The following is a 252,731-nucleotide window of genomic DNA, read 5'->3' on the forward strand; positions in this document are numbered from 1 at the left end:
GTGGGCGGTGGGCGCTGCACACGGCAATTCACCCAGTCTCCAAACTTACACATCGCTATATAACTTTAGTCACCACGTCCTCATTACGACAATATATATATATATATATATATATATATATATATATATATATATATATATATATATATATATATATACAGAATTAACACGTTCACCATAGTTTAGGATGAAGAAATGAATAAATTTTAACATCTCATGTCACTGGCGTAGCCAAGGTGGGCAGAGCCCCCCCCCCCCAATGTTTCCTGAAACAAGAGCGAGGATCACCCGCTGTTTTACGTACAGTGCGAACAACTTAAAAACTTACGCCGAAATGTTAAATTAACGTAGCGACAAAGAATCTACTAGCAAGGCTCAATAGGGCCATACATTATTGTCCATATTTGTACTACTTGAAAGAAAGGAAAACACTTAGGATTTTGATGCGCGGGGATATTTCCCTGTAGAGGCCTCAGTATTGGGAATGTAACCGTGTGTTGACGAATGTCAAGACATGAGGAAAGGGACAATTAGCAAGGGATTACTCAGTAGGGGCCCGGAACATGATTACCAATCAATCAATCAATCAATCAATCAATCAATCAATCAATCAATCAATCAATCAATCAATCAATCAATCAATACTGATCTGCATTTAGGGCAGTCGCCCAGGTGGCAGATTCCCTATCTGTTGCTTTCCTAGCCTTTTCCTAAATGATTTCAAAGAAATTGGAAATTTATTGAACATCTCCCTTGGTAAGTTATACCGAGATAATGCAGGCCACGGCCAGAAACAGTTGCAAGCTTACAACATCGTGTCAGCTTTTGCAAATCGGTTCCCGGAAACAACAATGTCCTAGGGATCCTCGGGTTGTACCATGGTTGAGAGATGTGCTGTGTTTAAGTTGCAGCGTTGGGGAGACTGTGACAGGATTGTGAGCTGCACTTAGTTCCTCATTTTGTGCCATATAAGTAACTTTTTTCGAAGAGGCACCGTTTTGTCACTGAGAAGCCAAAAATATGTGCATCCACGGTAAGTTATGAAAAAGTTTTTTTTTTTTTAATTCTAACAGTAGCAAGATAATCGCGGATGCGTGCCTGAGTTCGATAGGAAGGCCTATATATATTTTCAAATGCCGGGGAACTGATTGGAACCTCAAATGGCACCATCGAAACTATTTTGTAATTGGCGGGCGTGGTAGCTCAGTTCCAACAGTTCCTTCTATTTTCTCATCAGGACGGCCCAGGCTTGAATCGCAATCGATGCATTAAACATTTTTAAAATGGGAAACCATGTTCTATTGATACGGATTCTACTTAAAAAACACTAGATCCCGTCCCTTACACTTCTTTGTACTTTTTAGCCATAGCCGCGTCATTTATGGTGGTGTATTTTGAGTATCAAACCATCTTTCCGGCTTACCTTAAAACCCTTTATAGGATAGTGGTTAATTAATTAACCACCCCGGATAAGGTTGAATATATATTGTATTTAGCTACAAAACTTAACGTTACCATCATCAGTGTTCAACTAGAACGCTTTCTGGTCCCAGCATTAACCACAACCTTAGTTTTCAGTACGGCCATCAGAGAGAAGCGCCCGCGTTTTTTGTGGTCAGAATTTTAACCACAATGCGTTTCCGATAGCTAATAACAGCACAAGAAGTTTATTCAGCCGGTAAGTTAATATTTCTGTTATTTACTGTATTTGCATAATACTATGATATATCAATGAGTTATTAATAAAAGTAATAGTTTTTGCTATGACTGTAATTGATTGCGAAACTTGTAGCCATATATGTGATTATATTTTAGGCTTTGTAAACAACTGTCCAATCTAACCTCACTTTTTCGTTTTGCAGGTCTTGCTTTTCTTGCTAAATTATTGGTTCTTCTCCAGTTTCCTGTGGTTTTACTGCGATATTAGGTGAGTACAAAGTGTGTTTTGTAGAATAAAGATGAAATATTGATCAGAATGTATTATACGTAGGTGATACGGAGATAATAATATGAAAGCAGTAACTTGAAAACTCTCGTAAAAGTATTACAGCTTGTTTAGATGCTCTTTAAAATAGTATAGAAAGTCCGTAGTGCAAAATGAAGTCTTGGATGAAGAGAGAGATAATGCTGGTGCATGATTATTGTATCTTTTATTTTAATAAATCAGTTTATATATTTTTTATTATATTTACTGTCGCAGAAGCATGCCACGTCTACGAACATCTGAAATTGAGGAACTGTGGGATACACTAGGAACAGATTCAGAAGCCGGTGGTGATTCTGATGCTGAGGATGCCTTACTCCTTCCAGCAGCAGGTACTAATATGAGCAGTGGCGAAGCACTGGCAGGTACCATCAGTGCACAGTTGATGGAAGAGGATTCGGATGGGAGCATGTATGATCCAGGTGACCCGAACCAAGCAGAATAGAGCCAGAAATCTTTAGTTTCAACATCCGATTCATATTCTGATACTGAACCAGACTCAAACTCCTCGAGTTAACTCAGCAGCCTCCACAGTATAATTTTACTAATAGAGCAAAATAGGCCAATAGTTTTCAAAGCTTTGTATTATCTCGCCCACTTTGACCCAATATACTGTGAATTTAGCTTCTCCGCTTGAGATATTTATGATTTTCTTGTCTGAATGTATATTCAAAACCATAGATGATGACTCCAATAAAACAAATTCAATAAATAAATACAATTTATGGATGTGGTTAATTTATTCAACACAAAATACGTATGTCCCTAATAGGATTGTGGTTAAAATTTTGCCAAACAATTTTAGGAGTGATTATCATAACATGATTTAACTGCAATTGATTAAAGGTTTGTTGGTTCTAGTATTTGCTTTAGAAGGTAAGGCCTATGTTACTTTTTGGCCATTATGAACAAAAAAGTTTTGCCCTATAAAGGGTTAAATGGTAAGTGGATGCAGTGGCGTACCCACAAAATAATTTCAGTGAATGGGGTGTAAGTCCAGGCCAGTAGCGTGGATACAACACTTCCTTGGAAGGGGTTGTGAAAAGATTTTGTAATTTGTATTTAGAATTTGCTTTACGTCACACCGTAGGTCTTATGGCGACGATAGGAAAGGAAATGGCTAAGAGTGAGAAGGAAGCGGCCGTGGCCTTAATTAAAGTTCTGTCACAGCATTTGCCTGGTGTGAACATGGGAAACCACGTAAAACCATCTTTAGGACTGCCGACAGTGGGATTTGAACCCACTATCTCCCGGATGAAAGCACACAGCTGTGCGCCCCTAACCGCACGGCCAACTCGCCCGGTGGATATGAAAAGAAAACCGGTCCTACTGAGTGCGGTGACGTATCTTCAATAGACATTGATGGTTTTGATTGTTTCCATTTTGAATCATAACTTCTGTACTCTTAACATAAACCGGCTGCATTATTGAAACTCTTCGAAAAATTGATAATATCGTTCTTCGTTTGTAAGGAAGTAGAATTTTCATTTAATTTGTCTTCTTATAAAAAAGATCCACTTTGGTACTACGCCCCGTGAAGGTGATTAACTTCCAGGTCGTAGATATTTCGATTCCGGGAGACTCAAGGTCAACTCTACTGCACCCAAAAACAAGGCTGTATCTTCCCAATCCCATGCCTTTCTTAACTCTGTCAGTGCCGGGAATCGAATGCAGGATGCCTTAAGTTAAATTCTAAAATAAGGAGACCTAAAAGTAACCAGCCGGCCACGCGGTGTAGTGGTAGCGTGCCTGCTTCTCACCGAGGGCGCCGGGTTCTATTCCAGACCAGGTCAGGAATGTTTACCTGAATCTGAGGGCTGGTTCGAGGTACACTGAGCCCACGTGTTTATAATTGAGTAGCTATCTGACGCCTGACGGTGAGATAGCGGCCCCAGTCTAGAAAGCCAACAATAACGGCGGAGAGGATTCGTGCTGACCACACGAATCCTCGTAATCTGCAGGCCTCCGGGCTGAACTGCGGTCGCTTGGTAGGCGATGGCCCCTCCGGGCTGTTACGTCATGGAGTTCGGTTTGGAAAAGTGTGCAGAAAAGGAAGCGATAGCCCTGCGAGGCATTTTAGCTTCCAGCTAGTTCTTCTGTCCGGCCTCGTGCATTTAGGACAGTTGGAAAACGTATGCCTTAATAAATGCTCCTCATAAAACCTTTCTAAAAATACTAACTGCATATATGTATAACAATAATCAAAAACGCCTCCTTTTCATGTGGCTCAGTTGGTTGAGTCACTGTTCTTCTGAGTCCGAGTTCACAGGTTCAAATCCCGACTTGGGTCGCTGGCCCTTTAAACGGTGTTGAAATGGCAACAGCTCCATCTCGTTGGTTTCTGGTATGTTAATAAAAATTATACACGCGAATATTAGTGTCACAAAACTGTAACTTTATACTACGGTACTATATTCTGTATCCCAGGCTTGCAAGGGAAAGTAATAATCAATTTGCTTTACGTCGCACCGACACAGTTAAGTCTTATGGCGACGATGGGATAGGAAAGGCCTAGGAGTTGGAAGGAGGCGACCGTGGCCTTAATTAAGGTACAGCCCCAGCATTTGCCTGGTGTGAAAATGGGAAACCACGGAAAACCATCCTCGGGGCTGTCGATAGTGGGATTCGAACCTACTATCTCCCGGATGCAACATAACAGGACTAGAATGGAACACGATACTCGGTGCCTTTACTTACAACATGTGTTAAGAACATGTTTACTTGTTAGCAGGCGATACCTTGGTTCCCAGATGGATTCGAACAGAAAAAAAGGGATTTAAACATAACAAGACCAGAATCGAACACTGTACTCGATGTGGTTAAGTACAACCTGTGTTCAGAACACTGATTGATATGTGTAGATTAACAAATAAGTGATTAAAACATAACAGGACTAGAATGGAACACGATACCCGGTGCCTTTACTTACAACATGTGTTGAGAATATGTTTACTTGTTAGCAGGCGATACCTTTGTTCTAAGAAGATGGGTCGAACAGAAAAAAAGGGATTAAAACATAACAAGACTAGAATCGAACACTGAACTAGATGTCGTTAACTGCACCTTGTGTTCAGAACACTGATTGATGTGTTTAGATTACTAAATAAGTGATTAAAACATAACAAGACTAGACTGAAACACGACACTTAACACGTAACCTTAAGGTAATCACTTCGAGGAATATCTAACGACATTAAGCTGCCATGATGATTTAATGTGTAAGCATCTATAATATAACTGCCCTATTATATTCATAAAGGCTTCAGGAAATTGCATGTCCCGCAATTTTTGAAGCTATATACGAACATTAACAATATCGTATGCCTGCTTGGTGTCTAAAACACCGCAATAGTATCATGCTTTCTGCATCTCGCCGAAATTCGATCTGACAAAAATATATTTATAGTCGCAAGTGTACTTCGTCCCTTAATAAATTCAATTTGGTATCTTGGTAATTTATATTACTCCAGGCACCATAGGAGGTGCTTAGTATTATTCACAGAAAAACCTTACGAATGAAACAGGAAAAGGGGGAAATGGACTAATTCCGCGGAGAAGAAAACGATATACAATGCCGTGCAGTTATGTAAGCAAGAGAAGAAAGAGAAAAAGTAATTATACCTCTTCAAAAAGCAATTTTAAGAACGGCACATATGGTTGGTAAGTCCAAACAAAACCGTAAGAAATATTTTGAAAGACATTGAAAAGGCGGAGCAAACCGGCGAAAAGGTTACAACACGAAAAAAACGGTCTGAAAGAAAAATTATTTCTATTGATGACTTTGATAAATGTCGTATTCGTCGAAAATTCCTAGAGTATAATGAACAAAAGAATAAATTCCTACAATGCGGAAACTGCTTGTATTTGCGAAACATGAAATACAGTTTAAGGGAGGAAAGGAAACTTTCCGTAAAACTGTAAAGGAAATGGGGCTTTATTTCCGGAAGTGTAAAAATAAACTAACTATCCTCGAGGAAAGGTCAGACATTGTTGCTAGACGTGCGGACTACTTACGAGCTATAAGAAATAACGCGAAGGGTCCAAATAAACCAGTAGTGTACACGGATGAAACGTGGGTTCATACACACTACACTGTAAACATATGTTGCAACATGAATACGTCACAGGGGTTATCACAGTCTGGGAAAACGAGCTATTGTCGTCCATGCGGGAGGGAGCAGATTTAATTTATGTCTCAAAATCCAAATCACAAGATTACCATAATGAAATGAATAGCCGCATTAATTATCAGAAATGGGTAGAAGATAAACTTATTCCAAATATTCCACCCGAGAGCATAGTTGTTATCGATAACGCGCCCTATCATACTGCGCAAGTCAATAAAGCCCCAACTAATGCATCTCGTAAGGCTGAAATGGTAGACTGGCTTACTTAGCATAACATATATTGTAATCCCACTTGGAGACGAGATGAACTTTTTAAACTTATAACACGTAATAAGCCAAAACCGGCATATAAACTGGATACAATGTTAGAACAAAAGGGGTTTACTGTCTTAAGGCTCCCTCCATACCACAGTGACCTTAATCCGATTGAACTTATTTGGAATTTGTTAAAACAAAAGATTGCTGCTAAAAAGGTCTCTGCTATTAGCTTAAAAACCCTAAAGGAACTGACCAACACTTCTTTGCGTGAAATCACTCAACAGAACTGGGCAAAAGCTTGCGAAAAAGTACGAACAGTTGAGGAAAGTTATTGGTACAGGGATGGGTTAATGGAGGAAACCATAGAAAATATCATCATAAATGTTGGCCTTGACAGTGACGATAGTGATGATGAAAATCCAAATGAAAATGAGTGTCGTGACAATACTGAACATAGTGATATGGATACTGATACTCAAAGTGAACCTGGTACGGACAATAGTGAGAATAGTGAGATCGATACAGCTGATGAAGAACCTGGTATCTATCCTTTGTGTGCAGGACCATCATCGTCTAGTACAATGTAACTTCAAGCAGGTTAGTTGTTCTGTTCTCATTGTGTGAGTGTACATGCGTTCCCCTCTTGCCTCTCTCCCGTCTGCGCCAACCATACTGTGGCGGGCTGACGTAATGTATACACAACAGCAGCGCTCCATGTCTAGCGGTAACAATTCCCTGGTGGAGTAGTACTAAGATAAATTTATTCAAATCTTGTGGTATTTTGGCGGATATTTACTAACCTTTGTGAGCGTTATATGGAAGATGGCGTATCATTTAGTAAGTGATGTAATCAGGTCCAGGGGAAGTAGAGTTCTTTCCGTCCACGGCAGCATGTAATTCCTGCAGTACAATAGGTTATTTAAGTACAGAAGTACACTATAGACAGACGAAGGTATTACAAAATTGGGAATAATAAAGTCTCGAGTGAGGTCCTGATAAAAAGTCTGAAGACTTTCAGGATGGATTTTGACAGTGTTATGCAATCGTTTTATATTAACAATTGATCTGATAGCGGACCAAATGTCCTTTGGATTAGTATTTCTGATAATAGTAGATATAATAATTATTATTATTATTCTCCGAGAAACCGTTCGTTTTTTATCAAAAGTTATTTTCATCTGTGCAGTGTATTTCTTATATATAATCAATTTTTACAGCGTGAACTTGTTTCGAAGTTGGATTTTCGGCGTTTAACCTTCGCCTCACATTGTTTATCCCACCATATGATTTCAATTTTTTCCGTATTGTGTGAACATTTTTTTGGTTGAATGATATGATAGATATCGGAATATTCGGTAATGACTTTAAGTAGCGAGGAATACTGAGTTATATGTGAAAAAATAAGTTTGATCTTGGAATCAAGATAGTTCAGGAGCAATTCGAAATCGAATCCATTAAGTGACATTTCGTACCGGTATTTATAGTTTTCACCTGGATCTGAAGTTGTATTACCTGCAGTCCCACCAATGGAGATAAATATGGGGAAATGGAGGGACCTGTTGTTTAGAAATATGAAAAATCCAAAGAAGATTGTCAACAAAATTCATAGTTGCCAGTATCCGATTTATACCTAACAGTGTTGTCAAGACCAAAGACAACAAAACCAGACAGTTTGAGACGAATGCATAACATCAAGTACACTGCAGAGAATACATGCCACTTTGCGAGATATCGCAAGACATGGAATGATAGCGCACCTAGCAGTACGGCCTTGAAACTGAGAGTAGTAGCAATAGTGATCAGCTGATGTAGTGTGAAATTTTTTCATGGATTTTCGTTAAGAAAATGAATTTTCATGAAAATGTAATTTATACTGTGACAATAGTTTTGCGATTTACAATCTTACAAGCATTGAACCATGTTTGGTAAGATTTATGTTGTTTGTCACTGCAATGACTGAAATTGTTCTGCTATCGAAGTATTTAATCCGCTCTATTCGAGACAAAAGAGTGGGGTCTTTCTTAACAATAGTAAATTTATTATCTTAAAAAATGCTCTGTCTTCTTAATGCATTAAGTTTTACATATCATTTCTGTACTGTACTATTGCCTTTATCTGCCTTGGTCAACAGTAAGTCCTGAACTTTTTGTTTTAGGTTGTTAAATTGTTTATTAGCTACTGAGTTGTTGTTATTATTTCCTTTGTTTGTGAATATTAAGACATTTATGTTAATATATTGTTATATGATGAACAAAAAAGAAATATTTCAAACTAAATTCTTCTTCTTCTTCTCCATCTACCGTGTTTTCTCACATCTGTGGGGTCGCGGGTATGGGTTGAATCGCACATGTCGATTTGACCCTATTTTACGACCGGATATCCTTCTCAGCGACAATCCTATATGGAGGGTTGTAATCATTAGACGTCGGGTTTTAAGGAAAGATCTATTTTTTTCCTGAAGGGATACTTAAAATTCAGTTCGTATTTACACGTTCCATGTACTTATGAGGTAGAAACGGTGGCCCTATAGAGCCTAACAATGTCTCAATTGACTTAGAATATTCCTGTAATTTGTATTTTATCCTTAAAACGGTTAAAATGCATTGTGTATATTCTCATAAAATAAAATATTTGTTGAAGCGCTTTCAGTATCTTAAAAATTATATTTAAATCCTAAAGATGTGTACCACATTTCCCAGAAAGCCTTAAGAAACTCCCGCAGCGAACACTGAAGGAGACAGTTTCCGTTGACCTGCTGGAAAATGTACTCCATGTTATTCTGTGTGAACACGTCGGTATTCCCCATTGTTCAGTTTGTGAATTATTCAGAAAGTGCCAGGTTCCAAGTCGCCTTACATAAAAATTCGTTACAGGAGTTTCCCCATTTCACATCGGATGGCAAAATTATATTCTGTGACGTTTGCAGCAAAGAAGTGAGTCAAACATGTTTTATATTTCCCCTAATGAGTTATAATCAACTGAACAAAATAAACACTCTATTTTAATTGATGCCCATTAAAATACATAAAATTGGAGCCGCCTAAAATATTTCAGAACCTATTTGACAGTCTATTCTAAGCAGCTAAAGTAACCATTTTTCACGTAAAAAAACCGACGTCTAATAATCACTATTGCAGGTTTCTGTGGTGGTTGGATGTGGAGTGTTGTCTGAATATGAAGAAAAAAGTGTTTGAACAAACATATACACGCAGAAGAATTAATTATACTGAATCCCACGAGAGATGCAGTCTGACTTTTAGTGCCACCGGCTAGAAAGTTGACTGGCCTTGCTCGAAAATGGTTTGTTGCTTCTGCAACGATAACAGTGATGCCAGATTTAAGGAATTTTTCGTCACTTGGGTTGGCTTACTCTTAGTCGCTTTTATGAAATTATTCGGAGTGGTACGGTACTGTCTTAGCTGTGTTAGTTGTTGCTGCTTTTAGAATGTACATGTTTGTTTTCTGAATATTATTTTCGTTGTTAGTTTATTTTTGTAAGTTAACCAGTGGCTAGTTGTACAGTTCTATTCTGTATCGAACATATGCACTTTTTGAGGTTATTGTCAGAAACTGATGATTTTGTTGGTTATTATGAAATCCCATATGGTGGAATAAATGGCACGAACTTAGGAACGGATCAAATTTATTAAATTGCATTAGGCCTAGACGTTCTATTAGACACTATGTCAGTATGAAAGGGTGATGTGCCGTAGATTATAATATTTCGTGGATGTGAGTGGTTCGAAGTATTATGTTTCGTTTTCAATTAAACCTCGGTTGGCGTCAACGGATTGCAAGAGATTCCACACAAGGGCATGATCATTCGGCGAGTACCGGTTTTATCCTTCTATTTCAACGCCAGACTCATAAACATAGAGTAAATTCTACGTCATACTTAACTACATAAGGCTATTAAATCATAATGTTATGGAACGAGAAGATCGCAATATAATTTTGGAAGGATATTCCACTTTAATTAACCATTCATGTGAAAGAAAATAATAATAATCATTCAACTAGACAACATGATCGAGAATAAAAAAGTATAACTGATTAACCTTTGTTGGCTTTCATTAACATATCATAAACATTTATCTCACGTTAATTACTTAACATTCCATATATAAATTCATCACAACATTTCTGAAATCTTGACCACGAAATAATGAATTATTTAACAGTTCTTGAAAATCCGTCAATCATAAAATAATTAATTTTGTAAACATTCACTTTGTTCACTCATCTATGTCACATATTGGCCCAAAGTTTGTCCTCCCATATTCTATCTGTTCTTGATCGTCTAACTATCTATCTACCTAACATACAACTTCAATATCCCAACGATACAGTCTTCCTAACATTGCATGATAATGTAATCATCTGCTAATCAGTCAAAGTGACCAAACAACAGCACACATTTGGAACCTTCAGCTTCGCCGTACCTAAAATAAACAACGTCTAACTACTGACATACTCAATGTAAACGGTAATACTGGGATGTCCTCACGGCGTCTGCTCTCCTCCAATGATGTCCTGTAAATAATACTACTGCCTAAGAAATCAACTACTACAAGCAACTACTCTGAATGCTAACGTACTGCAACAGGTGACATCAACCTCTGAAACAAGGCATCTCATTATTGATTTGTGTCATTTTTTATCGAAGATCATCTCAATAATTCATCCATTAATGCACTCATCTTACCTCCTTGCCGTACCACAAATTTATATTTCGATGATTTTCACACGCTCGACACTTATAATCTCCGGGATACCTTTTGAAATACCATCAGCACATGATATCGTTTGCCTATCCGAAAATCCTTTAAACATTGCATGATGAACATCTCATTTCAACCATCATCAATCTAGGTTCTATGACATTCTCGAAGACTTATGTACTACATTGCCGTTGTATCAATCTCAACAAACAACATTATCACAATAATCGCATTTCAACACCATAATATTTTGACGAGCCTATAATTACCAACCTTACCTCAAAATGTGCACCATGCCTACACTATAATTCTAAATACACAAGCGCATGTATCCGAAGAACCTCAACTACTTGCGTATAAAATCATCTCCTAATTGACAGCATAATCGCACTTCACTAAGTTATTACCCGACACAAATCATCCTATAGAAGATCTCGACACTGACATATTAACTACATATAATCACTAGAATTACACACGCAGCATTTAATATTACCTTATTTACGAACAGACTCTTGCAAACATTCGAACAGTATCAGGAAATTCCATAAAATATTCCATATTTGTATGCCTTCATCGCCTGAATATTCACGGCAATACGAATTGCTACTCTTACCAATGATCGGGTTACCACTCTCTGACAGATACATAATGACGATCACAATAGGTTACTCAAGTTGTATACCATTAAAGTCACCTTGTTACCATCATCAAAACTCTAATAGTACTCTACTATAAGCTCTCTACAGATAGAATAAAGGAAAGACAATGCCAGGGTACTTATCAATCAATCAATCAATCAATCAATCAATCAATCAATCAATCAATCAATCAATCAATCAATCAATCAATCAATCAATCAATCAATCAATCAATCAATCAATCAATCAATCAATCAATCAATCAATCAATCAATCAATCAATCAATCAATCAATCAATAAATAAATAAATCAATCAATCAATCAATCAGTCAATCAATCAATCAATCAATCAATCAATACTGATCTGCATTTAGGGCAGTCGCCCAGGTGGCAGATTCCCTATCTGTTGCTTTCCTAACCTTTTCCGAAATGATTTCAAAGAAATTGGAAATTTATTGAACATCTCCCTTGGTAAGTTATACCAATCCCTAACTCCCCTTCTTATAAATGAATATTTGCCCCAGTTTGTCCTCTTCAATTCCAACTTTATCTTCATATTGTGATCTTTCCTACTTTTATAAACGCCATTCAAACTTATTCGTCTACTAATGTAATTCCACGCCATCTCTCCGCTGACAGCTCGGAACATACCACTTAGTCGAGCAGCTCTTCTTCTTTCTCTCAATTCTTCCCAACCCTAACATTGCAACATTTTTGTAACGCTACTCTTTTGTCGGAAATCACTCAGAACAAATCGAGCTGCTTTTCTTTGGATTTTTTCCAGTTCTTGAATCAGGTAATCCTGGTGGGGGTCCCATACACTGGAACCATACTCTAGTTGGGGTCTTACCAGAGACTTATATGCCCTCTCCTTTACATCCTTACTACAACCCCTAAACACCCTCATAACCATGTGCAGAGATCGGTACCCTTTATTTACAATCCCATTTATGTGATTACCCCAATGAAGATCTTTCCTCATATTAACACCTAGATACTTACAATGATCCCCAAAAGGAACTTTCACCCCATCAACGCAGTAATTAAAACTGAGAGGACTTTTCCTATTTGTAAAACTCACAACCTGACTTTTAACCCCGTTTATCAACATACCATTGCCTGCTGTCAATCTCACAATATTTTCGAGGTCATGTTGCAGTTGCTCACAATCTTGTAACTTATTTATCACTCTATAGAGAATAACATCATCCGCAAAAAGCCTTACCTTCGATTCCACTCCTATACTCATATCATTTATATATATATATATATAAGAAAACATAAAGGTCCGATAACATTGCCCTGAGGAACTCCGCTCTCAACTATTACAGGGTCAGACAAAACTTCACCTACTCTAACTCTCTGAGATCTATTTTCTAGAAATATAGTAACCCATTCAGTCACTCTTTTGTCTAGTCCAATTGCACACATTTTTGCCAGTAGTCTCCCATGATCCACCCTATCAAATGCTTTAGACAGGTCAATCGCGATACAGTCCATTTGACCTCCAGAATCCAATATATCTGGTATATCTTGCTGGAATCCTACAAGTTGAGCTTCAGTGGAATAATCTTTCCTAAAACCGAATTGCCTTCTGTCGAACCAGTTATTAATTTCACAAACATGTCGAATATAATCAGAAAGAATGACTTCCCAAAGCTTACATACAATGCATGTCAAACTTACTGGCCTGTAATTTTCAGCTTTATGTCTATCACTCTTTCCTTTATACACAGGAGCTACTGTAGCAACTCTCCATTCATCTGGTATAGCTCCTCCGACCAAACAATAGTCAAATAAGTACTTCAGATATGGCACTATATCCCAACCCATTGTCTTTAGTATATCCCCAGAAATCTGATCAATTCCAACCGCTTTTCTAGTTTTCAACTTTTGTATCTTATTGTAAATGTCATTGTTATCATATGTAAATTTTATTACTTCTTTGGCCTTAGTCTCCTCCTCTATCTCGACATTATCCTTGAAACCAACCATCTTTACATACTGCTGACTGAATACTTCTGCCTTTTGAAGATCTTCACATACACACTCCCCTTGTTCATTAATTATTCCTGGAATGTCCTTCTTGGAACCTGTTTCTGCCTTAAAATACCTATACATACCCTTCCATTTTCACTAAAATTTGTATGACGGCCAATTATGCTTGCCATCATGTTATCCTTAGCTGCCTTCTTTGCTAGATTCAATTTTCTAGTAAGTTCCTTCAATTTCTCCTTACTTCCACAGCCATTTCTAACTCTATTTCTTTTCCAGTCTGCACCTCCTTCTTAGTCTCTTTATTTCTCTATTATAATAATGTGGGTCTTTACCATTCCTTACCACCCTTAAAGGTACAAACCTGTTTTCGCATTCCTCAACAATTTCTTTAAACCCATCCCAGAGTCTGTTTACATTTTTATTTACCGTTTTCCACCGATCATAGTTAATTTTTAGAAACTTCCGCATGCCTGCTTTATCAGCCATATGGTACTGCCTAACAGTCCTACTTTTAAGACCTTCCTTTCTATCACATTTATTTTTAACTTCCACAAAACAGCTTCATGATCACTAATACCATCTATTACTTCAGTTTCCCTATAGAGTTTTATCAGCACCACATCCAGGATATTTTTCCCTCTGGTTGGCTCCATCACTTTCTGAATCAGCTGTCCTACCCATATTAACTTATTTGCCATTTGTTGGTCATGCTTCCTGTCGTTCGCATTTCCTTCCCAATTTACATCTGGCAAATTCAGATCTCCCACTACAATCACATTTCTTTCCATATCGTTTCCCACATAGCTGACTATCCTATCAAATAATTCCGAATCCGCGTCAGTGCTACCCTTTCCCGATCTGTACACTCCAAATATATCAAGTTGCCTATTATCTTTAGAAATGAGCCTTACACCTAGAATTTCATGTGTCACATCTTTAACTTTTTCGTAGCTTACAAATTCTTCTTTCACCAGAATGAACAATAACCCTCCCACCATTCCTATCCTATATCTAGGATACACACTCCAGTGCCGTGAGAAAATTACTGCATCCATTATATCATTTCTCAGTCATGATTCAACTCCTATTACAATATCTGGTAAATCGTTGACGATTCGATGTTTCATCCCATTTTCTTGGTTGCTGTAGCCATGGACATTCATTTCCATATCATATCACGTAATACCGCATGAGCTCGGACTCATCAAGACACTAGTCTTGATTTAGGCCCATATCTATGTCTTGTTTGAATTCAATGATAATTAAAATGATAAACCAGGTCCGTCGTCCTTCCAATCTGAAGCTTGTACAATTAATATTAATACAGTGCAATAAGATTTTTAAGTATCTCAGTTTTGTTTACGACACTCGCCTTATTTCGCTTATTAACGTTACACAATATGTTGTCGAACTCTTAAAACCTTACAATATCTTTCTATTCCTTATAATTTCCTCAGTTCTTTCTCTCAACGTGTACCAGAGCCGTACCTTTAGTCAAACTTCTTCGATGTTCTTTTGATTCATTGTCATAAAGACAAAATCTTATTTTTATAATATTACGATAATACATCAGTTCGCATTTAACGATTCCTACCAAAATTACCATACTGTAATCTCCCTTCCATCTGTTTTTGACTTTTTAGGAACATTTTATCTAACACGGTCACTCTCTTCATTTCAGGAAAATACGCAAAGGAACACATTATGTTATTCATTTATCTTCTTAATGCATACAATCAACACCTCGTAGATAATAAGGCCTAACCACAGCGTGGTGACGTCACGCTACGGAGGCGATGGCAATGCAGAGAAACGCGGAACATAGTTAAACACAGACATGATTTTAATATTTTTTGCAAATGGAATAATTTATTTACTAACAAATAGCGTTTAAATTTTAAAGTATACTGAATTATACTGTCGTTATTACCGTATTTTAGTGACTCTGCCATTAAAGATAAACAGCAAACAGTTGTAAAACACGACAGCATCTTGCAATGTTAACTTACTTAGGCCGAATTGCTAACAGCACAATAGGATGTTACAAATATATGTCAATTTAAATATGCATTACATGATCTTAAAAGAAAACTAGCACGTATAATGTTAGCATGGGCCTAAGATCTAAGCTGACGTCTCATCACTGGCAGTATTTGCACATGAGCCTACAAAGTTTCCTCCCTTGAATTTCATGTATGGTTTAATTAGAATTTCACCTACCATCGATATTACCAATTTGTCATTCTGTTCGAAACCTTTAACTTTATGTTTTATGTATTCCAGAAAGTATGTAAGTTTCTGTCCTAATACTGGACTACCATTCAGACCGGAGCCTACTCTTTTAAAAGTACTGACATGTGGCAACATTAAATTGCTACTATGTCTCATAAATTTGTAAAAATCGCACGGCCCAACAGCCCTGAATGGCTTGGCCTTGGTCCTGCTCAGACCGAAGTCCGGCAGATTACGAGGTGCTTTGGTTCGGCAGGACGAATCCTCTCGGCCGTTATTCTTGACTTTCTAGACCAGGGCCGCTATCTCACCGTACGATAGCTCGCAAATGTAATCACGTAGGCTGAGTCGACCTCGAACCAGCCCTAAGATCTAGGTAACAATCCCTGACTTGGCCGGGAATCGAACTCAGGGCCTCCGGGTAAGAGGCAGGCATTATATCCCTTCACCACGGGGTCGGCCGTAAATTTGTAAACATGAGGAGATATCAGGCAGAAGGTTGAACAAATAACAAGAAAATCATGCACATACTCCTTTATGAACTAAGAAATGTTTTAACTGCGACTATTAAATTTATTGTGGGGACATCATCCTCGGTGTTCAATTCACCAACTAGTACTAGAATTAACTTATTTCTTGAATCTTTCTACACATTGTTACACTCATTTCTTGGAATGCAGCTATGATGTTTCGTAACTAAGGAATATACCGCATTTGTATAAGTAATTTTGTTCGCATATACATTAGAAATATTTTATAGTTTAATAAAACCCGTTTAGAATAAAGGCCATGTCATATTAGATGATTACATATGCTATGTAGTATGGTTGCCTTCATGTATCGACGTACAGAAAAATTACTTACGTTCCCTTCATCACAGTACAACAACCATTAGGTAACAACATGTTTATTGTACTTTTCAGCTGTGCAAGATTGTGGATTGAAATTCTGTGTACGGTATGAGATATGTACTATCTTCAACGGCTCTGTTTATTGCTTCTCTTTCTATTCTACTTTTTTGTCTGGTTCTTCCTTTCACCTGCCAGAATGTGACGATAAATATGATGGGCAGTCATGGTCTTTGAAGAGGAGTAGTTAAAAGTTTTTCCTGACGATCAGTACCAGTTATTTCCCATAAAATATCACCGACTTTGAAATGTCTGTGGTATATCTTAAAATAATGTATCACCGTAAGCGAAATTCATGCATTTACGGAGTGAATCGGCCTACACCAGCAGCTCTTGTAGGTGGTATGTTTTAATGCGTATAATAATAATAAGAAGAAAATTATACCATTGAAATAATGTATTCCATGATTGTGAGCTAACATAACCTTATATCATTTAAGAGTAAATATGTCTACATATCACCAGCTGTTGCGTGTATATAAATACGTCATAGGCCTATGCTCATTATGATTGTGTGAGAATGTAATAATAATAGTTACTCACCACTGAGTTATTAGTAAATCTGTAATCTTGTCTTGGAATTGCACGTAAACAAATCTGCCGCATAACCTCGTCTTTCGGAAACTTAATGCATGCACTTCGTTATCACTGTCGCATTTGTCCTTACAGTCGAGAACCCAACACATCAGTACCATTATGTACAACGGTATTAGCAATTGGCACCATTAAACGAATTAAAACTCTTCTAATTTCAGCATTACATAGCCAAACTCATTGCTGTGTTATTACTGAAAAGTTTCAAGCTTGTCTGCCGATGCTGACGTCACAGTATATTCGCAGAACGGTTGTGAGGCCTTATATCTAGGAGGTGTTGATACAATCCATTACTCCAAATACACCTTTTTGATAATTAAACTTGCACTATTCAAAACTGTTCCATGACCTCCGCCGCGTGACGTTCCTAGACCTGAATGTTACATACAAGATTTGACTTCTTCTCAGCTGTTGATGTGTTCTTTTATTTGCTGGTCTCTATTCGTATCCCAATTCATGCTTTCTTAACTCAATTATCCGACCACCAAGGGGTTCTGAGCTTATGAATTTCTCCTTATTTCCATTAAATTTCCTCTTAAATGAGCGAGTTATTTCGGTTTACGGACCTAGTTGGACGTATAGATTGGACGTATTCTTGGTGGACGTGTACTTCTACACAGTTTTATTTGATCTATTCTTAATATAACTTTCAATGGCTCCATCATTCTCGACCTAGAGACCATTGAAAGGTTATAAGATGAAGGTAACTATGACAACGCAGCGTACTTCGTGGTTACTGGTTTCGCCGGCCACATGTGAGAATCCAACTCCCGTGGCTCAAAACATAGACGCGATTAAAATAATTTATCCGACCGGGAATCAAATCAAGGAACTTCTGAACCGAAAGCCTCAATGCTGACCTTTCAACCAAGGATTCGGACCAAAAGAAATTTTTGTTTTCGTTATTTCTATCAGTATTAATATTCAACTTTCATATTAGAACAAAACAAAAGTCATTACTTAGTTTAATTATTTCTATCAATTTGAACATGCAACTTTTGCAGTTTCAATCTAGCCTGATGTTTAAAGTCGGGCTGCCAAGTGCACCACTGTCAACATGTCTCTCAGTTAATACGGGAGAATACGGAAGTGTCCAGTTTTTCTATAGTGTATTTGACAAAGTCTATCAAACGCCCCACTGGAGTACCCATCGAATAGTACAACTTTCAAGGTTTCCCTCTCGATATTATTATTAAACACCAATGTACTGAAGAACGCCTTAATATACACACCTCCAAAGACACTAGAGCATTTTAATATCATGATAACCCCGGATACCTTCCTTTTAGAACCAACAGACATACCAACATTTTATGGGTACCACACATATGCAACCCAAAAAAGGGAACAGACCGACAAGAGCAGTCTCCTGTTTTCTCTAACCGACTGAAGGGACGGTAAAGGATGTCCGAAGGGAATTGAACACTATCATAATTAAGATCACTGACCTGACAGTAATATATATATATATTACAAGGACAAACCAAGAGATGACAACGTAGGAACATTACTCGATCCAATAGGGCAAGCAAACTTTGATGAAGAAGTGACAATGGCGGGAGACCTCAACTGCAGGGTAGACAAGCCGGATACAAAATCAGAGATAGTTACTCAAATCCTGGGAGACGAAGCCTTCGTAATGGTAAACAGTAAAGGGCTTAAAACCAAAGAATGTAATATTACTTATCTAGACCCACAGAGCGCGCTGGTGCTATGCGGATAATTGAATATCTTCGCGCATCGCCATGTTGCGGGCACTTCAGTTTTGAATGCATGGTCAACACGTGGTGATGTTTACAGTTTCTTGTGTGTTTTTCATGGTGATTCCTATCGATTAACGGATCTATGGTTGTGTAATGTGATAAAGTGATAATTTGTAGTATTGGCAACTATTTTGGTGATAAGTGCGAGCTTACATTGATTGGCGATATTAAAGGAGTGTAGGCCTAAGTAAAGCTGTAAGTGCGGAGTGGAGAAATATTCACGACGGTGACCTCTTGTGTAGCTTTCAATTGCACAAATTGGTATAAGAAAGGATCTGGTATTTCTTTTCACAAGTGAGTAGAGACTGAAATGTTATAAAATTACCATAATCGAGAATGGGCTACAGAGTGGTGGATTCAGGGATGTATGGACGTGGCATTCTCATTGTTTAGGCTTCTTCTTCTTCTTCTTGGTGTTTTTCATTTCATTAGGGACAGTCCTTAAGAACTAAACAGCTATTCTGAGAAAACGCACATTTTGTTCTTAGAGACTGTGTACCCGTATTAAAATTTCAGTAAACACAGGCCTAGAATCCGAAAAATATGATTGATAAAGCTTGGTAATCTCATCTATTTTAGTTCAAATTATGGCTTCAGATTATTAACAATTATCAGAAAAACGATTTATTAATATCATTATGCATGTTTTCACATCTCTTTTATAATAAAAGAATTGTTAAATATGCTGTTCCAGAGAAGTTTGACTAAGCTAACCCCTAGTTTGCACTAGAAAACACTAATCGAACTACCTATTTAACTGTTATATGCATATATGCTTAATATGCAAGATCCTTTGCCTTCTTCCTTATGTGAATCATAATGTTCCTGTAATAGAAAAGTTAGAACACATTTTCAATTTTGATTTGTGCTCAAAAGATCTCCTTTCAGTTCGAGTTTATATAATCAGTAGGGCTAATATTGGTATTTAGGATGATAATAGTATGAGAGGGAATTTTGCAACCTAAATGATATTCCTCTCTTAAATTTTACCGATTGGTAAAAATCTATTTAATTCAGAGAAACCTAAACTAAGCTAGGTGTTCTTTTCATTACAAGATACATTTAGAATTATGAAGTAGAGTAGAACTAGTGTGAAGAGTTTTTTCAGCAGGAAGAATATTTTCAAAATGTAAAATAATGTAGTGAAATGGGAATGATTGCAGTCTCCACCACTCTGTTCTGAAATATATCACATGAGGTTCTATTTATGAAGCAGAAGAATATATTGTGATAAATCACTGGGAGAATGTTCTGTCATTGTACCAGGAATGGTTGAGGAAAAAGGAGGAGATAGATATATATACATTTCTTTGATTTCTAATATATGGCTATTATTTTTAGACATATTGCTTACAGATTTCCATTGAATAAGCCTGAACTTCTGTCGAAGTGACTTGTTGCTGTTAAAAGAGACAAGTTTGTTCCAACTTATTTGCATAGAGTATGTTCAATTCACTTCAGAGAAGTAAGGTTTTGGCAATCTGAAGGGAAAAAAATTATGAAAGATGATGCAGTGCCAACACTGTTTGACTTTCCAGAACATCTACAAAAGGTACTTGTACTTCAAGTAATTTGGATTAGATATTGTATTACTTCATTTTATTTTGCTTATGGTAGACACAATAAGCGTATGTATTGTTATTTTTTTCAGACTGGAAAGGCTCCCTGTAGGATTTTAAAAAGGAAGTTATATTTTGGAGAGACAAATTAACAGAATAACACCATAGAACCCAGTCCATGTAGCAGTTCACTCAGCACTGTTACACAGTTCATTTCATCTGAGCACAATTATTTTAGTGCAGAAAGTCCCACAAAACATATAAAAATCTCAGTATATCTCAGTAGATTTTAGATAACTATTTTCCAAACCATAAAGCAATCATAATTGAAGGTATACTCATCCTGATATACTATTTCACATCCTGGAAATAATAAAAAAAGAAAAATGTCATTCAGATAGAAATTAGTGAAGTAAGTACAGTTAGTTGTGGTGAACACTGGGCATAGCTTTATTTTTTACAGATTTCTGCAGTCATGTACCTTTTCAACAATCTGTTCATAGTACTGAATAATACCTGCTGTGATTACTCATCAGAAAGAAAAGATCTACCACGTAACTTTCATAGAAAACATTCTATTTCACAGGTTTCCTTTTTGTCAATTTTATATATTCTTACTTTTGATACAACTGTTTGTAAAAACTGTAAATATTGAAAGCATTGATGGATTACTGATGTTCTCCAGTCTCCTCAGTCACAGGTAAAAGATTGTTTTCCTCCTCATGATCTGGAAATCATACTGAAGTTGTAAACTGCTATAATTTGAAAATGTCTTGGTATTTTCATGAAAGCTTAACTGCTGAGTGTAGGATTTAATTGCATGTGTCTATTCCTAATATGCAAACAAAGCAGTTACAAACATGATCACTATAGTAGGCCTAATGTGAGCTACATATCTTTCTTGAAGATTATTAATTTAATGTACTGGTATACAATGTTTTTGTTTTTTGGAGAGTGTTCTCTAAATTTAAGACATGTGTTTATCTACGTAGGTATATATTTACTATCATTAGTAGTGTATTCTGTAGTCTTCTTATCTAGTTAAAATGTTGTTTTATTACATTTATTACTTATAGGCTAGCTATCCAAATGATTTGGGAGATTTGTTCAATAACAATGCAAATATGTTCAGTTTTTATGCATAAGTATCATTTCCGTGTTATTAACGTCTTGATACTCGCATATTTATTGTGTGTATTCAGGTTAGTCGGTGTAGGCTGTGCCATTTATTATTAAATAGCTTTGTTTCCCTGATGCTTGGAATGAAACATTTCCGTACTGATCTTATGCTTCTGCTTTCTAAATTGGCACCTTTTTAACATTTTATTTTGGATGTATCTATTGATCGTCTTTTCTTGCCGTGTTATCCTGTATCGCAGAAATATAAATAACCTGTCGACAGGTGTTTTCATTTGTGCGTAATTGAAGTTAATGCATGAATTCCATACTACGGTCTCCTCAGCGAGCTGTGGAGTGCCCGCAACATGGCGATACGCGCATGGACAGCTCTTCCCCAGTCACACGCTACTGCGCAGCCAGCGGTGTAGGGCCTTGCTTAAAACATACCTCGTACCAAATGGCTCTAGAGCAATTAACCTCGTCTTCTACAGAAGATAAAATTTTGCAATCAAGAAACAAGAAGGTATGTGGTCCTCAGTCTCAGTCGGGACCAGAAAACATATACCCATCTATACAGAATTTGAACATAGACAGAAATTAAAGCCGCGAACTTCCGATGACAAGGACATACCACCTTCAAGAGAAACTGATACAAGGAAAATGCAAATACAATAGAATGTACAGAAAGCAAGAGCACTTATAGCTCAAGGGCACCTAGTCGGAGCAGTGGAGATAGCTACAAACCTTATACAGGAAGCCACTCTACCAACGAAGAAAAGGCGAGCACAAAAATGGTTCTACAGGCAGTGCTTCATTGCATAGAGGCTCTTTACGCGCACTCCAGACAGCGAGAACAACGATGACTGCTGTTCACTTAGAGCCATACGCCATTAAAAGAAAGAAATACAAAATCTCCTAAAAGGAAAGAGAACTGAATACCTGGAGGGAGAAGCCGTAATGTTAAGAGCCGCCGCCGAGAAAGACCATATGAGACACTTTTTACCTTCCTCAGAAGAAAATTGTGCAGAGCTAAGAAAACAGCCATGGAAACATGAGGATGTACACTTCACACAACGCTTCTACACTGACTGACAGAGCAAATGCAACACCAAGAAGGAGTGGTTCGAAAGGGATGAAAGTTGGGGAAAAAACAGAGACGGTACGGACGAATAATTGATTTTTATTTCAAACCGATATGCAGGTTACACAATGCGCACGGCATCGACTCAGTAGGATGTAGGACCACCGCGAGCGGCGATGCACGCAGAAACACGTCGAGGTACAGAGTCAATAAGAGTGCGGATGGTGTCCTGAGGGATGGTTCTCCATTCTCTGTCAACCATTTGCCACATTTGGTCGTCCGTACGACGCTGGGACAGAGTTTGCAAACGGCGTCCAATGAGATCCCACACGTGTTCGATTGGTGAGAGATCCGGAGAGTACGCTGGCCACGGAAGCATCTGTACACCTCGTAGAGCCTGTTGGGAGATGCGAGCAGTGTGTGGGCGGGCATTATCCTGCTGAAACAGAGCATTGGTCAGCCCCTGAAGGTACGGGAGTGCCACCGGACGCAGCACATGCTGCACGTAGCGGTGGGCATTTAACGTGCCTTGAATACGCACTAGAGGTGACGTGGAATCATACGCATACGCAATAGCGCCCCAAACCATGATGCCGCGTTGTCTAGCGGTAGGGCGCTCCACAGTTACTGCCGGATTTGACCTTTCTCCACGCCGACGCCACACTCGTCTGCGGTGACTATCACTGACAGAACAGAAGCGTGACTCATCGGAGAACACGACGTTCCGCCATTCCCTCATCCAAGTCGCTCTAGCCCGACACCATGCCAGGCGTGCACGTCTATGCTGTGGAGTCAATGGTAGTCTTCTGAGCGGGCGCCGGGAGTGCAGGCCTCCTTCAACCAATCGACGGGAAATTGTTCTGGTCGATATTGGAACAGCCAGGCTGTCTTGCACATGCTGAAGAATGGCGGTTGACGTGGCGTGCGGGGCTGCCACCGCTTGGCGGCGGATGCGCCGATCCTCGCGTGCTGACGTCACTCGGGCTGCGCCTGGACCCCTCGCACGTGCCACATGTCCCTGCGCCAACCATCTTCGCCACAGGCGCTGCACCGTGGACACATCCCTATGGGTATCGGCTGCGATTTGACGAAGCGACCAACCTGCCCTTCTCAGCCCGATCACCATACCCCTCGTAAAGTCGTCTGTCTGCTGGAAATGCCTCCGTTGACGGCGGCCTGGCATTCGTAGCTATACACGTGTCCTGTGGCACACGACAACACGTTCTACAATGACAGTCGGCTGAGAAATCACGGTACGAAGTGGGCCATTCGCCAACGCCGTGTCCCATTTATCGTTCGCTACGTGCGCAGCACAGCGGCGCATTTCACATCATGAGCATACCTCAGTGACGTCAGTGTACCCTGCAATTGGCATAAAGTTCTGACCACTCCTTCTTGGTGTTGCATTTGCTCTGTCAGTCAGTGTAAACAAAGAAAAAGGGGAAGAAGGTAGGTTCCGACAATATGTACATATAACACTTAAAATGCTCACAAGATTATTTCTTGCAATTATTGACAGATCTATTCAACCAGTCTCTAAATTCAACCAAGTAACCAGAAATACGGAGAACAGAAACTCTGATGATTCTCTGCAAGGGAACAGGAGACAAAGAAAATCCCAACTCATTTAGAGTCATAGAGCTCAAAAACAACCTACATAAAACTTTCGCGAACATTCTAGAAAACACCTGGCCAACGAAACAGACACGTTCAGAATTCTTACTAGGCTCCGGTACAAGAAGCACGATACAAACCACAGCATACCTAAAGGAGAAAGTAGAGGAGGCACTGAGACACCCAAAGGGGAAACACTATGTCGTCTTCGTGAACATAGCTACAATACAGTTTTGACAAAGACTGTAAACCTGCTGGAAGCTGGCAGCAAACGCTTCTTTTGTAATATCCCGGAGAACCCTTATCACGTGCTGTTGGATACATGCTACACTGTCGAACCGGTGGCCATTTAGGGCTAATTTAAGACGAGGGAACAAAAAATCTGCCGGCGTCAAATCCGGAGAATACGGAGGGTGTGGAAGAACAGACACCTGGCGTTCGGCGAGAAAATGGGTCACGCGGATGGTGGTGTGCGGACGGGCATTGTCGTGGAGGAGATTCCACTGTCCAATCCGGTACATTTCAGGCTAGACCCGGCTGATGCGTTGCAGTAGCCGTATCAAAACTCCCTCGTAGAATTCCGCGTTGACAGGTGTACCCTGGGGTACAAATTCATGATGAATGACACCATTGCTGTCGTAAAAGGCGATCAGCAATATCTTAATCTTGGACTTTATGCGCCGACTTTTATTTGGAGGCGGAGAAGACACTGAACACCACGCCAATGACTGTCCCTTGGTCTCCAGATCATACTGGTAGCACCACGACTCGTCTCCTGTAATAATGGTTTTCACCACCTCCGGATTTTGGTCACAAACGTCAATGAAATCTCCCGACGTTTCCATCCGAGTTTGCTTCTGCTCGTCTTGTGCGGTAAAAACTGGGCACGAATCTTCCGCTTTTTCGAATAATTGTGAACAATAGTCCTTACAATGTCCTTGCCTACACCCAATGCATCTGCTCTCATTCGTAAGAACAGTCGCCGATGATTGGTAAGCATCTGTCGCACTCGTTCCATTTTGTCTGGAGATGTGCTTGTTGTTGGTCGAGCCGAACGTGCCTCGTCCTCAACACCTTCATCTCGAAAGCGTTTAAACCAGTCAAAAACGCACTTTTTACTGACTGCTTGAGCGTGGTAAACTTGCAATAACTTTGCGTATGTTTCCGTTTCCGTTTTGCCTAGGTGCAAGCAAAACTTAATGTTAACGGTTGCTCCATTTTGCACTCCATTGTGCAATGACACGTATCCTCACACTGATGTGTTGCAGCGTTCAACTCCGATTAACTGTGTTGAGTTGACCGTTAGGGGGCACTTGGTGTCTTGTCTCGCAATGCGTATGCGCGAGCTAACCCTAACATACTGTACGTGAATATGAAACCAGAGGATAAGACAACTATATTAGAGAAAGTGTAAACACACAATTTTCTCGACAGATTTCTTTTAAAAAGTGAGTTATTTTTCAATAAACTCTCACAAGGAAAATATACGGTTGTCAGTTTCCATATACAATAATAAATTTAAAATAATGCTTTGCAAATAATGTTGTTGTTGTTGTTGTTGTTGTTTGAGTCATCAGTCAATAGACTGGTTTGATGCAGCCCTCCATGCCACCCTATCATGTGCCAACCTTTTCATTTCTACGTAACTATTGTATCCTACATCTGCTCTTATCTGCTTGTCATATTCATATCTTGGTCTATCCCTACTGTTCTTACCACCTATACTTCCTTCAAAAACCAACTGATCAAGTCCTGGGTGTCTTAAGATGTGTCCTATCATTCTATCTCTTCTTCTCGTCAAATTTAGCCAAATCGATTTCCTCTCACCAATTCGATTCATTATCTCTTCATTCGTGATTCCATCTATCCATCTCACCTTCAGCATTCTTCTGTAACACCACATTTCAAAAGCTTCTATTCTCTTTCTTTCTGAGCTAGTTATCGTCCATATTTCATATCCATACAATGCCACGCTCCACACGAAAGTCTTTAAACAAATTTTTCTAATTCCTATATCAATGTTTGAAGTGAGCAAATTTCTTTCCTTAAGAAAGCTCTTCCTTGCCTGTCCTAGTCTGCATTTTATGCCCTCCTTACTTCTGCCATCGTTAGTTATTTTACTTCCCGAGTAACAATATTCATCCACTTTCTTTAAAACTTCATTTCCTAATCTAATATTTCCTGCATCACCTGTCTTCGTTCGACTGCACTCCATTACTTTTGTTTTCGACTTATTTATTTTCATCTTGTACTCCTTACCCAAGACTATTATATGCTATATGTAAATGATGATTTTTTATATTTACCATGTACTGTAGATGTGAGCATATATAATCTTTATCACTTATTATTTATGTGTATGTAATACAAATATATATGAGAAATTCTGATATAGAACTGAACGTTGTGTACTGATAATTTGAAGTGTTAGTTTTACATTGTTAAATGGAAATTCTGATTCATTTAAAAACAGATGGGTTATGTGGAAATGAAATTATTAAGATTGCAGAATATGTTCTATGTTGCTATATATTATCCTAGTTTAAGATGCGATCTATTCTGTATCCTTAAACATAGGGTGCTTTTTGTGACGTATCCTGTTCTGTAAAATGCAGGTAAGGGAAATAATTTAAATTTAAAAGATGCGTTTAATTCCCTTTTGACGCAGAATTTTAACGAATGTTATAAGGCTTATGAAGTATTTAATTAAAGCAACGGGCAATGGCTCGAATGCATCTCCACTGAAACGGCCACTGGTGTGGTTACGGGGAGAATTAGATCAATCCACGTTAATTTTAAGACAGAAAGTTGGATGGACTTCTGCTTCTTACGCTGCACCACCTGCTTCTATTTCCATATTTCGTACCACAGATTTTTCCAATAGACATTATTAAGAAAATTGCCACATAATAAATTGTATTAATATGAGCTTAGTTTACAAATGGAATTGCTGACGTAGTGTTTCAATCCCTTTTCCTGGTGAGATGATAATTATTATCGTGTACACAAAGGGAATTTGATGACACTCAATTGTGGATTTTGTCATTTCCCTTGTATCAGTGTTATGTGCCTGCCTTTTACCCGTAGGTCTAGTGTTTGATTCGAAGAATTGTTATTCTAGTTTTTTTAATTTTTGGATTTTAACACTATCGAAATTTTGCCACCTTCGAATCCAGTACCTACGATTACGGAACTTGAATAATGCTAAAAGAAAATGGAAGCAATTGTGCTCCTTGTCGTTGCCTCCTGAAAAAAGGCAGGGTAGTACGTAATAAACATTGTAACGTGAGCATTTATCATGCCCTCCCTTCTGAAATGAATGTGTTGATTTTTAAATGAAAATATAAATAATTAAGTTAGAGATTGCCTATTGACTGGAAACAGGGTGTTGATTTTCATGAGAGAGCACACATTGAGAAAACTTCACGGATATGTCATTGTTTAACACCAGCGTGTTGAAATCTGAACTACTGCACTGCTATGATAGTTCAATTTTCGTTCGCTCGGTATATTTAGAACTACATAGATCTACAGCCTTTGTTACTGTTTACGTTGACATTCAAGTTTTCCAAAAGTTGCTTCATTTTGTAATCTGAAATTATCAGAAGAACGGGCCCATGCTCTGAATCTACCGTAAGCTTTCTCTGGGTTACTGGAAATGATCCTGCGGGTGGGAACGTTAGAGCACACCCATAGCACCCCCTGATTGTCGTAATAGTGACCAAAGTGGACCGTGGAGCTTTCATCATGAGGAAATGCACAAATGACCATTACCCTTAGCTGGGTCTTCCATTGCTTCCTCTTACTCGTGTCAGGTATCGTGTCTTAGTCGCTCTGCCATTTTCCTTTTGATTAGTATTAATATAAGATTGTGTCCCAGTTGTATTTCCTCTTAAAACAATATCGGCGACCAGCACCACCACCGTTAGCTGCGGGAAATATAATGTCCTTAGCGACCTTTTCATTTCGTTACCGTTGTTATTTGCATTTTTCTGGTGTGCAGTCATCTAGGGAGAGTAAGCCGTTCGTTATTTGATGGCAATTTAATTTTGTAAAGGCAAAATGATGAAAAATTGTTTATGCTTAATTACATGTTTATTTTAAACACTTTATATATATATATCTCAAACTGTCTTTGTAAACATTCCACACCACTGACTCTGAATTTCTCATTTCTTTTCAGCACGTTACGCAATGTTTCATACGGTTGTTGCGTGAGAGCCGATATTTTGTTACTTAAGCCGCAATTATTTAGTCCCTTTCCTGAAAATCATAATAACATTTGAACTGCTAGTTTGTGCTGAATTTCCGGACATTGTTGTATTCAGTATCGATTTCGGTAGAAACGTTTGATTAAATAACTGAACGCACTTGCAATAACGAGTCATCCCGCTATTCCAACATGGCGGAAGGTCAGGAGAGCACGAAGAAAATTAATGTCACAGTTAAAACGCCGAAAGAAAAACAAAATATTGAAATTGAAGAAAATGCTTCAATTAAAGACGTAAGTCTGAGCTTCATTATTTAGCAATCTTCTGCACTTCCTATCATTTACTTGGACGGTGTGTGATAGTTGATGACGAAGCCACTTTTAGCTTGTGATATCTGTTTTTGTAGTTTCCTTCTGCTCTTGCACCTTGACATGCTTTTAATTTTGTTTATTTCAGTTTAAGGACCTAGTGGCGAAGAAATTCAGCGCAGAACCAGATCAGTTATGCCTGATTTTTGCTGGGAAGATAATGAAAGATCACGAATCTTTGCAAACTCACAACATAAAGGATGGATTGACAGTGCATCTCGTGATTAAGACGAGTTCTCGTGGGACAAGTGAACAGCCGGGATCAGCACCTGCACCTCGTAATCCTGGTGAGCTGATTGCTTTTACAGAGCAAGATAATCAGTTTCTAGTATAGGCCCTGTATAGCCTTGTATAGCTTTGAAGAAGTACTTGTTTCCGACATGTAAAGGGATATATTAAGAATGTTAATTCTACTGGACAACTACTACAGTTTACATAGCAAAGTGATAGGGTAAACTGTTCATTTACTCCGTTTAACTTATAAGATTTTACTATTTCTTCGAGGAATTCGTGTTGGATGTTTTGTTTGGTGTTTGTGTAGATTTTATTTACCCAAATATGGGTGGTGTTAGCATCTCTCAGTACCCTTACAAATTATTGCATTCAGTTATGTCGCAGGAATGAATAGTTAATGTATGAATATTCAATTATGACTTGAATATGAGGAATGTTTTGAATGATGCATATTTCAACTAAGTGCAGAGTGCTGGGTCTGCTTGCGACGGATTGCCATCCCTTATGCAGAGGGGTTGATGCAAATCTAGTGTAGACACCACAGGTTTCTGAAATTTTTGCTAAGGAAGGGTAAATATTTGAGAATTTTTGACGGTCACCATGTAATTGTTGATATTGGACAGTTATTACAGTATTATGGGACTGCAGTGGTAAGGTTGAGTTGTATGTTTTGTGATTTTCACTATATGCAGTGCGTACTGGTGTCACAGAAACTAACCGTTCAGTATCGGTAATCATGTTGCTGACAGTTGAGGAGTAGGTATAACTTTACATCCCGCAGCCCAACGTTTATAACATTATAAGGAAGTGAAAATAATGCAAATCTTACTTGGAATTCATTTTAGAGGAGAGATGTGTTCATTGCGAAGTCTAGGAACCCACCATCCCGCCCCCAGAAGTACATTTACTTTTATAACCTAATAAAGAGTAGCAGCTGCCATCGTCCATGGCTAAGTAGCTTCTTGCATTCTCATTGGTCAACGGGAACGGAATGTGACGTCATTGCCATCAATGCTGATAAATACATTGCGTGACCAACCCCGGCTGAATAAAAGTACAAACAAAAAACACCATGTAAAATAACTATGCGTCTTTCCACACGAAACTAGGGGCCTAGGGCCGCTTCGCGGCGACTAACTGTCCAGACCAATGGTCCTGTCCACGGCAAGAATCCTAACCGTCCAGACCAATCGTCTTCCTTCCAGACCAGTCGTGTTTCCTCCCGAAACTAGAGGCCTAAGGCCGCTTCGCGGCTTCTAACCGTCCAGACCAATGGTCTTGTCCACGGCAAGAATCCTAACCGTCCAGACCAATAGTCTTGTCCACGGCAAGAATCCTAACCGTCCAGACCAATCGTCTTCCTTCCAGACCAATCGTGTTTCCTCCCGAAACTAGAGGCCTAAGGCCGCTTCGCGGCTTCTAACCGTCCAGACCAATGGTCTTGTCCACGGCAAGAATCCTAACCGTCCAGACCAATAGTCTTGTCCACGGCAAGAATCCTAACCGTCCAGCCCTATCGTCTTCCTTCCAGACCAATCGTGTTTCCTTACGAAACTAAGAAGCCTAGGGCCGCTTCGCGGCTTCTAACCGTCCAGGCCAGTGGTCTTGTCCAGATCCTATCCTAATCGTCCGCACGGCAAGAATCTAGTCCAGATCCGATCCTTACCGTCCGCACGGCAAGAACCAGTCCAGGTCAATCTTGTAACAATAATCACCACCACCAGCTATCGAAGCACCTCATTGATTATTTCCAAAGTACAGATGTAGGCAGAACTGAGCACCGGTTTTGTGACTGTGTAAACAAACGACAGTCGCTCCGCGTGCGGCTGAATGTAACGAGTACTGGGCTGCGAGAAGTAAAGCATTGATGAGGAGTATCTGCTCAAAAGGTGCTATTTCCGCTTCCAAAAAATAAATTGTATTTCGTCCACGTGCATTACAGTAGTTGAATACAATCGAGGCCAAAAGATGTAATTCCTTAAAAGTTGTATCAAACCCGATCATGGATATGTTCCATGTGCCTTTTATTTTATGGTTTTTGCGCTTTTCCTATAAGGTGGAAATAGCACCTTTTGAACAGACACTCCTCAGTTATGCGTATTTTAAATGACACCTAATTATGATGGCGTTTCCTGCTGAGCCTTATCTGTCACTGACTGTGGTTTTTTAATTGACACAGGATCCAATCTGTTACGAACAGGATTGGAGGCTTTGTCCCAAAGTCATTTTTGCCCGGATAGTGGTGTAGTGTGCTGTGTATTCCTTGAGTTGCCATCAGTGTAAGAGAGAGTTGCCACGTGTATCTTATGTCGGGAAGGTTAAGATTATGAAGTACGATAAGGTATCATGTTGTGATTTTGGCTGGGTAAGGAGATGGGTCGTGATTTACTTCTGCCGGGCTGAGGGCTCAGATGGTTGAGCCGCTGACCTTCTGACCCAACTTGGCAGGTTTGATCCTGGTTCAGTCCAGTGGTAGGCCTACTTGAAGGCGTTCAAATACGTCAGCCTCGTGTCAGTAGATTTACTGGTATGAAAAATAACTGCAGGACTAAATTCTGGCACCTCGGAGTCTCCAGAAGCCATAAAAGTAGTTTGTGGGACGTAAAAATGAATAACCTTATTTTTCTGTAAAATGACATTGTTATTGATGTGGTTCACCTCTGCAACGTAATGGTTAGCACTATTAGCTGCCAGTCTTTGTGGCCCGTGTTTGATTCTTTTTACTGCCAGAGAATTTAGAATGGCAGGAGGGATGATATGTAGTTCAAGTGGTACATGCAGCTCACCTTTATTGGGGGTGTGCCTGAAAAGAGCTGCACCACCTCGGCCTCATGGCACAAGTTGACTTTCTATTATTGATCTGCATATTAGGTAGTGTGTATGTATTATCACCATTGACGTGTGATAGTTTTGTTCCAGTCTTCATTACCTTTGGATTTCATTTACCATAGAAAAATACATAAATGTAGCGACAATTTATTACAATCTTGTCCGTCCAACCACATAAGGAACTGTCTATAGATTAACATTACTAATCTACCGGGCGAGTTGGCCGTGTGTTTAGGGACGCGCAGTGTGACCTTGCATCCGGGAGATAATGGGTTCGAACCCCACTGTCGACAGCCCTGAAGATGGTTTTCCGTTGTTTTCCGTTTTCATACCAGTCAAATGATGGGGCTGTGTCTTAATTCCATGGCAAATTCCTTCCCACTCCTAGGCTTTTCCTATCCCATCGTCGGCATAAGACCTAGGTGTGTGGGTGCGACCTAAAACAAATTTAAAAACAAAAATGCTTAATTTAAGGTACCGGCACCCTAAGTGGTGTAGTTTAATTTTATTATGAGGCAATTCTGGAGCTTTTCACAACTTCATTGTCTAAGATTGAGGCCATGTGATGTTCACTTTTATTCGGCAGTCTGAACAACTGTAATGTGTCTTTACAGTTCGACAGTCTTTCATGTATATTCCTATATTTGAACTGTTGCTCTATTGGTGTGAAGCTATAAACAATGACACTGCCTACCTAATTGAAAATAAAGTAGAGCTAGAATACCATCCCATCTAGCACCACGTCATAACACACTCCACTAGACATTTGTTCTTAGTGGCTACATCGCTTGTTCGGACAATGCTACCACTTGTTCAGACAAAATTCCGGGTGCGGCTGGTTGGTGCATTACAGCAGCACAAACAGTGTTCGGGAGTGGACAAAACTTTAATTTCTGGTATTACTCCAGCCCTGTTGACAACATATTTATAATGTTATAAGTGTAAATTAATGAAATCTTACTTGAAGTGAGTTCATTGCGATGTCCAGGAACCCACCATCCCGCCCGAAGACGTACATTTATAACCTAATAAACAGTATTAGACGCCATTTTCATTTCTGAGGTAGGTACTTGCATTCCTATTGGCCAATGTAAAGTAACATGTGATCTCGTTCCCGTCAATAATGTTGATCATATTCCGTTACCAACCCCAGCACAATAAAAGCGCAAGAAAATGTAACATGTCAAGGAAACAACGTACGATAAACTCCAGACCAATGGTCTTATCCAGGTCTTATCCTAACGTCTGCATGGCAAAAACAACTCCTCACCTATCGCGTAACAGTAATCACCACCACAAGCTATCGAGGCACCACTCATTCATTAGTTCCTAAGTACAGAGGTTGGCAGCACTGAGCACCGCTTGACAACATCCTTCCTGAGAAGGCCGCGAGCGTGTAGAGAAACGACAGTCGTTCTGCGGGTGTGAAAGTCTTGTCAACCGGGCTGGAGTAATGATTAATTTCTTGCCTGTATAGAACGCGGACAGAGATTGGCCTGGACCCACTTAAAAAGTGACAGTGACAAGACCATTTGTTTGGTTAGATCCCAGACTTTCACAACAAGCAAAGGGGATCTGGGGACATATAGTAAGCCCCCAAGTCAGGCCACAAAGCAGCATGCAGGCATCTAGTATCCCCTTGGAGTACAAACCCTATCACCATCGATTTAACCCTTTTGGGACCATAAGAACTGTGACAGAGTTTTTGGTTTTTTTTAGTAGTTTGTTAGCATAGTTAATGTCTTTATGGTTTCTAATACACGTTATGTGCATTTACTTCAAGCTGTTGTGATTAGACTAATTAGAATTGTGTGGGACATGTGTGTCCTTTTCCCACATAATTTTTAATGTCAACTGCGCTTATGAATAAGACATCGCTAGGCTACCCTATGCCATTGTTCGATAAGTTATATTTTAAAAGATATTAAGGATTAAATATTTGGATTGAGCCAAGTATCTGCATGAAAATACATGCATAATTCAGTTGATCTACAATTTGTCCATCAAAGTATCAAGACTGTATCTTTGTGTAACTTCTTCAGGGGAAGGAATTTAAAGTTCACTGTATTGCATGAATTCTTTCGAAGCAGTTCGTATTGTTTGTAAAGCACAGATGTACATTCACATTTCACACAGATTATTTGTACAGTTCTTTGCTCTTGGCACATATCCACATTGGACTGGCCCTTTCGTTACCACATGCTCTGGTTTTCCTTACGCACATTTTTTTTTTTTTCAAGGGTTTGTTTAGGGAAGTGATTTCTTTTGACTAGTGTACTCTCTAATGTCTTTCTAGCAATTTTCTTTCAATATTCAAAAGTAGTTAAATTGTGAATGTTCCTTCAAAAGCTGATTGTAAATAATACATATTATCCGCGCACTTTTTAGTGATAGATTTTTGTACTCGTTGGAGAAGTAAGAAGGGTTCCGTTAATACTGCCAACTGAATGGAAATGAAATCTGAATTGAATCGATAATATGATCGATCGATATGAATTTTATAAACCTTTATTATTTTAAGCAAACAACTGTGTCACACACACAATATTTTAATACTATATAACATTTCCCGTTGCGAAACTTGTTCCTAGCATGAATTCTATAGTTTGGCTTTGCTGTGTAAACAACAACAGTACGAGTACTTAAAGTGTACGCCAGATGGCGCACAGCGATGATAAGCGATTCTTAGTTTGTGTTTCAAAGGTTGCCAATACGAATCTCGAAGATAACCAAAGTCGACCGCTTCAGCACTAGGGTGTAAATCTATCACTAAAAAGTGCGCGGATAATACATACATACATACATACATACATACATACATCTTCATTAGGGCCTATAGACTGGCCTCTGTGAATTTACTAATCACTGCTGCAATTCTGTATTTGTAACTTATTCTGCTGCTTCGTTTAGTTCTATATCTCTTATCTTTAAATTGTTATAAACTGAGTCTGTCATCATCTTGGTCTCTCTACTCCTCTTACCCTCCATAAGACATTCCATTATTCTCCTAGGTTACCTATCCTCCTTTATTCACCTCACATGACCCCACCACTCAAGCTGGTTTATGTGCACAGATTCATCCATCGATTTCATTCCTAACTTATCCTTTATCTCCTCATTCGGAGTACCCTCCTGCTATTGTTCCCACCTGTTTGCACCAGCTGTCATTCTTGCTACTTTCATGTCTGTTATTTCTAGCTTATAAGATAACATTAGTCCACCCAGATTTCACTCCTATAAAGCAAATTTGGTCTGAAAACAGACCTATGTAAAGATACAATACTGTTTGTTGCAACTAGGAGCTCACTGTATCAGCTTTACTGCACCTTGATTCAGTCTTGCTATACTATCATCCTGGGAGAACACACATCCTAAATACTTGAAATTATCTACCTGTTCCAGCTTTATATCACCAATCTGACATTCAGTTCTCTTGGATTTCTTATCTACTGACAAATTTAGAAAGGCTAATTTTCATACCATACTCATTGCACCTAAGATATTAGATATTAGACTGCAGGTTTTTGGTACAATCTGCCGTTAAGACCAAGTTGTCAGCATAGGCCAGATTGCTTACTACTTTTCCATCTAACTGAATTCCTCCCTGCCATTTAATACCTTTTAGCAGATGATCCTTGTGAACTATGAACAACTAAAGTGAAAGATTACAGCATTGTCTAGCTCTTGTATGTACCTTGAACCAAGAACCCATTCTACCATCAATTCTCACTGCAGCCCAATTGTCAACATAAATGCCTTTGATTTTAAAATCTACCCTTGATGTCATAGTCCCACAGTACGGCTAACATCTTTTCCCAAGGTACTCTTGTCATATGCCTTCTCTAGATCTACAAAACATAAACATAACTGTCTATTCCTCTTATGGCATTTTTCAGTTACGCGGCGCGTACTGAAAATCTGATCCTGACAGCCTGTGGTCTGAAACCACACTGGTTTTCATCCAAATTCCTCTCAACAACTGATTGCACTCAGCCTTCCAAGATGCCAGTGAACACCTTACCTGGTATAATGATCAATGAGATACCTCAATAGTTATTGCAATCCTTCCAGTTCCCTTGCTTATGGAGAGGTGCAATTACTGCTTTTGTCCAATCAGAAGGTACCGTACCTTACTAATACTCTATACTGTATTCATCTTATTACTCTATGAAGCCCTTTGATTGCTGCTATCCCACTATAATTCACAATTTCAGGTCGATCATCTATTCCTGCTGCTTTATAACAATGGAGTTTATTTACCATCCTTTCCATTTCTTTAAGTGTAATTTCAACATCATCATTGTCCTCCTCCTCATAAGCTTTGGTTATTCATGATGTCACCAGGTATATTTCCTTTTATGTTGATAAGATTTGTACAATATCCTTCCATCTCTCCAGTGATTTCCTGGGATCTGTGTGTTCACCTGAGTTAACCAAAACACTATTCATTTCCTTCTTCCCCTCCCTTCTTAAGATTATTTATTACTGTCCAGAAGAGTTTCCCTTCTGCTTGACCTAGCCTTTCCAGGTTATTATCAAAATCTTCCCATGACATCTCCGTCGATTCAACAACTATTTGTTTCGCTGTGTTTCTTTTCTCAACGTTCAATTCCCTGTCTGCATCAGTCCTTGTTTGGAGCCATTTCTGATACACCTTCTTTTTATGTTTACAAGCTGCTGTCACTTTATCATTCCACCGAGATGTTTTTTTTCCCCCCCCTCATCTTTACACACAGTTTTCTCTGGGCATTCCCTTGCTGTTTCTACTACAACATCCTTGTATGCCACCATTCTCTTTCTATATCCTGAGCATGCTTACTGTCCATTGTTTGGAACTTCTTGTCCTGGAGATTTTGTAGCCTCATTTCATCTACAGACATATTTTACTCTCTCTCTTCTAGGCCTAGAGATATTTTTGAGGGAAATAACAGGTAAGACAGCTCGAAACCTATCCTGAATTTTTTTTGGCACAGTTATTTTTACTGTAAGGGGATAGCGTGTGGAGAATCGGCCTCCATTTTTAACTGCAAGGCTCCGAAATCGTACCTTGAATCCTGGTACACAAGCGTGATGGGTGGCGCAGCTGGGCATTTCTGCATGCAGTCTCTTGATCTGCTCTGAAGCTGTAATGTTCGACTCACTAGTCAATCATTCACAGAAATTTAGCAGAAATGACTGGTGTAAATTTCATGATGATAATACAAGTTTTTTACACCAGGCACAATGAATTAGAAAATTGTTGCACAGTTCTTCACAGCTTTCTTCTTCCCCAAACAATATTTAGTGAGTACTATGAACTTGGGAGGTCACTCGCTTGTGTAATTCATTGCAAACCATGAATATTTTATCATATCCTGAAATCATGTGGTGGAATTCAACTTTAACATCATTATGAGAATTTAGAATTTCTGTTAATCGGAGGTAAAAAAAACAACAACTTTCAATTGCCAGAAGAAGATTGTTTTGTGTGGAGGGATGTCATCAAGACAAGATGTATCACAGTACGTGGTCCTCGAATCTAAGAGCAGGGCACAGTTGTTTCCACAGAGAACGGAAAGCCAGCTTCTCTAAACCATATTTTCAATTCTATTTTTCCTTTTTTTCCTGATACTGTGGTGGTGACAATGTTATATGCTGAATTTTTTTTTTTAAATCAGAGGACCAAAGGTTCCGGTCAGCTCCTGCAGTACAATAAATAATTTAGGGAACAAATCCATTCTGATTGTTGGCATTATGGTGTATGAATGTGTTAGTGAACTAATTGATTGGGCTATCATGTGTGTGTTTCTCGCTTACAAAAGATAGTCCTTTTCTAATGCATTTCACACTTGAACCCGCTTTGATCAGTGTTTTAAATTGAGGACTGGGTGTAATGGAGACATCATCTCGAGTCCTGTCCAGAAATTCTTCTGCAGCCTTATTCTTCTGTTTTTCGTCCTAGATATGCAAACGGCATACACATTTCGTAATTCTCCTACTCTCAATTCTGTGTTGTTTTGTGAAAGGGCTGATCCAGGCATAAGAGGCAGATAAATTACTTTTTTGATAGATAGTTCACGTGTAATTTCCAAAGCCCACAGCAGTAAATCCTTATCACTTACATTTCACCTTCCCCTTCTTGCCTTCAAAAAAAATGGGAATAGAGTTTTTAATTAATAAAGTAGAAATGTGCACAAATTATGCATTTGATTATGGTTTTGTGCAGTTGTCTGATTGATTTCAAATGCTTTTCACATGTCACTACATGATATCGGCCGCAGTATTTATCACATAAATCACATACACTATCTTGTCATAGGTCGTGAAAGAATTTCGATTTGCATAGTTTATGGTGGTAGCAGTCTGGTGATCGTTCTGATATATGTGGCTTTAGTAGCTGCTGCTGCTCTTTGTGCCGTGTGAATCCTGAACGAGTGCGCTGTTGACTTACAACTGAAAGATTTCCATTCCTAACAACTTCTTAATGCTGTACGGCGCACTGGACTTTAATCGTAAATAAACAACGTGACTTCGGTTCATTTGTTCTTCAGTTGGATAACAGCATCTTAAAGGAGCCAGTATATACTAATCTCCTTATCTAGCAACTCAAGGATTCCTATCTTTAACATCTTTTTAATGCACACTGGACTTTTTATGAATCTCTGTCATGGAGTTATGTTTTAACATAGTGCTGCATGTCTCTATAATTCTTTTCTCAATATCTCACATGGTATGTACATTTACGAGACCTTATGTGTCTTTACATTGTTTGATTTCTTCGGTATTTATGTTTTAATTTTGATTTAGGCTGATGACCTAAAATTAGGTTGAAACTAGTCCCTAATGATTTATGTAATTTTTATTTTTTTCGCTATTGGCTTTACGTCGCATTGACACAGATATGTCTTATGGCGACGATGGGACAGGAAAGGCTAGGACTGGGAAGGAAGTGGCCGTGGCCTTAATTAAGGTACAGCCCCAGCATTTGCCTGGTGTGACAATGAGAAACCATGGAAAACCATCTTCAGGGCTGCCAACAGTGAGGTTCGAACCTACTATCTCCCGAATACTGGGTTTTTATGTAATTTAAACTCTGTATATTTTGTATTGAAAGTTAATAATACATTAGTTTAATTCTATTATAATCACAGTTCAATATGGATCTATCATAATGAAACTTATTTCATTTAGTTGTAGTAGTCCTTCCTTGAAGTACACTTTTTCTTCTGAGGAGAGACGTCCTCCCTTCCTGAAGACTGTGTGTTCGGTCTTCCCTGCGTTGATCTGAAGTCCATTTTCATCTGCCCATCTTCCTAGAGCGTTTATTCCTTTTTGCAGCTCCTCTAAGTCATGTGAACCTACTACCATGTCATCTGCATATACATATATCTTGAGGTCCTTTGTTAGTTTCCTAATTGCCCGCATGGCATCATGCGTAGCCACATTGAATAGTAAAGGGCTAAGAGGGTCTTCATGTAGTACTCCATTAGTCTGTGTAATTTCGTCTGTTGTTGAAACATCTGTGATTCAAAGAAAGTTGTTGTGAGTCAGGACAACGAGCTCCTTGTTCCTCTTCGCCATCTGATCTGATTTGGAAGACATGATCATCTTGTTTAGACCATCAAATGCTTTGGTGAAATCTATGAATACTGCATGGAATTTACCACAGGGAAGTTGTATCGCATCTTCTGTGTCGTCAATAAGGTTTTTGATAGCCTGGATTGTACTTCTTCCTTTCCTAAAGCCGAATTGTTCCTCTGGAAATTTGTTGTCAATTTCTTCTATGAGCCTTTTAGTCATCAACATTAATAATTTAAGGAGGCTATTCTCTAAGGCAATCCCTCGATAGGAGTTAGGATTACATGGGTCCCCTTTCCCTTTGTAGAGCGCCCTTACTGTTGATTTCTTCCATGCTACCGGGATGTTTCCTTCTTGAAGGCAGAGATTCATCATGTCCGTGAGAGCTGGAAGCAGTACGTTAGTAGATGCTTTCAGGTGTTCATTGAAGATACCATCCGGTCCCGATGCTTTCTTGTTTTTCAGTCTTGATAAGTTGTCTTGGATCTCTTGTGTTGTAAATTGGCTTGTGTTGCAGTCGTGTCTTGTTGTCATCTCATGAGCTGCCGTGATTCTCCTCGGGTTTCGGATGTCGACGAAGTGTTCCTCTCAGATTGCATTTCAACTTTCCCCATTGATTGTGCTTTTTGTGGATTTAGTGCTGTGTAGGGGGTTTCTTTGGCTTCTTCCATCATTCTGTTCACTTCAAGTTCCGTGATTCATCTCGCATATGTCTAAGTAGGTTTTTATATGCTCTTCTGAGATGCTGTAAGCGTTCATGTCATCTTGGCTATTGCTTTGTTTGGCCTTCTGAAGGGCTTGTAGGACTCGTTTCCTCTCTAGGTACCATGATCGGTTGAACCACAGTCTAATATATACAGTTGCGAAGCTCTAATAAGAGGAAGGTTCATCCACTTGACAGCTGGAGCAACACTAGCACCTCTAGCGGCTAGGTAGAGGCAACTTGCTAGCAGACAACAGGGAACGAATTACCACTACAGTCTAAAATGGTCATAACTTCTGAACCATTCATGCAAATAATGTCCTGACAAGCTTATTGTAATCCTTATGAAATAGTGGAGGAGATCAAACAATTTATTTCGATGAGGAGTTTGAGGATAATATCGAAATATTTGTTTAATCTTAAGGAGTTACGTTTTCTTACCACGTACTATAACATAAAATCGCTTCTAGAGGGTAAACGGTTCGAAATAGGTATATACTTTCGTGGACTTTTTTGTAGAAGTTTTTATGCTCTACAATTCCTACGCTTACACTTGGGGTCTATCATTGACGGTTCAGGCAGCGTAAGCCAAGAAAGCAAGTAGAGCTTGGTAGAGCGCTGGCCTTCTTAGCCCAACTTGGCAGGTTCGATGTCGGTCACTTGCTTTCTTGGCTTATGTTGCCTGAACCGTCAACTATAGACCCCAAGTGTAAGTGTACAAATTGTAGAGCATAGAAACCTCTACAAAAATGTCCAGGATGGTATCTACCTATTTCGAACCGGTTGCCCTCTAGAAGCGATTTTATGGTCCGCGGTAAAGAAAAATAACTCCTTAAGATTAAATAAATATTTCGATATTATCCTCGAACTCCTCATCGAAATAAATTGTTCGACCTCTTCCACTATTTCATAAGGATTACAATAACCTTGTCAGGACATTATTTGCATGAATGGTTCAGAAGTTATGACCATTTTAGACTGTAGGGTATATTTGTTACCTTTTGTCTGCTAGCAACTTGCCTCTACCTCGCCGCTTGGAGCGCTGCAGTCACCTCGGATGAAAAATATCATTAGAGCTTCGCGACTGTATATATTAGACTGTGGTTGAACCACCTTTTGAGATCTTCGCTTGGTGACTACTTTTTCATACATATTTTTTTTAATGTTCCATTGGACTTCTGATGACATACCTGTATTTTCCAGTTGCTGGTTTCACAAGTAAAGATATCGCTCCGACTTCACTAGAGTATTTACGGATGTGTGAAAGAGATAATAGTTTTTTACCACCTTCATTGAGCCAGAATTTTACAGGTGCCCCCCCCCTCTCTTATACTGCATACTTATTTTTTTTCTGGGACTAAGAACATAACTAAAACTGAACGATTTGCATGGCGACGGACTCGTAGCATCACTAGATTCCAGAGAGTTATATTCTCGTTTCGAATTCGAACCTGGAACTTCACTTGCGATGGGCAGAAGGTTTTTATGAGCGGAATCACTTAAGTCTTTTTCACTGTCTCCACTGTGTACTTCAAGAGAAACCTCCTCAATATGTTGCACTCCTCTACTATTATTTTCCATCAAATTAATCGGATATTTCCCCATTTCCTTTTCTTTCGAGCTAATTTCTCTGGAAAACAAAAACCCCTTTTCGCAGAAATAACTCATTAGGCCTACAAATTCCGTTACTTTTATTAGGATTGAGAACGTCCTCCGAGGAACATATTTTCACTGTCTTCCTTTCTTTAAAACAACCATCGAAAGTGTTATGTTACTGCTGTATGCAGTGAAGCACCCTACAGCTTTGCGTATCACTGGCCTTGAGTACCTGGGACGTCAGGGCTGTCCACTCCCACCAAAATGTACATGTACGATAATCGTGCTACCTCCCATTGATCTATATGAGAGATTCTCCACATGATTTCAGAGACTTGCAGTTAGAGCTGGAGGCTGATATTCCACATGTTGTCCTCTTATAGTACAACGATTGTGTCAAAAAAATTCAGAATAGGTTTCGATCTGTCTTTCCTGATACTTCCCTTGTCAGTACACTACAGATAAGATAGTGGTTCGTTTTATCGAAAAATCTGGGAAAACTCACACATTCCTAACAGATTTCCTGAATTCAAAGTCTGTTATGATATATTCTTTTATGGATCTGGTGCCACTACCCTCCCAGGTGTTGTGGTGAATATCCTTATGCTTGAAGAATGTATTTGTAACTGCTAATCCCAAGCCAGCACATAAGGTCAGTAAGCACACCCCAATCCGATTTAACTTCCATATCTTTGCCACACTTACCAATCACCTTCCCCTATCTTTCAGTTCTGTTTCCAATTCTCGCATTGAAATCGCCCATTAGCACTATTTTATCCTTGCTGTTGAGACAGACTACAATGTCACTCAATGGTTCATAAAACTTGTCAGTGCCATCCTCATTTGCACCCTCACATGGTGAGTACGCTGAGATAATTCTCGTCCAAATTCCTCCACCTGCCAGAGCTACTCACATCGTTAGCTCAATTATGTGCCTAACAGAAACTATGTTGTGTATAGTTTTATTCCTGATGAAGAATCCTACCTCACACTCTGCCCTTCCCTTTTTAACACCCGCCAAGTACACTTTATAATCTCATATCTCTTCCTCGTTATCTTCCCTTACTTGAATATCATTAACTCAGCACACCCAGATGCATTCTCTTTGCTGACTCAGCCAATTCTTCTTTCTTCCTTAAGCCCCATTGAATTCAATTTTGTTCGCCAAGTTGTTTGCAAGGCGTCCCTCGCCTGTCAAATGGAAGTGGGACTTCGTTACTCCCATAAGTCCGAGGCTTGCTTAAAACCTTCTGAGCGTGCTCGGTGAAATTCTGTGAAGCAGGATGCTACCCTTCCTTACACACAATCCAAGTGAGAATCTCTCCAACGGGTTAGGGATCACAGGTGGATTGTGTAGTCCTAGCCACCTGAGCATAAGGAGGGCCATGACTCAGAATATGTCTGGGGTGCACACTCCCATTCTATAGCAACTGGTATCCTGACTCTCAGGACCACTTATTAGGCCACTCAGCCGTAGCCCACGGTTCACGAAGTAGGATGTGTTTACAGTAACCCACCGTGTAAGGTAGTTGCGTGTTATTACAGCGACTTGCCATCATGCTGGATCTGCACACAAAAGCGAATAATGCAAACGTTATTCACTGGTATGTCTAAGATGTCTGGATTTGGCTTTTCAGTTATATCCTGACCAACACCATCAGCATCTTGTGATAAAAGCATACAGTCCTCTATCAAGAACAAGGTTTTCTTCGTCACTTGAATCTGCTGTCAAACACTGTAAAAGCACTGTTTCTTTTAACAAAAACGGTATTTCTGAAGTCAGTTAAGAACAATTAGCAACATCAGTAGCTCAAACATTGCACAGCAATGCTGCAATAACTTATACACTCTGTCATTGGGAATGTAAATAGAAACAAAACAGTAATGTTTTTGGCCAGTACTACTATTTTGCATTCCCTTACAGGTCACAGGGACGTGTGTCCCATATATAACCCCCCCCCGAGAACTATGAAAATTGTTTTTTGTTGCTATTTCTTCTTGTAAAGCTAAAGGATACAATTTTAGAGAATTAATAAGTGAGATTACAGAGCAGTTATAGAATAAATATTGTAAATTATGAAAGTATGATATAATGAAATCAGCTGAAAAGGGGTAATTTAAGTATTGCGCCGTTCCTGCATCCAGGTAAGGATGCACAAGATCCAGGCTAGCTCAAATTATGATAATAATTGTCATTTCGTCTTTTACGGGCTATGAGTTCCGACTGAGAGGAAAGAACACCGATCTATACTCGTGGAAATATCTAACTCATGCAGAAGGACGTCTCCTACTTGTTTTCTTAGCTAGAATTCCCTATACCTTATCAGATCGCCAAAAATATAAGTGCCTACAGCTAAAGAACTACTTTAAAAGTCATTTAAAAAAAAGGGTTGATTTTTGACATATTTCATTTATTATAAACTAAGTTCAATCAGCAGTAAGATCATCATAGTCTCTTTTTTTGGAATAAAAGGTAACGAGTGTCGAACTATGCATTTATCTTAGAGTTCATTTCTGGTAACATTAAGTTAAAGTCTTCAGAAAAAAATTAAATATCCAATTAGGATGCTCGAAAAACAAATAATCGTGACCTTAAAAGGTCTTAATTGAATTATTTGTCTGGAAAATATCTAGCTGAAAAGAAAAGAAATAAGTTAAATAAAGGTATCAGATAATAAAAGTATTGGATAATAACAATATCAGATAATTAAAATATTAGATAATTAGAATATTAGATGCATCTAATGAATTAAAATTTACATCACAACATACTATGTACAGTATTGTATATTGAGGATTGTCCTAGAAAAATGTAGGATGCAATTTCATATTTGGTCATAAATCTATTTAAAAAAATAATTAGAATCACATCTTTCCTAACTGAAATCTCAAAAAAATTAAATTCAAATGTTCTGTTTCTCTTGTCTCATTTACGTTAATTTATGGATGTGCGTTAACTTCTCTTGATCCACATTCTTTGTGTCCAGATACACAACCAAATTAACCTGGGAAAATATCCTCATAACATTCATAATATTTGACAGATGTCATATTTTCAAGTTATGCTCATGTTTCTTGATGCTTCATCTTGCAGCAGCATCGATAACCCCCCTTTAAGCTAATGTATACTCTTAAAAAGATCATGATCAAACATTACATCTAGAGAATTAGGCAAATTATTCTCGTAACTTGAGATCATTCATAAATTCAAGTGCGTATCCGTGCTATGACACTGTATTATCAAGTGTATGTAATCATAATTCCATCAAAATATACGATAAGTATGTGGTCTACCTTGTGAAAAGACTCTACTTCAAAATTAATGACTCTTATTTGTGCAGTTAAGTCACCAGTGATAGTGGGTACTGCCTTAGAATAAACTTCAAAGTCTGCCTAACATGTGAGAAAAATCTTATAATTAGAAGATATACACGGATGTCAGCTAATTTAATTTCATCCTCCTCATTTTGAATCATTTGGTGATCTTTAATATAAATGTCAACATACGGACAGTATTTAGATCTCATTCTATCATACTCATGGCTTACTCATGGATAAATAGTCGACTGAAGACAGAATAAATTCAATAATTACTTCAAAAATACATAACTTGGAACATTATTTCCATAACAACACAACCATGACCATGTTCACGAAGAACAATACCTATCACCAACATTAATTACCGTATCTCATATCATTACTCACATTAAATAACCCTCATTTCACATTTCAAATAAATATCGCATTTCACTTTACAATATATGCATTATCACATTCTAACTCGACGTATTTCTTACCGTCGTCATGGTTCGTGAACTTATCTACTCTGTCATAGTTTTAATCCCTTCATAATTCCAAAAGATATTACCACATCCTTATATATAGTAAGCACTTCCTACATACGATCGCCTTTCTACTTTCATTTGGTAACATAAGTTCTCACATATGCCTAACTTCTATCTCAACGTCGTATGAAATTCACCAATAAATTAAAAATTAACCTCCTCTCACATTACACTGACAGCGTTACGAACGAAGGCTTTATTATCACTGGGTGAGTGTACCCCTACATGTGGATTTGACGTCTAGGCTTGATGAATACCTAACATCCTTTAACCTAACTTTGGTAACCATCTACTCGTATATAATTATTGCACTGACACTAACTAGAATAGCCCTTTAATAAAAAGAGAATGAATAAATTCTTACTTGTACATTGGACTTAAAGTGAACTTATCTTTGCTCTGCAACTCCCATAGTCGTCTCATGTCCGGATGGCTGGACATGCGGACATAGCTCCTTGCATTTCCCTTAGGTGTTTGGGATCATTCGGGATCGTCTCATCTGGTTACTGGTCATCGTGGGCTGTCAACGTCATCCTGCGCTGCCTTCATCTGGGCAGTCTCGCCTTCATCTTCTTACTGCATCATGGTAGTAGCTTGAGCAATTGGAACAGAATAATACATCGTTTCAGTCAATGTCGTCATCTTATGGCTATTTTCTGTTACTATTTGCCTATGATAAATAAACGTCGTTCTTGGAAGAGTTGATATCAAAAATATTTTAACAGTCTGGGATTGGCAAAGGTAATTATTCCACTCAAAATGTGAAGATTGCTTCTTTATATATATTTCCTTTTCTCAATGTTCTTGCCGATTATCGAATCCTTTAGCCGTTCTAAATTGGTGATATCGGCTAACACGTCGTTTAAGGAGTGTAGTGTGACGTATCACGGTGGAATCTTTTTATATTTTCCAGAGCAATTTAATTTCGCGGAGTGAATTTATACCGCTAATACTGTAGAGAACAGCCGTGAACAAATATTTCTTTCGGTCTTGGGAATAGAATTCCTGTGTGATGATATTTTCTCCTTCTGGTAGTTGACTGTGACGTTCTTATAAGCAAGTTGAGTGAATGTTAAAATTTTTCTATAATAATAACAATCTTCATACGTCATTCTTTTTATCACCGCCTTCCACGTTCCGTTGTTTCGCCGAGCGCTTGACGAAAATATTACTACCTCAGTTTGTAATATTGTCAGGCGTTTAAAAAAAAATCGTCGTTTTGATAATTTAGACCCCATTTTTGTTCCGGTTGTATCTTTTGGAGAACAGTGAAATGGCACAGTATCTATTATTTTTTGATTAACCCATTGCCTTGCAATGATGGAAATATCTGTCAGTCTGCACGTTCGCATAAATGCAATGACAGATTCCATCCTCCGTCTTGGTTGCTTTGTTGAGGTTTCTATGGATACATGTTGACATTTCCTTGCAATCCCAACATGTCTTAGGCTGATTCTCCATGAGCAGGTAAAACGCCGCTGTTCGTCCGCTACAAACCCGCTTGTGAAACAGAACTATGGGGTATTTGTAGAGCTGTCTACACGGGCGGTTTGCACGCCGCGGGTGGACGTGTCCATGAGCAGGCAGGCGGGTCTAACGCCAGCAGAGGCGTCATTCCTGCTAGCGGTAGAACAGCGAATCATACTCCACGAGGTGGCAGCGAACAGTTCACCCGCCTCTGTCGCATGATAGGAACTACCTGAAGTGTAGTATATTCTTTGCTAGCTGATGTACCTGTGCTTCGCTGCAGAATTCAACATTCTATACATAATTCTAGGTTAGGTAGTGTACACGTTGTGAGCTAGTTTGTATTAAATTCCGTAAGTTCTTAACGTCACGCTACAAATGCGATGGGGAATTCACCAAACGTCTTTTCTCATATGAAGTCTGGATTAGGGAATATTCATTGTAACAGTAGGCCCGCTTGCCTACCATCTGTCACAATCAAGTTGGGGAGCGTTATTATGGCAGACGCTCAATCTCCACCTGCCTTTTTACATCTTCAGAAAGACTGCCCGAGTCATTTTCCCACCTGAAATGAACATAGGTCATTGCAATGCCAATGGGATTGACACGATTAAAAGCAATGTTTTCATATGAAATACTCGCTCAAATGAAAAACCACACATTTTCTCACTTTTAACAAACAGTACTACGCTTCCGATCTAACAATCCAAATTTTCGGAGCTGGAATAACCAAGCCGCAGACAGCCGTGATCTGTCAACACTCTTCGTCTTTTTTCCGGAGGGGGAGGGTCGAATACTATGCCCTATTACTACTGTGTTTCCTAGGAATACACGATGAATCGGAAAATCTCAATTCAATACACTGGCGGGGGAAGAAACTATCTGACTTAGATGCAAATTCCTCCTCAAACCCCGAGGAAAAAGCACCTCTTCACGGCTAATTTGGAATAAAATGAATATAGATTTAATAAAAGTGAAGCGGAAGAAGCTTTTCTTAAGAAACGGCTCTTTTCAGGGTTGAATTTTGAATTATTTAGTGAATTGTGGTGCTGTAATTTGGAGTAGGCCTAAATTATAATTCTAGACCAGGTCATGCCGCTACTACTACTACTACTACTACTACTACTACTACTACTACTACACTGCTCATTCAAAACAGCCCGTCAGAGTAGGGATTGAATAGCTGGAATCCTATGATGAACCAGTGTGTTAGGTACCAGAAGTATCAGGAAATGTATGAACCAGAGGAATGGAATGCTAAAGAAGAAAGTTTTCTAACTCCCCAGCTATTTCCCGCCAATATTCAGTCAGGCTGTTATGCTCGGCATGCAGCAGTAATCCCATCTATCGGAGTTGAGTGGCAGCATAAGAGACAAAGAACATCACAACAAGCAATGGTCAGTATGATGTTATTTTTGATGAATGTTATGGCTTTTTGATATTGTAGGCCTTCACATTTAGTTTTATTCCGACTCTGAAATACCACTCTTATCATAATCGGTACGGTAAAACTGAATAAAACATAAAGGTAAGGGTGTATTTTGCCCGAATGCAGGTCCGAACCTCCGCAAAGGTGTGCCTGAGTCGGAGTTTACGTGTGGTAGGGTGGCCAGTTCCTTTCCACTACTCCATTTCCTTACCCCTCACCAACAGCTCGTAGCAACCCATTCAAATCTTCACCATGCCCAATGTTGCTTAACTTCGGAGATCTCTCGGATTGCAAGTAATCAGCTTCATTTTCCATATCAAAATCTAATCACAGAGAGTTACAATAATTGAAAATCTTCCATTTCATTTCATTTCAGAAATTGAGACAAAGCTCCCTTCCCAAAAATTGACCAGCAGTCAGCTTCAAAGTTCCGCATTAGACTCAATTTAGCGCACTTTAAGCAAGCTCATGATAAATAACAGCTTACCTGGAAGGAGTGAAAGAAAAAACATTCAACAACAATTTGAACAGTGTCATGAAGCCAATCATTTTTAAAACCTTTTAACCGGAAGACAGACATTTTTAATGTAACAAAGTGAAACTTTTAACAACTATTCCAATGAATAGATATAGTTTTTAAGCTGACCAACTATGTAATCATCCAGTCCCATTTCATTAACCCATTAACCCCCACATTGTTTTAACATCATTTTAATTTAATTTGTATTCTAGTAGTCTTTAAGAGAATCAATGTACTTGCAAATAACGTGTTCAGAAACATAGCGATTCACCTAAGCTTAACAACAGCTGAAGATGTTCCCAAGTGAGAACGAAACATGTACTGTTTATAAATAAAAATTTGCTAAAAAGCAAATAAAAAGTATCAAAAAGGTGGAAGATTTTCAATTATTGTAACTCTCTGTGAACTCACGGATTCCAGTGTTTCAACACGGCTACGGCCGTTGGTAATAAAACATAAATGATCGGAAATTGTATTCTCTCTAACTTTTGTTAAGCAGTACTTTTTGATAGGACCAATAACTTATTGTAGGTATTTAAAAAAATTTGTAGGTGCCTTCCCCTAAACTGCAATTTCATCCAGGGTGAATAAAATTGTTTATAGCTTAGACTGTAGTTTCTTATTCCCCAACTCTATGTACCGATTTTCATTATATTCTGTTAACCCATTTTCTCCCGCTTCGGCGTTGATATGGACTTAGCAACAAAAATACAAATGCGTGAATGTCTCTGTTATCATAGCCGGTATGGTAAACATGTATGAGACCTAAATGTTCGGAAATTTAATTCTAAATAACTTTAGTTATGTAATATTTATCGATAAGACCACTAATAATATAAATATTTGAGAATTAAATTCAGGCCTTCCCCTAAACTACCATTTCACTTGTTCAGTAATATGCGCCTTAATAAGTTCAAACAGCTCATCGAATGAAGCAACTGACATTCTATAATATTGGAAAAATATTTCCGGATAGCTCCTTTGTTTGCAAAACTTACATGAAATTACCCAGTGGTGAGACGATTCGATAGCGCAGGGTAAGTCCACCAACGTCTTTTCTTACCAACTGTAGTTGAACAGCTCCGACAACAAGACCTATTTGTACGACATCCATCATTGTAGTTTGGCAGGTTTATTGCTGGTGGAGAATGGCTGCGTGTGTCACCGGCGTTTTTGGCGCTGTTTACAGGCGTCAATTCAACCGCTCGTGTAGAATAGGCAAAAAGTTTGAGCGGTCAGGCGGGCGAATAGCAGCGTTTTTCCTGCTCGTGGAGAATCAGCCTAAAGTGATGTTGGTAATTGTATTTCAGCCATCTCTGCCCTGCAGAAATTAATTGAAATCTGATCGAGTCAGTTGCCGTGTAAGGCACTGGCAAAGTCGAAGTCAACATCATGGGCGAATCGGATGAAGATAGAATATTACTCTCTCTCTCTCTCTCTTTTTTTTTTTTTTGAGGAAAGCGATATCAGTGATGGTTTTCCTGATGAAAGTGATACTGAATTACCTTCAAGTAATGTTAGATCAATAGTTGATGCCGTGCTACCCAATACTTACTACATTCAGCTGCGCGTGGAATGACTGTCGTATATTTACCTCTCGCAGACTTCTCGCTGAGGACGTGATCATGTGCTCAAGCGGTCAACAGTGTTGCCAACTTGTTTAGTTGGGAGCTAAGACTAGTGACAAAACAATTGGACTGTGACCAAGCAATGGGGAGGAACTAAGACTAGTGACAAAACCATTGGACTGTGAACCAAGCAAAGGGTGTCTGGGTCCGCAAGCCCCCAGGTTAGGGCCGCGATGTGGCTTAGGTCCCTAGCATTCTGTAGGGCGATAAAAAGTATGTTCTATTTCGCCTAAGGCGACAGGGGAATCCCTATTGAAGAGCTCCTTCCCCCTAGACACGAGGTTGCATGAATTTCTTAAGGTTGCCACAGCCCTGTATCCTGTATTAAGGTAAGTTACATATAAAGTTATTGCTGTTGGGTATTTCAGATTGTTTCCTTTACATGGTGTTTTGATTTGTGCTTTTATTCAGGCAGGATTGGTAACGCAATCTAATTATCATCGTTGAGGACAATGATGTCACATTCTTTTCACGTTGGGCAATGAGATTACAGGTAGCTACTTTAGGAGTGAACAATGGTGGGTGCTGCTCTTTATTAGGTTATAAAAGTAAATGTACTTCTGGGGGCGGGATGGTGGGTTCCTAGACATCGTAACGAACATATCTCTCCTCTAAAAGCAATTCCAAGTAAGATTTTTGCATAATTTCCATTTCTTTATAATGTTGCAAACTTTGGGTTGCACGGTGTCAACTTTTGCCGAAGTGAGCAGTAGTAGTTCTGGGGAATTAAATGACATTATAGAAGAAAATGAAGAAGGGGATGCAGGTGTGCATAACCTGGAAGTGTTGTTGCCTGCTGAAGAGTCAAGCTCTGTCGATCACAGTCATTTTGGGGGTTGTCTTCCTCTTCCTCCTCATCATGTGGATCTCTATCATTCATAATGTCATCCACAATTTCCTCATTTATGATTTCTTTGTGGACTATTACATCACTATCTACATTGATGTAGCGGGTAAGACTTACTGTAGATGGCACATCCAATGTTGTACACAAACGCTTCCAATTCTCCTCGGTTTCCCCATCATCCACCACTTCACGTTCTGTGACGTCTTCTGTAAAAACCACTCCAGCTTTTCTAAAGCAGTCTGTGATGATGTCTACATTCAGGGATTTCCATGCAGCATTAAACATCTACATTGCTCCCAATATGTTGATGTTAATGTCTATTCCTGGCAACGTTGCACAGCATTCGATGGACCACACGAGCTCGGTAATGCCGCTTTACTGCATGAATTATGCCCTGATGCAGCGGCTGAAGAATTGAAATTGTATTTGCAGGCAAAAATTACAATTTTTCATGCTCCAAATGGCAAGGCACACAATTATGACAAAAGCAGTTGTCCAATTGTAGAAGAATTCTCCTCTTTTCGGCCTTCATACGACGTTCCAAGTCCAACAACCACTCTTTGAATAGCACAGATGTCATCCATGCCTTAGAGTTGTGCCTGTATTCACAGGGCAGATGTTGCACTTCCTTGAAGCACCTTGGCTTCCCAAACTTCCTAATTATGAGAGGCTTCAGTTTGTCTGTCCCTGTGGAATTGGTGCACAAAAGAGCCATGATACGTTCTTTTGAAAGTTTGCCCCCAAAACATTTATTTCCCTTGAAATCAAGGGTTTTGTTTGGCATTAGTTTATAAAATAATGCAGTTTTGTCTGCGATATAAATGTCTAAACCAAATTAAAATAAGTGAGTTAAATCCACCTTTTCAATACAAATTAAATAGTATTTAAAAATAAACATTTGAAACACAGTTGTTTTAAAGATGGTCTCAAAACATAGACGTTTGACACTATGAAAAACATGTTTTTAGAATTTCCTTAAAACACGTTTGTTCACTTAGTTGTGGGAATATATGAGAAGAAGTCATAGTATTCTTCGTAGTATTCAAGAACGTAGATAAAGTCGAAATTCATAATCTTGATGAAGTATGGAATTGGGCATATATGCATTAATGTTGTTGTAGTAGAGAAGAAGTCTTTTGATATTCTTCGTATAACTGCGAAGTGTAGATACACTTTTACACTTTAAATCATTGCACATCATTGCACATCTTGATGAGATGTAGGGCTCATCTTCAGATCCATCTAGTTTGTTCACAATGTCTTGTGAATCAGTCCCCATGCACGAACAATCCACTCACATATTAATTCTAGTGAAGGCCTCTGGATCTTCCCAGTAGACGTATGAGAACCTTCCGCCATCCATTCTTCAGAATATACCCATCGCACGTCGTCTTTGAATGGCTTGTTGACGCTTTCATCAATAGGCTGCAAGGCTGACGTCACACCACCAGGAATTATTGCAGCATCGGTCTTCTGGTTGGCCATTTCTTGGCGAACATCATAAACAAGATGGCCACGGAAACTGTCCAAAACCAGGAGTGACCTGTGGATTAAGAGATCGCCAGGCCATCTTCCCCACACAACATGCAACCAATCTTTCATGAGATCCATCACCATGCATCCTTTGTCCTGGACACAGTTCCCTTTAAGAATTACTTTTTCAATGAAAATTACAGAGGCAGGAAGTTTTCGCCCGTCTGCAATAACAACCAGTATAACTGTGCAGCAAAGCTTTTCTGTCCCCATAGTCCTCATGACTACGCTGGATGCTCCCTTTTCGGCAATTGTATTGTTTCTTGGCATATGAGAGAAAATCTTTGATCTGCATTTCCGATTTGCAATAGCAGGTAATTTTACTTGCGCTGCTTTCTAATTACAAATCTATGAAACTGTATGATTTTTTCACTGTGGTCCTTTAGAAGTCACTGGCATAGGGATGTCCTTCTTCGAAGGAAAAGATGGTTGCTTTTCATGAACTGATAAAACCACCCTCTGTCTGCTTTAAAATCAGGAATTTTCAAGGTTTTTGGTACTTGAACTGCCTTTAACTGGAGCATCTTCTGGGAAACTGAAAAGCCATTTTCTCAATATATTTATGTAAGAAACAACTTCCTTTTGAATTTATAGATGCTTCCTGGTTTTTGGTTCTCAAAATTACAGTTATTTTCTTGGTACAATGTAATTCTTCTTTCTGCTTCTGCCAGTAATGCACGTGTGACAGTCCTACGGAACATTCACGAGATGCAACATGTTTGCTGTAAATTTCGGCAGATTGTATTAGAGGCAATTTAAATTGCTCGTCGTAACTACTGTTTAGCTTTCCCATCATGTCACTAACAAACACTTTGCACGTAAGAACACTGTTGAAAGTGATTACTGTATGCCTGCGAGTTATGGCTAGCAATCCCAGGTGTGTTCTGTCCCCGGGCGCGGGAATGTTGAGTAATTAGTCACTTTCTCCTCTCCTAGCATGGGAAACAGGAACTGGAATTTCCAGAGTAGTTCCTGATTTCCGTACATCAGCATGGATCATGAATAGAAGTCCGTGGTTCGCAATTATTTGTGTTTCCAAATTTTCATCCTAAAAATCAGGGAGAGAAAATTACGCGAGTAAATACGGTAATGTCACAAAAGCATTATAATCAAGCATTCGCACTCAAAATGAAGGATCAGTTTACCAACAATAAAGCAGTATTAAATTAAAAGGGGCTGTTACAAAATATCTGTACTTTAGTTAATAGTAGATTAAGAAAAATCTAAAATATGGGATTACTGGCATGGGCTAACGTGAAATTTAACAAGATCTAAACCAAAGCAAATGCAGCATATAGACAGTTGAGCAAGTGAGTGTGCAGAAAAGGAATGCCTAATTTTAAGATGTTTATTTAAATATATGGCAATATCATAGAAATGACACTACAGAAGTTTTGGAATTGAATCCGAAAAATTGATTCCCCAAGTTTTCAGGTAAGAATTTCAGAGGACATAAAAGGGAAAAATTGGATTTGAATGGGAAATTCAAGTGTGTCAACAGTTGGCAGGAAAATGTCTGCTAAAAATGTCATTCATCCAGGTCCTACGCATAATTGGAGAGCTCAGTGGCAGAGGTGACTGAGCACCATCCGCCATATTTTGAGTAAATGAAGGATAAAGTCAACAAGGGATTTAAAATTATAACAGCTTTCAGAATCATTTATTGAAGCACCTGGACTATGAGAAAAGTATCCTTTTTCATAATGAAAAGTATTCCAAAGTTATTCTTATGCTTGTATGCATACCAGTACTACAAATTATGCCCTCCAACAGTCAACATGTTTTTTCGCTAATGGCTTTACATTGCACCGACACGGATAGGTCTTATCTGACGATCGGACAGGAAAGGCCTAGGAGTTGGAAGGAGGTAGCCATGGCCTTAATTAAGGTACAGCATCAGCATTTGCCTGGTGTGAAAATTGGAAACTATGGAAAACCATCTTCAGGGCTGCCGACAATGGGATTTGAACCCACTATCTCCCAGATGCAAGCTCACAGCCGCACGCCCCAGACCGCACAGCCAACTTGCCTGGTAGTCAACATGTTTTAGGGTGTGAGATATTTTTTTGCTCTTTGGATAGTTGCACATACACTATCACAGGAATTAAACTATAATATGCCCTCTTCATACGGATCTCTCCACTGTTGTCAGGTTTCTGTAGAACTGATGATGAGTGGGAGGGATGTACAGTACTTCAACAGCTCCATTAGGTCAGTTCTTTTGCAGTCATTATGCTGTGCCCCTGAGGATACAAGAGTCGGTTTGTGCTCCTAAATCCACTTGGCGACAACTGTTCTCTTACTCAGATCAACGGTCACTGGAACAAGTTCTTGAAAGTTGTAGAAAGCTGTGAACTTAGGAAGAATGTCTTTATGGAGAGCAATGTGGACAGTCTGAAACCGCTGCACTTTTTGTCCTTCGATAGAGGTTTTCCTGTTAGTGTTCTCATTCTGGAGTTGTTTGCAGCAATATAACATGCTGCTGTTGATGCGAATGACGTGGAAATGAGATTTCTTCCTTTTTTCCTGATGCAATGACTGTCAACCAGTTTTCTGGTCTAAAGATATCGGGTGTACCTGATTCATTAGTAGAGGCATTTTCTTCCGTCCGATATGTCTTATCGTCGCTAACAGTAGATAAGTCGGATACCAATGAGCTCTCATGTCATGTCACCACCATCTCAGCACTTTGTCATGTTTGGCTCACACATCACAGTCGTGTTTATAGTGCCAGACTTGCTCACTGATGGCAGCATTTTCCAGAAACAGTAAGGTGGTTAGTGATAAGTGGCGTAGATAGAATACAATATTTTCTAGTCATTACACTGAAAATGTCAAAATGAGCCTTGATGGCACTTGGTCACCTCTGGCACTGAGCCACTCAATTGTAAGAAAGTTTTACAGCCAAAAGATTGCTTCAGTTATGTCCTTTCTGATATCATTCACAAAATCCTTGTACACATCAGTGAAGAAATAGCTAGACAAAGGCAGCAGTATGAAAGCAATAATGATGACGCACTTCAGAATATCACATATGAAGAACTAAATGCCTTGCGTGGAATCTTCATTCTAGCAGCAACTATGAAGGACAATTACCTGAACACTGACATTCTCTTTGATACTTCTTATTCGGAAGAAAGCACCATACAACAATGTCCCAAAAAGGGTTTACTTTTCTTGTAAATTGTTTTAGATTTGACGATAAGTCGACATGTGAACAGCGAAAGGAAGAAACAACTACCTAGCTCCTGTGTCAGAAATTTGGGAAATGCTTTTGATAAATTGTCGTGAGGTTTACAAACCTGGATGGTATGTCACAATCGACGAACAGTTGGTTGGATTTTGGGGAAAGTGTCCATTTAAGATGTATATCCCATCGAAGCCCAATTAGTACAGGATAAAGATAGTCATGATGGTCGATACTACCACAAATTATATGGTTGATGTAAGGCCCTATCTTGGAAAAAATACCTGGCACAGCATCTGCACACTATTGTGTGAATGAACTGGTGGAGAATATAAAAGGGTCAAGTTGTGTAATGTCACAGTGGATAAGTGGTTTACGAGCATCTCTTTGGTCCAAGGACTAAGAGAAAAGAGCTTGACTTGGTTGGAACCATAAAACGAAATAAGCCAGAATTCCCTCCTGAATTCAGTGAACTGAAATTCAAGAATGGGAAAGTAAATTCATCTTTTTTTTCTATTCCAGGAAAACATGACAGCAGTTTGTCTAAAGAAAACAAACTGGTAGAGTTAGTGTCATCCATGCATAATACTGCATCCATTGACGAAATAACAATGGATCAAATGGCCCAAAGCATGCCCTGCAATCTCAAAACGAAGAGATGGCTTCTGTGCTTTTTCTACAGTATGTTGTACATTGTCCACATCAATACTTATGTTACTTATGCACACCACCACTACAAACTGAAGCAAACAAAACCACTAAATCAAATGAACTGTATGCTGAATCTCCACGAGCAGCTTACAAACATTTAACAAACAACAAGCCTGAATACGACTCTGTTTCTGAGCAAGACACTGAGGAGGTCAATTTACCACTGCTTAGAACAAGAGGAGGGCTGTCCTGAAATGCAGTTAAATGAAAAGCAGCTACGAGCAAGGAAAATGTTTATTTTTTCCATTGCACAAAAGGAGGATGACGAAGCTATTTGTGGTGAGCATACAAAAAAAGAAGTGCCCACAGTGTTGCTAGACATAAACATATGAAGACTGTTAAGTTCTTGTCTTGTAATATATTTTTACTGTATTTCAATTATTTATATTTTTAGCATTTAGACTCCAGGTGTTTTCATTTTAACTGAGAATAACCCGTGCACTTAAGACCTTTGAGGAAGGTATTGAAACATAGTTTCTGTTCATGAGTGAAAGACAATATTTAGTGCTGAGAACATATTTTCAAGTTGTTTTGAAATTTAATTGATGTTTTGTTTAGAACATTTGTTCATATATCTTAAAATTGAATAGTGTCATGTACTAAAATATACCCTCATATAAAATGTTACATACTAATTTTGTAGTGTATCATCTCTTAAATAATGTTCTGTATTCATTTCGTTCTGCAGCTACCAATGGTAGGAGGATAGGATTGCAGGAGCATGCACACTCAACAACACAAATATTGGCTGTCTGAGGAGATAGCTTTCTTTCAAAATTCTTTTGCTTGAAATAGGATGAACATACTGTGCTGCTGTTAAGATTCCAAGTATGATCTCTTTGGCCACCAGCTATCAGTTTACAACATTTCTAGGATTTCAAGAATATATAAAATTTAATATTTCTTTGCTGGCCAATTTTTGCGTGGTTGAGTATACAAGCTCTTATCTTTACTTTTTATATCAACTATTATTTGTGTTGAAGCAATAGGTCCAAGAATTGTTTCACACCAATACTCTGTTCAAATGTACTGATTATATCAAAATTATGGTGAAAGAAATTATGATGAATGCATTTTTTTTTGTAGCTGATATAGGTGCAACTCCTTTTGGCCTGGGGTCATTAGGTGGTTTAGCAGGATTGGAAAGCCTGGGTATGGGATCTGCTAACTTTATGGAGCTTCAGCAACGCATGCAGAGAGAGCTGCTAGGCAATCCGGACATGATGAGGCAAATTCTGGACAACCCTCTAGTTCAACGACTGATGAATGATCCAGAAAATATGCGTAACCTTATCACATCTAATCCACAAATGCAAGAACTTATGGAGGTATGATCACTTTTCTATGAGAGTGTATAGTTACCTCTCATGAAACAGATATTTTAAACATTTTTAAAATTTTATTTTCAGCGAAATCCTGAAATAAGTCACATGCTGAACAATCCAGATTTGTTACGTCAAACTATGGAACTCGCGAGAAACCCCTCCATGTTGCAGGAGTTGATGCGTAACCATGATCGTGCAATTTCCAATCTTGAATCCATTCCAGGTTGGTAGTAGTGATTGCATGTGTGTACATTTTATGAACTATTTGGTAACTAAGAACAAAGGAACAGCTGTTGCTAATTCATTTCATGTATTCTTGCTGATGTTTGAAGTTCTTGTTCTTGTGCAAGAAATTGCTTCATCATTTTAATGATTACATCAGTAGTGGGTCTTCATGAAATCTAAATTTGATGCCTGTATAGCATTTCAGTTTTTTGTTTTCAGTTTTCTTAGCTTATTTAGACCAATCTACACTGATGAATCATTACATTAAAATCACCTACCTAATACAATGTAGGACTGCTTTTTGCCTGCAGAATCATGGCCACTTGGCAAGGCATCGATTCAACGAGGTGGTAAAAGGTATCATGGGGTATTTGTTACCTTAAGTGCAATAGCAATACAGTGTTCTCCCTAGGACCCTGCCGTTTTTAGAGACCGCCCGGCTAATATAACCTAGATATGTCCTAATTACTTAATATTAATAGGTACATATTTGAGTCATTGGGTGCTCCAAATTCACATATAAATACTGTAAAACTGTTAATTTAATTAAAATGATAAATCATTGTTATTAGTATAATTGCATCAGTTACATCGGGGATCAAATGTTTAGCTTGACCACAACGTAGTCGCGAGTAGGGGTCTGGAATAGCGTGGAATCGCATGTGAGCCCTCTATTGCGCATGGCGTCACAAACCCATACGGCAGTCCACGTGTCCACAGCAACTGAATGGTAGGCCTAAGTCCACTGTTACATGATTTGGAAGGAGCAGTAGAACACCAGAAGTTCAAAATACTCTGTTATATCTTGTTTGTGATAATACCATTAAATAAGATGTACAATATTATTTCTCTATTCAATACGGAACAATAATGAAGTTTTTAACTTTAAATACCATTAAAATCGATCAATTTTGCAGTTAATGTTTACCTGTCTGATGATATTGTTAACGCCTTGAGGGGATTTACAGTAGAAGTCCGCTATAGCGAGAGTTCATAACAGCGGAAAATTTACTCGCTATAATGGATTGTCGTTATATCCGATTTTTGTATAAAAGTCGGAAAACCCCACATATACATTAAAATCGGTATGAAACGGCAATCAGTTTGTTCAAAACTTGCGTTTCCGCAGGATATCCACACTACGGCTTACTTGTTTGTTATTTTTCGAAATCCGATACTACGTGGAAGTGTATGTTCAATTTCATTCTTAAAAAAAATATAGTACCGTATTTCTCCGAATCCAACATGAACTCTACTTTTTCCTTCAAAAAATTTTAATCAGGCTCAAAAAGTACTTTGTAAAATCATATGAATGCCTTTGTTGTACAGTAGGCCTACGCATTTTGGACTATTTTTAGACGCTGAACATTAACTTTCGTCAGGGCTTTTTTTTTTTTTTTTTTTTTGCGGCTGCAATATTATTCTTTTTTCCGTGGGTTTAAGGACCATTAACTTAAAATTAGCATCATAATACCCAACAGAACCCGTTGAAAATTCGGCGGCAATTCCTATTCCATGCGTCTCTACAATACGACGATCCACCAGGAAATTATTGTGAGCCTGATTTAAATTTTTTGAAGGAAAAAGTAGAGTTCATGCTGGATTTGGAGAAATATGGTACTGTATTTTTTTCAGAATGAAATTGAACATACACTTCCACGTAGTATCGGATTTCGAAAAATAACAAACAAGTAAGCCGTAGTATAACCGGCTACCGCTACACGCACGTCTCGCTTGCCGGGTTCGGCCAAATTCAGCGGCTAGCGATGTATAGGCTTAATCGCTGATGTTGAGACTCAACGAATGAGTTTATTGCGCCACGGTATGGCCATTCCGCCCTTGCGTTTTTCGTGCACATACCTCACAATTTCATCTTCGACTTCTTTAAAGCGTCCTTGTTGCGGACCACTGAATGCATTTTTTGTACAGTACGGTAAGCCTACGCATTTTTTTAGCTCTTGTCTTCACACTAATGCCATAATGCCAAATATTGGCTTTAGTTAGGCGTATGCCGTATTTTCTTGCGGCTGCACAACTATTCTACGAGTGTTTATTAACCAATAACTTAAAATTGGCATCATAATATCAAATAGAACCTGTTGAAAATTTGCCGGCAATACCTTTTCCACGTATCTTTACAATACGACTATCCATCACGAAAAATTCCTGCTGTCTATAAAACAATTTTACTAAGCGTCAAGTACAATAGATGCGTTATACTCTGCCACTGAGTAGCCATGGCTTTTCCAAGAATTCGAAGGCTCGCATGTTTTGATGCCATTCTGCAGATTTGAGAAAAGATTTTGTAGAAGCTAATAGAACGCCATACTCTCTTCACTATTTCCTGAAATCCAGTGACGTTACACAAGGCACTGTACAACCGGTTGTCGCGACTAGCGATGTAGGCTATAGTAAAGAGGCGGTCGTTTATTGTCGGCGAGATCTGGAGATTTATCTCCCGTATGCAGTTATCAGACTGTGCCTCTTATAAGGGCTTCTGATAGGTTCACCTGCATACAACCCAGCGTCAGTGGGTAGGGTCTGACACATCCCACTCTGAGTCTAGTGTCAGACCTAAGACAAAATGCTGGTTAATAGAGTGAATGCCTGAAAAGCCTTACATCTGACATGTTTTGACATTTTTGAAATGCTCTATTGGTGAAAAATATCTAATTCCCTCCATGGCAATTTAGAATTTTCCATTAACAACGGCTATCGGCCACGTTATTTACACATTTATTATGAAAATATGTTCTCTTTCATGTCGAATTTTCTTTACGGAACAGCAGTCGACGGGTATTACTAATCGACTCCGACATTGCTTTCGAATGTCGACAAGAGAACTCGCTAGTGCACATAGCGAGGAAACGATGCCGAAGGTAATAGATCGAATGCAATATCGCCGGGGTGCATAAATATCGGTAACGGAAAAAATCATGCGCACTTAATCGCTTGTAATAACGGATGCGTCAGTGATAGGGCTCTTGCTGTAACCGAAGGATGATACACATTTTAATATAGAAATTTTGAAGGGACAGAAAACAGTTGTCGCTATAGCGTTCTCATTATATGCCGTACTCGCTATATCGGACTTCTACTGTAATTTAAAATTATTTTCATATTGAAGTTTTACGTAGTATTCCCCACCCGGCTACTCATTCTGGCTACCCGGCTGGCAAACATTTCTGGGGAGAGGTCCAATTGGCATACACTGCTGGGCGGTGGTGATGTAGCACGAAATTGCTTCTCCAATGCTTCTCCAAGTGCTTCTCAAATGTTCAATTCAATGGGGTTCATATCATGGCTCTTTGAAGTTCATGGTATGAAAGCAAATATGCTATCATGTTCCTCTAACCAGTTCACAAACCTGGCAGTGTTGCATGCCGCATTGTCCTGTTGAAAGTGGCAGTCCCCATCAAGGAACACTGTTGACACGAACGGATGGACTTGGTTCCCAATAACGTCCAGATACTGGATAGCTGTTATGGATTGGTATACAGAAGTAATGGGCCCCAGTGTGTCCCATGAAAACGTCACCCAGATCATTGCACCTCATTCACCAGCCTGTCTCCGCTCGACCATGACGTAGCCTCCAATTGAAATGGTGTGCATGTGCTTGCTGTTGATGTGATGAGCCAGGAATCAGGTTTCATTGTACCAGTTAACCTTTTTACAGTCATCCACAGTCCTGTGGTGATTTATTTTGTGTTCACCTCAAACTGTGGCCCTGCAGTCTCTCCGAACCATGTGTAACAGCCTCCGTTGGCCTCTTGGATTCATTGAGCCACTGTCAACACACAACTGCACGATGTGTCATTGTTTGCCCATCATTGCACAATTTTGGATACACGCTCACTGGCTCGAGAGCAGGCCACAAGCCATGCCATTTCAGAGATGCTGGTACCAAGGTGTCGTGCCATCACATATCAGATGTGGGAAAATAGTTGCTTCTCCCATTCTGATGCTGGAGACACTACTAACAGGAAGCCTGTAAATCTTAACAGGAAGCCTGTAAATCTGTCTATACACTATGCTACCAAGGTTTGGGAAGTAACTGGGTAAACGTAACCAGATTACATTCAACAATTGCATTATTAGTGATTTTTACTTGGAATTTACTTCTGTACTAACATTATAAAGAGGAAAAATTTGTATGTTGTTTGTAACGGATAGACTCGAAAGCTACTGAACCGATTTTAAAAATGACTTCACTGTTATAAAGCTACAGTGCCAGTAAGTAACATGGGCTATATTTTATTTTCAAAACAGCTTGAGGGAGGGGGGGGGGGGGTGGCAACGGGGGGAGACAAATATAAAAATAATAGGCTAATATAAGCAAAATCGAATTTGTCGTACAAGGGTGAGACAAACCTCATTTTAAGCCCCTTGACGCAAAGAATAAAACTTGGTAAGCCGTATGGGCCCGAAAACCATGTTTTAAGGCCCTGAAACCAATCGTTATGGAGATATTGGCACCACACTACCCCTGCTCTAGGAATCGGATAAAGAAATGAATTGCCGTAACCATGGCAACGTCAGCTCCAGTATTCTTACAGCAGCGAGATTATCTACAATATATCACAAAAACCTAACATGTTACAGACATGAAAATTGGTATTTGGAATCTCCTTTAAAAATAAAAGAACACGGATTTTTGTTTACAGAAAATCCACTTAAGGGGTGAGGGGTGAAAAGAAGTGAGGAAGGAGTTGAATTATTTATATGAGGATACATATATTTCAGAAACTGAAGATGTTACGCACGTTAAAACTGGTGCTTGGAATCTCTTCTAAAATTAAATGAACGCATTTTTTTTTTTTTTGAAAATCCACTTAAGGGGGTGAAATAATAAAAAAGCAGGCGAATTTTTAAAATGATTATCTTCGTCTTCTACCGCTTTTTCCACACCTGTGCGGTTGTGAGTGTGAACTGTGTCACACATGTAGATTTGACCCTGTTTTACGGCTGGAGGCCCTTCCTGACGCCAACCCCGTGTGTACGGATGTAATTATTCTTGCGTGTTCCTGTTGTGGTTGGTAATGTGGTGTGTAATCACATGTCTGACCCAGCCTGGAATCAAACCCGGAACCCTGCAAACCAAAGGCCTCAACGCTGTCCACTCAGCCAAAGACTGGGGCAGTTTTAAAAATGAGTATATCTACAGTATATCTCAAAACCTAACAGATACAGACTTGAAAATTGGTATTTGTAATCCCCTTTAAAAACAAAGAAACACGTACAGTAGAAGTCCGTCATAGTGAGAATTCATAACAGCAAAAAATTTACTCGCTATAGCGGAGTGTCGTTATATCCGATTTTTGTATAAAAGTCAGAAAAAACCCATACACATTAAAATTCGGTATGAAACGGCAATCAGTTTGTACAAAACTTGTGTTTCCGCAGATGATGTCCACGCTACGGCTTACTTGTTATTTTTCGAAATCCGATACTACGTGAAAGTGTATGTTTAATTTCATTCTGAAAAAATATAGTACCGTATTTCTCCGAATCCAAGACGAACCCCACTTTTTCCTTCAAAAATTTTAAATCAGGCTCAAAAAGTGTTTTGTAAAATCATATGAATGCCTTTGTTGTACAGTAGGCCTACGCATCTTAGACTATTTTTAGACGCCAAACATTGGCTTTCGTCACTCCATAATATTTTTTTCGGCTACACAATTATTCTTTATTTCCGCGGGTTTAACGACCATTAACTTATAACCGGCATAATAATACCGAAGATAACCCGTTGAAAATTTGCCGGCAATACCTATTGCATGCGGCTCTACAATACGACGATCCATCAGGAAATTATTATTGCTGTCTATAAAATTGTTACTTTTAATCAGTGTCAGATATAATCGGCTACCGCTACACGCACATCTCGTTTGCCGCCTAGCGATGTATAGGCCTAATCACGGACGTTGAAAGTCAACGAACGAGTTTATTGCGCCACGGTATGGCCATTCTGTCCTGGCGATATTTGTGCACATACCTCACAATTTCATTTTCGACTTCTTTAAAGCGTCCTTGTTGCGGACCACTGAATGCATTTTTTTGTACAGTATGCATTTTTTAGCTCTTTGTCTTCATGCTATCGCCATATATTGGCTTTGGTTAGGCCTATGCCGTATTTTCTTGCGGCTGCACAATTACTTTACATTTTTGAGTGTTTAATAACCATTAACTTAAAATTGGCATCATAATATCGACGAGAACCCGTTGAAAATTTGCCGGCAATACCTTTCCCACATATCTTTACAATACGATTATCCATCACGAAAATATTCCTGCTGTCTATAAAACTTAATTTTACTAAGCGTCAAGTACAACAGACGTGTTATAACTCTGCCACTCAGTAGCCGGCCTGTCAAAGAATTTGGAGGCTCGCATGTTTTGATGCCATTGTGCAGATTTGAGAAGCGTTTTTTTAGAGGCTAATAGAACGTCATCCACTTTTCACTATTTCCCGAGATCCAGTGACGTCACACACAGGCTCTGTACAACCGGTTGTTGCGGCTAGCGATGTATAACAAAGGCGGTCGGTTTTTGTCAACGAGTTTTGTGAGTTTTTTCTTCAAACGGCCTCACCTAACCTAACCGTATATATATCATGAAAACATATTTGCAACACGTGTAGAGAAATTATAACCACCTCGCTAAAAATTTACATGTAAATAGCCTTTCCGAATTTTTTTTTTTTTTTTTTTTTTTTGTTATTTGTTTTACGTCGCGCCGACACAGATAGGTCTTATGGCGACGATGAGGCAGGAAGGGGCTAGGAGTGGGAAGGAAGCGGCCGTGGCCTTAATTAAGGTACAGCCCCAGCATTTGCCTGGTGTGAAAATGGGAAACCACGGAAAACCATCTTCAGGGCTGCCGACAGTGGGGCTCGAACCCACGATCTCCCGAATACTGGATACTGGACGCACTTAAGCGACTGCAGCTATCGAGCTCGGTTTTCCGAAATTTAAGTAGACGCGAGAAGATATGAAATATCCCCTGAAATCAGTGATGTACTTTGCCATATCTTGAAGTGTATCACATTCTTACTCAATTTCCGTATGTAACATTAAAATTAAGAGATCGTTTACCTCAGTCTTTATTTTTAACGAGTTAATGACTGCTATCGGCCACGTTATTTACGCATTTATTGCAAAAATGTGTTATCCTCTTCCATTTAAATTTTTTTTTTAGAGAATAGCAGTCGATGGGTATTACTAATCGACTCCAACATCGCCTTTGAATGTCGATGAGAGAGCTCGCAAATGCACATAGTGAGAAAACTATACCGTACCGAAGATGATCGATCGCATTTTGTAGCAAATGTTTCAGTTTTCTTATTCAAACAGCGTCACCTATCCTAACTTATCTGTATTATGCGTATGATGAAAACACACTTCAAGCGCCAGTAGAGAAATTATAACCTTCTCGCTATAAATGTTCATAATAGCTTTTCCGTAATTTATCCAGACGCGAGAAAATGTACAGTAACCTCTGAAATCAAATATGCACTCTACCATATCTCGAGGTGTATCCAATTCTTACTAAATTGCAGTATTTAGCCTTAAAATTAAGCGGTCATTTAGTCAGCCTTTACTTTTAACGAGTTAACAACCGTTATCACACACGTTATTTATGCACTTATTACGAAAATGTCCTCTTTCATTTCAAATTTTCTTTACGGAACAGCAGTCGACGGGTATTACTAATCGACTCCGACATCGCCTTCGAATTACAAATCATCACTCTCATTTTTGATCCATATTGAAAACAGCGATCTCACTTAGTTTACAAAAGAGTAGATTTATTGTTCCACCTATTCCTGATTGTATTGAATAGGTGGAACAATAAATGTACTCTAGTTAACTAAGTGAGATCGCCTTCGAATGTCGACGAGAAAACTCGCTAGTGGACATAGGGAGGAAACGATACTGAAGGTAATCGATGGCATGCAATATAATTGCTAGGGTGCATAAATATCGGGAACAGAAAAAATCTCGCGCGCTTAATCGCTCGTAATAACGGATGCGTCAGTGATAGGTCTCTCGCTGTAACCGAAGGACGACACACAGTTTATGAATTTTGAAGGGACAGAAAAATATTGTCGCTATAACAGAGTTCTCATTATATTTTTTATTTAAACCTAGGAATTTCATTTTTGTCCGTATTGAACTGAGAAAGGATGATAGGAAAACTTAAAACGGTCCACCTTTTCAATACAGTACTTTCCAGTACTTTCCTATCAGATGTGGGGAAATTTTTGTATTGAAAAGGTGGACCGTTTTAAGTTTTCCTATCATCCTTTCTCGTTATATGCCGTACTCGCTATTGCAGACTTCTATTGTACATTTTATTTTTGGAAAATCAACTTAAGATGGAGATCGAAAATAAGTGGAGTTGAATTCTCTTTATTAGGGTACTTCTCAAAAACTAAGATGTTACAGATGTGAAAATAGGTATTTGGAATCTCCTTTAGAAATAAGGAAACCCCTTTTTTTTTTTGACTTAAAAGAGAACTCTTTCTCACATGTAGAGTTCCATGTCGCATGTTCCAGATTTATCTTTGCCAGTAGCTTGGTCATCTTTGCACCAAAAGGCAATGCCACAAACGTGGTTTGCCGGGCTGAGTGGCTCAGACCGTTGAGGCGCTGGCCTTCTCACCCCTACTTGGCAGGTTCGATCATGGCTCAGTCTCCTTATATTTGAAGGTGCTCATATATGTCAGCATCGAGTCGGTAGATTTACTGGCATGTAAAAGAACTCCTGCGGGACAAAATTCCGGCACCTCGGCGTCTCCGAAAACCGTAAAAGAAGTTAGTGGGACGTTAAACAAGTAGCATTATTATTATCAAACATGGTTTCCAGAAAAGTTCTGGGGTAAATGAAATGCAATTTTTCGGTGAGTTTTTATACTTCAGGCAATTTCAGATAATGTCTTAGTGCAGTACCGAGGAACAATAATTTTTTATTAACTTATCAAATTCTCGCGAGTGAAGCCGTGGGTAACAGCTAGTCTTGAAATAAAATTGTAATCATTACTTTCTAGTAATTTATATACATCACACCGAAGCAAAAACGGAGAAAAATAAATGCTGATGAAGATAACTTTTCAGTTCTATTACGGCAGAACCAGTAGCTTCACCATTTCTGGGTGGGATACTTTCATACCTTTCCAGTACTTTCCTATCAGATGTGGGGAAATAGGTTGCTTCTTCCATTCTGATGCTGGAGACACTACTAACTGTAAACCTGTAGATCTGTCTATATACTGTGACACCAAGGTTTGGAAAGTAACTGGGTAAAAGTACAGTAGAAGACCACTATAGCGAGTAAGGCATATGGCAAGAACTCCGATATAACAACAGTTTTTTCCCTGTCCCTTGAAAATTCCTATATCAAACTGTGTATTACCGGGCGAGTTGGCTGTGCGGTTAGGGGCGCGCGGCTGTGAGTTTGCATCCAGGAGATAGTGGGTTTGGATCCCACTGTCGGCAGCCCTGAAGATGGTTTTCCATTGTTTCCCAACTCCTAGGCCTTTCCTATACCATCGTCGCCATAAGACCTATCTGTGTCGGTGCGAAATAAAGCCACTAGCAAAAAAAAAAAAAAGCTGTGTGTTATTTTTCTGTTACAGCGAGAACCCTATCACTGATGCATCCATTATTTTGAGCATTTATGTGTTCGTAATTTTTTCCATTAACAATATTTATGCACTTCAGTGATTATATTGAATGTGATCGATCATCTTCGGTATAGATTTTTCGCTATGTGCACTAGCGAGCTCTTTCGTCAACATTCGAACTCGAAGGCGATATTGGAGTCGATTAGTAATACTAGTCGACTGGTGTTCTATAAGCACAATTCAAAAGGAAAGGGAACATGTTTTTTAATAAATGTGTAAATAACATGGCCAATAGCAGTAGTTACCTCGTTAGAAATAAAGGCTGAAGTAAACGATCGCTTAATTTTAAAACTATGCATTGAAATTAATCAGGAATGTGATATACCTCAAGATATGGCGCAGAGTGGACGACTGATCTTGGAGGTTAGTTTATTCAGTAAAACCTCGTTAGGCATTTCTTCAGGGGACAAGGAAAGATAATGTGTTAATTATATGATAATTGTTTTACAACCTTCCTCTCTCTTAAAATCGCCATAAGACCTGTTTGTGTCAGTGCAATGTACAATGAAATGGCAAGAAAAGAACTTCTCTCAGAGATATGATCATGAAATGTGAAACAAGGTATTTCATATAATTTATAGTGAATACTGTATTGGATTATTTCTTGGTAATTGTCCCTGGGCACCATGTTTTTAAGTTCCCTGTGACCATACACACTAGGTAGTAGCAAAGTCTGTTTATCCTGTGTAATGGTGCATGTGTGATAATGCATGAATTAATGAGTATTATTCTGTGCCTCTGTTTTAACTTACTAAATTGCAGCTTATGTCTATGAGAACATATATCTAAGACATGTTAAAGCATGGAACATGTGTTGAGGTACTCTCAGACAGAGTAGAAAAATATACATGTCTGATGTTCTGTTTTATTTGGGCAAGAAGTTTAGGGGAGTGTGTGTATCTTTCGTACATGAGTGATTTTCGTCCCCTTTATAATTTAATGCTAATGTAATATTGCACTGTACATCCATCACCACGGCATGTCATATTAAAAGCTGTACCTGCGATATCTCATAGATGGTGGTATACAATTTCTAATCACTAGATTGCATGCCAAAAGCCTGGATTCAATTCCAAACCTGTCCACAGTGTTCATATAGAGGGCACATGATGCTGTTGGTGGTGATTTGTCTGTTGGATGGACACATTGTCTTGCGGAGATCCCTTGGTGCTATTTGACAGGAGTAGGATATTTGCTGGCACTAGATTTCATCCTCTCCCTTGTTAATATCATGTCATTCATTTCATCTCATTAACTCCTCTGATGTTGACGTTAGGAAGGGCATTCGTTCATATAAATAGAATATCATGGGTGGTATTCTATAAGCAGACGTGCCAAGTCTCCCGATTTAAGTGGGAGACTCCTGATTGTTAATCGTTCTTCCCAATCTCCCGATTTCCATAGCAGTATCAGTAATTTTCATATTATTATAAACTTGCGTGCGTTTCCTCGTTCTATCCATACATGGCTGAGTATGGCTGGTCGATAATGAAACCAGACGGCAGTGTGGGGCACGGTGGCCAGTTGTGCTCCTCTTTGGTCTATAATACAGTCAAATACTAATTTTCTTTGGTTAAATACTCAAATAGCTTAATAGGAAGTGGAATCGCAAGCGAGTAACCTAACCTCAGAAGTAGCACGCCATAGACTTCTACCCGGGCCAGGACCTGCATAAGTGCTCGTGTTATATGTCTTAATATTTGTTTTGGCCAAAATGTCAAAAAAAGAAATATGATGCGGTGTTTAAAAGTGTTTATAGGGAAGAGTTCCCGTGTTTCAGTGAATGCAGGAGGGGACCAACGTTCACATTCTGTGCTATGTGTAGGTGTGATTTTTCAGATGTGCATGGCGGGAAGTGTGATATAATCAAACTTTTCATGTAAAAACCAAGATGTAAATCCTTTGGCGAATGCCGAGGCTTTATTTACATCATTTATCGTAGAACATAACCTGCCTGTAAATTGTGCCGACCACGTGGGACCTTTGTTCTGCAAAATGTTTCCTGATTCGGAAATCACTAAACGATATGGGTGTGCTAGAATGAAACCAGCGGCTATCATTACAGAAATGTGCATGGAGGAAAGGGTGAAAATTGTATCACATTTACAGGTGAATGCATTTTCTGTTGCTACTGATGGTAGCAACTTGAAAATTTGTCCTATTGTTGTAACATTTTTTTAGGTCTGAACTCAATGAAATTCAGAGTTGTCTACTCTCTGTGTCTAATTTAGAAGGAGATGCTACCGGAGCTAACATTGCCAATCTTTTGCTCTCAACTTTTCAGGAATTCCGCATTCCATCAAAAAATTGCCTACCTCTTGGTGCTGATAATGCGCCAGTAATGGTAGGATTAAAGAATGGTGTGGCAGAATGTTTGAAGCAGGAAAATAGCAACATAATCATCGTAGACTGCTCTTGTCACCTAATTAATCTTGCTGCAGTGAAGGGTGTGGTGTGCTTGCCCGTAAATGTAGATGAAAGTATAATTGATATATTTTATTATCTGGAATGGAGTGCAAAGAGGAAAGAAAAGTTCAGAGAATTTCAGACTGTACACAAACACAGAGATAAGGAATATTCTGAAGCATGTGCCTACTCTATGGTTATCAGTAAGAAGGTGTTTAGATAGGATTTTGCTGCAGTGGGACCCTTCAGTTACTTAATTTGCGAGCAAAGTTGTGAGTAAGGATTCTCAGATGGGAAATTTGAAGACTTACAAAACTCCTAAGCACACTCTAAGTGCAGATGTTTTGTTTGTCTGAAAATGTGAAGGATTGTCATAACATTTCACCACACTCCTCAATTAAAAGGAAAACCCACTCATCAGTTTCATGTGTCGTCATGTGAAAAACAACTATTCATGTTTCTTTCATCAAATTTACATAAATCTTTTTGCCTTTTTCTCTCCAAGTTTTATGCATACTTTTGAGACTCCAAACGTAGCTCTGCAGTCAAGTATGCTGCACATCCACTCATTGAGGTCAGTTTTGGAGGAACGATTGAAGAATGTGATGGCAAGGTTTGTGAAACCACATGTTGCTCCTCCTCTCTCCTAGATGTAGATTATCATACTCCAGCAAATCAAAAGAATGATTGTGATCTGATGATAGGGAACTCTGCGTCTGTTTTAGTAAACACTTTGAAGTCTGAGGAAAAGTGCATATTCTTTATGTCTGTTAGAAAGTGTTTCTCTTTATCTTGTGACTACATGGTACACAAATTTCCTTTCGAAGATGAAGTTTTAATTAATGCAGAAGTTGGAAATATTTCTGCTATAAGTTTTTTTTGCTAGTTGCTTTACGTCGCACTGACACACGCAGGTCTTATGGCGACGATGGGACAGGGAAGGGCTGGAGTGGGAAGGAAGCGGCTGTGGCCTTAATTAAGGTACAGCCCCAGCATTTGCCTGGTGTGAAAATGGGAAACCACAGAAAACCATTTTCAGGGCTGCCGACAGTGGGATTCAAACCTACTATCTTCCGAATACTGGATACTGGCCGCACTTAAGCGACTGCAGCTATCGAGCTTGGTCTGCTATAAGTAAGACACCATTTTCTAGCCTTAGATTCTTCATTAACAAGTTTCCAAACATTCTGACTAATGAAACGGAACACTTAGATAAAGAAACTGATACAGTAGAACCTCGATTATACATTTCCGGAAACTACGTTTTCCTGTATTATTCATTCAAATTACGCGGTCCCGCGAGCATCCTAATTAAATTGCGTTGTAAAAATCCCACTATATCCGTTCCTCGAAGAAATGATTTCCTGAATCAACCGTCCCATCAACGCTAGATCCTCGATCACGCGTTTATCAAGAAACTGTATCTTACGAAAGGACGGCTACGGCATACTTATGGATCTCGGTGTTGTCGTCCCGTCATTGCGGTAATTGTTTTGAAGAAGTACTGTACCGCTAAAGCGATCGGCGGCGAACTTGCATAAGGGATCACGTTATCATCGCATTCGGGTAGTATTGTTTAGAGAATCCTCGGAAATCATGAAGAAGAGAGTGTCCACAACAATTGGAAGAAGATAGAGCGCATTTCGACAGCTCTATTTGAAGACGGAACGAGTTTCGTCAAATGTTCGTACTTGCAAAACATCTACATTATGTCCAGGCTTAGATGTTTATTTCTTTACTTTTTTTTAGTGTACCACCGAACAGGTTTTCGGCATTTCCCTTAGGGCACTGTATAGTCACTGGGCTTTTAGGCAGCAATCGAAACTGCTCCTCCTTATGTAACACAAATTTAGTATTTTAATATTATCGAATACGATTATGTTACAAGTAATGAAGATCATTTTATTTTCCGTATTGAAAGAATCTCAGTAATAATATAATTTTTTGGACTCCAACCTATTCAATACATTACAGGATGTTAACATTTTTAGTTAAACATCGTTAAAGTGGAGACATGTTTCGCCCCCCATGTGGGGCATCATCAGTCAGATCAAAGCACCTCAAAATTAAACCAGGCGTCTCGTTGGAAATTATGAACATAATATGTAAGAAAGAATACATTAAAAAACACGTACAAGGTCCTATCTTAAACGAAATAACAATAGACTAGTTACACATAGTAAAATACGCTAGTGGTTTCTTAATATTAAAATGAGGCCATCGTATGTACAGTATAACAATGAAAGTAATCAAAGTCTATATGATATTGAGTTCGAAGGTATATACTACGTAGAACTACCTTGTATGTGTTTTATTAATGTATTCTTTCTTACATATTATGTTCATAATTTCCAACCAGACGTCTGGTTTAATTTTGAGGTGCTTTGATATGACTGATGATGATGCCCCTATGGGGGGCGAAACATGTCTCCATTTTAACGATGTTTAACTAAAAATGTTAACATCCTGTAATGTATTGAATAGGTTGGAGTCCAATAAATTCTCTTATATTATTATTACGATTATGTTATCGAGACCAGAACAGATGTTGCATCTTACATACATAAAGCCATGGGAGGTTTTGGGATTGCCTATTACTGTTTTCATCCTAATATAAGACTGGGAATTTCACGTTTTTGTGTTAATATGTTATAAAAGCCGCAGTTGTTTTATTGCGCACGTTACATTTAAAAACTTTGTATCATTTTGCACTCGTACCGACTTGTACAGCGACCACGCTTTCCAGCTGAGCTCAAGGTAGCGAATAATCGTAATTTCGGAAGTGCGAATTATATTTTTTCTCTTTCCAATTTGATTGTGATTAGTGACGGGCAGAACTAAATATAATGCATTCGAGAACTTGAGGATTGATACTTTCAAAACCATATTCTTGAGTTCAACATAACCTTTAAAAGTCGATGTAGGCCTAATTTACGGGGTACAAGATTTCCATAAACTGACTAGGAACAGCATACCGGTGACCAAATTACAATGGAAGATTAAAAAAAAAAAGGATTTTGCCATCATGTTGGGTGCTTTTGTATCGAATGTGCTTTATTTTATTAGATTAGAGAATGAAAAACTACTTGTGGTCAGTTGTTGTTTGGCTTGGCGTTACGGGTATTGGATTTTTCGAAGCGTTTGGCTGATCAAAGTTGCTGAACTGAAAAAAGTTTTCAGAGGAAACTGACAAAGTTTTCCCGCTAAACTGAGTGTAAAGTTTCGAGATTTTTAAGTCGCGTAATTAATATTTGAAGCCAGCCCCACGGTCTAACTTGCCTGCCTCTCACCCGGAGGGTCCGTGTTCGTTTACTGGCCAGGTCGGGCATTTTTACCTGGATAAGAGGGCTGGTTCCAGGTTCAGTCATTCTATGATTACACTAGCCTGCAAAAAAAAAAAAAAACTCTTTTTGTGCGGTAAAAATGAAAATAGGTGGGTCTTATGTATTTCTTAATGCAGAATTCGAGAAAAAAATTAGTTTTGGCGTATCACGTCTGGTTTAGTGGCAATTTTACAAAATGTTATTTTGTTCTTACGTAAAATTGTTGATACTTAGTATTGATTAAATTTGATATATTAATGTAAATTTCAGCTTGCAAAACGTAATCATATTTTGCATGCATTAAATACACATAAATGCTGCTTTGTAAGCAAGTAGATGGTTTGTGTTATATTTTTAATGTATACTGAAATTCGTGAAACTAAAGCATAAAGCGCCTATTTAGTTACGGCTGTACAGTTGCTTTTAAATTAATATAACCGTACCTAGAATAAAAATTACATGGTTAAACATACGTAGTTTTGTTACATTATGTGCAGGTTATGTTCACACCTCCGTCTTTTCCCGTTTTCCGTGGAATTACCGGGTTTTTTAAGTTCTTGAATGATCTCTAGAAGGGTAGTCTCGTGCAATCGACCAACAGTAATCGGCTATCATATTCACATCCCAACGTCCCTGATAGCGTCGTTCTGCATCTCTTAGACGCTGATGAAACCTTTCACCTTGTTCTTCACTGACAGCTTCTAAATTTGGAGGGAAATAATCCAGATGCAAAGCTAAGAAATGAAGCTTAAGGCTCACATTACAACCGAGCTCGTTAAACTTTACCAACATTTTCCTTACAATGTATTGAGGGTCCTTAATGTTGCCAAGGAATTTAGTCACTACATCTTTGAATGCGTTCCGTGCCTCTTTCTCAATTTTGGTCATTGTATCTGTGAAATTTTTATCCTTCACCAGTTTACGAATCTGTGGTCCATCAAATACGCCTTCTTTGATTTTTGCATCTGATAATGAGGGAAATTTAGAGGATAAATATTGGAAGTAGAATTTTTTCACGGTCAATAAGACTTACATTCAAGACATTTTTGGATTCTGGTTGTAGTTGTTTCCTTTCTGGCCAGTTCACTGTATCCCAAAGTTTATCCCGTGTCCTGCTAACCCATTCGCATAGGAAACAGGGAAATTTTCTATAGCCTTTTTGTTGTCCCGGCAACAATGCAATGATCTTCAAATCACCGCAAATTTGCCATCCATGCTCATGATATTTAATATTTTCAAGCACCAACTTTAAGGTCTCGTATGTTTCAGACATTTTTGTGGAGTGTGCAAGGGGTACGGATGCCAGAACATTTGTATTATAAAGCAAAATAGCCTTTAACTTCTTTTGGAAGAGTCAATATAAAAAAAAACGCCAGTTACTAGGATCATACTCTTTCTCTCCCAATTGATGTAGAAAATTTGAAACATCCGTACAAAATACAAGTTCATTTTCTTGAGTGTAATACTTTCGGAATTCTTTGTCACAATTTAGGTACCAGGAAAATGTAACACCGTGTGCCAACATATTCTTTTCGCACAATCTTGAACCAAGTAATTCACATTTTTGTTTGGTTAGCCCTAAGTCCCTTATCTGATCATTCAATTCGGATTGCGTGAATTTGTTTGAAGGTGTGTCATATTGATGTGGCTCGAAATCTATTTCTTCATCGTCAGATTGCAATGCAAACAATAACAAATCGAATCACATAATTGTATTCTAAAAAAAGTTGCGTGAGAACATCTCTCAACATTATATCTTACGAATTCATGTAGATACTAAAACACCAAATTGCATCAAAACTAGACGTGATAGAAAAAAAAATAGCATCATTTTCGGAATCAGGGCAGCGATTTCCATAAGAATTACATATTTTCTATTTTACCGCAAAATCATGTTGGCTAGTGTTACCTTTAATTGAGGAGCTGTTAAATGGTGATATGGCGACCCTGGTCTAGAGAGCCAGGAATAACGGCCGAGAGGATTCGTCACACTGATCATGCGTCACCTCGTAATCTGCAGGCCTTCAGACCGAGGGCTGTCGCTTGGTAGGCGGAAGGCCCATTGGGGCTGTAGTTTGGTTTAGGGGCGTTTGTAAGATTATAAGTATACATATTTAATTTTGGTGATGTTTAGTCAAATTGTTGATTGTTCATTCGTTCCCGGATCTTCCGTTTTCCCGTATTGTACGTTTTTTTCTGTGGTCCCTCCAAAAACGGAGAATCGAGGTTCCGCTGTATTCTGCACTCCCAGTTCTGTAACTTTCAGCTCGAAGAAACAGGCTTGGCAAAAGAAGAATTGATGTTCAGTGGGCATTGGTAGGTCAGATGAAATCACCTGATGGTGTACAGTGGAACCTCGATTATCCGTTCCCGGAAAATACATTTTCCCGGAATATGCGTTCAAATTACGTGGTCCCGCGAGCATCGTAAATAAATCACGTTGTAAAAGTCCCGCATTATCCGTTCCTCGAAGAAACGATTTCCCGGATCAACCGTCCAGAAATTCCAGTCCCATCAACGCTAAATCCTCGATCAATCGTTTTTTAATAAACTGTATCTCACGAAAGGACGGCTATGGCATATTTATGGATCTTGGCGTTAACACCCCGTCACTGCGATAATTAAAGCAAGTATAGTACGCGAACCTTTTCTTGAGCCCTACTTCCCATTCAGCACTATGGAGCTCAGGGCTCAAGAAAAGGTTCGCGTACTATACTGTACTGGTACTGAAAAGCGATCGGCGGTGAACTTGCATAAGGGACGATCTTAGCATCGCATTCGGGTGGTATTGTTTAGAGAATCTCGGAAAATCATAAAGCAGAGAGTGGCCACAACTGCAAGGAGACACGGCGCATTTCGACAGCTCTGCTTGAAGACGGAACGAGTTTCGTCAAATGTTCGCACTTATAAAACGTCCATATTATGTCCAGGGTTAGATGTTTATATTTTTACATTTTTTCGATTGTACTGCCGAAGAGGTTTTCGGCACTTTGCTCAGGGCACTGCAGAGTAACTGGGCTTTCAGGCAGGAATCGAAACTGCTCCTTCTTAATACAAATTCAGTATTTTTCATATTATCGTACATGATTATGTTAGCGAGACCAAAATAGATGTTGCACCTTACATTTTAAAAAAAAAAGAAAGCCATGGGAGGTATTGGGATTGCCTATTACTGTTTAGGTCCTAATGAAAGACTGGGAATTTTACGTTTTCGTGTTAAAATACCAAAAACCGCAGTCGTTTTATTTGCGCACGTTACATTTTAAATGGTTGGTATCATTTCAAACTCGTACTGACGTGCAGCGAGCGCGCTTTCCAGATGGCCTCAAGGTCACGAATAACCGGAATTTCTGAAGTTTTGATAATTTCTTTTATCTTTCCTATTTGATTGGATTTGTGACGCGCAGAATGGAATAAAATGCATTCGAGAACTTTTAAGAATCGATACTTACATTCAAAACCATGTTTTCGAGTTCAACATAACCTTTAAAAGTCGATGTAGGCCTAATTTGCGCGGTACGAGATTTCCGGAAACTGACTACGAACAGTATACCGGAGACAAAATTGCAATGAAAGATTAAGAAATGAACGGATTTCACCATCATTTTGGGTGCTTTTGTATCTAATGTGCTTTATTTTATGAGATGAGAGAATTAAAAACTACTTGTGGTCGATTGTCGTTTGGCTTGGCGTTATTAGATTTTTCGAAGAGTTTGGCTAGCCTAATCAAAGTTGCTGAACTGAAAGAAGTTTTCACGGGAAACTGACGAAGATTCCCCTGTAAAACTCGCGTACCGGTAATTAATGCGGTTTCGCGGTCTAACATGCCCGCCTCTCATCCAGAGGGCCCGTGTTCGATTGCGACCAGGTCAGACAATTATACCTGGATATAAGTCTGGTTCCAGTTCCACTCAGCCTACGTGATTACCTTTAATTGTGGAGCTATCAAATGGTGAGATGACGACCCCGATCTACAGAGCCGGGAATATCGGCCGAGAGGATTCGTGGCACTGACCATGCCCACCTCATAATCTGCAGGCCTTCGGGCTGAGCAGCGGTCGCTTGGCAGGCAAAGTTCCACTGGGGTTGTGGTTTGGTTTGGTTTGGTTTAGGAGTTTTTGTAAGATTCTAATTATAAATATTTCATTTTTGTGATGTTTAGCCAAATTGTTGATGGTTTTCATTCATTCCCGGATTTTCCGTTTTCCCATGTTGTACGTTTTATTTTCATGGTCCCTCGAAAAACGGAGAATCGAGGTTTCACTGTACTTAAATATGACAGACTCTCTAAGGTGATGCTTGCTATTTTATCAATTCCACATAGCAATGCAGAATGTGAAAGGATTTTTAGCAGATTCACAAAGACAAAAACACGGTTCAGGTCCTTGGTGTCTGAACAAACTTTAGAGAAACTTTTAACCTTGACATAAGTTCAGCAAGGCAAGTGTTTTGAGCAAAAATTTAGCTCCAAGTTTCTGAAGAGGGCTGAGTCAGCTACGGGTGTGTGGAACAACAATTAGTCGTAATGTGATCAGCATATTGAAGGATGAGAAGTCACGTGTTCCTACAGTTCAGGTATGTCCAGTATTTAATATTCACAAATAAATAATGTACGTAGGCCAAATTAAGTTGTTAATATATCGAATTATAATGAATTAGTTCATGTTCTGCCATCAGTGATGTGTCGTAATACGCCGCGTTTCACTGCCAAATTTCTACTAATTTTTTAGTTTTGAAAGTTGGCTTGTCTGTATATGCTTAATCAACATGCATCACTGAGGACCAAAAATGGTCAAATTTGTTGATTCCGGTCATAAAAACTCGCTCCGAAGATTCTTCTCACTTTATACTTGACCCTGTACAATGGGATAAGGTTTTGACATACGTACCTGCATTATCTCCATGGTGTTTAAATTCTTATGAAGTGAAGGCATGCACATTTTAACTGGCTGGAAAGCAATCCACGTCTGATTCATTCCTTCAGCACATTTCCTTGCTGTTTTTTTATGCTTAAAAAAATTTAAATGTCTTATTCAAAAGAAATGTTCTTGTCCTTGCATGCAAAAGTAATTATTTTGTCATGAATGTTAGCGAACTTGGATTTTATATTTGAACTCAATGTTTTATTCACGTTATCACATTTTGAAGTGATGTTTCTATGAAAGCTGCCAAGGAACTTATCTCAGAGATATGATCATGGAATGTAAAACAGGAATTTCACATAATTTAAGTTATATTGAATACTGGTTTATTTTAGTATACTGTATTTACCCGTCTGCAGTCTGAGTTGAAAGACACCTTAGAGAGATGGTAGATATTCAGGTGTTACAACTTGTTCCCAGAATGCCACGTATTTCTGTTCGTCATCCCAAGGATTTATCTACTGCTCGGCATTTAAAAGTGAAATATCCTGCATTATACTCGATGGTAGCTGGTGAAATATCTTCATTATTACTGTCCATCTTATCAACTTCACTCAGTAGTTCCACTTGTTTCCATGACAGTAGTTCATGGAAAATCTTGCAAGAGGAGCACCAATACCAAATAACAGTTTAACAATAGAAATTTGATATTCCCATTAAAAAAAAATATATATATTGTTTCATTAACGAAGGATGCCAAACACAATCTTACAATGGCATATTTCGAATCATAATTTACAATGTATGAATAATAATGGTTCATGGTGTGAGTTACTGTAGTCGCGTCCTAGTTCGTGAACCATGGGCAACGGCTGAGTGGCCTAGTAAGTGGTCCTGAGAGTCAGGATACCAGTTACTATGGAATGGGATTGGGCATTTCGGACATATGCTGAGTCATGGCCTTCCTTGTGCTCAGGCGGCTAGGGCTATACAATCCACTGGTGGTCCGTAACGCATTAGAGGAGAGATCCTCACTTGGACTATGTGTAAGTAGGATAGCATCCTGCTTCATGAATTTGAGCTCAAAACATTTTAAGCAAGCCTCGGACCTATGGGAGTAAGGGTGTCACACTCCCATTTGACAGGCGAGGGATTTTTGGAAACAACATTGGCAAACGAAATGGAATTTGATGGGGGAGCTATCAATATTAATGGGGCTTATGGAAGAAAGAAAGTAGAACAGGCTAAGTCAGCAAAGAGGATGCATCTGGATGTGCTAGGAGTAAGTGATATTCCGGTAAGTGGAGATTACGAGGAAAAGAGGAGATTATAAAGTGTACTTGACGGGTGTTAAAAATGGAAGGGCAGAGTGTGGGATACGGCTGTTTATCAGGAATACTGTTGCACACAACACTTTCTGTGCAAGGCATCTAAAAATCGCAAACAGTAAAGTAATATTAAAGGCAAATACAATATTTGTCTTCGTCTTTGAATCATGTGGATTTTTTTTCGTTGCTTGAGGTTATGTTTGCCAGTGATTTATCCAAGTGCGTTATTTGAATAGGACTAATGTCAGTTAACTTTGGATACATTTCAGAAATAGTTTTCTCCACGGCACTTGAAAGGTCTAAACTGTGAATCAAAGTGATTGCATGCATCAATGGGTCTTAGAATACTTTGTGACGCAGCAAGGGCTGACATTTCTGAATTTTGAGAGAGGTGCCGTGGCGAGACATCGAAGCATGTTGTAATACAGACGGAAGCGAGAGACCTTCTCCCTTCATCGCAGGAAAGTTCGATAAGTCACGATGTTTTAAGGACATCGGGTACTTTCTGAGCAAGAACAGGGCATCTAAAATGCATACAGTACGGTAGTCCAATGAATACAGCACGTCCACAGAGGAGACAGCATAGATTTATCCTCATATTTGAATCATGCTTTTTTATTTCTTTCGTTGCTTGAGGTTATGTTTGTCAGTTATCCAAGTGCATTATTTAATTACTGTAAATGCACCTTGTTGGATACATTTTGGAAATATACTTTTGCCATGGCATTGGAAAGGTTTAAACTGTGAATCAAGGTTAATTACATTCAGTAATGGGTCATATAATATTTTGTAATGCAGCAAGGGTTGGCATTTCTGAATTAGGAGTTGGCGGTTAATTTGAAATCACGTAATTCGAAGTCCGAATTTTGCATCCTAGCAACTTCGAATTAACAAGGTTTTACTGTAATTGCACCTATCTATCTAGGGAACAGGAAGGTTTGCAACAACTATCGAGGTATCTCATTGGTTAGTATACCAGGCAAGGTATTCACTGGCATCTTGGAAGGGAGGGTGCGATCAGTAGTTGAGAGGAAGTTGGATGAAAACCAGTGTGGTTTCAGACCACAGAGGGGCTGTCAGGTTCAGAATTTCAGTATGTGCCAGGTAATTGAAAAATGCTATGAGAGGAATAGACATTTGTGTTTGTTTCGTAGATCTAGAGAAAGCATATGACAGGGTACCGAGGGAAAAGATGTTCACCATACTGGAGGACTATGGGATCAAGGGTAGAACATAAAAATCAATCAAAGGCATGTATGTTGACAATTAGGCTGCAGGGGTTAGACAAGGATGTAATCTGTCACGTTTGTTGTTCATAGTTTACATGGATCATCTGCTGAAAGGTATAAAGTGGCAGGGAGGGATTCAGTTAGGTGGAAATGTAGTAAGCAGTCTGTCATATGCTGATGACTTGCTTGGTCTTCATGGCAGGTTGTGCCGAAAGCCTGCAGACTAATATCTTGCAACTTAAAAAAAATAGGTGCAGTGAGTATGGTATGAAAATTAGCCATTCGAAGACTAAATTAATGTCAGCAGGTATGAAATTCAACAGAATTGAATGCCAGATTGGTGATACAAAACTGGAACAGGTAGATAATTTTAAGTATTTAGGATGTGTGTTCTCCCAGGATGGTAATATAGTAAATGAGATTGAATCATGGTGCAGTAAAGCCAATGCAATGAGCTCACAGTTGCGATCAACATTATTCTGTAAGAAGGAAGTCAGCTTAAAATTGGTCTGTTTTCAGATCAACTTTGCTTTACGGTAGTGAAAGCTGGGTGGTCTCAGGATGTCTTGTTCATTAGTTAGAAGTAACAGGCATGAAAGTAACGAGAATGATCGCTGGTACAAACAAGTGGGAACAATGGCAGGAATGTACTCAGAATGAGGAGAATAAGGCTAAGTTAGGAATGAACTCTGTGGATGAAGCTGTATGCATAAACTGGCTGCGGTGTTGGGGTTATGTGAGGCGAATGGAGGAGGATAGGCTACCTAGGAGCATAATGGACTTTGTTATGGAGGGTAAGAGAAGTAGAGGGAGACCAAGACAACGATGGTTAGACTCAGTTTCTAACGATTTAAAGATAAGAGAACTAAATGAGGCCACAGTGCTAGTTGCAAATAGAGGATTGTGGCAACATTTAGTAAATTCACAGAGGTTTGCAGACTGAACGCTTTTGCATCATTTGACGACCCTAGCTCGTCATAGTTATTCGTGGCACATGAATCAAATTACGAGCTCTGCTCGCGGCGATGCACAGCTGTACATCAATCCATGTAGTTCAGTCACTAACTCACAGATGCCACTTGTATGCATTCTGAGTTGAAGTTTACACATGTGGCTTCGGTTTTTTCCCTTTCACCAGGTTCTCACACACTTCCGGAACAAGAGATAAGAGAATCTTTTTTCATATTATTTCACTCTTGTCAGCTGCCATCATGGCGTCAAGCAGATGTGTTGGTGTTGATGAAGAAGGAATACGGAAGCTAATAGATAGTGTTTTTGAGAGTGATATTGAAGGCAGTGATGTTTGTGATGACGAAATAGACCCTGAAGTCCTTAGTTTGAATACTAGTGATACGTATAATAGTTCTGATGACACGGAAAGTGATGCAAATAACGACGGTGTGTTGAGTCTTTCGAAACGAGCTCGTACCTCAGCACAGACTAACTTGACTGACTGGAACTGGACAAAAAGTGACAATAAACCTGTTGTACATAAGTTTAGTGAATACAGTGGGGTTAGTGAAAACTTATTGAAAAAGTTTGATACGCAGGCACTATCTGAACTCTCAGTTTTTTGTGAATGCATGAACCCTTTGTTTGACAAAATATCTGTCGAGACAAATTCATATGCAGCAAAACAGTTGAGCAATCCTGACAGAAAAATGTTGAAAGACGATGACAAATGGTTTGAGACTACACCCGACGAAATTAGGGCATATTTTGCGTTAGTTATACTAATGTCACAAGTGTGAAAGTCAAGAATACAGTTATACTGGAGTAAAAACAGGTGTATAAACACTCCTATTTTTCGTGAAACCATGAGCAGGGGAAGATTTATTATAATTTCACGATTATTACATTTTGTTGACGATGAACAAGTTGAAAGTAGTGACAGACTAAGAAAGATTAGGCCTATAATACAACATTTCTGCTCCAAATTTTCAGAATTATATTTACTTTCACAAGATGAAAGTCTAATGAAATTCAGAGGCCGCCTTTCATATGTGCAGTGTGATAGGTCTAAACGTTCTAGGTTTGGAATAAAAATTCACAAAATTTGTGAATCAAGTTTTGGCTACTGTCTGTCTTTCAAATTTATGTAGGTGATGATGTAACAGATCCAAGTCTGCCAGCAAGTACAAACGTTGTGCTCAGTATGTGTGAACCCTTGTTAGGCCGAGGGCATACATTGTTTTTAGATAACTGGTATTCTTCCCCAGATTTATGCAAAAGGCTACACGACAAGCAGATGAATGTAATTGGAACTGTTAGACAGAACCGAAAAGACATGCTCGCGATATCAGTAATTCGAAACTAAAATGTGGAGAGTATGAGACGTGGGTTGCCAACAGTATGTTGTGTAAAGTGGAAAGATAACAAGGATGTTTGCTTTCTCACCACTAAACATAAATCAGCTGACGTGACAGGGACAGGCAAACTTAGACGAAAGAGAGGACAAACCCCTAGGGAAGAAGTGATAAAGCCCAAGTTTGGCCTAGAATACCGGAAGGGGATGGGTAGTGTTGACCTTCAAGATCAGGTTACAGCTCTGTTCCCCGCCATGAGACGCACAGTGAAAGGGTATAGGAAAATATTCTTTTACCTCCTAGATATTTGTATTTTCAATTCCTTCACTGTGTATCACAAGATCACTGCTAACAGAAAGACGAGCTACACAGACTTCAGAACTAGCATTGCACAGCAGCTACTAGAGACTGTTGAGTTGCCGGAGTACTCTGTTCGAGGTTGACCTTCAGCGAGCACCACCCCCACCGGATTACAAGCTAAATCATGGGCCCACTTTCCCAAGCGTATTCCCCCTACAGAAAAGAAATCAAAAGTCACAAGAAGGTGTGTTGTGTGCTACAGCTAGGGTAAAAAAAAAGTGAAAGTTTCTGGCAGTGCAAAAAGTGTTTTGAGGTGTACCACACCCAGCAGACATACTAAAATAGCGGCATTGGTAAGTTTTTTACTTCGTTATCATGCATACAGATTTTCAGAAAGGAATATTTATTACTGGTTGGTTTGGTATGATTTTCTAAATAATAGTGGGATGACGATGGCCGTAGAGCGGTACTTAAATGTGATTTCTTAGTGAACTCCTATGGTATTTAAATGTGAGGCGAATGGGTTAAAAGCATAATGGTCCAATATGATGATGTATGTAAATAATCATGATAAACAATTAATATTAAATACCAAATTCATTACTTTTTTTTTTTTTTTTTTTTACGCATTCTGATTAACTACAAAAGGTTGTGATGTCTGTGGAATAGAATTGGCTATCATTGACTTAAAAGCTCTAGGGGAACATTGACTGTATGAACTTAAGGGGGGAAAATGTAATACTGTAGGATCATTCATGTTTGGTGGTATTGTTCTTAACATATAATACATATTCTTGATTATATTAAATTACAAAATTTATTGCCCTGGCAGCTGTAATATGTATGGAAACTGGAATTAGTTTTTACAGCAAATTTGCAGCACGGTCAGGAGAGTAGACTCATAGGCTAATCTAGGGATGACATACTCTAATTGGTGTATGGGCCATACAATTTAAAATGTTTACAATGACATGCAGGGTCAACACATTGGAGATGCCGCCTGTAGAATATACGGGTGCGTTGTATCATTGCTGCAATAAGATATGTATTTTCTTTCTCACTACATAGCATGTTCAATTTTTATTTAATTTCTTTTTTAGTGAAATTAATTTGTAAGTTGCATATTGTAGTATGTTACAGATACGGTGAATTATGTTACTCTTGGTTCTCTTTGCCTATTATGTGACTAGGTTATTGAGCTTTCAGCACATTTTCAGGAGGTTACAATGCTCTGCAGCGTATGTATCGTGACATCCAGGAGCCTATGCTGAGTGCTGCGAGTGAACAGTTTGGAAGGAACCCCTTTGCATCATTGGTGGAAAATAATGCAGCTAATTCAGGTGCGTTTCTTGCTCTGAAGTTTCAGTCCCAGTTCAGTTTTTAGTGTATTTTTCAGTTGATCTGCAAAAATTAGATAGTATACTCTTTTATTTATGAATCATTGGTATGTTGTAGATGGAACAAATCCACAGCAAGGTCAGGAGAATAGAGACCCATTGCCTAACCCATGGTCTTCTCCTGGAGGTGAAACTGGTGGAGGGACAACAGGATCTGGTACTCCTCGTTCTGGCACGACACGCCCTTCAGGGCTTCTTAGTACACCGGGCTTTCAAAGTCTTATGCAACAAATGATGGAAAATCCACAGCTCATGCAGAATATGTTGGCAGCTCCATACACTCAATCTATGTTGCAAGCATTTGCTGCTGATCCCAGCATGGCTGCTCAGATCATCAACAGCAACCCACTGTTTGCAGACAATCCAGCCCTTCAGGTGAGACAGTGCACATTAACTTCAATCTTCATTGTAGATACATAATTATTTTGTGGTAAAATTTACCATATATTTGTTTCTCAATATAGGAACAAATACGGTTGATGTTGCCCAACTTCTTGCAACAACTCCAAAATCCTGAAATGCATAACCTCATGGCTAACCCACAGGCTTTAGGAGCACTGATGCAGATTCAGCAAGGAGTAGAACAGTTGCGCTCAGTTGCTCCAGGGATGGTTAATAGGTAGGTGCTATGAGAAAAAAAGCAGTGCATTTGAAAGTGATTGAATTAACTCAGTAGATTTGATTCTGTTTTAGAACCTTCAATCTGTAGCCTTTCTGTTATTTCTGAGAAATGTTCGAGCAGTAACTCTTGTCATGGAGTGTGTAATTTCTACTAATAGGTCCTATTATAGACGTAATTTAAAAAATGAGATCTTTACAGTGTGCCGGGTAGGACTTTTCTGAATGATGTATGCCTATATCATCCTGGGTACTTTGTTCTCCCTATTTACTGTATTTCTGTGGATACCTTGTGCAGTGAGAAAAGTTGCCCATTCTCATTTTTGTGGTGAAATTTTTTAAATGTTTCTTAACCTGATGAGTGCTACACCCGCCTATAGACGGGCTGACACGGCCGGTCCACCAGTGCTACGCCCGTCTATAGACGGTGCGCGAGAATTTTAATTTTTTTGAGTTTCCCGGTTCACTTTCGAGTGCGAATTTGATCTGTGAAATGTTCTGATATCTGTTGGGCATTATGTAGAACTAACTGATCAGAGATCAGCTTCGGGAAGTAACTTACAGAGCTTTTTGTAGACGTTTGTGGAGTTCATCTGTGATGTAAACAAACATGGCGGATCAACAATCTCTTTGCTCTTGCTTTGATGTTATTTCGGATCACAGAATCTTTCAGTTATTAACCACAGCGGAAAGTGATGATAGATATAATCATTTTAAGGAATTGTTAAGCAATTTTGAAAGTGAGAGTGATAGAGAGAATGCCGAAAATATTGTGAGAGAGAAAACGAACCTCCTTCTAAACGAAAGAAGAAAAATACGGGGAGTACAAAAGCTATTTTATCGCTAATTTCGTGGCGGATGGATTACTTTTCTTCACCATAGTTTCAGGTAACTGTGACAGGCTCTGAGGGCCAAGTAGTGTTTGATGACAAACAGAAAATCATTGATTTTTTTAGAAACTTTTGTGCCAGTGGAGTTGGTGCAGATAGTTGAACAAATCGGCATCACAAACAACCAGTAGAAAACATTTAACTATCACCACATTCCAGGTTTGGAAAGTATTGTAAAATATCAACTTATATACTTCTAAGGAGTTACATGTATTAGTTGCCTACAGATTTTAGGAATTATTACTTTGGGCTCTTTACTTTGTATAAAGACAATGCACGCATGGGCACATAAGTGTAATTTTGTTTCTCTCAAAATAATATTGAACATAAGGTTTAGGATTTTCCATTTGCATTTAGATTTATAAACAACCAACATTTATAAACATTTTAAGCTAATTACCCCACTGATAAGTTAATAATTGAGGATTCTAAAATTTTTTTTACATACGAATGAAAGAACTCGGCACTGAGGTACCAAACAGTCAACTGGTAACTCAGCACTTATAAGGTTAACAGTACATATGTACTTAACACGAAAATATTAAAGTAAAACATGAATATTTCTTAAGTGATGCTACGATCTTTGTTCCTGTGATCTGTGACTTGAAAATTAATATCAGGGCACTAACACATTGAAGGTTTTCGGCAGTGTAAGGACAAGGCAGGCTAGGATTGGGAGGGAAGCGGCCATGGCATTAATTAGGTACAGTACCAGTATTTGCCTGGTGTGAAAATGGGATACTACAGAAAATCATCTTCATGGCTACCACCTGTGGGATTCAAATACACCCTTTTCTGAATGCAATCTCACACGGCTACGTGACAGGAACTGCGTAGTTAACTTGCTTAGTGTTTTGCCTTTCTTTATCCTGGACTTGCTCACCGTTTGTTCTTTGCAACTGTCCGCTAATCGTATCCATGTTCTTCTACCAAATTTGTTTGTCCTGGAGATTTTCCACCCTTATCGATATGCTAATAGTCTTCATTTTCTTTGTGCTAAACCTGGCAATACTCATTTTAGTAGTAGAGTGTATTATTGAAAAATCCTTTAAATACATGTACATTCCTGATAGATTCCCTGAATTCAAAGTCACTCATGATGTAGTTTGTTATGGGTCTGGTGTCCTTGCTTTCCCATGTGTACCAGTGAATGGCCATAATCCACGATCTAGCTAGGTTATGTGATGTTGGTACCAGAATGAATTAAGAAGATAACCATGTGTGACGGTCCATTTTTTGGCCTTTACGGAGAAGGGCCGTAATTTTGTGTAGGCTGAGGATAGGTCATGGAAGATCTAAGATGGTGATTATTGTTTTAAGAGAAAGTACAATTAGGCAACCATCCTCTGTAAAGATCTAAGATTGTGTCGATTTATACCAAATAATGTCCGTACATAACTACTTAAATAATAATACCAATACAGTAAAACCTCGTTAATTCAAAGTCGTTGGGACTAAAAAATCGGACTTCGAATTACGTGATTTTGAATTAACCGCCAGTTCGCAATTCAGAAGTACCAACCAACACTTGCCGCGTTCTAAGGCCTGTTACTGCATGCAGTTAACCTTGATTCACAGTTTATACATTTCAAATGCCATGAAAAAAGAACTATTTCCAAAATGCATCCAAGAAGGTGCATTTACAGTATTCAAATAATGCACTTGGATATCTCACTGGCAAATATAACCTCACGCAACGAAAGAAAGGGGGGGGGGGGGGAAGCACGATTCAGACGAAGAGAAATCTATGCTGGCTCCCATGTGCAAATGCTTTAGTCATTGGATTACTATACTGTATGCATTTTAGATGCCTTGTATTTACACAGAAAGTACCCGATGCCCTTAAAATTGAACTTTCATGTGACTCTATCCTTGTACGATTTCCCGCCATGGCACTTCTCTCGTACTTCAGAAATGTAAACACTTGCCGCGTCACAAAGTATTCTAAGACCCATTAATACATGCAATCACCTCGATTCACGGTTTAAACCTTTCAGATGCCATTTACAATGTTCAAATAATGCACTTGGATAAATCTCTGACAAACATAACCTCACGCAACGAAAGAAAATAAATTACACAATTCAAATTCAAAGATGAGGATAAATTATGGTGGTTTCCCTGTGCAAATGCATTACTTTTTGGATTTCTGTACTGTTTGCATTTTTAGATGCTTTGTACTGGCATGGAAAGTGCCTGACGCCCTTAAAACATTGTGGCTTATCGAACTTTCCTATGACAAGGGGATAAAGTTTCTTGCTTCCATGTGCTTTGCAACGCACTACAATGACCCCCATCCTCCACCCTTCTACGATTCTCCAGTTGGCACTTTCTACTTTAAAACAACCATAAGACAGTTTGGGCTCGCATTAAAATAAAGCAATGCAGTTTCATCGTCAATGACAATACTGTTCGGTGCCTACGAATTTATTATATGAGCCACGTTTTTCGTCAACTGTCGGCATTGCCAGTGTTCGCGGATTCTCTTTTTCCACACACTGCCTGTTGCGTGATATTACGGCGTTCCTTAAAAGGTTGAATACAAAAAAATTCCGATTTCATTCTACTTAGCAATCATGAAGCGCACTGTAGACTCACCGAATTGAGTGTAAGTGCGGTAAGCTACCCCTCCACGTTCCGGAACACATTTTCTATTATGGCGCGGATAAATTTTGAGTTGAAATTACTCTGTAACATACTATTGTTTTAAACTGTAAAGGAGTTTCGAACTAAAAGTCTTGAATTTCAGTAATGGAGCCAACATTGTATTTCGAATTATAAATTATCCGTATTTCGAATTAAACAATTTAAATAACATGCAAAACTGTATTTCATGTTTCCGGGAACGAGAGCTTCTTCGAATTAGGCGGGATTTTGAATTAACCGATTTCGAATTATCGAGGTTCTGCTGTAGATGTAAGCAACTTCATAGCCACACCTCACTTATAATGATAATACCTACTAATCAAGCTCGATGTTTCCACTATTTACCCATGAGTTTAGAGAATCATTTCCAAGTTATACTAGTCCATACACTTGCATCAACAGATGAATCCATATTCTGTTTGAGGGCCTCGGATGGAAGGGAGAGATTATGGAGAAGATCTGGGGAGCATTGCAAGCCTAGAAATTGGATTACACCTAAATCGACAGAAAACCAAAGTCATGATTGTTGATCGTAAGAACAACAACAGTCCACATATCAAACAGATTGGAGGATGTGAAGTTGTACATCAGTATGTATACCTAGGCTCCTTACTATCCAATTCTGGTGGTTCCAAAGATGAAATAAAGCGCAGAATTAAAATAGCAAAGGTAGCAATGATCCGTCTGCGGAAGATCTGGAAAGATAACAATATCACCATTAAGACAAAAAAGAAGCTCGTTGAATCTCTAGTCTTCTCAGTCTTCTTGTATGGCGTAGAGACGTGGACCATCCTCAAACGTGATCGTGAACGGATAGAAAGCTTTGAAATGTGGTGCTGGAGGAAAATGTTAAGGATTCCTTGGACAGCTCATCGCACGAACACATCAATCCTGAACCAACTTCAGATAAAAGTTCGTCTATCGTGTAAGGTCTCTCAACGGATTGTATGCTACTTTGGACATATAATGCGCCGAGATGGTAGTCTACAAAAGCTGATTGTTGAGGGCAAAGTCCAGGGAACCAGACGAGGACGAATACCAACGTGATGGATTGACATGGTGAACGGCCCTCTACAGTGTTCTCTCAGAGTAACCACATTGAAAGCTTTAGATAGGGAAGAATGGCAGAGTATGGTTCATCGGCTAGAGGGCTGAATATTATGATAGTCACGACGCCTCAGTCATGAGGCAAAACGATGAAGAAGAAGAACTTTCTTTGAAAGGACACTGTTCAGTTGAGGCTCTGTGATGGTCTGGCTGGGATTACCACTGATGTGTGCACAGAACTTGTGTTCGTCGAGAATGGAAGTCGGACAGCCCACCAACACATCAAGAAGATTTTAGTTTATCACGTAGTGCCTTTTGCACCTGTCATCTGCAAGAACTTTATCCAGATACATGACACTGCTCACCCACACGTTGCCGTTTGTCTATGTGAGTACCTGGATGATGTCTGAATTTAGTGCATGGTATGGCCTGCTCATAGTCTCAACCTAAACCCGAGAGAGCATGTCTGGGATATGCTTGGGAGATGAACAATGAGTTGTTCCCCTGACACTGGCTCAACATCAGGATGCACTCCAAGCAGAATGGGAGCTCACACCACAAGAGAACATTTGTGATTGCATCCTGAACTTGCCTGATCGAATCACAGCTATAACTACGGTTAGAGGTGGTGGTATCCCAGTACTGAGGCCATAGAAATGTGTTTAAAACGTGTACAAATGAACTGCATATGAAACTGCAGAACTCCCAAGTTTCACCACTTCCAAATTCGTGTTGGACTGTTGTGATTGTTACGACCAATAATGTTTCTCAATTATTGAACTGAAACTTTTCAAACAGGCTGTTTAAAAAAAACATTTCCATATTGTTGTAATGTCATAATACTTTATTTTTACCAGGTTTCAAAAGGACTAACATTAAATTTTGCCTAAAATATGTAGTAGTGTTTCGCTTTTTTTTTTTTTGACGGCGAGTGAAGTTACAGAAAGCTTACTTCTCAGTAGACCACCTGTCAGGCGTCCGTGTATGAATGGTCACTGCACACGCAGCCGCTTGGTGGGCAGCCAGGTACGCCAATGAGTTAAGATTGAAGAATGAGTTAGCAACTGCTTATCCTATATTGGCGCAGAAGTCCAGTGAACACTACCGCTTCTGTTAGCTCCCCGATTTTTTCCATATTTACTCAGTACCTTCTTCATCTTATTCTCCCATGGAAATATGGTGGAATCTCGTTGGTACGTTCATCAACATGTTTTCCCTTATATGACATTAAATTATAAAAGTACCGGTTCCGAATGCTCTAAATATATAAGATGTTGGTTTAGCATGTTCACCTGCTTCCGCTTACTACACTCAAATTTTGACATCCCTCATTCAATATTTACGCATTTGTCAGTCCTGTTGGACTGAAGTCAAATGACATGCACACATCTTTATGATTCACAAGATATATGGTTGGGATTTCCACCTAATTGATATATTAATATATTACACATAAAAAAAATATGCATTTATATTTCAAGTCGCATTACAGTACAACTTTTGGCCTTTTTATGGGCCATCTTCAGCTTTATATATATATATATATATATCATTATAATCCTAAGTTCTAAAATGGCACAGTTCACTGTTATTTATCACTGTTATTGTCTTAAAATATTTTTTCTTAGTGAAATGGGGTAGTTTAAAAGACTTGTTGTGCACTTGTTATATACATATAAAATATAGTCTAAGTATGTTATCTTGAATTGATACCAGTGGCGAGTCTACTTGGAGTCATTTGAGGCAATGCCTACCCTTAGAAATATGATTCAATTATATAAATATCTATAAAAATGTATCTGCTGTTGTTGTGTTAAAACTGAAATTTTTTTATTTTTTTAAAATGCTATTTGTTCAGGGTGTCGACCTAGAAAGCTCTTTTGCCCTGCCCCCGTTATTCCCGACATGCTCAGCTGGAGAGCGAGAGTCCCAAGGGTGGACCGTTTGCTGAATGGCTTTGCTTATTTTTGAAGGCAGGGAAAGAGACAAGGACTAGTCACAATAATACCAAAAAGATTTAAACAACAGGTTTTGACATTTATTTACAACTAGCACTCAGTAACAATGAACAAATTATCATTAACATGTTCAGTACCAGCTTCTCAGCGGGACACTTGAATGCCTGGACCAGCCGTTTTCATGCCAGGCCCTCTTAACATGCATCACTTAATAAAATTTACCATTACTCCTGAACTATAACTGTTAGAAACATGATACTTAGTGCTTACCTCAAGTAGATACTGAGGATGTGATATCAGGTATCACAGGTTCCAGGGTGGAGAGGAACACCACACTTATTGTACCACACTTTGTTTCTTGTGCACACTCTACACTTTCTTGAGGAGGTGCTCTTACTTTTTACAGGAGGAAATTTAACAAGAAGTTGCTTCCTTTTTCCATCAAGCTGGAAAACTGGGTCCTTTGTTGGTGCTCATCGTGGGGGTGGGGATTTAGAGGTGTTCATACTTGATGAAGATGATTCAGAAGGAACTGGAGATACTGATTGAATTATTTGCATATCTTGTATCAGATATCTACAGACTGTTTGCATGAACAAGAGAAATGAGAGGGATTTGTTTTTAGTGTTCTTTTGATGAAGCCTAAATGCATTGAAGAGGGCACATTGTAAAATAAAAAAGAAAAGCTTTTTGGGCCACTTCACTGTTTTCCTCATGAACGGATACATTGCAAGGTACTGATCAGCAATATCCGCTCCATGCATGTGTGGGTTACAATCAACAGTACATTCCGGCTTCATTGCAGGTTTTCCAAATCTACCTTTTGGTACTTCTGTCATTTCTGCTGAATGCATTGTTGAAATCATTGTTATGACCCTCTTGTCCATCCATGAAAGAAGAAGAACCTCGCCATCTCTAATAAAAGTCATTTCTCCTCTCTTCAGACTTTTCTGTCATTCCGTGACTTCTTTAGGGACCCCCCTGTTTCACCGTATTGTTCCACAAACAGTAGTGTTGTGCTCACGCAACTCCTTAGCCAAACCTACACTGTTATAAAAATTATCCATATATACCGCGTACCCCTGGTCAAGGTAGGGATTCAGTAATTCCATCACTGTGTCTCTGAGTGAAATTCCACTTCCATCATAAATTTTGAGAGTGAAAATATATCCTGAACTAGACTCGCACACCATCCTGACTAAAATGCCGTACTTAGTAAGTTTTCCAGGATTGTAGACTCGAAATTTCAAACACCCTCACCAAGCTAGCATCCCCTCATCCAATGCAATCTTCTTGCCTGGAGAGTATACGGTTGAAAATTTATTGCTCAATATTTCCAAAATAGGTCGAATTTTATACAGCCTATCTGTACTATCGGCATAATGGTTACTGTCACTGAAGTGAAGAAATGAAAGAATATGAAGGAAGCGTGTTCGGGACATTGTTTTAGAAAATATCGGAGTCTGAAAAACAGGGTCATCGGTCCAGTACATTTTTATATCAGGCTTTTGGACTATACCTGTGATGAACATCAACCCTAAAAACTTTTTCAACTCTGAGACATCAATCGGTTTCCAGGATTGCATAATTGAATTCTTTGTGAAAGGCTGGGGCGCCGCACTTATCACTTGACTCGCGTATAGATTCGTCTGCTCACACACATACTGATAAAATTCGTCATTCATGAAAATACTCACGTAACTCATAATATCCTGCTCATTTTCTATTTGAACTTTTAGCCCTGAATTCCCTGTAAATGGTGGAACAGGTGGACAATAACTAGGATGATATGTATCGGGCACTTCACTTTCCTCTATAGGACTATCGCATTCGAGAATCGGGATTTCCTCGTCACTCTCACTTTCACTCTCTGAGTCTGTTTCAGGAATAAGTTCATCACCAGAATCATCATTGTGAACAATATGTAACAGTTCTTCTTCCGTAAGAAACTTTGTTTTATAAGCCATTATACTATACTCGGTAAGAACGACACGCACTGCATTGGAATCTCAAGTACTGACTTGATGTGCGAGGAAGTGCTGAGATTTTCCAGCTAAAACTGCTGAGATAAACTTGAGCCCACTCAACACGAGGGTTATCTCAACAAGGTCAACCAACTTCCTGTTACAACCAGTAACGCTGACCAAGGTGTAAAAATGTTCAGATGACGAATATAAATAGCATTGCTTCGCGCGGAACATTAAAACGTCTTACGCCGTCCACGGCCCGCAGCGTAGGAGCAAGCTTAAACGTCTTACGCCATCCACAGTCCGCAATGAGTTAAATAAATCTTGATGGTAATTTAAAATTAAAAATCTTCTCAGCCAGTTCCCTTAGATATAGCATTTAATTTCGCCGATCCTTTTGAAGTTGAATTACGCTGTAAATATAGAAATTTATATTAGCCTACTTCTGGCTCAACGGAACAAAAAAATAATATTTTATATTGGGAGGACCTCCTCCTAATAATACCGTAATTATTTATAAATTGAAAAACAAAAACAAATCTCAATGAGCTATCTGACTCGAAAATTATCTTAAGCATTTAAATTATCAGATCCTTTCATGACAACATTCATTCCTTCAAAATGAAATTTTAAATTCTTTAAGTAACTGGAATAAATTATGCGATCAAGATTTACAAAAAAATATTTAATCACGTTGTTTGACTTGTGGATAATTGTACATTACATTGTCTCATTCATCAAACATGAGATCCATTGAACTAGACTAAAAATATTCGGGAAAAAACATTAGTTAAAGACGTCTCTATCAGATTTATTTCCATCAAATTGTACTAGCACAATAATTATTTCCACAAAACTTCCTTCAATATTTGACTGAACAACACGTGAAGTTAAAGTTTACCATCTGACGCCTTGAGAAAAATTAATATTACAAGCTTTACAATAACAGTGAACTTTGTCCAGACGCATGAAATAATCCCTCCTTATTCATTGGTGTTGGATACTTTGACCTTATCTCAACTTAATTTTTAAAATAAAATTTTCTAAAGATTTAACTTCCAGTAAATCAAATCAACTCAAACAACGGTGTTGATAACATGGGCCCAACATGATGAACACGTGGCCAGGTCAAAACCACTTCAAAAAAAAATCACAAGGCAGTGAAATAGCTACAAAAAAAACACACACACATGAGAATTATTTACATTATTTACAACGAATTCTAGACTTTGAATTTTTTTTTACCCTGTACACATGGAATATCACGATGGCGGTATCTGTTAAAAAAAATCCATTTACGACTCTCGGAAATGTGATGAAATCTGGGTGATCACTTAAGATGATGAAAAATTTCACAACGTTGGTCATAACAACATCAGCGGTTGATATCTGGAAGAATTTTCGTCTACAGATTTAACTTCCAATAAATCAAATCAACTCAAACAATGGTGTTGTTAACATGGGCCCAACATGATGAACATGTGGCCAGGTCAAAACCACTTCAAAAAAAAAATCACAAGGCAGTGAAATAGCTACAACACACACACACACAGCATTCACACAAAGACACATGAGAATTATTTACATTATTTACAACGAATTCTAGACTTTGAATTTTTTTTTACCCTGTACACATGGAATATCACGTTGGCGGTATCTGTTAAAAAAATCCATTTACGACTGTTGGAAATGTGATGAAATCTGGGTGATCACTTAAGATGATGAAAAATTTCACAACGTTGGTCATAATAACATCAGCGGTTGATATCTGGAAGAATTTTCGTCTACAGATTTAACTTCCAATAAATCAAATCAACTCAAACAACGGTGTTGATAACATGGACCCAACATGATGAACACGTGGCCAGGTCAAAACCACATAGTACAGGTCAAACATTAGCATTCGCATTCATGGTTCATGAGCACAACATCATTATTACTTAAATCTACATTTATCAATCAACACGTGCTCCACATTTGAAGAAATTACGTTTCACCAAACACGTACTCTTCAAATAAAATTCAATAAATGAATTCAATAATTCAGTAAATACAGTAAACGATCCATCGGGATTCTGCCATATTCCAGGCTCATATTCATCCTAATTGAGCACACATTAACATCTTGCAACAAGATCAAACAATATTTAAACTCATGACCCTTATTCATTCATTTAACCCGAGCTGGAATTTTTATTATTATTAGATGTGTTAGATATTAAATTTACGTAAGCCAGAGTTCGACAATAAGCCAGATGACACTAACGCGTTAAATCCAACAAGCAGAAAATTTACATTGAAATCCGGTGTAACGAACATGCTGTAAATCTGTCCCACATGGTTTCCACATTGAAAATATTTTCAAAATTAAATTATTATTTATCGATGACGACGATTTTTAAATAACACTGGATTACTAAATGGGACATTTAGAGTAGTCACAGAAGACGCGCACATCCTAGCTACTCTAATAGAATCCAATAATCACTCACACACAACGTGACAACACTACCATTTCCCATGTGAAAGAACGATGAAAATATTAACTACTTCTGCAAATCTAGAAGAAATACTACCAGTAATGAATAAGTTAACATTATTTCTACAAAGATGAACAGATAAAACATTAGAAAAGGGTACTTAAATGTATGATGAAACTGGATCTCCGCCGATGATCTGGAATTACTGGATCACATGTTTTTTGTTATCTGCTTCTGTCGTTATCTCCCCATGTTAGATGTCACCTACATTTTAGTGCACCATCGCAGCAGCAAAGTCCAATGCAGAAATACTGTAGGTTTCCTCTTCAGATCATTGAAACATCTTGACAAACTCCAATAACCACGTGGCGCTCCTCTTCTTTCTTCTAGTACGGTGAAGGCTGAAACTGGCACAAATTTTTAGGAGATATTCCACACACAATTACATCAAGTTTTAGAGATGAACAACACGTAACTTAACTTGCGAAAATCTACCAGACTCGTTGACTATTGTACTATAAGAGGGTAGTTGATTTGTAATGCCGTTGAATGGAAATATTAGAGAGTCCAGTAACAGAGTGTCCGCGTTGTGAATCCCAGAAGAATGCAAGTAAGTCAAGGCAAATAGTTAAGTAAGAGAGCAAATAATTAAGAGAGCGTTTTTTCTGAAAACTTGAGTATTTAAGCATTTCTCAAGGTGGGTGTGTCTCTGTATCGACTCGTAATTGGCCATCGTCTTACACCTGATAGATCATTACAATTCTTGAAAGTACTCTCACTCTGAGATTCTGACATGCGTAATTCACCTTGCGGTGGCCTTGAACGTTTCCACTGGGTCATGTGACACAGCTGACTGGTCGATCAGAAAATCAATACTTCGCTCTCGGCTGGTGAGAACCTGTTCCGTGCATGCGAACACGTCTCTGTAACCCAGGGCTGGAAATATATCACCCATACTAATTAAATAGTAGCCTTTTACTTGAATACACAATAAAATGTTTATTGGAGGCCAAATTTGAAGGGGAATGCCCCTACTTGCACCATATGTGAGGAACCTGCGTGTATTTTGTAAATGGCGGAAGTGTAAAGTGTTGAACGTGAGGAAAGGAACGTTAAGGACGACACAAACACCCAGTCCCCATGCCAGGGATATTAATCATTTACAATTAGAAACCCCTGACCCAGCCGGGAATCGAAACCGGGGCCACCTGGTGACAGGCGGACACGTTCTCCCCTACACCGGGGGCCGGACAAAAAAACCTACAATAATCTCTATTTAATATGTAACACATGGTTGACAGCAACAGGCTATGTGCTTTGCTGATCGCCTGCTAGATGGTAACAGCGGACTACTTGTTCTGACAGGGTTGCAGCAAATAACTTGACTCACCCAGGACTTTCGTTTTGTTTGTGTTTCGCCAGCTCGGTGGTTGGGAACGGGGTGGTGGAGGAAAGTTAGGTTACTGCCCGCGCCCCTTTCTCCTCACCGAGCTCGATAGCTGCAGTCGCTTAAGTGTGGCCATTATCCAGTATTCGGAAGATAGTAGGTTAGAACCCCACTGTCGGCAGCCCTGAAAGTGGTTTTCCGTGGTTTCCCATTTAAACACCAGGCAAATGCTGAGGCTGTAACCTTAATTAAGGCCACGGCCGCTTCCTTCCCACTCCTTGCCCTTTCCTATCCCATCGTCGCCATAAGACCTGTCTGTGTCCGTGCAACGTAAAGCCATTAGCAAAAAAAAAAAAAAAAAAAAATATATATTAGTCTTTCTTTTGAATCCTAGAATGCAAAGATGTTAAGGAGTGTGTTTATACTTCCTTCACTATTTATCAAGGTCTGTAATTTTGCATGAATTTTCTTTAAAATGGGGTATTCCTTTCTGTGTAACATAGAAATGATCATATGGCAAATAACTTTCACATTAAAATTGTAAAGGTAAACTTGTCATTGTCCTGAGGTGGTGCAGCTGTTTTCAGGCACACCCACAAGAGAGGTGAGTTGCATGCACCATTTTAACCATATACCAGCCGTCCCGTCATTTTTTAAATTTCTGACAGTACCGTGAATTGAACCCGGGCTTCCGAGGATGACAGCTGATACCTAATGTTATGCTACAAAGCCGATTGTCTAAAGTGACCTTCTTCTGGACATTTCTTTGTGAGATGTTGAAAATGATGAGGATTAACTTGCCAGAACACTTTACTTGATTTTTTCAACAAAAAATAACAGGAAATGAATGTAAAATCATACCAGGTACAAAGCCCTTTTTTGATGTAGCAATAACAACAACCAGTCATGTACCCCAGAAACAGGTCGACAAATCACTCCTTCAACATCACTTCTGATTATGTGGCTTAGTTCACGAGTGTGTGGGTGATCCAGTAAAAGAAAGGTACATTGGAATCTAAATACACCCAGTGAAGTTAATACTTCCAAGTTTTTTTGTACTGCCTCATGTGAATATTCACCAGTCATAAAAATCCGTCTCATCCAGTAAAACAACGGATTTAGACACCTTGAAGTTAAGTGTCATAATATTCACTCATTTGGAGAAGAGCCATTGCTGGAGTCACTACTCCTGTGAAGAGAAAAGTCAGAGTAAAAGTAAACCTGTTCAAAACACACATGAGAGGTTATCTTACCTGATTGTAATTTACTGTAAATAATCCCGCAGTGTATTCCTTGTGAAGTTTTCTTGCTTTGTTATAATTTATCATAAATAAACCTTGCAAGGGCTTAACTATTGATGCCATTGAATGGCCTATTGCATGTTTTCAGTGCTTGACAATGACAGTAGTAACAAGTTGAGCATCTTTCTTGTAATTCATTATCAGTCTTAACTAAGGAATTTGTTCTGTTGTAAAATACAAAGACAAATACTGTATATAACATGCACATATGCCAGAAATCAATTCGAATACAGAAATGCATTGTAATGCAAATGACAGGGAGCATGACAAACAAATGGTAAATAAGTTGCCGAGCGGTTGGCTGTGCGGTCAGGGGCACACAGCCATGAGCTTGCATTTGCGAGATATTGGGTTCGTACCCTACTGTCGGCAGCCCTGAAGATGGTTTTCTGTGGTTTCCCATTTTCTCACCAGGCAAATGCTGGGGCTGTACCTGTCCCATCGTCGCCATAAGACCTATCTGTGTTGGTGCGACATAAAGCAACTTGTAAAATAAAGGTAAATAAGTTAATCTGGAAAGGCCAGCGGAATCATAAAGTGAAGGAACTAACTAGAAGGAAGAGTATTCTGGGGTATAACTCCCGATAAGGCACCCCAGGATTAGTAACATAGTAATCATGGCTGACGGTGGGCGAATGGACTCTGCCATTGGCTGAAGATTAGAGCAATGAAATGTCGTTCCCATAATTCAAGACAGCGAGAAGTTATAGCCAACTTACGCGCGATGAAAAGACCTAAGAAAATGAGGCAATGGCAAAGAGTAACGAAATGAAATAAATAAACATAACAATATGTCGCTGTCTTGAATTATGGGAGTGACGTTTCATGGGGCAAATCTTCAGGCAATGGCAGAGTCTATTCGTTCCACCGCCAGCCATGATTATATAGAAACACCGAAGATTTATAACATAATGTTGAAATACTTCAGACGTAGGTAGGCAGTAATTACGATTCGAAACACTAGAAATCATAGGCAGCGCCACTTACGATTTAATATTAATAAGAAATAGAGGCCTAAAGCCGCAAGAAGAAATGGAGGTTAGAAGCCGCGATTTTTGTAGGTAAGCACTAATTACGATTCCGAACTCTACAAATCACAGACAGCGCCACTTGCGATTTAATATTAATAAGAAATAGGGGCCTAAAGCCGCTTTGCGGCTTCTAACGTTTGCTTGTTCACAGACCAACGATTTTGTCACTACCGGGAGCTAACCTAGCCAGATGATTTAGTAATAATAATAAGAAGAAATGGAGGTTAGAGCAATGATTTTGTCAGTAGCCGGACCTAACGTATCAAGAGCAATGTAGGGAGACAGTTATTACGGAATTGCACACTTTAATGCATAGATTGGGCTGTTCTTACTGACTGCAATAGTGGAACTCATGATTCATTATCAATAAGAAACACAAATAATGGCATGTTTAAATGCTTCAGAGATAGCGGTACACTGTGGTCCAGGGAAAAAAATACACACACATAAAGAAGGATATAGAAAAAGAAACGTTTATGGTGACATTGAACGTACCTTAATGGAGAGGAGGGTAGAGATCAGCACTTCAGAGATAGCGGTACACTGTGGTCCAGGGAAAAAAATACACACACATAAAGAAGGATATAGAAAAAGAAACATTTATGGTGACATTGAACGTACCTTAATGGAGAGGAGGGTAGAGATCAGCATCTGCCAGGAAGAAATTTTCACACAGCAGTGTCCACAACCACCGACATCCATTTAAATAGTAAGTTGTTGATTACCGTAGCAACGAAAAAATATAATTAAACCTCGCACGCAATGAGTGCCCAAGAAGAAGAAAGGAAAAGAATAATTAAACATCGCAGTCAGTGCACTCACCTTTATCGCCCGGCCAAGTTGGTACTTCGTGCTACGTAGTATTAGGAACTAAGTTTAGTTGTTGGTACGTCATACTAATTCAAGTTGGTACCACGAAGTAACTGAACTGACCTACATCCCCAATGAAAAATGAACATTAAACAGCAATTCTGCGCTGGTCAACCTTTACGGGAGTTGTACCGTATTCTGGATGTGGTGATGGTAAAACCAGATGAGCTGTGATAGTATAAGTGATAACGAAGCTGTTATCGTCATAGTTAAAAATAAATGTGATAGAAAGGAGACTGTAAAAAGGATTATTAAGCAGTACCAATGGTTGATAAAACAGGGACGGGGGAGTTTTTAAGTAATTATGATCGTTGGTAAATGGTGAATAAAAATTTGAACAGTCTATGGAAAAGGCCTAAAGCAGTTGTTGAGGAATATGAAAACAGGTATGTACCTCTAAAAGTGGTAAGAAATTTTGAAGACCCTCTGTATCATTACAGAGAAATACAGAGACTAAGAAGGAGGTCGGGTTGGAAATAAATAGGTATGGTTGAGGAAGTAAAGAGAAATTGAAGAAGCTTACTAGTAAATTGAATCTAGCGAAGAAGTAACTAAGGAAAGCACAATTTGTAGTCATATGAATTTTAGTTGAAAGTGGAAGGGTATGTATGTATATATATACTTTAAGGCAGAAACAGGTTCCAAGGAGGACATTCCAGGAATCATTAATGAACAAGGGGAGTGTATACACGAGAATTTACAGAAGGCAGAAGTATTTAGTCAGCAGTATGTCAATATTGTTGAATATAAGGATAATATCCAGGTAGAGGAGGTGACAATACTAACAAGGTATTGAAATGTACCTGTAATAACAAAGGTATTTGCAATAAGTTACAACATTTAAAAACTAGAAAAACAGCTGGAATTGTTAAGATTTTGTGGAAGTATAGTATAGAGAGAATTTTTACAGAGAATAATTAATAAATTAAAGCATTGACTAAATACGTTAGAAAAAGAAAACTCCAACCCTATTACATATTCCACCTTCACTTTCAACAAAAACGTTCATATTATCACCAACATTTTTAAGAAACATAATATCAAGATATCCTTTCATACCAATAATAGGAATGCGGAAATAATACATAACTCCAACACAATAAACAAAAATAACACCTTCTCGAGGTCAGGGGTATACCGGTTTAGTTCCAATAACTGTAATTTCTTGTACATAGGGCAGACTGGAAGAAACTTCAAAATTAGGTACATGGAACACGTCACTGTTATTAAATACAATACAATCGGTTTTCGGCAGTGGGCCAACATATGCATAACGTGAAACATAATAAACAAAATACATAAAAAAGATATTCCGATTCGTCCGATTATCAATTGCCGAAATTCTCCCACGTATAAAGTCTCCAAATACATTCATAATTTTTTGAAAAGACATTACACTTTTAATAATAAACAACCATTAAGAAATTCCATTGACTTATGTGACATTTTGCTTAAATTTGGCGTACTTCCAAACCAGATGATGTGTTCGTATGACGTAGTGAATATGTTCTCGAATATTCCGACAGATAAAACTGTTAATATCATTCATGATAATATTTGTAAACACAGTAATCTTAGTAAAATGGAAGTAGAAGAATTCACTAGATTGTTAAAGTTCGTATTAGACAATAATTACTTCACATTTAACAATAATATTTATAAACAGAATGGATTAGCAATGGGTGACCCAATATCGGGCATCCTTGCCGACATATTTATGGATTCAATCGAACACAATGAAATAATAGCAAAAATTAAAGGAATTGATTTATGGTTGAGATATGTAGATGATACATTTGTAATCATAAACAAAGATGTCACTAATAGTCAAGAAATATTAAATAAATTAAATGAAATAGAACCTAATTTGAAATTCACGAAAGAGGACGAAGTCGATAACTCATTGAATTTTCTAGATATAACAGTTAGCGTAAGGTTAACACTTTTGATTTCCAAATATTAAGAAAACCGATACAATCATCTACAACTATAAACAATTCTTCTTTACACCCGAGTTCACATAAACAAGCATCTTTTCACAGTCTGATTTATAGAGCACTTAGAATCCCTCTATCTCCCAAGAATTTGAAGAAAGAATTAAATTATATTAGATACCTCGCTAAACAAAATGGTTTCAAAATAGAAATGATTATCAAATTAATCAATAAAATTAAGAACAAATTATCTACGAATCTGATACCAGAAAAGACCGAAAAAACTGAGTATGCTACATTCACTTTTAATAAACCTGCTATACACCAGATTACTAACGTATTCAAGAAACATAATTTTAATATAGCTTTTAGAACTACTAATACTAACCAGTCCATATTCTTTAATCATAAAAAAGTTAATTATGATAAAAATTGTTATTTGGGATTGGGAGTATACAGACTTAAATGTACTCAGTGTAATTTTTCATATGTTGGTCAGACTGGGAGAAGTTTTATGACAAGATACATGGAACATGTTAACGCGGAAAAACATAGGAAATATTCAGCGATGAGTTTGCATATGAGGGAGACTGGTCACAGATTTGAATCCATAAAGAAAGACTTAGCAATAATTAGAAACATACAAAAAGGAAGAATGCTGAACGAATTAGAAAGTTTATACATCTATTTAGATCAGACGTACAATAAGCAACAGAATCTCAATGAAACCACGGACAATAAAAGTATGTTACATGAATTAATGCCGAAATTATTAAAGTCAGTTAGTTCGAATAATTTTAGGATACCTAATATATTTAATTCTTCAAACTCTAATACTTCTCCGATACCTACAGATATTAGGCCTACTTCCAGCAATGCGGTTGACTCCGCCCCTTTGTCAGCCTCGTCACAATTGACTCCACCCATGCTCTCCTCCCTTCCGTACTCCCCTATTCCCCCTCCGAGTTCACTGCCGCCTCTGCAGCACAGTTACAACACCAGACTCAGAGCCAACAGACGGGCAGCAACCAACTCAACAGTAGATAACAAATAACAACTTCCACTTACATGTAAGTCCTCATCTGTTTCAATTTTATGTAAACCGAATTCTCTCCTTACGTTCAATTTTTTATTTCTTCTTTTCCTTCTCTTACAGAAAACATTATTTCTGCATCTACTGACATTTTCTGGCAAGGTTTCAGCCATTTTATTATCTACCGGTGCTAACGGCCACTTACAATTTTTCAACAGATGCGTCTGCCTCACTTGCTGAAGAATTTCATCAGCGGCCTTGGAAAGATTGTATTCATGACAATCAAGTTTATGCTTGTGTTCACGCCCTCATGTCGTTGGCTTTATGTTATTACCACTTTGATTTTCCACTAATATTTTATATGAACTGTTTTTATTTGGAATTTTAATAGAAGAAGTTTTAGTCTCCGACAAGATTATAATTTAATCATGAGACAGTTTTCCATTAGCATTTTTATATTTATCACTTTTCACATTTTTATGTTCCGAATTTTAATAACTGACTAAAGTTTTAACTTCCACTTTTAATTTAATTGTATTTTTTGATGATTGTGTTTAGGCTGAAGATGCCCTTAATTGAGGGCGAAACATGTCCCATGTAACTTAAGAATCTAATTATGTAACCACTATAAGTGAAAATATAGGTATTGAATAGGTGGAACAGATTGAAACACCTTTATTATTGTTGAACTGTTCCTCTCTCTCCTCTCCCTTCTTTCTCACTGTTGCTCATGTCATTCGGATTAATGACAAGATAGTCGACAGTCATATCGCACGGACTGTCCCATTCCCAGAATCTTGTCTCTTCCGCTATCATGTGATGAATAAAGGCACACTACATTTCAGTGGTTACTCACCAGAGGTTCATTGATGCCCTGAATTATATGAGTTTGAAGGTTTCATTATTACGTGCAACATATGTTATGCCTTTACCAGGCTTCACTCTATCTCTGTGGGATAAAGCTTCCATTGAGCCTTCGGAAACAGACAATATCATAGAAACATTTGAGCTCTTAAAGTCTTTAGGCTTTTTCAATCGAGGAATTACCAATGTTTCGCCCCAGTGTAACAGTGGGCTCATCAGTTGGAATGCTACACCTTTCCAAGACGCTGGCGCTAGTGCGCCGTTGAGACACCACTGTCATAGAAGTTAGAGATACAATATGGAGCCAAAGCATGAGTTCATGCATCCCCGACACTCATCAATTTGAATTGCTTGCTTATATTAATGACAATGAATACAAATCTCTCCTTGCACATTTTTCTCACTTAAATTATTTGAGAAATTATAATTTGGACATTTTGCACGTAGGATCACATTATGTTATGAACTTGCTAATGAACTATTTTAATGTCTCCATGTAATACCATTGTAGTTGGTCCATTATTGGACATTATAAATTTTCCAGCTAACTCATTCCTGGTTGTCAATGTTTCGCCCTAGTGTGCTAAGTTAGGCTCACCAGTTGGTAAATAGCACACCTACCAAGACGCATGGTGCATACGGTGGAGGCCACTGCGTAGGCCACTTGGAGCCAGGAATGAATTGGCTGGAAAAGTTATAATGTCCTATAACAGACCAACTATATTGGTATTATAAATTTGCTCATTCGGAACAAAGGGTGAAAATTAGGAAAATATGTATGTTATTTCAACAACCAGGTCCTGGAGTTTCTGTGGTTGAAAGTACAGTTAGTTTTGAAGAAACAGTTTCATTCAAGATTTATAACCCGAACAAACCTACAAAATTCGGGTTGAAAGTTTTTGCTCTTTCAGACAGTACCAATGGTTACCTATATAATTTCATTCTTTATATGGGAAAATCTGACCTTGGAAACACAGGTCTTTTGAAGAAAACTCAGGTTGTGAAAAGTCTGTGCTTATCCCTCATAAAAAATGTCAATATTCCACCCTCACATTACCATATCTATGCTGACCGTTATTACACCTCACCACAGCTAGCCAAAGAACTACTAGGAATGGGTATAGTCACAACTGGTACTGTTATGCCGTCCCGAAGAGGCATGTCAGATAAGCTCAAATCTGGCAACGTAAAGAAAATGAAAAGTGGGGGATAAAATCAGCTGCTGGAAAAATGAAATGCTGGCCCTTGCATGGAAAGATAAGCATGTAGTGACCATGCTGAGTACCTGTTACAAGGGTGCACGTTATAAATTTCATATTAGAGCCCGTATTGTCGGTATCAACTTGTAAAAATTTAGATTTTATAATTCCACCTTTACAATACTGTAATTGTCTTTATTAAAAGGACTACATTAAATTACACTCGTGAAACATGTTTCGTCCTCTTATAGCACATCTTCAGTCACAAATATAAATACATATTAAAAATAAGGCGAGGACGCATTAAAATAAGTAAATGCAAAGTCTTGGTATCATGTGACGTGGCGTGATAGCGTCTTGTCAATCTTCAATCTTAAAATGGTGCGGCATGAACATGATATGAAGCATGAAGTCCAATTAAAATCATATGTTAAAACTATTGTTCAAAACATCGAATTGTCAATTATAAGACACCGTAAGTGGCTATGCAAATAAAATTATGTGCATATTGTACATAAAACAGTGTTGTGATGATGCCACATTATAATAGCTTTCTTGATTAGGAGGTGGAGTTATACTGATGCAAGTTGAACCTGATTGTGTGTTGACAATAGGGGCCTAAAAAAGAAAAAGAAAATATGAATAAAGTGAAGAATAAAATTCCGTTAAAATGTGAACTAAGTGCCCATCCAGTCACTCACCTCCTTGCCCGTCCTACGTCGACCACTCCACCTCAAGTGCTAAAGCTAACTGAGTGATGTCCTCGAAGGTCGTTGAGGACTGACTGTGAGGGGAGGTTGAGAGGAGTTTGACGTAAGGGGAGAGGCGTGAGGTAACGTATTACTCACGCGCCTTCGTGAAAAGAATTTATTGATTAACTCCTCGAAAAGTATATTGATATCCTCCGATATCTCATTAAGATTATAAATCGGGTTGCATTTTTGATCAATATTTATAAAGATGTTTTCTAAAATATTCAATAGATTTCCTTTCTTACATAAATGGAGAATTTGAAGGTCTTGTTGTATGCCCATGAATGTACGATTGGTATCGTCCATATGAGAACCGAATGCTGAGAATCTGCCGTACTTTGGCACATTAACATGTTCATTATACCTTATGTTAAAATTGTGGCCTGTCTGTCCAATATAACTGGCAGGACACTGCTGGCACTTTAATTTGTAAACACCTGATTTCAGAAATTTGCTATTGCCGTTATTGATAGTGTGCTAATTGAAGAAAAGATGAACGTTGTTATTGGTTGTTTTAAAAGAAACTTTCATATTAAGTTTCTTGAAAACAATTGTGATTTGGTATATTTTACTGTGACTATGAGTAAAACGGGCGTAATTATCTTCTTTGTTTTTGGTATCCTTGGTTAATGTGGAAAATGATTTTTTTCTCAATTTTGCTAATAATTTTATCCACAAATTGCCTGTTGAACCCGTTTCTTTTTGCTATAAAATAAATAGTATCCAATTCATTTTTGCGATCTGCTTCTTACATGGGTATATTATAAGCTCTATAAATCATACTGTAAAAGGGGGCCCTCTTGTGTGCTGCCGGGTGTACGGAATTTTGTTTAATTACGCTTGCCGTTTGAGTAGGTTTCCTAAATATTTTATACCTAAGTTTATTAGAGTCATTAATAATTGTAATGTCAAGAAAATTGAATGCTTTATTATTTTCACTTTCGAAAGAAAATTTAATCTGTGAATCCATATTGTTTAATTGTTCTAATACCTAATGTCCATTAGTAATGCTATGGTCAGTTATTGTAAACGTATCATCTACGTATCTCAGCCAGCTTATTATTCCTTTCATGTTGTTGATTTTGCTGTTTTCAAGAAAATCCATATAAATTTCCGCCATAATTCCCGAAGACGAACTCCAAAATATTAATAAAATCGGCTATCTCTTGCCTACTCAAATTACTGTATTTAAACAGATTATTCTTTACAAGATTTATCGTTTTGGATAGTGGAATATTCGAGAACATATTTTTGACGGCAAATGAATACGTCTTATGGTTCGATTGCATGTTTAAATCTTTAATACGATCACAAAATTCTTTGGAATTCTTAATAGACCTATTACCCTCAAATCTATAATGTTTTTAAAAAAATTGTGTATAAATCTAGACATCTTATATATAGGGCTATTTCTGAAATTAATGATGGGTCTTATAGGTATATTCTCTTTATGCACCTTCGGTAGTGCCTTAGCTGTCGGAATACCCGGGTTCATATTAATAAGTTTTTGGGACTCCCTTTCATTAAGGATGAAAGAAGATTGTTTAAGAAGTTCCTTTAAGTTTTGGTTTTCTGTATGTATGATTCTTTATTCATAATGACCGTCGCATTCCCCTTGTCCGCCTTAGTCACAATCAAACCATTCACCTTCATTTTCTGTTTCAATGAAGCTATTGTTTGGTTAGAAACTCTATCTTTGTTATTATTTATTAAATTAGAAAGTTTTTTCTTTATATTAAATCTCGTCTGTTTGGTTCTGTATCGGTAACTTTTGTATTGCACTTTAGGCTTCCGCTGTGATCGTGTCTTTAAGTTTAAATTGAACGGGCCAAATGAATTTGGGACCCTTCTACATAAGACTTATTTCCGACTTATCAAAACAAGTCTCTGAAAGATTAATAACCAACCGGCTCTTGAAATACAGGAATGGTTGAATGAGTCTGATTATTATGATCCTTAGATGAGGGAGAATCAGTCTCAGTTCTCTTACTATTGCGCCTAAGTGTATTAGTTTTGTTGACTAACTTGTTCTGTTTATCTACAAGTACGTATGCGATTTTATCATTCACGTAATTTTGAAACGAACTCCATTCTAATGGGGCAATGGAGGCAGACGCGATGAGATGGGCCTCGTATAACTGAGTGTTAAGTAATGCTTTTTTCCTATAAAGAAATTTAATTTCGTACCTGATCCATAGAATATTGGATATCTTGTGTCTTTCTATGCCAGTACGACAATACATTCTTGTTTTGAACAGATTTCAAAAAATGAGGGACGAGTCCCTCCTTGAGACAGTTTTTCAGGAATAGAATGTCCTTACTTATTTTTGCAATTTTGGTCTTATGATTTAAATATTTGTTAGCTCTACCTGCCTGGTTGGCATCAACATTGCACGTTATAAATTTCATATTAGAGCCCGTATTGTCAAAGTATCAACTTGTGAAAATTTAGATTTTATAATTCCACTTTTACAATACTGTAATTGTCTTTATTAAGAAGACTACATTAAATTACACTCGTGAAACATGTTTCGTCCTCTTATAGGACATCTTCAGTCACAAATATAAATACATAATATTAAAAATAAGGCGAGGACACATTAAAATAAGTAAATGCAAAGTCTTTGTATCATGTGACGTGGCGTGATAGCGTCTTGTCAATCTTCAATCTTAAAATGGTACGACGTGAACATGATATGAAGCATGAAGTCCATTTAAAATCATATGTTAAAACTGTTTTTCAAAACATCGAATTGTCAATTATAAAACACCGTAATTGGCTATGCGAATAAAATTATGTGCATATTGTGCATAAAACAGTGTTGTGATGATGCCACATTATTAATAGCTTTCTTGATTAGGAGGTGGAGTTATACTGATGCAAGTTGAACCTGATTGTGTGTTGACAATAGGGGCCTAAGGAAGAAAAAGGAAATATGAATGAACTGAAGAATAAAATTCCATTAAAATGTGAACTAAGTGCCCAGCCAGTCACTCACCTCCTTGCCCGTTCTACGTCGACCACTCCACCTCAAGTGCTAAAGCTAACTTGTGGGTAAACAGAACAAGTTAGTCAACAGAACTAATACACTTAGGTGCAATAGTAAAAGAACTGAGACTGATTCTCCCTCGTCTAAGGATCATAATTATCAGGCTCATTCAACCATTCCTGTATTTCAAGAGCCGGTTGGTTATTAATCTTTCAGAGACTTGTTTTGATAAATCCGAAAGTCTTATGGAGAAAGGTCCGAAATTCAATTGGCCCGTTCAATTTAAACTTAAAGACACGATCACGGCGGAAGCCGAAAGTGCAATACAAAAGTTACCGATAGAGAACCAAACGAAGACGAGATTTAATATAAAGAAAAAACTTCCTAATTTAATAAATAATAACAAAGATAGAGTTTCTACACATCATAACCAAACAATAGCTTCATTAAAACAGAAAATGAAGGTGAATGGTTTGATTGTGACTAAGGCGGACAAGGGGAATGCGACGGTCATTATGAATAAAGAATCATACATACAGAAAATCAAAACCTTTTTCGCAGAGAATTCATTCAAAATTATAAAAAAAGACCCGACGAATATCATTCAGAGAAACTAAGAAACTTCTTAAACAATCTTCTTTCATCTTTAATGAAAGGGAGTCCCAAAAACTTATTAATATGAACCCGGGTATTCCGACGGCTAAAGCACTACCGAAGGTGCATAAAGAGAATATACCTATAAGACCCATCATTAATTTTAGAAATAGCCGTATATATAAGACATCTAGATTTATACACAATTTTAAAAAAAACACGTATAGTTTTGAGGGTAATAGGTCTATTAAGAATTCCAAAGAATTTTGCGATCGTATTAAAGATTTAAACATGCAATCGAACTATAAGATGTATTCATTTGACATCAAAAATATGTTCTCGAATATTCCACTATCCAAAACGATAAATCTTGTAAAGAATAATCTGTTTAAATACAGTAATTTGAGTAGGCAAGAGATAGCCGATTTTATTAATATTTTGGAGTTCGTCGTCGCTAATAATTACTTTACTTTCAACGGCCAAATATATAAACAGGAACGTCTTCCTATGGGGGCCCCAGCTTCAGGAATTATGGCGGAAATTCATATGGATTTTCTTGAAAATAGCAAAATTAGCAACATTAAAGGAATAATAAGCTGGTTGAGATACGTAGATGATACGTATACAATAACTGACCATAGCATTACTAATGGACAGGAGGTATTAGAACAATTAAACAATATGGATTCACAGATTAAATTTTCTTTCGAAAGTGAAAATAATAAAGCATTAAACTTTCTTGACATTACAATTATTAATGACTCTAATAAACTTAGGTATAAAATATTTAGGAAACCTACTCAAACGGCAAACGTAATTAAACAAAATTCCGTACACCCAGCAGCACATAAGAGGCCCTCCTTTTACAGTATGATTTATAGAGCTTATAATATACCCATGTCAGAGGCAGATCGTAAAAATGAATTGGTTATTATTCATTTTATAGCAAAAAGAAACGGGTTCAACAGGCAATTTGTGGATAAAATTATTAGCAAAATTGAGAAAAAAATCATTTTCCACATTAACCAAGGATACCATAAACAAAGAAGATAATTACGCCCGTTTTACTCATAGTCACAGTAAAATATACCAAATCACAAATGTTTTCGAGAAACTTAATATGAAAGTTTCTTTTAAAACAACCAATAACAACGCTCATCTTTTCTTCAATCAGCACACTATCAATAACGGTAATAGCAAATTTCTGAAATCAGGTGTTCACAAATTAAAGTGCCAGCAGTGTCCCGCCAGTTATATTGGACAGACAGGCCACAATTTTAACATAAGGTATAATGAACATGTTAATGCATCAAAGTACGGCAGATTCTCAGCACTCGGTTCTCATGTGGACGATACCAGTCGTACATTCACGGGCATACAACAAGACCTTCAAATTCTCCATTTATGTAAGAAAGGAAATCTATTGAATATTTTAGAAAACATCTTTATAATAATGTTGATCAAAAATGCAACCCGATTTATGATCTTAATGAGATATTGGAGGATATCAATATACTTTTCGAGGAGTTAATCAATAAATTCTTTTCACGAAGGCGCGTGAGTAATACGTTACCTCACGCCTCTCCCCTTACGTCAAATTCCTCTCAACCTCCCCTCACAGTCAGTCCTCAACGACCTTCGAGGATGTCACTCAGTTAGCTTTAGCACTTGAGGTGCAGTGGTCGACATAGGACGGGCAAGGAGGTGAGTGACTGGATGGGCACTTAGTTCACATTTTAACGGAATTTTATTCTTCAGTTCATTCATATTTTCTTTTTTCTTTTTTAGGCCCCTATTGTCAACACACAATCAGGTTCAACTTGCATCAGTATAACTCCACCTCCTAATCAAGAAAGCTATTATAATGTGGCATCATCACAACACTGTTTTATGTACAATATGCACATAATTTTATTTGCATAGCCACTTACGGTGTCTTATAATTGACAATTCAATGTTTTGAAAAACAGTTTTAACATATGATTTTAATTGGACTTCATGCTTCATATCATGTTCACGCCGCACCATTTTAAGATTGACAAGACGCTATCACGCCACGTCACAGGATACAAAGACTTTGCATTTACTTATTTTTATTTGTCCTCGCCTTATTTTTAATATTATGTATTTATATTTGTGATTGAAGATGTCCTGTAAGAGGGTGAAACATGTTTCACGAGTGTAATTTAATATAGTCTTTTTAATAAAGACAATTACAGTATTGTAAAGGTGGAATTATAAAATCTAAATTTTCACAAGTTATTACAAGGGTGACAAAATTGCAGTCACGGAAGTTCCTTCTGAATATCTCAACCTGTCACCTGTCTCTAAGCCCTATGTAATACTAGACTACACTAAAAGCATGGGTGGGATTTACAGAACTGACCACTATATTGCAGCCTACCAATTCTTGAGACGGTCATGTAAGTGGTACAGAAAGATGTTCTTTTGGCTACTTGAAGTATGTATAGTCAATTCATTCTTGCTATATACTGTGGTGCAAAACCAAGGTGGTGAAAACCCTATGAGTCATAAGACGTTCAGGAGGTGTTTGGTGGAGTTCCTAGTAGAGGAAGGGGTAAGTTTCCGCAAGTCTCTTCCTGCAAGCAGAAAGCAAACTTCAGGTGGCCCCTCCAATGAGAGACTAAACGGAATACCATATTTCATAGACCGAAGCGGTGTCAAGTTCCTCACTTAATTTGTGTGTAGGGCTCAAGATCAATGCAAGTGCACTGTATATTTTTGTGAAACTTGCACTTCAAAGCCTTATCTGCATCCAGATAAGTGCTTCTAGGTATACTACGTTCAACATGAGTTTTGAAGATCCATCACCTTGACACTTACAAATTCAGGGTATTATTTGTGTGCAGCGTAGGTTCAACTGATATGACTATTTGCTGACAGATTTTTCACTTTTTGATGGACAAAGAAAAAAAATTAAACCAAAATATCATTGAAAGTAGTTTTTTGTACATATATTTCATAATAGCGGACTACAGTGTAATTCAGGTTAGCCACTGTCGCATCATAAAGTGGAGTGTGCCTTGTGTCATTCTTCCAGTGAAGAAATGATTTTACGATTTTTTCATGGTTTTAGTAAATTTCCCAAAATTTTGCGTGCATTTTAATTTTTTTATTTTCTTTGGCACTTGTGGCCATAAATGACTGCTGCCTGCGAAGGGTTAATAGGTATTAATAAAAAACTTCATTGGATTAATCACCTAAATGGGATTGTAAATAACAGTTACAAATCTCTTCATATGCTTGCGAGGGTATTTAGGGGTTTTAGTAAGGATGTAAAGAAGACAGCATGTAAGTCTCTATTAAAACCACAATTAGAGTATGGTTCTAGTGCATAGGACCCTTACCAGAATTACATGATTCGAGAAATGGAAAAAAACCAAAGAAAAGCAGTACAATTTATTCTGGGTGATTTCTGATAAAAGAGTAGTGCTTCAAAAATGTTGTGAACTTCGGGCTGGGAAGACTTGGGAGAGGTGAACTGCTCGACTAAGCAGTGTGTTAATTAAGGGCTAATATTAGGTTTAATGGTCCACCCAATCAATACACTTCACTTTAAAAGTGAGAACACATTCAGTGTTAAAATATTCCGAGCTGTCAGTGGAGAGATGACGTGGAATGACTAGTTGACAAATGAAGTTGAGTGGAACTTTTAAAAGTGGGAGATATCACAATATGAAGGTAAGTTTGGAATTCAAGAGGACAGATGTGGGCAAATGCTTGTTCATAGAAATGGGATATAGGGATTGGAATAATTTACCAAGGGAGATGTTTGATAAATTTTCAACTTCAGCGAAATTGTTTAAGAAATTGATAGAGAATCTGCCGCCTAGTGACTGCCTTAAATGCAGATCAGTGGTGATCGATTTAGACCTACAAATGCCAATTATTTTGTGATTGATACGGTTAGGTTCTTTATGAAAATAAAACTTCTGTTAAATTTCATCTGATTCATGGTGTGTCAGAAAGTTCTCACAGAAACAAGATTATAGTACTTATCCCCACCAATTCAGCAATTGTTATTAGGATTTCTCAGTGGAGAAGGGAGTGGAGGTGCTGAGTGCGGGAAGGTACTGAGGAGTTTACCGACAATGATTGGTGTGGAACGATACAGGGCGATTATAGGAGGATGGCAGGGAAGAAAGAAGTGAAGTCAGGTGGGTGTAAAATGGAAATGGAAATTAAAGGAGAATTAATGCTATCTGCGGTGGTGATTATAATATTGCTATGGATTGGGGGGGTCGAGCTGAACCCAGGTCCGACATTTAGTGGACATATGAGTGGGGAAGACATGGAAGCAATCAGAAGAGTTGTAAAAGAGGTGGTTGTAGAAGTCTGCCCCTTTGAGCAACTCAAAAATACACTGACTGACAGAGCAAATGCAACACCAAGAAGGAGTGGTCAGAACTTTATGCCAATTGCAGGGTAGACTGACGTCACTGAGGTATGCTCATGATGTGAAATGCGCCGCTGTGCTGCGCACGTAGCGAACGATAAATGGGACACGGCGTTGGCGAATGGCCCACTTTGTACCGTGATTTCTCAGCCGACAGTCATTGTAGAACATGTTGTCGTGTGCCATAGGACACGTGTATAGCTAAGAATGCCAGGCCGCCGTCAACGGAGGCATTTCCAGCAGACAGACGACTTTACGAGGGGTATGGTGATCGGGCTGAGAAGGGCAGGTTGGTCGCTTCGTCAAATCGCAGCCGATACCCATAGGGATGTGTCCACGGTGCAGCGCCTGTGGCGAAGATGGTTGGCGCAGGGACATGTGGCACGTGCGAGGGGTCCAGGCGCAGCCCGAGTGACGTCAGCACGCGAGGATCGGCGCATCCGCCGTCAAGCGGTGGCAGCCCCGCACGCCACGTCAACCGCCATTCTTCAGCATGTGCAAGACACCCTGGCTGTTCCAATATCGACCAGAACAATTTCCCGTCGATTGGTTGAAGGAGGCCTGCACTCCCGGTGTCCGCTCAGAAGACTACCATCGACTCCACAGCATAGACGTGCACGCCTGGCATGGTGCCGGGCTAGAGCGACTTGGATGAGGGAATGGCGGAACGTCGTGTTCTCCGATGAGTCACGCTTCTGTTCTGTCAGTGATAGTCACCGGAGACGAGTGTGGCGTCGGCGTGGAGAAAGGTCAAATCCGGCAGTAACTGTGGAGCGCCCTACCGCTAGACAACGCGGCATCATGGTTTGGGGCGCTATTGCGTATGATTCCACGTCACCTCTAGTGCGTATTCAAGGCTCGTTAAATGCCCACCGCTACATGCAGCATGTGCTGCGGCCGGTGGCACTCCCGTACCTTCAGGGGCTGCCCAATGCTCTGTTTAAGCAGGATAATGCCCGCCCACACATTGCTTGCATCTCCCAACAGGCTTTACGAGGTGTACAGATGCTTCCGTGGCCAGCGTACTCTCCGGATCTCTCACCAATCGAACACGTGTGGGATCTCATTGGACGCTGTTTGCAAACTCTGCCCCAGCCTCGTACGGACGACCAACTGTGGCAAATGGTTGACAGAGAATGGATAACCATCCCTCAGGACACCATCCGCACTCTTATTGACTCTGTACCTCGACGTGTTTCTGCGTGCATCGCCGCTCGCGGTGGTCCTACATCCTACTGAGTCGATGCCGTGCGCATTGTGTAACCTGCATATCGGTTTGAAATAAACATCAATTATTCGTCCGTGCCGTCTCTGTTTTTTCCCCAATTTTCATCCCTTTCGAACCACTCCTTCTTGGTGTTGCATTTGCTCTGTCAGTCAGTGTATGATTCAAGAACAAGCGAGGGAGTTTGAAAAAATGAAGGGATGGTTCCAAGAAAGGGCAGATGACACAACATCCCAAGTGAGGAAAAATGCCGAAGAAGTTGCAGTATTAAGGGAGAAAATAGGACGATTAGAAGAGGAGACGCTGAAAGTGAAAGCAGAAGTGGAAGCCAACACTTTAAATCGCAGGAAGAAGTGCCTATTTATATATGGTGTGCCGGGGGAGATGAGAGTGCTTACAACCTATAAAGTAGTGGACTTAATTCAGGGGAAAATGAAAGTTAATTTTAGTGAAGTGGACATAGACGATGTGCAGAGAGTGGGAAGAATTAGAGGCAACATGCCTATCAAAATACAACTGTTTTCTACGCTGATGGCTGATATTGTGGTTGACAATGCGGTTAACGTGCAGAGGGAAAAAATATGGATCAAGAGGAACGTGGGAACGGAGGCGATCAGGAACGAAAAAATACTTAGAAAACACATGATACGAGCTAGAAATCAGGGGCTGAGAGCAACCATCAGAGGACAAGAACTAGTGGTTTCAAGCAGCAACTGGAGTAGAATCTGGTCTGTGAATAGATTGATGGACCTAGAAATGAAGATAAAACAAGGCAAAGAAACAGAGAGAAGTGTAGCGATTAATGGAGAAGATAGGCAAGTGAAAGATAGTGATATGAGAGAAGGGGAAGGTAGTAATGTTAATACCTGCCCCTCCACGACTTAGTCTAGATCTCCACCCTGGCGCATTGCACTTACACTGGAAGAATCTGGGTTCTCCATCACGAACGCCTGGTTACACCAATGGCAGCAGTCTTCTGTTCCCAATCAACATCTTGTGACTCTACCTCATGTTCAACATCTCGGATTCCATCTACCCAGATGTCAATGGAGGACTCTAAACAGGATAAGAGTCAATCAAGGAAGATGCGGCTATACTCTTTATAAATGGGGCCGGCAGAAGTCATCTGGGTGTGATTGTGGAGCTACCTCACGTAATTGCCGAGTGTCCACAGAGAGCATTTCAAGGTCCTTTGGAGGACATACACAACGCAACTGAGGAGGCCTTTAAAAGGATCAATGGACTTGATTTGGAACTATAAGCTTCTGCTTGTATATATCTATATATATAAAATAACTTGTCCTTACTGACTGACTGACTGACCGACCGACCGACCATCGCCGAGCCAAAACCGCTGGACATAAAGAAACGAAATTTTGGGCATAGATTCATATTACGATGTAGGTGCTCGCTAAGAGTGGATTTTTGGATATTCCATCGCTAAGGGGGTGAAAAGGGGGGTAAAATTTTAAAATGAGTGTATCTATATCTCAAAACTTTGGACGTTTACAGATGTAAAAAATTGGTATTTAGAATCTTCTTTATAAAAAAGGAAACACGTATTTTTTTGTTTTCAGAAAATCCCAATAGGAGGGGTGAAAAAAGGGTGAAAAATGGGTTGAATGCCTTTAATCAGGTTACCGGTACTTCTCTCAGAAACTGATGATATTACAGACCTGAAAATTGATACTTTTGATCTCCTTTAAAAATAAAGAAACACGTATTTTTTTGTTTTTTGGAAAATCCAATTAATGGGAGGGTGAAAAGTGGGATGAATTTTTAAAATGAGAGCATCTATATCTCAAAACTTAAAGTTTACAGATGTAAAAATTGGTATTTAGAATCTACATTACAAATAAAGAAACACTTTTTTTATTTTTTTCTTCGGGAAATCCCAATAGGAGGGTGAAAAGGGGTGAAAAAGGGGTTGAGAACCTTTTAATGAGGCTACTTATATTTCAGAACCTGAAGATATTACAGACTTGAAAATTGGTGTTTGGGATCTCCTTTAAAAATAAAGAAACACGTATTTTTTTTGTCTTTGGAAAACCAATTATTGGGCAGGGTGAAAAGGGGATGATATTTTAAATGAGTGCATTTATATCTCAAAACTTTTAAAGTTTATAGATGAAAAAATTGGTATTTAGAATCTCCTTTAAAAATAAAGAAAACGTATATTTTGTTTTCGAAAAATCCCAATAGGAATGCTGGAAAAGGGTGAAAAAGGGGTTGAATGCCTTTAATGAGGCTACGTATATTTCAGAACCTGAAGGTATTACAGACCTGAAAATTGGTATTTGGGATCTACTTTAAAAATAAAGAAACAGGTATTTTTCCGTTTTGGGAAAATCCAAATAATGTGGGGTAAGAAGGGGGGGTGAATATTTTAAAATGAGTGTATCTATATCTCAAAACATTTAAAGTTTATACATGTAAAAATTGGTATTTAGAATCTCCTTTAAAAATAAAGAAACACATATTTTTTATTTTCGGAAAATCCTAATAGGAAGGGTGGAAAAGGGTCAAAAATGGGGTTGAAAGCCTTTAATGAGCCTACTTATATTTCAGAACCTGAAGATATTACAGACCTAAAAATTGGTGTTTGGGTTCTCCTTTGAAAATAAAGAAACAAGTATTTTTTGTCTTTGGAATACCAATTAATGGGGGGGGGGGGGGTGAATTTTTTAAAATGAGTGTGTTTACATCTTAAAACTTTAAAAGTTTACAGATGTAAAAATTTGTATTTAGAATCTCCTTAAAAATAAAGGAGCACGTATTTGACTTCTGTAAATCCCAATAGGAGGGGTGTAAAGGGGTGAATAATGGGTTGAATGTATTTAATGAGGATACATGTATCTCAGAAACTGAAGATATTACAGAACTGAAAATTTGTATATGGGATCTCCTTTAAAAATAAAGAAACACGTTGTAACATTCTTTGATGATAATAATAAATAAAATCATAAATAAAAATATATAAATAAAATTACTCAAAAACTTAATAAAATTAATAAGCATAATTAACCGAAATGTCCGTAGTATGGGCGCCAGAGATCACCAGAATGGATCCCTCGAATTTAGATAAGAGCATGATAAACTTTATATCCCAGGGCGTGTACATAATGCTGCGTACTGGTACATCTGCTGCAGGCCTTACCTAACCTCCTGAAAACGACTAATTAGGTAGGAACTGCACCTAGGTTCATCAATAACACTGATTCTAAAATAGCTAACTATATTCTTAACAAATTCCGTGCATGAGCACCTCATCAACATACAACATTATACATATAATACACACATAAAATATTGCTGGAAGACTCCATATTTACAACAACAACAACAATAATGAAAGTCGTGGGAAAACGAAAGCGAGAACTAAGCTACCATTTGTAGATGGTCCGATGAACAATGTACATGTATGAAGATAAATACCCTTCACTGTCTCTTTATCAATTCGACTTACCGATTCTCATAATCGGCAGTTATCACATCACACAGATACTGTATCGTGTACTACTGTGTTCACATATTTTAACGCTTGTTGTAAAGATATATACACACGTCTGTCGATCCTCAACATAAATTATGGAAAGTCTGAGATAGCTTTCACCAACATATAATGCTAGGCCGCCACAAGTGCTACAATACTTGATGCGCAAGCACTCTCCATAATCAGCCACTTTCCACGAACATAACAAGACTACGCTCCACGAACGTTTGAGGTCCAGTCCATTGCAGCCGTGTCACTCCAGTACCGTGTATCAGCACCACTTCCTTCCCGTACAGTGCGTCAGTTGTAGTTGTAGTTATCTTCCTTCTCGTTCCTTTACAATCACCTCTAGAATCACCCTTACAATGTTCCTTACAATGTTTTCGGTTGCCATCGTATGATCAACCTTTATAGACATCAACATCCCCCTCCTCTCAGATGAGACGTCTGGATTGGTGCTTGCCCACCAATCATGAGTGAACCTCTTGTCAAGACCAAGCCCTGAACTACTTCTTCCTCCCAAGACAATAACAAACTCTCGGGAGTTTTACATGAATCACCAAACTTCCCTGGTACAACAACAAGCTCATCTCATCATGCTGGGATATATGCATGACTAATGGAATTTCCTGACACAAGTACATCACAACAAACACTGGGGTAGCCATATGACTCATTCAAATTACCAGAGTTATTAAAGCAATGTTTTCCCACTCGTGCAAAACAAATTACTCATACCTACATATGTGGATATCTTCCAGCTTACCAATATAATGGCAAAATATATAAATGAAATACTAATAATAATAATAATAATAATAATAATAATAATGCAACATGCCCTACGGTGCCTTTCTCTACAATTATGCCTCACGAATGGGTGATAAATCTAATGCAACCTTTGGTGGCCTCGTAGTCCTAATTCTTACCAAGTTCCAGGTTGGACTGATAAAAAAAAAAGTATAGGCATCACCATCGCGCTATACCTCCTCATACTTCACCTCAAGTTGTAGTACAAATTTAATATGATGTTGCCCGTGCAATATTTCCACTTAAATGTTGCTAATTAACTATCCGAAATCGGGGATGGATATACCAGTCAAGTGCGGTGGTTGCATGTCCATATTATGTCAATATCTCAGGGTAAAAACATCTATGTATATTCAAAAATACTATTTACTTTCGCAAGTTCCGTTGAAGAGGGTGTATAGTTCAATGTGTTACTCATTTACTCCGAAATCCTACCATAGAATTAATATAAGCCTTTAAATATCATGACTCCGAAATATCAGCCTAAATGTATCCTTACAACTAATCTTCCTATCTCTACCTTTGAAAATAAACGCTAGAATAATCTTAAAACTAATTTATTAGCATGCCAATATTATAATTAACAAAATAATGATCATCTTTGGTAATAGAGGAAAGTAAACTCAAAAAATCACATATTATTTTTCTTGACAACTAAAATTGACGAATTGACATAATTAAAATTGGGCAGGTATCTTTAATTCATCTGCGCAATTATTATTTTGTTGCGTGACCACATTTCATCATTTTATTTCATCATGGGGACAATTAGGATTTATTCTTTATTAAAGGAGGGAGTGGTCTTTCTTTCCTTTAGGTCTCTTTGCAGTACTCTTTGGAATTGGTTTGGGAATTTGTGTATTGACTTGTTTATGGCATGAGATAAGTAACTCTTTCCAATGATGGCTTCAAAATGCCATTTTAACCCATTGAGCCCTGCATATTTGTTGGATTGAAACTGCATTGGCGCTGGGATTATTTTGGAGGAAATATAGTGTCGCTTCATATCATGGGAAATTTCATAGTTACAAGACCATTAAAGATTTAAATATACATGAACAAAAAAGGCTTCCATACCACAAACTGCGGAACAAGGAATACAGTAAAACACTTTATTTTATTAGCATCACGGGACCGTAGGCCTACTCAGTCTGCCTGCTGAGCTGTAACCCAGTTTTCTCTTTGCACTTTCTCTTCGATTTCCACATCTATTTGTTATTCAGAAGCATTGCTCACACTAGTACTAATATTACTACTAATTTCACTGAAAAATTACATTTCTAATCATCATTACTTCCTAAAAGGGGTTATATATCTGTAAATATCAGTTCTATACTGGCAGCCATCTTGTTTACAAGCGAATCTCAAAGGTAGAGATAGCCCACTTCCAACTAATATTACCTAGCATACTATCGATATATCTTACCAAAGAGCATATAACATTGCAAAGAAAGAGTCCCTACACAAATCACAAATGCAACTCACTCTGCCATCTCTTGAGGAAAAGTAGAATTACGTAGTAAAATGAGACAACGGAACAGTTCCGTGATCCGGCGTTTGGTCCACCGAGACGAAGCACGGAACGGTTCCGTGGCTCGGGCCCAATGAGTTAAGTATCTAAAAGAAATTAATCCTAACCATAAATATAAATTCCAGGGCCGATGACCTTAGATGTTAGGCCCCTTTAAACAACAAGCATCAAATATAAATTCCAACATCCTCATATATATTAAAAATGTGTGCCAAAAATAAAATTAAATATCTATTTACGAGTGCCATCGCCATGTTCTTCAACCATCATGACCTGTCAGAATCGTACCGACCAATTAATTATTATGTGTATTTTCAATTAAAATTACTCCTTCTACTGCCTACTAATTTTACCATTTTCAGGTTAACGCGTGCTCCAATGCTGTATATTCATTATGTGAGACAAATATATTACTAGGCGACTATATCTCTATTCTATATGCACTTCAAAATACATGTAAATTACGATCAATTTATCTCCATATTCCAAATAAGTTCGACCAATAGACCATTTAATCTCATTGCTACACTTAATATATTCACGTATCTAGGCCTTAATTTCACTGCTTGCCTCATTTTCAATCGCAACATAACTGTAGCTAAGCATAAATTCGCACCTATTTCCTTCAATCATTTACTTACACAATACTTATTCAACATCTCAAATCTCCAACAACATATTATCGTTTCTGCATTTAATTACTGCGATTCCTCCGCATACAACAACATTTCTACTCAGCTTCTTCGTAATGTCTACCACGTCGCAGTAAAACATTTCTTTTACCTTAATATCTACTCAAAACACCGCAAGCTGCTACTGTTTATTTCAACTCATCGTAAATGTAGACGATATCGGCCTCGTTATTCAATCAGGTCATTGGGTAGCCTAGGTTTATTATTATTATACAGCACTTCACTTTCATATCTCAGCCTCGCCTAGCTTGAATACTACGTTTCCCGAAGCATATAGGTTCAAAACATCAATTCTCTTCCTGATACTGCTCACATTAACCTCAGATCAAACTTTTGAGCACGGCAGTATATTACTACACATAAATAATACGTATCTGTGGTTATTTTCTCCGGCATATGCCTTAGAATTCACACAATGGCACAACAGGTCATATATTTGGCACTACAGCATTCCTACAATTATACTACACCAAATGAAATACTTTATAGTTAAATTTCTTAGAATGTTACTTATCTCATGGCCATGTTATGTCCGACGTTGCTTTCTTCTTCCTGCTCACGGCATCTCGGAACGTCTAGCCTTGTGCCGGATCACGTCATGCTGGATCTCTAGGTCTTCAGGCTTGAGTTTACGATGATCCGGTCAGCCTCCCTCCATCGCTTTAGGCTAGCTCCATTTCGTGTCCAATTTCCATGCAACGAAAAGATATTATTAAATTGATAGAATACATCTTAATTTTCAGTATATAGAGCTTTTCCAAGGACTTTCTCTAACTGTATTTATATTTCTTTTCCTCTAAAGATACTGCCCAGATTCAATTTTATTTTCATAAACTGGCTCTTCCTTGGTTTTTTATGTTGTCTGAATAATGTTCTTTAAATCTTATAAATGGGCTATACGTATAATTTGATGAAAATTTGGCCGTTTATTAAGTCAGTGTAGGCCTTATTTACGAATGCCGTATTCCAACACCTCTTCTTCTTGCTCTGTATTTAAAATCTATTATGCGTGTTTCCCTGCCGTTTTTACGTATTTTCCAGTAGTTTGTTTCTGGATTCTTCCTTCGTATGGCTCCTATTATGGTTATATTGATTTTGTCAGCTAATCTTCTGGTCAAGTAATTGCAATTCACAGTCCGTTTACGACGAAAAATCTTCTTGCCAAAGTAGATAATAATAGACCGTTTTTCAATTTTTTTTTTTTAAACGTATAATGGTTCATTTCTCATAGAGTTTCCTTTCCATCTCGCTAGGCACTGCCTCCTAATTGCGGTCAACTTGTCACAAAAAGTTATTCCGTGCATTCTTAACGCTTGAAGCTGATCTGCGCCATTTTTTTTCCGATCTATCTTCATGTCAACTGACGTCAAAATGTAACGTAATAGTACAATAATAATAATAAATCGAATACTGACAATAATATCTCTAACTTCTACATATAATTCGGGGGTGTGATATATGTACTATCACATAACGCCCCCTTGGTGAATCGATGATATCACATATTATGATTCACCATAAAACAGAACTTCATACATAACCTTATAATGACATAACTGAACACATAATTTACTGTAATAATAATATATACATTGCGTCTATTGCATTGTATTCGCACACACGAAATACAATTTGTCCAAACAATAATAATAATGTGGCTATATACACACAACTCTGATTGTTTCATATAGCATTGAACACAATCCCTTCTTGCTACTGTACACATACATTAAAATTGATAATATATACATCCAAGGTGCAGATCCTATCTCTTATATCTGCGAAGACTATAGATATTAAATGTCCCTAGGACCTTGTTGTCAGTGGTTAGGAACCTATAAGCGCACTTGCCTATTCTACTGTCCACAGTATACGGACCCTGATATAAATGAAAAACTATACATAAACTTAACATCAGCATCGATAAGCGAGGAATGCGTACCGTAATAAAAACTAACTACGTCTAGAATACATTCTATCTCACACACAAACATTCATCCCATCCAATAACACAAGAATTATACAAGCTTTCATTCAAGACATTCATAACAAAGAAATCCCTATTTCTGAAATGCGCGGGAATCTCACAATGTTGCCTCTTCCAAAAAATCATAATTAATGTAAGCAAACAGATCACATACTTTTTCACACATTCCACCTCGATATCACTCAGCACGTCATTCAAATCATTCACACAACTCTCAGCCTTAAATAAAACATAACACACTCACTTGGATAGACTTTCTTTCATCTCACGCACACTTCCATTCTCACACACGCTCACTCTATTACTGAAATTCTTACCATAATACACTTTGAAATTGCTGTCATTACTACATAATGACCCAACAATTAATCCATCTTCACCACCTTCCATATCAGCTCCTACTTGCACCACTTTCATGCCAACAACACTGCTACTTTCGACTCTCTTACCAGAAGTTTCATTAATCTCAAAGTCACCATTTTCACACATAATGGACCTAACTTTACTCTCCTCACGTACACTTAAATCAGCAAAAACATCCTCATGATGTATACTCCGTGAACACTCTTCACTCACAAAACAACCTTCATCAACTTCACAAAAAACTTCACTTTCAATTTCAGAAACTTCCACAAGATTATCGATCGCAACACCGCTATTACCATCACCACTAGCACAAAGTAAGACATCCGACACATCTTTCTTACTTTCATTCCGCCCCCTATTCACAAAATCTCCCTGAACACAAAACACATGGTCATACAATAATTCCTCTTTCACGTCTACCTCGTAACTTACCTGTTTCATCATGTGAATAGGAATTTCGGTATCGGACTGCCTATCTGACCCAACTAAGAAGTCCGATTCCGGTTTAAATTACTTCACATGGACTGTTCAGTATTATCATGTCTCGGCACTTGATCTGGAGGTCTTTGATCCGTTCGCCCCCTACTTTCTGATTCCCCTTGATTAGGTCTTCTGCCATAATATTCCTGGTGATTAACTCCCTGATTAGACTGTCTGTTTCCCCTTCCGGAATTACCACCCTGATTCCCTTGCGTAGAATGACTGAAATTCTGATTATTCCTATCTCCCGCTATCTGATTACCTTGTCTCACATTATCCCCGTAATTTCTACCTTCACTTTGCCTATTCCTCCCCTGCCCTTCCAAAGCATCAAACCTCTCTAACAGCTGCTCTAATTCCTTAATTGTAACAATATTCTGCATACATGCAGCTAATCCGACCTTCTCAGGAAAATGCCTCAACATCTGGCGGACTGTATCTCTCTCCGATGCTAGACCTTCAATATTCTGGCTGATCAGAACATGCGCCAAGAAATATTCCGTCATAGATACACCTTCCTGAGGTTTATACTTGCCAAATAACACGCGATCTCTTTCCCTTCCCTGAATAGCTTCACTCCAAAATTTAGAACTAAATTTCTCCCTAAATTCCTCCAAACTCGAAATACCCTGTCTATAAACTTGAAACCAGGATCTCGCTTCTCCAACAAATGCAATATCCAACATCTCATCAACCATACTCCATTCGATCAAACCATCGTCAAGATTCTTGGAAAACCGTTTCTCCACCGTTTTCACGAATTCCATCGGATTAAACTGCCGGCCATTAAATTTGGGTAATTCAGAGTCCTTCGTACAAGATACGTACCTACTACATATACTGCTACCTACTTGGATTTGACTGATTTCCTGCCTTAATTTCACATGACATGATTTAATTCCTTCTTCCACTACCATTCTGGCATTTCCTTCTACTGACTTGAGGTCATCTTTTACCGACTTAAGGTCTTTCTCCAATTTCTCATTCTTCTCATCTATACGCTTCGTTAAAACATTCTGGCTGGTTTTAATTCTATCTATTTCTTCGACTTTATCTTCCACTATTTTTATTCTCTTATCGCATTCCTTGCCGTTTTCAACAAATTCCTTCCTAACTACATTAAATCGGCATTCAATTTTCTCAGTCAATTCCAAGCATTGAGCTTCTACCTTATTGTTGACTTCCTGAATTTCCCTGCTTTGATGGTCAAACTTCTGATTTAATTCATCTATTCTCCCATTCACAGCACTACTTAAACTATCAATTTTACTAGACAATTCAACACTAGCTAAATTTAACTCCTTACTCTGCTTCTCAATCTTACTGGACAATTCCGTACTAACTGAATTTAATTCACTATTAATACTGTATATTTCATTACTTAAAAAACTCAGTTCACTCTTCAACTCTTTACTCTATCAATCTTATTGGAAAATTCACCCTTCAACTCTTCGTTCTTACTGAGAAGCAACTGAAGCATACTACGAATAGAAGCCTCCTCTTGATCCCCTACATTCTGAATTTGAGATGGGTTACTCGGTTCCTCACCTATCGTTACCGATTAATCTTTCCTACTATCAGCCATTTCGCTTTTCTCACTTAAATTAGATAAACTCAATGTGGTGGAATTCTTTTGACTTCTCTTATCCTAATTCATAGTACCAACAACTTTAACAACCTCTCTGCTTCTCAATTTTATAATACTCGACTCGCTACAACATTTTTTCATACTCCAACATACATATAAAACACTTCACTCACATAGTTTGCAGAATACCAACCACACCTGACAAGTGCACCTACGCTTATAAGCCTAACAGATGTACCAATCATTCAGCCACACGTTGGGAAGCCAATTGTAACAATTCGATGACTACTAATAAATAAAATCATGAATAAAAATATATAAATAAAATTACTCAAAAACTTAATAAAATTAATAAGCATAATTAACCGAAATGTCCGTAGTATGGGCGCCAGAGTTCACCAGAATGGATCCCTCGAATTTAGATAAGAGCATGATAAACTTTATATCCCAGGGCGTGTACATAATGCTGCGTACTGGTACATCTGCTGCAGGCCTTACCTAACCTCCTGAAAACGACTAATTAGGTAGGAACTGCACCTAGGTTCATCAATAACACTGATTCTAAAATAGCTAACTATATTCTTAACAAATTCCGTGCATGAGCACCTCATCAACATACAACATTATACATATAATACACACATAAAATATTGCTGGAAGACTCTATATTTACAACAACAACAACAATAATGAAAGTCGTGGGAAAACGAAAGCGAGAACTAAGCTACCATTTGTAGATGGTCCGATGAACAATGTACATGTATGAAGATAAATACCCTTCACTGTCTCTTTATCAATTCGACTTACCGATTCTCATAATCGGCAGTTATCACATCACACAGATACTGTATCGTGTACTACTGTGTTCACATATTTTAACACTTGTTGTAAAGATATATACACACGTCTGTCGATCCTCAACATAAATTATGGAAAGTCTGAGATAGCTTTCACCAACATATAATGCTAGGCCGCCACAAGTGCTACAATACTTAATGCGCAAGCACTCTCCATAATCAGCCACTTTCCACGAACATAACAAGACTACGCTCCACGAACGTTTGAAGTCCAGTCCATTGCAGCCGTGTCACTCCAGTACCGTGTATCAGCACCACTTCCTTCCCGTACAGTGCGTCAGTTGTAGTTGTAGTTATCTTCCTTCTCGTTCCTTTACAATCACCTCTAGAATCACCCTTACAATGTTCCTTACAATGTTTTCGGTTGCCGCCGTATGATCAACCTTTATAGACATCAACATCCCCCTCCTCTCAGATGAGACGTCTGGATTGGTGCTTGCCCACCAATCATGAGTGAACCTCTTGTCAAGACCAAGCCCTGAACTACTTCTTCCTCCCAAGACAATAACAAACTCTCGGGAGTTTTACATGAATCACCAAACTTCTCTGGTACAACAACAAGCTCATCTCATCAGGCTGGGATATATGCATGACTAATGGAATTTCCTGACACAAGTACATCACAACAAACACTGGGGTAGCCATATGACTCATTCAAATTACCAGAGTTATTAAAGCAATGTTTTCCCACTCGTGCAAAACAAATTACTCATACCTACATATGTGGATATCTTCCAGCTTACCAATATAAATGGCAAAATATATAAATGAAATACTAATAATAATAATAATAATAATAAATCGAATACTGAAAATAATATCTCTAACTTCTACATATAATTCGGGGGTGTGATGTATGTACTATCACAACGTATTGTTTTGTTTTTAGAAAATCCAATTAATGGCGGTTAAACAGGAGTGACAAATTGGGGTGAATTTTTTGAACGACTATATCTACAGAATATTTTAGAAACGTAAAATGTTACAGATGAAAAAAGTGGGTATTTGGAATCTCCTGTAAATGTAAAGAAACATAAGTGATTTGGTTTTGGAAACTCCACTTAAGGGGAACTAAAAAGGGGTGAATTTTTAAAATGAGAATTTGTACAGTATATCTCAAAAAAATTTAACGTGTTACAGAAGAGAAAATGGTATTTTTTATATCTATTAAAGAAAGAAAAGTGTATTTTTAGTTTTCGGAAATACCACTTGGTTGGAGGGGGGGAGGGGTAAAAGTGACTGAAAATGGTGTTGACTTCTTTTAATTAGGCTACTGATATCTCAAAAATGAAGATGTTGCAGACGTGAAATTTGATATTTGGAATCTGCTTTAAAAGTAAAGAAACAAGTATTCTCGGAAAATCCAATTAAGGCGGGAAGCGGGGGTTAAAGAATTGAAAAATTAATTAACTTAATTGTATGAGAATACATATATCTAATAACGACTAAAGTTTTACAGACTTGAAAATTGGTATTTGGATCTCCTTTAGAAACAAAGAAAAACGCGTTGTGTGGGGGAAACCATCTTGGGGGGCGGGAGTGAAAAGGATTTGAATTCCTTTCATGAGGACACATACATCAAAAACTGAGGTAGTTATAGTCGTGATAATTGGTACTTAGAAGATCCTTTACTATTAAAGAAAGAATACTTTTTGCCGGAAAATTCACGAGGGGGGGGGGGGAGTGAAAGGATGTAAAAAGGTCAATTCTTTTTATGGGGATGCTTATATCTCAAAACTGAAGGTAATAGACGTGAACATTGGTGTGTGGAATCTCCTTTAAACATAAAGAAACACGCCTTCTTTTTTGGAGGTGGGGGTAAATAAACTTAACCTCGGAGGGGTGTAAAAGGAGGTGAGACCAATTGATTTTACTGTTCATAATGTACTTATAAGGAGCCTCCGTTGCTCAGGCGGCAGCCTCTCACAGCGGGGTTCCGTGGTTCAAATCCCAGTCACTCCGGATAATCCGGTTTTCCCTGTCATCATTCATTCCAGCAACACTGTCCAATATTTCATTTCATTTGTCATTCATCTATCATTGCCCCAGATGAGTGCTTCTGCAGCCGGCACAATTCCTATTGTCACTGCTAGGTGGGGGTTTATTCATTCCATTCCTGACCCTGTCGAATGACTGGAAACAGGCTGTAGATTTTCGATGTACTTATTCTGATCATAAACGGATCATTTTTAATCTTTCCTGGATTTGTTTTCAACAGCCATCTTTTCCTTAGGAGAACATTCTTAGATTACAGTAGATTCTCCTGGCATGTAAATAAAAATTTAAACACATTTGAAATAAACGATAGGAATGAGATTGACCGTCAAATTGTTCACCTCTATAATAAGGTCAATAAACCACGGAAGTATGTCATTCGTATCGCCAAAAATCCCGCACACTTGCCTACGCGTGACAATGGTGCTGGTCACATTCTCAACAATGACAAGGCAGCAGATGTAATTTACCCACAAGTAACGGTCTTGCATCTTGCTGTGGGGTCCAGAACATCTAATAATAATAATAATAATAATAATAATAATAATAATAATAATGTTCTGGACCGTCGTCAAATGTGCGGACCGCGCTGGGAACGGGTCCTGGACGGGTAATGACCAAGAATGCAGTCCGGCCGCGGGTTCAGTACCACCAAGGCACCCAAGACGACACCACGCCGGATGTCCTGAAGGAGTTTATCCATATCAAAAATGCTTATAGGACAAGATGGCGAAAATTTAGGGACCCAACTGACTGGGTGGAATACCTGGACCTAGCCCGGGAAGAACGAAATCGATTGCTGGAAAGAAAGATTGAAAAATGGGAGAAAACTTGCCGTAATCTATTAGAAAACGAGTCAGATCGCGAATTTTGGCGGATTCTCGCAGAAAACGAGTCAGATCGCGAATTTCGGCATATTATATATCTAAAAGAATAAGCATTCAGTTATAAATTTCAGTATAATACCGTAGCGAAGCACGGGTATCCTGCTAGTTGTGTATATATTGTATACTTATTTATATAATCTATCTGTGCACATCATACGATAAATAATAATAATACCAAAAGAAACACTGTGCTGTGCAAAAAGAGACAGGGAGAAGTGCCAAGTGAAAATGCGATCATAAACACTGATAAGGAAGGAGCAGAGGATAATGGGGCGAGAGAAGGCAGGCCTAGGGTCACAGACACAATCACAGCTGGAGTCAAAAGAAGTCAGCAGAGTGGAAACAGTGAAGAAATGGCGGCTTAGAGGGAAAGGGAATGCTCGGAGGCAACCTGGAAGAGAGTAGAGCAGGGCTGGAATGAAGGGTGGAGTAGAAGTTTAAGAATTAGAAGCCTGAGGGACATGTGGAAAACAGGAGGAAATGATGAGGATACTGCTACAAGAAATAAAAACTCTAATAAAGTTAGCAAGAAGTAAGAGAATTGTTAAAGAAAGCAGAGTGACAACAAAAGGAGTGAGCATGGTATCGTTGTGAAATGGGCTAGGGTAATTTTATGTAATTTGTATGCGAATCTGTGTTTGGTATGATGTAGGAATAAGAGGCAGATGGGTGGTACAAGGAAATTTGTTAAAGTAATTTATGTGTTGTTTATTGGATTTAGGAGTGAAGTATGGTAATTTTATGGGAATGTGTGTTTGGTATGAATAGGGAATTGATGGAAATGGTGGCGAAGGTTGAGAAAGGTGAATATTTGGTGTATTGATGAGGAAAGCTTGAAGGTAATTTGATAAGGAAATCTGGTAAAGTAATTAGTGTGTTGTTTATTGGATTTAGGAGTGAAGTAAGGCAATTTTATGTGAATATGTGTCTGGTATGAATAGGGAATTGATGGAAATGGTGGTGAAGGCTGAGAAAGGTGATTTGGTGTATTGATAATGAAAGCTTGAAGGTAATTTGATAAGGAAATTTGGTAAAGTAATTAGTGTGTTGTTTAATGGATTCAGGAGTGAAGTATGGGAGGTATAAGAAAATTTGGTAAAGTAATTAGTGTGTTGTTTATTGGATTTAGGAATGAAGTATGGCAATTGTAGATGAATGTGTGTTTGGTATGAATAGTGAATTGATGAATATGGTGGTATAAGGTTGAGATAAGTGAATATTTGGTGTATTGACGATGAAAGCTTGAAAATCTAAATAGTGCAATGGTTGTGAGATAATAGAGGTAGTACAGTACAACAGATTGAGTAAGTGTAAGAATGTTGTTATTTGGTTTGTAGTAAGGAAATCTGGAGTGATTCGGAGTGTTAAGTGTAAGTGAATGATTGTGGAGTTGGAGGGAGTTTTGGTAGATAATGAAGTATAAGTTGCAATTGGTATATAGTAAGATAATCTGGAAACGATCTGGAATAGGAATAAGGTGGTATAAGGTTGAGGAAAATGAAAAATTGGTGTAATGGTAGAGGCATATGTATGGTGCTATTTGTAAGTCTGAAGGTAATATGGAAAAGTAATTAGTGGGTTATTTGATAGTGTGTTTGTTTATTGGAAGTAGAGCAGGCAGAGTATAACTCTAAATAGTGCAGTGGTTGTGAGGTAATAGAGGTAGTACAGTACAACAGATTGAGTAAGTGTAAGAATGTCATTAAGGAATTTAAATGATAGAGGTCTAACCTGTGTAAACAGAAAAGTAATCCCACTCAGCAGTAAATACGACCTTGCCTGGGTTTGCTAGGAGTGGAAATGTGCTGCCAGACTAGCTGACTCAGGCAGACAATCTGGGACATGGTTAATGTGGCGTAACCCCAGTGGGTACGCAACATTGTCAAATCAATTGGTATTAGCATCTGTCGTTCATTGCCATTTAATTTTGCTCCCATCAGTAGCGCATTTCATATCATTTTAGTTTGTATTTAATTTTGCCATAATATTCTAACAATTTAATTTTGCCTGTTGTTAATATGAGTGCCGTTACTGCTGTAATACAATGGCCATCGGATCTCCGGGAAAGAGTGTGCATGGCCATTTATCAACATTTGTGGTTTATATCATTTTAGTTTAAATCTGGCTGTAGGTTGTACAGTGTTATTTTTCTCACTTATCAGATCAAAAGGGTATTGTTTACTGTAGATCTCGAGAAAATAATAAACATGATTACATGATTATTAGGATTTCTGCTTCACATCTTCATGCTCATGATCGTCCTGTTTCAGTTCCTAATTCATGTTAATGATGTCATCCTGAAGTGATTTCTGTAGAGCAGACTACTTCACTTTCTGTTCTGGAGGTGTTTTAAGAGATTTTTATTAACTTTTGGACATGTCTGTAAAAATTTAAATTTGAATTGGACTAAATAACACCGCCACCACCACTCTTCCTGCAAGTCATTTTTGTCAAATCTACTCAAACTAGGTTATTAAATATATTATTCAAACATGCCACGGTCATCTTTACCTGGTATTATCCTCATATATACACAATCGTGAAGAAAACGAAAATATTAATCAAATTCTTACCTTAATAATATGTCAGTATAAAGAAGTTAGCAGTATCTTTATTATTATGCAAACCAAGGCTAATAATGCCAATATGCGAGTTGTCAGATAACTTCAGGACTTCGTACTGGCGAGCAGAGTCCCTTCACTGTATAATTGGCGATGCGGAATGCGACCTAACCGAAAATAACTATAAATCACTACATTCAGCAGTAATGGGGGAGAAATGGTTAGCTTTTTCCCCTTAGGAACCAAAGTATCATAGACAAAATCCCAGCACCTGGGTGTGTGTGAAAACCGTGAGAGGTTAGTTAGTGGGATGTAAAACCAATAACCTTATTTTTGGATCCACCCATAGTAGAGATACGCATATTCACCATCCTTGATCCATAGGAGGTATTTCGCCTCTCTCCTTTTGCTCATAATTTGGAGACACCCACTATATATCACCTGGATATGCACTTTGTAGAGAAAGGCTTTCTGATGTTTTTATATTTAAAAAATGTCTTTTCAGGGTTGCTGTGAATCTGGAAACCTTCAAAATGGGGGGGGGGGGATGGCAATTGTATAAAATTGTAGAAACATTGCATTTGTGTCAATAACTGTGATTTTATAATCAATTTTTGTTTTGAGAAAATCATATATGTACTTAAAAGATGTTGCAAAAACTTCTGTTTTTTCTCTAATATGGTGATAACATTTTCAAAATATTCCGCTGCTGGCATTTGTTTGAGTAAATCAGCTGATTTATATATTTATAGTTCCGGGAGAAATTATTGAATCACTGTTTTTTTAAACGTCTTTCCTTGTACTTCTGTTATTCAGCAGTTAAAGGCAGTTTTAATTTCTGTTAGCATGTATTTGAGAAATGTTAATCAAGTATTTAATTTGATTTGATTTGATTTTTTTATTTATCATCAACAGAGTTATTGATTCTCCAGTTACAGATGATATAATACATTCAAATAATAACATTATTAACAAAACTTACTGCTACCACTAATTATAACTAAGCAATATATAATATATACATATTTACAAAACACATAAGGAAGGGAAAAAAAAAAAGACATGAAAACAGAAAAATGTTTATACATTTGAAATGACCGAAGGAAGGAAGTATAACTTTCAGTTACTAAATGGGCAGAACAAGATACAAGGAACACTCTTGTCTATGAAGCATCCGTAAGATGTCTGTGAATTTCGCTAGCTGACGAGTGAAATATATCCACTATCCTGCTAATTTCGTTCAGGGATCTTAGGGCCTGCATAAACCAAGTGCTCCTGTGTGATTCCGTTCTGCACCTGGATAAGTGAAAGGTGACGGCCTGTCGGGTATTGCGGGAAGGAACATGAATTGGTAGCAACTGGAGTAAATTGGGACAGTCAAGGATTTTACCGATATATTTGTGTATGAGACGTGCGTTGACATACCTACGCTTAGTCCTAAGAGACTCAATACACGTTTGTACAAAACAAATCATAATCTGTTGATGACAGCTTGATACCCAAACACTTTTTACTGATCCATTTTGAGAATCTGGTCTGTACTCGCTCTAAGGCATTAACTAAGTATTGCTGTGAGGGTATCCACACTTCAGAGCAGTACTCTAGATTAGATTGTATAAGCGAAAAATACAGGGTTTTCAATGGGACAACAGATTTAAAACTCTTGCAATGTCTTTTGAGGAAACCTAACGTTTTAAATGTCTTGTTAACAATATTTAACACATGCTCATTGAAAGATAGACCATTTTGATTACTAAAAATAATAATTTTATTAACGCTTCACTTCTTGATCCCCTACATGATGATTGAATACGTTAACTTGCATTTTTCTCGTGAAGGATATTGCACTGCACTTAAATATTTAGGGTTAAATGCCACTTTTTGCACCAATCACTAATATTATTTATATCAAACTGTAACAATTCACAGTCACTCATCTTTTCAATTACCCTGTAGATTTTAATAGATCATTAACAAATAGAAGGAAACATAAAGGTCCCAGTAGTGAACCTTGTGGAATGCCAGACATAGGCTGATGGGCGAGAAATGATACCCTCATATTTTACTGAATACCTTCTTTCGTAAAGATAGCATTTAAAGCATTCAAGCAAGCTTCCATGAATGCCATATGCTGACAACTTAGTCAGAAGAGCATTATGCTGCACTGAGTCGAAAGCCTTGGAAAAGTCCGTGTACACGGCAACAACCTGCTTGCACGTGTCCAGAGCGCTAGATATGAAGTGCGAGTACACAGCAAGATTGGTGGTAGTTGAGCATTTCTGGACAAAACCATGCTGATTAATATTAATTAAACCACTGACTGCACTGTTCACGGCTTTGTATACAACTCTTTGTGCTGCTTTGGAAATGAGTGAAAGAATAACTACTGGTCTGTAATTGACAAATAAAGATCTGTCACCTTTCTTAAAGACTGGAATAACATATCCTTTCTTCCATTCGGACGGGAAATTGCCTGTACAAAGAGACCAGTTTATTATTGTGGCTAGTGGGGTTGCCAGCTCCTCAGCACACTCACGTCACACAATTCCTGGAATGTGATGTGAACCACAAGACTTCTTCGTATCCATAGACTTTAAGATGTTGCAGACTTCCAATGCCGAAGTTACCACTGATGATAAATTAATTTCCCCGAATTGTTCGGTGTGAGAATTACAGGGAACACTGGGTGGATGGAATGTTTTGAAAGTGTCAGCAAAATTATCCAGAATTTCTTTCAGTGAGCTAATTTCCTTGTCTTCATTACTCATCATAGATGGTAGCCACCTAGATTTTGATTTGCAATTAATAAATTTCCAAAATCTTTGTGGATGTCTGATAATATCTTCCTCAACAGACCCAACATAACCCCTGTACTTTCTCTGCTGCATTTGTATTCCTTTCTTAGTGCCACAAATTCGATGTAATCTGAAGGAAGTGAAGACCTTGCAGCTCGTTTCCTTGCTCTTTCCTTTGCCTGCAGTTTGTCTGCAAGTTCAGAATCATACCAAGAGGGAAGATGCCTAGTCTTCATTATGCGAGAAGGTACGGCGTCCTTAAGAGCGCTGTGCAGTAAGTCATAAAACAAGTCAAGTGCGGCGTCAAGAGATGGACAGGATTCGAGCAAGTTCCACATACAACGGGATAAGATATTTCCTAGATGGGGAAAGTCTGCTTTTGTCCAAACGAATAATGATTTTGTAGTCTGTAGTAAACGAGGAACACGGGAAATATGAAGTCTGAGCTCAAGCGCAGAATGATCTTATTGTACTAACTGTTCTGTTGCTTCACACAGGGTATTATTAGTGACTTTTTCAGACACGAAAGCAAGGTCCAGGAAGTTATTTCCTCGTGTTGGAAAACTGCAAACTTGGTGAAGGTTAAATTCGTCGGTGATCTCTAAAAGAAAGCAGGCTTCCTCGTTGACATGGGTGAGAATAGGATTAATAGATACCGAATCGTCTGAGACCCAGGCTGATTGGCTTATATTGAAATCTCCGCATACGATAATAGTGTCATTTTGTTTTGCTACACGATTGATTCGAGCCAGGGTTTCTCGGAAGTCTGTGAGCCGTACTTTCACCTCGTCCGGGGGCAGGTAAGAGCAGACTATAGGTTCTTTCCAACGCACAGTTTGCTGTCAGTACATGGACGCATCCATATACTGCTCTATATACGCATGCGCTGACTTCGGATTGGTTCCGGGATTGATACACGATTGGGTTGTGTTGGAATGGATTCTCGTTCATGAACTCCAAGGAATAGGATTAACACAATTACTGTACTAACTTGGTGTAATGCCGATATTTTCCCATATTGCCCGTAATGTCTTTTATGATGCTCACTTCTTTCATATCAATTTGTAATATATTGAGCAACTCCTCGGCTAATGCGGAAATGCTCGAAAAACCCATTTTCATTATACTGAGGAACAGTTTCTTCTGAAAAATACTTCGTATTTCAATTATGTTTTGTTTCACCTGGTACCTTTTGTGCCTTCATAAACTATAGGCCTAACGTAACACAATACATAAATAACTAAAAAAAGATGTTTAATTACCGTCACCTAAATAATTTTCATTTCTTTTTATTTTTGCGAAAAAATAACACCACCTCTTCTTCACTAGATGAAGAGTGTAAAAAATCGTCGTCGCTGTCCCTCCTAACCTCAGTAACCAAACAGCTGATTAATTTATTAATTGGAGAAGAGCGTGCAATGTGCATAAAAACAGGTGATTAAGGAACTCCAAAGAAATCAGCATACAGCAGGAGGCAACGATACAGTGTTTCTGCGCATGTCACAGAAATGTACGCCTCAGTACATGCTTTAGACTGCGGACTAGTTCCGACCGCCAGGGATCGATGCGAAGATTTAGTTGGAACGCCTGACTGCAGTACACAAACGGATACATGAACGCAATTTTGACTGTGCTGGAAAGGATTTTTCGTACTGCGCATGCGCAAGGAGACCATGTACTGGTACAGGGACTGTATTGGAAAGAACCTTATGTATAGCGCTCGGCCAGGGGATGGGGTGGCTTTCACAACAACACATTCCCAGTTCCCCGTTAAGTCATGTCATTGCACTGGACCGTATGCAGAGTTCACTGCTATTAAAAACCCACCTCCCTTGTTCTTATTAGTAATGTTATTTTGCCTATCTTGGCAGAAAATAACATAATTGTCGTGCAGTATTTCACTATTGTCGATTGAAGAGTCGAGCCAGGACTCCGCTAAACACATGCAGTCGTAATGCATGTAACTCAGAACGACGTTAAAGTCCATGAGTGATTTCTTAAGACTACAGACATTCTAGTAGTACATGCTAAGGCTGGTATTTACCTCTGGTCCTCGGTTCAGCTGGACATCGCCGGCAACTGCTAGTAGTAGAACACTCAGCGTCATGATGGATGTGTCACTGGCTGAAGGCTTGTGCTTTACACACTGACTGGACGCCATTCGCTGCTGCTGGCCGTTAATACACAACACGTGGGCGCTTATTTGCAGCTTATTATTGGAGAGTATATCTTCCCAACAAGTTACACTGCACTTTACATCAAAGTATACGCTAGTCGGTTCAATTTCATTCACACGTAACCGCAATAAAAGCACTTGGACCACAAGAAACACGATTATTATCGGGAATGCACAACACACCTGCAACCATCCGCCATCTTACCATTCAATTAGAACCTAATTAGAACTTAATTTCTATTGTTTCAGCTAACCTGTTATAATTAAGATGTGCCTAAGTGCAATTTACAAATTGTAGTAGGTATAGTTATTTTACTAGTATTGCTTTCTTTATTGGTGTGTAGTCCTTTAGGTTAGTTTTATTGTTTGCACCGTACTCGCATAGTACCTGAGTCGTATGTGTTTTTAAATCTTCAAAAGCAATCACTGCAATGCGACTGGCGGTGCTGGAGTATCACTGTGAAATTTCATGTTTGTTCCGTTCGTGATCGATGCAGTCAAAATCCTGCCTGGTATTCACCAATCTTATTTTCTGTCTGTTGCTCAAATCTGGTTAGGAGGGCATGAACGATCTCTTTGTAGGCAATTGGCAGGAGTGAAATGCCCCAGTAATTGTTTAGATCCATCTTGTGGCACTTTGTGTACCAGTTGAATCAAAACAATTTTCCAAACTGCAGCTATGATTCCACTCTGTCATATATTTGCATTGATGGCCTGTGGGCCGTTAGTAAGAAGTTCTCCGATCAAGAGCATCTCAGTAATTGCGCTCTCTTTCTCTGGTGCTTTTTATTTAGGCTTAATATGATGTTTCATGTATCATCATTTGCAGTTGGAACAGAGTCCTGGTTCGGAGTGGCGCTCTCTTTCTCTGGTGCTTTTTATTTAGGCTTAATATGATGTTTCATGTATCATCATTTGCAGTTGGAACAGAGTCCTGGTTCGGAGTGGGAATATTGAATTGGAGTTTCTCTGTAATTGGTTCACAGTTGTGAAGTTTCTTGAAGAACTACTTCAGGATGTCATATTTGGCCTATGTATTTGTCTTCAGTGTTTTGTCGGGATGTTGGAAACAAAGGATGGGTAGCTTGTAGTTAGTCATTTCTTCTCTAAAGGTCCTGTAGAAATTTCACGTATTGTTCCTTTGGAAATCACTATCAATTTCCTCCAAACTTTTAAGGTGATACATGCTTTCGATTCGTCTTGATTGGGTTTTGATGTTTGCTTCTGTTTTTCAAAAAAGTTGTTCCAATTCTCTGGTGTTCAGTGGCCATGCCAGTTCTTCCAGGCTCGAATACAGGATTTCAAGGCACCTGGATGGTCTGTAGAAATGTCTTATTGTGTTTGTATATTCGTCTGTAGTGATTGTGCAAATTTCTTTGTGTGTTTCTTTTAAGTATTCCAGATCAGAATGTGCGATATTTGGTTTTTGATAAATTTTTTGATTGGTTCTGAAGCAAAATTTGAATTGATTTGTGATAGATGGTGGTCGGACTGTTCATAACACTTGCGTGCTCTCACTTTCATGGTTTCTGGAGAAATTTTCTAGTAATCGAGCTGGTATTCACCTAAGTGGTTGACTGGTCATTTTCCATAGTGATTTCTTAAAGTGTGTGGACATAAGTTGGAGGTTGTGCATTCTGCATACTTCATTAAAGCTTTGTCCATTGGCGTGTCTTTTTGTGTGCTGAGAAATTCTGCGGTTATGTGTTGGTGTTCTCTTTCTCTGCCAATTTGTGCATTAAAACCTCCGAGGAAGATCTTGACTGGGTGCTGTGGGATTTTGTTGAGTGCTCGTTTGAGGTGTGACCCCTCGAGGTCGTTTTTCATTTTTATCATGAGCGTGCGTTTATCAGTGTGTAGGCTTTGTTGGTTCATTTAACTTTGAGTAGGGAGAGATGTTCTGAGGGTAATGCGAAATCCAACACCGATTTGAGGATACTGTTGTGTGTGAGTTTTTTTTCAGTCCGTCAGCGATTCCGTTGGTGGGATCCTCAACAGTTCTGCCATCAGCTGTCATAGATGGCCTAGGCATCACTGAAGAGGCATACTAGGGAAATGAGGAGTGAGGTAGTTTCCCATTGCTTTCCTCACCAAGCTAGAGTTGCCATTACATATCAGTCTGCTAAGCCCACTGAAATGCATACACCAACCGACCCTATGAGCAACATTTTCACACCATTCATACCAGGGACTGGTTGCATAAGGATTGGCATTACTAGCATCGCTCATACCTCAGTACTCTCGTGTACTAGGAATTATTATTAATAATATTAATAGTAATAATGCTACTCTGTTTTAGAAATGTACAGCGTTCCTAGATTTTTGTGTATGGTACATCAAGACATCAGAAGGATTATGGATGTGTCATTATTGGATAAATGCTGGTTTGAAAACTTAATTTTTATTCCTAATAACAGTGGAGTACTTGAGTTCTGTGCTATATGAATTTACTGAATTAGGAATACAAATTGGTTTCCAGAAACATTTCTACTTAAGTCCTCCGAATTTTTGTTTTAGCATGGGCCTGGGTCCACTTCCTCCATTTGGTGGCTCAGCAGCTTCTCCTGGTTCAGGCACTACTGCTGGTTCAGGCACTACTACTGGTTCAGGCACTACTCCTGGTTCAGGCACTACTACTACCACAACTGCAGAATCTGCGACTCCTGCTGGGACTACCCCTGCCACCACACAAGCCTCGTCAACTCCTACAGCTGGACAGAACCCTCAGCAGGATGTATTCTCACAATTCATGGCACGAATGGTAAGCTTTCTTGTACATTATATTTATTCATTTTTAGAATCAATATTATGTCACAGGTACAGAGTGAAGGCACATTATGATGAACTCCTTTCTGTATTTGATGTCAGCAGTGTATATAAGTTGTGCTGATGTAGTAAGTGAACATCTGCTACCAAGGTGTGTGAGGGTCAGTAGACTTGCTAGAGTTGAGCAGCTCACTGTCAAAATGAAACGAGTCTAACAGAATGGTTCATTGAACGCTGTTGCACATAGGGCTCCAAAGCAAACAGTTGGTTGTTGTTCCCTGCTAACGAAGGTGCTTCGCGAGAAAAGACTTCAATTGCACAGCAGTATCAGAATTCGACCTCCGCTTATTGATGAAGTGTTGTCTTCTCCAGTGAGTCCTATCTTCTGCTTCATTCAACAGTTGGACTTTGGTCTGCCATACAGAGAAATAATAATTAACAAATACCCTGCAATCATTGCTGGATGAACACAACATATTCTGGAGAATGTATTCTTGGCATTCTCTCTGATTAGCCATCCAGGTGGAAGGCACTCTTGACTGATTTGGTTACTCACCCATCCTCGCAGATTGTGTACACCCATACATGCTGATGATCTTCCCTGTGGCAGATAGGATTGTCCGACAATTTAATCAGACATGTCACAAGACTAAAAATATCAGTGATGGTAAGAGCTCAACAAAGATTTCCCATTAATTTCCATAGCATTGAACCCAGTTCACCATCTGTGTGACCACCTTAACAGTCATGTTCGTTCTCTGGATCCTCTGTCAGACACCCTCCAGCAGCTGTGAGATGTACTGTCAGAAAACTAACCTAACAACACCTTATTGAGTCATTCCTATCCCATTTAGCTGCAGTCGGTGCTGCCCAGTGCGGTTTACTCTGGATATTAGCTAATGGTCATAATAATGCGACTTGACTGTGTATATTGAAATTTAATCTTGGTCTTGATTTTTAAGTAATTCTTGTTGATCAGACCTTGAAAAGAGGTGCCTGTATGTTCACGCTGTTGACCTTGTCCAAGTGAGAGCCATGATGACTTCTCTTGCACTGATGTTGGCTGCTGCAGTAACACACGTAACGTTATGGAGTAGAGATAAGTAGTGAAGAAAATGAATAGTATTAAGATAGGACGTACTCTACTATATAGCCACCATTACACATTTTGTGCGGCTGTTAAATAGAAAGCACTGCTTTTCTGGTGTTTGCTTACAGAGTAATATGAACCCATGTGTGGTGAGTATAGAGCATTTACAAAGTCTGTACAATTGAAATAGCTTAAATTAAGGACCGTTAACAGTCTTAATAGTCGCTTTCTGTTTATTTACATAAATTATAAGTAAGCTTTGTACAGATAGTGGTACCAACTAACATGATTTGATTAAATGTTATCTTGTCCATTTCGTGGAGAGCACTGTTAGCGAGAACTCAGATGATATGAACACCTTACTTACCCAAACTGGCAAGGATCCTGATGTAGTTATTAGAGCTCGGCAACTCCAACTGAGACCCCGCAAGCAATGCGAACTTGGAATAACTCCCTCCTAACCCTTCTGCCCTAGCCATGCACGACCAATAGTGTGTACAAGGGTGTGTCTACTCACGAGCCAATAGAAGTGAACATCGCCCAATGTTGCCAATAATAATAATAATAATTTCGTATGGCTATTTCTAGCCGAGTGCAGCCCTTGTAAGGCAGACCCTCCGATGATGGTAGGCGGCATCTGCCATGTGTAGGTAACTGCGTGTTATTGTGGTGGAGGATAGTGTTATGTGTGGTGTGTGGGTTGCAGGGATGTTGGGGACAGCACAAACACCCAGCCCCGGGCCATTGGAATTAACCAATAAAGGTTAACATCCCCGACCCGGCCCGGAATCGAACCCGGGACCCTCTGAACCGAAGGCCAGCACGCTGACCATTCAGCCAACGAGTCGGACAATGTTGCCAATTAGTGACTGCAATTCAGTGCTCGCCTAGCTCTCAAGGAAGACGTTTCCGTTAAGTCAGCATTGAAGTGCTCTAGCTCCGTGCTTTGTCTATCACTGCGCACGGCTTGGCAACACCGAGTGTGAGCCAGGTCTAAGCCAGGCCTACACACCATCCTCCCTCTGTCACTCCTACTGACGAAACTAGCGCTTACATCGCTCACATTCCAGGATCTTACTTCAACTTGTCGTGCTATAGTGCTGGTTTTAAAGGATGTTTTTTAACAAAGCACTCATAAAGCAGCAAAAAAGTTCAAAATGTGACCATTCTATATTGCACCTCTACTTTAAAGGGCAGTACAGTAGAACCTCGATAATTCGAAATTGGTTAATTCAAAATCCCGCCTAATTCGAAGAAGCTCTCATTCCCGGGAACATGAGATACAGTTTTGCATGTTATTTAAATTGCTTAATTTGAAATGCGGATAATTTGTAATTCGAAGTACAATGTCGGCCCCATTACCGAAATTCAGACTTTTAATTCGAAACTGCCTTTACATTTTAAAACAATAGTACCGTTATATTACAGAGTAATTTCAACTTGAAATTTATCCGCGTCATAATAGAACGCGTGTTCCGGAACGTGGAGCGGTAGCATTCCGCACTTACTCACTTCGGTGGGTCTACAGTGCGCTTCCTGATTGCTAAGTAGAATGAAATCAGAATTCTTTTTTATTCAACCTTTTAAGGAACGCCGTAATATCACGCAACAGCCAGTGTGTGGAAAAACAGAATCCGCTAACACTGGCGATGCCGACAGTTGACGTAAAAACGTGGCTCATATATTAAATTCGTAGGCACCGAACAATATTATTCATTGCCGATGAAACTGTATTTCTTAATTTTAATGCGAGCCCAAACGGTCTTATGGTTTTAAAGGAGAAAGTGCCAGCCGGAGATTCGTACAAGGGTGGGGGATGGGGATCATTGTAGTGCGTTGCAATGCACATGGAAGCGAGAAACTTTATCCTCTCGTCATAGAAAAGTTCGATAAGCCACAATGTTTCAAGGGCGTTTGGCACTTTCCATGCCAGTACAACGCATCTTAAAATGCAAACAGTACAGGAATACAAAAATTAATGCATTTGCACAGGGGAACCAGCATAATTTATCCTCGTCTTTGAATTGTGTGATTTTTTTCTTTCGTTGTGTGAGGTTATTTGTCAGTGATTTATCCAAGTGCATTATTTGAACATTGCAAATGCACCTTGTTGGATACATTTTGGAAATAGTTTTTTCCGTGGCATTTGAAATGTTTAAGCTGTGAATCGAGGTGATTGCGTGTATTAATGGGTGTTAGAATACTTTGTGACGCGGCAAGTGTTTACATTTCTGAAGTACGAGAGAAGTATCATGGCGGGAAATCGTACAAGGATGGTGGCATAGGAAAGTTTGATTTTTTTTAAGGGCATAGGGTACTTTCTGTGTAAATACAAGGCATCTAAAATGCATACAGTATACAGGGTTATTCACCTAACATATTACACAGAAATAACTTCTAAAGCATTAAATATATCGGCATTCTGTTTTCATTATTCGTAAATGGTACCCAGAGCCTTGTAAAATAACGTGCTACTTAGTCTCATGGGATGATTAATAACCGAAATACTGATACTAACTCCATATTTTTAAATGGAACGGCACAAATTCATGCAGCTGGCCTAAAAGATCAACTACGTACAAGTTCAGTTATGAAAGTATTTTCAAAATCGGACAATTACTTTTTGAGATATAAATAAGAACAACATGCGCGGTTTTGCTGCCGCATCAGAAGACGTGAAGTTGGGCAAGGACATATTGAGGCGCAAGCTGCTTCCTGGCCTTGATTCCAGCTACAGAACGGACACCAGGCATGTACTGTAAACATAATGTGATGTACCGTAACATAGCCTGGGTGTGCAACGTTATTGTATGACTGGCGAACACACAACGGGGAAGGGAGATTAAAGTTGTATTATTTTGTTTTGACATGTAATAGGTTGCGCTCAGTTTAGCGTTTTTTCTCACGGATGGGAATGGGAAGGATTTGGAAAGGAAGTCGACCGTGGCCTATCTCAAAGGTACCTATCCGGTATTTGCCTGGTGTTGAAGATGGGACACCATGAAAATCATCTTCAGGTTGGGCGAGGCAGGACTCGAACCTACGCTCTCCCGAATGCACGCTACTACAGTCGCGCTGGAGCTCTGCGGAGATTAGTGCGTCTAAAATAAAACATAAATAATAGAAATAATAGTGTTGCTGCCATCTCATCACGATCAGTTCTGACCATTTGCTTTTCTAGAAGGAGGTCTTCCGGTGTTTTGTGTTATGTTTATTTCTCAACTCTTAGAGTAGTATGAACTGTACACTAAAACCAGTGACAATTATAGCTTTCGTTGTGTTCCTTTCAAGGCAAAGTACTTATTTTATTCCTTTTAAACACATCAACCCTTTCTGTCCTGTCATGTCTTCGTCTTGTCGTACACACTTTGCAAACCCATCACATGTGTACGAGGTGCTTACATGCCTGGTATCCATTCTGTGGCTGAACTCACTCCCAGGAAACTGCTTGCGCCTCAATATGTCCTTGCCCGACTTCACGCCGTCTAATGCGGCATGCAAAACAGCACATGCTGTTCTTACTTATATCTCAAAAAGTAATTGTCCAATTTTTTAAATACTTGCATATTTGAACTTGTACGCAGATGAACTTTTATGTCAGCTGTATGAATTTGTGCCGTTCCATTTAAAAATATGGAGTTAGTATCAATATCTTGGTTGTTAGTCACCCCATGAGACTAAGTAGCACGTTATTTTAAAAGACCCTGCGTACTATTTACGAATATTAAAACAGAATGCTATATCTTTAATAGTTTAGAAGTTATTTCCGTGTAACATGTTAGGTGAATAACTCTGTATAGTAATCCAATGAATAAAGCACTTGCACATGGGAGCCAGCATAGATTTCTCCTCGTCTTTGAATCCTGCTTTTTTTTTTTTCCTTTTTTTTTTTTTCTTTCTTTCGTTGCGTGAGGTTATGTTTGCCAGTGAGATATTCAAATGCATTATTTGAATACTGTAAATGCACCTTAACGCAGCAAGGGTTGGTACCTTTGAATTGCGGATTGGCGGTTAATTCGAAATCACGTAATTCGAAGTCCAGTTTTTGAGCCCCGACCACTTCGAATTAACGAGGTTGTACTGTATATGTTAAATGGGGCACACTGATGCCTGATTACTGCATATGCAAATTTGTTCAAGGCCAGGCATGTGTGACAAGATTCTTACATAGGTGTGTTTTCAGTGAAAAACTTCGAAATTTCCAATATATTTGTTACATATAAATGTATTTCATTCCCTACAGATTGAATGATGGTACAGTTATTTAGGTATAGTATAGCAAAGTTCAGCATGTGATTCAAATGCGCACATTATAATAAATTATAATTATTACATTTAAATCTAATTTTCTTAATAATATACAGTAAAATGTTCACGAATATAATTATATTAGGAAAGTAATATTTAAAAGATCAGTATGGATTTCGAGACGACAGGTCAACGACAGACCTATATTTACCCTGAGATTACTGATGGAAAAAAACAGCAGGAAAATGGAAAAAGATTTGGTGATGGTATTCCTTGATCTAGAGAAGGCATACAGTAGTGTTAATAGAGAAAAGGTGTGGGAAACCTTGGAAAGGAAAGGATGTGGAAGGCAATCTAGGGGGCTAGTGAAAGCAATGTATAAGAATTGTTCCAGTTGTGTCCAGACTCCAGTGGGGAGAACAAGATTGGTTTAGAAACCAAGCTGGACTAAGACAGGGCTATGGAGGAAATTCTAATGGAAACAAAGGCAGGATATGCAAATATTGTTGTTTGCAGATAACGAGAATTTTTTTAAAAAATACAATTTAAATGTCCATTTTGTACCTTAAAATCTCTGTTGTCCTGCAAATTTGGAAATACAGTAGAAGTCCGTTATAGCGATAATTCATAACAGCGAAAAATTGACTCGCTATAGCGGATTGTCGTTATATCCGATTTTTGTAGTCGGAAAAACCCCCATGCACATTAAAATCGGTATGAAACGACAATGTTTGTTCAAAACTTGCGTTTCCGCAGATAATATCCACACTACGGTACGGCTTACTTGTTTGTTATTTATCGAAATCCAATACTACGTGAAAGTGTGTGTTTAATTTCATTCTGAAAAAAATATAGTACCGTATTTCTCCGAATCCAAGATGAACACCACCTTTTCCCTCACAATATTTAAATCAGGCTCAAAAAGTAATTTGTAAAATCATATGAATGCCTTTGTTGTACAGTAGGCCTAGGCCTACGCATTTTTAGACGCCAAATATTGACTATTGTCATGCCGTATTTTTTTGCGGCTGCACAATTATTCTTTATTTCCGCGGGGTTAAATACCATTAACTTAGAATTGTCATCATATTACCGAAGAGGACCCTTTTGAAAATTTGGCGGCAATACCTATTCTATGCGTCCCTACAATACGACGATCCATCAGGAAATTATTCTTGCTGTCTATAAAACTGTTATTTTTACTCAGCGTCAGGTATAACCGGCTACTGCTACACGCACGTCTCGCTTGCCGGGTTCGGCCAATTTCAGCAGCTATCGATGTATAGGCCTAATCGCGGACGTTGAAAGTCTACGAACGAGTTTGTTGTGCCACGGTATGGCCATTCCACCTTTGCGTTTTTCGTGCACATACCTCACAATTTCATCTTAGATTTCTTTAAAGCGTCCTTGTTGCGGACCACTGAATGCATTTTTTGTACAGTACCAGTACGTCTTTTTTTAGTTCTTTGTCTTCACGCTAAAGCCAATATGGCATAGGCCTAACTAAAGCCAAATATTTTCTTGCGGCGGCATAATTATTCTACATTTCCGAGTGTTTAATAACCATTAACTTAAAATTGGCATCATAATATCGACAAGAACCCATTGGAAATCTTTTACGATACGACTATCCATCACAAAACTATTCCTGCTGTCTATAAAACTTAATTTTACTAAGCGTCAAGTACAATAGGCGCGTTATAACTCTGCCACTGGCCTTTCTAAGAATTCGAAGGCTGGCATGTTTTGATGCCATTCTGCAGATTTGAGAAACGTTTTCTCTCTTCACAATTTCCTGAGATCCAGTGACGTTACACACAAGCACTTTACAACTGGTTGTCGCGGCTAGCGATGTATAGTAAAGAGGCGGTCGTTTATTGTCAACGAGTTTTGTGTGTGTTCGCGCGTGAAAAGAAGGCAGCGTGGTTACCGCGGTAGTTGCCAGTGGTATCCATTAACTTACTGTTAGGCCGCGAATGCAAGACAACCCTTGAGTTTTCGCATGGGATACTGAGAAAAAGAAAGTCTTGGATTCGGAGAAATACGGTAACACTCCAGAGGTTTCTGTGGCAAAAATTTCAATTTTCTTCAAACAGCGTCACCTAACCTAACCGTATATGTATCATATAAACATATTTGAAACGCATGTAGAGAAATGATAACCTCCTCACGAAAAAATTACATGTAAATAGCCTTTCCGAAATTTAACTAGACGCGAGAAGATATGAAATATCCTCTGAAATCAGTGATGTACTCTGCCATATCATGAGGTGTATCACATTCTTACTTAATTTCCATATACAACATTAAAAGTAGGATATCGTTTACTTCAGTCTTTATTTTTAATGAGTTAACAACTGCTATCTGCCACGTTACTTGACGCATTTATTACGAAAACGTGTTATCCTCTTTCATTTTGAATTTTCTTTGAAGAACAGCAGTCGACGGGTATTAGTAATCAACTCCAACATCGCCTTTGAATGTCGATGAGAGAGCACGTAAATGCAAAAAGTGAGAAAACTATACTGTACCGAAGATGATCGATTGCATTTTGTTGCAAACCTTTCAGTTTTCTTATTCAAACAGCGTCACCTATCCTAACTTAACCGTACTATACGTATGATGAAAACGCACTTCAAGCGTCAGTAGAGAAATGATAACCTTCTCGTTAAAAATTTTTATAATAGCCTTTCCGTAATTTAACCAGATGCGAGAAAATATAAACTAACCTTTGAAATCAATGAAACACTCTGCCATATCTCGAGGTGTATCCCATTCTTAATTGCAGTATTTAGCCTTAAAATAAAGCGGTCGTTTAGTCAGCCTTAATTTTTAACGATTTAACAACCATTATCGGACACGTTATTTACGCATTTATTATGAAAATATGTTCTCTTTCATTTCAAATTTTCTTTATGGGACAGCAGTCGACGGGTATTACTAATCGACTCCGACATCGCCTTCGAATCACTAAGTTTTACAATATTTAAAATTCTTCCACCGTTTTGATACTTTTTTTTTTTTTGCCTTTGGCAAAAAAAAAAATTAATTTTATTTGTCAACAGTACGTTTTGTTCCTTATTTGGGAACATCCTCAGCTGTTGTTGTAGCATAGGTGAATTGCTAAGATTTAAAATACATTAATTTGCAGGTACGGTACATTGATTCATTTAAAAACTACTGAAATTACCAATTAAATTAAAAACAATGTAGGGTTAGTGTGTTAATAATGTGAGAGCGGATGATTACATAGTTGGTCAGCTTAAAAACTATGTCTATTCATTTTAATAGTTGTTAAAAATTTCATTTTGTTACATTAAAAAAGTCTGTTTGCGGTTAAAAGTTTTAAAAAATATTTGACTTCGTAACACTGTTCAAATGATTGAATTTTTTTATCTTCTGTTCCTTCCAGGTAAGTTGTTATATATTATGAGTTTGCTTATGGTGCCTTTGATTGAGTCTAATGTGGAACTTTGAAGCTGATTGCTGAACAATATTTGTGAAGGGAGCTTCGTTTCAATTTCTGAAATGAAATAAAATAAGGAAATGGAAATTTGTTTTAAAATGATGTGTGCGTTCCGTTGTATGCTCCTCCTTACGGGAGGCAAGGTTGCGGAGAGGGGAGGGGTCGTGTCGGTTACTGTGACGGCATCAACTTTAGAGGGGCTAGGGAGAGGGGACGTACAAAATGGCGGAGGATCGTTCTTATTTATCCTTTTACTGTTTGTATTGCGTCTTTTGCCTTTCAAGACTTGATAGTGTTCCCTCAAATATAGGATTTCTAATGTCAGTAGTTTCATTTAGGTTATTGTCCTGATTGCTTTTTTTGTTCTAAATAAATGTATAGATTTTCTAATGTGTTAAGGAGAGCTCCTTTGTTTATTTTATGCAATATAGTTAAATCCTGTTCTATGGTTGTAAATTGATGTCCGGTTGAACCCATCGCGGAAATTTTTTTTATGTCTTTCAGCGTTGACATGCTCCTGGTATCTTACAGTAAAACTGCGCCCTGTTTGTTCAACATAACTTTTTTTGCATTGGTGACACCTCAATTTATAAACTCCTGATTCAGAATGTTTGTTTTTTCCTAGGGAATTAACACTATTGTAATTAAATAATTTATGCTTTGTGTTATTGTTGGTTGAATATGCGATCTTATAATTATATTTTCTAAATAAATTGTTTACTGGTTACTTTTAACCGCAAACAGACTTTTTTAATGTTACAAAATTAAATTTTTAACAACTATTCAAATGAATAGACATAGTTTTTAAGCTGACCAACTATGTAATCATCCGCTCTCACATTATTAACACACTAACCCTACATTGTTTTTAATTTAATTGGTAATTTCAGTAGTTTTTAAATGAATCAATGTACCGTACCTGCAAATTAATGTATTTTAAATCTTAGCAATTCACCTAAGCTACAATAACAGCTGAGGATGTTCCTAAATAAGGAACGAAACATGTACTGTTGACAAATAAAAAAAATATAAAAAAATTGCCAAAGGCAAAAAAGTATCAAAACGGTGGAAGAATTTTAAATATTGTAAAACTTCGAATGTCGACGAGAGAACTCGCTAGTGCACATATCGTGGAAACGATGCTGAAGGTAATCGATCGCATGCAATATCATCGCTGGGGTGCATAAATACCGGTAGCGGAAAAAATCGTGTGCGTTTAATCGCTCATAATAACGGATGCCTCAGTGATAGGGCTCTCGCTGTAACCGAAGGACGATACACTGTTTAATATAGGAATTTTTAAGGGACATAAAAATTTCGTCGCTATAACGGAGTTCTCGTTATATGCCGTACTCGCTATAGCGGACTTCTACTGTACATCAAAATACAATTTGAAACCTTAATCTTCACTCTGTTTTACCCCAATTTTAATAATGACTATTAAAGTTTTGCACTGCTCAGTTGTATCTTCACTGAGCAAGTGGCCGTGCGGTTAGGGTCGCGGAGTTGTGAACTTGCATTCGGGAGATGGTGGGTTTGAACCCCACTGTCGGCAGCCCTGAAGATAGTTTTCTGTGATTTCCCATTTTCATACCAGGGAAATGCTGGGGCTGTACCTTAATGAAGGCCACAGCTGCTACCATCCCAATCTCCCACCCTTTCGAACTTAGAATTTCCATTCGGAATTGCTAGGTGGGCAATAATTCCATTGTGGAGTTTATCTCCCATATGCAGTTATCAGACTGTGCCTCTTATATAGGGCTTCTGATAAGTACACCCCAGCGTCAGTGGGTAGGGTCTGACACATCCCACTCTGATGAGTCTAGTGTCAGGCCTAAGATGAAACGCTGGTTAATAAAGCAAATGCCTGAAAAGCCTACATCTGATCTGTTCATTGGGACTTGCCGAAATTTGTTCCTTGCATCTTAAGACTTAAAATGAGCATTGTCTCGTCCTTGTACGAAAAATTTGATTTTTGCCTATATTACTCTGTGCTATTGGGCAAAGGGCCTAAATCTAGGACAGAAGTTGAATTTTGAAAAATCTTTAGTGAACCTCCAGGCCAGAAGATCCAAACGACAGTATATTCCTAATTTCAGCATTATAAGTCTTTTGGATCTGGAGATCAGTGAGTGGTATTTGGCTTTTATATATTACATATTTACTTGTGTATTGGACCCCCCTCGCATATTAGACTCCCCTTGGCTTTTCGAGACAAAGAAAATGAAAAAAAATCTTGCATACAAGACCCCCCCTACGCAATTCGTTACAGAAGAACAATTCCGCTTCGAAGCGGGTACAAGCCTAATGCAGCTCTGATGACAAAACACAAATTTGTGAATAGTTTCGTCCGTACAACCCACGTAATGAAAACGCGTCAGTCACGTGGTACATCTGTGTTTCGTAGTTACGAAATGTCTGCCTCCGTAGCGTAGGCTTATTGCAACTCTGATGATGTCGCACAAATAGGTGAATAGTTTAGTGTCCGATCCGCACATTTCAAGCATGTCTATAAATGTGGTGAATTTTCCTGTTATTTATTTTTATTCTTTCCGCCGTGGAACTTTTGGCACTATCCGGATGATAGCTAAGGGCCTTATTTTTTTGGTGAAATAAAGCTGTTGATTTTGGTGTTAAAATTGACACTGTTTCGGCAGTATTTCAAGAAATAAATTGTCCTCCTGATTTATGTTTCTTGTGATATCTTCCTTATAAAATTGGTCAATCTAACTAATTATGTGATTGGGGGTTTTAAAGTGAACTCTTGTAATGTGTTATATTGTTATTCAATCTTAGAACAACTAGATATACAAAATGTTGCAGAAGTAAATACTGGTATATAAATCACTGATACCTCATAAGAAATTTAGGTCATCTGTCCTATAATATGAATTTATACATAGCCTACATTTTTTTACATTTACAAACTAATCATGGTCTGAGCATTATCAGGATGCATAGTTGTGTGACAGTCAGAAAGTATCTTTGTGTAAGCAGAGAAGCCCCTTTCGTGGACCACATTAGACGTCGGAAACCATAATGCTTGCGAATACTTGGATGCAAATTCACTGTGGTCTTCTATCAAACCTCCTAAAACTTCACTAACAATGTCTTGTACCAGATGTGCTTTCACTGTATTTTGCAAAGCCATATAGCCCTGGATATGCTGGTGCTGCCCGACCAGGGACGAGTAGCTCAGACAGTTAAGGCGCTGGCTTTCTGAGCCCCAGTTCGCAGTTTCAGTCCGGTTGTATTTGAAGGTGCTCAAATACATCAGCCCCGTATCACTAGTTTTACTGGCACGTAAAAGAGCTCCTGTGGGCAACATTTTGGCATCACGGCTTCTCCAAAAACCGCAAAAGTAGTTAGTGGGGCAAAAACAATAACATTATTACTGCTCAACCAGGCGATTTATTTCCAATAGGCCTACTAATACCGTCGTATTTTACAAGAAAAACAGTATTATTTATCTTTACTTTTATCAGTGGTGTGCGGTAAACACATTCGTTACCCAGCTGCAAAAATAATGTAAGAAAGCAGTCCCAGCCCCACCACTCTCTCTAAAGCCAACAATACTATTTGATAACTAAGTGTAAGTATAACAAGCAAACAGATCAGATAACGAATAAAATAATTTAGGTATTAAATAACTTACGAAATTATAACTCACTCGACTAAGAATTTTTTTCAACCACATACTCACACATATTTTCATATTGGTATTCACGGCAGTGATGCCACCATCATAGCTTAAGCTATAGCAAATTTTAAATATTATACTTGTGGTTTCACCCGCTGACGCTTCTTAATAGTATATTCATGGTTTCCACATAAATATGCTGAGACTAACTTTTTGTTTTTTAACTTAAAAAGCCCTACATAAACTGACTAAACAGAACTTAGCTTATATTTTACCGTCGGCGCAGTTTTATAGTTTCATTTGCTTACTGACCAACGACAGTCGAGAGATGATGTTCCTCACGATGTATACCACTGTTATATTCACGAAGAATGCCACAGAACTCCCAAAAATTTCACCTTAAATCCAAGAGAAACGCTACAAAAATATACCACCACTACAGGTGTACCCAATCATACAAAGCAACCAAACACAAAATATTTTGTACTTCACGCTTGGCTTTGTGTTCATGCTGGGCAACTCAATTATTTTTCCGCATGTATTAAAAAAAATCCTCTACACGTGCCGTCAGTGAATCATCCCCAAAAACTTCATACATGCCGAAATCCAAAACTAAAATACATAAATTTATTACAATTGATTTCATAAAATTGTTTTATTATTAGCAAGTCTATGTGCAGGTGGCTATACTATTTTATCTTGTAGCCTCTGGTGCATGGCAGTGAACATTTAGTGTTAGCTGTTACAGCTAACATGTACCCAAGCTACGTAGCTGCTTCCCCGCCGTAAGATGCTGTGAATCTCTAGCGAGGCCAACAGCTATTACCCCACTTCCCCAAGAAAAGGAGGCTTAAAGCGCATACGTCATCCAAGCGACATGAATTTCGCTGGGGTAGCTCCTTTTGCGCCAGGAAAGGAACCCAGCGCGCTGGAGAGACCTGGACTGTGTTTATTACAAACCGCTCTCTATCACTTTTCAACTTCTTTGCGATGAGTAAAGTATTGCCGATATTATTTGACGCCTAGAATTATGTTCATTTGCTTCATTCTTCTTCTTTTAGTGCGTTTCTGATTCTCTTCAGTGTTTGTCGCACATGTCTTTTCCTTTTCACGTAATGCGAACATTAGGGTACTTGCACATTGGAATCTTTCTTGCAGCATCAAAAACATAGAACCCCTCATTGTTGTATTCCTCGGCCTTCAAAAAAATCTGTTGTCACTTAAGTTTTCGGCATTTTTATACTTAATGCTGGACATTTACCAGTAGCGAACTCTCACTGCCAAAGAGTGCACTGCTGTATCTACGACCACAACGCCATTTGCTGTAATCGACAACATATACCGATTTTTATTGATTGTGTTAGTGATCTCAGAAGTGAATACACATACTTCCGATGCACAGTGCTTTGTGTGCATTTGTATAGAGAATATACAGCCTATCAAGCAAAAGAGAAGAAAACTACAATAGTCAAGTTCTCAGAAGCATTTCAATGTTTATTGGATAGCTTTTCTGGTACTATTTTTCATTTTGCGTGCCAAGTGGAGTATATTTCATGATTATTTGCACAATTTGCACATTAGATCAGATTTCGCTATATTTTGCAAGTTCATTTTGCTAAAATACAGTACTTTAAGTACCTAGGTCATATATAGGCAAGAAAAAGAAATGAAAAAAATTGTGCGTATCGCTATTATCAGAAAATATATAAGTAATAATAATAACAACTTGTTATTCTTTAAAATAACATTTTCTTAGGATTTCTCCAAAAGTAATCTTTGCTCCAATACGGCTGATGATGACCCCTAGATGGGTCGAAACTAGTACCGTGTAATTTATAATTTTGTGAATATATTTTAGTATTGAAAAGGTGGAAACGTTTACGTTGTTATTATTATTACTTATATATTATTCTCAGTTCAATACGGACCAAAAACATGAAATTCATAACCATTAATTATCAGAAAATACGGCCCCTAATGATAGGATATGTGCTCTCTCCTATCTCATTTACAGCTGTTTAGGTAAATTCTGATGTGATAAATGTAGAGAACATGTATGAAATGTACTTAAAAATAAGAGTCTGGCTTTCAACAGCTGCAGTTATCAAAGGAATGCTTCCAGTCACTATGTATTACATTCAGAAATAAAACTTGTAACATACGCTAGTTATCAGCTGGTGGTTTACCACGCTTTCAACAACATGGACTTTATTCAGAAGGAGTGGCTTCTGCTACGCATACACCACCCGGGAATATCAGAGACCATCTCCAGAAACCATTTGGGAATAGTTTCACACAGTTTGGACTCTATAGTTGGGAACAAAACTATTTTTAAAAGGTTCAAAAGGACGGACGCGACCTTGAATGCTCTCGGTCTCGATTGCAGTGCATGGCTGACGAGATGGCAATGAAAATGACGTCACTTCGAATGACGACACGCCGGTAGCAGGGAAGTTAGCGACACAAGACAATTAAAATGGAAGCATTGATCAGGTTTACTGTGTGGTAGGCCTGCTGCTCAACTGACAGAAACAAATGACTGGCCATTGAGTTATTTTGTATCAGTATTGCATAATATAACACGATATCCTTTTCTCTACAGGGTCGAGTATGAAGTGAGACGAATCTTCATAGCAAGTTTTTACGACCGTATGCCCTTCCTGACGCCTACCTCGTCAGAGGAATTAATGAGATGAAACGAATGATGTGATATGAGTAACTAAAATGGATTATATTTACTTTATATGTATGCCTAAAAGCCGTTTTCACCATTTATTGACTTTTTACATTTAGAAATACTGCCTCTGAACGAAAATAGCCAGTATAAATCAAATACATTCATAAGTTTGTTAAAGAACAATGTAGAATGTTTACATGTAGAATTTATAGCTCTTTGTAGCCTAGAAGTCATGTGTTCATTAAACAAAATTTGAGGTTATATGATCATAATGTTTAATTTCATACGATCGTCTCAGTTTTTTAATGAACGTATAGTATGTTTTATTTGGCGTCTCCGAAAATCGTTAAGTGGGGACGTAAAATCATTACTATTATTATTCGTGAGTTACTGTATGTTGACAAGTAAAACAATCATTATGATTGGATTGTTTTTATCACGTTTTAAACCTACTTCTCTCCAAAAAAATTAATTTGGGCCGAGTTACAAGATATTAAGTTATCACTTTGTTAATGATCTCGCCTGCTATGTTAACAGCAACATCCGTGAATATTTCCTAACTAAAGATAGGCCCCCATTGGGAGTTCCATGTACCATTTTTACCGCATATCAACCTTTCTGTTATTCGTACGTAAATCTCTGGCAATATGGTACCGGGAATCGAATTCAGGCTCCCAAGAAGGGCAGCTAATTGTGCTAACCATTACGCTGACGGACATTCTTAACTACAAAAAAAACAGACGTATATACATGACTGCGTGTTTGCAATGCGCGGGTTGGACACGAAACTATTCATCTTTTTGTGTGCGACGGCATCAGAGCTGCAGTAGGCCTACGCTACGGAGGTGGACATTTCGTAACTATGAAACACAGATGTTGTTTTCAATGCGTGGTTCGTACGGACGGAACTTGTGATGTCATCAGAGCTCCACTAAGGCATGTATCTGCTTCGTAGCAGAATCGTTGTTGTTCTCTGACATATTACGTTGGGGGGGGGGGTGTCTTTTACGTGAGATTTATTATTTTTATTTTCTTCGTCTCTTAAAGCCAAGAGGGGTCTAATACACGAGTAAATACGGTAATAGCAGTATTTAAAAAAGGTGACGGGAAGGTATGTGACAATTATTGAGGAATTACACTGTTGTCACAAGTAGCCAAAAATATTGGAGAGAATAAGAGAAAAGAGGATGAGAGGAGCCTTTAAATGACAATTATTATTGTGCTTGTACCGGCGCATTGAACCACTGTAGTCAATTTCTGTCCGGTCCTCTATGATGTTTTATGGTTCTTCCAGTATTTCTTCACTCTGTCTGATCTTCGTTGTCGTTCTTCTTCTGGAAATACCCTTTTAGTTGTTTCTCTTTTATCACATTTTGGTAGGAATCTAATTTTATTATTCTTCAACTTTAAATGACAATATTCAGAAATATGGCATGAAAATCAGTGTGGAGAAGTGCAAAACAGTGGTGATGACAAGAGGAAAAAGAGAAGGAAAAGTAATCATTAGTATCAGGGACAACCTTGAGGTGGTTGAATACTTCAAATATTTGGGAATGAAATAATGCAAGATGCAAGGTTTTATAAGGAGATCAACAGAAGGGTATAAGTGGGAAATACATTCTACCAGAAAGTAGGGAACCTGGTGTGGAACACCTATGAAATGTAAATAGATAATGTACAATTAATATATTAATGTATGCATCAGAGACTTGGATTTTGACAGCAAGAAATGACAGTAAAATTCAGGCCAGTGGAGTTCCTGAGGAGTGTGGTAGGGAAGTCAAGGAGGGACAGATTAAGAAATGTTAATGTCAGAAAGGAGATAGGGATAGAGAATAAAAAATTCAGATGGTTTGGACATGTTCTGAGGATGGAGTAGGGAAGGATACCAAAACATGTGTTGGGAGGCTGAGATAGAAGGAAAGAGGGCAAGAGGGAGGCCCAGAGCAAGATGGATGGACTCTGTCAAGAACAGTATAAGAAAAAGAACACTGGACTGGAATACAATTACTGAAGAGGAGTGGTGGAAGGAGAAGCAAAGGTGGAGAAGTGCCATCAACTACCCAACCTGGCAGGAGCTGGACAAGGGGAAATGAAAGTGATGAGGTGCTGATCAAGCATCAGTACCATTGGAGCAGCAGCACTCTTTTCAGATCATTCACAATTAGTATTGCTATGAGGATTTTTTCCTTGACAAATAAAAAAATTATGAGATAACCTGAGGAAGTGTTCAAAAACCTGGCCTTATTGCCGAAGCAGATAGGCTTTCCATGGTTAAGTTTCTTGCAGCTCTTCCTGCCATAATATTCCACCATGCATTCACCAGAATCTAGATCCTGTCCCTGTTAAAAGAAAGTAATACAGTAGGGCCTACTATGTACAGTAATTGTACTCAAGATAACATACCGGGCGAGTTGGCCGTGCGCGTAGAGGCGTGTGGCTGTGAACTTGCATCCGGGAGATAGTAGGTTCGAATCCCACTATCAGCAACCCTGAAGATGGTTTTCCGTGGTTTCCCATTTTCACACCAGGCAAATGCTGGGGCTGTACCTTAAGGCCACGGCCACTTCCTTCCAACTCCTAGGCCTTTCCTATCCCATCGTCGCCATAAGACCTATCTGTGTCCGTGCGACGTAAAGCCCCTAGCAAATGTAACCGCTGATTTCAAGCGCGTACATAAATAATAATAATAAAAATAAGTAGTAGATAATATAATACTTAATAATATGACTAAGGAAATAGTTGTAAATAATGCAGTGGCAGAGTGTTCATATCAGAACATAGAAGCATGACGAGTATCTTTTAAATACGCAAAATTAAAGCAAATATGGGAAACACAGGCCTAAAAATGACAACTAAGAAAGGATAGTGGAAGGTGCGGGAAGCCCTACGAGGTCTATGGAACGTATGACATTATGGGGGAGAAAAGACTTACATGAAACACCCTCTAGCTCAATTATATTAAAAATAACAAATAAAAAAATTTACAAGGGGCGAAGTTACATAACAGGGCAGCAGATACTTTACATATTTGACAGACGGAATAACTACGAAACCAAAACACAAATGAAAGGATAGTTGATTAAAAGACAGGAGAAAGACTTTAAATTACGAAAACGAGAATCTAGGGCAAACTCAGACACGTTGAATATTAAACTTTGAAAATTACATTAAGCAAGAAAATACCAAAACGCAAAGGAATTAAATTAAATCAAACGAAATCAGAAAACATTGATAATAACAAGAAAATAGCAGTGAAATAACACTTACCTCGGAAAGGCAGGAGTTCCCGAGGGTAGCCCTCGAGCGCGAACGCTCGCTAGGGCGGTCGGATGGAAAATGACGCCGAGCATACGCATCATTTTTCCAAAGCCGGCAAGAAGACCGGATATGGCTCGATTACAATTAACCAATAAGAAACAATTTCCACTAGATTCTCTTTCGCCAATACATTCGCATGACCTTATATGGTGATTTCCTGGCTACAGACACTAGATAAATTACATCAGCCATTTCAGCATCCACAACTGCACGTGCGGTATAGGCTGTTTCAAATTAAAGCACCTTTACATTTTTCAAATGTCACCAATCACATCATGATACACAGATCACTCTATCACCCTTGCAATGTTAACAATCCAATCTTGAGGCTTTCCTAAATTACATTTTACTAGTTACATCATTTCAGAATCAAAATACTTCTTGCATCTCGCAATGTTCATACGGTTCAACATTTCTTGCCTATTGCCTAGAAGAAAAATTATTACACACATATTTAAATTAATATTTCTCGCAGTTATATAAAATAATTCCATTAGAGTCCAGAGTTCTTATTTCTTCATTTCTCAAAATATTACAAACAAAATAAAATCCTTATGTTAAATTAAAAAAAACTTTTACATTTCCAAACTCTAACTTCTTGCAACACACAACATCCAGTTCCAGTTCTCTATCCCACCGCAGCTTACATTTACGATAAGGTACTTCACGCTAAAGAGGCCGATTTTCGTAATCCACAAGATGAAGCACCAGCTGACTGCAGTGCTACCACAACAAACCAGATAACAGAAAAATTCCTTCTAAATATGCCCAAGATATAGTTAAGTGAATAATATTAGCATTAAGTATGTTTAATGAAGAGTATTTTATTGAGGAACTGTACTTATTCACGTTTTTTTCCACCTTGAGTCTAATAGTTTGGCCACCCTCTGTACATGTTCTGTGGTGAAGGGGGCCTTGGATACGCATGCAAAATGCCGAGGTGGCCTCAGATGCAAAAGATTTGGAAAAACCTAATCTATGTATGTATGTATCTGATGTATGTTTTATTGTATTGAGAATTTGTAAGGTACTTCCAACATAGAAAGTGTTTTTACAGGAGAATTGGCTTCTACTTCCATATTATGACGGACTGGTTAAACCACAGCCTTATGTAACTAAGCCTCTACAAAAAAAATTGTCTTATTATTACAGTGTTACAGAAATAGGACTTAACAACGTAAAATAAGTTTTAAGTGCAGGATACATTTCAATCAACCTAGTAACATAGTTACCTGTTAGACAACCCCCCTTCTTTTTTCATTTTAGTTTTTACAGCCACAAAATGTGGGAGAGGTGGTATCCCATATTTTGTGATGAACATTTTACTTTTAGGCTTAAGTACCATATTTATTCACACAATGGACCCACTCCAGTTTTCCTCTTAAAATTTTGGAAAAACATTTCCCCCACTTAATGGATGGTACTTTTTACAGTGTATGTCGCAACACACTACAGCATTGTGGTACATTAAAGCTCTCATTCAAACCTAATCTACAAAGGTGCATTTTTAACGTGAATCAATGTTAACTTTCATACTCAGCTCTTTGCAGTAAGATGATGATTACATCACAGAATTTGCATAAATTTGCTGTATATTTCAGATTTCCAGCATGTCAACAATGCAAGGAGTGAATAGCAATCAGCCTCCTGAGGAAAGGTATCGTGCACAGTTGGAGCAGCTCACACAGATGGGATTTGTCAATAGGGATGCTAATTTACAAGGTTAGTTTATAACTTCTCTTAAGCTTGACATTTTCTAAACAGAATTATGCTGAAAATGATTTACTATCTCTCCTTAGTTTTTGTGTTCCTTTAAGTAGCCTCTTATAATAACTATGGCGAGTGATTCTGTTTGGAATGTTTAAAAACATTATTTCTAATTATTACATTGTGGAGGTTTTGAGATAGATATTTAAAAAAATGAAGTCAGAATTCTTTAAGTATTGCAGCATTCAGCAGTAAAATATTTAGCTATTATTTTGATGCTATAGAATTGGCTGTTCTGGTCACTACCAGCTAAGAATTATTTCTATTAGTGTCTTAGAGTGGAACATTTTCTGCACTAATTTGTATGATTCTTCTGTCATTTGATTGTTCTGATGGTGTAATTTTCAGTGTTGTTAGTATTGAAGAGAGAAAGGCTAAATGCTAAAACCAGAATGTTTCCGTAATACAAAAATACTGTGCAGAAATGCTGAAGAAATTCCATTTTCAAAAATTGGTTATACAGTAAAGTTGAAAAGTATTACAGCACAAGTACCATACACTTAAAATCATTAACAGAGTACGTCCTTATACTGTAAATATGTAAGTAACACAGATAGTGGTGGTGATTGTTTTATGACGAAGTACACCGGGGCAATCATTCTCTAACACTAATCAGAGGGAGCAAATGGAAGGGATCCAACACCTCAAAACACAATGGAAGGTATCGGCTGAAGAAACACAATAGCCACGAAAGGCGTGAAAATGAAATACTCCCTAGGCCTCGATACCAAATACCGTTGGGGTCAGAAAAAAAAAACGAGTTGACCAAGAGAGATCGAATAGGATGGATAAAAGTGAGGAGGCTGATACAAGTAAATGGGACCAGTGTCAGGACTAAGGTACCTGTGGTCGCCAGCCCACGTTCTCAAGTTGAGAGCCCCTGGGGCCCCTTTTAGTCGCATATTACAACAGGCATATTACAATGTGCTCACAGGGGGATAAAACAGATAATCCCTCAAGAGAGAAATTTTTTGTAGACTTTGTTTCATTTTTTACTGTACATATGATATAATCCAAAACTTGGTGTACATTCACCATTTCAGAACTGTATCAGTTTATGGAAAATAGATAATAACTTGCAAATTGCAAACACGTAGGAATTTTATTGAACGTCTCCCTTGTAAATTATTCCAATCCCTTACTTCTCTTCCTATAAACAAATATTTGCCGCAATTCGTCCTCTTGAATTCTAACTTTATCTTAATTTTTTATCCTAATTTTAAATACACCATCTAACTTAATCATCTGCTAATGTCATTCCACACCATCTCTCCCCTGACAGCTCGGAACATACCACTTAACACCATTATAAATGGCCCGTTATTGGACATCATAAATTTTCCAGCTAACTCATTCCTGGTTGCCAGCGTTACAGCCCAGTGTGCTAAGTTGGGCTCATCAGTTGGTAAACGGTATTCACTAACCATGCGTCTTGGTGGGTGTAGCAGGTAGGGACCCTCTTCAGAGGCAACCCTATCCAGGGAGTGGCACCCCTGCCTATGTGAGTCCCAGAGCACACTGAACAGTGTGTAACATCTGGTATGGATCCCAGCTCAGGGTTATGAGTGAAGACCTCGGTGGCATCTACGGTGAAGAAGGTGGAATTCGGTATGGTGGACATGGCAGAAGGGCCAAACCCGTAGCATCTGTACTCCAGAGGAGCGGCTACGAAAGGTGTCTGTCTCCATGTTAGGTGCGGCCTAATTTTGCACCTGGCAGTAGGTATAAAATGCCTTTGGGTGTGGCAAGCCCAACGTAACAATAGCCTATATGGACAAAGCAGATACGGTGCCTAGGAAAAGGTTAGGGCGTCCCCTGCTAAAAGCGACGCACAGCTCTTGAAGTGCTGGGGGAACTGTGAGAAATGGGCAACCAGCATCAAACTACATCAAGATTGCGACAGTAAAATATCCTGACACTGACGGAAAAGACAGAAAAACTGTTTTGACTTCATGATAGAAAAAGATATAGCCATACATGGACTGTGTGAGACCAAGAAGAGGCGTACGGGGGAGATTCCTCTGAGAGAAGGATAGAGGCTGTATTACAGCAGAGGACCTGAAGCAAAAAATGGAGTGGCCATCATACTTAGAAAAGAAATCCAAGATTATGTGAAATATACAAAATGCGCCAGCAGTAGCATGATGGTGATGTGACTCCAGTTTGAAAATGGCATGAAAGATCTATTTCAGTTGTATGCCCCACAAACCGGTTGCATAGCTGAACATCTAGAGGATTTCTTAGAGGAAATGGAAAGACAGATAAAAGATAAGGAAGTGCTACGGATGGGAGATCTAAATGCACAAGTTGGAATGGAAAGAGAAGGAAAGGAAGATGTTCTGAAAATCAAGGAAAACATCTAAGACTGTAGAAGAAAATATGTGGAGGCAAAGAATGTGGCCAAGAAAGTAGTGGAGGAAGAAAGAGGAAAAGCTGGGCCTTATTCACACAGAAATAGAAAGATGATATGGAGGGCAGCCATAAATTACTGTGTGGTATCTTAAGAAACAAAAAGACAGATCACGTAAACACCTGATTTGTGAAGGATGAAGGCAGCATAATATTAACAAAGCCAGAAAAGATAAGAAATGATGGAGAGGGTATTTTCAGAAGTTGCTGAACATAAGAACTGATGACAGTCATTCAATGGAGGACCAGGAAAGGCAATTAGTTGATGAAGAAATGGATAAAGAAATTACAATGATGAAATTGAAATGGCAGTAAGAAAGATGAAGAATGGAAAATCTGCTGGAATAGATGAAATTCCAGTGGAGATGATAAAGGCAGCTGGAGCTGTAGGCCTGCAGTGGACATATCGGGTTCTCAGGAATGTCTGGGAGAATAAGGAGTCTCTGAGAATTGGCAAAAGGTTATAAATCATACCAATTTTCAAGAAAGGCGATAACGTTTTGAAGAACTATAGGGGAATTACTCTAATATCTCATGTTGCTAAGATAATGGAGAGGATACTGGAAAGAAGAATAAGGTTGAGGATTGAGAATCAGATACAGGAAAATCAGTTTGGTTTCAGAAGTGGAAGGTCAACAATAGAGCCCATTTTCATTATGAGACAACTAATGGAAAAGCAATGGGAGTACAGGAATGATATGGTGATGACATTCATTGACATTGAAAAGGCATATGACAGTGTCCCCAAGACTAAAGTTTGGGACAGTCTGGTGCAAAAAGGAATTGGACAGGGATTAATAAAAATGATCATGGCGAAGTACAAGGAACATTGTAGTTGCATGCAAACACAAGTTAGCAGGACAAGTTGGTTAAAAATAACTAGTGGGCTGAGACAGGGAAGTGTTCTATCGCCAATCCTGTTTACAATAGTAATGGATGACATCATGAGAAGAGCAAAAGGCGGCATATAGAGGAAGAGAAATGAACATGTTGTTATTTGCAGATGATATTGTGATTTGGGGAGAAGACGACAGGAGGGTTCAAGAACAGTTGGATGTGGTGAATGGGAAAATCGAAGAATGTGGATTGAAAATAAGTGTAGAAAAGAATAAAACTCTTATGACTAGAGGGGAGAAAGAAGGGAAAGGTCAGATTAGACTTGCAGACAAGCCCTGGAAGTAGTGGAAAAGTTCAAATACCTGGAGAGTGAATTAATGGAGAATGCTCGACTGGATGCTGAGATTACTAAGAGGATTCAAGCTGGAAGTTGTTTCTATCATAGTGTAAGAAACATATTATGGGACAAAGATGTGCCAATGGAAGCAAAGGAAAATATGTACAGGATTTATTACGTACCTATAACAACTTAAGGAGCAGAAACTTGGACAATGATGAAGGATGAGAGTCTAACACAGGCAGCCGAAATGAAGTGTGGCCAGTATCCATTATTCGGGAGATAGTAGATTCGAACCCCACTGTCGGCAGCCCTGAAAATGGTTTTCCGTGGTTTCCCATTTTCACACCAGGCAAATGCTCGGGCTGTACCTTAATTAGAGCCATGGCCGATTCCTTCCCACTCCTAGCCCTTTCCAGTCCTATCGTTGCCATAAGACCTATCTGTGTTGGTGCGCCGTACAGCAACTAGAAAAAAAAATGTTGTAGAGGAGTATGATACAGAAGAGTAGAAGAAACCAAATAAGGAATGAGAAAATCCAGGAAGAAATTGGAGTGGAAAAAATGAATGATAAAATACAGAAGATTCGACTAAGATGGTTCGGGCACATAAAACGAATGAGTGACGAAAGAATGCCAGAAAAGGTGATAGAAATGTAAATGCAAGGAAGGGGAGGCCATGGACAACCACGATTGAGATGGAAGGATACAATCCAACGCAGTGTTATAGAAATAAATCTGGTCTGGGACAGTGTTGAAGTAGGAATGGTGGAAAGACCGAAGAAAGTGGAGAGGAACCATTTTTGCCCCTACCCGGCTACAGCTGGATAAAGGGAAATGATGATGATGAACAAACTGTTTATATTGGTATTAAATTTACTTGTTCGGGACAAATGTTTCAGGTTGCCTATGGGAATCAACATCTATGTCATCTGATGGCCAAGCAGGCATCAATTTTTGGTAAAGAGACAAAGTCTCTCATAGTGCATTGGCACTGCCGGTGGCTCCAAATAGCCTACGCAGTGGTCTCCATGGTATGCACTAGTCAGCGTCTTGGTAGGTGTGCTAGGTACCTACTGATAAGCCCAACCTAGCACACGAGGGCGAAACGCTGGCAACCAGGAATGGGTTAGCTGGAAAATTTATAATGTCCAATAACAGACCATTTATATTGGTATTATGATAGATTTTTGTTGACTGCCGAAGCCTGTCCCACTTCTCTGGGGCAATGATTAATGACTGACAGATGAAATGATACTGGAGAGTGTTGCTAGAATGAAAGAGGACAGGGAAAACCATAGTACCCAGAGGAAAACCTGTCCCACCTCTGCATTGTCCAGCGCAAATCTCACATGGAGTAACCGGGATTTGAGCCACGAAATCCAGTGGTGAGAGGCCAGTGCGCTGCCACTTACGCAAACTTTAATTTACGAAATGTAAAACTCATAAATATTATATTTGGATATTTTGGAATTTCAGAATTTTAATTTATTTATTTTTATTTTTTTTTTTCATCTCGTTAGTGCATCTAGCACCCAGCACATCAACATGAGAGACATCATTATCACCATCAGAATTTTCTGATTGGCTGGGCTGATGGGTCAGATGGTTGAGGCGCTGGCCTTCAGACCGCAACTTGACAGGTTCGATCCTGGCTCAGTCCGGTGGTATTTGAAGGTGCTCAAATATGTCACCCTCGTGTTGGTAGATTTACTGGCATGTTAAAGAACTCCTGTGGGACTAAATTCCAGCACCTCCGTGTCTCCGAAAACCGTAAAAGTAGCTCCACAGCTGTGAACGTCAAGCGATGTCTTTTCAAGGTCGATTGCAATGCGAACTGTTCTAGATAATCGAACATAATTATTACTGCGAGAAAGAGGAACTGTTCCTCTTTCCGACAGTCAATAATATGTCAGTGCCATCTCTCAGTGAACATCTGAAATATGTGCACAAAGCTACTCGTGCTCGGCTCTACGGTACGAAGCCATCAGGCCACGTTACAGCCTGCAAACAATCGCACAGCTGGGAGCTGTCAGTATATGCCAGAGGTGCTCAGGTAGGCGCCCATTGAGGCTTGCCCAGTGCGACCGGGCTGGCGTGACATATATGCGGGCAGCTTACGTAACAGGCATACATCACAGTGAAGTGAGAGTGCGGACACACTGCAGAGAAGTGAGGGAGCTTTGACGTTCAATTGTGATGACGAAGCTCTCCTCCACTACTCAGTGAAATGCTGATTGGTGTGCAGTATTTAAGATAAAGTGCTATTATCAAGAAACAGAGAAACCCTGACCTTTTCAAGATATTCTGGAATTGTTTCATACTGCGCTCGATACAAAGAGTCAGTTTTATTTTATATTTGTTGATTCAAAGAAAACACATGTTATAATTTTTTTTGTTACAATCTACAAAGGTACAGGGTTTAAGCTTACAAGCTATAATTTACAATTCCTTGGATGGACATGACAGTATTTCCATTTTTTAAAAAAAGTATAATTCCTGTTATTCATGAAGCAGATAGGAATATAATTACACAATTCAGCAAGGTTACTGCTTGATTTTGCACAGTGTTGTGTTCTGTGACTTTCTCTATTCACTGAATTTCTGAAAATAAGTATTTAAAAATTTAGCCAGCGTCCGATAATAATAGCTAGCGAGGGAGTTTCATCAGGGAGTGAGGACATATGTATTTACTGTCCAAGATTAAAGTACAACAATGTAAATATATCTACCAGATAGGTATTCAGTATACCTTCAAATAAATAACCTAACTGATTTTACTCCCAGTAAGCATGAATAAATTGTTTGTGAGTTTATCATATAATTTAAACCCCAAAAACCACAAGCCACAGCTTATCCACTTTAACTCTGTATTAAGTTAGAAATGTTTCTAAAGCGCCTCTTAACATTTAATAGTGAAATTTGTAATTCATTACATACATTATAAAAATATTTCAGGTTGTAGCATACGCTCATTGCCTGCCTGCCCGCACGTTTACAGTGCTGGGTGTCTGCAGGACGGAATGCCCAGTGTGAGCACCTCTGGTATATGCCATCGAGTTAAACCTTGTTATGTGTGAACTATATGTATGATACTATTCCTTACATTTATGACTTTTAAGACATTTATTGTACTAAGTGCCAAAGTAATAATTTATTTATTTATTTATTTATTTATTTATTTATTTATTTATTTATTTATTTATTTATTTATTTATTTATTTATTTATTTATTTATTTATTTATTTATTTATTTACAGAGTTTACGTCCACATTGGAGCATTTAAATCAGACTACAACAAATTTGTCTTCCTTTTCTTCTCCCAAAAAGTCTTGAGTCTGGTTGACCTGGCTGCCCTCTCTGCATCCGTTATAACATATTGTTTCCTCTGTACAGTGGTCAGAGGAAGCCTGATGCATTTATTCTTCAAAATACTTTTCTCGCCTCTGTTTTCTATGGTTTGCATGGTAATACACTGACTGACAGAGCAAATGCAACACGAAGAAGGAGTGGTTCGAAAGGGATTAAAGTTGGAGGGGAAAACAGAGACGGCACGGACGAATAATTGATGTTTATTTCAAACCGATATGCAGGTTACACAATGCGCACGGCATCGACTCAGTAGGATGTAGGACCACCGCGAGCGGCGATGCACGTAGAAACACGTCGAGGTGCAGAGTCAATAAGAGTGCGGATGGTGTCCTGAGGGATGGTTCTCCATTCTCTGTCAACCATTTGCCACAGTTCGTCGTCCATACGAGGCTGGGGCAGAGTTTGCAAACGGCGTCCAATGAGAACCCACACGTGTTCGATTGGTGAGAGATCCGGAGAGTACGCTGGCCACGGAAGCATCTGTACACCTCGTAGAGCCTGTTGGGAGATGCGAGCAGTGTGTGGGCGGGCATTATCCTGCTGAAACAGAGCATTGGGCAGCCCCTGAAGGTACGGGAGTGCCACCGGCCGCAGCACATGCTGCACGTAGCGGTGGGCATTTAACGTGTCTTGAATACGCACTAGAGGTGACGTGGAATCATACGCAATAGCGCCCTAAACCATGATGCCGCGTTGTCTAGCGGTAGGGCGCTCCACAGTTACTGCCGGATTTGACCTTTCTCCACGCCGACGCCACTCTCGTCTGCGGTGACTATCACTGACAGAACAGAAGCGTGACTCATCGGAGAACACGACGTTCCGCCATTCCCTCATCCAAGTCGCTCTAGCCCGGCACCATGCCAGGCGTGCACGTCTATGCTGTGGAGTCAATGGTAGTCTTCTGAGCGGACACCGGGAGTGCAGGCCTTCTTCAACCAATCGACGGGAAATTGTTCTGGTCGATATTGGAACAGCCAGGGTGTCTTGCACATGCTGAAGAATGGCGGTTGACGTGGCGTGCGGGGCTGCCACCGCTTGGCGACGGATGCGCCGATCCTCGCGTGCTGACGTCACTCGGGCTGCGCCTGGACCCCTCGCACGTGCCACATGTCCCTGCGCCAACCATCTTCGCCACAGGCGCTGCACCGTGGACACATCCCTATGGGTATCGGCTGCGATTTGACGAAGCGACCAACCTGCCCTTCTCAGCCCGATCACCATACCCCTCGTAAAGTCGTCTGTCTGCTGGAAATGCCTCCGTTGACGGCGGCCTGGCATTCTTAGCTATACACGTGTCCTGTGGCACACGACAACACGTTCTACAATGACTGTCGGCTGAGAAATCACGGTACGAAGTGGGCCATTCGCCAACGCCGTGTCCCATTTATCGTTCGCTACGTGCGCAGCACAGCGGCGCATTTCACATCATGAGCATACCTCAGTGACGTCAGTCTACCCTGCAATTGGCATAAAGTTCTGACCACTCCTTCTTGGTGTTGCATTTGCTCTGTCAGTCAGTGTATTCAACTCCTCCAAATCACTTTGAACTTCTTTAAACCAATTGTTTTTTGATTTACTGTTCCAAAAGTAATTAAATAATTGTTTTAAAACTCTGTTATCACTTAGTCGAAATATATGACAAAAAAAGGCAATTCTTCTTTTTCTCATCGTGTCTGTGATAGACTCACTTTCCCGATAGATAACCTCATTCGGCAACAATCTCCACTGTCCATCCACCTGATATTTCTTGTTTATGATCGTCCTGAGTATCCTTCGATCAACTCGTTGTAAGCGTTCTGTTGTTGATCTAGTATTGAGTTTAAATAATGTTTCACAAGCATAAGTTGCTTCTGGTTTAATAACAGACTTATAATGCCTAAATTTAGCATTAATCGAAAGACATTTCTTTTTGTATGTAGGCCAAGTTATCCGTTGTGCCTGCTTCATTTTATATATTCTGCTCTCTATTGATGTTTTTTCATTGCAATTCCAAGTGAGATTTTCACCCAAATATTTAAATGTACTTACAATATCAATTCGTTTATTATTATTTAATAATATCTCTGAAATTAAAGTTCTGAAAGTAGGCATTATTTTTGTTTTATCATACGAAATTTGCAATCCAACTTTTATCGCTACATTTGCAAGTTCTTCCAATTGAACTTTAGCCTCTTCGAAACCATTTGCCAGTATCGCAAGATCATCCGCGAATGCCAAGCAATTTAGTTTGATATTTTTTCCAATTTTGACTTTTGGAGGACATACCTTAGTGCACTTTCGCATGACCTTTTCCAATACACAATTGAACAATAATGGCGAAAGTCCATCTCCCTGGCGGAGGCCTGTTGTAATTGCAAATGATTTAGATAACTCATTTCTGAATCTAACTTTAGATTGAGTATTCTTAAGAGTCATACCAATCAGGCTAATAAGTTTGGAATGTATACCAAATTCATGAAGGACATTCAACAGTGATTCACGATGTATACTATCATACGCCTTTTGAAAATCAACACACGTAATAACTAAATTTTTGTTTCTAGATCTATGATGTTTCATAATCCATTTTAAACTGATGATTTGGTCAGGGCAGCTTCTTCCTGGACGAAATCCACCTTGATATTCCCGTAGTTCACAGTCAAGATGTCCCTGTCCCTGTATTCTGTTATAGATAATTTTAGATAAAATCTTATATGTAATATCCAATAATGATACTCCTCGATAATTATCTGATCAGACCTATCGCCCTTTTTATACAATGGTTGAATTATTGCCATATTCCACTCTTCAGGCATTGTAGCAGTATTCCAAATATCTATAAGATGTTTATGTAGATTCTGAATGGTTTGGTCATTAGCATTCTTCCATACCTCTGCGACGATTTGGTTCTCTCCCGGTGCTTTATAATTTTTAAGGGAATCAATTGCTGCTCGTACTTCATTATAAACGGGCGGTGTAACCTTTTCTAAAGGTATCCTATTTTTTGGATGTGTGTCATATTGCAGATATTCTGAAGGTTCCTCACTGTTAAGTAAGTTCTCAAAGTAACTAGCTAAAATTTCCGCATTATCTTGATTAGTATGTGGCTGTTTTCCATTAGTATCTCTCATTAGGAGTGTTGGGGGAGTATAATTAGTTTGGTATTGCCGAAATGTTTTATAGTAATTGCTTGTCTTATGTTGAGTAAATGCTTCGTCAATAGAGTGTAACATCTCCGTGTGATAATTTCTCTTAACCCTTCGGATGATTTTTTTTTTTTTTTTTTTTTGCTAGGAGCTTTACGTCGCACCGACGCAGATAGGTCTTATGGCGACGATGGGATAGGAAAGGCCTAGGAGTTGGAAGGAAGCGGCCGTGGCCTTAATTAAGGTACAGCCCCAGCATTTGCCTGGTGTGAAAATGGGAAACCACGGAAAACCATTTTCAGGGCTGCCGATAGTGGGATTCGAACCTACTATCTCCCGGATGCAAGCTCACAGCCGCGCGCCTCTACGCGCACGGCCAACTCGCCCGGTCGGATGATTTTAGCCGTATGTCGTCTAGCAGTAACAAGTTCTTCGCGTGACTGTTCTGTTTTCCGTTGTTGATCAATCAACCATGCCTTGTGTTGGTGTTGAATCACTGCATCGCATTCCTCATTCCACCAAGCATGTTTTTTCCTCTTTTTAATGGGAGCGTTTTCCTCAGCAATGGTTTTTAGCTTGTTAATTACTGTTCCCAAATCATCACTTAGATAGGTTTTAGATTGTTCGTAATATAATTTATTATTTAATGAGATAGCTAGGGTCATATGTTTTCTTCCTATTACATTTGGAGAGAATGCGTTTCTTTTTTGGAGTTAATTTTATTTTAATTTTGGACAAATAATGATCTGAATCTATGTCCACTCCACGGAGGACCCTCACATTGTAAATTTCCTTATGATAGTTCTTATCCATAGCTACATGATCAATTTGGAACTCCCCTAATTTAACATTAGGGCACTTCCAAGTCATCAGTTTATGTGGTCGTCGTTTGTATCGTGTGGTTTCCAAAAGTAGCCCATGATCAGTACAAAGATCGATCACTCTGACCATTCCTGTTAGTTAGATGATGAGCTGGCCACTTACCTACAACATTACGAAAGTTTTTCTCACGGCCTATTTTAGCATTGAAATCACCAAGCATGATTTTAATATGGTTATCGGAAATGGATGATAATAGTTGGTCTAGTTCTTCCCAAAATTTGTCTGTGTCTTCCCTGTTGGTCCTGTTTTTTTCATTCGTTGGAGCATGGACGTTTATCAATGTGTACGTTTTATTCTCTACTTTGATTGTCATCAATGCCGTTCGGGGGGGAGGTGGAAGAAAAATCTTCAATTGAATCTAAGATCCTAGTATGAACCAAAAAGCAGACTCCAAACTGAGTCACACTGTTTAGTACTCTTTCACCTGGGGGACCCTTGTATAGGCGATATCCCCCTGACTCAAGGGGGTCTTGATCCGTATTACGCAATTCTTGAAGAGCAGTTATCAGTATCTTATGTTGATCTAAGACGTCTGTGAGATGTTTTAATTTGCCCACTTTCATTAATGAATTTATGTTCACTGTAGCGAAGTATGAGAACTGTCCTGATTTATTAAATTTTTCCCTCTTGATCGGATGGGTCTGCATGTTGCTTAATGGGTTGCAGGTGCTCCGACTCGCCTTGGTCTTCCATGTGACACCCCACCGTATCTGAATGGTGTCTTTGTTTGGATCTGATGATCGTGTGTATCCAAACCGGTGGATATTTCATTAGAAGACTAATCATAATAGGCTGATTGTCTGATCAATGATCAATACATTTCTGACCGAAGTCAGGGCTTACAATGCCAGATGTGATCTGGCAAGGTGATGAATGGTGAATGATGGGTGATGAAAGATGAACTGTGAAGAAGGCTTTTTGCCTTATTTCATCCTAGTTCATGACTGGGAGTAGGCATTTCCTCCATACCCCGCGAACGTTACGGTTTTCCCGCCAATACTCGGGTAGCTGATTGCACTGGTTTCCCACTGTTCGATGGGGTCGCCACATCCCTACGCCAGCAAAGCAGTAATAATAATAATAATAATAATAATAATAATAATCATAATCATATGGCCTCAGCTACCATGTGCAGACATTTTCATTTGACACCGTCTGGCTGTCTGGTCGTCAATTTCGACGTTCCATTTTACTCTTTGGTCTGCTAGATGGCAGACCAAGTAAACCAAATCTCTCTTGGGCATTTGTGGCTGAGATTTAATGAATTTTGTCAGGTAAAAACCAAATGTCTTACCAGAGATCTTTTACATGCTGACATTGTATGACATGGTGTGTCAAATAGACTTTTTTCCTACCCTTCAAAAATCCGACTACCTCTGCCAGGTTTGAACCTGCTATCTTGGTATCCGGAGGCCGACACTCTACCACTGAACCACAGATGGAACTAAAGTGAATTAATTTTATGCATTATTTGTGACTCGCACATTTTTTACTGCTGGCATATTCACAAAATTTTAAGGTGCACTTTATATTTTATTTTAATTCATCATTTATGAATTGATGAGTGTTTTCAAAATATTCAATTTTGGAATGAAGTATAGAATGATTCCACGATAATGTCATACTGTCCCCTGTTTCCCGGTCCAGCTCAGCCAGTACACGAGAGATTCCAAGGTGGATCGTTTTTTAACGGGCTGTCCTTCTTTCAGAGGCATTTGAAGGGATAGGATTGATGGCCATAAAGAAAAGAACAAATCACAACACAGGTTTGACATTTATTCCATAAGCATTAATTTAACCCGCCAGTGGTCGCTAGGATGAAAGTAACACGAGTGGTCGCGCGTTGAGCAAAATGCTCACGGTATGACATGACATGTTTACATAATAAATACCAACCAATTTCAAGCGTAAATGTAGTAACACATTAAATTAACGTAAGAATACATCTCAAATGGTTATAAAGACCACACCACTAAAATTACAAATAGTAATAAATCTCAAATGGTTATAACTGTATCTGGAAAAAACATTTCCCAACTTTCTAAAATAGTGTGTGGGTCTTTCACAATGCCCTGTACACAAAGAGGATGAGTCACTATATTTTCAGCACAAGTACGTGAGCGTGGGTTTCTTCTCTGTGAAAGTCTGCCCCAGTTTGTCACCTTATCGTTCCCTATATAAATATTGTCACTAAACATGAAATTCTCATTTACCTCCAACATAATTATATTGTTCACCAGCTAAAGATTTTTCTCCAGGTACGGTACCATCAGCACATTCTTCTGGCTCTGTCTGTTCAGAATCCGTATTATGTTCACTGTGTTCAATGTTCGATTTGATCACTAGGAATTTTATCAAACCAAGCCAAAATGTCACGACTTAAAGCCATCGTCACGCACTAATTACACAACACATTAATACAATAAGTTGCAGAGAACTGTTTCAACTATGAAACAACATACAACAATAGCGAAACTCTAACACACACAGGAATTATCGCCAACGTGACTGGTCGCACACCGTTGACGGTCGCTGATAATTCCTCCCTCCCTGTCCCTTCTCAAGGTCACAGATGTGCGTTTCAATGCATCCGTCCTTCTCTTAAAACTGCAGTGCAAAGGCACACCAGGGCTCAAGTTCAAAACTACATACTGTTTAAAAGAGCAGATGATTTTCTACGACCGTGTGTATTTTGCTCATATAGCGACCACTGGTGGGTTAAATAAATTATAACATTTCATTCTTGCTGTTTTTCAAACAAACATCTTCACAGTGTTAAAATTTTTAATTGAATTAACAAAATTAACTGGTTTAACTTCTTCATTCACGTAGACAAAGGGTTATATTCTGAAAATAAAAATGAACCAAAATTAGGCCTTCAGTGGCTTCAAAATGAAAATTAAAGGAGGATGAACCTCTCCCTAACTCAATCTTGAATTAACATCATAATTGAAACTGAACTTCGCTTACTTCACCTTTAACAAAATAAAAAATTCTACTCGATCACGTGGCGTATAACTTTATCTTACACTACCAATAATCATTTTATGTTATTTACAGAATTCATGTTGATCTTTGCTTCCTTAATCAATGAAAATGTCTCTGATAACTTTGTCACAGTTAAACTAATCATTTAATTGATTTAAGCACTTGAAATTATTACCTTGCTTAGTCGGCATTAAATTATGTAATCACATGATGTTAGGATACTGTTATATCTTAAGACAGTACTTCTTATTTGAAATTATTAAATACCGTAATTCAAAATTTATTCCTGTTGTCACTTGATTTTGTGTTATAGAATTATCTCAAGATGGAATAATCCTTCCAAAATTTAACACTTCTTGTCGTTAAAATTTTACAATCCTAGTCTAAATTTACAGTCTTTGTCAAAATTCTCAATCTTTGCTTTTGCCTTCGAAACTATATGATCTTATTCATCTTTAACTTCAAAGCATAGAAATTTTAACACTATCATTAAGTTGACATAACTTCAATAAACACTTCGAGAGAAATAGATGAACAAATGCAACGCTGAAATAATCTAGTCCATCGTGGTGAACACATGGCCAGACTATAGCACATTATTCAAAATCACATCAAAAAAACATCTCTAACTATGACATTCACACAACCCACACACACAATGGATACACAAAATTTATTTACACTCGAATCTTTGGTGAATGATTATAAGTTCATGATTTTTATAGAGTATTGGATCAGAAAGATGAGCCTTTATTCATAAAACATGTTCGACATAGTGCGTAGCACGTGTTTTGAATTTGAGTTATCACTTTAAAGAATGTAATAATTACATTGCAACAAGAATGTAATAATTACATGACAACGATGATTGAGTAGAATTGAAGTTTATTATCCGAAGATCTAATAGAAAACAATAATCACGCACATCATATGGGTCATCATCTTAAAATCGTCAAACACATGGTCGATAAGCACCAATTAATTTATTATTATTCTCAAAAAATATAGGAATGTGACTCCTACGTGCTCCACGATTTCATTAGAATGCTGTGTTTTCAAGGCACATGCTTCCAAATTACTATAATTATCACGCAGGATCACAAATATTCCAGGCAAATACGCAAAATATAGAGCACCATAAACCCTGTATAAGAATAATCGACTCCTATTTATTGCTCACGGCCTTTAACTTCATGTTTAACCCAATCTCATAATTTATGCTTATTATTATTATTATTATTATTATTATTATTATTATTATTATTATTATTATTATTATTATTATTATTATTATTATTATTATTATTATCAGTGATCATTTGGTCTATCAACAATATTCGGATTAATCTGAAAACCTGATGACACAATCCTAAATAATCATCGGATCACTGGCTAAGTGGATATCATCTAGTTTTCTACCTAGATGGACAGATAGATTACATAAAATGGTACTCAACTTTTATGATGGAATTTGATCCTCGGTAAGTGTCTTCATTCTCCCAGCTCGTCCATCTCGTTCACCCTCTTGAAGCTAGAATTGCCTCACATGTCTAGCAAGACGCAATAGTACGTGTTCACTTAGAGTCTGATCGGTGGGTCGCGTTTCATCTTTTCCAAGATAGGAAAAACCGTTTACAACATACTTGGTTTCCACATCGACAGCCAACCAAAATTTCATACCAAACTTTTCTGGTTTATTGGCCATACATATACTGCATAAATGGGCATCTAGCTTTTGATGGAAAGAGCAGTTAATCTACGGCAATGTTCTCACTTGGTCTGAAGCAAATAGTAAAATTAGTTATAAATTTGTCCCGCACAACAGATACAATCGCCAATCTATCAATTTTCAGGTTATCCAAACTGGTAGATTTTTCATCGAATCGAAGTAACCTCATGATATCCAGGAAACAGTTTCGTGCCACAGTTTGGGAGAAAATTCCAGGACCCCACTTTCACAGATCGAGAACGTTCGTGTCAGCTCCGTAAGTTCCGCGTGCGTATAAAATACCAATGACAGCGTCCAATTCTTCCAAAGAAAGTGTCCATTCAGGATTGTTCAGAACCTTGTGGGCTCCAACCTCAGTATATCATTCGATGTGGCGCAGCTTGGATTCGTCAATAAAAAGACGACAAGCTGTAGCGGCACAAGTTCCTTCAATGTGGCGTTTTGCATCTCCTGTGGGACCTCAGACTTTCCCTCAGTATATTTCACTGTCCTCAATGGCCTGGCAGGCTTTATAAATCAACAAGAGTCCGCACTGTTCCATCCAAAGCGACTTCTTCCTCTTCGACCGTCAAGTGCTGACCACGCCCATATGTTGACTTACCACACCGTATGCTCGGCCTTCTGTAGTTGATATCGTGCTCCTTGATAGTAATTTCATTATCTTCCTTTGTGTTTCCTTCACCTGCAAAATATAGTACCAAACTTACTTACATTGTGCACAGAATTACGTAAATACAAAATTACTAACTTCAAATAGCCTTACCTTTGTCATCAGCCGGCGTGCGTGTTTGTATGTTCTAACCGTATAATGAGAATGATAGAGAAAACAAAACTGAAAATGGTCATTTTGAACGTTGCGGTAAACCTAGTGTTAAGACATACAGACCACAACATAAACACGCAGGTCGAACCTCCTGTTACATAACGGCGCAGGCAAGCCCCACTACGCAGCTGTGACACATACCTTCCAGAATTCTCACGAGACAGCCAGGGGGTTTACGTCAGCCTGAAAGGCTAGTATATATAGACCAAGGTCAGGAACCACTCTTGTAGTGTAATTGCTGCCTGGGACACTGATTACCTCGGATCGAGTAGGGGTATTTCAGTCGCCTTGACAAAGAGTACTGCAATGTATTTGAAATGTCAGCAAACTGTACATAATGTACAGAAAACAACAACATGGTTCAACCCGGAAAATAAACTAAATAATTCTACACACCATGGAAGCTTCACCTCTAGGACTGTTTTTCAGTTCTGCAGGCAATTTTGCAATTAAAGGAACTTGAAGATTCCAGAGAAAAGTAGTACAGGATTTTCACTTTTTAAAGCAAGTGGAGGGTGGCTATATTGTTTCATAAAAACAAACCATCTTTTTATTTTTTTCAAAGAAGGACATTATCTGTTATGCCAGCCACTGACGAAGGACCTTACCGAAAAATTGGTGAAATTTCACCCGTATTTTAGATTCAAATTCTCATATATTTCATTGTCCACATTTTTTGAGGTTATAAATAGTATGTTTAGATGTGGATTATCTGTGGTGTAGATTTGAAGCCCTGTGTAGTGCCAAACTGTCCAGTGTTAATGAAGAGAGGGTATAAATGATAAGTCCTAATAAACAGCTTATCCTGTATTTCCATTTCTGTTACGTTGTTGTACCCTTTTGGTTTGTCGGGATTGAATCACAAAAGGTTTCCCTTTGTTTTGTGTCACAAGTTATTTCTTGAAACACCAAAACACCAAACCTAAACTGATTCAATTGCTCAATCGTTTTTAACATAATGCGAAGAACATCCGTGATTTTTCTGTTGGTATAGTTTTGATGAACTTTGTATATCATGATCCTTGTCGTGCTTGCTGTGGAAGTTCAAAATGACAGGAAAGTTGATGAGGATGATGTTAGCTAGACTCAGCATACTGATCTGAACTAGGTTTCTTATTATGTGATGTATACTACGTTATTTATTTCATTACCACCGGATTGAAATGTAGTTACCGGGCGAGTTGGCCATGTGCTTAGAGGCTCACAGCTGTGAGCTTGCATCCGGGAGACAGTGGGTTCGAGCCCCACTGTCGGCAGCCCTGAGGATGGTTTTCTGTGGTTTCCCATTTTCACATCAAGCAAATGCTGGGGCTGTACCTAAATTAAGACCACGCTCGCTTCCTTCCCACTCCTAGGTCTTTCCTATCCTATCGTCGCCATAAGACCTACATGTGTCGGTGCAACGTAAAACAAATTGTTCAGACGGTTGAGGCGCTGGCCTTCTGACCCCAACTTGGCAGGTTCGATCCTGGCTCAGTCCGATGGTATTTGAAGGTGCTCAGATATTGTCAGCCTTGTGTTGGTAGATTTATTGACACGTAAAAGAACTCCGGCAGGACTAAATTCTGGCACCTCAGCGTCTCCGAAAACCGTAAAATTAGTTAGTGGGACGTAAAGCAAATAACATAATAATAATAATAATAATAGTAATAATAATAAAAAACAAATTGTAACTCAAAATGTAGTTAACACTGACACATATATTAAGTGAGGATGCAGTGTTCAGGTTTGTGGGATTCATTCTGGTAACAATAGGCATTTAAGATCTCTTCATGACAAGATAACTGTGTCAGATTTGCTAGCACACTGAACAAACGCTATTCCATTGCACATTACGATACTGTCGTTACTTTATTTTCTTGAATAATTTCTTCTTCTTATTTTTTTTTCATTGGTGTTTGCCATAAAATAGCATAAGGGGGAGATATATTATTTCAGATAGGAACTAAAGGAAAATACATTAATTATTGACTTACAAAAACCAAACCCCATGGCACTTAACGCCCTTGAAAGAGCTTTGGCCTGCCCAGGGACCGTTGCTCAGCCCGAAGGCCTACAGATTACGAGGGGCCATTTGGTCAGCACGACGCATCCTCTCGGCCGTTATTCTGGGCTTTCGAGACCGAGGCTGCCATCTCACCATCAGATAGCTCCACAATTCTAATCACGTAGGCTGAGTGGACACCGAACCAGCCCTCAGGTCGAGAGAAAAATCCCTGACCTGGTCGGGAATCTAACCCGTGGCCTCCGGGCGAGAGGCAGGCACGCTACCCCTGCACCACAGGGCCAGCTAAATATTGACTTACAGTCAAGAAATATCAGAAATATCCATGCACTACACGTTTTCATAAATCGCTTGGAAATGTTACTGTAAGGGGAAGGTGAATGTACCTTAAAAGAGGTCCCGTTGTGATACCTTAATGTAAATGGGAACTATTTTTACTCTCTGGATTGGTCATAGAATAAGTTGGACATGGGTAAGGAAATTAATTCAAAAAATGAACATTCATCTTTACCTTCCACTAAAAATGAAGAGGGAAATGATGGTGGTGGTGGTTGTTGTTGTTGCTGTTGTTAATTTTAATATGCTGTAAATCTGAAACTTTCACTTTTCATTGCAGCTCTAATTGCTACCTTTGGAGATATCAATGCAGCAGTGGAAAGGCTACTCCAAAGCAGACAGATGTCGCAGAGCTAACAATGCTTCCCAGGGAAAACACTCCAGTGCCACCATGGCCAACTCGTGATTTATCCAACTTGTGTTTGTGGAGAGGAAGGAGCAAGCTGGATCTGTTGTCTGCATGCTGCTGCTCAATCCTGGAAAGCAGTCCCTATCTGAATAGCACATCCCTTTTTCATATGTATTATAGTGGTGCTGTTCAATATTGATGTCAGAACCTTTCAAGTAATGTGAGAATCACGTGCGAAACATGTAATTAGGTGGGGAGTCATAAGGCATCGTACAACTATGGGTGTTAATGTGATAACATTTCTTAGAAATAATGAAACTGAAAACACCACTGAAGTATCTTTCTTTTCCTCATCATGCCATTCAGACTTGCAGTTTTTAATGTGGTCAGTTCATGTTATTAGTGAAGGTTTGTTTATGCCTATGTAAATTACCTCTTTGCAATATCTAGTCCTACTAGTAGACTTAGTTTCATTGAAACTGCCAATCTAACCTAAATTAAGAGTAACTATTTCACCATTAGTAACATCTGCTAGTTGTTCTTCTGACCTTATTCTAAACCTTTTAAGTTGTAATATTTTTGTGTCACAAATTTATGAACTGTAACTGAATGTAAACTTTTTAATCATTAGGTCTGGTAACCTGTTCTCCCTAAACCGGTAGCAATCGTTTATGATAATTATTGAGGTGTCATGTTTTCAATACTGAATAGCATCCTATACCAATCCCTTGCTGCAAAGTAGTATACTCTCGCAGGACTTGAATAATCTGGTTTTGTGCACTATACACCTCCTGGAAAGTTTTATTTGAGCAAAAATGGCCAGATTTTTCAAGGGGATTCATATTGGGTGATTTATTTCTTATTTTTGTATATAAAGTGCACCGTGTTTCAATCTACCCAATTTTTTTCCATTGCAGCATTATCATAGCTATGACTTGTTGCATATTTTGAGGCAATATGGATGTGTTATTATTGAAAATACTTTGATCTTAGTTTTCTTTAGGCAAAGTTTTTGATCAGTTATATTTCAGGATGATTGTGTGAGATTACGAAGCAGCACTTGTCGATTCAGCTGTATATGCTCATTGCTAAAATTTATGATCATTATCTTGCTAGCATCATGAGGTGGTCATCAAGTTGTGGATGGATATGTGTTATTATGTAGTTTCTAAGATCTGTACTGACTCTTGTAATGTATTGTGATCATGTGGTTCTGTGTATGAAGAGTTCTGTCAATTTGTATATATATATACCCCCTCTCCCTTGATGTGTGGATGCCAGGATTTGTACAGACTTTACCTTAGATGCATAATAAACTTGCCTCTCACATTATTTTAAGTTGAGGATAGTTACCCTCTTCTGATTGTTAGTTATAAAACCTGTCTGTGTTTTATGGGTAGGTTGAAAGAAAGCCCAGTTGAATCCATATCCCCCATGCAAAACAGAATGCTTGGAATTTTTCTGCCCAGAGAGTTGGTTTTGATATGCAGGTCGGTGAGAATAAGTACATACGTACATATATGTGCTTTGGTTTCTATGTAATGTCTTATGTATTTAATTGGTCATTTATACAGTTTGTCAGTATGGGCTGACTTATATGAAATGAAAAAGAGAAGTTATAGTTTACTTTAAAATTATATTAATTTGTAAACCAGAGAACATCTTGGTTATTTATGTACATTTTACTTCAAATGATGTGGTATATAGGCCTTGATTTGGCCTAAATCAGACTTTCCTGTTTGTCACATTTATATTGTTATATGAAGTGAATACACTTTACATGTTCACCAACTGTTGATTGAATGTATCTCTTCATATTATTTTTGTTTGAAAAATAAGAGAAAACCGTGTTTTGGACAAAAGTTACAAACGTGCTTTGTTTCCAGCTTCCTTCATGATTTGTTTCAATTTTTTTAAATTTGTGGTTTGGTTCGTCTAGCAGTGGTAAAGAGAATGGGTTCTTCTTCTTTTTCTGCTTCTTCTTCTGTTACCTCCTCACTAATGCTGCCCTGCTGCCTGCTCATGTTTATTTAAAAACTTTATGTAATTCTTGGAAATTGTAAGAAGGGGCACAATATTTGATCGCTGCTCCATCTTGCTTAATCCTTTCAGTGCTAGTTTTTATGCATACGCTCTCCCTCTGTGCTTTTTAAAATAATAAATTGAAACAATGCATACATTTACAGTGATGATACTGATCAAAGTCCAAAAATGGACATTAGTGTGGTATTGTTCAAAGCAAGGTACACCACATGGTTGACACATATAATGTATTTTCGGTCTTGTCACAAGCATTGTAAGTGCAAAAAATACATATATTTAACTCACATTCATATCACTCCATTTCTGAAGTTTACTATTCAGAGAATCTAGTAAACTGTTAAGACCTTCTTGTAAAACTCATTGGTAGCCTCCACAATAACCTGAACCAGTGCAGAACTAAACAAATACAGAAAGAGCTATTTCCAAAGAATCATCTACAACACTTGAATTACATGAACAGGAAGTGGAGTAAACTGACCAGCAATCCAAGAAAGTGCTGATGACTTATCTTTTTCTTTCTGTTTCACTGGCGGAGGTCGACTCTCTTCACCTTCGTCTTCCTGAGTGATGTTATTGTCATTGTCCGCATTTTCACAGTCACTTTGTATAACATTTCCAACCTCATATTCACCATTACCTTCATTGTCCAGAAAGTCAGTATCTTTGAGTCACTATCAGTTAAAAACTGTTCAGTTTCATTATTGCCAAGGCTTTTCATCTTTTGCGGCACTTTCGCGTTCGAAAGCACTGAAGATATATACTTCATCATTGCTAGGAAACAAAATCATAACGTAAATGCTAGGAAAACATGACTATCTGTCCTGTAGAACTTCCTTGAACTTTTGGTGCACCATTTGAACTGATCAGATGTTGCATATAGTTTTTACAGGCTTAGCAAAGTGAGCACTGTTCAAAAACTTAAAAGTACGGGTTTTGCAAAGGTCGCTTCTCATCACATACTGTATATTTATGGGTTTAGCATTGATTGGGTTATTTCTATCACCATGAGGATCGATGGCTTTCCATCAGAAAGGTATAATCATACTTGTGTGTTATAATTTGGATTACAGAATTCTGCTGTAGTGGTTCAGTATAATTTTCTACTTAATATGATTAGAGTCCTTAACGTGCAGTTGAGGGGCCCAGCGGAAGAACTACCCATCCCAATTAGAGCATTTGGAGATAAATGAGTTTTTATTTAACATTGTACAGCATGAAACTTACTAGTAGTATGTTATTGATATTACTAAGGATACTAGTATATATCATGGGCTTTCTTCCTGTAAATGATAGGTCGTGTAACTATAATAATAATAATAATAATAATAGTAATAATTGATTATTAATCTTCTTTTCGTCAGAATAAAGTGGCAGACTAAAACAAAAAAGTCACTAATCCCATTACACACCCTTAATACAAAAAAGAAAGATCACAAACCGAACCATGCATTACTCTAGATCTTGAACATGTGGACCACGGTTTTCATAGACATCTGACTGGTCAGTGTAAAATGCTTGGTACGCAGAAGGTACAAACTTCATTAGTTATGTCATCATATTTTGCTTTCTTTATCAATCCTACGCATATCACGTCCTCTGAGTCTGAAGCCATGTCACTGAAATGAGTATTTCACATGCACCATATGATTGTCCTTCATGAACAGAATTTGAGATACCATCCTTATATCCACTTTGCACTTTTCCATGGTCACATTTTGCTTAATGAACATCATATTTAACCCTTTTGCTCTCAGGCTATTTTCGCTAGTCAAGCCCAAAACACTCGGACCATTTTTCATGATTATGCACGTTAAAATGTAAAAAAATTGCCGTATAAAGAAATTCCCAGTAACAAAATTGAAAAAAGTGACAATAGTACACTATTCAATATAGTTTTGGGCAAAAACTATCCCAAAATTGTTCATGGCATATTTTACTACAAAAAACTAGAAAATATATTACAAAATATAAAAATTGGTTTTCAAATACTAAAAAAGTAATCTGTTCTTTAGTGAATTGTTGTTCAGTCATTCTGAAAATCAGAGCATTTAATTCTGTATAACGTGATATAATTTTGTTTTTTGTATTCTTATTTAGTCATGGGTTATAGCACCTAAAGTAAAGAACAGTACATGTACCTTCCGGAGTCAGCATTTGTGTTTTGGGGAACATTCTCCTATCATCACTACCTGTAAAATTTGAATCATTCTTTTTCTTCTTTATCTACAGCTTTTCCCACAACTGTGGAGTCGCGGGTGCATACTATGTCACACATGTTGATTTGGCTCTGTTGTATGGCCGGTTGCCCTTGCTGACGCCAACCCTATATGGAGGGATGTAATCACTATCGCGCGTTTCTGTGGTGGTTTGTAGTGTGGTGTGTTGTCTGAATATGAAGAGGAAAGTGTTGGGACAAACACAAATACTCAGTCACCGGGTCAGAAGAATTAATCAAAGGCGATTAAAATCCCCGACCTGGCCGCGAATCAAACCCGGGCCCTCTGAACCGAAGGCCTCAGCGCTGACCCTTTAGCCAATGAGTCCTACTAAAATCCGAATCACTATTGGCTATAAAGTCATTGTCGTCGTCTAAAGCATCTAAATAATCCAAAACATTGGAATTATTTAGCCTAGACCTTGGCCCAGCCATTTTTAAAAATTAGGCCTACTCGTGGCACAAAAATCTAATAACTTCACTTGAGAACACCGATAAATGTTGAATATAAACAAAACATAATAAACAATCAACTACTGTTAAAATGGAAACAATAAAATGAAGGAAAACATGTATTTTGAAGCTTAAAGGAGACTGTACTCGCAAGCAGCACACTTCAACTCGCCATGCGGTAAACATATGCGGTTTGATAACTTCATTTGTTCCAAACGATGAGCTTACTGTCGGATTTTTTATTATGGACACTCAAATTTAGGCTTTAATTACAAACGAACCAATAGGTCTATTGCAGTGCGAGTTATACCAATATTTTCCTTGTTTAATTCTACGTTAGTGTATATAAGACACATTGTTTTCGACGTTCATTAAATATTTTTTTATTTTTGGTTGTAATAAATATTGCCCTGGTTTTTGGCTTCTCTAGGAAGCGCTCACTTAGGAATATATGTTAGGAAAACTACTTGTCTGATGGTAATGAAATTTTTATATGTTATAACCACATGTATTTGTAGTGTAATACTCAAGTTACAATTCTTTTCAATGACCCAGAAAAAAGTTCTTATTTTTCTAAAGCAACTCTTTCTCAGCCCAGGATAAACGTACAGCAGCAAACTTAGCATAGTGCATCCCCTCCTAGCAGAGCTCCTGCTACAAGGACAGTTCAGTGCATAAGTTACACTCAGCTGTCTCGCGCTGCTTTGGAATTTCTCGTTGTGTAGTAACTGTGGTTAGTGGTGGTGTGCGTTAGGCCTATCTATGACAGTATGGAAGGCGTTAAAAGTAGCCTGCATCATAAGGTGCTAAAGAGTCAGACTCGTGCAGCAATCTCGAACGTTAGTGACTTTATGGAAAGGGAGGCAATGGAAAAAAGTTCTTGATAGATTGTAAGATTATTATTATTATTATTATTATTATTATTATTATTATTATTTTGTTTCACCCCTTTTGGGGTATGTTGAAACAATCCTTTATCTGTGTGGTGTTCTTTTCGTAGTGCTAAGTATTTCTTCATCTTTCTGATCTTCATTTCCTCTCGTCTCCTGAGATAATAGATTTGGCTTTTAATGTAGATTGTCTTGGAACCTTATATTTTCTTCTTTGGTTATTACTTTAGCTGTTCTACCAAATAATGAATTTTCTGTAATTTTAATTCTACTGGGTCTTTTTCAGTTTCTTTAAACCAGTTCAGTTTTGTTTTCTGGTTACGGAAGAAGTCAAAGATTTGTTTCGGTAATGTCTGTCTGTTAGGTCATCAGCCCAGAGGCTGGTTGGATCCTCAAATAGCACCACCAAAGGTTATGCGGTTATAAGGAAACCGCAAAAACCAATGGCAGCACCAAAATGAGGCGTACTAGGCAAGCCGAGGAGTGAGGTAGTTTGCCATTGCTTTCCTCACTGGGTCAGAAAGTGCTATTGCAGCACGACTGACCCTATGAGCAACACCTTTCAAAACACTCAGATGCACTAGCCGTGCTCTGAATGTCATTACTTAGCACCACCCATACCCCAGCAGCTTCCATATTGTCACAGCCATGGATGAGACTGGGACTTTGGTGAAAGCTACACTTTATTCTGGCCTGTGCCAAGTGATGGATACAAAAGTACTGTATCCATCAAGAAATGGCAGCAGGCAATCCGGTAATGTATTAGAGTCCATTCTGAGGAGAAAATGACCGTAAAAAGTATCCTCCATTTTTTTCATAGTATCTGAGAGTTTTTTAAATTTTCTTGCAGTGTGTTTCATTCTTGATGTACATTATCTTATTATTATTGGTGTTATTTTTATTATTATTTTAATATTATTATCGACTTATTTTACATGACATGGCTCAGGTTATGAAACCTGCTGCTATTCTACTCTGTACATCTACAGCGTCGTAAGGTTAATTTTATATCAAATTATAAATTAAAATAATGACTACGCAAATCGATACACAAAAACGATTTTGACAGCTACTATAATAAGAGGTTAAATTATGTTCTAACTCCTTAAATCTATCAATCATCTGTAACACTTGTAAATAAATTCATTTCGGCTAGGTATGTCTGTAATTTACAGCCGGAAGGGAATTCCACTAACTGAAAATCCGCGGAGTGTTACATGTCAGTTATAACAAATATTTCAGGTCAACTGTGCGTCGCCACTACACTGTTCCTAGGCATTCCCTTGCTGTTTCTACTACTACAGCATCCCTGTACGCCACCCATTCACTTTCTATATCCCCAACCTGCTTACTGTCTACTGTTTGAAACTTCTCACTAATCATATCCATGTACTTCTGTCTTATTTCCTCGTCCTGGAGATTTTCTACCCTTATTCGTTTGCAGACAGATTTCACTTTCTCTACCCTAGGCCTAGAGATACTTAGTTCACTACAGATCAGATAGTGGTCTGTATCATCGAAAAATCTGCAGAAAACTTGTACATTTCTAACAGATTTCCTGAATTCGAAGTCTGTTAAGATATAGTCTATTATGGATCTGGTACCCCTAGCCTCCCATGTGTAGTAGTAAATAGCCTTATGCTTGAAGAATGTATTCGTAACAGCGATACCCATACTAGCACAGAAGTCCAGCAAATGCTTCCCATTCCCATTAGCTTCCATATCTTTCCCACATTTACCAATCACCCTTTCGTATCCTTCATTGAAATCGCCCATTAGTACTATTCTATCCTTGCTGTTGACCCTGACCCTGATGTCACTCAATGCTTCATAAAACTTGTCAACTTCATCCTCATCTGCACCCTCACATGGTGAATACACGGACACAATTCTAGTCCTAATTCCTCCAGTTGACAAATCTACCCACATCATTCGCTCATTTGCGTGCCTAACAGAAACTACAGACAGCAAATTTCGTTTTGGATGTATTTTTCCTTTTCAAGAACCACATATGAAAGGAGTTTTGTTCTGTCAGCTAACATGCATAACATTACCATTCAATGTTGCTTTTTATTACCACCTGGTTTGATGTTTTATATAGCCCTGAATATGAACCATATTGTCAAGTGGCATTTCCAAAATATATGGGTGTCTGATCAGCATCCCCAATTTGAGAAAGGAAATAGGAATTTTGTTTCTGCAAACTAATAGCCTGACGATGAAAGATCGTCAGCTTTTCTTCATAGGCAACAGGGAGACGTTTTATGCACAATCCATTTCTTCAATGAAAGTTGCTTATCCACCCACAGCCTGCATTAATATCTTCCTTTGTAAGTTCCTTCTAATGATTTTTTAATTGGCACATTTCAGTCGATACACCATAACCTAGTTCTTGCCTTTCAGTCACATATTTTTTAAGTCGTTCTTCGATTTACGCAAACTGTGAATTCTGCCCTTAAAAAGCTCTACGATTCCTGTTGCTGTTTAATAACATTTCCTTCTTCCTGTAATTGTGAATACAAGATTCGTCAATATATTATCTATCGGCAACGCAATTTCTGATGGTTTCAGCTTCCGTTACAACTTTTAGTTTCTTCCTCACAGTAAATGACCGCAATGCTTTCTTGAATTCATAATTTATTACCACATACTTGTTCATTAAGAACTCGAAGTATTATTCAGCTGGCACACTGCGTGGTTCTGGTAATGTAGAAGTGAGCGATAGAACAAGATTTCAGCCGTTGCTAAGTCGTGACATGAAACTGCTGTTGCTGCATAGACTTGCCTTCGGAACAATGTATTATGAGACCACAATATGAAAGTCTTGCAGTAAATATGACTCGCATCCGATTTTCAGGAGCAGTATTATGCAAAAATGTGTAGGTGGTATCCTTGATTATATGTTACTTATTCCTAACCAAATAACTTGTACGCAGGACAAGTGATTGGCTCAGCTACATGCACTTTCACAAGTCACTTTATTTTTTATAATTGAATGTGTGACACAAGATAGCATACCCTCAAGTTCTACTAGGACTCGTCCTTAAGGTACTGTATGTATGTATGTATGTTCAGCCTGAAGGCTGGTTGGATTCTCAACAGCTCCGCCATCAGCTGTCATATATGGCCTGGGCATTACTGAAGAGGCGTACTAGGGAAATGAGGAGTGAGGTGGTTTATCGTTGCTTTCCTCACTGAGCCAGAAGTTGCTATTACTTATCAGTCTGCCAAGCCCACTGAAATGCATGCATTAGCCGACCCTATGAGTAACATTTTCACACCATAACAGGGACTGGCTGCATAAGGAATGGCATTACTAGCATCGCTCATACTTCAGTCACTTTCATATTGTCAAAGCCAATCAAGGATAAAACAGAGACAGTTCAATGAAAGTAACAAAATTGCTCTAGCCTATACCAGATGATTTAGTGCACTGTAAACATTAGGTTCTGCTAGCAAAGACCTCATCCATAAGGCATGATGAAAATTTCAGATATTTATTGTGTAGTATTTTTTGAAAAGTTTTGAAAAACTGGATTAATGTAAACATGGATAACTGTAAAAATGTCCATTTAAGACACCTAAATGGTTAGATCCTAAGAAATTTGATTTTAAAAAGCTGAAATTTTGAACAGCTATTTTGTGACAGATTCAGGATTTTGCATTTCTTGCTTGGCACAGCAAGATCAAAATGTAACTTGCACTGAAGTCTGTCTCGCTTATGGCTGTGACATGGATGGTGCTGAGTAATGGCATTCATAGTGCTTCTGGATGATGTTGGGTTATTTATTAGGACGGTCGTGCTGCAATAAAACTTTCTGGCCCAGTGACGAAAGCAATGGCAAACTGCCTCACTCCTTGTGCATTGTATGGCGCCGCCATTGGGTTTCGAGGTTTTTCGATAACTACATAACGTGTAATGGTGGTATTTTAGGATCCTACTGCCAGTGGGCTGGAGATTTAACAGACGTGACTGGATGAGATTTGTGATGTCTCACAGTCAGGAAGGAACTAGCGTAATAATGAGATATTGCATCTGTTGTCAGTCAGCAGGGCAGTCGATTGTTTTCTTCAGTGCATGTAACATGAAGATGGCATTTTAACTGCTGGATCTAACCCATAATGAACATAACGTTGTTGTATAGTTCTTATTTGCAGAAAGCAACATATTTATTGGCATTTTTAAAAGGATTGTTGTCACATATGGGACCATAGTGTATATTGAAAAATTGTTCTCATGTTTCTGTGAAGGTTGTGAAACAAGTATAAACAGCAACTGCTTCAATGGTTCCACCTATTCAATATACAGTAGAATTCCGCTATAGCGAGTATGAAATATAACGAGAATACCGCTGTAGCGACAATACCTTGCTGCCCCTTCAAAATTCATATATTAAACTGTGTATTATCCTTCTGTTATAGCGAGAGCCCTATTACTGGCGCATCCGTTATTACTGGGGATTAAGCGGGCGCAGTTTTTTTCCGTTTTCGATATTTATACACCCCAGCGATTGTGTTGCGTGCTATAGTTTCCTCGCTATGTTCACTAGCGAGTTCTCTCGTCGACATTCGAAGGCGATGTTGGAGTCGATTAGTAATATCCAACGACTGCTATTCTGTAAAGAAAATTCGAAATGAAAGAAGGTAATTTTTCGTAATAAATGCGTGAATAACGTCGCCGATAGCGGTTGTTAACTCGTTCAAAATAACGGCTGAATAAACGAACGATCTGTTAATTTTAATGTTATATTCTGAAATTAGGTAAGAATGCGATACACCTCAGGATATGGCAGAATACATCACTGATTTCAGAGGATACTTCATATTTTTCTCGCGTCTAGTTAAATTTCGGAAAGGCTATTCACATATAAATTTTAGCGAGGATAACTCATTTCTCTACATGAGTTTCAATTACATTTTCATGACACACACAGTTAGGTTAAGTGACGCCATTTGAAGAAGAAAACTGGAGTTACACCGTATTTCTCCGAATCCAAGGCGACGTGGTTTTTTTTTCCTCAGAATATCATGCGAAATATTAAGGGTCGTCTTGCATTCGCGGCCTAACAGTAATGAATACCACTGGCAACTCTCGCGGTAACCACGCTGCTTATTTTCGCACGCGCACACAAAATTCGTTGACAAACGACCGACTCTTTACATCGCTAGTCGTGACAACCGGTTGTACAGTGCCTGTGTGGAGCGTCACTGGATCTCTGGAAATAGTGAAGAGAGAATGACATTCTATTAGCCTCTACAAAAACGTTTCTAAAATTTGCAGAATGATATCAAAACATGCGAGCTTTCGAATTGTTAGAAGGCCACGGCTACTCAGTGGCATAGCTATAACGCGTCTACTGTACGTGACTTAGTAAAATTAAGTTTTATAGACAGCAAGAATATTTTCGTTACAGATAGTTGTAAAGATACGTGGAACAGGTATTGCCGGCGAATTTTCAATGGGTTCTCGTCGATATTATGATGCCAATTTTAAGTTCATGGTTATTAAACACTCGGAAATATAGAATAATTATGCAGCCGCAAGAAAATATGGCATAGGCCTAACTAAAGCCAATATTTGGCATCAGCGTGAAGACAAAGATACAAAAAATGCATTCATTGGTCCGCATCAAGGACGCTTTAAAGAAGTCGAAAATGAAATTGTGAGATACCGGTATGTGCACGAAAAACGCAAGGGCGGAAAAGGCCCTACCGTGGCGCAATAAACTTGTTCGTTGACCTTTTCGTGTGTCAGGGGGTTTTTCCGACTTTTATAGGCCTACAGAAATCGGATATAACGACAACCCGCTACAGCGAGTAAACCTTCCGCTGTTACGAATTCTTGCTATAACGGACTTCTACTGTATTTATTTTGTAAGAATTACATTAATTCACTGAATTATGTTGAGCTACGTCAAAGGGTGGGGTAGAGTTTCTAGCCGCTTGTCGATGGAGAGTGAAATAATAGATTGGTATCTCTGTCAGTCTTCTTGGCTACAGTGTTGGCTAGGTATTTGGCAGTCGCTCGTGCATTTGCAAGATACTGTATTTCACGCTGATGTGTGGTTATTAACTAGTTAGTATAAGTGTGGAAGCAACACTTTTGTTGGTAATATGGAAGTAAGCTGAATTTTATGAAAAGTGAAGCAAAAGCGATATCGTATACATACATCATTAAAGGCCGTTATGCCTTTCAGCGTTCAGTCTGCAAGCCTCTGTGAATTTACGAAATGTCGCCACAATCCTTTATTTGCAACTAGTGCTGTGGCCTCATTTAGTTCTATACCTCTTATCTTTAAATCGTGAGAAACTGAGTGACCGATATCGTACAGCATTGTTTAATGCATTTTAAAGGAAAACCAAACGAATGCAGAGACAGGACAATCGTTCTCAATGCCATGCAAGAAACATCCTAGGAAGAAAACATAAAACCGAAATATACTTCAACAAAATTGTGGTTTGACAAACTGAAAATAAACTCCAAATAGTGCAAGGCAAACAATTAATGTTAAGAACTTTATTACCAGTGCTAAAGAAGAAATTGATTTCAAACGTGAGAAATCATTCCTTCAGGAGATGATTAAGGATTGGGTTTTACGTGAAAGAAATTGTGTGACCACTAGAAAACTTTGATGGAGAAAAGAGACTGGCCTATCTGAGAACAATAAAGCAGTACAGAAAGACAAATTAATAATAGTATGTACGGATGAAACTTATATGATAAATCAAATTGTGGTTTACTTACTCTAGTTAATATGTCATCATTGTGCATGCCAGGAATGAATAAGGTTTTGTCAAAAATGGACAACTTTGAAATCTGGGCAGAAGAGTGGCAACTACCATGCCACTACTAAAGGCGATTAAAAAAATAAACACCAACCTCCTTCCTAAATCTGTACCAGTCTCTGACAAATGCGTGGTGCCCGTTGAATCCAGCTCCAACTTTCTCAACAAAGATGTGCAAATGATTTACCGGTACTGGCTTATAGTAAATAACACCCTGTGGGTGGGGGCGGTAGAATAACACCCACGGTATCCCCTGACTGTCGTAAGAGGTGACTAAACGGGCTCCAGGGGTTCTGAACTTTGGAGCGTGGGTTGGCGACCACGGGGTCCTTAGTTGAGTCCTATAATAATGCTATTGGCTTTACATCCCACTAACTACTTTTTCGGAGACGCCGAGGTGCCGGAATTTTGTCCCGCAGGAGTTCTTTTACGTGCCCGTAAATCTACCGACACGAGGCTGACATATTTGAGCACCTTCAAATACCACCGGACTGAGCCAGGATCGAACCTGCCATGTTGGGGTCAGAAGGCCAGCGCCTCAACCGTATGAGCCACTCAGTCCGGCAGCTGAGTCCTGACATTGCTTCCACTTACTTGTGCCAGGCTCGTCACGTTCATATATCCTATTCGACCTCTCTTGTTCTTTTCCGACCGCGACGCTATTAAGTTTGCGAGGGCTAGGGAGTCTTTCACTTTGACGCCGTTCGTGGCCCTTGTTTTCCTTTGGCCGATATCTTCATTTTTCGAAGTGTCGGATCCCTTCCATATTTTCTGACTGATTAGTGTTATATAGAGGATGGTTGCCTAGTTGTACTTCCTCTTAAAACAATCACCACATGGAAAATAATGTACTGTATGATGAAAGGATGCTTAAACTGGAATTCTTATCAAGCTTAGGAAAAGTGCCCTAAAAAGTACAAAATAGATGCCCTATTAGCAAAACATTGCCATGTTAAGACTTTCCCTGCATCATCTTGATCTAAATCCAATGGAGATAACTTTGGCAACTATTGATTATATAATACTGCTTTAAAAACAGACAATTACATTTAGTACATAATCACTGAGGCTAAAATATAGTACTTTCTGAAATTCACACAGATAGGGTATCCTGTGTTGCTTTTTTTTTTTTTTATCACCGTTTTGAACGGCTCAGATTCTGGCTCAGTCCGGTGGTATTTGAAGGTGCTCAAATACACCAGCCTCGTGTCCGTAGATTTTACTGGCATGTCAGTATGTTATTACATCAAGAAAGTTGAGGATTTTTTGTCTTTGGAACTACATATTGATCAGCTGACTGACGGGATAGTAATACATATTGGTGGTGACAGCGGCAGTACTAATGGTGAAGATGATAGTGATGATACAGATAGTGAGCGGGAAATGAGCAGTGTGGAGCATCTTATACAGTAACTGGTAAAATTATATAAGCATATTACGTTTAGATTATTATTTTACAATATTCGGAATTTCAGTACTGTATCACCCTCAGCAGACTACAGAGGAAGAAATATTCCCCAGCTTGATATTGAAGACTAGCTGGATGACCTCTAAATGTAGTTAGTGCGACATACAAACTAACATTATCATTATCAGCCATTATACCCTGTAGATCAGAGTTCTCAAACTGTGGTACACGTACCCCTGAGGGTGGGAATATCATAATGAAAAATTGAAATATCGAAATACAACCTGTCTGAAAAGTTCGGTGAATGGTCGTCTAGTTTGTACACCGTGCTAGTTCGGACGATGCGCGCCCGCGTACGCATTGCGAGACATGGCACCAAGTGCCCCCTATCGGTCAACTCAACACAGTTAAACGGAGTTGAACGCTGCAACACATCTCACGGAGTCACTGTGAGGACTCGTGTCATTGCACAATGGAGTGCAAAACGGAGCAACGCGTTAACATGAAGTTTTGCTTCCACCTAGGCAAAACGGCAACCTAAACACACGCAATGTTAGTGCAAATTTACCACGCTCAGACAGTGAGTAAAAAGTGCGTTTTTGACTGGTTTAAACGCTTTCGAGATGGAAAGGAAGGTGTTGAGGACGAGGCGCGTTCGGCTCGACACACCATAAGCACACCTCCAGACAACAACGAACGAGTGCGACAGATGCTTGCAAATGATCGGCGACTGTCCTTACGAATGATAGCAGATGCATTGGGTGTAGGCAAGGACATTGTAAGGACTATTGTTCACAATTATTTGAAAAAGCGGAAGATTCGTGCCCGGTTTTTAGCGCACAAGACGAGCAGAAGCAAACTCGGATGGAAACGTCGGGAGATTTCATTGACGTTTGTGACCAAAATCCGGAGGTGTTGAAAACCATTATTACAGGAGACGGGTCGTGGTGCTACCAGTATGATCTGGAGACCAAGAGACAGTCAATGGCGTGGTGTTCCGTGTCTTCTCCGCCTCCAAAGAAAAGTCGGCCTCACAAAGTCCAAGATTAAGACATTGCAGATCGCCTTTATCGACAGCAATGGTGTCATTCATCATGAATTTGTACCCCAGGGTACACCTATTGACGCGGAATTCTACGAGGGAGTTTTGAAACGGCTATTGCAACGCATCAGACGGGTTCGGCCTGAAATGTACCGGAGTGGACAGTGGAAGCTCCTCCACGACAATGCCCGTCCGCACACCACGCCAGGTGACTGTTCTTCCACACCCTCCGTATATCCGGATTTGGCGCTGGTAGATTTTTGTTCGCCATTTTAAATTAGCCCTGAAAGGCCACCGGTTCGACAGTGTAGCAGGTATCCAACAACGCGTGACAAGGGTTCTCCGGGAGATTCCAAAACAATCGTTTGCTGCCAGCTTCCTGCAGCTTTACAGTCGATGTCAAAAGTATGTTGTAGCTAACGGAGATTGCTTTGAATGCCAGTAAAGGACTTTTGTGTGTAACTTACTGAAGCGCTCTGTTCATGGGCCATTGGAAGTAATATTAATGCAATTAGTATAAGCAGATGAGACGACAGAGGGATGGTCTAATATGGGGCAATATGATGCTGTAGTGCGCGTTTTTGAGAGCATCATAGCTTCAGTTGGGGTGCGGTTCTCTACACAACAAGGATGGAGATAAAGCAGACCAACCACTTCACCTCGGGGATTTTCTGATGCCAAGATGCGAGCAAGAAAACGCGGAAGAATCCAGGCCTAACAGAAATAACACTTGAGAAGTCTCTCCGTCCACAGACGGATTCTAGAGGAGATAAAACGATAGGAATATTGAGAGTAATTTTCTGAGTGATTTGATATGATTCGTTAAGCTAATTATCATCCCCTCAAATTAAGTGATCTTCATCTCGAGTACCGTGAGAACCAAGCCAGCTCCAAACAATGAACTCAAGTGGGCCCAAGCGGGGAAAAACTTAGCGTGGCTTGGATAGTCACGCGAATAAATACTGAGCTCAGGGAACGCGGATAGCATTCTCTACACTCAACTCTGACCGTGAGGTACGTGTCGCGTGTCGATCGCGCTAAGATAGAACAAAGCATTTTATAATTGTGATTCGAAGGTGGAGAACTTTATTTTGTCGGTGTATTTAAGTTAAGAGTAAAATACAGTAAACGTGTGTTATAAGTTGAGCGGATAGCCGATCAAGATGATATGAGTTAGAAGCAATTCTTATTTGCTACAATTACTCTTCGAACAAGCAGAAATCCAGTGTAGTCTGAACGCTAACTTGTTCTTAAGTCGGTGTAGGCTCGAAATGAACAGTATAGTCTAACGGTCTTATAATGGACCATTTCCACATGGTCAGAATTTAATCTGCCGAAATATTAGGCGACAAGCTACATGAAACGCCGTAAATTGTAAATACAGTAATAAGCGCAGCTTAGGCGGAAGAATGAAGTAGCACAGAACTTTATTGTACGTGGTATTAGGAGAGAAGTCCGTGTGTGGTTTCGCATGATTGTCAGTTTCAAACTTTATGTAAATAAACGTCAGGAGTACACTGATATGCGTAATAAGGAAATATGCATCTAACTGCATTTCCTTTCAGTTACATTAGGCCGCATGAACGCTCGCCCGTAATCTATATATATATAAAATAAGAGTTTTGTCTGTACATTGCTCAAAATTTAAAAAGGATGGTATTTCTGTGTCAGTTATGTCCATAGTAACAAGGTGGTGATGGTGGTGGTGATTATTGTTTTAAGAGGAAGTACAACTAGGCAACCATCCTCTATATAACACTAATCAGAGGGAAGAAATGGAAGGGACGCGACACTTCGAAAAATGAAGGTGTCGGCCAAAGGAAGACAAGGGCCACGAAGGACGTGAAAATGAAAGACTCCCTAGCCCTCGCAAACCTAATAGCGTCGGGTCGGAAAAGAACAAGAGTTGACCAAGAGAGGTCGGATAGTATAGATTAAAGTGAGGAGCCTGCCACAAGTAAGTGGAAGCAATGCCAGGACTCAGCTAAGGGCCCCGTGGTAGCCAACCCACGCTCCAAAGTTCAGAGCCCCTGGGGCACCTTTTAGTCGCCTCTTACGACAGGCAGGGGATACCGTGGGTGTTATTCTACCGCCCCCACCCACAGGGGGATAGTAACAAGGAAATGCATTTTTTATTTTTCCGCAATTTCGGTCTATCTGTCTGTATGTATGTATGTATGTACACGCATCACGAGAAAACGGCTTAAGAGAATTTAATGGAAATCGGTATGTAAAGTCCAGGAATAAGTCGCTACAATCTAGGCCATAAATAATCTTTTTCACGATGAGAGAAATGGTAGTTTAGGGGAAGGCCTAAAATTTTATTCTCAAATATTTATGTTATTAGTGGTCCTATCTTAATGAAAACCGGTATGTAAAGTTCTAAAATAAGTCGCTACAATATAAACTATAAATAATCTGATTCACTCTGAAAGAAATGGTAGTTTAGGGGAAGGCCTAAAATTTTATTCGCAAATATTTATGTTATTAGTGGTCCTATCTTAATTAAAATCGGTATGCAAAGTCGCTACAAACTTGGCCATAAATAACTTTATTCACGCTGAGCGAAATGGTAGTTTAGGAGAAGGCCCAAAATTTAATTCTCGAATATTTGTGTTATTAGTGGTCGTATTGACAATTACTATATAAATAAAGTTACGCAGTATTAAATTTCCAATCATTTATGTCTTATATATTTTGACCGTACCGGCTATGATAACTGAGATATTCATGAATATGGATTTTTATTGCTAAGATCATATCAGCGCCCTCACGAGAAACTGGGTGAACAGAATTGAATGAAAATCGGTATGTAAAGTCGGGGAATAAGGAACTACAGTCTACGCTATAATTAATTTTATAAGACGGCCTTATATTAAAGAGTCGAAAGAAAACAATGTGAGGGCCTACAATACAGAAAGCTCATAACAATGATCAACAATAACATTACATTGACCATTGTTTGTTGTGACTTGCTTTGTGTCTCCGTTGTCATTCATCTTCGATAGATGGGATTACTGCTGATACCGAGTATTTTTAAAAAATTTTCTACGTCGCGCCGACACAGATAGGACTCATGGCGACGATGGGATACGAAAGGGCTAGGAGTGGGAAGGAAGCAGCCCTTACGTTAATTACGTTACAGCCCCAGCGTTTTCCTGGTGTAAAAATTAGAGACCACGGAAAACCATCTTCAGGGCTGTCGACAGTGGAGTTCGAACCCACTACCTCCCGGATCCAAACTCACAGCTATGCGCCCCTTACGGCACAGCCAACTCACCCGGTCGTACCGAGTATAACAGCCTGCCTGAAAATTGGCGGGAAGTAGCTGGGGAGTTAGATACATTTCTGATACGTAACAAACTGGTTCATCATAGCATTCGAGCTATTCAATTCCTACTCTGAGACACTGATTGGAATGAGCAGTGTGCATATTTAATGGAATAATGGCAGAGAAGTGTTTCACGGTTGTCTGCGGTCTGGTCATTGCAGCACTGGAACTTTGGACTGTTAGATCAGCACCGTAGTACTGTTCGTTAAAATTGAGAAAATGTGCGGTTTATTAATTTGATCGAGCATTTTATATAGCATTGCTTTTAATCACTACATTCCCTCTCACGACTTCAGGTAGGAAAACCACAAAGACAGTCTTTCTGAGAATCCCGTAGCGAAGCACGGGTACATCAGCTAGTTGCTAATATATCACGACGCGTGCCAAGCTGTGCGAAAAGGCGACAGGGGACATCAGTTGCTGCAGAGAGAATGATGTTGTTGTTGTTGTTGTTGTTGTTGTTGTTGTTGTTGTTGTTGTGCGGCGTAGGATCATCACGTTCCGATCGAGACATCTGTTGCTGCTGGGAGAAGATCTATTATTGTGCGGCGTTGGGTCATCATTGTCCGAATGAAATATCAGTCCCAGGTATTCCAGTTAAGAATACAGAAGACCATGTTGATGTTGTTGGAGTCGAACCTAGCAGTGCTGCCCTGTGTCAACGGCTGTACCATGACGTGCTAAAATCTAGAGTCCGCCATGGAGGACCGCTAAGATGAGCAACTATTAAAGTCAGACAGATTCTAACATTTAAGCATGAGATAGATTTAGGATAGCTTCGCAAATGTTGTAAAATAGATTCTTTGCCCCTCAGGCGACTATGTGAATAACTTCGCACTCAGGACAAGCATGTACAGATAGTTAGTTTCTTTAATTGTGTGTTAGTCTACATTGAACATGATTCTAGGTTGTTCTTTGTTTGTGTATATAAATTTGTCATTTAGATGAAAGGTGAAGGATCATTCTGTAAGATCATTAATAAAGTGACCTGCACGGTCTAGTAATTTTGAGAGGCAGACCTCGTGTCTTAGGTGAGATAGTTAGATAACTGCTTGAGCATGCCTTAAAGATATAATTTTCATGTTGGTTGTCAGCGTTGTAAGCTTTAAGATCATCATAACGGCTCCTTCAAACACTCTCTCAGACAACGAGCGTTATTCGAACGGCAGACTATTCAAGTCAGAGAAATAAGGCCCAGGCGAGATATATTTAATCAGCCCTTATCTGCTGAGGCAAGATGAGTCCTAATTTATGTAGATACGCAAGTATAAGCGTACAGTATGAGATGTTAAATGGCCTGTATTGAGCTCCGCAGATGAGCAGTATTGCGTGCAGATATACGCACAGAAATTAGATTATTTTTTTGCTAGTTGCTTTACGTCGCACCGACTCAGATAGGTCTTATGGCGACGATGGGACAGGATAGGGCTAGGAGTGGGAAGGAATCGGCCGTGGCCTTAATTAAGGTACAGCCCCAGCATTTGCCTGGTGTGAAAATGGGAAACCACGGAAAACCATTTTCAGGGCTGCCGACAGTGGGATTCGAACCTACTACAGTATCTCCCGAATACTGGATACTGACCGCAATTAAGCGACTGCAGCTATCGAGCTCGGTAAATTAGATTAAGAGTTAAGATTTCGCGATTGTTAATAGTATGAAAGGGCGAGGTAATTCAGTCTGGTATTTGTGGGCATGTAATGAGTGAAAGAAATCTCGCAATAGCACGAACCACTAGGCCGTCAGCTGTGTGGGCCCATAAATCAACTGAATCTTGTGTGGGAATTCATGATGGCCGCCGTTCCTCTCTGCCTGTGTCCGGAGTTGTGTCGTAGAGGTGAGGGTGCTGACGTCATTTATTTGGGTTTGCAGTCCCCTCGCCGAGAGGAAGGTCCACACCACGGCAGGCACATTTTTAACAAGGCCGTCTGCACTTTGAAGGCTGGAAAGAAAGACACGTTTCATTATGTAATTTTATTCACAGGAATTTGGCGATACCCGGACTACTACGTGCATTGTCGTTGTATTGTAGTTGCATTTATATTTGTTTTCAGGTATTGCATGGATCCAAGATTGGTCGTAGGTTCATGTCCCAGATAGTAAGCGGCGAGATTTGCGTGTGTAGTTTTAAGTACTTGTTTCATAGGTTCAGTTGTCCTGTAGTTTAAGGTAAACATCTGCCGATACAGGGAAGTTGTTAGAGTAAATCAAGTGAAGTTATTCACCTCTAACTCTACCTCAATGTTTTTAAGCGAAACATCGTTATGCCTAGAATCTCTCTGCACCGTGCAATAGCTGTACAAGAAATCGCTCAGCAAACCACGACAATGAAGAATAAACAGGATTTCCCCTGCTGGAAATCTCACGATATTTGAATATGCCACTTCTTGGCAATATAATTTGTAAAAATCTCATGTAAATTCATTGAATTCATTAACCATTCTAGATATTATTTGCATTTCACATCCCTCTTCCTGTTGAATAAATTTATTTGATCATGATATATTGATTTGCAACTCACAACACGACAGTTATTTTAAAAGTAGAACAATCTCGAAATATCATGTTCCTCTTCAATTTTTGTCGACGCCCTTATTTAATCTACTATACTCGCCGGATGAGTAGTCTGGAGCTGTAGGAGAGAAAGTCAGGAATTAAGGTAAGCTATGTGCCAAGGTTTATGAACCAGATAGGTGAGTATCGTACGAAGCTAGGTCCAATCCGTTCTCAGCATTTGCTTGAAAGGGACTGGAGGCTATAGGGCACATTACGTTGTCTTTATTTCATGAGACCATTCGCCAAACTTTTCAGACAGGTTGTAAAAAGAAATTTAACATATATGTATGGAGCCATGCGTTACTTGAAAACTTCACCTGGACTTCGACACGTCACAAAACTGTCACGACATGCAGGCACATGCTTCCCATTGAAATTTTGATGGTTCGCAACATCTGAATTCCATAATTAAGATCGAAAATTGTTTGTCCTTATTTATTAATTTGTTATTTAGGCTAAAATGTAGTATTTTGTGAAACTCATACAACCAGGGTATCCTGTGTTCCTGTTTTAAATCACCATTTTGAGTTGCTCAGATTTTGGCTCAGTCCGGTGGTATTTGAAGGTGCTCAAATACGTCAGCCTCGTGTACGTACATTTTACTGGCATGTAAAAAACCTGCAAAACTAAATTTCAGCACCTTGGCGTCTCCGGAAACCGTTAAAATAGTGGAGCGTAAAGCCAATAACATTATTATTACTTTATTATCACTGTATTATACTTGATACTTACACAAACTCTTAAATTTCGTGTGATGTGTTACAAAAATGTATTTCATTTACAATCGCGTCTTATTTACGATATGTATTTGAAAGAATGGATAATAATCAATTAAAAATATCTCAACAATTAGCCAGGAGATCATATTTTTAAACCTATCATTTGGTGATTATTCATAGGGGTACATTGAAATTTTAGCCATGAATGAGGGGTACAATCTCATTAATAGTTCGTAAACACCTGCTGTAGATAATTATATTTGAAATATTAGGATGTGGGGTGTGTTCACAATGATGCCTAGTTTGCCGGCTGCATAAAAATGTCATTGAATGGGTCATTCATTTCAACTATGGGGGCAGTATCGGTTAACTGACTTCTATTTCATATAGTGACTGACGATGAAACCATATATCATCTACACAAACAAAATTACCACATAATTTCAATCAATCAATACTGATCTGCATTTAGGGTAGTCGCCCAGGAGGCAGATCCCCTATCTGTTGTTCTCCTAGCATTTTCTTAAATTATTTCAAAGATATTGGAAATTTATTGAACATCTCCCTTGGTAAGTTATTCCAATCCCTAATCCCCCTTCCTATAAATAAACATTTTCCCAAATTTGTCCTCTTGTATTCCAACTTTATCTTCATACTGTGATCTTTCGTACTTTTAAAGACGCCACTCAAACTTATTCGTCTACTAATGTCATTCCACGTCATTTTTCCGCTGACAGCTCGGAACATGCCACTCAGTCGAGCAGCTCGTCTCCTTTCTCCCAGTTCTTCCTAGCTCATACTTTGCACCATTTTTGTAACGCTACTCTTTGGTAGGAAATCACCCAGAACGAATCGAGCTGCTATTCTTTGGATTTTTTCCAGTTCTTGAATCAAGTAATCCTGGTGAGGGTCTCATACACTGCAACCATAGTCTAGTTGGGGTCTTACCAGAGACTTCTCAATCAATCAATCAATCAATCAGTCAATCAATCTATACTGATCTGCATTTAGGGCAGTCGCCCAGGTGCCAGAATCCCTATCTGTTGTTTTCCTAGCATTTTCTTAAATGATTGCAAAGAAATTGGAAATTTATTGAACATCTCCCTTGGTAAGTTATTCCAATCCCTAACTCCCCTTCCTATAAACGAATATTTGCCCCAATATTTCCTCTTGAATTCCAACTTTATCTTCATATTGTGATCTTTCCTACTTTTAAAGACACCACTCAAACTTATACGTATACTGATGTCCTCCCATGCCATCTCACCACTGGCAGCTCAGAACATACCAATTCGTCGAGCAGCTCGTCTCCTTTCTCCCAAGTCTTCCCAGCCCAAACTTTGCAACATTTTTGTAACGCTACTCTTTTGTCGAAAATCGTCCAGAACAAATCGAGCTGCTTTTCTTTGGATTTTTTCCAGTTGCTGAATCAAGTCATCCTGATGAGGGTCCCATACACTGGAACCATATTCTAGTTGGGGTCTCACCAGAGACAAATATGCTCTCTCCTTTACATCCTTACTACAACCCCTAAATACCCTCATAACCATGTGCAGAGATCTATACCCTTTATTTACAATCATATTTATGTGATTACCCCAATGAAGATCTTTCCTTATATTAATACCTAGGTATTTACAATGATCCCCAAACGGAACTTTCACCCCATCAACGCAGTAAATAAAACTGAGAGGACTTTTCCTATTTGTGAAACTCACAACCTGACTTTTGTCCCCGTTTATCATCGTACCATTGCTACTGTCCATCTCACAACATTATCGAGGTCATTTTGCAGTTGCTCACAATCTCTTGTAACTTATTTATTACTCTGTACAGAATAACATCATCTGCAAAAAGCCTTAAGTTATCTCTGATTCCACTTCTTTACACATATCATTGATATACAGAGTGTTATAGCTATACGTACAGATATTTCTTGTAGCAATAGAGAACGATGTGACGAACTTTTAGTAATCCTCGGAAGTTATTATTATTATTATTATTATTATTATTATTGTTATTATTATTTATTATTATTATTATTATTATTATTATTATTATTATTATTATTATTATTATTAGAGGCTGCCTGGCCGAGGCGGTAAAAAGGCGTGCTCGGTTCGCCCGGAAGTACGTGGGTTCGAATCCACGTCAGGAAGTCGTAAAGTTTAAGAAACGAAATTTCCACTTCCGGAGGTGCATATGGCCCTGAGGTTCACTCAGCCTACAACAAAAATGAGCACCAGATTAATTCCTGGGGGGCAAAGGCGGCCGGACGTAGAGCTAACCACTCTACCCCATCACGTGCCGAGGTTAAGAATGGTGGAAGCCTTTACCTTCCACTCCTCCAAGGGCCTCATGGCATGTACGGAGATGACTTTGCTTTGCTTTGCTTTATTATTATTATTATTATTATTATTATCAGATCATTAAGAGCTGAAAGACGTGGAAGAAAATAATAAATTGTGCGTGGTTTAGGAATAAACAAGATGAAATGTACGTCACGTGAGGCAATATCGGTCGCAGTAGTTAACTACAAATTACTATACGTAAGACGAGAACCAGGTACAGCTCTTGGGGATAAGTCTGCTGTAACCTGGTATTGTGGTTAGCACGAGAGGACGAAGTGTGACAAAACAGATTTTGTGTACAAACATAAAACATACAAATCAACAAATCTGATAAACAAGGTTACACGTGGGGAACATGTAGCTATTAACCTGAACGCCAGCCCAATGGTTGCTTTCATGAGTACAAGATGAGTTATCAAATTATACACATCTCATAGATGTCGAACGTATCTACGAGGATTCCGCCACGATGGTGCTAATAAAGGATCACAGCAGATTACGGTACTGCGTGTTAAGATGATGCCGGTGGAATACATCTGTTAAGACATAAGGCTTCAGAAGAAGAAGAAGAAGAAGAAGAAGAAGAAGATGATGATGATGATGATGATGATGATGATGATGATGATGATGATGATGATAACGAGAGACACGTATTCAAGCAGGACATAGCCGAACAAGGCTCACATTAGTGACACAGATACAGTATGAGTGGCGTGGTCGTAGGAACTACAGTCGTGATAGTAACACTCTGTTGTAGAAAAGAATGAATTAACATACAGTAGGGGCTCCCTAATTCCAGGTGGACGGTAACAAGACTATCTCGAATAGAAAAGCAGGGATTTACGAACGTACACGAAAACGCCTGTGTACACGAAACATTTACCTATGTTAAACATTACAACACAACAGTTTAGAAAACAAAAACATACAGATTGCATTACACTAAAAGAAATTTTATATTGTCTTTTGTAAATTAGAAAAACGCTCTAAGCAACCTTCTTCAAATAAATGTTAACCTGCAGTTCCGATTTCAGTAGCGATGAATATAAAACAAGCATTTTATTGAATTTTTTAAATGTGATAATGATGATGATGATTGCTGTTTTTAGATCATTGGCCCTTAAAAACGCACAGTGTCTTCTGTTTTAACTCATAGTGAATAAAAAAAGTATATAAATTGCTCGAACACAAGTAATGAATCCAAACCACGTTAAGTTTAGAAATGAGGAACCGCCGAACTGGGTTCAAGGTCAATGTCTAGCATTTTAACAAGTACATCTTCCGTCTGTTGTGTTCAGCTTTCGCCACGTACAAGACACTCGCGCACTGAAACTCTCGATTTATAATTTTTGTTACTGATACATCAATTTCTCTACTCGGATTTATGAGAATATCAAACTATCGATTCTCAAAATACTATATCGATTCTGTACTGTACTTCGAAGTAAATGCGCTGCAGAAATGGCGTAACATCTGACATATCGAAGTGAAACTTGTAGCAATTGTTCACAGTGACCACCCTGGGCTTTTCTGCAGGCTTCACTTCTCCGAATCCAGTTGCGACGCATTCGAGCCAAGACACCAGTGTTGATCAGAATATCCTCTGCTGCTTAAAAATACGTTCACGGAGGTCGTCCGAAGTGCTTATTTGAGTTCGATATACTTTGTTTTTCATGTCCCCTCAGACATAAAAATCCATTTGAATAAGGTCTGGAGATCTGGCTGCCCAATTGATTGTTCCACATCGTCCTGTCCACCGCTGAGGAAATGTCTGCACCATCGTGTAAATGCACGTGGTTCGGCGTAGTCGAAGCGACACGTCCTCTGAAAGCTCCAGTAACGTACTGTATCTACGGGAGCAAGATCTCTCTCTCTCTCTCCAGTCGTTCCACTCATGATTGAGTATCGTGACACAAGGACTTTGTTGTTTCTTTTATAAGCTGATACCATTCTGTACGTACTTGCGTTTTCCGGATAGTAATTCTCCACGGTAAATTCATGATCTCTCTTACTTGATCAACCCATGTAACCGACCTCCAACTACATCCAGATATTAATTCAGAACCGGTGCTTGAAATTGCCTTGTCCTACTGAATGGGGTGTTCCACAGCTCATGGGTGGGATATAGCCGGTTCGAACCCCTCTGTCGGCAGCCCTAAATATGTTTTTCCGTGGTTTGCCATGTTCACACCAGGCAACTTCATGAAGGCCACGGTCACATCCTTCCCTTTCCTGTCCCATCGTCGCCATAAGGAAAGCTACACCGATCAAATTTATGCAAGTAAGGTGATTGGTACCGGTCTGAGTATCTGAGACGGTTGAGGCCCTGACCTTCCGACCTCCAACTTTGCAGGTTAATCTTGGCGCAGTCTGATGGTATTTGATGAGGCACAAATACGTCAGCCTCGTGTCGTAGAAATACTGGCATGTAAATGAACTCCTCCGGTATTAAATTTCGGCACCTCGGCGTCTCAGAAAACGGTAAAAATAGTTAGTGGGACGTAAAGCAAAATATCGCTAATTTAAAGACGATTGGTCAAAGTAACCGTCCTCCCACTGCATCCATCCAGACATTAATTGAGAGCCGGTGTTAGAAGTTGCCTTGATATAGTGAGAGGGGATGTTCCACAGACCATGAGTGAGTTGTGTAAATATTAAACACTCCTTATGTAAAAATTGCCTCATGTGTCACTAATACACTTGACAGAAATCCTGGATTGCGTGCTTGATCAATTAACTAACGGCAGAAATCTACTTTTAAATCATCACCGAACTTGCTAGCAGCAGTCGCTGAAGTCCGGCCAATATTCGGGATATAGTGGCTCGAACCCCTCTGTCGGCAGCCCTAAAGATGGTTTTCCGTGGTTTATCAAGTTCACACCAGGAAAATGCTGGGGCAGTACCTTAACTAAGACCACGGTTGCTTCCTTCCCGATCCTAGCCTTTAGATATATCTGTCGCCGTAAGACCTATCTGTGTCGTGGCGACGTACATCAACTTGTAAAAAAAGTTGGTAATCAGCTGGTGAAAGACACTGCACCCGTTGAATGTGGTCAGGGTGCCTTAGCTCTTCATGCAGTGTCCCACGTATGGTCCAAGTTGGTATATCAACGGCACGTGTTATACTCCGCGTACGGCGCCCGGGATCATCGTATACCATTGCCAGGATATCTTCTTCCGCGTCTAGGATTACACGTGGCCGTTCAGGGCCTCACTTTTCATAGCGTGATGTAACACAGCCTGTACCGCGAACACGCTGTAGTAGCCTACAGCACGTATCGTTGCTGGATTTGGTACCTGTCTGTTCGGAAGCCTTTCCCGATAGATTCATGGAGCGCGACCCGTATTCTGCTCTGCCGCACGATACACTAGTAGCATAAAATGGTTTTCATGGTTTTCGTGGTTTTCATACACTGACATTATTCAAATACTACTGCTACAACTGCGAAGTAACTCGCGTACTAGTACGGACGATAATTCGCCTCTCTGACAGCTGTTATTCAGGTGAAGGTCAGGCAGGCAGCTCATACTTCTAGTCCAGTTTCATAAAGGGGGCGGGAACCCGTCCAACCACATCCCCGTTGCTGGGAATAGCAGACAACCGAAGAGGCACGCGACACGTCTAGTGCTTTTGTCGAACTGCTTACGTTGAATATTCTCCCAGAGTGTGATTTCATTATCATGGATTTTTGGAAGACCATCTCGCCATAAGCAGAAACACCCCGGACTTCATTTCTTCATTTTGTTATAGCTATAATGCACAACACAGCTCAAACACAAAACCTATAGGATGTGCGGTTAGTCTGCTAGGCAAAAGCGTGTTGACGTGTACGTAAATAAAGTTTCTTACGTCAACGAAAGAATGCATGTGATAGGATTTCCAAGTGAGTAGTATCAGAATTGAATTGTCAAAGCACATCGAACGTTTTGCTTCATTCCAATAACGGACATGTTATAAAAATAAATTAATTAAACTTACATTCCTTTCGTGCTTCCAAACGAAAAGAACATGTTTAATGGTAAATTAAAGCATTGTAGCTTACTGCTACTTTTGAAGTGCCCATTCAACGTATCAAATTAAACGTTACCAGGCTGAGTGGCTCAGGCGGTTCAAGCACTGGTGTCATGAACTTAGCAGTCTCGATTCTGCCTCAGTCCCGTGGCATTTGAAGGTGCTCAAATACGTCCGCTCCTGATTGGTAGATTTACAGACACGTTAAAGTATACCTGTGGACAAAATTCCGACACCGCGCGTCTCCATTGGAACGTAAATATTCTTCTTCTTCTTCTTCTTCTTCTTCTTATTATTATTATTATTATTATTATTATTATTATTATTACTGGACGATTCGGCCGTGCGATTAGAAGCACGCGGCTGTGAGCTTGCATCCGGGAAATAGTAGGTTTGAATCCCACTGTCGGCAGCCCTGAAGATGGTTTTCCTTGGTTGGTTTCCCATTTTCACGCCTAGCAAATGCTGGGGCTGTACCTTAAATTAAGTCCACGGCCGCTTCCTTCCAACTCCTAGGCCTTTCCTATTCCATCGTCGCCATAAGACCTATGGATGTCCAAGTGAGTAGTATCGGAATTGAATTTTTTTTTTTTTTTGCTAGGGGCTTTACGTCGCACCGACACAGATAGGTCTTATGGCGACGATGGGATGGGAAAGGCCTAGGAGTTGGAAGGAAGCGGCCGTGGCCTTAATTAAGGTACAGCCCCAGCATTTGCCTGGTGTGAAAATGGGAAACCACGGAAAACCATCTTCAGGGCTGCCGATAGTGGGATTCGAACCTACTATCTCCCGGATGCAAGCTCACAGCTGCGCGCCTCTACGCGCACGGCCAACTCGCCCGGTCGGAATTGAATTGACAAAGCACATCGAACGTTTGGCTTCATACAAATAAGGACATGTTATAAAAATAAATAATTCAAACGTACCTTCCTGTCGTGCTTTCAAACGAAACGAACATGTTTAATGGTAAATTAAAGCATTCTAGCTTACTGCTGCATTTGCAGTGCCTATTCAACGTATCAAAATAAACGTTGCCAGGCTGAGTGGCTCAGACTGTTCAGCACTGGTTTCATGAACTTAGCAGGCTCGATCCTGGCTCAGTCCGGTGGTATTTGAAGGTGCTCAAATGCGTCCGCTTCTGATCGGTAGATTTACAGGCACGTTAAAGAATACCTGTGGACAAAATTCCGACACCGCGCGTCTCCATTGGGACGTAAACATTGTTATTATTATTATTATTATTATTATTATTATTATTATTATTATTATTATTATTATTATTATTATTATTATTACTGCCGGGCTAGTTGGACGTGCGGTTAGGAGCGCGCGGCTATGAGCGTGCATCCGAGAAATAGTGGGTTTGAATCCCACTGTCGGCAGCCCTGAATAGTTTTCCTTGGTTGGTTTCCCATTTTCACACCTAGCAAATGCTGGGGCTGTACTTTAAATTAAGGCCACGGCCGCTTCCTTCCAACTCCTAGGCCTTTCCTGTCCCATCGTCACCATAAGACCTATGGATCTCCAAGTGAGTAGTATCGCAATTGAATTGTCAAAGCACATCGAACGTTTGGCTTGATGCCAATAAGGGACATGTTATAAAAATAAATAAATCAAACGTACCTTCCTTTCGTGATTTCAAACGAAACGAACATGTTTAATGGTAGATTAAAGCATTCTAGCTGCTTTTGCAGTGCTTATTCAACGTATCAAAATAAACGTTGCCGGGCTGAGTGGCTCAGACTGTCCAGTACTGGTTTCATGAACTTAGCAGGCTCGATCCTGGCTCAGTCCGGTGGTATTTCAAGGTGCTCAAATACGTCCGCTACTGATCGGTAGATTTACAGTAACGTTAAAGAATACCTGTGGACAAAATTCCGATACCGCGCGTCTCCATTGGGACGTTATTATTATTATTATTATTATTATTATTATTATTATTATTATTATTATTATTATTATTATTATTATTATTATTATTATTATTATTATTGGTACGGGGTTACCCGTTGACCAGCAGAGGTGAAAGAAGGTGCCGGGATGAATGGGTCTAACTACTATGTCAAGAAAGAATTTAAACTGAAATGGAAGGTTATATTTTCAAAAAGCAACAAGTTAACAAAGTTTCACTTAGTAAGATAACAATGACACAGCAATTTAAAAACAAGACTTAGAAAGGTCCAAGATTTCAGAATTTTCACGCTCTTGGGCTACAAGCCCCTACTTTTACTATTTTTGAGTTCCCAGTTCAAAATTACAAAAGAGTATAAATTTATACTAGGGCAGAAATCCCTCGATACATAGAGCGCTGGTTTCCAACTCACAACATCAAGCCTTCAACAGGCATTCAGTAATCTTACTTTGAAAAAGAGCTAACAGGCTCTCAGTTTTCAAGCCAATTCAAGGCAAAAACAAAAATATCTTACACCTTTTGGCCTTCCATGGCCCAGCTTACAGACTGAAACAGGGGTATCTCGTACCCAACTTATAGGGCCTTCGTGTAAAAGAAATAACAGTTAAATAAACGGCCCGAACACAAAATGGAAGGAGGCAAAATCTTGCACTCCTGGATGTGAATTCTTAAAACCTAAAGGGCACTAGGCCGATGAAACAGGGGCTATCCTCAAACTATGGAGGTGACTCGTATAAAAATAAATTAAGACTTTACAGAAAGGAAGAAAACCAGTTACAAAACGTATTCACCTCAAACCAATATGAAAGAGAGCTCGAGAGGGTACGTCACTCTCTATCCCCGATTTACAGTTAAAGATTTTATGAAGAAATTACATAAGCTGGCAGAAAATACATTTTCAGAAAAGGAGGTTACATAGTTAAGGTTTCGGACCTCCCCCTCGGGTTAAACCGCAGAGTTAGCAAGAAATAAAGTTAATAGGCCATTAATTTGCTGAAGAACTGTTCCCTGATGAAAAAGGCGCCTCTCGCCTCCTGCTTGACACACACACACACACACACTTAGTAAGATGTTGATCAAATGGCCAAGAGACGTGAAAATCCGTAGTTTATAAACCGTCGGGGAAAGTTCGAGACCTTTCATGAATAAACTAGCCCCACCCTCTCAATTTTATTGGAGAATTTAAAAGCTACACTCAAAATTGAAGAAGAAGAAGAAGAAGATGGTGATTGGCAGAAAATTAATTACAGAAATTCTTGATTGGCTGGATTCAAAACTGGCGGAAAGAAAATATCAATGTTGCCAACCCAAAAATGAATGAAATAATTTAGTAAAAAAAATAACTTATGAATACAAAACTTCTTTGATTCACCAGGGTGCATGATCATAGTTTTTTAGCAGTGACCTCTGTTGAATAAAGTCCAAACCTTGATGACAGGTAAACAAAACACGTAGAATTTCATACAGTACATGAAACTTCACGATAAGAAAACTACGTCAAATTACTGTAGTGACATCTTCTGAGTAAAGGTTTAAGTAGGTCTAGTTTCAAGTTCACTGTTTCTCCAGTAGAGGAGTTCTATTAGGCGCAACATTTAAATGTGCGGCTTAGAGATGTACCTCCCGGTACAATTATTATTATTATTATTATTATTATTATTATTATTATTATTATTATTATTATTATTACCGGGCGAGTTGGGCGTGCGGTTAGGAGCGCGCGGCTGTGAGCATGCATCCGGGAGATAGTGGGTTCGAATCCCACTCTCGGCAGAACTGAAGATTGTTTTTCTTGGTTTACCATTTTCACACCTGGCAAATGGCTGTACCTTAACTCAAGGCCACGCCCGCTTCCTTCTAACTCCTAGGCCTTTCCTATCCCATCGTCGCCATAAGACCTATCTGTATCGGTGCGACGTAAAGCCACTAGCAATATTATTATTATTATTATTATTATTATTATTATTATTATTATTATTATTATTATTATAACTGTGTTAGTCTATTATTACTTACCATTATGAAAATAAAAGTTAATTGCCCCACTCATACTTCGTAGCTCCTAATCTGTCAGAAAACTCTAAAGAAAATAGTGAACTGTCAACAGTTCCTAATTATTATTAATCTTATAATTGCGGATATGTCTCCGAACTTACCGATAATTGTTTTACGTTGCACCGACACAAATAGGTCTTACGGCGACGAAGGGAGGGAAAAGGGATGTAAGTGGGAAGGAAGCATTGGAGGCCTTAATAAAGTTACAGTCGAAGCATGTCCCTGGTGTGAAAATGGGAAACCACGGAACACCATCTTCCCAGCTGCCGACAATAGAGTACTTACCCACTATCTCCAGAATGCAAGCTCGCAGCTGCGCACCCCTTACCGCACGACCAACTTACTCAAGCTCTAATGCCGGTCTGAGTGGCTCGGACGATAGAACGCTGGTCTTCTGATCCCACCTTGGCAGGTTCGATGGTGGCTCAGTTCGGTGGTATTTGAAGTTGCTCAAATACGCCAGTCTCGTGTCTGTAGATTTACTTGCATTAAATAAATACTGCGATAATAAATTCTGGCACCTCAGCGTCTCCGAAAACCGTAGTAGTAGTGGTAGTAGTAGTGGTAACATTATTTTTACGGAAGTTCTAATTAAACGGGTCAATTACAGGCATCATTTTACCTGTCGGCGCTTATTGTCCAGTAATAAACCTTCTGTCCGCCTCTGTGGTGTAGTGGTTAGTGTGATTAGCTGCCACCCCCCGGAGGTCCAGGTTCGATTCCCGGCTCTGCCGCGAAATTCAAAATGTGGTACGAGGGCTGGTACGGGGTCTAATCAGCCTCGGGATGTTAAATGAGTAGAGGTGGGTTCGATTCCCACCTCAGCCTTCATGGACGTTTTTTCCGTGGTTTCCTACTTCTCCTCCAGGTCAATGCCTAACTTAAGGCCACGGCCGCTTCCTTCCCTCTTCCTTGTCTATCATTTCCAGTCTTCCTATCCCCCCGCAAGGTCTCAGTTCAGCATAGCAGGTGAGGCCGCGTAGGCGAGTTACTGGTCATTCTTGCCAGTTGTATCCCCCGACCCAATGTCTCACGCTCCAGGACACTGCCCTTGAGGCGGTAGAGGTGAGATCCCTCGCTGAGTCCGAGGGAAATCCAACCCTGGAGGGTAAACAGATTAAGAAGAAGAAGAATAAACCTTCTATCACAAATACTCGGCGGCAATTCCACAGTAGCTCTTTTTCCTTCGAGCAACGTTCATGCATGAATGCAACTACGTTTTTTGAAATTTATCTCATTAATAACAATTTCACTGAATACTTATAGCCTTTTCTTTCAATATCCACCGTCCTTTCATTGACCTGAAAATTTTATGAATAAGCATAGACAATTCGCATTGTCTATTGTCAGAAATTCATTGTAGATTGTCGCAATAACAGCACAAAAATGTTGCGCCAATTTTTCATGTACTCATTAACTATTTCCTTTCATTTTGTCAGCTTGGATCACTGAGTAATGCCATTGGCGTCTTATAAATCACACACAACTACACAACACTTGATTCGCATGTATGTATTGGTACGGACCTTCGACCTTACTGTATGGATTCTGCGTGCATTTCACACAGATTACTCTAGACGGTTTTCGAGTACAGCAAGTGGCCTGGCTCGTGAGTCAACCTCCCCTACTTGCCAAGCCTTTAGAGGAAGTGCACAACAACATGTGTTGATCTGCGATAAGAAACAGGTTTAACAAGCCCTATACTCTGCTACTGAATTACCACTACGCGTGGACAGAATGAGATAACCGGCGTATCCTGCTACAGCTTCAAAACACATTAGGCCCTGAAATATTGGGCTCAGTTATAGAAAAACTAATAGGAAAAGGTAAAAAGTACATAGCATATATTGTGATATGTATTTTTCTTTGCCGACTAGCAAAATATCTGCACGTATACCCCAAACAGCCTGTGTATAAGAAAATTTAAAGGTCCAATCATACTGCCTTGAGGAATTCCCCACTTAATTATTACAGGGACAGATAAAGCTTCACCTACTCTAATTCTCTGAGTTCTATTTTCTAGAAACAGAGCCACCCATTCAGTCACTCTTTTGTCAAGTCCAATTGCACTCATCTTTGCCAGTAGTCTCCCATGATCTACCGTATTAAATGCCTTAGACAGGTCAATCGCGATACAGTCCAATTGACCCCCTGAACCCAGGATATCTGCTATATCTTGCTGGAATACTAAAAGTTGGGCTTCAGTGGAATAACCTTTCCCAAACCCAAACTGCCTTCTATCAAACCAGTTATTAATTTTGCAAACATATCTTATATAATCAAAAAGAATGTTTTCCCAAGGCTTACATGCAATGCATGTAAAACTGACTGGCCTGTCATTTTCAGCTTTATGTCTATCGCCCTTTTTATATATAAAGGGGCTACTATAGCAACTCTCCATTCATTTGGTAAAGTTCCTTCATGCAAACAATAATCAAACAAGTACTTTAGATATGGTACTATATCCCAACACATTGTCTTTAATATATCCCCCGAATCAACTTTTGTATCTTACTGTAAATGTCATTGCTGTCATAGGTGAATTTTAATACCTCTTTGGTATTAGTCACCTCCTCTATCTGGACATTATCCTTGTAACCAACAATCTTTACATACTGCTGACTGAATACTTCTGACTTTTGAAGATCCTCGCATACACACTCCCCTTGTTCATTAATGATTCCTGGAATATCCTTCTTGGAACCTGTTTCTGCCTTAAAGTACCTATACATACTTTTCCATTTTTCACTAAAATTTGTATGGCCACCAATTACGCTTGCCATCATGTTATCCTTAGCTGACTTCTTTGCTAGATTCAATTTCCTAGTAAGTTCCTTCAATTTCTCTTTACTTCCACAGCCATTTCTAACTCTATTTCTAACCAACCTGCACCTCTTTCTTAGTCTCTTTACTCCTCTGTTCTAATATAGCGGATCTTTACCATTCCTTACCACCTTTAAAGGTACAAACTTATATTCATATTACTCAACAATTGCTTTAAACTCATCCCGGAGTCTGTTTACATTTTTGTTTATTGTTTTCCACTGATCATAGTTACTTATTAAAAACTCCCTCACGCCTGTTTTATCAGCCATATGGTACTGCCTAATAGTCCTAATTTTAATATCTTCCTTTCTATCACATTTATTTTTAATTACCACAAAAACAGCTTCGTGATCACTAATACCATCTATTACTTCGGTTTCTCTATAGAGCTCATCTGGTTTTACCAGCACCACATCCAGAGTATTCCTCCCTCTAGTTGGTTCCATCACTTTCTGAATCAGATGCCCTTCCCATATTACCTTATGTGCCATTTTTTGGTCATGCTTCCTGTCGTTCGCATTCCCTTCCCAATTTACAACTGGTAAATTCAGATCTCCCGCCACAATCACATTCCTTTCCATGTCGTTTCCCACATAGCTGTTTATCTTATCAAATAATTCTGAATCCTTGTCAGCGCTACCCCTTCCCGGTCTGTACTCTCCAAATATATCAAGTTGTCTATTATCTTTAGAAATGAGCCTTACACCTATAATTTCATAGTTCTCATCTTTAACTTTTTCGTAGCTTACAAATTCGTCTTTCACCAGAATGAATATTCCCCTCCCCTACCATTCCTATCCTATCTCTACGATACACCCTCCAGTTCAGTGTGAAAATTTCTGCATCCATTATATCATTTCTCAGCCATGATTCAACTCCTATTACAATATCTGGTAAGTATATATCTACTAAATTACTTAATTCTATTCCTTTCTTTACAATACTTCTACAGTTGAGCACTAACATTTTTATGTCATCTCTAGGTACTTGATTTCCAGTTCCCTGTTCCCTTAACTACCTTAACAAGGATCCATACATAGTAGCTAACATTTTCAAGAAATAAAGATTAAAAGTAGCCTTTAGAACTAACAACACACTACAGAGACACATCAGCAAGTGCAACCTGAACAAAAAAGACCCTTTCTCCAAGTCAGGAGTATATGAACTCAAATGCTAAGAACCTAAGTGCAGTGCCGCATATACATATAAGCCCTCTGCTTTACATCCTTACTACAACCCCTAAACACCCTCATAACCATGTTCAGAGATCTGTATCCTTCATTTACAATCCCATTTATGTGATTACCCCAATGAAGATCTTTCCTTATATTAACACCCAGATACTTACAATGATCCCCAAAAGGAACTTTCACCCCATCAACGCAATAATTAGGACTCAGAAGACTTTTCCTATTTGTGAAACTCACAACCTGACTTTTAACCCCGTTTATCATCATACCATTGCCTACTGTCCATCTCACAACATTATTAAGGTCATTTTGCAGTTGCTCACAATCTTGTAATTTATTAGTATTACTCTCTAGAGAATAATATCATCCGCAAAAAACCCTACCTTTGGTTCCACTCCTTTACTCAAATCATTGATATATATATGAAAACATAAAGGGCCAATAATATTGCCTTGAGGAATTCCCCTCTTAATTATTACAGGGTCAGATAAAGCTTCGCCTACTCTAATTCTCTGAGATCTATTTTCTAGAAATATAGCAACCAATTCAGTCACTCTTTTGTCTAGTCCAATCGCACTCATTTTTGCTAGTAGTCTCACATAATCTGCCCTATCAAATGCTTTAGAGATGTCAATCGCGATACAGTCCATTTGACCTCCAGAATCCAACATATCTGCTATATCTTGCTGAAATCCTACAAGTTGAGCTTCAGTGGAATAACCTTTCCTAATACCGAATTGCCTTCTATCGAACCAGTTATTAATTTCGCAGATATGTCTAATGTAATCAGAAAGAATGCCTTCTCAAAGCTGACATGCAACGCATGTCAAACTTACTGGCCTGTAATTTTCAGCTTTGTGTCTTTTTGTCAGTAGCCTTCAGATTTTTGCCTCGGACGATTTAAAATTTCATGTTAGCTACAGGAAAGTCATCGGTTCAATTTTCCCCTTTTTCTGTGTTTATCACAGGAAAAGTGCTTGAGTTTTTGAAACTGCATTTAAGTTGAACAGCTCTACTGTAGGCTGTATAATTTGATTAGTGTACGGTGGCAATTTTTTTGGGGGGGGGGGGAGGTGAGGGCTAAAAACAGGAATTGTCAAATACTTCCGTTAATATTAGATGTACTGGTATTGAAAATTGTACGTAACAATAGTTATGTAAAATTACTGCCACAATCTAATCTTTTATGTTGTATACCTTTTTACTGTTCGACGAATATAATTGGAGATGTTCATGATTATGAAATTTCTCAAATACTTCGGAATTTCTCTGCAAATATTAGTTCTGTCTTAAAATATGTACTTAACAAAAATTGTAGATAATGTAATTTCCAATATTCTGTCTCCTATTTTTTTTACCATACAAGCTATGCTAATGGAGCTATTCACTATGTTTATTGTAAAGTCCATCAAGGATAACCATCACAGACTTGGAAATATTCAGTTGTCAGTGAGAAATTAAAAGTAAAGGAAGAATATTCAAAGAAAGGATTCACATTAAGGGAGTAAGGAAAGGCTCCTAATATTACAGATTCAGAAGTAAACAAAATGTGAAGGCCTGGAATGCCATAAACCCCTAAATTGATCATCAGTAGTGGACTCTGACTCTTGTGGCGTATTCGTTCTCTTTTGCTGCTGCTAATCCCTGTTAGATGACTACTGCTGCTGTTGTGCAAAAGTTTAAACTTTTAATAATTGCAAAAAAAAAAAACAAGTTACATGCAAAGGAATAACCCATCTTCATCTTGAAAACCAATCAAAGCTTCATCATGTGCAAAGATAATGTCAACCGTTTAGGTCAGTGAATTTTTTGTTTATTCTTCCAGATTCTTGTATTAGGTTGCAATGTGCAAGGCAACACACCATCAGTCATTGCAAAAGGTAAATAATGTGTAGCCCCTTTTTTGCATTGCTACACCAAACATTTTGTGTATAAGTCACAAGTCGACAGAAATCTACTTATCTGCAAAAAAATTGCAAACCCCTGTGGGTGGGGGGCGCAGACGAAGAATAAACCCACGGTATCGCCTGCTAGTTGTAAGAGGCGACCAAGGGATGATTGTATTAGAACCATTAAACTACTTGTAACTAGTACCATCACGCGGGGAACACCATGGGTCTTCTTTACGTGTGAGTAATACCTACCACTATGTTATGTACAAAATAGGTTTGTGATTAGTAGCAACAGGAGGGGAGTCTGTATGGGTTTTCCAGTACCATTGTGAGAAACACCACGGGTCTGGGCATTGGCTATGGATTAGTATCACTATATCAGCGACACCATGAGTCTGCGTTGCCTGTGATTATTACCCACTATATGATGAACACCACGAGAATACCGGCGCCCGTGATTAGTACACCTAGGTGAGGAACACCATAGGTTTGCGTTGCCTATGGGTGGCACCATTATGTGAGAAACATCATAGGTCTGCAGGAGGTGCCAGGTGCTCTCGTAGTTTATGACGTCGTTGTGAGGACAGACTGTTCCAAGCGGTAACATTAGTAAGCGGTCTCCAGTCAACTATTTAATTGTTTATTGTGTGTTTATTAAGTGATTTAGTACAATATGTGAGTGAAGTTCAAAATACGTGCTGTTATTTAGTGCAAGAAGGTAGTAAAATTAGTAAAAGAAGGAATAACGGCGCTGTTGCAGAGTGTAAAATATGGCCTGCAAAACTGAGAATAGAATTTGTTATGGCTTTCCAAAAAGTATTACTTATGGGCTAAAGTGATGTTATACTGTCAGAGAGCTGATAAAATGAACCCTAAAGCTTCTAGAATTTATTCCGCACACTTCACCCCTCGAAACTATGGACGGGACTTAAAAACGAGCTGCTGGGCTTGCCATAAATTTAAAAAATAGGAAATTGAATGCAGATTCTGTACCCTCCCAAAATAGGTAGTTCTAAATGACATGGAAATTACATCGATGTTACAAGTACAATAAATTTTTACTATCAGCTGACATTTGCAGTATTAGTGGTATTAAAATAATCACAATACCGATATTCCGAATGGTAAAAAATCTGAAATTATTGTGAATAGTCTATTCTTGTTATTATATTATTCCTTCTCTCTATGATTTTTTACTTGTACATAGAAATTATTACATTAGGTTCTAGAGAGCTTCGCCACTCAACGAGTACAGACACGATTTTCGAGGTAGCTGATAATAGCAAAGAAGAAATCAATCGACTGTGTCCGGCTCCATGGCTAAATAGTTAGCGTTTTAGCCTTTGGTCACAGGGGTCCCGGGTTCGATTCCCGGCAGGGTCGGGAATTTTAACCATCATTGGTTATTTCCGCTCGCACGGGGCTGAGTATCTGTGTCGTCTTCATCATCATTTCATCCTGATTACGACCCGCAGGTCTCCTACGGGTGTCAAATAAAAAAGAACTTCACCTGGCGAGCCGAACATGTCCTCGGACACTCCCGGTAGTAAAAGCCATACGCCATTTCATTTCTTTTCAATTGGCTGAAAACAGTACAGAGACAGAAGACGGAAAATTTGTCATTAGCTCGAGTACTTCGTTCAAAATGTGTTATTTTTCTCAATTTCGCAATCGCAGCCGTGAGTGTATGTGTATCATTACAGCTACAGATTTGAGGCGCTATGTTTTCGTACTCTTTTGAAATGATAAATATTATGTCCTCTAAAGATACTTGACTACGTGGAGAGTAATTAAAATATATAACAGAATCAAATAAAAAAAGCACTCAGCTAACTGTACCCTTTACCGCATAATGCAATGATTCTTGCAGTAGCCCTATTCTCAGCGTGACCACACGCGCACCAGCCAATGGCAGCGCAGCTCCCCGCAATGGCCTACCTGTTAGTATTCTAGTTACATTGTTGGCCTGCGTTATCTGTGCGAAGTACAATACTTGTGAGTAGTACCTTAATGTGTGGAACACCGTGAGTCTACGCCACAGTAGGAGAGCAAGGTCGGTTCTGGATCATTAGTCAGCATTCTTTATGCTGAGTCAGCATCCGAGGTCTTTGACCCGGCCAAGGTCATTTACCTCATGACGTCATGCCCACGTGCCCGTGACGTCACATTGTAAACTCACTTTTAAGGACAAGTGAACATCGCTGACCTCAGTGCTGCCATCTTAACAGGGCCAAACCTCATTTTTGCCACCTTATGCACGTAGGGGCACGGAATTTAAAATCAACGTGCTTTTAACAGCTGTCAAGATGACAGGTCCTAAACACATGGAAGCGGAATTTAATCAAGTGAACGTCGCTAACCTCACTGCTACAATCTTAACAAGGCCAAAACTCACTGCTGCCACCTGAAGCACGTGGAGGCGTGCAATTTTAAATCCACGTGCTTTTGACAGCTGCCATCTTGCCAGGTCATAACCACGTGGGAGCGGATTTTGCACAAGTGAACGTGGCTAACCTCAGTGCTGCCATCTCTACACGGCCTAACCTCACTGTTGCCATCTTAACCACGTGGAGGGCTCGGAATTTAAAATCCACATGCTTTTGACAGCTGTCAAATGACAGGTCATAACAGCATGGGCGTGGAATTTAATCAAGTGAACGTCGCTAACCTCACTGCTGCCATATTAACAGGGCCAAACCTCGCTGCTTTCACCTTAACTATGTGGAGCGCGAATATTAAAATCCACGTGCTTTTGAGAGTTGCCATCTTGACAGGTCCTAATCACGTGGGAACGGAAGTTTATACAAGCAAACGTGGCTAACCTCAGTACTGCCATCTTAATGATGTAGAGGGCGCGGAATTTAAAATCCACATGCTTTTTGATGGCTGTAAAGATGACAGATCCTATCCACGTGCAAGTGAAGCGTTGCTAACCTCACTGCTGCCTTCGTGAGAGACCCTATCCTCGCTGCAGCCATCTTAAGCACGTAGGGGCGCGGAATTTAAATTATCTTGACAGGGAATTAACCACGCTGCGGAATTTTTGAAAAATTGAACAGGACATAGCCAGGGCGCCTAACCTTGGAGTTTTAAGGGAAGCTGCCTTCTCGACATGGTCCATTCCCGACACTATTTTGGAGAGAGGATTATAGTTTTAAAGCAAGTTGCCCGTCCCGACATGACATTATATTAGATGGGGTTGGATTAAGGCTAGCCGCCCTTCTCGGACCCCTTCGCCAACACCATTTTAGAGGAGGGTCTAACCTTAACGGATTATAGTTTTAAGGCTAGCTGCCTTTCTCGACATGCCCTTTCGCCGACACCATCTTCCTCCACCCCCTCGTGACGTTACGGAGGTCAGCTCAATCCCTCCTCCTCCTCACAGTAACGGGGGTCATCTCATTCCCCTCCACCTCCTTACAGTTACGAAGGTTAGCTACGTTCCACTTCTCCTCGGACGGGCTTATTCGCGTTCCTCCTCCTCCTGACAGTTTTACGGACAGATGATGCGCTAAAGGACCTTCCTCTCCCCTACTATCTACGCCATTGCTAAGGCTTTATGTCTCCATCCGACGAGTAACCTCCCCTCCTGAACAAGATCAAAAATATTACGGAGGACTGGGAAATAATGTAGCCTCTACTAAGTGCATTCATGTTTTCATTGTGTGTTTAGAACATAGCCTGTTGTTATCTTACAGTACAGATTGGAATAGTCAGCATACATTCCTATCGTGTTCTAGACAGAAAAACTTACTTTGATGGGAGGAGGTCGCGCGAAGAAAAATTGACACGCAGGCAGATAATGATTGCATGGAACAAAACTACCTCTCTCTTCTTATTATCACCAATGTAACATCAATTTTTATGATACAAACAGAATTTTAAAAATCATGATTCGAACTCTGATCTTCCTCTGTTTAGCATTAGAATAATACATGCATCACATCGATTTCGAACCCTGTTCACTTAGTTTATCGTCAGAATAAAAAATCTCTAATACATAGAATCTCACTGGATTAATGCAAGAATAAAAATATCCCACTCCTTATTTTGTATGCCGTATATACAGTTACCGTAAAAGAATTACATACATGGAATAGAACACTGAAACTGTCTGATGTGTAAGATAACAACAGTCTATAACAAATGCACTACTTTATTAATGATGTACGCACACAACACTCTCTATCGTAAAATTGAACACACGCACAAAAATATGAAAACGATTGCAGGACAAGCAAATGCTGTGAGATAGCCCCTTACACACATCACTTGGCGCAAACACACACATTTTGATTACCTGAGATACTTCTATCGAATAGCATTGTGAGGTTAGCATAAGGCTTTATGCCCCATCCGACAAACAAATAACTATGAACAGCGTCCTCTCGCTGCAGAGAGGATTTTTGCGCACACATAGAATGATATACACATACTTCGCTGAATGGGTTGAAGAGCACTGACCTTCTTGTTGTAAGAAAACTGGTTTAATCCTGTTTTTAGAAAGAGAGGGACCGGAAATGTATTCATATATTGTCTGCTGATGTTAACTTACCTTGTTTATAAAATGGTTTTAATTACTACTTACGTCAGGCAGGGGATACCGCAAAAAATCACTAATCTGGCTATAAATCGAACATGGACACACACAAAAATTTAATCTGTTACGCTGAATAGCTTTTCAAGCGATATCCTTTTAGTCACCTCTCTGAACAGGTTTTTGATCATTAGAACATTGATTTTTTTATTGTAGCATTCGATGTTATAGATTTGAGCACTAGAGACATTTAATTGTCTAGTGTAAGGTTGACATCACCCGATGTAAAATAGGAATATCTATTATCGAATTAAAAATTCTCAATCACAGAACTGTGAACAGCATAAAAATATTACTACGATCACAGAACACATTTTAATCGTAGATTATATTAAAGTAAATATCCATACACTTATCTTTGAAGAGAACAATAATCACTACCAGCATTAATAGTAGATGTAAGCTCGAAGGATTTACTTCCTTTAACCTGGGTAGGAATCGAACCCAGCCTCACAAACTAGCACATAGTAAATACCAAGCAAATGCTAGGACTGTATCGATTATTATTTTCATCACTGCACTTAATGTGAATAGACTATCTATTATCACTAACCCCCTGCGCACTTACGTACAGAGCCCTTCCTGGCGACTGTGCTTGAATAAAAAAATCTCAATCACAGAACCTTGAACAGCATAAAAAATGACTACGATCCCAGAACACATTTTAATCGTAGGGTATATTGAAGAAAATATTCATGCACTTAAACTGAAGACTCTAAGAGAAAAAGGATTGTATACTTGTATTATTTATAAAGTTGGCTTTCCGTGGTTTCTTATTTTCACACCAGGCAAATGCCTGAATCACATAGCGTCTGACAAGGAGAAAAGAATTGTATACTGATATTCATAACTTATTAATGAAATTCGCTTTCCGTGGTTTCGCGTTTTTACACCAGGCGAATCGAACCCCGGGACCTGCAACGCATTAGACTACGTAGAACTGTTTTTATTTACGATGCGAATAATAAAACATAGATTTATTAAAACACAACACATGCATTACGTAACACTACCTTCTAATGTAGTAAAGACATCTAGAAATCATAATTACAATTTTGCTACTGCAGACCCTCTCGAACCAGGCCATAGTAAATGCCAAGCATATAATAGGGCTGTATGCTACATCACCCGACAATATTGTTCCGTTTTAATTATGTTATTGGCGTTTTCATCCTACCGTACTGACATTTTTAAAGATGCCGAGGTGTAAAAATACAAAGCAAATGCTAGGACAATATATCACATCACCTAACAATATTGATCCCGTCTTGTCGGTAAAATGATCAGCGATGTTACGGACCTGTCTCTTTCCACTACCGAATTACAAAGCTACTAAGTTTAAATCATAAATCACAGAACATTAAACACTCTTTGAAGAAAACACACATTATATACCATCTTCTAACGTAGTGAAGATAAAGTTCAATATCTGTCTGCACTTTTACTACACTGCAAGATTCTGCCTGCACGTCGCTAGCATAACTGAATGTGACTTAGCATACGTAGCACTTTTACACTTACTATACAGTTCTATGCAGTACTGAGAATTAAATGAAATATTTATCACATATAATAGTGGTGTAAGGGTTGAGATAATACTTAAATTTCATGGCATACAGCTCTAAAGGGCCATGCCCTACCAAGCGACCGCTGCTCAGCCCAACCGAGGTCTTAGATACAGCCCCGAAGGGCCTTGCCCTACCACCCGACCGCCGCTCATACCAACTGGGGTCTGCTGTATGCCTCCGTCCGACAAGACAAAACATGTTGACTATCTGTACAGGTTCAATCCTGGTGCACGCACTCAACGCTCCTGCTACAGCGCCCTAAAGGCATGCAGTTAACGACTACGGGGCATTTAGATGAGTATGTAGGATAACGACTACAACAGCGGGGTTCGAACCCGCCATCCCCGAATGCAAACTGATAGCTACGTGACCCAAACCGCGCAGTGGAAGCGAGCATGGTCTTAATTAAGGTACAGCTCCAGCATTTGCCCGGTGTGAAAATAAAAAAATAATAATAAAAAAACCCACGGAAACCCATCTTCAGGGCTGCCGACAGTGGAGTTCGAACCTGCTATCCCCGAATGCAAGCTGATATCTACGTGACCCAAACCGCGCAGCCACTTGCTCGGTCAGTTGCGGGATTCAATCTCGGCAAAGTCATCTAGCCTGTTAGAGACCAATAACAAGATATTTACTGGTACGTTAAATACCTTTTTAGGGCAGAAAAAATGCACTTCCAAAATGACGACGAGAAGGGCATCTTTCCACAAAACTTAGCCCTGTGTAGTTGTTGCAGATCTTCGGGGTAATATTTTATCTGTCAGTTATGTATCATGTATGCAAGATTCTGCCTGCACGTCGTTAGCATAACTGGATGTGGCTTAGCATACGTAGCACTTTTACACTTATTATACAGTTCTATGCAGTACTGAGAATTAAATGAAATATTTATCACATATAATTTAGTGGTGTAGGGGTTGAGTGCGACAGGCTTCGGCAGCCGACACATTTCCTGTCCTCGCCACTAGAAGGGGGCTTCATTCATACTATCCCTGACCCTGTCGAATGACTGAAAACAGGCTGTGGATTATTATTATTATTATTATTATTATTATTATTATTATAGAAGTAACGCTATGTTGCGAACTAACAATATAGTTTTACGTGGCTGCGCATTTTCGCATTAGATAACGTAAGTATATAGGTATGAGAATTCCAAAAAACAAGAGCATGTGGTCTTGACAGGTTCGATCCTGGCTCAGTCCCAAGGTACGTAGAATACAAGGTAGGGATCACGAGAGAGGTGCGCAGTAGCAAAGCAGAGCTGTGACGTCACGCAGGACCCTCGCGTTGAATCTGCTCTGAATGAGGTAGAGGCAGTACGAATAAGAATCGCTGTACACGCAGAAGCTAGGTGCTAATTATACACGATAGTAACATATCTGTGGTGTATAAGAAACCGTGTGTGTTTATTTTATGTGATAAAACGTAAAAAGCAGTAATAGGGTACACTTTTCAATATGCTTTGTCATGCCATTGCAGGCTGCACAAATCATAACAGGCACGCGAAGGAACGAAACATACACTTTCATGTATTCCCTAAAGCCACTGACCTAAATGAATGGTGACAGAAGTAATCAAGACATTAGTGAAACTTATCTTTCTCAGCTTCGAGGGTTCGGAAGGCTTTATGACCATCCTCTTCCGACAGCCGTGACGCGAAAGGTGAGATCATTGCTTCTAAGCCTCAATGCTTCCGAGGCGATAAGAAATTCCATCTGTTCTTCGAAAGATTATGAAACATTACGCCCAAATATGTTACATGCTACTGATGAACTCGATCAAAACTCGGATATCGTGTGCCAGTCTAAGGCCAGCGTTGAGCCCACAACATCCTATTATTTACCGGAGGATAAGCAAGGGTTCGTTAAAGCCCTTGAAGAGCTAGTAAAACAGCTCGAGGACAGTCGCGAAACCAAGGATCGTGATGAGGTGCTTGAAAACTTCACAGGCTATATTGTAGCTTTTAGGGTAAAGAAGAAGAACCTCGATATAGAAAACAATTACGAAGAGAAAACAGGTCAAACTACAAGGGGTGGAAATTAGATTTCAAAAAGAGGTCCATTTTTTTTTGCAAGATGCTTTACGTCGCACCGACAAAGATAGGTCTTATGGCGACGATTGGACAGGAAAGGGCTAGGAGTGGGAAGGAAGCGTCCGTGGCCTTAATTAAGGTACAGCCCCAGCATTTGCTTGGTGTGAAAATGGGGAAACCACGGAAAACCATCTTCAGGGCTGCCGACAGTGGGGTTCGAACCCACTATCTCCCGAATACTGAATAGTGGCCGCACTTAAGCGACTGCAGTTATCAAGCTCGGTAGTTTCAATTTTACCACGGAAAAGAACTGAAAGAGGGTTCTAACATCACCACAAACCTTACGGATATCCTGAAGAAGGAATTCCCCGAAATTTATGAGTTTGCAAGTTGCTTCGTGAGAAGCCGTTCTTTTATTCGAATGGACGCTTTAAACAAAAGTAAGACATTCAAGAGACCGGCTTTCAGTTAATAAAATACCGATATAGAAAGAAGAAAAGCAAAGAAATTCCATTGATGCTAGGGATAAGTTTGTTTGATATTCTTTTTTTTTAACATCAGCATTACACTTTGTGTATAAAGTACCTGTTGTTTTTTTTTTATGAAAGGCATTTTATTATGTTTTATATGAAACCAGTTCTAAGAATGTTAATATGCAGGTCCATTCATTTATATGGCCTATCTAATGTTAACGTGGAATTTGTCAGTGCCTGGCACTTGGAGGAGAACATTTACTGTACTGTACTGCTTGTGTTGTGGACAGTTTCCTAACATTTGCTGTTTGTGTTGTTGACAGTGTACATAGTTTCCCAATATTGCTTGTAACAACGGACATATTTCTTGCAGTCATCAAGCTTTAATGTTCGCGTCTGTAACTGTAACAATTAGATCCCCTTGTTATTGTTATCATAGATGTTGAGAACATGAACATATGGAATGGTCATTCCACTGCGATCACAGTCTTAGCATTGTTACAACCTTTTATACAGATCGAAATACTTCAGAAACGCAGCTGGATTCACACAGTATTTGATCTCCTATTATTACTCTACTGCAATAGTGAAGTGCAATGCCTTTTGTGAGGTGATGTTAAAATATCAATGAAGTTCTCTTATCTCTAACTTGTGGCTAAAACAGAATAGCTTACAGCTGTGTATTAGCCTACCTCTTGCAGAACACAAGGCGCTGAGGGTTCACGTGACGTCATCGACGGCCAAGCGTGGTGGGGAGACCTGCGCGTGATCCCTACCTCTTACTCAAACTACCTTGGCTCAGTCCGGTGGTATTAAAAGATGCTCAAGTACGACAGCCTCGTGTCGGTTGATTTACTGGCACGTCAAGACCTGCAGCCCCGGGGTAACGAACATCATGTAACCAGCTTCTACTATCTCCTGGACAAGGACTATACCGACAGTGGGATTCGAACCTATTATTTTGCGTATGCAAGCTTACAAGCTGTAAGCTCCAAAGCACACGGCCAACTCGCCCGGTACGTGCGGCGTGTCGTGATGATGATCAGTGCGAAGCGATGTACGCTGACCATACATTACCTCGTAATCTGCAGGCCTTCGTAGGCTGAGCAGCAGTCGCTTGGTAGCCAGAGTCCTTCGTGGTTTTACATTTTCAGCAAATCACACATTTTACGAAAAGCTAAATAAAAACTGCATAATAAGTTGCTGACTGTCGTACTTTTACTTGCAATCACGTTTAGAAAGCATCGATAATATAGGCTTTACGTTCCTACAAACTACTTACACCGTTTTCGAAGACGTTGAGGTGTTGGAATATTTCACACGGGACTTCTTTAGCACATTCTTAAAACAATAATCCCCAGTATTACTCTGCACATTGAAACTTAGAGAGAGAGAGAGAGAGAGAGAGAGAGAGAGAGAGACATACATTTATTAGCTTATCTGAGATTATCTATACTTACATATAAAGGGAAGTAATCATGTTTAAAACTGACTTACATTCAGCAGAGTTCTTGTCTTTTCGTGATATTCATTGGAACTGAACAGAGGCTCGGTTGCTGTATCTCGCAACAGGAAACGGTGTCAATTTATTGCTTACACACTGTGCAATGCAACGTTTACCGGTTCGCTAACATACATTCATTAGAAAGAGGAAATTTTAATCAGATAAAATAATGTTTTACCGAGTTGAGATTATTATCTAGTCGGCCTGCAGGACAAAATTCCGTTACCTCAACCTTATCTACCTACAACTTAGCATATTCGATCCTGGCTTATTCAAAAGGTATTTTTTTTACTTTGACGGCCTAGGGAGTAATGCGCAAGATAGCAGCTATGTGCAACTTCCTTGTGCTAGGGCCTCGGATGCATTCCATTATTGATTTTCGTAGTTTCCCCTTATCACACAAGGCAAATGCTGGAATGAGTATAGAGGATGCTTTGGATGAATGGTAAGCATACTCGTCTGTGATTCAGAGCGCCCCGGGTTCTATTTCCGGTCAGGCTGAAAGTTTTAATTCTCTTAGCTCGGGAACCGGGTATTTTTTATCTCATCCTGAAGATGGTTTTTATAGTTCCCATTATTACACCAGGCAAATGCTGGGACTAAACCGACGCCCTCAGCGCTCCTGCTACAGCGCCTTAAAGGCATGCAGTTAGCGACTACAGGCACATAGCTGAGTCCGCGGGTTGGCGACTACAGTCTATAATTTAACTCTACTACAATAATCACTATCGCTCAGCCCAAAGGCCTAGAGATTTACCGGACGAGTTGGCTATGCGAGCAGCGGATGTAAAATTGCAGAATCATGAATACTATGATAAGCTTGACCGTAGACCGTGGACTGTCAAGGTTAACTTGTGCACATGCGAATAATGTAGCCTACTCGTCTGTTCCCAATATTCAGGCTGGCCCATTACCTTGGTAAATGAACAGCGTTGCAGTCTTCAGTTCAGTAAGTTTCTAGGTTCAAATCTAATGTGAGATGATGGACACGAATCGAACTCGGAACTGACAAATGCTGGGGCTGTAACCTAATCAAGGGCATGGCCGCTTCCTTCCTATTCCTATGTCTTTGCTGTCCTATAATAATAATAATAATAATAATAATAATAATAATAATAATAATAATAATAATAATAATAATAATAATAATAATAATGTAATTTGCTTTAAGTCCCACTAACTAATTTTACAGTTTTTGGAGACGGTGAGGTGCCGAAATTTTGTCCCGCAAGAGCTCTTTCATGTGCGTGGGTACGAATTATCGCATACTTTTAAGGAGGTATATCACGATAGTATTTGCACGACCATGGGTAGTATAAACACGGAAATACCCAATAGAAGGTCGTAGCAACACGTGGAAGATACTAGGGCCCACCAAGGTCAGGTGGATAAAGAATAAATAATTTACTACTAAGTAAAAGAAGTTAATACTGACTAAAATAAAACAACAGACTTAAGTTAAACAGGAACTTTAATAATAGGAAAGAAAAGATTGACACAAATCAAATAATAAGTCCTGCATATAAGACACAGGGAAGATTAAATTAAATTAGGAAGCCTAGGACATCGAGTTAGATTCAAATTAAAATCAAAAGAAACTGCCTTCACTATTCAAATCGTAGGAAAAATCTGGAATATATTTCAGGGTAAATTAGGAAACGTAGTACTTAAAGAAAGTTCCAACCCTAAGATCTTGGTTTGATTACACTATGGTAGTAGAGTAGAAAAATGCTTTTCTATGACTACTTCAGAAGTTCACCAACATAAATCAGAAAAGCCAAGTTACAGATCCCCAAAAAGTACCAAGAGCAGATCAGGCGCACGTAATATTAATAAAACATAGAGGAGAAATTAGAAATAAAAGCCACCAAGTAAACTAATTATTTAGTTTAAAATGTTTATACTTTAGAACACCAAGAACCGCAGAAATACGAAGCACGAACTCCGATTCACATACCCAGCCAGAACAAAAACACTCAAATCACGTCATATGTCAACCAGCAACAGTCGTATCAGACGTCAAATGTCAAAATATAATAAGTACATTCACCAACCAAGGGATGCGAATGTAACCAAAGTAACCGGTCACATGACCAAGAAAATGGCTACCCTTACAAGATATCAACCAAAGCTAGAACCAGTCATTTGAAAACAATTTTTCTACTCGTACATTCTCCCATTTTCACACAATGCTTCGTATAGTAAGATATTAAAGATTTTCCAGACAGGATTAATGCATAACATCTCTAGAGTGGTTAACAACCCAAAATCATTCTATGAATAATTACATAAAAGCCCCACAAAAGTTTATAACCTATTCACAATAAAGATAACCTGAAATTCAGTCTCTTTGGTTAATCGAATTTTTCACTAACAGTGATAATTGAATTTTACTTAGTACAATTTAGGTGTAGATATACCCGACGGCACGGAACAGTTCGCTGATAATTACTGTTATCACATCCATATACTTCCAGGATCTAAACGAAGATTGTAGTTACTTACAGTTTCCCAAGTTGACAAATAAAATACATCAAAACCGACTGGTGACTATCACCACACAACGATAGAATTACCCCGGATCAAAAGGGTACATTTTTCTCCTTTTTTCCTCTGCTAACACGTAATTTAAAGATCCAACAGCAAGAGCAAGATTCTTCTTCTTCTATCCTCCATTCAGGAAAAAAAAGATGACGACCGAAAATACTGTCGTTGTGTACAGGAACAATGCAGTACAAGTTAAGTTGGGTACATGATACAAGAGGGCAGCACAATACATGTCTTGAAGTTCACTGGAGGCTACTGCCTGCGGGAGGCACCAGTACTACTAGCACTTTGCAGAATGATAATGTGGCTTATTTTAAATGCCCTTAAACTGTCCAATTTCCGTCAGAGCCTCCCCCTCCAAAAGATCAACATAGGGATGGGCGCAGCAATGGACAATAGTGGCGGAAAATCTTCAAATTTTTAGTGAGATTGAAGGTTCCTACTTAGCGTTTGTAGAAGGAACGAAGATGCAGTTTGGAACAAGAGCACAGAGAAACCCATGTAGACCGGAATCTTCCACAGTTAGCAAATTGTTCGGTATTCATCGCAGTTCAATAGGTAAATGTTGTAACCACGAACACACATATCTTGATACTAGATACACAATTTTGAAAGTCTTCTCCTCATAAAATGATACAAAATCCCAAACTAAAAACGTTCTATCCAAAGAAAGCAAGGTTACCTCTCTGTTTTAATGATACAGATAAATGCATACGTTAATCAAACCTTTGGGGCTTATACTGTAGAGAAAGGCATGATTCTCTTGTAATTTCTAATTTATCGAAATAAATTTAATTAGTAAAAAAGGAATCAACGCATAAAGATACACTACACGGAAATGTTAAATCCCCAAACACAGAAACATAAACCATGATTAAGGAAAATAGAATATCAGGTTCGTCTCAAGATAAATTCAAAGCATAAACAGAATCACCCCAGTAAATCATACATAGACCAAGGGCAGGTCTCAAACAAATTCAATTAAATAGAGACCAAAGAAAATAAAAATGTACTTTGAACATAATAGCATCGGCACTACCAATCAGTGAGTTAAATAGTTAATATTTCAAAATCATTGTTGTACAACCAACACTACAGAAGCATTGCCAAAACTTAGATCAATATCTCACGGGCTCTAAGCATCACCAACAGGAAGATGAAAGAGAAAAGGATACAACTCAACCAACAGAAGAAAAACACAGAAAGCACAGAATTCAAATCAATGCCAATTCCATGACTATAAGATAAACAATTTTCAAAGCAAGTGAAACTTTGACCCGATCTGTTGGAGAGCTATTCGAATAAAGATGGTAGGGTTGCGCATAGTCCGTCGTCGACAACAGATCGGTCAAGCAACACAAAGCAAGAATAGTTTACAGATCAACACCCAACACTCGTCAGAGCATAATGACCTCCATGGAATTAACAGGACAGAAGTCGTGCCCCCAAAAAACTTCAGGAGGGAATACAATCCGGAATTAAATAACCAACCTATTACAAGGCATCACTAAGTAATTAATTCCCCAATGGCACATCCAATCACATTCAAAGGCAAAGGCAAGACCTCAGATTAGATAACCAAGAAGGAAGATAAAGAGCGATGACCTACACCACGTACACTACCGGTTGTCCTTTACTGAATCACTGAGGAAAAAAGAACGCCAGAGGGTGGCACATAACATAAATAGAACCATACAATAGAACAAAGCAAACACAAGATTACGTCGGATTAGCTGGTAACGCAGAGAAACATGAGATGAAGCAACCAGGTACACGAAACCAAGAAGAATTTAATAACAAGACAAGGTAATTCACTTTGAGTTGCAGATACACCCCTTAATTCATTCCAAAATCTATTGAGACACAGAGGTACAATTAAAGGTAACACACGCCCATACCAAAGTACCATAGCTACTAAATACTTGACACGATACCCAAAGAACGACCACTGCCAAGGCACACGGGTTAACTCATTAGAGTTTAAAAGACAAACATCTTCCACACCATGATCTTCAGCCATAAATCCATCGCAATGAACATTAAATTAGAATTACTCCCCCAAAACTGATCATAAATCAATGTTCTCAACCACACCGATTAGGTCCAAGAAGATACATGCTTCGGGAAAAGATCCCATTAGCAAAACCAAAACAACACTGACAACCAATAGATTAGGTAAATTACATTACACCAGCAGCGATCTGCAACTCAAGAATGAAACAAACCCTAGACACCACTAAGGTTGAGGGTTAAAGAAATTCAACAACAATGCTCAGGCAGTCCACAACTCAATTCCATTGCACTAAGAAAAGATAATAGAATTCCAATATAGTTTCCACCTAAGTAAGTAATACCAGATAAATGAGATTAGGGATAGTTTCACGCTTAGAACAAACCCAGAAGCAGTTGACAAGGCTAACCAAGGAGAGAACATAAGGTCATTGAGCTATAGATAAGTACAAGGTATCAGTATGCAGGAAATGAAGCTCGATTAAGACACAGAGTCCACGCACTAGGCAAACGAACTATTATCTCCACCACTAACTAACCATACAACATCAAAGCCAATAACCACTCCAAAATAAACGACATAGAACGTAACTCGAATTACTACCAATCCCACACACACACACACACAATGAAAAGATGACAGATGGAAATCATTCACGTAGTAAACACACATCATTCATATCAGCACAGTTACTCTTTAGGATAGCAATGATCAAGTCACATTGTGATAAATTGATCTGGTGTTCAACATTCAATGCGGAAACAACCAGGACATGATTTGTTAGGTTAAAATTTTCCACTTAGTAGATGGAAACTATCCGCGAAGCACAATTAGCAAGGTAAACACGATATATTACTAAAATAGTAATTCAGTAGTACACCACACAAGCATTATTTTCAAGTAAACAAAGATGATAATTTGGGAAATAACTCAAGAACACTGAAATAGATAAGATTACCGGAAATTCACAGGTTACAAGTTATCAATTAGAAAATCATCCAAGAAATTACCAAATGAACCATCTACAAATACTAAACACAAGGCAAATAATCAATTCACTCACCAATCAGTAGTATGCGAAACAAGTTCAATTAAGAGTGTTAATTCTCCACTAACGTTACACTTAAGAAAAGGTTTCAAGAAGAAAAATCACCAATTAACTCGGTTTAATTTGGGCAAGGTGAACACGCCTAATACGTTTAGCATTCGGATCACTGGCTAAGACAAATACTGGAGTTAGAAACTGCAATAAGGTACAGGGACCTTGATACCTGGGGGGCAAGTTTTGCAGAACACTTATGGACAACCTTGCTGATGGGATAACACTTTACATAGACCTGATCACCAACTTTCAACTTTGATGACCTTCTGCCTTTATCATACCTATTTTTAACTTTTTCATAGGACACAGCCAAATTTTTCTTCGCTTCATCCCAAATCTTTTGGACATCTTTAGGTTTAGACAATTCAGGCAACAGATCTTCAATAGACAACAGATTGGACATAGGAGAATATGGAGTATAACAGAACATAAGGTCCATAGGTGTCTTTCCATGAGATGCATGAGTAGCACAGTTAAAGGCGTGGGCCAGCCAATGCTAACAAGAATCCCATTTGCATTGGTTGTCGTGACGATATGCAATCAGAGCCGACCTTAAGTTTCTATTTAACCTTTCAGCATATGAAGGATTCGGATAATACGGGGTGGTAGTCACGTGGGAGATGCACAATTCAAATAGATATTTCCTGAACGAATTACTAGTTAAGGAACTAGCATTGTCCGACACCAGGAACTTGGGAGGACTGAAGGTTGAGAAGATGGAATTTAGGCAGTTAATAGAAGTACGGGAGTTGGTGGACCGGGTAGGGAATATCCAGCAAAATCTAGAGAAAGCATCAATACATACGAAGATGTGGGGTTTCCTAGAGAAGAGCGGGGAAAGGGTCCTACGTAGTCTATAAATAACCGTTCCATGGGGCGAGAGGCTTGGGACGATGACAGAAATCCAATTTTGTTGTTCAAGTTAGGCTTACTAATGCCACGAGATTGGCAAGATTTTATCATCGTTCTAATGTCATGATCCATTTTCTTCCAAATGAAAAACTGTCGAATCTTTTGCCTGGTTTTGTAAGTACCTAGATGGCCACCAATTGGCGAAGAGTGATAGTACTTAAATATGATGGGTACAAGAATCTTTGGAACCACGATTTTTAGATTACGGTCCTTCCGACCCTTACAACAAAGGACACCTTTAGACAGAGAATAGGGTTTTACTTCCGTACCGTCATTAATTGCGTCTATGATCTTCTTCAATTCAGGATCCGACTTCTGAAGATCTTCGAACTCATGATACAATAGAGGAAAGTCTGAAAGGATTGCGCCGACACCAACAGCATTGACCTCAAGTTCCCCCACATTTGGGTTCAATTCAGACTCGACATTCCCTTCGAATATTCTACTTAAACAATCTGCAATGACATTCTCCGAACCTCTAATATGTCGAACGTTGAACTTGAAAGAAGAAATACGGAGCGCCCACCTGATTATCCTTCCGGTTCCTTTTGGCCTATTTAGTACCCAAGAAAGAGCCTGATTGTCAGTTTCCAACTCGAAATTCACATGTTCAATGAACGGTCTAAATTTTTCAAGAGCAAACAAGACTGCAAGGCATTCTAGTTCATAGACGGGATACTTGGTTTCCAAATTATTAAGAGTTCTAGATACGTAGGCAATAGGTCTACGTTCACCATCATACTCCTGCAACAGTACCCCAGCAATAGCTTTATTGGAAGCATCGGTTTGCACAACAAATCGCTTTTTAAAATCAGGAATAGCCAATACTGGAGCATTGGTCAAGGCAGCTTTCAGAGAATCGAAGGCTACTTGTTGGGCGTTACCCCAGGTGAACTTCACAACTCTGCGTCTGAGATAATTCAAGGGAGCAGCAATTTCTGCAAAGTTTGGAATAAATTTCCGAAAAAAAATGACCATACCAATGAAGCGGGCAACACCTTTAACGTCCTTGGGAGGTTTGAAGTCCCTGATAGCCTGAGTTCTGGAATGATCAATCACCTTCAGAAGAAACTACATGTCCTAGGAAGGACATGCTGGGTCTGGCGAATGCAACCTTTGATAACTTCACTGTCAGTCCGGCCTTCTTTAGCCGTTGCAAGACTTCCCTGACGTGTACCATATGTTCCTCAAAGGTATCCGAGAAATTTACCATGTCGTCCAAAAATTAAACACGAACTAGAATTTAATGTCCGACAGAACGGAATTTAGCAGTCTCGACAACACAGCTGCTCCACAGCTCAAACCGAACGAGAGCCTCAGGAACTCATACAGGTTCCAGTCGGTTATAAAAGCAGTAAGAGGAATGGATCTCTTGGATAAAGGCACTTGATAGTATGCTTGGTTCAAATCAAGAACGGTGAAAACTTTCACCCCAGAAAACCATCCGAAACAAGTGTGGAGATCTGGCAAAGGGATAGATTAGAGTACTATCTTACTGTTCAGGGCTCGATAATCTATCACAGCACGATAACCGCCAGAGGGTTTAGGCACTAAGAACACCGGAGACGCATATGGAGAGGTGGAAGGTCTGATAACTCCATCCATTTCCATCTGTTCCACAATCTTTCTATTCCAGCATACGTGGTGGAGATAGACGATACGGAGGAGATCTAACCGGTTGATGGTCTAACAACTCAATGTCATATTCTAGGACATCAGTCAACCCTAATTTACTTGTTAAGACTTCCGGAAATTATTTACAGAGGTTACGCTCTTGTTCAGCTTCAATTTCCCCTAGATGTCCCAGATCAATGCAATTCAGATCACTGTCCTCGTCAGGAGACGGGTAACCTACACACGAAGCAATAGGTATCTTCAACGGAGCATCAACCAAAGCAAACTTAATGTCAGGAGAAAATTTAAAAAAGAAATTCCTACTCTGCAAGTCTAACACTAGCCCCACACTAGTCAGAAAATCCGAACCAAGAATTACATTGCAAGACAAGTTAGGTGTTACCAAACATTTGACCTTGCAGGTAAATCCACCAATCCTCAACTTAACCTTCACTGAACCTAAGATTTTCAAAAACTGGGAATTAGCAGTGACGCATTTGACACTAGTAGATTCCAGTTCCGGCAATTTACATGAAGATTTCATTCTATAGTACCATGTCGAATTAATTAGGCACACCACACTTCCGGTATCAAGTAAGGCATTTACCGGCTCATTATTGATTTCTACGGGAGTACAAGTACTTTGGGAGGGAACATGAACAGAAATCTTGTTACACTGGTCTGGACAAATAATTTTTTCAGAAGTCCTAGTTTTTCAACACTAGGCCTGTTACATTCCAACTCGTTGTCCCCTAGTCATTGATTACTGTTCTGAACTGACAAAGGACAGTTTTTCTTGACATGTTGTTTGGATCCTCAGGAATAGCAACCGCCAGAATAACGTTTAACAACTGGACAAGTGTTCCTCAAATGACCCCTAGATCCACAGTTGAAACATTTGCGAACATTTCCATCCTTAGCAACTGAAGAGACAACAGGATTCCCTGGTCTAACAGGCGGAGGAAGGTTGACAGGTCTGGTAGAGTCACCATGTTCGACATCTTCAGCGAATGAGCATGCCTCTTCCAGTTCTCGAAAATTGGTGGGACATCGGGTCAACGAGAGGTAGGACCGATACGAGGGTGATATGCCTTTTAAAATCCTAGCTACCACCTCACTTTCCTGAACGGAGGTCATAAATACTTTGCAGTAAAATCTTAAGTCCAAAACATAAGTTAATACATTTTCATGTAGAAATTGAGTTCTGAAACAGTGTTGAGGAATTAAGCTCTGGAGAGCAAGAGATGGAATGAACTTCCCTAGTACTAACTCATGGAAAGCATTGATGGATAGGTTCCGTGATATAGCTTCCGAGATCTCTCTTTTTAAAATCCCTTCACAGTGAGGAAAAAGAGCACGAAAAATACCTAAATCGTCCACAGAGTAAGCATTAGTTGACTCTGTCAACTCCACAAGAAATCTTAAAAACATGATGCTTTCTTCAATAGAATTAACTGAAAAATTGTTTACTCCTTTAAAAATCTCATTCAAACAATGAGGAGATGACGCAGAATTAACTCGGGTTAACAAGTTTTCTAGAACCGAAGGTGTGATACCACAGTTACATTGGTTATGAAGAGAGGATACCATAGTAGTTGGAGAAGGTTCAGACGTAGGCATGATGGAGTTAACTTTCTCAGAAATTCCCATATTACTAAAATCTTTGTTGATCAACAAAAGGTCAAGTTCGGCTGAAATGCCCGAAACAATAGTTATTAACTTAATACATTCTGACACAATTTCGTCCTCAGGTTTGACAGCCATAATGTCCTGAATGCACCCCAGATAGTGATGAGCTGTGGCTTTTAACCTGTTCACTTGAGTTCTTGAGGGAGGTAATTCAGAAAATTCTTCCCTAATAACGTTTATTTCTTGCAACGAGTCACATATCACACTTAAAAATTCCCCACATTTAGTTCGATCAATAATGGACAGATTAATAGGAACATGAACATTTGCTGTCAGTAAGACAGCACACTCTCCTATGGTACCAGGTACCTCTAAATTACGGATCGACAGTTCATATATCAACTCAGCCTTTCGAAGTTGATAGGGAAAAATCACCATACGAGACATAGTTTGTGGGTAAGGAACACTGAAACAAGATTACACCTAATACACACTTCCTTCGCTAAATTATTTCCAACTAGAGAACAGGCGGATCAACACCCCAAAGAAAGATTATGAGCAACGCATAAGAGCCTTTAGACACCGAGAAAACGATTAGAGATGCAGTAATCCTTACTTCGCAGTTAATTTGGGTAGGTCAAACCCGTAGAATCATCAAACACAAGGCAAAAAGACACAGATACACACCAAGACAAATAACAGTGTGAGATGTTTTCACTATTCTTCATGTAAATAAAATTCTCAGTTACAGGACTGAGAAGTTACTAAGAAAAAATCAAATAAAATAACTCTGCGTTTGTCAGCCTTACTATTAGATCAAAGCAAATTTCCAGCAGCAAGCTAGCATACCAAGTTCCTAAGCCAAAAAATTAGGAATTCATAACCCTCAGATACCTCACACTCCAGCAATGGGCTCCCACCAGATGATAAAATGAACATGAAACATAAATAAATTAGCATTAACACAATTCAAATCTTGCCTTCCCCTTTACAATTGAGTACCTTTAAAACGTACCTTGTTATTATTTTAGTCAGTTTTCAACAATTTTGAAGATAGGTAAAAATGACCTCCAACAGATACTAAAAGGAAAATAGAATCACAGAGAAAATTAAAATTCAAACCAAACAAAAGAACCACGCGAACTGATACCAAAAACACTATCGCGTACCTTCAAGGAGGTATATCACGATAGTATTTGCACGACCATGGGTAGTATAAACACGGAAATACCCAATAGAAGGTCGTAGCAACACGTGGAAGATACTAGGGCCCACCAAGGTCAGGTGGATAAAGAATAAATAATTTACTACTAAGTAAAAGAAGTTAATACTGACTAAAATAAAACAACAGACTTAAGTTAAACAGGAACTTTAATAATAGGAAAGAAAAGATTGACACAAATCAAATAATAAGTCCTGCATATAAGACACAGGGAAGATTAAATTAAATTAGGAAGCCTAGGACATGGAGTTAGATTCAAATTAAAATCAAAAGAAACTGCTTTCAGTATTCAAATCGTAGGATAAATCTGGAATATATTTCAGGGTAAATTAGGAAACGTAGTACTTAAAGAAAGTTCCAACACTAAGATCTTGGTTTGATTACATTATGGTAGTAGAGTAGAAAAATGCTTTTCTATGACTACTTCAGAAGTTCATCAACATAAATCAGAAAAGCCAAGTTACAGATCCCCGAAAAGCACCAAGAGCAGATCAGGCGCACGTAATATTAATAAAACATAGAGGAGAAATTAGAAATAAAAGCCACCAAGTAAACTAATTATTTAGTTTAAAATGTTAATACTTTAGAACACCAAGAACCGCAGAAATCCGAAGCACGAACTCCGATTCACATACCCAACCAGAACAAAAGCACTCAACTCACGTCATATGTCAACCAGCAACAGTCGTATCAGACGTCAAATGTCAAAATATAATAATTACATTTACCAACCAAGGGTTGCGAATGTAACCAAGGTAACCGGTCACATGACCAAGAAAATGGCTACCCTTACAAGATAATCAACCAAAGCTAGAACCAGTCATTTGAAAACAATTTTTCTACTCGTACATTCTCCCATTTTTACACAATGCTTCGTATAGTAAGATATAAAAGATTTTCGAGACAGGATTAATGCATAATACCTCCTTTTAAAATTAAGACGTACTCTCGAAGGTATAGTAGAAGTATGGAGACGAACTTGTCACAAAATCATTGAATACATTAATTTTCGTATTAAAAAACATCTCTAGAGTGGTTAACAACCCAAAATCATTCTATGAATAATTACATAAAAGCCCCACGAAAATTTATAACCTATTCAAAATAAAGATAACCTGAAATTCAGTCTCTTTGGTTAATCGAATTTTTCACTAACAGTGATAATTGAATTTTACTTAGTACAATTTAGGTGTAGATATACCCGACGACACGGAACAGTTCGCTGATAATTACTGTTATCACATCCATATACTTCCAGGATCAAAACGAAGATTGTAGTTACTTACAGTTTCCCAAGTTGACAAATAAAATACATCAAAACCGACTGGTGACTATCACCACACAGCGATAGAATTACCCCGGATCAAAAGGGTACATTTTCCTCCTTTTTTCCTCTGCTAACACGTAATTTAAAGATCCAACAGAAAGAGCAAGATTTTTCTTCTTCTATCCTCCATTCAGGAAAAAAAAGATGACGACCGAAAATATTGTCGTTGTGTACAGGAACAATGCAGTACAAGTTAAGTTGGGTACATGATACAAGAGGGCAGCACAATACATGTCTTGAAGTTCACTGGAGGCTACTGCCTGCGGGAGGCACCAGTACTACTAGCACTTTGCAGAATGACAATGTGGCTTATTTTAAATGCCCTTAAACTGTCCAATTTCCGTCAGAGAATCCACTGTCGCTCCTCGAGCAATCGCTTCGCGAGGTCAGAGTTCGATTTATAGCCACAAAGGTCTCCAACCAAACACAGGCTGTAGTCAGAACAGCGGTCGCTTGGTAGGCCTAGGCACCTTTGGGAGGAGGAGTCATGTGCGGAGCTACTCTGTCAGCAGATAAGGGTTGGATTGTATAACAGAGGGAACGGGGTTCTAATCAGTAATGTTTTTCCTAGAGATTTTCTTTTTTTTAATTTAACATTCAACAGTGTGTTCAATGTTTGAATCCATTACAGTAAATAAAGAGATTTTTATAGTGGTGATGTGCTGGTATTTTTATTCTACTATTAATCAGAGTAATAAAGGGTTCGATTCCATGACAGAGAGAACGGGGGTTCGAATCCATACATTTTTCTAGAAATTTTATTTTTTAATCCGACATTCAACAGAGTAAACAGTGTTTGAATCCATTACATTAATATAAAGAGGTTTTTAATAGTGGTTATATGTTGGTACTTTTATTCTAACCGAGCTCGATAGCTGCAGTCGCTTAAGTGCGGCCAGTATCCAGTATTTGGGAAATAGTAGGGTCGATCCCCACTGTCGGCAGCCCTGAAAATGGTTTTCCGTGGTTTCCCATTTTCACACCATTAAAATGCTGGGACTGTACCTTAATTAAGGCCACGGCCGCTTCCTTCCCACTCCTAGCCCTTTCCTCTCCCATCGTCGCCATAAGACCTATCTGTGTCGGTGGGACGTAAAGCAACTAGCAATTAATAAACTTTTATTCTACTATTAATCAGAGTAATAAGGGTTCGATTCTATAACGGAGAGAACGGGGTTCGAATTCATAATTTTTCTGTTTTGGTGACTATATCAGAGAGGTCTGAGTTCGAATCTATATCTTAATACAGATTTTTTTCTGTTGCATGTATTAAAGAGTTTCTTCACACGTCGGATAGAGACGTAAAGCCTTAGCGACGGTGTTTTTCTCTGTTCAGAACACGATAGGGAATTTATGCTGACTTTTCAAATCTTTACTGTAAGATAACAACAGTCTACATATGTGTGTGTGTGTGTACTTTGTCCTCTGTAACAGGATTGAACCGGTACAAATTGCCAACATGTTCTGTCTTGTTGGATGGTGACGTAAAGTCTTAGTGACGGTGTAGAGGGGGGACGGCTATCTAGCACAGGAGGGCAACTGTCCATAAAACCGTAAGGAGCAGAAGGAGGAGGAGGTGGAACGCGCCTAAGCCCCGCCAGTGGAGGAGAAGGAGGAGGAGGAACGCGGCTATAGCCCCGTCAGAAGAGGAAGAGAAAGATGGTGTCGAGAAGTGCAGCTAGCCTTAAAACTATAATCGTCTGCGGTTAGACACCCTGGCTATGTGCACGTGGTTAGGACCTGACAAGACAGCAGCTGTTATGTTAACAGCTATTGCATGTTTCAATTCCGCGCACCTACATGCTTTAGATGGCAGCAGTAAGGTTAGACCCTGTTAAGAGGATAGCAGTGAGGTTAGCCATGTTCACCTGTTTAAAATCCGTGCCCACGTGGTTAGGCCTTTTCAAGATGGCAGTTTTCAAAAGCACGTGGATATTAAATTTCGCGCCCCCTACGTCGTCAAGAAAGCAGCAGTGAGTTTAGGCCCTGTCAAGGTAGTAGCACTGAGGTTAGCCACGTTTACTTGTTCAAAATCCACGCCCACGTGCTTAGGACCTGTCATCTTGACAGCTGTCAAAAGCATGTGGATTTTAAATTCCGCGCCCTCTATGTGGTTAAGATGGCAGCTGTAGGGCTTCTGAATACTGATTCCAAACCTCTCGAAGTATGATCCAAACTTTTCATGTCCTGTCAAAAACTGAGTTATGTATATACAGAGTGGTAGGTGTATACCTGCAGATATTTCTTCTAGCAATAGAGAACGATGTGACGAACCACTATATATCAAACTTTTAGTAATCTTCGGAAGTTATTTTCGAGAGCAAAAAGATACGATGTTTCTAGAATAGGTAGTATGACTTGTTCTTGCGAATGCAACAAACTGTTTCTCATCTTTTATTTGAGTGTCCGATTTTTAACAGGAGTAGATATGAATTATTAATGCATTTAAACATGTGTAATATAGAGTAGCAAGCACCCCTCACTATGGTATTTCAGAGAAGATGCTGTTATAAAGTGTTTGTTAAATTTCTTCATCTCATTTATACGTCATCTCTATTTTAATTCAATTGTCATGTATTAACTTAGTCTCACTATCTATAGCCCTAATATACTACTTGTAAAATAGTGTTTGTAATGGGAAATTCAGTAATAATAATATATGTATATATATACATACGAGGGATGTAAATAAAGTAGTGGCAATATTGATAGCATGCACTAATTAATGAAAGACAAGTACAACATTTCATTACATTCCTTCAATGTAGTCACCTATTGCCAAATGTCTGGAAGTCGTTGGTAAGGCGTTCACTGTCTAGACTAGGGTGGGAAACAAGAGCGTAAGAACTTCTCAATGTCTTGCAGACGTGGTTCATCTTACGAAACTCGATACACTTATGGCATCGCGGGGTACACAGAGTGTTTTGTGACGTCGTAGTCAATTGGACAAATCGGAAGGTAGTTTTCCCCTGTGTTTCTAGAAAGACGGACACGCTATGACGTCGCAGACAACTAGACAAGTCAGAAAGCAGTTAGCAACAACTGTTGATGATAGCGACGGAGCGCCCTACTGCTTGGAGTACAGATGCCACATCAGGAAATCGGTGGCCTCGGAGGGTTTTTTCAACTTCGGAAACAGGTCGAAGTCACAAGGACTCATGTCTGGTAAGTACAGAGGGTGTTTCGAGACCACCCACTGCCACCGTTGCAATAAAAGCTTTACATTAATTGCGACATGCAACACGATAGGGCGATCGTCCCGCAGTAAACGTGGTCGTTTGCGCCGCATAGCCGGACGCTCCAGAAATCAGCAATAGTAGTCACAGTTGACTGTTTGTCCCTCGGGCACAGCATGCGTAAGCAAACATCCTCGTAGTCGTATGCCACAATCAGCATAAGGTTTACCCGACTGGGTTCCTGTCAAAATTTCTGTGGACGTGGCGAACATTGGTGACGTCATTCATTCGATTGGCGCTTTAACTCAGGCTCGTGCCCACGTCTCATCAATGGCGACAATACGCTTCAGAAATGTGTCTCCTTCGTTAGGTATTTGTCCATATATCCACCTGCCAGCTCGTGCATAACGGTGCCATTTCTCTACGTCGGTGAGTTGATCTGGAACCGAAGGGAGCGCAATTTCCCTTATGTTAAGACATTTCGTCAGTATGTGCTATACCGTTTGATGGCTGAGACCAACCTCTACGGATAATTTCCGGACAGTCTATCGATGGTCTACGGAAACGAGACCACTCACAATGTTAATCTGAGCTTGAGGAATGGACGGCCGACCTGTGTGGTGCAAATCCGCAGTCTCATTCCGACCCGCACAAAACACCTTGACCCATCGTGCAACCATCCTATACGGTAATGCATTCTCGCCACAGACTTCACGTAATCCTCCGTAAAACTCTGATGCATTTTTGCCATGGGCAACCTCGATTTTAATCCACGAACCCTGATCACATTTTGAAAACATGCTTTAGACTTTCAAATCGGCACTCTTCACTTCAACGTCACACAGCAACAACATTCCCAATTGGATGCCCGTCAAATGCAAACTACACATCGACAGCAGCGCCACATGTCCACTCCCATATCTTATTTGTGTATGCCCGATCTCCTGCGAGGGTCTGGACTACGTTGCCACTACTTTATTTACAGTCCTCGTATTTTCTGACCAGATTGAAATACTCTGCAAAATTCTAAAACTTTACAAATTTGTTTTGAAAGAAGTAATTTACGTTGCTGTTTGGTATTATAGACGTCTAAAACGACAGTCATAACAATCCAGTGCCAGAATGGGATATGCAGGGTGTATCAGAATTATACCGACAAAAAAGTCAGGAATACGCTTCGTTTTATGTTACGAACGATGGTGCAATCGGATTGGCGGAGAATACTTTTTCTCTTAGAGAAAAAGATGTCACTTTGTTCCTTCCGGGTCCGCGATTCAAATTGACGAACTTGCTGTATTTGCTATGCCAGAGACCCAGCAGCTGCTTGTTGCTATGCGTCAGAGGAGGGAAGGGAAAGGAAGGAGTGGGAAGTGGGCGTCAGAGGTAATGCTCGGTGTGAATGCATAAGTTTCTCGCTCATTTCGCAGCCCTATTAGGCAGTGTACCATGCGAACGACGTATAAGAGAAGATGAACTTGTACCAAGAATACAGGGAGCTTTCCAGTTCGTTCGCGACACACCACACATCCTGAAAAAAGTCCAAAGGTCACTACTACACCGTAGTTAACCTTGCATCGAAGTATTTCAATATTTTCACTCAGTATACAAAATCGTGGGGCGGCAGCGTTGCATCTTCGAGCAGATTAAGTAATGAAGAACCTTACTGCAACCAACAGACAAGAGGAGAAACGATCAGGCGAATTCCTTGACTGAGAAGTGTGCCTTAATTACAGTGTGTTCTTTGTATTGGGTGTGCAGTTACGGCTGTTTAATAAGCGAACTGTGGATATTGCCTGTAAGAGACAAGGACAATCCTGCACGAGTCGAAAGATGAAACTTGTGTATAAGCGTGGAGTATTATCCCCGTCTCCATCATACACGTCACTTCTCCTCCCTCCCCTTCTTTTCCCTGAAGCACGGCAGTGGGGTGTGGACGATATAACCCACAAAAATGTCGCTGGCAGTGGTCGAATGCAAATCACACGGGAGACACGCCAGTGTTAGTGCTGCTGACCTCGCACACACCTTCTCACCTCAGTCGTTTCGTTTGTTTCCTAATGGTGATAGGCCAACGTATCTCCGCTATAGTGCTGCTGGAAAATGGAAAACGAATGAAACCAACGAACCACCGATAACTCTTTTAATGTCTTCGCAAAATCAGCATGATCACTCTAATGAAGACGGACACTCTAATTACGGAAATAGGGGTATAAAGTGAAAAACTAGTAGTCAGCAGACTTCAGATATTGATCAGGAAAAAGAACTGATAAAATAACAACTTGACTACACTTCGCATTTTTTCCATCGTTATATGACCGCTTCAAAGAAATAGACAGTCGCTTAAACGTCGAAACCGAAATTGAAATTTTGAGTTTAATTCAGAAATAAAGCCAAACTCGACCGCAAATTTATAATAACGAATCATACAGGCGATTCGACGCCCTCGTACATATGTACAGCGTCCACCGACGTTGAGTTACCCAATCTGAACCTCCGCAGAATTCATAGACTTTGATCATCAAGAGCCAATCTACCGGAATTCACATCTGACGGCAATGCTCAATCGCCATTTTCTTCAAACAGCATTTCAGGTCTAAGTACAGAGGATTCCCTTTTGCTCCCTTTCCACCATAGTCCACACACTCTAGATACCAAGCGTATGGAGGAAAGCTAATGTTATTGCCATCCTTAAGAATGACCCAATGAGTTATAGACCAATTTTATTACTATGTCTTATTTATAAGCTGCTCGAAATAGTAATCCTTCAAAGAACGATGGACAAAATCAAACCTTATCTCATTCCTCAACAGGCAGGTTTCAGGGAAGGTAAGAGTTGCACATCACAGGTCCTCTCCTTAACTCAACATATCGAGCATGGTTTTGAAAGCCTGAAGATAGCAGGTGATGTTTTTATCGATCTTTCGGCAGCCTATTACACTGTCAAACATAATGTCCTTGTGGTAAAACTCTACGAAATCACACATGACTATCAGCTTACCCGTATGATCAGAAACCTCCTACAAAACAGAATGTTCCTTGTGGAATTTCAGAGAATGAGAAGCAGGTGGAGAATGCAAAAAAATGAATTACCTCAAGGTAGTGTACTTGCTACAGCCCTTTTTAACATCGATACAAATGATCGACCATTACCCAAAAGAGTTCAGAGTTTCATGTATGTTGACGACCTTGCTTTCATTGCTCAAGCTGGCAGTTTTGAAGATATTGAAATGACTTTACCCAGCGCTTTGAAAGATCTTACCACATACTGCAGGAATAATCAATTGAAGCCAAATACCGCAAAAACGAAAACTTGTGTTTTCCGTTTGAAGATAAACAGGCTGCTAGATACCTGAACATCACAAGAGTAGGGATCTTATAGAAAACATTGTCTGAACACCAAGAACAAAGTGTCTGCCGGGAATAATGTGGTACGGAAGCTGGAGTGTAATAACCTGAGAAGCATAGCCAGACACAGTGAGAACCTCAGCACTAGAAATGTGTTACCCGGCAGCAGAATACGCTTGTCCAGTATGGTACAGATCTTGCCATACCAAAGAAGTAGACGTGGCAATCAATGAAACGTGTCGCATCATCACAGGCTGTCTAAGACATATACCGCGAGAAAAATTGTACTATTTGATAACATCGCACCTCCTGATATCCGTCGTGAGGCAGGCCTAGCTGCCCGTAAGGAGAAGACCACATCATTAAAATCCCAAGCTCATCCGCAGTAAGGACTCCAACCAGCACCATCGCGATTAACAGAAACTTGAAGGAACACAACAGCAAGCAAGACTCACTTTGTGGGGAGCTAGGGTTGAGCACATGGAACGATGGAAAACACCTCGTGAAGAATTATTACCAGCTGGACATATGGAGTACCGGACGACTTCGAGATTAGTGATGGGCAATGCTGTCGCTCGAGACTCCCGCGAGAATCTCGAGACCGATTCTCCTGTGCTGCAATTTGTGCGACGTCCCAGTAACTACGAGTGTAAGCTTGATAGTTTATCAAAAGCAGATATTGCGTTAAATAACGTTCTCTTAAGGAAACGTGTGCCGATATATTTTGTCAAAAGCCCGATAAAGTACTGCATGATCAACTATGAACCCCGTAATACCATTAACGAAAGTGAAAACAAAATGTCAGTATCTTAAACTGTTCACGATTTGAGGTGGACATCTTAGCTGAATAATCCGCATAATTTGTGAATAACTGTAGATAGGATGTACACCTACCTGGATACTAGAGCCGTGGGTTTTTTCGAAATCGAGATGGGGCCGATGTGCTTAGCTGCATATTATGTAACCATCATTATGCACGAGTGGAACGTGTAATGTAAAATGCCTTAATTTGCTCCAATTCTTTTGATAGGACGAGCGTAAGATTTATATTCTATAATCGGCACTTATCACATGGGAACTTGTGTGCCGATAAATTTTGCCAAAAGCCTAGAAAACTACTGCATGTTCAACTATGAGCCCCTTAATAATAGTAACGAAAGTGAAAACAGAATGTCAGTATCTTAAACGGTTCACAACTTATTTGAGGTGGACATCATAACTGAATAAGCCAGCATAATTTGTGAAAAGCTGTAGATAAGACGTACACCTACCTGGATACCTCGCAATAGTTGTCGACGGGGTAGCTTCTTGTGATGTAGGTCGGACCAGGGTTGTTCCCTATGACGATATTCCTTCAATGATATTATGTGTTTGTAAGTGCTCGATCATCCCAGAAGTACTGTAGTTCTGCTGACGCATCTTACTTCTTTTTAACAAACAACATAGCGAACTGTACTAAGGGTATGGCATCTCTTAAAAATAACCTATACCCACGACTTACGGTACGTTGCGTTTCTGACATTGTCTTAAAGTTGCTGCGTACTATTAGACACAATTACACAGTCATGTACCGAAGTACTTAATTATGCTCGAATACTGTATAGTAGGGAAAAATAGCCGGGGCTGGCCCAGGGTTTAATGGGAAAGATGGCGGTTATACACGGGCTCTTATGGGACTAACTCTGGGTAGCTGGCACAGGGGACAGATGGCCGCCACGCGCAACTCACCTATAGCCACGCGCTACGTCGTCTGACACCATGAGACAATAGGATGTCATCTTATAGAATACTGTCGAAAGAGGCCACTAAAAGGGGTACCTGACTTCAGAGCGCATGGGTTAGCCAACTCGGGGTCTTTAGCTGAGTCTAGGAATGATGTGTGCTAAGCTGTTGTCTATCTAACCTCCATTAGCCATCTCTTGTAGGACACTCCATTCCGAGATGGTGGGGTTGATCAGAGTAAAGCTCCTCCAGGGGCACCCTTGCTTTAGGTAGGAGCCGAGCAACCTATGCTGTTGTTGTGTCTGCATTGGCGAACTCGGAGTTTTTAGCTGAGTCTAGGCATGATGTGTGCTAAGCTGTTGTCTATGTAACCTCCCCGGCCAACACTTGTAGGACACTTTATTCCGAGGTGACGGAGTCGATCAGACTAAAGCTCCTCCAGGGGCACCCCTGTCTTAGGTAGGAACCGAGCAACCTGTGCTGTTGTTGTGTCTGCATTGGCGAACCCGAAGTTTTTAGCTTGAGTCTAGACATGTTGTGTGCTAAGCTGTCGTCTATCTAACTTCCTCGGCCAAGACGCTTCATTCCGAGGTGTGGTTGACCAGAGTAAACGCCACTCCTAAGGATTCGAACGTGGGGTTGACATAAACTCAAAACTAAAGAGCTTATGTGAAATTCTAATATCCTCACCCTGACTGAAATATGTGTACGATGAAGTTGTACTGACTACAGTAAATGTGGAGACATGCACATGTCAGCAGAAAAGAATGACTTTGTGAGCTAAGCTGTATTTTCCCATCTGGTGTAGTAAAGGAATGCTGACAATGTGTTATGATGCAAGATACCTTACTTGAGAGAACTGTGGGGTTTAGGTACAGGTCAAAGCTTGTTAGCGGTGACGTTACTACAGCTCTCGCTACTATGATGACATTACTCTTAGGCCTGACTCTAGAGAGCTACCTCAGGGGCTCTCAACTTGTAACTTATGACCTATTAGTTTTATCAGCCTAACATTCGAGAACTGAGGCAAAGGCTGCTATGAATGATAACTGCTATGCTCTATTCGTATAGACCTAACTGGAGAGATACCTCAGGGGCTCACAACTTCTAACTTATGACCGATTAGTTTTATCAACCTAACTTTCGGGGAACTGAAGCAAGGGCTACTATGCAAGATAGCTGCTATACTCTATTCGTTTACACTTAACTGGAGGACTCCCTTACGGGCTCACAACTTGTAACTTATGACTAGAGACGGGAATTTGCCTATTTTATTCCTGTGTTCAGAAACGTAGGCTTTTGAGATATAAATCCGTGTTAAGGTCTTTTTAGCTATATTTCGTTGGTTTTATTGTGCCTATAAATGCCTATTTCAGGGGTTTGTGCCTATTTGGAGTATAAATGCATATTTGATGCCTTTTGACTGTATTTTAAAACAGCCGATTTTCTTCCAGTGCATTATATTGTAGCTAGTGTGCTCGACAGAATTATCTTCTCTTTTTCCAATATCTGTTTACCCCACGAACAAAAATGGGAATTCTCAGAAGTCATCAGAAATAGTTCTAGGCAAATTTCCATCAGGAGAAACAAGGAACAATTTGACCTCGAAGCCTTCAACCCCTCCATCCTCCTAAGACATATACGAGAACCAGTCAATGTCAAACTATGTTGCACAACCCATATGCCCTGTACCTCCCTTTCGATGCGAACTGTTGTACGCGTACGCTTTTTGTTCAGAACGTGTTGTGATTTATTGTGAAGTGGAAGAAGAAAAAGGAAGTGTATTTGCGGCAATGCCCAAAGAAAAATCGTCGAAGTCCTACTGGCTGAAGCAGTGGATCATAGGGGATCCCAATTTCACTACGGATGGAAAGGTAGTCTGTCAGGCCTGCAGTAAGGAGGTAAGTTCGTTTGTTCCTTTTATCTTTTCTTGTGATTGAGAACTATGATCGCATTTCATTGTAGCATATATAGGCCTATTAATTTATGTGTTGTGGCAAGTTGTTTTGTTGCAATGCTGTATTAGTCGTGAACTTTCAATTATTCTTTTGTATTGCTAAAATACAAATAATCATGAAATTACTGAACGAGGAGTTAGAATGCCGGTGGTCACTTGTCACAGAATGGATGAAAATTAAATCGGTATTTTGAACTGTGATTCATTTCCTGTGAAAATAGAGATTTGCAACTGAAATGCAATTTTAGAACTCCCTTTAAAAAACTGTGAACCGAGCTCGATAGCTGCAGTCACTTAAGTGCGGCCAGTATCCACTATTCGGGAGATAGTGGCTTCGAACCCCACTGTCGACTGCCCTGAAGATGATTTTCCGTTGTTTCCCATTTTCACACCAGGTAAATGCTGAGGCTGTACCTTAATTAAGGCCATGGCCGCTTCCTAACCCTTTCCTATCCCATCGTCGCCATAAGACATATCTGTGTCGGTGCGACGTAAAGCAACTTCCAAAAAAAGTCGCGAATTCTATTACATTTCTGCTAAGCCTTCGCGAAACACAGGTTGCAGATTCAATGTAGCCCGGCTAGGACGATGCTACAGCGTGTTTTACAAGGTTGCCAAGGCTATCTTTACAAGACCAGGCCAGCGAAAAGACCGTTGGTCTGGATTGGTGAGGTTCGGTTAGTAACCGTTGTGCTTGGGGGCGTGGAGCAAAGAGAGTCTGAGGGGCGTAAGCTCCCAGGTTAACAAGCCTCCAGCATTCCCTCTAGAGTCTTACTAATTTGTGACAAAAATAAGGTTATGGGCGCATGTCACGACAGTTTCAAATTACGCGGTTTTTAATTTTCAAAGAGGGTGGCGGCCTTGTGGGCACATATGATGCAGGATCTATTGCAGGCGACAGAAAATAGTCTTCATGACAGCTGACCAAAGCTGGCGAATAGAAACAAGTAAAATGTTCACAAATCTGAGATTTATAGTGCCTCCCATTTCATTCATCTTCTTCTTGTATCCGAATTTGGCCGTCTGTGGACCGCATTGAACCTAAGGCTTTCTCTTCTTCTTCTTCTCC

General features: G+C 39.0%; 1 protein-coding gene across 1 annotated transcript; it reads left to right on the forward strand.

Annotated features, from left to right (window-relative positions):
* The first annotated feature begins 28,964 nt into the window (after positions 1-28,964).
* On the forward strand, positions 28,965-185,422 carry Ubqn (ubiquilin). Its single transcript, XM_067137095.2, has 10 exons — positions 28,965-29,104; positions 29,268-29,466; positions 58,355-58,596; positions 58,678-58,816; positions 85,475-85,597; positions 85,713-86,029; positions 86,119-86,273; positions 141,593-141,836; positions 161,885-162,005; positions 181,174-185,422. Exons 1-10 carry the CDS (start codon positions 29,003-29,005, stop codon positions 181,248-181,250), a joined length of 1,719 nt encoding a protein of 572 aa, XP_066993196.2. The 5' UTR covers positions 28,965-29,002; the 3' UTR covers positions 181,251-185,422.
* Positions 185,423-252,731: the final 67,309 nt, after the last annotated feature.

This window comes from Anabrus simplex, chromosome 1 (genome assembly GCF_040414725.1).
Source record: "Anabrus simplex isolate iqAnaSimp1 chromosome 1, ASM4041472v1, whole genome shotgun sequence".
Lineage (NCBI taxonomy): Eukaryota > Metazoa > Arthropoda > Insecta > Orthoptera > Tettigoniidae > Anabrus > Anabrus simplex.

What these genes read in the sequence shown, in the direction of transcription:
- Ubqn (XM_067137095.2), top strand. Translation starts at nt 29,003, where the DNA reads ATGGCGGAAGGTCAGGAGAGCACGAAGAAAATTAATGTCACAGTTAAA. An exon ending in AAAATGCTTCAATTAAAGAC is followed by an intron (nt 29,105 to 29,267) that starts GTAAGTCTGAGC and finishes TGTTTATTTCAG; the next exon opens with TTTAAGGACCTAGTGGCGAA. An exon ending in AAATGCAAGAACTTATGGAG is followed by an intron (nt 58,597 to 58,677) that starts GTATGATCACTT and finishes TTTTATTTTCAG; the next exon opens with CGAAATCCTGAAATAAGTCA.